General features: G+C 48.2%; 3 protein-coding genes and 1 pseudogene across 9 annotated transcripts; 1 reads left to right on the top strand and 3 right to left on the bottom strand.

Annotated features, from left to right (window-relative positions):
* Nucleotides 1-30,242: 30,242 nt before the first annotated feature.
* EVA1C (eva-1 homolog C) lies at nt 30,243-113,289 on the bottom strand. 6 transcript variants are annotated; one of them, XM_032630467.1, is made up of 9 exons: nt 112,674-113,168; nt 77,852-78,048; nt 73,932-74,055; nt 65,460-65,612; nt 50,001-50,144; nt 41,236-41,316; nt 39,433-39,522; nt 38,765-38,883; nt 30,243-30,815 (listed from the first exon to the last, which is right to left on the bottom strand). In XM_032630467.1, the coding sequence occupies exons 1-9, from the start codon at nt 112,882-112,884 to the stop codon at nt 30,552-30,554; spliced, it is 1,383 nt and encodes a 460-aa protein (XP_032486358.1). In that variant the 5' UTR covers nt 112,885-113,168; the 3' UTR covers nt 30,243-30,551. The 6 variants fall into 6 exon arrangements, with proteins under 6 accessions (XP_032486358.1, XP_032486359.1, XP_032486361.1 ...); XM_032630468.1 differs by having other exon boundaries at nt 65,460-65,609; XM_032630470.1 differs by having other exon boundaries at nt 112,725-113,168.
* A 9,834-nt stretch (nt 113,290-123,123) lies between these two features.
* LOC116752715 lies at nt 123,124-124,924 on the bottom strand (annotated as a pseudogene).
* Nucleotides 124,925-132,876: 7,952 nt separating this feature from the next.
* URB1 (URB1 ribosome biogenesis homolog) lies at nt 132,877-197,743 on the top strand. 2 transcript variants are annotated; one of them, XM_032630361.1, is made up of 39 exons: nt 132,877-133,117; nt 135,661-135,800; nt 136,521-136,672; nt 137,558-137,690; nt 142,161-142,257; nt 144,258-144,343; nt 145,897-146,022; nt 147,992-148,116; nt 152,103-152,298; nt 153,836-153,973; nt 156,461-156,634; nt 157,217-157,346; nt 158,091-158,207; nt 159,382-159,494; nt 161,373-161,492; nt 163,010-163,126; nt 163,591-163,729; nt 164,511-164,681; nt 165,709-165,902; nt 167,644-167,892; nt 169,225-169,404; nt 170,846-171,701; nt 172,587-172,788; nt 173,462-173,645; nt 175,518-175,576; nt 177,142-177,335; nt 178,278-178,388; nt 178,482-178,545; nt 180,320-180,491; nt 180,880-180,982; nt 187,648-187,808; nt 188,252-188,363; nt 190,054-190,160; nt 190,681-190,821; nt 191,794-191,903; nt 193,342-193,539; nt 194,704-194,945; nt 195,380-195,949; nt 196,955-197,743. In XM_032630361.1, exons 1-39 carry the CDS (start codon nt 132,976-132,978, stop codon nt 197,134-197,136), a joined length of 6,807 nt encoding a protein of 2,268 aa, XP_032486252.1. In that variant the 5' UTR covers nt 132,877-132,975; the 3' UTR covers nt 197,137-197,743. The 2 variants fall into 2 exon arrangements, with proteins under 2 accessions (XP_032486252.1, XP_032486251.1); XM_032630360.1 differs by having other exon boundaries at nt 132,976-133,117; nt 190,678-190,821.
* A 1,396-nt stretch (nt 197,744-199,139) lies between these two features.
* Nucleotides 199,140-214,582, bottom strand: MRAP (melanocortin 2 receptor accessory protein). The gene is given in 5 exon segments (XM_032631030.1): nt 199,140-199,585; nt 199,587-199,685; nt 199,687-199,786; nt 202,022-202,148; nt 214,253-214,582. Coding segments are annotated over 5 exon segments (591 nt in total). The 5' UTR covers nt 214,359-214,582; the 3' UTR covers nt 199,140-199,426.
* Between the last annotated feature and the right edge of the window lie 6,082 nt (nt 214,583-220,664).

Genomic DNA, 220,664 nt, shown 5'->3' with positions numbered 1-220,664 from the left:
TTAGCATTGAACTGAGGAGAGAGTTTTCCAGTGGCACAGCTGTTGATTTTGCCCTGGGAGGTAAATCTGATTTAAGTTATTGAATATAGGATCTTATTAGCTTTACGCTAAAGGAAGTCAGAAATTGGTGCACATGTCTAGAAAATAAATGTCACAAATTGTTAGCAAATATAATTTAATCTAATAAAGTTCAACTGAAGCTGTCTGTATTAGAAAATTCACCCTGAGCTGAGATGGAGGAAAAGGAAACATTACCTGGCCTAAAGTAGCAATTTGTTAAAAACAGAGAAAGAAAGGGAAAGAGAGAGAGAGAGAGAGAATTTCAGTGTGGACATCCCATGCTTGTTGAAACAATTAAGACCGAGGAATTGGGCATTTTTCTTTTTCTCAAAGCAGTACGTTTCCTATAATGCTTCAGGCTACCATGGTTAGAATCTATCCCTCTGAGCGGCTTGTAACTCAGTCTTTATTTGCACGTCTGTCCCCTGAACGGACTGAGAGCTCTTGGCGGCAGAGACACTGTTTTACTATATTTTGACTCTTTCCCCGCAAAAGTAAGTATTCTGACACTTCCCCCGACCTTTCTAAAGAAGGTGAAGCAGGGCTTCCCTGGTGGCGCAGTGGTTGAGAGTCCGCCTGCCGATGCAGGGGACACGGGTTCGTGCCCCGGTCCGGGAAGATCCCACATGCCGCGGAGCAGCTGGGCCCGTGAGCCATGGCTGCTGGGCCTGCGCGTCCAGAGCCTGTGCTCCGCAACGGGAGAGGCCACAACAGTGAGAGGCCCGTGTACCACAAAAAAAAAAAAAAAAAAAAAAAGGTGAAGCAGATGTGGAGTGAACAGACAGCACTCCCGTCCTAATTCAAGAGCTGCTTTGCCTTTTTTTGCTCATTGATTATCGAAAGGGGCGATGGGGCCAGAGTCGGGCAAGGTGGGGTAGGGGGGATGTTAATTCTTTGCAAGTCTGTGCCTCGGGGTCAGTGATAAGGGTCCACAGTCACCACCCTCCCCCGGGCTGTCTGGTCTTGCCTGGAAGATGCTACTGCTCCCACACACTGTGGCTGGATGTGGACTTCCCTGGTACAGGAAGCAGTTTGGGGATAGCGCTCAGCACATAACGGAGTGCTCGGTTTACAAGCTACTGCGTGTGCCTTTGTCACCACCCAATTTTCGGCCTGGGGAAAGTCCTCCGTGAAAGTCAGCCTTACCGCTTTTGTGACCGGGGAAGCAATGACAGGATCGGACTTTCACTTTCGGAGAGGGGTCTTCAGCAGAGCACGGGAAGGTCTGTCATCACACAGAGCGCACCGTATGTAATGGATCGTCTACATTTTTTTAATGAAAACATTTTAGGGACAAACATTTACAATGGATCTGTTCCACCCAGCACATCTTGAAATGGGGCACACAGGTTCTTTTCGTTCTTGGAGGCCTCCTCCAGGCCTGTGTTTCTCCAAAGGGCTGTAGAAATGCTACCAAATAGAAAATTTACCAAATATTCGTAGAACATTTTCAAATAGAAGAGAAATGTCTCTGGGAAGCTTCCTGCTGCGTATGTGGAGCAGAGGTGTGTAGACACCCACCCTACCCTCAACCCAGGAATGTATCCTCCAAAAGGGGAATGAGGCACCCTTCCCCCAGAGCTTCCTGCATGGGCTCTGTAGTTGTGGCTCACAGGCTCAGTAGTTGCGGCACGTGGGCTTAGTTGCCCCACGGCATGTGGGATCTTAGTTCCCCAACCAGGGATTGAACCGGCGTCCCCTGCATTGCAAGCGGATTCTTAACCACTGGCCCACCAGGGAAGTCCCAAGGCAAAATTTTAAAATAAAAATATAAGGAAATTGAATCCAAAAATGCATTAAATATGATATTTCACAACCCAGTGGGATTTATTCCAGAATTGCAAGGATGGTTTAATATTAGGAAATCTATCATGTTAACGGAGCGAGGTGCCTACAAGATGATTTCGGTGTGGACATCCCATGCTTGTTGAAACAATTAAGACCGAGGAATTGGGCATTTTTCTTTTTCTCAAAGCAGTACGTTTCCTATAATGCTTCAGACTACCATGGTTAGAATCTATCCCTCTGAGCGGCTTGTAACTCAGTCTTTATTTGCACGTCTGTCCCCTGAACGGACTGAGAGCTCTTGGTGGCAGAGACACTGTTTTACTATATTTTGACTCTTTCCCCGCAAAAGCAAGTATTCTGACACTTCCCCCGACCTTTCTAAAGAAGGTGAAGCAGATGTGGAGTGAACAGACAGCACTCCCGTCTTAATTCAAGAGCTGCTTTGCCTTTTTTTGCTCATTGATTATCCATAGATGCCTACAAGGCATTTGACAAAATTCAACTCCCAGTTGACTCCGGCTGTAAACCACAAACCACACTGTACAGGTGATTTGCATCCTGCCACAACACACTTCATCATGCTCTTAGACATTCTTCCAAGACATGACACGGATGAGGCTCCAAGGGGGTGCTCTGGACCCCCCTCTCCCTGGGGAGGCTGAGCATGGAGGGTGAGGTGGAGGAGCTCAGGTCAGACAAGGCAGCAGGGTTGACCGCAGATGTGCAAGCAGTTGAGGAGGAAACAAAGACCCACAGGCCAGTATCAAGCTGGCAGGTCTGGTGTCTTCCGAGGCCTCTGTGCTTGGCCTGCACACGGCCGCCTTCTCTCTGTGTCCTCATGGTCCTTCCGCTGTGTGTGCACATCCCTCATGTCTCTTCCTCTTCCTATAAGGACGCGAGTCTTATTGGATTAGGGCCTCACCCTTATGACTGTGGTGTAAGCCCTGAAAACTAGGTTTTCTCTTTTTTGTAATGCAAGTGCCAGATTTAAGCTTTGATTGAATAAACACATTGCCAGCCACAGGACCAGGTAAAGAGCGAGGCCACCTTCCCCCACTAAGGCTCCTTTGTTTTAGAGGTCTTTTTTTTTTGTTTTTGTTTTTGTTTTAGAGATCTTGATTGACTTCAATAACTGCCGACTTTGGGCCCCTTGTTTTTGCTTTTCCCTCCCTTTAAATTCCTGCTCTTATGTTTTGAACTCGGCAGTAGTGAGCCCATGAAACCCTAGGCCCCCACCCTCACCCCTATAAAAGGAGAACCCCGGGCCTGTGCTCACGCGCTCTCTACCCACAATCTCGCGGTGTGACCCCAGGTGTGCCGTGTAATTTCCGGGTCCTGTAAGTAATACATATTTTTTTCAGTTTCCTGATGGTTATTGCAGTTTGATCTCACACCGATTGTGTTAAATGTTTACAAGGACCGGAGGACTGAAGCCTGTTCTCTGGAGGAAATAAAGAAAATATGTTTGGAGGGAAAAAAACGTGATTACGATTGTCTCTTGAAATCATAATAACCACAAGGGCTTGTCCAGCCACAACACTGGTTATTAGCAGGCTGAGACTGGCACACAACAATGACCTCATTTAACCTTGTCTCCAAATGCAGTCACATTCTAAGATGCTGAGGGTTAGGGCTTCACCATATGAGTTTTTGGAGGACACAGTTCAGTCCATAGAGGCTCTGTCATTTAAGAGCCACCAGGCTTTGGATAATTTTATTAACATTATAGGCTTCAGTCTCCTCCTCTATAAAAGGGAATAATACCATTGCCTATTTCATCCATTAGGACTAAAGCTGGCTGCGTGTACCAGTGACATAATCACAGTAACTTAGCCAAATAGAGGTTACATTTTTCTCAGGATCCAACTACTTGATCCAAATCTGTCCTGGTCAAAATTGAGATCTGGCATCTCCATGTGTTTCTGATGCTTTGACTTTGGGCCTTTGCTGGCCCTGGAGGGACTGCCCCTCCCAGCGTTAGCTGATTCCTAGAGACAGCAAACAGCTCACCTGGGAGCACACCTCTTGTGTACAAACCAACCAATCCAGAGGCAGACAATTCAGGGTTGGGGCAGCTGAAGACCCAGGCTCCTTCTGGCTTCCTGCTCCATTATCCATGGCTTGAAGCTTTCTTCTTCATGCTTGGAAGTTGACTCTCATGCCTCTAGCACCCAGCTTTTATATTAGGCAGGAGGACAGGGGAGGGGCAAAAGGCAAGAAGCTGCAATGTGGATGCCACTTGTGTCTGCTCCCTCCTGAAAAGGTTCCTAGGACCTCTTTGCTTTGTATCACATTGGCTAGAACTGGTTGTTTCATCAATGTTAGCTATTAAGGAGTATGAAGTGGTCAGTATTTTAGCCAGGGGCATTGCTACCTTGAAAAAAATTGGAGTTCTGCTAGTAAGGAAGAAAGGGAAAGTGAATATTAGATAGTTAACTACTCATATCTGCCGTACCTAACCTCAGGGTTGTTGAAGGATTAATTGAGATAATTTGTTTGAAGCAAGACAAATGAATAGTGGAGACGATATAAAACTTAGCCATGAATTCAACGTGTGAGGTCCAAGAACGTCAAATGTGTAAAATGTAGGATTGCATTACTGCAAGACTAATGAAAGGAAAATGACAAGCCTGGGCAGCCAAACTGGCTGAGCATCTCAAGGTCCAACTACTTGATCCAAATCTGTCCTGGTCAAAAGTGAGATCTGGCATCTCCATGTGTTTCTGATGCTTTGACTTTGAGCCTTTGCTGGCCCTGGAGGGACTGCCCCTCCCAGCGTTAGCTGATTCCTAGAGACAGCAAACAGCTCACCTGGGAGCACACCTTTCGTATGCAAACCAACCAGTCCAGGGCCCACCCCAGTGACCTCCTTTACTGAGCTCTCACAGGACTCTCACACTCAAGGCCACTTATCTCCCTGCCCTAATCACCCAGGGCTAGGTATCAGACAGTCCTACCCTCCAAAGCTTGCTGCAGTTATTCAAACTAGCCAGTCTCAAGCCTGCTTACCCTGCCTAGCCCATTCCTTCCAGTTAAACCACAGTAAGGGCTCTGTTCACATTTCCCCTGCACTCCCTCCATCTCCTGACCGACCCTTGTGCTTCCCGGTGTGGCCCTGCATGGGGCGGTGTGCCCCCTCCTCTTAGGAACTGTGAGTAACGAGCTGTCTTTTCAGCAGCAGTTGTCTCCTGATCTGCTGCCTTCACTACCCCCAAATAATAATAAAACCGATGTTTTAGCAGTAAGAGGATAACACAAAAATATAGGCAAGTACAGGCAGTTTAGAGAGCTGCTCACGCCTGGGGGCGTGGCTGAGATCCTGGTGTGCAGGTGGACTACCTGCCTCTGCCCAGCCCTGAAGGCGCCACTTCTCCCGTCCATACAGGATGCACAGGAAGCACACGGACGCCGGCCCCTGCCTCCGGGCGTGGCCCTTCTTGGCAGTTCTTCCCCACATCGCTATCTGACCCCTGCCCCACTGCCCAGTCCCCATGCACCCCACCCTGGCCACGGGGCTGTGGGGTGCAGCGACTGGACCTTTGGATTCCCAGAGTGTATGCTCTATCCGAACCCATATTTGGGGAGCAGAGGGGGGAAAAAAGACTGCTAAGTTTAGAATCTCAAAGAAAGGTTCACAGCCTGTGAACCCAGATGCGTCTGGCTGTTTCAGTAAAAGGAAGTTTATAGAAAGCTGTGGGAAATATAGCACTTCCTTGGATACAGACACAGCCCAGTTACATATGAGCTCAAGATTTTGCCATCGTGAGGAGGAGTTTCAATAGCTGGAGACCAAGCAGACTCCCAACAGGGGCGTGTGGTGGCCAAGTGGAGTCAGAGGGAACGGGCTGGTTCTCAGCGGCCCCGGGTCCTCGGCTTCGGGGAACCAAGTGCTCCCCAGAGTGAAGGAGCTCGGCTGGGTGTGGGGAGGTCATCACAAAGCAGGCCCGCGGGGATAACCGGAGCAGCCACGACACGTGGGGCAGAATCTCCGAAAGTCACCTCTGAAGCGAGACTGTCTGAGCGCCTGGCCGGCTGTCCCGAGAATTGCGAGGTTTTCCAGTCTCGCTGGTGGAACAGGCACCTCTACTCCTTGGAGAGCTCGGGATGCAGCTTCTGCTGGTCCTTGCCTGTTTTACCCACCCCCCCGACCCCAGCCTCGAGTGGTTCCCTCCCAAGCACATGTGACGAGCTCTCAGCCGCCTTCTCGAGGGGCCCCTGCTCACCCCTGGGTTCTCTCTCCCTGTGCACCCCTCTCATCCCCGATAGTCTGTCCCGGGGACTCTGGCCACCTTGGTGTCCCTGGATGCTCAGCTCCAGGTCTCCAACTCAGGTCAGCCACTGCCCGCCCCCGTGCCCCCGGGGCTGCCCCTGCCTACGCTGCCCCCGAGGCAGTGAGTGGGGCCAGCACTGCCCCTCCTTGCCTCATGTCCAATGTCTTGAAGACGTTGTTTCACATACTTTTTAAAGTTTTTGACTGTTGCAGGTGGGAGGGCAAATCTAGTCTCTGTTCTCCATTTTGGCCAGAAACAGAAGTCTCAGGATACTCTTTTCAATCAAATATTATCCTCACTATAGACCTACAGTCATTAAAATACCAATGTTTAGAGAATTAAAATAGGGCTTCCCTGGTGGCGCAGTGGTTGAGAGTCCGCCTGCCGATGCAGGGGACGCGGGTTCGTGCCCCGGTCCGGGAAGATCCCACATGCCGCGGAGCGGCTGCGCCCGTGAGCCATGGCCGCTGAGCCTGCGCGTCCGGAGCCTGTGCTCCGCAACGGGAGAGGCCACAGCAGTGAGAGGCCCGCGGACCGCAAAAGAAAAAAAGAATTAAAGCACATCAGTCACTGGAAACTATACTAAATATGATTTGGTTTGGGGTGATCAAGAAGGTGACTGGGGGCATATGGTGTTTTATGGTCTCTGAACTGGACCACTGCCTCTAATTTCTCTGCTCTGATTTTGTCTGAATCCCACCACAAGCCCCTCACTTGTTGGAGCCACCCCTCTAAGGCTCCCCTTTGACTTCACAGTTCAGTTCAAACTCCTCATTCAAGCAGGAAAAGCCGCTAGGATGGGTCACTGTGAGTGCTTCAAACCCATCCCGCGACTGGCTGGCGTCATGATCTGGGCCCAGCTGGCCGTTCGTGTTTCCCCACCCCCGGTGACATAGGGATCACCGTCATTCCCTCTGGGTCCCCATATTCCAGCTGAATGGAACTGCCCATCCTTCCCTGTGATGGTCACTCCTGAGCACGCCTCCCTCCCCCACCATTTGCTGAACTGGGCTGATGTGCCCATCCCCCCACTGCTGTGAGATTGGCTGCTGAGTTCCCACCACCACCCCATTCCCTGGGGAACTGCTCTCTGCCTGCCAGGAGCCACCTCGATGGGGACGTTGGCCTCTCTCCCCTCCAAGTTCCCCAGGCCACGCCTGACTGTGGACCACTCCTGTGCCCGTGCTTCGCTCCAGGGCTCCGGTGGGGCAGGCTTCATCCACACCCCTGCTGGGCTCTCTACCTCTGCTCCATCCCTCTTCCCCCTTCCCCTCGGACAGCCCTCCCTTAATGAATCTCTTGAACATGAATCCCCATCTCAGGTTCTGCTTCTAGGGATCCTGACCTAACACATTCCCCTAAGAGGCTCGCATTTCTGGCGTCCGCCCCTCAACTCCTGTTGCCCCCTCTCCCCCAGAAGACCCTCTTCCCGACACACTTCTACCTGAGCAACTTCTACCTGTACTTCAGGGACCTGATCAAGGACCCCCTCCTCCACGAAGCCTCCCTTCATGTATAATGAGACGAGACAAGAGCAGACGCCCTGGTCGTGCCAGCCTCACTCTTCCGCAATAGAGCTCAAGAAATCCCCGCTATTCTGATGATTGGGTATGAGGTGGAGATCTGTCCAAAGAACGTTCGAGATTCTGCGCTAAGTGCTTCACGCACCACAGCAGAGGCTGTAGCGGTCCCCCACTATCTCCTCTACTTCTTTAATAATTGAAACCCCAATATTCAGCTGGTAGCAGGACCCTCCCGAATAACATCTACATTTCCCAGCTTCCCACTGAAGCATAACCTTGTGATGTCCGGGTTACAAGCAGAAACTGTGTGTGTGACTTCTAAGACGTGTACCTTCTCACCTGCCCACCCCTCTCTTTCCAGCGAGCTGGAATGTGCAGGTTATTTGTCCCTGGAACTCCAACACCATGGACCATAACCTGACCTTGAGAAGGGAGGCACATCCTGGAGCTGGATGTACCTGCCGTCTTGAGTACGGGGAGAAAAGATACTGGTATATTTTTTTAAGCCATTACTCTCTTGGGTTTTTCTGCTTCTCAAAGCTGAGCCTAATTCTAACTAAACCACGTAGGTTATCTCTCCCTGAAGCCCAACTCATAAGTGCGTAGCCAGGATTTGACCCCAGGTTTATCTAAATCTGAACCTATGTTCTTCACTGCTTTGCTCTATCCTCTCCAGCTTGGCAGGATGGAGGGAGGGCCCACATCAATGGGGCAGGAGTACAAGGTACTCCTCACACTCGGGAAATAATCAGTAATGGTTGTTTGGGTGACCAGGAAATGTGATGCCAGCCCCTAGTTTATATCCTCTTTATCAGGGCTGCCGTTCACAGCTGTTCAGGTTGCACACAGCACAAATGGTCCTGGCTGTGTGGGTGCTGCATCTCCCCGGAAAGAGTACATTTTTCTTATTTTTTTAATTGTCACAGAGGCAACATCTGGGCCAGTGGGGACCCTGAACCTGACCCAGCTGAGACTCCTCCTACATGGGTGGCTTACTGAGCCTGGGGAAGCTGGGCTATGCATGGACACTTGTAATAACAGGTCTGAACTCATGAGAGATGGACCGAGTCCTGAACTTGACTTTCTGTGACATTGTCAAGGATCCTGCAGTGATTAGCTGGGTGTCAGAATACAGAGAGACAGACAGGGATCCCCTAGTGCTGGGCCCTCATCCCTGGCACGATGAACTAGAGTGGACCCCTGTTGAATTGGCCGGGAGACAAATTGAACATCTTCTTTTTACCATTTAAATAGCACCTCCCTGTGCCTCCCTCCTTCAGGCTGCTCCGGGGGAGGCAGAAATCACCCTTAGGCCCACCACCTCTGGGCACTTTGCTTTCATATGCTTACCCAGCATAGCTTGTCCACAGATCCCAGCACCAGACACATATACGTCTCCTAGTTCTTCCTGAACCCATGACCTTGATCTTCTTCCTCATAATACAGCAGAGTAACTCTAACAAAGCCAGCCGTTTGCCTCCCAGTTGCAATTCTTTCCTTTTCTCTTAGCAAAAGAGCACTTTAAAAAAAAAAAAAAAAAAGCTGGACACAATGCTGCCAACTAAAACACTACATCCCCCAATATTCTTCACATCTAGAGGTAGCCATAGAAGAAGACTTTGGAGAGAGAAATTAAAGTGGGTGGAGGTAATAGTGGAACATCTCTTTAAAAGTGATTTCTTCCTCTTCTTCTCTTTTCTATCACCTGGAATGCAGTGGTAATGGCTGGAGCTCCAGCAATCATATTGGACTATGAGATGACCTTGGAAAAGAAAGCCACGTGTGGCAGAGCAACGAGGTAGAAGAAGCCTGGGTCTGTAACACCATGGGCCACCGTACCACTCAGGAAGGCCTATGTGGGTTCTTCTCTACAGGTTAAGTCACTGTTAGAGTGACTAGGTTATTAGGTTACTTGCAGATGAACCCAATCTAATTGGTATAGCTACACAACCCATCTCCATCTTCCTCTTACCTCACGGTGGCCCCATTCCTGCAATGCTTAACAATGTAAACAAGAGAAACCAGAGGCGGAATTGATAAAGTTGCCTCGGGCTGTGGAAAATCGAGATGCACTGAGCCAATGCTTCGTGCTGGAGTGTTGAGAGACTGAAGGGCACTTGCCTGCCAGAGGAAAACAGAGGAACACTTCAAAGAGTCTTCCCAAGTTCCACACTCAAAAGAAGACCCGAGCAAGATGCTTCAGCGCTCGACTGTCAGATAGACAAACGTGGGAATCGCTCATCGCTCCTGAATCAACATCTAATCTGGCAACTTCTCTTTTTCCTCTACTGAGCATTTTCTGCTGGTAGTTTTGAATTGGTAAGTCACCATTGCAAGCACCATTTGGCCACTTAACTGAGAGAGGTAGAAACAATGAGAGCCGATCACTGAGTGGGTGACTATGGGGGAGGATTCTTTCTGAATCGAAAGAAAAATCTTTTCATCTCCAGAGTTGGGGCAATTGAGCATCGCCCCTCGTGTCAGTTTAGGCTTTTTTGGTGCTTGCTTGTGCTGGTAGCAGGCAGAGGATCTTGGGTGAAGATCACAGGCTCATGTTCAAATGCTGACACCACCTCTTGCTGGCTCTGGAATCCAAACAGGTTACTTTACCCTTGTCTGCCTCAGTGTCCTCATCTGTAAAATGGGAATGATAATACACCTAACCTCATAGGGCTGTTATGAAGACTATATGAAATACTCCCTGTAAAAACACTTAACGTGACACAGAGAAAGAGTTCCAAAATTTTCAGTTACCGTTCACAGTTTCAGGAGATGTGATTTGAGGACAGTCAAACCCTCCAGAACCAAGTGATAATTGAGTTCTCCTGGATCGAGGGAGGTGACGGACCCAGCATATCCTGGCCTCAATCTTCGGACACAGCCTCCCCAGGAAAGACGTCTGTCAGGTTTGGGTCCAGCTGGGGTTCTCTCACGGTGCCTGCCACAGGTCAAATTTTAATAGCAAGTTGTTGAATGAGGAACTTCACTAGAATGTAGAGGGTCCCGGGCCCCTGTGATCTGCCATTCTGGCTGGTCCCATCATGCCCTTTATTCCCATTTTTGATGGTCCCAAGAGGCCCAAGACTCCTGGGTCTCTCATCCAGACCCCTACCATTTGGCTCGGGAGAGCCTGTGGTACATCCACAAAAATCCCTCATATGCTCAACCTCCCCTCCAGCGTCTCCTTCACTCTGTCGCATCGCAAGCCTGACCCTCCCCTGAGGCCCGCTCTCTGTGCAGCCTGTGAAGTGGGGACTGGTTTCTCCCCGATCCCCCGATTCCCAGGTGGGTGATTCCCAGGTGGGTGTGGGTCGATGTCCTCCTGGCTGTTCTAGATCATAATCCTCTCTCCTCCCTCAAAACCCTGCCTCTGACACTTCTTCAACCCCTCGGGGTCTTTGTACAGCTCTGTTTGCTGCCCCTTCACCACCCCTGCATCTGAACCCCCCCCCTCACAGACCTCAGGGCGCCTTTAAACCACCACAGCAGACCCAGTCAGCTCCCACACTCGGCCCTCTCCCTTGGGAACTTCGTTTGGCAAAACCCCAAACGTTGTTAAAAACAACATTCCAGCGCAGAATGATGGAGAGAACAGCACAGTCATGGCCACAGGGAGGGCACCCCCGGTCCTTAGCTTCTCCCCTTAGGCACCCACGTCACGTCTCCTCTCTCGCCACACCTCTGCGCTCCTCCCATCCTCTCTTGCCTTCTAATTCACAGAGAAAACAGAAGCCCCTACCAGAGAGACGGTCCGCATGCCCCTGCCACCACTTCGCCCCCACCTGGCATCTGCCCCCATTTCAGGGGGCAAACTGTCCGGGCTCCCGCCAAGGCCAGGGCCTTGTTCCCCGCCCGGGACACAGCTCTGGCCGACCCCCTCTCTGCTCCACACCGCCATACTCCCTACAGCATCATCCATCCCGTTAATCTATAATTACATAATGGTCCCCAGCTTAAAACAAATCCTTTCTGTCCGCACAATGAATTTGGTGTCAGAAGCGTCTCTTCTCTTTTTTGCTTCCTTAATTGGAAAAAAAAAATTTTTTTTTTTAATTTTTCCTTCCATTTCTGTTTTTATTTTTTGACTATCTGATTCTAGGTTTTCTTTCTGTTATTTGTCCAAATGAGTCTTGTGCTTTGTCGTTGGTTTTAGGGGAAGAATTTTCATCTACCGAAATGTTTTAATTTGCATTTTCTGTTTACTTTTTTTTTTTTAATATTTATTTACTTGGCTGTGTTGGGTCTTAGTTGCGCACGCAGGATCTCTTGTCATGGCGCGTGGGCTTCTCTCTAGTTGTGGCGTGTGGGCTTAGTTGCCCTGCCGCATGTGGGATCTTAGTTCCCTGACCAGGGATTGAAACCGTATCCCCCGAGTTGGAAGGCAATTGGTAATCCATGAAATGGAGGATACTTCCTCATCATGATAAAGAATAAAGAGCAGCTAATGTCATTTATTTATTTATCTATTTATTTATGGCTGTGTTGGGTCTTTGTTGCTGCGCGCGGGCTTTCTCTAGTTGAGGCGAGCGGGGGCAACTCTTCGTTGGGGTGTGCGGGCTTCTCATTGCGGTGGCTTCTCTTGTTGCGGTGCACAGTCTTCAGTAGTGTGGCATGCGGGCTCAGTAGTTGTGGCTCACGGGCTCCAGAGTGTAGGCTCAGCAGTTGTGGCGCACGGGCTTAGTTGCTCCGCGGCATGTGGCATCTTCCCGGACCAGGGATCGAACCCATGTCCCCTGCATTGGCAGGATGATTCTTAACTACTATGCCATCAGGGAAGTCCCAGCAGCTAATGTCATTCTTAACCTTGACATATGTGGCTAACACTTCCCAAGTGAGTCCTCAGAAAAGGGGATCTGGTGTTTTTATTTTAAAAATAGTATCATGGCGTATTAGTTACGGTAATGTGACAAAAGCCAACATTTCAGAGGCTTAATACAATAGAAATGTATCTCTTGCTTCTGTTACAGTCCCGTGTGGATGTTTCTAGTTGGTGGACGTGTTTTTCCGCTTGGCGGTTCAGTGACTTATTGATGGATTCCTTCCACCATGTGGGCTCTACCATTTCCCAGGGCCTTGAAATTGGCTTCCAGCTGGTGGAGAGGAAAAGAGAAAGTGGAGAATGCACACCCTCTTCTCACTTCCCTTAGATGCACACATCACTTCTGTTCACATTCCAACAGCCAGAGCTAGATTTACAGACTTCACCTGTCGGTGAAATGTGCATGCGTGAGACCAGGTGGGGGATGGAAAGTCGCCCCAGGTGGGGGATAGGCATTCTTGTTTATAGTTGGCAGGAGCTGAAATTAGGACCACCCTGATGAAGGGCATTTTGGTAAATATCTATCAAATTTTAAAGTACACTTAACCTTTAACCTCATAATTCCACTTCTAGCAATTTTTCTTACAGATACAGTCACAAATGTGTGTAGATTTACATTTTGAGGATATATTTATTGTGTTTGTTTCTTGTGGCTGCTATAAATTACCACAATCTTGGTGGCTTAAACAACAGAAATTTATTATCTCACATTTAGGAGATAAAGTCCAAAATTGTTGTCAAAAAAGGAGCCCGTGAGCCACAACTACTGAGCCCGCATGCCACAAAAGAGCCAAAATCAAGGTGTCAGCTGGTCCGCACGCTGAAGACAAGTCCTTCCTTGCCTCTTCTGGCTTCTCATGTCTGCCAGCCTCCCAGTTTCTTCTTCTGTCTTCACTTCACCTTCTTTCTGTGTGTACCTTCTCTTCTGTCTGTACCAAATCTCCCTCTGCCTCTCTAAGGACACATATGATTTCACTCAGATACAGGTTTCCCCCCACTATCCAACAGTAGAGCACGCACATTTCACCGACAGGTGAAGTCTGTAAATCTAGCTCTGGCTGTTGGAATGTGAACAGAAGTGATGTGTGCATGAAATCTTCCGCAAGCCGAACTGGCATAAAGTAAAGAAGCCATTACCTTAGGACACATCTTGTTAATGAATGCACAAAGTAAGTTGAGCACGGATGCTCAGACAGTTGAAAGCTCTGGCGGCTTGATGCTGAGATGCTGAGTGGAGTTTCTAGGGAAGGAGCTTGGTGGTACCACTCTAGCTGCTGAGGATGACCACCTCTAGAACAGCTCGCTGCCAAACAAATGCTGAATGCTATTATTCAATTTTTGCCTTTTTTTTCATATAAATGAAAATCCTCTTCGAAATTCTTTCGGTTAGCAGAGACAGGTACTAACGTAGGTCTTTAGTAAAAGCGAAGTGGCCTAAAACGAACTTTCAGAAAGTGGGAGAGAGATGTAATCTAGGATCATCTCTTCATCTTGAGTCTTAATCACACCTTTAATCACATCTGCAAATTTTTCCCACATAAAGTAACACTCCCAGGTTCCAGGAATCAGGGCTTGGTGTGTTTGGGTGGCCACCGTTCAGTCTACTGCACCTAACAGCACTGTAACAGCAAAAGACTGGAGGGATCTTGAAGGTCCATCGAAAAGGATGGATGGATAAATTACTGTACATCCACGCGGTGGAACGCCTGCAACCACCACGAGGAACAAGGACACGATACGTGTACTGACTGGGGATAGAAAAATCAAGACACAAAACTATGTGTATGCACTCAACCATTTGTTTAAAAAGAAAAATAAATACATAAATGCTTATAGACTCTTTGCGGAAAAATCACAAGAAACTGGTAACTGTGACCACTTGTGGTTAAAACTGTAGAGAGGAGGGGGATGGGATGGAAGGAGTCACGCTTTCACTATATGCTCTTTTTTTTTTTCTTTTCTTTATTTGCGGTACGCGGGGCTCTCACTGTTGCGGCCTCTCCCGTTGCGGAGCACAGGCTCCGGACGCGCAGGCTCAGTTGCCGTGGCTCACGGGCCCAGCCGCTCTGTGGCATGTGGGATCTTCCCCGACCGGGGCACGAACCCGTGTCCCCTGCATCGGCAGGTGGACTCTCAACCACTGCGCCACCAGGGAAGCCCCTATATGCTCTTTTGTACCTTTTGAAGTCACCTATCCAAATAAACACGAGAGCCAGTTGTAGTACACCATGCTCGTAGCATCACCATTCACTATAGCCAAAAGGCAGAAGCAACCCAAGTGTCCATCAAGGAATGAATGGATGAACAACGTGTGGTCTATCCATACGATGGAATATTATTCAGACTTAAAAAGGAAGCAAACTCTGACACAGGCTACAGCATGGATGAAACTTGAGGACATTCTGCCAAGAGACATGACTCAGACCCAAAAGGACAAATACTGCATAATTCCACTTATATGAGTTTCCCAGAGTAGTCAAAGTCAGAGGCAGAAAGCAGAGTGGTGGTTGCCAGGGGGCTGTGGCGGGGGGTGGAAGGCAGAGTTAGTCTTTAACGGATACCGAGTTTCGGTTTTGCGAGATGAAAAGAGTTCTGGTGGTGGATGGTGGTGATGATTACCCCAAAATATACTTTATACTCCTGAACTGTACACTTGAAAGTGGTTAAAATGGAAAATTTTATGTTATATATGTTTTACCACAATAAAAAATAAAGAAAAAAATTTAAAAGTCAGTTGTAGAAGTACAGTAAATAACATGGGAAGATAGTTGTAATGTATTGTTGCCACAAAGTGGCTTACCGAAATTATATATAAATGTGACTGCATTTATGTAATACATTAAATAAATAAAAAATTTAAACAGCATATTAAAAAATCCTCTCTTGACCTCTCATCCTTCTCTAGCTGTTGTCTCCCTTCTCTGCCTTCCTTTATAGAGAAGCACCTTAAAATCTTTGTGCACACCTGCTGTTCCCTCGCATTTTCTCCTGAACCTACTCCAGGTGGCCTCTAGTCCACACAGCATCACGGAAGTGGCTCTTGTCACACCGCCGTTGACGGTGTGACATGCTGTTGGAAATAGAGCCTTTGCAGATATAATCTAAATTATGGACCTCGAGACAAGATCATCCTGGGTTATCCAGGAGGGCCCTAAATCCAATGACGTGTTCTTTTAGAGACGCACAGAGAAGGAGATATGGAGAGAAGGGAAGGGCACGTGAAGGGGGAGACAGAGACTGGAGTGATGCAGCCACAAGCCAAGACCACATGGAGCCACCAGAGGCTGGAGGAAGCCGGGGAGGATCCTCCCCTAGAGCCTTCAGAGAACACAGCCCTCGCGACCCCTGGATTTCTGGCTTCTAGGGTTCAGAACTGTCAGAGACTCATTTCTGTTATTTTAAGCCACCTAGTTTGTGGTATTTGTTACAGCAGCTGCAGGAAATGGATCCACAACCCAAAGCCAAAGTCCTTCTCAGAGGTCTACATGGCCCTAAATGACCAGCCCCTGCCCTCCCCCAACCCGACTCCACCACCCTGACCTCCTGCTCTCCTCCAAACAGGCTGAGTATGCTCTCTTCCTCGGGGCCTTTGCACTCACTCTGCCTCTTCTGAGAGCCCTCTTCCCTCTGCTTTGTGGCTTGTTCCTTCACTTCCTTCTGTGCTCACATGCTACCTTATTAGCGAGACCTTCCCTGACCATTCTTATAAAATAGCATCCCAAGGTCTCTTCCTCCACCTTACTCTGTTTTATTTGTCCCCATAGCATTTATCACAAGATGGCCTACTGTGGGTTACTTAGAACGTAAGATCCACGCGGGTGGGGTGTTTTCTGTTTTGTTCACTCCCTAGAACAGTGCTCGGCACAGAGTAAGCCCTCATATTTTTTAAAAGTCCTTATGTGATCAAGGTCTAACATCCGAAATATGTAAAGAGCTCTTAAAACTCAACAATCAGAAAATAAGTTTATTTTGCCAACTAAAAATAGGCAAGAAATCTGAACAGACGCCTCACCAAAGAAGAGGTGGCAAATTAAAAAAAAAACCAATTATTGAATGAAGAAATGAATGGAATTTAATAAACTGGGACATTTTCTAATTTCTCAAGGAACTTGTCTGGGTCCTTTTTTTAAAAAGTAGTTAGCCTTTATTTACCCGCATGTTTTTTTCTTTTAAATAGATTTTATTTTTTTGAACTGTGTTAGGTTCACAACAAAACTGAATGGAAAGTACAGAGAGGCCCCGTAACTACCTGCCACCACACAAGCACAGCCTTTCCCATTATTGAGACCCCAGACTAGAGGCATACATTTGCCACAATCAGTGAGCCTACACTGACACGTTATTATTACCCGAAGTCCATAGTTTACATTAAGGTCCACTCTTTGTGTTGTACATTCTATGGGTCTGGGCAAATGTATGACATGTAGCTACATTACAGTATCATACAGAGTATTTTCACAGCCCTAAAAATCCTTTGAGTTCCATCTATTCATCCCTCCCTCTCCCCTAACCCTGGCCACCACTGATGCTTTCACTATCTCTGTAGTCTTGCCTTTTCTAGAATGTCATATGGTTGGAATCATAGCGTAGGCAGCCTTTTGAGATTGGCTTCTTTCACTTTGTAATATACATTGAAGTTTCCTTCATATCTTTTCATGGCTTGAAAGCTCATTTCATTTTAGCCCTGAATAATGTCCCGTTGTCTGGACGGACCACAGTTTATCCATTCACCTACTGAAAGACTTCTTGGTTGCTTCCAAGTTTTGATGACTATGAATAAAGCTGCTCTAAACATTCGTGTGTGGGTTTGTGTGTGGAGATAAGTTTTCAACTCCTTTGAGTAAATACAGAGAAGCGTGGTTGCTGGAATGTTTGGTGAGATTGTCTGGGCCCCTTTAGACTCCAATTTCCTACCCATCCCGCTTGGCCCTCCACACTCCCCTGTATCCCTGCACAACCAGCACCCTGCGACTCCTTTCATTTGTCTGTTTCTCATGGTGGTCTCGAATATGGGGTTTTCCCACCATGGCTTCACCACAGGGTAGAAAGAGCTGCAGCCTTCATTCTAGAAGGATGTACTCCGGCTGTGAAACGCGGGCTGAGCGTGGCTGAGGAGACCTGAACCAATCACTGGCAGAGTCACACAAGTATTTTGTTTCATAATGTTAGCGTTTCATTTTTAAGTATGAATATCAATGTTTACGTGTACTTTCTGACTTGTGATAAGATACACGAAACACAAAACTTACCATCTTAAACATTTCCAAGGGCACAGTTCAGCGGTGTTAGGTACATTCAGATTGTTATGAAACCCATCTCCAGAGTGCCTTTCATCTTGCAAAACTGAGACTCTATACCCGTTAAATAACAACTCCCCCGTTCCTCCCACCCCCAGCCCCTGGCAACCACCATTCTACTTTGTCTCCATGGATTCGACTACTCCTATAAGTGAAATTACACAGTATTGGTCCTTTTGTGTCTGCCTTACGTCACTTAGCAAAATGTCCTCAAGGTTCACACACTGTAGCCTGTGTCAGAACGTCCTTCCTTTTTAAGACGGAATAATATTCCACTGTGTGGATAGACCACATTTTGCTTATCATCTGTCAGGGGACACTTGGGTTGCTTCCCCCTTTTGGCTTTTGTGAATAACACTGCTTTGTCAATGTTTATGTTTTTATATGTAGGAATGACACTGCCTAGCGCATTCTAGTAGATGTTTTTTCTATACACTAATGTGTTACTTTCACTGTTTTCCTAGATGAGCCTTAGAACACAGGATTTAACAGCGACTTTCCATCCTGTGATCTCCCTGAAGGGCTCTGGAGGGCTGGGCAGGGCAGGGTGATGGGCTGTGGTCTTGCGGATGGTGGGTGAGCTCCAGTGCTGACCAAAAGGGAATCATTCTTGGGGCATAAGGTGACATGAGCCGGGCCTTCTCCAGGGAAACAGCCCAGGTGGCCAAGAGGGCCCCTGAGCCCAGGGCCTGGCCAGGTGTGCATGGACAAGGCTCCTTCCATCCTTTAGCTTCTCTCTTTTCATTAAAGACAAACTTCCTAGGAATTCTGTGTGAGTAAACTTCCCACTTTCTTGACCAAAGCCAGGCTTTTCAACAAGCAGTGGGGTTGGAGGGTTGCCTGTGAGGGGCTCCCGGCTGCCGTTCCCCGGGCACTCTGACATCTGGGCCCTGTGCAAGCACTTGGCGCTCCCAACCTCATTTACTTCCTGCCACAGCACTCTGTGGTTGTACTACCGTAATCTCTATTTTCCAGAGGAGGAAACAGAGGCACAGAGGGGCCAAGCCAGCCACCCAAGGTCACGCAGCTACCGAGTGGCAGAGGTGGGGTTTGATCCCAGGTCAGCAGAAACCAGCACCCACCCTACTGACCTCTACGCCAGCCGGCCGCTATTCAAACTTACACGTGCAGACCTGCAGAGTGGAAACGCCGCCTCATGCCCTGGCCACTTGGCAACGCGCTTTTAAGGGCAGAGGGAGATAAGACACACACGCCTGCACACACCCACAGGCATGCACGCACGTGTACACACGCGCATACAGATGCACCCGTGCACGCACACCGTGTTCTCTTTGCCCTTCAAACAGCTAATGATTCTGATGGAAAGAACAACTGAGCAAATGAAGATCTGAGAGGGTGAAAGCCTGGTTTCTGCAGCTCTGGGGCCGGGGAGCCTTTGTGAGCGGGGCGGGGGGTGGGGGGGGGATGCAGTGCTCTGTCCCTGGGTTGATGGGGCTGGAATTTGAAGGTGCTGAGGGATCCTTCTGGCCCCGCCCACACGAGGGCACCTTGTGTGAGACCCAGATACACTTTCACGCTGGAATCGGGGTGAGGGGCTGAAGCTGAAACGAACGACGCTCGTGTGTGAAAGGAGTTTAAACAGACCCCGTGAGCAGGAAGGGTCACGAGGGGGTAAGATGGGAGCGGCGCCAGGCAAGGCCGCTGGACCGGACCCTCCCAGAACCCAAGTCCGCCAACCAGCCCGGGCAGCCTCGCAGGCCCCAAGGAGCCCACGACTCTAGAAGCACCGCATCCTCCTTTCTTGTTTTCTAGGGTCACATTCCTGGGATCGCCGAATATGTCAACCTGACATTTCATGATTCAGGCATCCAAGCGCAGAAAAGGGCATTATTTTAGACTGAAAAGGTGCATTTTATATTCACACACTTGACTTTCAAGACCCTGAATAAATTTTGCTGAAATAAATATTCACCTTTGGGTCTAGTCCAAGTATGTGAAGTTTCAGTACCAAGGGCCTTCTCTCTTTCTTTCTTTTAAAAAGAATATTAAAAGTGACTGAAAAGAGGGATTTAGAAATGAATGGCAGTTTTTCAACATGTCTTATAAAACGAAAAAGAGCAAATGCTATAATATTTCTTTGGGACATGGATTTAAGGAAAATGAGATTTAGAACCCAGTGGCTGTTCATTGCAATGTGAGATTTCTATCCTTGCACTGCCTGGTCAGAAGGAAGGTGAGATTTAGGGTGACCACCCGTGTGTGTCCACCCGTCACGACTGCCCAGGATGACGACCCCGGTTTTAGCACTGAGACTCCCGCATTGCAGAAGACCCCTTGGTCCCCAGCAAACCAGGATGGTGGGTCACCCTAGCTGAGATTACTACAGATATGAGAAGTGCTTGTAAAACCCCACTCACCTGAGCTTCTCACCAGCCCTGTAGGCAGACACCCAAGGAAACCCACTGGGTCAGTGGGAGCTTTTAGACAGGCTTACAGGAGGGTCTGGGGTTTCTGGAGGCGTGAAGTTGAGCTGTCTTCACCTGCCTGGCTTCCTGCCCCCTGCCTTTCCCAGGTCAAGGACCTCTTGAGGTCCTCAAGGACCTTGTCCTCAGCCCAGGCCATCTGCAGCCCCCGCCCAGGGCTCTTCACGTTGTCTAAGAGGATAGATTCCAAATCCCCACCCAAGAGCCACTGAGTCTCAGGGGGCAGGGCCTGGGAATCTGCATTCTTATCACAAACTCCCCTGGGTTTCGTTCTTTTTTTTTTTTTTTTTGGCCGTGCTGTACGGCTTGTGGGATGTTAGTTCCCCGACCAGGCATCAAGCCCGGGCAGTGAAAGCGTAGAGTCCTAACCACTGGACTGCCAGGGAATTCCCTCCCTGGGGTTTCTGACGGGCAGGCGGCTGAGAGGCCCAGGCTGGCCTCTGCCTGGGCTTCCTGAGCCCTGTCACCTACCTGCTTATCTCTTGCAGCCCAGGTACCCCCCCATATTTGGGCTTTTTGTTTGCCCTTGTACCGAATCCCTTCCCTTCACCCTGACCCACCTGCTCTCCACTCTCTTCCAGCCTTCTCCACCCTGTCCTTCACCCCAGTGCCTTGTCAGCCATCCTGACATCCTATAGGGCTGGACCCCCAGCAGGAGATCACATACTTAAGGCTGTTGGGGGCATGGGTGGAACAGGGAATGGACACAGGAGCCGTGTCTTCCACACTTAAGTATGTGAGGCCCCTCCCAGGGAGGGACAGAAGGGAGGTGGGATGCGAAGGGTGGGTCAGGGGCCAGAGTCTGAGACCAGCCCCTTCCTCCCCATGCAGCCGTGTTGCCACATCAAACCCTGAAAGCCTGAGAATTCTAAGTTTGAACCGGGGCTTCAAGGTCGTTATAAAGGTATATGTGTCAAGGAAGGCAAGAGAACATTTTTTATATAACTTTATATTTTCGGCCTGATGTCTTTAACATTTTAACGCTTGGCCGTTTGGTATGTAACACTCGTTCCTTCTCTCCGAACTGCAGATGTGAGAGGCAGACCTATAAATTTCTATGCATACACAGAAAAATATAGTTTTATGTGGGAGTCTTTCTTTTACATCACGATATCATAATCTATGCATTATTTTCCAATTTGCCCTTTTCATTGAATAAGACTTCAAGAATTTTTCATGTCTGTATGTACAGATCTACCTCATTTAAAAACACAGTACAACCCGTCTTTATTCTAATTTTTTCCGAACAGTTGGAATTCCTCCCAAGACATCTTCCATAAGAAAAGAAGTTTTCCACGTGCCTGAGCTGAGTGATGTAGACAAGTCTGATTTAACAGAAACCTCGGAGGAGGCGAGCCTGGCTATAGCTCCTGTGAGTCCCCCTCTGCTGACAGCACGTGGCTTTGCGCTCCCAGGGTCCAGAGGCTTTACAATCAGAGGTCAAGTTCTAAGGAAGGAAGTTCGGGGAGCTCAGAGCTGGGAGGCAACTCACTGGGTTTCGTAGATTCCTAACACATTCTCTTGCTGTTCACGGTTAGTGGGTTGGGAACATTTTGCTTTTTCTCCGTGAGGGAGGTAATATCGTGATTCTACACATCCCTCTAATTGCTACTCCCTCCCTTCCTCGGAAACTAATCAAGCATTTTCCAGGTCAGATTGCTGTTTGGTCATCTGAACACGAGTCCCCTTCCTCTTGCCGTAATCTTTCCCAGGCTGGATTTTGTCTTTGAAACAATAGGAAATGACAAGGTCTATTTTTCTTTTCTTGAAAGAACTCCATCCACGGAGTCATGTGTTGCAACAAAGTACAGGGAATTAATATGCAGCCCCGATCGGAAGTGACCGGCCTTCCTGTCTTTGTTCTACCGAGTCCTGCAGTCTGAGCCCGTGATATCGTGGGCAGTTTGCTTACAAGCAGGAAGGCTGCATTTTCATCTCAAGATAAATCCCCAATTGGATTTTCTGTCGGACCCATCTGAGAGAAGTGCAGTTGGGCCGTGAGCAATCTTCAAGCAAAGATTGGGAACATTCCAAAGAAGGGCTCTGATACAGATCATCTGTCAGGTCCTGGACATATATTTGTATCACTGGAGAAGTTCATTGCATCTTTTTTTTTTTTTAAGAGTTTTTTTGATGTGAACCATTCTCAAAGTCTTCAACCAATCTGCTACAATATTGCCTCCGTCTATGTCTTGGCTTCTTGGCTGCGAGGCATGTGGGATCCCAGCTCCTCCACCAGGGATCAAACCCACACGCCCTGCGCTGGGAGGCGAAGTCTCAACCGCTGGACCACCAAGGAAGTCCCTGGACCGCCAGGGAAGTCCCCACTGCATTTTCAAGCACCCTTGCGAGTCAGTCCCTGGAACAGCTTTCTAAGAACGTTGTTTAATTTCTCCAACAGAAAATTAAGCTGTAATTTGGTAACTTATAAGATAGTAAGACTAGCTGGATAGTCATCAGCAACCTTAAAATCAGGAGCCATTACTATTCCAAGAGTTCGAGGCCCAGGTTTGAGGCCAGGCCCAGCCCGTTACTGGCTGTGGGTGCGCTGAATAGGCAAGTCCCTTACGTGCTCTGAACACTGGTTTTTGCTTCTTGGAGATGGAGGGATCCTGCCCAAAGTGGGTGATGCCCCTACAGCCAGTCCTGCAGCCTGGAGTCCAGACCCAGCTCGTGGTGTTCTCTACCCCGTCAGCCTGATTTCCCATGGCGCCCCTCACCCTGGCAGCTCCCCATTCCCAAACATTCCCTTCCTGTTCCCACCTCCTGGCCCACTGCTGCAGCTCCCCTCTCCCCCTCAGGTTTCCCCACCTTCACCTTTTAAAATTCTGCTCGTGGGCTTCCCTGGTGGCGCAGTGGTTGAGAGTCCGCCTGCCAATGCAGGGGACACGGGTTCGCGCCCCGGTCCGGGAAGATCCCACGTGCCGCGGAGCGGCTGGGCCCGTGAGCCACGGCCGCTGAGCCTGCGCGTCCGGAGCCTGTGCTCCGCAACGGGAGAGGCCACAGCAGTGAGAGGGCCGCGTACCGCAAAAAAAAAAAAAATTCTGCTCATTCCTGAGGACCCTGTTGAGCACCGTCTCCATTAAGCATCTCCAGCCCATTAGGTAGAATCGTTCTCTCTGGGCTCCCATGGCCATTTGGTTTGACCATCTGATGTCATTCTTTTTTTCTTTTTTCTTTCTGGTCCCGCCCAGAGGCTCGCAGAATCTGAGTTCCCCCACCAGGGATTGAACCCAGGCCTCAGCAGTGAACTGGACCGCCAGGGAATTGGGCTAATGTCATTCTTATACTCTGTCTTGTGAAGCTAAAACCTCCAAAGGATAAAGAAAAGGGCCTCTGCTGACTCCACTCACAGGTTCAGCAAAAAGATGGAAGATCCTGAAGGTTACGAGGAAGAGGAGGGTAGGAGGTGTGGGCCTGGTGGACCAGCCGCTGTTGCCTGGGAAATGGGGAGACAGGGCCTTGGTGTGAAGAGGGCTTGGCCTGAGGTTTCTCTGGACCCTTCCTGGGGGTGCCGCTAGCCTGCTGGGCCAGGAGGAAGGGGTGCTGGCTCTTCTCGGAAGGTGCGCTCTTCTCAGGAGGCAATAATAAAAGGTGAATTGATAGCAGCAGCGGTGCCCAGGGGAGGGCTGGTGGCAGCAGCTGCGGCAGGACAGGTGGCCAGAGCAAAAGGGCGCCATGAGCTGTGTGCAGCTGGGGCAGCAAAGGTGGACACGACGGCTGCGGGCGCGGCTCTGCAGGGGTTGGTGCCCACAAAGGCTGGGCTGCACCAAGGTGTCCCCGCAGGACCGAGCCCTGAGGGCTTGGAGACTAGGGACGTGTGAGGGCATCCCCAGGAAGGTGAGCCAGGGTGGGAGTAGGAGGTACTTTATCCCAGGTTTCTGTGCCTGGGATTTTGATCTCATTACACCCTCGGTTGGAAATAAAATATCTGCTCCATTTCATTCAGTGAGTTGGGCTTGTGTCTCCGAGTCTGACTTAATACACCAGCTCAGCATCGCCTAAGAGCTCTCTGCACCATCCGAGACGGGAGCCACTGGTCACGTGGCCACTGAGTGACTAGCGTGAGCAAAGAGCTGACTTTTACATTTTATTAACTGGACTTCCCTGGTGGCGCAGTGGTTAAGAACCTGCCTGCCAATGCAGGGGACGCGGGTTCGAGCCCTGGTCCGGGAAGATCCCACATGCCGTGGAGCAACTAAGCCCGTGCGCCACAACTACTGCACCTGAGCTCTAGAGCCCGTGAGCCACAGCTGCTGAGCTCGCGAGCCACGAATACTGAAGCCCGCATGCCTAGAGCCCGTGCTCCGCAATAAGAGAAGCCACGACAATGAGAAGCCCGCCTGCACGCAGCAACGAAGACCCAATGCAGCCGAAATTTTAAAACTTAAAAATAAATAAATGTTATTAACTGATTCAGTTTAAGATTAGCTAAGCACACGTGGCTGCTGGCTCCGTACCAGATGATCAGCATTGTGATTAGCACCGTCTCATTCAGTCTCTAGGGAGCCCAGCACTGCCCCCACGGGGAGGTGCCTGTTGATTTGAAATTCCTGCAAAGGATGTGATGGCCTTGGATAATTATTAGCTGGCTTCCTGAATTCTCCCTTATCTGGTCGATGCTATCGCGCTTCTTTCTTGCCTTACTTCCAGCTATAGGCCAGTGTGGCTTCCAATTGACAGGGCATTTAGTTGGAGTATTTATTTAGGATTTAATCTCTGAGGCTACCGTCCAGTCATGGGATGGAGTTTGGCCAACTCTGCATTGGTGGTCAGGCTTACAATGGGCTTCCGAAAACCCAGTGACCATAGTTCCGGGTTTACAACTATCCTGCCAATACTGGGCCTGGCCTTTCAAGTCCAAGTGTGGGAAACTTCACAATGGACTTGGCTGAAGACTCCCAGGAAGGTCAGGCCTTGGCACTTTCCTTGGAGCTCTGCAGACAGTCATTCCTCCTCCAAACTCCCCTCTGTGGTGGGGCTGGAGGGCTGCCTTGTTCTCCCCCTCAGCAGCTTGTTCTTACTTTGCCCTAGAGCTCTGGCTGATGCCCTGAATGTGGTAAAACTGGTGAAGTTTTGGCCCTGCTGGATGCTGACCCTCAGGAGGAAGAAATAATCGAAGATAAAAGCTTTCATTTACGGTGGTTCTCATTAGGTGTGAAGCACGGTCACTCTCCACACCACTAGGGAGGAGTTACTATTATTGTGCCCATTTTACAGATGAGGAAACTGAAGCACAGATAGATCTTCCTGAGACCAAGCTAAGACCAAGTCAGACAGAAGCTGGGAAACAAGAGGGCAGCACAGCAGGAGGGGGCCCCTGAGGCCGGGGCTGGTGCAGAGGCATGTCCAGTCTGGTTGACATCGGTGTTCCAGGGTCTGGGTGGGGCAGGGAGTGGGGTGAAAGCTTCAGGGCAGTGGTGCTTTCCGGGAGGCCCCCACTAGACAATATGGGCTGCCGAGAGTGGATCAGCCCTGGGGAAAGTGGATGAGAAGGCTCACGCAGCTCCCCCCGCTCTGCCAGGGAGGACTCAGCGTCAAGCCTCGGTTCCCCAGGTAACCTGGAGCCGGAATAGGGGGTCGCCACCCGTGGAGAAGGACAGGGACAGATTGAAAGGGGGCCCTTGTGGGCATCACTTTTCTGAGACTCACCAGATGCCAGATGTATGAACCAACGGCTGACTCTTCCCTGACATCACTTGCTAGTGGGGAGGCTCCCCCATGTTCCTTCCACTCTGGCTCCCCCAGAGGCTGCGGGTGGCATTGTGCCAGCAGTGTGGGCCGACAGGGACCAATAGGTACCCCCAGGCCCCTCACGCTGGATGTCTCAGGTCAGTTTCCGAGATTCTTGAATGAGTGGTTTATTGAAACAGTGCTCTCAGGGGAAATACTTGTAAGAAAAGTGCTATGGTCTGAATGTTTGTGTCCCTCCGAATTCATATGTTCACATCCTAACTCCCAAAGGTGATGGTATTAGGAAGTGAGGCCTTCGGGAGGTTTTTAGATCAAAAACCTCATGAATGAGATTAGTGCCCTATAAAAGAGAGCTCCCCATGTGCCTTCCATCATGTGAGGACACAGCGAGAAGTCCGCAACCCAGAAGAGGGCCCTCACCTCACCATGCCGGCACCCTGAGCTTGGACGTCTATTTCTATAACTGAGAAAAAAAATTCTGTTGTTTATAAGCTACCCTGTCTGTGGTAGTTTTGTTATAGCAGCCCATGCAGACTAAGACAAAAATGGTGAGGGGGCAATTCTCTGCAAAAGAGGGCAGCTGTGGGCTGTTAAGTCACCCTCGCAGCAGCTGGGGCAGGCAGCAGGCTTGGTACAGGGATCCGGGCGGGCACAGCACCGCGCACTGCCCATCTGTGGGGTCGGCAGTGGGACTGCTCACAGGGCCTCCCAGGAACTGCTCGTTCCCTGGGTAAGTGCTGCTTTTTCGTGAAGCTGCAGCAAACAGAGCGGGAGCGGCCCTGCTAACAAGCTCCGTGAATCCATAGGGCTGAATTTTGCAGCAGGTGGCTTGCATTTTGAAAGTCAGCATTTGCAGCAAGTAACTGAGGTAGTGACACGTGCAAACCTCCCACCGAGAGCTGGCCTCTTGGCACAGGACTTCCGGAGCCCCACAGCTTGGAAACAGTGGGGTGTCTGTGGCCCAGAGAAACACAAAGCTTAGAAGCAGCAGCCCATGTGTGCCTCACACTCCCCGGGTGGAATTCCACCTGGGAGCTTCCACCAGCCACCATGCTCCATCAGAAATCCTTCATCCAAATCTGGTTTGGTCCTTTTCCTCCTGGGCGTGGTGCCCGTCCAAACACATTCTCAGCAGGACCTCTCAGGCTCCTTCCATGAGAAGAACGTGACATTCTTCTCTTGGGCTCAGAAAATGCAAATAAACAACTCGTTGCTTTTGATCAGGCCAAAGACTGCCCCTCGCTTTGGCCGGCCTGTCTTCCAGCTGCCTCCTCGGGGGTCCTGGGAGGAGTGTGCACGTGGGTGGGTGTTGGGGGGAGACGCAGATAAGGGAAGACCCATCGCGGCATTCAACAAGAGCTTTGAGACTGAGGTCAGTGTGGGCACAGCTCTTCCTCCAACTGGAAAAGTGAAAACCTTCAGCTGGCGCGTGTTCTCTCTTTAGCTGCACAAGGTCATCGGAAGGACAGTGGTTACGTTCACGGAGCCAGAGAAGATGCTGCTTGGGAATTAGAACTAGAGACCATGGCGGAGGCTGTTCTGGGACCTGAGACAGTTTCAAAGTGCTTCTTGCTGAGCTCAAGAAATAAAAGGACAAGGATTCTCTTTGATTAGAACAAAATCCTCATGAAGAAGTTAGACAATGGAGCCATATGTTCATTCTCTGCTATGGCCTAGAACAGATTTATCTCTAATGACAGATTGAAGGCGAGTCATCTTCGCCCTGTCAACTTCTCCCAATTCCCTACATTATAGATGGAGGACTCGGGTTCCTGGAGGTGCTGAGGCATTTCAGCTCTGCCCACACGACCCCAGCCTGTCCATATGGCACCTCTCTGGACCAGTCTCTACTCTCCCACCTTTGCAGGTAAGTGTAAGCGAAGCACACTCTGAAATTGGCAGAAGCGGGGGTGAGAAAGGGGGTTTCACTCTGACTCACCTTCACTCCCCCTTCCCTCTGTTGAATGGAATCCGCGAGATATCTCATCAACTTTATCTGCGGTTGCCGTTTTGTGTGGTTTCACTGCTGTTAAAATACCACACGAGGGACTGCCCTGGAGGTCCAGTGGTTAAGACTCTGTGCTGCCAATGCAGGGGGCACAGGTTCGATCCCTCGTCAGGGAACTAAGATCCCACATGCTGTGCAGTGTGGCCAAAGGATAAAAAGGAAACCACACATGAATGTTTACAAAAGCACTATTCACAGTAGCCTAAAGCGGAAGCAACCCAATGTGTACCAATGGATGAATTAATGAACTCAATGTGCCCTATACATACAGTGGAATATCATTCAGCCATAATGATTCATGCTGCAACATGGATGACCTTGAGGACATTATGCTACGTGAAAGAAGCCAGTGACAAAAGATTACATTTATATGTGTGATTCCCTTTATATGAACCCTCCAGAATAAGTGAATGCATAGAGACAGAAAGCAGAGAGGTAGTTGCCAGGGGCTGGAGGGAAGGGGGAATGGGGAGTGACTGCTTAATGGGTAGGGGGTTTTATTTTCTGATGTTGAAAATGTTTTGGAACTAGACAGAAGTGGGGGTCCCATGACACTGTGAATGTACTAAAAGCCACTGAATTGTGTGCTTTAAAATGGTTAATCTTACTTCGTGTGAATTTCATGTCTGGCGTAGACCAAATGTTTGTGTTCCCCCCAAACTCAGAGTAAATCCTAACGCCCATTGTATTTGGAGGTGGGGCCTTTGGGAGGTGATCAGGTCATGAGGGCAGAGCCTCCCTGGATAGGATTAGTGCCCTTATAAAGGAGACCCCAGAGAGCTCCCGGCCTTTCTGCCACATGGGGACCCAGTGAGACCGCCAGCTACGAGCCAGGAAGCCAGGCTCTCACCAGACCCTGGCCCCTTGATCTTGGACTTCCAGCCTCCAAAACCGTGAGAAATAAATTTCTGTGGTTTTATAAGCCACTCAGTCTATGGTGTTTTTGTTATAGCAGAATGAATGAACTAAGACAAACTGAATTTTAAAAAACAAACAAAACTGCAGCACCTCTGCCCTCCAGGCAGCTGGGCTAGTTGATGAGAGACAGGCCCCTCCCTCCACACCACCCCCTCCTCTGGATTCCTCAGATGGGCCCTTCGCCCTCAGGATCTGGGGGCTGGCTGAAAGAGAAATGCCTTCTGTCCTACCTGTCGTTACTGGGGTTCCTGGGGGAACAGCTAGTATTTCCTGATCACCTTACAGCTGAGCCAGATCCAGCACTTTGCACCGTGTGACTTGGCCCCTGTACTGTCAGCCTTCAGCTCCCTCATCTACATATGCCTGCTTGCAGGGCTGATGTGATGATGAAGTAAGATAAGGCAAGGAGACCTCATTCGTAGTCAACACCATCATTTTAATGCTCTAAGCCCCCTAGGACAAGAAAGAGAAAAAAATTCTTTTCTTATTCTACTCCACAGCTATAAGCCTCCTGTCCACCAGGGGGGGGCCTTCTAAAAGAAACCATCACCAGTTCTCCCACCAGGAATCTGTTTTCCTTAACTCTCCTTTTTCTTTTACTTCTTCACCTGCCCCTCCCCCTAATATGGTAGGACCTATTTTTTTGCAATAATTTGAAAGGTAGCTCTACTTGATCCTTGCCCACAGGCTGCTGGGGAATCTGGTCGACTGTTTTTTACCACTAGAAATTCTGTAGTTTTAATCTAAGTCGGGGGTCAGCAAGCTTTTCCTGCAAGGGTAAATGTTTTAGGCGTTATAAACCATACTTTATTTACAAAATCAAGAGGCAGGCCACTGCCTGTAGGCTACTGGACAGCCCATGAGCTAAGAATGGCTTTTACATTTTAAAATAATTGATTAAAAAAAGAGAAATAGGTGACATATTAAAGTTAATTTCAGACTGCAGTTCCCACAAGTAAAGTTTTATTGAAACACAGCCGTGTTCATTCATTACCTATTAGCTGTGGCTGCTTTTGAGCTCCGGGGTCAGAGGTGAGTAGTTGTGGCAGACCTATCTGACCTGCGATGCCTAAAATATTTATTATCTTTCCCTTAAAAAGAAAACAAACTTTGCCAATCCCTTCTCTAAACAAATTATGTTAGTGATTAAAGTCTACCACCAATGAACGTGGAGTGACTAACTCACGCTTGCCATTGTGAATATTAGTATAATTCTTTTATGGAGAGATAGGGATCTTCTGTTTACCCATCTGTAAAACGATAATGACAGCACCATCTCCCGAAGTTGTCGAGAGCATTAAATGACTTAATACATGAAAAGCAGCTAGAACAGTGCCTGGCATTATAAGTGCTCAATAAATGTGAACTCTAGTTCTGTTAGCATATAGACATGAATTTAAATAAATACAGAAAACCAAGACTTCTTCCCTCCATATTTATTTTGAAATGTGCTGTAAACAGTTTGAAATGTCCCTTTAAGAGCTTTCTGGCTTCCTCAGTATTGGATGACATGACAAGTTCTCCTTCATAGAAGGTACGAGTGAAACAGAACTGGAGGGGCATTCTCAACCCTTCCCTCTTCAGAAAGTGTGATCATATCAAGATGCATCTGGTTTTCAGTAGAACTGGCTCATGTTTCTTGGGAGTGAAGTGTCCAAACCACTGTTCATCCATATTTCCTGGATGATTTGCTCCCTGCGCTCAATCCTTTCTGCCAGCTCTGCAGCCTCTATGGAACTGTAGACGGGATATGTAGTCCTACGAAACCCCGACAGTTCCCCCGGAAAATCGGAGTCGGAGGAGTCCTCCTCCCCCTCCTCATCCTGGCTGTCCTCCTCGGCTTTGTCGCTTCCTGGCACCAGGTGCTCCCTCGCCAGCTGCAGCTCCCGGAAGTCCTTGGTGCAGGACACTCTGATGACCAAGGCACACAGCGTGAGTGCAAGACCGATGCAAACACTGGACACGAACAGCAGGGCAGCTCTTTCAGGGTGGGCTGTAAGGGAAAGAGAACACGTCAGGACGTGGGGGAGCTGTCAGTCTTCACCAGGCCGAAGTCCCACAGAAGCAGATACATGCAGTCCTGGACAGCATCTCTAAGACCGTCCACACCTAACTGATCATATACCCCCACTAATTAAAAAGAAAAAAAGGTTTGGAGCATATATAGTCAACATATGTATGTTTATGAGAGGACACATAGCAAAGGACCTGAGAAGCTGGGCCCTCCTGAGTTCAAATGCAGATCTGTCATTCCCTAGTGTGACTTTCGGCGAATTACATCACCTCTCTGTTCCTCAGTTCCTTCACCTGTAAAATGGAGCCAGAAGCCCCTTTCTGTCAGAGTTAATTCCTGTGAAGCTCTCAGAACACTCAATGACACATAACAAATGTTCAATAAACTGTTAGCTATTATTAATAGTAGTAAATTTTGAAAAATTAATTTACATATAAAGTATATATATGAATGTAAGTACTAATATAGTAAATGTTACAAAGCTTAATTTTAGATTAAAAAATAAATATAAATAAAAGTTCTGGTAGTAAAAGTTCTACCTCCAAATAACTGTACAATAGAAATAGAAAGAATGCTAATTTGTACTATGTACCCTGGTCTAAATCTTTACATATGTTTAATTCTTACATTAAGCCTGCGTGGAAAGGACTATTACTTTTCAGCCGTGTACCCCCTGAGGTGTTAGCACTCCCATTTTGGGAAGTAATGATCCAGCTAACTTCCTAATATAGGTCAGGAGTTGACAGATTTTTCTGACCCTTCTGTCAAAAGGTCAGACAGTACACATTTTAAGGCTTTGTGGGCCAAACAGTCTGTGTTGCAACTACTCAACTGTGCTGTTGTAACACGAAAGATGTTACAGGTGTGGCTGTGTTCTAATAAAACTTTATTTACAAAATCAGCCCGTGGGCCGTACTTTGTGGATCACTGATACAGAGACTCAAGCTGAGGTGTAGGGGAGCCACTGTCTGAGCTCAGCTGGCCTCTTTAGCTGGAGCCAGGACAGGAACCCAGCTCCTGAGCTGCAAGCAGCTTGTGAGATGTGCACTGGCCGTTTGCTCCTACGTCTCGATGGAACCAGCCTCCGCCAGGCACGTGGCCTCCTCCTTCACTAGACTCGAATATAATGATGACTGTTGTCCTCACTGCCTCGGTCCCTCCCCAGAGGTGCAGAATGGAGGTTCAGAACTTGACAGTTGATAAGTTTCATGTACAGTCAAGGGATCTAGCCGCTGTGATCTGACAGGAGAGATCTAAGTGGGACACGCTATCTCCTTGAAACATGCAACTTCCCTATTCGGCTTCCTTCACTCGCAGCTCAATTCACTGGACTCAAATGTCCTTTGTTGCCGTCGCCCCTACGAGCACCATTTCATCACTCTCTCTAAGACACAGAAGTCTGAATGCAAAACTGCTTTTGGCCAGGGGAGGGGCAGTGAGCTGTGTCTGTAGTGCTATTAATAACAATATATTTTTCCTAAGGGTCAAGGTATTTTGAAGATTTGGTCAGAAAGAGACACACATCCTTTGTGCCGGGTTCATTTCTGGGAGTGGTGGTAGAATAGGGATTGGAAGACTGGCATTTGGGACACAATCATTAAACCGTAAACCACAAAATGATGCTAAGACCCGAGGCCCTGATCTGATGGGGCAAATCGTTTCTCCTCCCCCTGCACATCAAAGCCTCTGCTGGGAGTGGACTCATCACTCCCAGCTTCACTCTCACCTCCCTTTCCTTTGAATCCTCCTTTCCTCTCCCCGCTGTCTCCGGCCCCCCCTTCCCAAGCCTCCTGGCCACTGTCCTCTCCAGTCCTTCCTGTCCTCATGGAGTCGGATACGGGCTTTCTGTGCAGCCACAATTCATCTCCTCTTCCTCCTGGGAAAGCGTAAGCCTTGAGCCCACTGACAGCCACGCCTGTAGCCATCACCTCCTGCAGTGCCTGGAAGGAGCGCTGCCGATGGGTGAATGGAGTCCCATCCACTTGTAACCTTTTCCAGCCATCCTGGTTCAGGACAGGGCCAGCTCCAGGCAGAAAGATCCCATGCTGGTCAAGCTTCTGGGAAGACCATGATCACCCACAGCCCCCTTCTCTCCTCGCCCACGAGACCATCATTCCCAGTGGTGGTCTCATGGGTGAATCAGGTACTCAGGCCAGGATCAAGGAGGATTTAAGGTCTGGCTCTGCCCCAGACAGGTGGGTAACTGTGGGCCAGTTACTGTCCCCCACTCCTTTCCCATCTCTACTTCATTTTATTTTATTTTATTTATTTATTTATTTTTTTTGCGGTACGCGGGCCTCTCACTGTTGCGGCCTCTCCCGTCGCGGACCACAGGCTCCGGACGCGCAGGCTCAGCGGCCATGGCTCACGGGCCCAGCCGCTCGGCGGCACGTGGGATCTTCCCGGACCGGGGCGCGAACCCGCGTCCCCTGCCTCGGCAGGCGGACTCTCAACCACTGCGCCACCAGGGAAGCCCCTCTACTTCTTTTTAAAGACTCCAGGTGGACAGAATTAAACTCACCATAATCCTCAGGATATGACACATTCTCTTTATCGGTCAATACGCGGCCTTCCTTTATGTTTATTTAATTAATTAACTACTTTAAATTCTGTAATCAGCACCCGCGCTGGGAGTTAGAGCCTTGACAATAACCATGTCTAACCTGTGGGTTCCCCTCCCCCCAGCCTCCTCCCATCAAGGTAACTACCACCTGAATTCCATGCTCATTACTCCCGCACTTGCCTTTTTACATAGCTTATGGCACCTCTGTGTATTCCTAAAAACTTCATGAAAAAGGTGTAACGTTGCAGCGTTGGGGGTTTGGTGTTGGTTTTTAACTGAACAGTATATCGCTGCATCACTTGACTACGCTGTGGTTTATTCACTCGCTCTCCTGCTGATGGGCATCTGGGGGGCTGCCAGGTTTCTGTATGTGGGCCTTGTAGCTGTGACCATTCCTGTACACGTCCCTGGTGAATACCTGCAAGTGTCTGTCTCGGCTACTGAGGGCAATTGGATGAGCTGTAAGGCATGTGAATTGGGGAAATACTGCCAACGTGGTTTGCAAAGTGGCTGCAATGCATGAGGAATCCTGCAAATCCTCATCTTCTCCAGCACTGAGTATGGACGGGCTTCTAACATTCTTCCAATCATAGGAGTATAAAACTGCATCTCACTGTGGCTTGACTTGTATTTCCCTGATCCCCAGTTATGTACACATCTCTCCAGATACTTACCTATCCCTCGTCTCAAAATGCTGTCTCAGGTCATGTGCCCACTTTTTAAATGGGGTTGTGTGTGCTTTTCTTCTTACACATAAAATATATCTGTATCTATCTATAGTTTCTATATATTCTTGATATTGATCATTAGACAGTATATACATTGTGAATATCTCTGGGTAAGTGGCTTGTATTTTCTTTTCATTAAGGTGTCTTCTGATCTAGTGAATTTATCTGAAAAACAGGAATGATAACACTTCTCTTCTCCATCCTCCCCACCCCCAGCTGGTCTCCTCTCTCCTCCCTTGCCCCTCTCATCCATCTTCCCCACCGTGGCCACTGTAATCTTTTTAAAAATGCACATCAGATCACATCACTCCCCTACTTAAAACCTATAAACGGTCCCCCTCCTCCCGTAAGGTAAAAATCAAACCCAGACCACTGCCTACGAAGCTTGCTAGGACCTGGTCCATGGAACTACCCTCCCCGGGTTCAACTCCAAAGACTCATCCCTCTGCTTTCTGCTTTCCCACCCACTGGCCTCTCTCCATCCCTCGCAGGGGCCAGACGGCTTCGCACCTTGGCGCTTTTGCACGTGCTGTTCCTTCTGTCTGGAATGTTCTTTCTCCCCTCTTCATCCAGCCCTCCGTGACCCCACCCCCAGTCTGGACCAGGTCTCCCCTGTCATTAGGTCTCATAGCCTCTGGAATGGCTATGAGTGTGTTTTGTCCTCCCCCCCGCCCTTCGCCCACCATAGAATGCAAGCTCCGTGCGGACTGGGACTGAACAACCTTGCTCTTCACCAAATCCCCAGTGCCTGGCCCAAAGCAGGGGTGACACAGCTCTCTGCTGAGTGCCTACGGCACTAGGCTTGGTGCCCTGTGGGTTGGGGGCTCCATAACGTTAGTTGCCTTTCTTCCTCTCTCCCTCTGCTCCCGGAGAGGGAGGGTGTGGGTTCTATTGCCAGGAGCGCTTCTCACTCATCAGACCCTAGGTGCCTCTTGGCTCAGGTGTACCTCCTGCCAACTGACCACTCTTCAGGCCATGTTTACACCAAGTCTGCTAATAGCCAATAATCAAAGATGGAGAATATGGCAACTCTTGGAAAGCCCGTTGGAAATAAGGCTTCCTAGTCACCTGAACCAACTAGTCTGGAGTCATAGAATCACCAGCTCTTAGTTAGATGGAGCCCTGGTGGTGAACTGGCTCAACTCTTCCTGTCACAGCCAGTTAATCTGTCCATAGCCACTGCTTGGCTGGGACCCCAAGCTCGGGCCAGGGTTCTCTCCAAAGCCCCAGGCTTTAAACTAAGGGGATACCGTCTGTTTTCTAAAATCAATTGGACCACTTTAGGCTTTTGTGACCCCTTTTCCTATTACACTGACTGCGTTCTGTTAAAATAAAGGCATTAGTTTCCCTGTCAGACAGAATCTTCACACTGTGCTATTGTTGGTCTTATTCTCATTTTAGCCTTAGTTCATCACAGGCTCAAGCGAATGGCTTTAATTTCATCAGTGGTAGCAAGCCCTCGGGAATCTCACCATGGTGGCCCGTGGCCTTTAAGGCCCCTTGACCCTTAGATCCCTGGTCTGGAGCCAACACAAGCTCCAGCTCAAACCTATTTGTGTCCAAATAAGACACCGAGAGGCTGGGGCGAGGGTTCCACCCCTTGGGGCCCTGCTACCGTCGGGTGAAAGCACAAAGAGTATTGGGCCTGGTCTGACAGCACTTAGGGATGTGATAATAACTTTCTGTCATGGAACCAAAGATTAGAGGCCGTGGGAACACTTCAGAATCCACACCTATGTGACAAGGCGGCGCTGATTTCCCAGCGTCCTCCCTGACGGGGGATCGTGTAACTTCAACTCTGGAATGTGTTATGATACTTCTATTTCAATGGGGGTTTGCCTGATAGCCTGGAGTTCCTTTCATATGAAACAATGACGCCCTCCCAACTCAGGAGAAGCACTGCTTTCTCACCCATGGCCCCAGTTACCCCATGCACCCCGCAAGTCCACAGTGAGCGCTTCCAGAGGCCGAAGACACACACAGGCCCAAGCCCAAGGCCGGGGCTGAAATATTGGGCCACGAGGGCACACAATAAAACACTCACTAGGTGGAATGGAGGACATCAAGTTCTGAGCCAGGCTGTCTAAATAAGTCTCCTTCAGAACAACCTGCAGAGGTACAATGGCTGAGCCAGCTAACTGCCTTCTGCAAGCCTCCAACACACACACACTATATTACTGAGAGGAGGGTAAATTCTAACACTCCTAAGAAAATGTCTCACAGATCATTTAAATGGCCCAAAGCAAAATCATTCATCAGGGACCCTTGGATAACCTTGTGTCCGTTCCACCAGCCTCTGTGTCTCAACATCCCAGGACAGGCCCCTTGATTCTGGGTTCTAGTCTGCTGGTCCTTCGTGTGAACTTGGCTGCGCTGATGCAGTAAAGCTACCTACAGCCTGACCTGGGGAAACGTCCTTCTGGATTTGCTCAATCTACTGATTTAGCTGATCTTGCCAGAATCTTCCCAGCTCACTCTTGGTGGCTCCTGTTGGGGTCCCTCGTGTAGGAGGGTCTCCTCCCTTTGGTGGGTGCCCAGGGACCCCAGTCCAGCCTTCAGATCATATCCCTGCAACTAGGGTAAGGATGCTACTGAGAGTTGGCTGGGGCGCTGCTTTCTAACGACGATGGGGGTGACGCTCTCATTGTGTGACGCTCGTGTTGAAACAGCTCGGCCTGACGTCCTGCCCTTCGCTGCAGTGTGCTGGCCTGCCTCGTGAGGAGGACGAGGTGGGCTGGGGACCTCTAGAGTGACCACCCAGAGGGTGACATGCCCAGGAAATTCACCAGCAGGTGCAGATGTCCCTGTTTCCCTAAGACTTTGTGAGCCTCTGTGATTTGACAAATGAACTTCTATAGCAACTTCATTTCACTAACACCTGACACCACACACTCAGAGCCTCTTTCTCTTTGTCATGGAATTTCGGCTTGGTTGCAGCTTGCTGAGTTCATCGTGCCTAAACGTCCCTCTATAAAACCAAATAACAACCCACCAAGTCCTTACATTCCTTAAAAATTTAATACCTACAAACAGCAAATACAGGGTGATGATTAGGTGCAGGACAGCTCATGACACCAAAGGAGGACTCTTCACATGGTCACTTACTAACTACTTCGTGTGCATCTACTCTGTGCCAGCTCTGTCCCAGGCAGTAGGATATGACAATGACTAAGGTGACAAACATCTGTACTTGAAATAGTTAATGTCTAGTGGAGAGATGGGTGTTTAACAAATAAATCTCTCCAACGACTTCTGGGAGCGATGAGTGTGTAAAAGGTTAGACAAGGATGGAGGCAATCTAAGTTAGGTCACTCGAGGTCATGAGGTTTCCATCCTTCAAAATTCTGAAAGGCACACATCTCTCTTGGAGAAGCTGGAGGGCAGGTTTTATATCTGCTGAGTCTGAATCCTGCCCTATCGCCAGCGACTTGGTGTCCTCAGGCACCTGGCTCAACTCCTCTGAGCCTCAGCTTCCCTGTGTGCAGAATAGGGGATAAGAGTCCCTCTCTCAAGGTCACTACTATGGACTGTATTGTGTTCCCCCCAGATTCATGTGTTGAATGAATATGACTATATTTGGAGATAGAACCTATAAGGAGGTAACTACAGTTCAATGGGGTCATACGGGTGGGGCCCTGATCCAACAGGATTAGTGTCCTTATAAGGAGAGACACCAAGGGGGACCTAAAATATGACATAAATGAACATATCTGTGAAACAGCAACAGACTCATAGGCATAGAGAACAGACTTGTAGTTGCCAAGGGTGAGGGAGGGTGGGGGAGGGATGGACTGGGAGTTTAGGATTAGCAGATGCAAATTATTATCTATAGAATGGATAAACAACAAGGTCCTACTGTATAGCACAGGGAACTCTATTCAGTAGCCTGTGATAAACCACAATGGAAAATAATATGAAAAAGTATGTATATATATGTAGAACTAAATCACTTTGCTGTACAGCAGAAATTAACACAACATTGTAAATCAACTATAATTCAATTTAAAAAAAAAAGAGAGACACCTAGAGCTCTCTCTCTCTTTCCCTCCCTGCTGTGTGAAGACATAGGGGGAAGGCAGTTGTTTACAAGCCGTGAAGAGAGCCCTCACCAGAAACCAAGCCTGCCAGCTCCTTGATCATGGCCTTCCGGCCTGGAAGAAAATACAGTTCTGTTGCTTAAGCCACTGGGCCCATGGTATCTTGTTATGGTTGCCTGAGCTGACCAAGACAGTTGTTGAGAGGAACTGACAGGGTCCAGAATGGCCACATGACATAAGCAGCCTCCTAGTTGCTCCTCTGAGTGAAGGGTTTTCATGATGTCTTTCCTCCACGGGGCCCTCCGGGGACTTTGAAAATATGTGATATTTTCAACAATCAAAATCCTTACATCTCTTAACTATGACAATTGTCCAGAACAGCAAGAAACAGAAATGGAAGGGTGGTTAGAAAAGAGAAGATTCTCAACAACCACACAACCACCACACAGGGAGGATATTGGTAAGGAGGTCCCAAGACTGTTCTATCTCCTGTGTTGAGATGTTTCCTTAAGCCTTTATTTTCTTCTGAGGAAGGCTTACTCCAAACAGCCCCAGCTCTGGCAGGCCTTGAGTAAGTAATGCCGTAATGCATTGTATTACCATGTATTTTACAAAAGTCTTCTGAGGTTCTGGCTCTCTGAACAGAGTCAGGCAGGCATTGTCGAAACTTGCAGAGTTGACATTCCAAAATACGGTCTCTCCAGAGGTGAGCAGTGAGGCTGGTGAGGAAAGGTAGCATGCACCATGAGCAATTTGGGCTCTGCTAATTAAGGAGGGCTGAGTCTGACTGATCCTTAAGGGGAAGATTATCAAGGGAAACCTTGGAACCGTGAGAAGTAACGCTGGTGACTCAGAAAGGGGCTCTCCTTTCACAGAGCATGACCTGTTTTGTTCACTAAGTCATCTTTCAGCCCAATTTTCTCCCAGCCAAGGGTGGAATTCAATAATCCTATGCCCTTCCCGAATTTTAGAGCTGGAAAATGCATTCCTCAGCTTCCTACTTTGCAAAGTGGAAAATTCCCATGGAGCCCAACTGCTACATAGTGCGACTTTAGCCTTTGCTACTTCCCCGTGTGGGTCTCTTGTTGGTTGCCAGTGGCAAGCATACCTAAATTCAGGCCTCTGTGTTTCTGGATTGTAGAAGATTGCAGTTGTCACTTTAAGTGTCAAACTTAAAGTCCTTTTTCTTTAGCCAACCAAGTGTTGTAATTAAACAGAGCATTTGTGAGTAAGAATTCGGTAAATCCGTTATTAATTCACTGACCTACCTCGCAGGTAAGCAAATGCTGCCAGGGAGTGGCTGACAATAGCTCCATCTTTCCTCAGAACTCTTGGTTTCCTTGGGTCAAAGTTTATACCTGTTTCGTAAAAAATGCAAGACCGATTAATCACAACTGTTCACCGTATGCATTTTTTCCTAATCCAGGACTGCCATAATAAATAAAACGTCATAGAGATCCAATAAGTGGGCCTCTGACAAAAGTAGGGAAGACTAAGCCAGGAAGAGCATTTAGTAAGCAGTCTCTGAAAATATTAAGTGATAAAAGGGATTCAGAAATTCTAAAATGTGTTGGTTCCAACTTCACTCATCTACTCTACTGCAGAAGGGAACACATTTATTTTCCCATTTTAAAGGCAATGGCATTCATCATGCCTCTGGGAGATTTAATAATGTCCCACTTAACCACAGAGCTGCTGTCTGCTCTGTTGACCACAGATAAGAAGGCCTGGAATTATGGAGGGAGGTTGTGTTGGGCTACTTTTTTGGAAATGAAGCAAAATACAGGGCGGATCTGGCTTCGGATGCCTGGTTAAGTTGCTGTGATGGAGCTTAGGGATCCCCTGATGGGGTAGCCTAAGGGCCCTGGGGACCCCTGGGAATGTCAGACACGGCTCTCAGGCCTCTACTCCAGGGGGACCAGGATATTCATGGGATCTGGGTGGGAGCCCTCTTAGAAAGAGCAGAGGGGCTGGGAGAGGCTGGGAGAAGCAGAGCCTGGTGGAGAGCTGGAGGGCTGGAACTAGAAGAACATAGGATACTAACAATAGTTATCTCTAAGCTTTGACACTAAGGGTCAGTTCTATTTCTTGGTGCTTTCCTGTGTGCTCCATAACAAGCACACTTTAGTTTTATTCTTAGGGGGAAAAATTTCATAAATGTAATCAAAGTCACACAAGACCAATTCTCAACCTGCAAAGTGCAATATCTTACATAGATTGTCTTGGGGGGGGCCTCTGTAATTTCATCAAGAGCCCCAAGGGTCTGAACTCCATTCTAGATTTGATAAGAAGACCAAAACGTTCATCCCCTTATTTACAAAAGTCCGGTGAAAACCTCAGGAAGAAGGGCACATGTGGATGGAGGCACACAGGTCCAGCCTGGGCGTGGCCCACCCAGGTTCCCTATGGCAGAGGTCCCCATCCCCGGGCCACAGACTGGTATCAGTCTGTGTCCTGTTAGGAACTGGACCGCACAGCAGGTGGTGAGCGGAGGTGAGCAAGTGAAGCTTCATCTGTATTTACAGCCGCTCCCCATCGTTTGCATTATTGCCTGAGCTCCACCTCCTGTCAGCATTATGGTGAGTTGTATACTTATTGTATTATATATTACAATGTAATAATAATAGAAATAAAGTGCACAATAGATGCAATGCGCTTGAACCATCCCGAAACCATCCCCCCCACAAGCCCCGGTCTGTGGAAAAATTGTCTTCCACGAAATTGTTCCCAGCTGCCAAAAAAAGGCTGGGGACCGCTGCCCTATGTGATCCTCTTTCCAACAAGCTCATCGGATAATCCAGGAACCCCAGATTTATTTCTGAGCAGATCTTTTTTCAAGGTGATTTTTCTTTTAGGAAATAAGAGAGGGAATGGAAGGGGGATTTATCCTACTTATAATTTAAAACACAAAATGTTGGCCACCACTTGCAACCATCTGGCACAGCACTGCCATTCTCAGAGCTGGCAGCTCACACACCTTCCATCCTAACCAGTGTGCACCCACCTGCGGTCACGTGGGGCTGTTCACCTTTACTTAAAGAGAAATGCTGCTAGTAAGCCATAAACCTTACCATAGTCACCGTCTTTCTGTTTCACAGAAGGTTTTAGATTAGCAACGGATGGATCGATCGCTGTGAGTATATTCTTGGGAACTAAAAACCAAAAAGAAATATTTTAAATACTTTGTACCCATAATACAACTTTAAAATGCAATGCAGATAAGACAAAAAGAGATCAATTTTCAAATCAGTACATAAATCACTCTGCTTGTCCAATACACTCACATACATACACCAGCGGTACCCATGTGATCATCAAATGTCCCAGAAAGGTTAAACTTTAGGTCTATCTTGCAGTATTTAAAAAAAAAAACAACATAGAGAACAAATAAACAAGATACGGCATATCTATCCAATTGAATGATATTTAGCAATAACAAGGAATGAAGTATAATCATCTTTCGTATCCTTGGGGGATTGGTTCCGGGACCCACCTTGGATACCAAAATCCACAGACACTCAAGTCCCTAATATACATAGCATATGATTTGCATGTAACCTATGCACATCCTCCCGTGTACTTTAAATCATCTCTAGATTCCTTACAGTACCTAATATACTGTAAATGTTATGTAAATAGTTGTAAATAGAGTGTAAATGCTATGTAAATAGTTGTCAGTGTGCAGGAAATTCAAGCTGTGCCTTTTACAACATTCTGGAATTTTTTTTCCGAATATTTTCAGTCTGTGGTTGGTTGAATCCACAGATGTGCAACCCACAGATACACAGGACCGACTGCACTGACACTTGCTACAACACGGATGAACTTCAAAAACATTATGCTCAGCGAAAGAAGCCAGACACAGAAGACCACATATGGCATGATTCCATTTATATGAAATCTCCAGAAAAAGGTAAGTTTATAGAGACAGAAAGTAAATTTGTGGTTGCCGAGGACAGGAGTGGGGGTGGGGACGGACCGCAAATGGGCGTGTGAGAACTCTGGGGATCTTGGAAATATTTTAAAATCGGAGTGTGGTGAAGGCTGCACAGCTCTGTAAATCTACCAGAAACCACTGGATCATTTTTACTTACAACGGGTGAATTTTAAGGTATGTAAATCACACCTCAATAACGCTGTTCACTCTGAACATCAACTTCCCTGAGACACAGTGAAACAAAATGAATGGCACCAACTCAAAACTCATCACCGACCTCTCCCGGCTGCGATTCCACTTTTTGTTCACTCTCTTTAACTCACTCCTTCCTTAATAACCCTGAGAGAATTCGAAGTCTCTGTGCTAGAATGCAGCTCTCAGTATTATAAGAAAGGATGACAGAAGGATGAAGAGAGAGGGCCGTGAAATAGACTCCCTTGGAAGATGGTTAAAGATTCTTCCAAACTGACCTTAAGAATAAACCATCCGGATCTCAAGACCCCCCAGGCAAAGCGGACAAGACGGTAGCAGGAGGCTGAGCAGGGGGGCAAAGCAAGAATTCTGAAGAGCCAGTGCACTGCAGCCAGCTGGGAGGAGGGAGAGGAAACCAAATGTTTTCGCTGCAGAAAATTATTTTTGTTTGTTCTTCGGCTCAGCTGGTATCTGGGAGAAGTGGCAACAGGAAATAGAAGTGAAGCCAATACAAACCGGGCAAGTTCAACTGCACTGATTTTTTGGAAGAGCTGGTAAGCCATCTTCAGCAACAAGAAAACCTCATTTCCTTTCTCAAAGTGCTTAACAAAAGTCTTTTGGGGATGTCCCAGGATCAACAACCAGAGGACGTTCCTAAATTGTGAATTTTCCACGTGCAGGAGGCCCTGGCGCCTTTGTGACCGTCAGCAGCAAGGGTCGCTCTCCTGGGCGGCACAGTGATGGGGACAGAGGCGGTGTAAGCTGTCCACCCCTCCCCCCGGGAATGCTCCTTGGCCGACCAAGGGGCAGGCACACTGCTGATCCTGGGACACCGGCGGTGCCCCAGACAGCTGGGCTGTGCTGCCCCAGATGCTTTCTGATGAACAACCTCTCCATCACTTCTGCGCCCTGATTCCTCGGCAGGAGTTAAGTCCTCCCTGCAGGAGTGGTGTTTCTTTCCCACGTCTGCCTCTTGGCTTGTAGTCGAGATACAGCCGCAGAAGGGCCGGGCTCCCTACAAATGCCAGAGGCTTTCCAGCGCGAGGAGGAATTGCTTGGAGAGGAATGAGCTTTGCAGAATAAAACATTAAATCGCCTGTGTATGCCGTAGGCTCACGTCAGGGAACTTGCTGATTTACTGTGTGAAAATGGCTCTCGTACTGGGAGAATCTTTTAGGATCTTTAAGGTAACAACAGGTGTCAACACACCTGTCAGATTCTCGCATCTCCTGTTTCAAACTGATTCTGAATGAGGACAGGGACTGCGTGTCATTTACTACCACCCCTAAACCCGTCCCTCTCCACTTGAGGTCCATTTGTGAAAATGCCAGCAAACCCCTTTGCGTGGAGCTCCCACCACGTGCCGAACCCTGTGCTCAGAGTTTAAACAGTGCCTCTTGTGCAGTCCTCTTAGTGACCCATGAAGATGCGTATCATTCCCATTCCCGCAGATGGGAAAACTGAGGCTCAGAGATGAACCATTCACCTAGCAAAGGGCGAAGCTTCAACTCCTGGTCTCACTCGCATATGCCCTTACTCTTTTCTGTGATGCTGGGACGTTCAGCCTTTGGGAACTGGATACTGGATCGTTTTAAAGGATTATAAAGATGGCAAAGCAATTCCCACTCACATAGTCCCCCTCAAGCCTCTTAGGTGAAACCAGAGATGATGATTCTAATGGGCTCCAGTGGGTCGCTGAATTTAGGCAAGCTCCCTTCCTGATTTTTGTTTTCCTGAGTAAATCTGTGTCAAGCCTGGATCCGGGTAGACTTTAAGAAAGAAGCCTCCAGAGGTTGAAATTAGAGCCCCACGTAATTTTTCACATCAGAGACAAAAAAGATCTCTGCTTACACTCTCAATAGGTACCCAGATTGCACGAGCACCTCTGAATCCTGTCATTCCCCCCATCCCGCCTGTCTCAAACCTGCAGCACCTATTCCTCCTGTCCCCACTTCTGGCACCTTCTATTCCTCCTGTCCCCAATCCTAGCACCTACAGAAGGGGGTACCCCAAATTCTGGTACCACCATCCCTCTTGTCCCCAGATCCTGGCATCCATTCCTTTTACACACAACCCTGGTACTGAAACAGAGCAGGACCTTACGGTCTTTCTCCCCTATGTCCTCTGCCTGCCTTTTGCCTGTGGAAAAACTTTAGCCAAAGAATAAGTTTAATCAGAGAAGTGAGAAAATGCTGAAAGAAAGGAAAACAGTCAAAGGAGACCAAATAATAATAGTTTAGTCATTAAGCAACGTCAAGGACCATTAGTTCCTTCTCAAGGGCTATAGATGATATTCTGAGCCATATCCTGTGAGCTGTCTTATAGATACTGAACCCCCCGCCAGGCGGGAGAAGTTAACTACGTGTTGACCAGACTGTAGCCATGACGTAAGGTGTCACAATTCCAAGAACTGGCCTCAAGGAAATGGGAACAAACCGACCCTGGAACTGAAGATTAACTGTACCTAAGACAATCAAGATGACGCTGGTCAGACCAGCGATGACCGATTTCAAGATGACCGTCAGAGCTGACTGTTCTGTTTCTGCACGTAGCCCCTCCCTCAGCCTATAAAAGCTCTTGCCCACTGGATGTCAGTGGGGGGAGTCGGCCTTTGGACAGGCATCCCCTCCCTCCCACCCCGCATAGGTTGCCGGCATCCAAAAGAAAGCACACTTCCCTTTCCACCAACCTGGCCTCCTTATTGGCTTTTAAGCAGCGAGCAGCTGGACCCCACTTTCGGTTACAGTACGACCATCCCTCCTGCCCCCAAATCCTGGCACCCATCTCCTGGGAGGAGCTGCAGGCCCCCGGCTGAGGTCCATGTGTTTCCTGTCCCTCTCAGGAACTGTCAGGGCGGGGATGCTGGCTGTCAGGGCGGGGATGCTGGCTGTGCCTCTGTCTTGGTGACCCTCAAGAACCAGTGGCTGTGGACCCAGGGAGAAGCCGTCCCCGTCGGGGTGAGGGGAGAGCAGGCCGTTCTCCAGGTCTGCCTCCTCCTAATAGGAGGAAAGTCTGAAACCTATCCTGTCCAAGAGATGTGGCTAATAATAAAACCTGGATAAAAATTGAGAGCGAGGACCTCGTCTAGCCATGCATTAAAGAAGGGAGCTCCAGCGATGCATCTCCCAGCCCAACCAAAGACTGATTGCTCCGCTCTCCGAGGGGTTTGACATCAACCAGATGCACCGCCTACAGTTCAAAAGGCAAAAGGCCCACAGCCTGAATCATTCCCCCAAGACGCTGAAATTCTCCACGCAGCCTAGAGCAATGAGGGAGGGGAAGGCAGGATTAAAGGAAGCTATAAAATAGTCAGGAGTGTCCCTATCAAAGTGCAAATTACTTATGTCCCCGGAGAACACCCTCCAAGGGCTCCCTGCTGCCCTTAGGTACAAGCCAATCCTTAGTCGCCCATCCCCCAAGGTCCCTCCTTCCCGCTCCTGTGCTCACTTCCCAGCCTTTGCCTGCCCGTCACCTTGCTGACTCCTTACACGCCTGGTCTCACTTGCCTCAGACGCCACTCCCCTGGGAAGCCTTCCCGGTCCCCCAAGTCACCAGGGCCTGGAATCACCACATTCCATCCTATAGCTCATGAGGACAGGGACCACATTGCTCACAGCACTGAGGCAACCTCTCCCCAACCCAAGGGGCGGGGTATTTCCTGGGTGGGCACAGCAAGATTGCTGGGCAGAACAGCAAAGCCCGGTTGGACACTGCGGTCAGAAGCCAGGTAGTGGAACAGGTGTCTATTGGGGTGGATCTTCCATGAGCCTCTTAGGTAAGAACATCTTGATTTGAGTACGGGGTTGGCTGGGCCCCTCTCTAGCAGCCATGTTTATAATCACATCACATGGTCTCTGGCCAAGGCAGATCAAAGGAGGGGGCTACTGGACCCCAGCCCAGACAATTAAATAGCTCTCTGTTAGAAATTTGGAATTAAGTTGCCAGATTGCCAGTCTTCATGTTGTTCGAACATAAAAATCTAACAGAAGAATCATTCGGGCTGTGGGGATAGCTGTATGGCATCCAGCCCAGGGTCAGAGGGCTGTCTGCAGAGGGTGGGGAGAGAGGGAGAGAGAGAGAGACAGAGACAGAGACAGAGAGACAGAGAGAAGGAGGGAGAGAGAGACAGAGAGAGAGGGAGGGAGGAGAGAGACAGAGAGAGAGACAGAGAGAGAGAGGGAGGGGAGGGAGAGAGAGAGGGGGGAGAGAGGGAGAGAGGGAGAGAGAGGGAGAGAGAGAGGGAGAGAGAGGGAGGGAGAAAGAAACAGAGAGACAGAGGGAGAGAGGTGAGGGACGGCTGCCATCACCGTGAAGGCTCCAGTTGCGGCCCACCCTGAGGCCTTGCTTTCCGGCCTTGGCTTCTGGAGATGGCCTTCTAGCCTCAGGGTACCTCCCCAACCTCAACCCCCTTTCGGCTTAAACCAGCTCAACTTGGTTTCTTCATTCATATCCAGAGAGTCCGAAGTAAGACAGATTCGCTTAGAAATTAATTCCCGACATCCTCTGTTTTTGTATCAACTCCCACATCAGTAGAACTCATGTTTTTAAAATGTAAAACCTTTCATGCCCATTTGGTCATCTACAAAATATGCAGACATTGCAAATCATGTTTTAATGATTCAGGTTTCACAGTGAAGGGCCATCAGTCGGGGGGAGAAATAATTTTAAAATGTCAACCACTTAAAAAAGAAAAAAAAACGTCAACCACTCAGAAGGTGGTTAGAAGTTGCCTTAGAAGGTGTCTGCTTGGACAGTCGGGGCTGCGCTGGGAACATTAAGTGGCCTCAGGCCGAGGGTCACCACCTCCCTTTGGGATAACTCCTGGGGAACCACGCTGACGACAGGCGGCCACTGTCCACGGTCCCACGTCCGAAACCAAGATGCAAAGCCCCCTCTCTGACCTCGGCTTCCCACCCTCAAGCCGACTCACTTGGATGCCTCCCTCTGCCATCCTTCGACCTCGTCCAGACCCTTCCCCGTTGCCCAGTGAGGCTGGAGCAGCCCTCTGCTCCGTGCCGACCCTCAAGCAGCTGGCCCTGAGGGAGGGACCCACCACCGGGCAGACCAGGGTCCCCCAGAACGCTGACCGCTAACCCCCTGGGCTCTCAACACACGCAGCACCGTCACCACCGCCCTTTCCGAAGTCAGCCTGCCCCCACGGCCCTTACTTCAGACCTTCTCCCATCTCCTCAAACCCCTCTCCTCCCGCAAGTCCTCACAGCGGACCACCTCAGCTCGCACTTATCTTGAGAAGGTTGGGAAGACAGGGGCCATGCGGTTGGAACGCCAAGCCCTCCCTCCATCCATTCCCAAAGCCTCTGCCCCACCCCGTTGGGACAAGGGACAAATCTTTCCCGCCCTTGTCACCTTCTCTGGACCCCAATCTTGTCCAAATAGGCCAGGTCTCTCCAGCATCTCGAATGTCTTCCTACTTTCCCAAACCTCTCAAATCCACCCAGTTTTGACCACGTCCTCTAGCGCCATTCGGGTCCGAGTCATTGCCTGCTGCTGTCTGACTGGTCTCTGCTTCCATCCCGCTCTAGCCCCCCCTCCACCCTACAGCCGGAGTGGTCCTCTAAGGGTCTAATCATCACCAAATGACTCCCTTACTTAAAACTCTCCAGTGGCACCTCCTCCCAGGACCCTGTGGGATCTGGTCCTGGCCCCTCCCGTGCCACCTCATCCACCTTCCACCTCACCCACTGCCCTCGTCTCCCCCACTCAGCACCTGCCAGCTCGCACCTGCCCACCCCTCAGAGGACAGGGGCAAATTCGCCCCAGAGGAAAGTTCTCCTTGGAAAACTTCTCCGTTCCCTCACCTCTCACCAGCTAAAAGGGCCCCTCCACTGTTATCCTTCCACATGGCATCCTGTCCTTTTCAGAAGCATCATTTATCACAGTGGGTAACGACACAGTTCTCTGGTTATTTGTTGAATGCCCATCTCTCTCCCCCAGCTGATAATTCCATGAGGACACGGACAACGCCTTCTTTTCTTTTTTAACTACAACACGCCCACAGCGTAGTGAACGAGTGAATGAGGGAGAGGAAGCTTGGACTGGAACACGTGACCCCTAGGCTCTGAAAGTCCACCTTCTCTTCGCGAAGAGCAGCCTCAGCCTGGGAACTGCTCTGGCCTCGCCCGTGAAGGCACACCAGGAAATCCACCTTATTTGCAGGTTAATGTCCTGCCCTTCCCTCAACGCTCAGCTGGGGAGGCCTGGAGTTACTAGAACTTCAGAGTGACTGTCCGGTATCTTGGGGAAACTCAGCCAGAATGGGCTCCATGCTACCCAGAGCTGCTTTACGTGGGAGCCAGAATGTAGACTGGAGAGCAAATAAAACCATGCTTCCTGGAACGTGAGTGTGGGTGCTGTTACTTTGGGAATACAATCCTGTCGTCACTGCACTGTGACTATTACAGCTTTGATATGGCAGAGGACAACGGTTTGACTCGGGACAGAAAAGGCTGGGGATGTAACGGAATATTATTGGGCCATAGAAAGGAATGAAGTACTGACATGTACTCCAAAGAGATGAACCTTGAAAACATATACTAGGTAAAGAAATCAGTCACAAAGAACCACGTATTGTCCGATTCCATTTATATGAAATGTCTAGAAGAGGCAAATCAGTAAAGACAGAGAGTGGTGGTTGCTTAGGGTGGGACTGGAGGGTGAGGGGTGGGTCGGGAAGTGACGGCTGAAGGGTCCAGGGTTTCTTTGGGGGAGTGATGAGAATGTTCTTAAATGAATTATGGTGGGAGTCGTACAATTCTGTGGCTCTACTAAGATCACTGATTTGTATGATTAATGGCTGGACTGTATAGTTTGTGATTTATAGCTCAATAAAGCTGCTACCAAAAAAAAAAAAAAAAAAAAAAAGAAAAGAAAGGCCAGGGGTATCTGGCAGGGGGAAAGGGGTTTCCATGAGCAAAAATATTGGGTTCTTCAGTTATGACGTTCTTTGCTTTCCCTTTGCTTCTATACTTATTTCAAAACAAAAACAAAAAACACCTCTAAAAACCAGTTCACATGTCAGGATTACAAACCAGAAATCCACGGCACCCTCTGAGGGTAATTAACACCTGATTTTTAAAGGCAGCTTTATAAAATTAGAATCGAATGAATGAGCGATTTCATTTTATTATTTGAAGGCACTAGGAAAACAAAGTGATGCTGTCATGTAACATATTTAATGGCTATGGGGTAAGCACTTGATCTGTTGGTTTAACCCCGGGGGTACGTCGATAAAACGGCTGTCGGCAGCACAGAGAATTAGTCATTTTACAGCCTAAAGGCTGGGATGGAAGATTAACTAGGAAGCCAGCAATACTGAGTGAGCTTGTGTGACGTACCCATAAATTTCAGAGCCTCCTAAGAACCCAGCTTGAGATCATTCTTCTCAGTGACATCCGTTTTATCCCATTTGCTTGTTCTTTTCCTGCCCACCCCGCTTGCTGCCAATCTGATTGCTAAAAGCACTTTTAAAACAAATGCGGACCAGAGACAATTCGATCGCTTATCTGAGGCGAATGTCATAAACAAGGCTAAGGGACAGGAGAAAAGGCTCGCCAGTATCTGGGATGACAGCACAGTTTCAGGGTAGAGTGAATGCAATGGTTTGTTGCTGGAAAACTTCTGTTCACATGCTCGCCACCTCCCCAAGAGGCAGGGTCTCCAAGCAGCTTGTGGAGGGTGGATTCTTACCACACGCGTAGGTGACGGTGAGGTATTTCTTCACTCCTGGAAGACAGGGGCTTCCGAAATGGTGATTGTTGACGAGGATTTTGCATCTCTGCTTCCCGTAACACCTCCTGGATAATACTTGCAAAGCTGAGTAAGACAAGCAATCTGAGAGGCAAAAAACATCAAGAACTTCATGTTAGCTGGATTCCATGTATGGCCACCATGTAACTTCTGTTATTTCCTGTAAATAAGGATACTGAGCTGGATTTCACATCTCACGGAGATTGGTTCTCTGATTATTTTCTGTCTCATCAAAGCACCCCGCATGGGCTAAGTATCAATACTACACAGGCAGGCCTGGAGGGGCTTACTTTAATCAGACTGCTTTAATGCTCTGCTGTCACTCGTCGGAAATCCTTATGTATTTTTGAACAGGGGGCCCTGTATTTGCATCTTGCACTGGGCACTGCCCCTGTCTCCCCAGTCAGGTAACGGGCCTCACATATAGAAGAGGCAAAACACAGGCAGAACACTGAATAAAGATTCGTATTTCTTTTATGAGTGTTATCTCTCTGAAATATTTTAGTTATTGGTTAATTTTGAGAATCCTTCTCCCTGTGTGAGCATAAGCTCCATGAGGACGGGGACTATTTCTATTGTGTTCCTTATCTAATTCCCACAGCCTGGTCCACTGTGGAAATCCAGTAATAACGAATGAATGAATGAACAAAAGGACAGATGGATGAATAAACATAAGGACGTGGTTTTCAGCGCCCTGGCACGATGCCATCACAATTAGTAAATATTCACTGAACACGTACGGAGGACAAGGCACTGGGCTAGGTACCGTCTGAAAAACAAGTCAGGAGAAGCCTGCCTTGCATTTGCAGGATGTCGGATGGGGCTGGAGAGACAAAACCCACATTAACCTGACGGCTAAAAATGTGAAACACGGAGTGAGTGTCAGCAGTGATTGGTCCAGACAAGAGGTGATGGGGTTGGAGGCAGGAGAGGTTGCTGGGGACCGGAGTGGTCAAGACAGGCTTTATGGAGCAGAGGGGCTTGGTCATGGGCGAAGCAGCATGAATTGGACAGAGGCAGGCCAAGAGAGAAAGGTAGAAACACCAAGGCAAGTGGGCCAGAAGCACTTCGTGGGAGTCTAGGGGCTCAGCGTGAGCTGGAATAGCGGGCATCGGCAAGGAGGATGCAGTAGATGAGCGGGAAAAGCAAAATGGAGCAGGACCAAGCTACCTCTGAACGCTGAGCTAAAGATTTTGAACTTTATTCTGCAAGCAACAGGGAGCCTAAAAAATGCCTTGATGCTACTTCCCTTGGGGACAGTGTATGGGATGCCCTGGGAGAGAAAAGGAACCAAAGGCAGGAAGACTAGTTTGGAAGCAATTTTAATAATACACGTTGGGAGAAGTTAAGAGCTTGAAGAGAAGGGAATGGAGAAGAGAATTCTAGACACCTTGCAAAGTTCAGCTCACTATAACAGCTAACATTCTGCCAGGCTCTGCTCTCAGCACTTGTATGTGAACTGATACAATGTTTCAACAACCCCATGAGATTGGTTGTTTATTATAATATCTTATATTTTAGAGAGACTATATATAGGATAGGATATATTATTATGTATCATAAGTTGCTTATATAATCTATAATAGGTTAGTTAATATCTAATAGGTTGTTTATATTACATATATGTTTATATATAGAGAGAGAGAGACAGAGAGAGTGTGTGGGTGGGTGTGTATATATATATATAAAATATCAATTTTGTGAATGGGGACACAGATGTGTGACAGGTTACGGAACCTCATACAGCTAAAGAATGAGGACAGCAGGGTCTGGACGTGAACACCGGGGAAAGGCCCCCAAGTCTGCAGGTTTAACCTTTTAACCTCTGAGCTCCACTCTTCAGGTCTCCAGTTGGGGGGCGGGGTGAGGGCCCCACTGAGGATGAGTCAGACCTTCAGCCTGGGGACAGAGGAGATGGCGGTGCCATTGCCGTGGACAGGGGAGATAGGCAGTTTGGAGGACGAGATGGTAAATTCATTAAAATAAAACAAAACAAAATAAAAAACTATTCAGCCTTTCAGAGGGGAAGGACCATTCAGGAAAGTTTTCAGATCCTGAGATGCCCGTGGGATGTGCACGCCCACAGAGCCCGAGGGCTGATGCTATGAAGCTGGTCTCAGGGAGAGCACAGGGGCCCCCAGTCACAGGACTTTTCTTTTCTTGGCTACACCACGTAGCTTGCGGGATCTTAGTTCCCCGACCAGGGACTGAACCCGGGCCGTGGCAGTGAAAGCGTGGAGTCCTAACCACCGGAGAGCCAGGGAAGTCCCCTCACAGGACTTTTCTTGTGCTGTCTGTTCATGTCTTGCAGATGACAAACTCCTCTACCCTGTAAAAACAAAACCCCTGCAGTCCAATCCCGGAACCTGTCTCCAGCCTTATCGCCCTCCTTCACAGTCAGGATTCTGCAAAGGTCCTCCATGCCGGCCACCTCCGCTGTGTCCCCCTCCACCCACGTCCCAGCCATTCCTCAATGTGCCTCTGCCCTCCACACACCCTGACAAGGGTCCCTTCCCTCAGATCACAGGGACCTACTACTGTCCTAGCAGAGAGATGTGGACCGCCCTAATCCTTGCCCATCTCCGGAACTCTGGGTGCCTGAACCCTCTTGCTGAAGGGCTCCTCCCTGACCTTGGCTGCCTGGTGCCCTTCTCCCCCATCTGTCTGACTGCTCCATCCCAGAGCCCCCTGCAGGCCTGCTCGCCCCACAGGAGGTCCTTCCTCAGCCTGGGCTCTCTTCTTGCACCTGCACACGCCGTCTGGGCCCACGTCCACCTGGACCATCGGAAAACTGAGGACCCGACCGCTTCCAGCTCCCATAATGGATCGCCTTCACTGTTCCCTCAGGAACCTCTCACTCCTCACGGGACATTCATCATGTTCCCCTCCCCCTACCAACACCCAAGCGAAGCAGCCTGAGCTTGCTCTTCCCCCACAGGCTGCTCTCAGTCGCGCTGCGACATCCTCTAGGCGGCCCGGCCAGAAGCCCCGGCTCCCTCCGAGGTCTGATGCCGGTCCTAGAATCATCCCTCCTCAGTTCCCCGCTGCAGCTTCAGCTTCAACCCTGTCACTTTTGCAGGAAATCTTTTTTTTTTTTTTTTTTTGCGGTACGCGGGCCTCTCCCTCTGCGGAGCACAGGCTCCGGACGCGCAGGCTCAGCGGCCATGGCTCACGGGCCCAGCCGCTCCGCGGCATGTGGGATCTTCCCGGACCGGGGCACGAACCCGCGTCCCCTGCATCGTCAGGCGGACTCTCAACCACTGCGCCACCAGGGAAGCCCTCCAACTCCATCTCTTATGTTAACTAGAGATCCGTGAAAGAGTCCAGTTGAAAGGAAGGATCTGTTTGAAATTCCCTGGAGGTCCAGTGGTTAGGACTCTGCACTTTCACTGTTGAGGGCGTGGGTTCAATCCCTGATTGGGAAACTAAGATCCCATAAGCAGCACGGTATGGCTAAACCAAAAAAAAGGAAGAAAAAAAAAGAAAGGAAGGATCTGTGGTAAATACCACATAGCTGGAAAGACAATGATCTTGAGGAAAGGACAACTAAATTAAATAAATACACACACACACACATATATGCACACACACATATATAAAATATATAAATTATATATTTATGTAATATGTGTATATTATATATTTACACATATAAAAATATATGGACCCTATAAACATATATGTATATACGTATGTGTGTATGTGTGAATATATATGTATATATTTTTGTGATATATCTAAATGTATGTAATATGTATAGCTCAACAAATGGTGAGGAACATTATTATAAAAGCACTTGATCTGAATATATTCATGAAGGTTCTGATTTACTTTGCTAAGTCCAATTCCATGATGCCTGATCCCTGGAGTGTTGGGCTCACAGCAGGCACCCAACAATGATATATTTAATGAATGAATTAGTGGACTGGCATGGACACCAGGGAATGCAAACATCCCATATATCTGGCTTTAGAATGTGTTTGCTATGTGTGTGTGGGGAGGGGGGCGGTGTGATCCGTGAGTTCAAATCTGTGCTGAGAAGAGCTGCCTGGAGGGGCTTCAGGAAGCTGTCAGCCTCCTGTTGGTCGCTGGGTCAGTTCTCTGCAACTCGCCCTGGCTTGGAATAGATCCATCTTTCTTCTGACTGCCTCTGAATACTCCAGTCTAAAGGAGGCATCTTGCTGGACCTAATTTGGTGCGTTCTTATGAATGAAAGAAAAGTAAACAGAGCAAGTCAAGCAGCCAATGAAGATGGAATGAAATGTTTTAAGTGCCTGAGCAACAAGTACGTCTTTGTGAAGAGTAAAGAATAGTAACGTGAGCAGTGGGTATCATCAGGGTTCCGGCAGGCCACCCAGCGCTCAAATCGGACAATGTAAAGCAAGCTTGATAAAGAGACTTTACAAAGGTGTGGATGGGATGTGAACACCTCGAAGGATGGTGCAGGACCCCGGGGCAAGGAACAGCAGTGAGATGCTACCACCCCAAGCCTAAGGGGCAAGGACAATGGCTTCCAGAGCACAAAGGGGGATGCCTCATGGAGACGGCTGCTGCACGGAGCTGGGGTCTGCGGTGGGCAGTCGTGCTGCTTACGGTCCGTTGTGTTGCGTTAGGTTAGCTGCTTTGGTGCCTGGATCTCTCATTGGATGAGAGCTCCTGGAGGGCATGGGAGTTTCTCTGCTGTTTGCCCAGCACCTGGTATCTGCTCAACTCACTGAGACTCTGTGTCCCTCCTGCGTAGCACGAGGAACACCTTTTTCACTGCCTCTCTGTGAGGTCTGTATGAAGCAACTGCGGAAGTCAAAGCCCACATAAACGTGAACTGTTCTCACCAGCTGTCTCTAAGGTCGAATGGAATACCTCCTATGGTTAAGAGTCCAGAAAGTGAAAACAAGCATACGGTACAATCAGACCTAAATATTAAAGTTTAACCTGCAAATAAGCAAAAATTTAAAAACACTGTAAGGAGAATCACCAAGATGGTAACAGGGGATATTTCTGGCTGATGGGAAAGTTTTTTTTTTTTCCCCTATCGATTTTAAGATACTTTCCAAGTTTCTGAGTTTACATTGCTTTGAAATGAAAGCGTACAAAATGAACTTTCTTAAAAAGAAAAATAAAATTCGTGTCTGGATAGAAGACAGCTTTTGAATACGAGGGTCTCTGGGGCGATTATTTTCAGAAATGTAAATTTTTCTGCAAATGTAATGATAAACTATTCTTTTGTATAACCCAGTTTGCCCCAGAAGCCATGAAAAGTTTACCTAGGAGTAAAGATGTATCCTTTGAATTTTCTTCCAGTTTATTTAAAAAGTTTTTTATTGAAGTATGATTAATTTACAATGTTGTGTTAGTTTTAAGTGTATAGCAAAGTGATTCAGTTATACATATATATATTCTTTTTCAGATTGTTTTCCATTATCGGTTACTATAATACAAGATATTGAGTATAGTTCCCTGTGCTATACAGTAGGCCCTTGTTGTTTCCTTACTTTATATATAGTAGTGTGTATCTGTTAATGCCAAACTCTTAGTTTATCTCTCCCCAGTCCCTTGCAGTTTATTTTTATTATTATTTTTCATTGCGTTGTGGGTGCACAGGGTTGATTGTGAATATTTTTGCTGTCTTTAGGAGCCTCGTTATTATTTGGGGTTCTTCTCTGAGCACATTTATCAGTTGAAAAAGAGAAACCTTAAATCTCAAGAGATTTGAGAATGCATTGTATGATTTCTGTATAAGCCACCGACATTGGGAAGAAGTAACCGTATGAATTATGAAGTTGTTCTTAGAAGTCCTATAATAACTATTATTGTTTTCTTTCTGTAAACTATTAGTTTTTTCTGTTTCAAAATAAAAACGTTTGTAGTTGAAAACTTGAAAATCACAAATATGCCTAAACCAGGAAAATAAAAATCCCCAGTAAATCCCACGAACAGGAAAAAAAAGGTTAACCTTTAAAGAACATCCTTGTAGTCACTTTTCTATGTTTAAATGTCCTTCCCCCTCAATGGGATCATGTACATATTACGCTGTATGCTATTTTTTCTCATTTATTAATATATTTGTGAAAATTTTAACATAAGCATCATTTTAAAGAGCTGTAGAGATTCTCACTTTATGGATGTATCAGCTCTATTTACAATACCCTATTGGTAGACATTCTGATGAGTTCCATTGTTTAATGCTATAAAGAATTCTATGTGAAACATCCTTAGAGATAAGTATTTGCACACAGGCATGATAGTTTCTAATTCTTGGAAGTAGATTGCTTTGTCAGAGGGCATTCAAAATGTGAAAGTTTTTTGACACACACCGCCAACCCATTATCCAGAAGAGTTGTACCAATTCATGCTCTTGCCAGAATTGTATTAGAGCCCTGGAGACTTTATATTTTCTTAGGACATGTGCCTGGCCATATTCTTTAAGGCTAACAGAGGAAGGGCGGGGGGGAGAGACTCCCATTTATAAGACTACAGTCCTCTTGTACCCAGGAGGTCTTGTGACCAGCGTGATTTACAGAGGCGGGCTTCTGCACTCATAGCTACCCTGGGATTGAAAGAATTTATCTTGGTGAGAAGGGAAGAAGCCACAGTGTGTTTTTAGGAAGAGGCCCAAGGTAATTCAGGTCCACTTCAGGTCTGACCATTTCCTTGTTGATGCTGAGCTCTGAACCATTGGCAGGATTCTTTTTTTAAAGTGGTTATTTCCCTCCCAGGCTGATTCTGTTTGCACCTCTCTGCCTGGCAAACTACCCTCCACCCCAATACATGTGATAACAAGATATTCAACTTTTTTTTTGTGGGGGGGAGGCTACTGTTTAACAGAAACTGAAGTTAATCGCTCTTTACAACCTGTGTTTATTCAGATAATTAGGCTGGTTGCTCTTAAGAGACTTTCTTGGCAGTGGGAAGCCCTGGCACCTTGATCTTTGGCTGCAAAGTCCAGGCCTGCCCACACTTGGCCTTGGGGTGGCCTTAGCCCAGCCTTTGACGTCCATTGTGTCATTTTTTTCATTCACTTCTTAAGGAAATAGAATCCCTGGAGCCCACCCAGAAAATGTAGCTGCGGCAGGAAATGACGTCCCATAGTGGAGGCCCAGCCAAGGGAACTTTCTGGAGGCCCGCTTTCCTAAGTTCATGCCTGGATCTGTGGGAAGGTCCAGTCCTTTCTGTGTTAGGACGCAGCTTCGCTGGCGTTTCTCTGGAACCAACGCGGATCAATCACTTCCATACCTTTCTTTCAGTTTCTCTTCCACTAGAGGAGCTGTAAGTTTTCGGGTTTTTTTTTTTGCTTTTTTTTTTTCCAATTTTTTTGGCCATGCCGCACGGCATGTGGGATCTTGGTTCTCCAACCAGGGGTTGAACCCACGCCCCCTTCATTGGAAGCACGGGGAGTCTTAACCACTGGGCCTCCAGGGAAGTCCCAAGAGGAGCCATAAGTTCTGAGGGGTGTGACTTGCTTTAAGATCTTTCAGAAATGTCTTTTGGGTCACCACCCTCAAGAAGAGACACCAAATGTATCTGTGTTTGAACCTGTGTGACGGTAAAATGTCACTTTTTGACAGCTGTGATGGTGTCAGCCTTTGTAGTAGTTTATAGGGCTGTGGTAATGAGTACCACACACTGGGTGGCTTAAACAACAGAATTTTGTCTCCTCTTGGTTCTGGAGGCTGGAAGTCCAAGGTCTCAGGAGGGTTGGCTCCTTCTGAGGGTTCTCTCCTTAGCTTGCAAATGGCTGACCTCTCCCTGCGTCCTCACATGGTCTTCCCTCTGTGTGTGTCCGTGTCCTGATCTCCCCTTCTTACAAGCAGTCACGTTGGACTAAGGCCCTCCCATATGACCTCGGTTTAACTTAGTCACCTCTTTAAAGGCCTCATCTTCCCAAACAGTCACAATTCTGAGGTACTGGAGGTTAGGATGTCAACACGGGAATTTTACGAGGACACAGTTCAGCCCGTAGCAGCCTTCAAGATGGCCCCCAATGGTCTCAACCTCCTGGAATTCATACCCTTGTGTAGCCTCCTCCCTCAAAGAATCAGCTGGTCTGTGAGACCCATAGAGTTGGGTGGAGGTGACGGTGTGTGGCTTCCATTTGCTCTTTTGCATCTTGGGCTTTGGGAGAAGCCAGCTGTCATGTCTCAAGGACACTCGAGACCTATGTGGGGAGAACCAAGGTCTCCCACCAACAACCTGCACCAACTTGCCCGCCATATGAGTGAGTCACCTTGGAAGTCCAGCCCTCAGATGACTGCAGCCCAAGCCGACATGCCGGCTGCAACCATGAGACACCATGAGGCCCTAAGCAAGAACTTCCCAACTAGGGTACCCCAGAATCCCTGCCCCACAGAAACTGTGTAGTAATAAGTGTTCATTTTTGTTTTAAGCCATTAAATTTGGGAATATTTCATTACTCTGCAACAGAAAACAAATATAGTAGATGCAAACTATTACATTTAGAATGGGTAAACAACAAGGTCCTACTGTATAGTACACAAAAGTGTATTCTGTGATAAACCATAATGGAAAAGAATATAAAAAAGAGGGGCTTCCCTGGTGGCGCAGTGGTTGAGAGTCCGCCTGCCGATGCAGGGGACACAGGTTCGTGCCCCGGTCCGGGAAGATCCCACATGCCGCGGAGCGACTGGGCCCGTGAGCCATGGCCGCTGAGCCTGCGCGTCCGGAGCCTGTGCTCCGCAACGGGAGAGGCCACAACAGTGAGAGGCCCGCGTACCGCAAAAAAAAAAAAAAGAATATAAAAAGAATGTCTACATGTGTGTAACTGAGTCACTTTGCTGTAAGGCAGAGACTGGCACAACACCGTAAATCAACTACACTTCAATTTAAAAAAATAAAAAAAAAAGAAAACAAACACACATTGCTGGGGAAAGAAAATCCTAAAACTACAGAAGTAGCTTTGAGACTGGGCAGTGGGCATAGTTGGGAGGACCTTGAGGAGATGGTTAAAGTCCAAGGGCCTTGAAGAGAAGCCCAGCATCAGTAACCTTTGTGCCCTGAGACAAGTGCATCTTCAAGGCAGAGCTTCCCAACTTCAACAGCGAATGCAGGGACTTCCCTGGTGGCGCAGTGGATAAGAATCCACCTGCCAATGCAGGGGACACGGGTTCGAGCCCTGGTCCGGGACGATCGCACATGCCGTGGAGCAACTAAGCCCGTGCGCCACAACTACTGAGCCCACGTGCCACAACTACTGAAGCCTGTGCACCTAGAGCCCGTGCTCCACAACAAGAGAAGCCACCGCAATGAGAAGCACGTGCACTGCAACGAAGAGTAGCCCCCCACTGGCCGCAACTAGAGAAAGACCATGTGCAGCAACGAAGACCCAACGTTTTTATGAGCTCAAGACCCAACTCTGTCTTGAGCTCAGAAAAATTAATGGAAAAAATAAAGATCTCAACAACAACCACAAAAGGACAAAGGCTAGAGACACAGTGTGTGTGCAAAGCACAAATACAATTACCACAGACACAAGGGGAAAGGTTCAAGGTCATTCATAAACAAAGAAAAGCAAATAAAAAATATACAGAAAGGCCACTTTATACCTATGAACTTGGAAACATGAAGAAAAATCATACAGAATGCTGCCCAAATGGCAGGGAAACCCACAGTTCTACGTCGCTGTTTACGCACATAAACTGGTACAAAAGGTTTTGCAAAGACCTCTGGTGGTACATGGGAAGAGCCGTAAACATGCCCATGCCCTCCTTTGGAATAAAACTTCTGGGAATTTATCCCAAGGAAATAAACCAGAGGAAAGAAAAAGCTACAAGCACAGGTTCCTTACACATTGTTTATGATATTTAAAAATCAGAAACAATGAAATAGGGACTTCCCTGGTGGTGCAGTGGTTAAGAGTCCGCCTGCCAATGCAGGGAACCCGGGTTCGAGCCCTGGTCAGGGAAGATCCCACATGCCGCGGAGCAACTAAGCCCGAGCGCCACAACTACTGAGCCGGCACTCTAGAGCCCGTGCTCCGCAACAAGAGAAGCCACCGCAATGAGAAGCCCTCACACCCCAATGAAGAGTAGCCCCTGTTCTCCGCAACTAGAGAAAGCCCTCACGTAGCAATGAAGACCCAATGCAGCCAAAAAATAAATAAATTAATTAAAAAAAAAAAAAGCAATGAAACAGCCACCAGGGAATGGGTAAGTAAAGTATATACTGTATCCCTTTAACAAGAGAGTGATTGACTTTGTCAGGAATTCGCTGGTCACGTGGAAAACCACCCGTGACATAAAGTTAAATTTCAAAGCAGAATTCAAATGTATCTACTTCAGAATTGCCATTATGTAAAAGCTGTTCTCTGCTCATCATACACCAGGACTTGCAAGAGATCCTGAAAAGAAAAATCTTTTCATTTGATGGGAAAAATCTGTGGCTGAATCTTTTTCTTATTTCTGTTCAATACAATGAACAATTATCTTTTAGAAAGAAGTGGAAATGCTCTCGCTGGGTATCTGCGTGCTAAAGCCCCGCTCCGCCCTGCTTTCTGACCGAGTATGCGGGGCTGCCCTGGGTACCCAGACCCTGAGCTTGTGGGGCTGCACCAGACTTAAGCTTATTTGCAAGAGTAAAAGCACACACATCTCCTTTCAGAGGCCCAAGGTGAGACCTGACCACTTGGCCTTTAGGCAACCATCCTCCCAAGTTCATACCAGGTTCCGGGGTTAAAAATAAACAGCCCTTTCTCCTTCTTCAAAGTGCTGAGGCCCAGCTGCAGTGATAACTTAGAACTGAGAGCAGAGATCACACACCGGTGGCCCATGGACCGGATGTGGCCCGTAGGCATGTTTTGTTTGGCTCGCACGGTGTTTTAAAAGTTGGAAAATTTCACATTAAAAAAAAAATTCAGATTCCCAGCATCTCATGAGGTTGGAAGCTGTGACAACACCAGGCCCACATTCCAGGCTGGCAACCATCCATCCGCCAGAGGCCAGTGTGGGTGCCTCACTTAGGAAGGGGGGCTCTGATTCATTCACAGGGCTCGAGATTCACACGGGCACCTGCTCTGTGCCAGGCTCTGCTCTGCCTGCTGGGAATTCCACAGGAAAAAAGAGACATATCCTCTGAAGTGCTGGCCTTCTCCAGGTGAGAGAGACCATATGCACATAAGTGACTATTTCCATGTTATGAAGACAATCAAATGGGGACAGCTCGAGTGGGATGGCAGGGACAAGGTGCCGTGCTGGCAGGCTGCCTCGGAAAACCTCTCTGAAATGACGTCTGGGTTGATTCCCGAATGACGAGACGGAGCTGGCCATGCAAAGGTGTGGGGTAAGATTCCAGGCCAAAGGAAGAGCTTGTGCAAAGGCCCTGGGGTATGAAGGAGTGTGGAGTGCTCCAGAGGTAGTGAAGGAAGGAGAGAGAGAGGCGCACCACAGCTGGGATACTGGGTTTATTCTACAGTAGACAGAGTGAAGGGCTTTAAGTGGGGTGGGGGGATGTGATCTGATTTGATTTAAATAGAATCCCTCTGACTGATAAGTGAAGAAGGGGCTAAGGGAGGGTATGGAATCAAGAAGCGAGGCCGGAGACCAGTCAAGAGGCAGCCCAGATGGTCCAGGTGAGAGAAGCCCTGAGTGGGCTGGGAGCAAACAGTCTGGATACTGGGTACAGGGAGAGCCCACAGGACTTGCAGATGCAGTGGATGGAAGACAGGGGGTCAAAAGAGGGTGCTTTTTTTTTTTTTGCGGTATGTGGGCCTCTCACTGTTGTGGCCTCTCCCGTTGCGGAGCACAGGCTCTGGATGCGCAGGCTCAGCGGCCATGGCTCACGGGCCCAGCCGCTCCGCGGCATGTGGGATCCTCCCGGACCGGGGCACGAACCCATGTCCCCTGCATCAGCAGGCGGACTCTCAACCACTGCGCCACCAAGGAAGCCCAAAGAGGGTGCTTTTTAAAGTGGGTGATATTAAAGTGTGTTTATATCAGAGGGAAAACTGATGATTTTTGTGGGGCGAACACACCAAATTCAGTTAAAAACCCTACATACAGTTTACCTGGGCCAAGGAGTGGAGTATTTCTTAGCATTCAGTTAGATCAAGAAACTCCATCAGCACAGGCAGACAGGGGTTCACGTTTCTGCACACATGCACGCTTCTGCCCTTAAGTGCTAACCCGAAAGGTGAAACCAGAGGCCTCCACGTAAGGCTGTGGGACAAGATGAACTGGGACCCGAGACGGTGAGGTGAAGGGCACACGAGATGGTGAGATGAAGGGGGACCCGAGACAGTGAGCTGAAGGGGGACCCGCAAGGACCCTTTCACTTTCCCTTGGACCCCTTCGCACTGCAGAGCCTAGGGCCAGAGGATCTCTGGCATTTGGGTGGTGGTTCATGAATGCAGTGAAGAGCTTGACCCTCAGCCTCACGGGCACTCAGGGGCCATGGGCAGAAGCACGCAACTGTGAGGGGAGGGGGGGAAGGGGCAGAGTGATGGGCAGGCTGTTTATTTATTTATTTTTTTGCGGTACGTGGGCCTCTCACTGTTGTGGCCTCTCCCGTTGCGGAGCACAGGCTCTGGACGCGCAGGCTCAGCGGCCATGGCTCACGGGTCCAGCCGCTCCGCGGCACGTGGGATCTTCCCGGACCGGGGCACGAACCCGCATCCTCTGCATCGGCAGGCGGACTGTCAACCACTGCGCCACCAGGGAAGCCCTGGCAGGCTGTTTTTGCCATGTGACTTGGCCAGGGCTCAGGATTTAATAACTGAACAGCCAAGCAAGGGGCACAGTCTCCCATTCACAGACCTTTCCTGAGTCAACAAGGCTTATTCACAGCTGACCTGAGGATTCCCTGAACTCTCTATGGAAACCTGTCTTTTAACCACGGGGTCTGCTAACGTTTTCTTTGGCTGATGACTTTTCCCTGTAAACCCAACTCCCATCCAACCTCCCAGGAACCTAAGGCAGTGACGTACGGAACGTCAGTCATTCAGCCTGCACACAGATCTACCTACCTGGCTGACCAACTTCTGCTCAAAAGAACTCCTAAAATAGATGTTACTTATTGCTGTCTCCCAAAACACACACGGCTAAGCTAGACTCAGCGAGCCCAAGAAATGGGATGTCCCACACCGATATTAAGAAGTGGAGTCGCTTTCTGTCGAAAGAGATCAGATCACCAAGGGTGCCTTGTCCAGCTAAGCAAACCAGATGACACAGGGAGCCCCTGCAGGATGCCCAGGAGGGCAGTGATCAGATTTGCCTTTTAGAAGGTACCTCTGGCCACCCAGGGGAGAAGGCCATGCCTAGGGACAGGGGGACTCCTGCGATGACCAGGCAATGGTCCTTTGACCTAACGCAGCAGCAGGAACAAGGGAGAGGGGGGTGGAGACACTGTGAACATGGGGAGATGTTATATGGGAGGGAGAATGGAGTTTCCAAAGTCACTTGCTGGAGCCCTGGGCACTATGGACAGACAGCAGGAGCCACCCTCACAAGGGTCTCTCTGCCCACGTGGCAGGCAAGCCTGTTAAGACGGGAGCGGCCGGATGCCCACTTCGGCCTGCTTCTGCTGTCTGCCTCGGCTGTCCTTCAGACGACCTTCTACCTTCCCGACGCCAGGGCCTTCCTTCCCTGAACGCTGGGCGAGGGGCCTCGGAGACACGTGTGACGCGTGTTCCTCGTGAATTGCTTTTTGGTTCTCTCTCCAGCCTTGCCTGAGCGTGTGCCTGTGTAGCTAGGTCACTTTACATCCTTCTTCTTTTTTTTTTTTTTTCAGATCCAAGATATTAGTTATATATAAACTTCTTTTTTCGATGAGTGTCTAATTTCACGTGTGACCCAGGAATCGACTGCAGCAATTAAACACATCGAGGAGCTCGTTTCAGGTTTGATGAATAAAGTGAAACTTCTTGGGCCGTTTCACAACTGGTCTGTTCTCTCTGGTAACACGGCGGGTGGGGCTGAGGCCGTTTCACCACCGCAGACGGGGGCGTGTGATGGTTCATCTCATGCGTCGTTTTGCCTAGGCTACAGTGCCCAGTGGTTTGGTCAGACACCGGTCTAGATGTTATTGGGAGGGTATTTTTAAGATATGACTAACGTTAGACATAGAAGATAAACTTATGGTTACTAAAGGGGAAAGCGGGGGGAGGGATAAATTAGGAGCTTGCAATTAACAGATACACACTACTATATATAAAATAGACAAACATCAAAGACCTACTGTAGAGCACAGGGAACTATTCAGTATCTTGTAATAACCTATAATGGAAAAGAATCTGAAAAAGAATACACACACACACATACACGTCTAACTGAATCACTTTGCTGTACACCTGAAACATTGTAAATCAACTATACTTCAATAAAAAAAAAGATATGACTAACAGCAAATCAGCAGACTTTGAGTAAGTGCAGATCAGCCTCCATAACGTGGGTGGACCTCAACCAATCCATGGAAGGCCTTGAGAGCAAAGACTGGGGTCATCGGAAAAGGGAGTTCTTCTCCAGGCCGCAACATAGAACTTCTGCCAGGGTTTCCAGCCTGCGGTCCTGCGGAATTCAAACTCACGACTGAACATCAACTCTTACCTGAGTTTTCAGACTGCCAGCCTGCCCTGCAGGTTTCAAACTTGCCAACCTCCACAAATGTGTGAGCCAGTTCTTTAAAATCAGTCTATCTATCTATCTATCTATCTATCATCTATCAATCTACCTAGCATCTATCTATCTATCTATCTATCTCCTATTGGTTCCGTTTCTCTGGAGAACCCTAATAATAATAGAGGGTGACTTTGAAGGGTGGAGCTCTCAGGCGTGTCAGGCCATCTCTTAGCTCCAAACTGCGGACTTCTAAGAATGACTCGCTGAGCTCTTCTCCACCCTGAACATAGCCTCAGGGCCTTAGCATGGGCTCTTCTCCCCGCCTGGACGCCGTCCCCAGGACCTGCAGGCTCTGCCCCTCGGAGTCTCTACTCAGCACACCCATCAGTCCACAGCACTGCGCCTCCCTGCAGCGTCCTCCGCGTGCTCTCCGGCCTTCCCTCCCTCCCTCATGTGCTTTTCTCTTTAATGCTTATGTGCACCGGAAGCGCGACCCATTAGCTCATTTATTATCTGCTTTCTCATTGCCTTCTCATCCACTGCTGGAAGGTCAGCTCCAGGGAGACTCTGTGCTGGTCACTGATGACTCCCCCATGCCTAGAACAGGCCCTGCATACAGCAGGTGCTCAGTAAATACTCGGTGTAGACTAACTGAACAACAGACGGATTCCAGAATGTGGGGCAGAGGGAGACAGGACCCTGGGGGGTGGTTTCCCCCTGCCCTTGACTTTCCCTCTAGCCCAGGTACCAGCCAGCGCGTGGCCTCCTTCCTTAGGGACGGGAGCCCTAATCTCCTCCAACAGCACCCTGAGAACAGCCACATAAAGACACATACCGAAGGGGGGGAGCCACGTGGCTTCTGAGGAGCAGACGTCCCTCTCCTGGGTCTTCCTGCCATAGGTCGCTGAGTAGATGTTGAGAAACTTGGATTCGTGGCAGTGCAGTTTCAGCTCGTGGTCTTCACACACAGTTTTGTTTTTTAATTCATCTGAAGCAGAAACAAAAATCGGTGGCACCATCAGCTTCCTCAGAAGGAATCAGTAAGCACTGCCCGCGTCCTGGCCTGGTCCCATCCCCCATGGGGCTGCACCCCAGGAAGGGGAGAGTCGGGATGGTCCTGCCTGCCATGGGCTCTCTGACCCTGCAAAATCCTCTGCAGGAAGAGGGTCAACAAGTGCAAAAACCCAGGAATTACACGAAGGACCAAATGGAGGAGGAGAGATGCCAGGGTGAAGACAGCAGGGTTCCCTGGGCCAGGTCCCGGGCCAGGCCATAAAGGGAGTTTCTCTCTCTCCCCACTTGAGGTCCCACATTCCTTAATCGAAGGGAGCCTCTTCTCAAATGCCATACTGGGACTCACACAGGTAAAGACCAGGAATTACCTGATGGAAGATTAAGTTCAGGAGAGAGCCCAGCTAAACCGCACCACCCAACTTCGTAACGTTCTAGTATTCCGTTTGTGTATTTACAAAGAGAAAGAGAAATGATAGGAAAGTAAATTATGTCCTTGTCTAGCAAAGGAAAAAAAGCAAGACACAGTGTCTATGAAGGATCGCTCTTTGAAACAACAAGGTCCTACTGTAGAGCACAGGGAACTATATTCAATATCATGTAATAAACCAGAATGCAAAAGAATATGAAAAAGAATATTAAAAAAAAAAAAAAGAATCCCTCTTTGAAGAAGTGTGAAGAGTTGGCCCCAAGTCTGGTGATCCAGGAACAACGGGCCCTTGGGCTGGCGTGGGTCCTAGGAGAGGACGATTCCAGCTTATAGTCTGTTCCCAAAGAATTTAGGAAGAGTTGATTTGTTTATTCCGTGTACCACAGTGAAACTTCCCTTTGCCACGTCACACAGAGTTGACGTTATAAATGCGCCCTGGAGAAAATACAGTTCACTGTTTTTTTTTTAGAAGAGTGTCCCCCCAAACCATTCAATTGACTAAAATGTTTTAATAATGATTTGATTTTTTAAAGTAATAATAGTTAACACTGCAGACACAACAGACTACCTAACGTATGATTCTATTTCTGTGAGCTATCCAGCAAAGGCAAACCTCTAGAGACAGAATGAAGACTAGTGGTCTTCTGAGGCTGAGAGCTGGGGACACGAAGTGACAATGGCAAATGGACACAAGGAAATATCCTCAGATGATGGAAATGTTCTACTGGTGGACGGTTGAGGCTGTACACTCAGTACATCTACTAAAAATCATTGAATTGTACAGTTAAAATGGGTGAATGTTTTGCTATGTAAATTACACCTCAACAAAGATATTTTAAAAATAACAATAGCTGATGTTCACACCTTCTCTGAACTTAGGCCTTGTTCTAGGATCTTTAAATGTATCAGTGAATTTACTACTCAAAACAGCCCTTCCGTGAGCCCCCTCTTTACATCCTTTGCATGTTGTGTTTCAGATCTTTAGAAATCACTTGTAGGAGTGATTCATAGATACTGGATGCTAACTTTTGAACTTTCGTCTCTTACATGTTATAAATGTCTTTTCCTAGCCTCCCACTTATTTTACACCTTGCGAGATAAAAGCAAAGCAAAACATAAAGGGGAACGTGGTTATTTCTTTGCCTGTGGGGTTCTCTCCCCCCATGAAAAAATGTTAGCCCCAATCTATGACCCCAGTCCTAGTTTTTTCTACTTTGAGGCAAATCTTTCAGCCAGACAAGCATTGGTGTCAACTGCAAACGAGAGCTAAATTCTAGGAGCTGCTCAGGGTGTCATGGGCTGCCTAGGATGGGAAGAAGGAGGAAGGAAAACTAGCCCACACCCTCCATCACCCTCACAGTCAACCCGTCTTTCACTTCTCTCTCCCATTCATGTTTTTGTTCCACTTTTCGTTCCTGGATGGGAGGTATAGCCTGATCCCCTGAAACCAAAGTTTTCCAATTGTCATTTGAGGCCCATTAATAGGTCATAAAATTAATTTGCTGAGTTGTGATTAGAAATTAAAAAAAATAAAGAATAGCTCAGAAAACATCGAAGTGCATCACGCAAAGTAAGGATAAACAGTAGTTTATAAAAGATTTTTTCAGTTATGTAGGGCCAAAATGTAAAATGTTTTTCTCACTCGGGGTTGTGATCAAACCAATCTGAAATTCCCTGCAGAAGGCGGCGTGAGCAGTAAACAACAGCGCAAAGGTGGCCGGTGGGACCTTCACATCCTGGAATCGCTGATGCTTAAGTCCCAAACTTAAAACATGACAGAAAATAATTTCCTAATAGAAATGCCACCTTTCGGTAACTTGTAAATTCCCATGCCTCTCTCCTGAAAACAGAGACGTAGCAGTGAGGCCAAAGTTTTGAACTGCTTGAAGGAAACATTTTAGGATCTCAAGATTACCATCAGCTCTGGCGCTGGAAAACTTGGGCAACGGTTCTTTAAAACATGATGATGGGAAGATTCATGAATGAAAGGTGCAGAGCAGAAACCAGGTTACAGATGCTCACAGAATCATCATCCTTTTTGGTATGTGAACAGAGTTGAGGACCCATCAGAGGAGGGAAAAGTCAGGTGATGACCAAGCAAATGTCTAGGAGGCCCTTTACCCACTCACTGGAATCTTAATAGAACAGTTTAAACTCAGAGCCAAGAAAAGTTTTGTTTCCTTTTTCTAAATAAAAAGAACACTGTGTCTGACCTTGACATTGGAGGGTTTGACTTCGGTGAGTCATATCCGCACTGGTATGAGTTTTTCAGTGCTTTTGATGAGTAAACACTAAATCCCACCAACTCCGAAATATTGCCTGACTTCAAAGGTCCAGCGTGAGCAACAGCCTTTGATGCAGAACAGAGGGCCTAGTAGACACACCAAAAGAGCTCAAGTACCCTTCCAACTAGGAGAATACCAAAAATGCTAAGAATGTTTGGTGAACTGCCTTCCATTGGCAGAGCTTGCCAAGAAGGAGAAGGGAGAAAACAGGACAGAAAGCAAGCCTTATCTCCGTAACCCAGAAACTTTTCAACAGGAATGGTTTCTTTCTTATCAGAATTTTAAAAAAATTAGATGAGCTTTTTTAAGCCATGTCATGAAACGCATTTAGTAGCCCCCATCTCTCTGATTTATTAAGACACGTTCATGAAAGGTTCCAGCCTCGGTACCAGCCAAACTCACCCAGAGTAACATGACACTTCCATGTAAGGCCTCCAGTGATTTCTGTCCCCAGAATATGGGCAAATCATCTCCTGGAATGGAGGGGCCTGGGAGTGTCACATTATGGGCTTGGAGGTTACCGCTGTATGATGTTGAGTCCTTTGGTTCCTTGGGAGTGTACTAATTCACTGTCACCTAAGAGTGACATTTCTGGGTTCTAAAAACAATGGAAACATAATTGCTGCTTTTCTTAGAGAACTAGAATTTGTGTTAGAGCTGGGTTAGAGTGTGGGCAGCCTTCCAGAAACGGGTTGCCAACATTTCTGTGGGTTTGGATGGTTGACCCAGGAGCCTGGGTAGAGGCAGAACCACGACTCTGCTTAAAGGACAACAGCAACAAATTCTCTCGCCTAATTAGAGGTCTTTGTGTGCGATGCATTCCTCTTTAACAATGCATATGGTTAAGAATCCCCCTGCCAACACAGGAAACACAGGTTCGAGCCCTGATCTGGGAAGATCCCACATGCCGCGGTACAATTAAGCCCCTGTGCCACAACTACTGAGCCTGTGCTCTAGAGCCCATGCTCCGCAACAAGAGAAGCCACCGCAATGAGAAGTCCGCGCACCGCAACAAAGAGTAGCCCCCGCTCGCCGCAACTAGAGAAAGCCCGCGTGCACAGCAACGAAGACCCAAAGCAGCCAAAAATAAATAAATTTATAAAAACAAACGAACAAACAAAAAACAATGCATAGACACATCTGCATATCAGCAGTGGCCTTACAAAGGTGGGCATGTGGAGTGATCTGCCATGATGGGAACATGTTATTATTGACATTATTTATGACTGCCAGGGCATGGCAATGTTAACATGCAGACAGATACTCGGTCTCTTCTATTGTGTTTTTAAATTCTCAGCCGTCAGTGCACCCTGCTATTGCCTGCACTCAGGGCAGACCGCACCCCCCTGCACCCCCAGCCATTGGTACATCACTGCCTTTCAGTCACTCACATCTTTAGCAAGAATTACTTTAATCTGCCTCTTGGAATAATAGCTACCAATCGCCGAGCTCAAGTCCATGACAGGTGCTGCGCTAAGCATTTTACGTACAGCCCTGTAATTTTAGTCTTTACAACAGCCCTAGGTAGAGGGTGCTTTATCTTCATTTTATAATTGAGTTATGGAGCCTCAGAAAGTTTCCCTCCACTGCCCAAGGTCACACAGCAGCTCCACGGCAGACAGGAACATGAACCCTAAATTCAAAGACTCACTGAAACCAAAATTCTCTGAAGGGATGATATTTAGGGAGGAAGTGAAGCACAGCACACGATCGGGGAAAAGAAGATTCTAGTGAGGATTGTTGGTAAAATACTCTCCAAAAAACAAGCATACAAGTAAGCCCTGATTTGTAGCCTTAGCCACTTTCCCTGGTGTAAGAACTTCCATCGGGGCAGATTTCACTGCCTGTAAAAACAAGCACACAAGTAAGCCCTGATTTGTAGCCTTAGCCACTTTCCCTGGTGTAAGAACTTCCATCGGGGCACACGGGCACGGCTGGGAAGAGATGGGAATAACTGGCTCTCATGGTAACGGCTGGCTCCACGCGTACCTGGGTGCAGCCGTGGGGCCTTTGGACCATTAGAGTGTTATGCAGGGGCTGGAACTGGGGCCATGGAGAAGAGCCTCAGGAGGTGACAGGGTTGCAGAAAAAGAGACAGGAGGGTGTGGGGACCTCACTTCCACCCCTACTTCATAGCAGCAATAGGTGCTGCCACCTAAACGGCAGTGCTTTAGGCCACCAATGTCCAGGTCACACGAGGGGCTCTGGTTTCTTTTATTCACTTATTTTTGGCTGCATTGGGTCTTCGTTGCTGTGCGCAGCCTTTCTCTAGTTGTGGTGAGTGGGGGCTACTCTTTGTTGTGGTGCGCGGACTTCTCATTGCGGTGGGTTCTAGGTTCACGGGCACAGTAGTTGTGGCTCGCGGGCTCAGTAGTTGTGGCATGTGGGCTCAGTAGTTGTGGCACGTGGGCTCAGTAGTTGTGGCACGTGGGCTCAGTAGTTGTGGCACGCGGGCTCAGTAGTTGTGGCTCACGGGCTCTAGAGCGCAGGCTCAGTAGTTGTGGCGCATGGGCTTAGTTGCTCCACAGCATGTGGAATCTTCCCGGACCAGGGCTCGAACCCATGTCCCCTGTATTGGCAGGCGGATTCTCAACCACTGCACCACCAGCGAAGCCCAGGGGCTCTGGTCTGAATGTTTGTGTCCTCGTACAATTCATATGCTGAAATCCTGATGCCCATGTGATGGTATCAGGAGGTGGGGCTTTTGGGAGGTGATGAGGTCATGAGTACGCAGCCCCCATGAATGGGATCTGTGCTCTGGTACACGAGACCTCAGAGAGATTCCTCGCCCCTCCGCCGTGTGGTTAGAGCAAAAAGGACAGCCGCCTATGAGGAAGCAGGCCCTCAGCAGGTATCAAATCTGCACCTTGATCCTGGCCTTCCCAGCACTCCAGAATTGACAGAAATGAATTTCTGTTGATTATAAGCCACTTAAATTATGGCATTTTGTTGTAGCAATTCAAACAGACTAAGATGCAAGGGCTCTGCCCCTCAAATCTGTTACACACAGGGCAGCTACCACTGCCCTGTGGGCCTCTACCACCCCAGCCGAGTAGCCTCCCTGCTTCAATGCTGCCCTACGGGAAGACTCCACCCACTTCCCTGGCCATCAGGGCCCTGGATCATGCTCCAGCTCTCTGCCTAGGGCTCCTTTTGCTCCTTCCGGCCCCCGCACCACCCTGTGCCACCCCTGCCACAGGCCTCTGTAAGGAGTCAGCTTTCTGTGCCCTGACTCTACCCCAGAAGGTTGTCACCATCTGCCGGGAAAGCCTTCCCTGAGTTCCTGCCGAGGTCAATTCCTCCTGTGAGCTTCTTGCACAGGACCAAGGGCGCAGGGATCTTCTTTAGATATTTTTTTGGACAGAGAAGGTCCTTCTGGAGAAAGGAGGTCTTTGGCCTAGAATCTAAAGAATGAGAAGCAACTGGCTATGTGAAGATCTCAATAAATGCTCGCTTTATGAAGGGACATTGGAAATCACCCAAGACAGAACCACCATCCAGGAATCCTCTGTGAGATGTGAGTTCTCTTCATAACCAAAACGTGGCCCACACCTGTGCACAGCAGGTGCTTAATAAGTGTTTGAGGAAATGAAATTAGCAAACAGACCTAACTGCCCTCTGTAGAAACAAGACTGTGGCCCAGCACTGGCTTATCCAGGGTCCTGCCAATTTCATAAGGGTCTTTTCACTTCTTCTAAAGGCTGGTCCTGTCCAACTTTTTATTATGAACTATTTCCAACATATAGAAAATGTGAGAGAATATCACAATAAATGGGCAGAAGAGAAAAAGAAAGGAAAGCTAAGACAGTCAAGGGTGAGGCCAAGGGCGTGGCCAAAACCATGGCCAGGGCGTGGTCATTTTTTGTTTGTTTGTTTGTTTGTTTTTGCGGTACGCGGGGCCTCTCCCTGTTGGGGCCTCTCCCTGTTGGGGCCTCTCCCTGTTGGGGCCTCTCCCTGTTGTGGTCTCCCGTTGTGGATTTGCAGGGCCAGCAGCCATGGCTCAAGGGCCCAGCCGCTCCGCGGCATGTGGGACCTTCCCGGACCGGGGCACGAACCCGTGTCCCCTGCATTGGCAGGCGGGCTCTCAACCACTGCGCCACCAGGGAAGCCCTAGGGGGTGTGGTCATTTTTTGAGATTCAGCTGAGGGAGGATGCTACTAAAAACGTGGGCATCTAGAAGTGATTTTCCTGAGTCTGCGAGGTAGGGCAGGAGTTGCTGAGAACCCCTGGGTGGGGGGCAGGGGAGTTTCGGCTGTTCTGCAAACTTTGGGCCTGCTTGTGAGAGCTTGTGATTGTGTGTACTTGTGACTGAGTGTGTGTATGACTACATGTGTGACAGTGCATATGTGTATAATAGTGTGTATGGGTGTGATAGTGTATACGTGTGAGAGTCCAGGTGTGTGCATCATGTGTGACAGCGTGTGCATTGTGGGTGTGTGATAGCGTGTGCATTTTGAGTGTGTGATAGTGTGTACATGGGTGCACGTGTGAGTATGAGTGAGTTTGAGTGTATGTTTGGATGCAGAGTAGGGGCGCTGAGCCATAGGGCCGTTCTAAGGCATCTGGGTCCCAGCAAGGAAAGGATTTGAGACAGAAGCCTGGATATTTGCCAGAGCATCCAGGGCTTTCTCTGAAGACGTGTGCCCGAGACCGTTCCATGCGTATGGCTGATGCCTCACCCGCCACAGGAACCCAGGCCACCAGTGTCTTGGGAGATGCTGGGCTCCAGAGGCAGAAACCAACACAGAACAAGATGCAAAACAATGAGAACGGTTGCATTGCTGTGGCGGTACAGAATTTTACAAATTATTATCCCTGATGTTTGGCTAAATGTTGTTGCTAGAACACTGCTGTCTTTCAACAAGTTTTCCAAGTATTACCAGGAACCCGTAATTACCTATGGCTTCTCTCAGGCAGACCCTCCACGCCTGGAGGTGTGACCTCCTCATGGAACAGCAATTATTTTTAGCCTGCAATGGGTTAACCACAAAACTGGTGTGCGTTAGAAATGGCGCAAGTCAGTGGAGAGAAGTGCAAGAATCAGAATAGAAGAGCTTGCTCCCGCCAAGTCCCCTTCCTCTTTCTTTCTCCTTAGGAAACAGGCTGCTTCAGGAGCCCCCGCTGAAGGTGAAAGTGGGAAGAAGCCAGTCTGTAAAGATCTGGAATCCGGGTCTCAGGTGGCAGCTGTGCCACCAGCCCCCTCAGAAGAATAAGTCGCCCTGCAGCCGGGGGAGGGGGAGCCTCATAACAAGCCTTCCTCTGCAAAGGAGAACCAGCTCCTCATGTTGGGGAAAAGCCATTGCAGTCTCTTGTCACCTGGCATCTTTAGCATCAGGACAACCAAGTTTTACATATTAGGAAGGATTTTTTAAAATTCAGGAATTTGCAAGAATTCACACAGATCGGTGCGCGTGCGCACACAACACGCACACAAATACACACGAACTAAAAAAGCAGGTGGGACGGGGCCCCGACGTTCCCATGAACAAGAGTCTCGAAGCTGGACGAACGTCAGCTGGAGCAGCATTGTCGTCAGGGAACCCACCCCCTGCGCGTGCTGTGCCCCTCGCAAGTTACTTACTAGGTTGGCATTTAAAGGAGACCAGGAGGTATTTACTGCTTCCTGGACAAAGGTCAGGTCCAAAAACACGGCTATTGACCAGGAGGTGGCAGGTCCGCTGGTTCTGGCATTCGTCCAGCACCTTCTAAAATGAGGGGGTAGAAAAGGGATAGGCTTGAGAACCACACACAGTGTCTGCGAGACTCCACACCTGGGCTGCTCTGGGCTCTCAGGAGGAAGGGCACCTGCCTGCCTGGCCTGGGGCTCCCGTTTTAAAACCTTCTCGCTGGTACCAGCCGTGTCTAAGATGGAAGCACCCGCACGCGGCTGACCAGGTCGGCTGCCTGTCTCCCCATGTCTCCCCCAAAACGAAACCTGCTCCAAGAGTGCCAGGCCTCCCTCAGAAAAGCAGCTCCTATTTGACTCACCTGGCACCACTGCTGACAGTTTTGGCAAGAGTGCTGCATCACGGAGGCTCCCAGGGACGGGAGCAAAATCAGGGTACTGTGGAGTGTGGACTGGAGGGGACTCGGAGGCCCCCTTCTGGGAGGGATCCCTGGTTTTAACGCTGACAGAGGGCTATGGGGAGTGGGAACCGTAATCACAGCTCTTCATCCTTAGAAACACCTGATGCTGGCCGCAGGGGAGCTCAGCATCTGGGGGACGCCTTGGAGATCCCAACCCAAACACAGGCCAACTAATGAAAATTAAAAAGCTGATTCCCTAGCAGGTGGGTCAAAAGGGATCTTGCTGTGATTTATGTCATAGAGTGTTCTGCCTATGTTTTCCTCTAAGAGTTTGATAGTTTCTGGCCTTACATTTAGGTCTTTAATCCATTTTGAGCTTATTTTTGTGTATGGTGTTAGGGAGTGTTGTAATCTCATATTTTTATATGTACCTGTCCAGTTTTCCCAGCACCACTTGTTGAAGAGGCTGTCTTTTCTCCACTGTATATTCTTGCCTCCTTTATCAAAGATAAGGTGACCATATGTGCGTGGATTTATCTCTGGGCTTTCTATCCTGTTCCATTGATCTATATTTCTGTTTTTGTGCCAGTACCATACTGTCTTGATTACTGTAGCTTTGTAGTATAGTCTGAAGTCAGGGAGCCTGATTTCTCCGAGAGTCTGTCATACAGAGTGAAGTAAGTCAGAAAGAGAAAAACAAATACCATATGCTAACACATATATATGGAATCTAAGAAAAAAAAAAAAAGGTCATGAAGAACCTAGGGGTAAGACAGGAATAAAGACACAGACCTACTAGAGAATGGACTTGAGGATATGGGGAGGGGGAAGGGTAAGCTGTGACAAAGTGAGAGAGTGGCATGGACATATATACACTACCAAATGTAAAATGGATAGCTAGTGGGAAGCAGCCACATAGCACAGGGAGATCAGCTCGGTGCTTTGTGACCACCTAGGGGGATGGGATAGGGAGGCGGGGAGGGAGGGAGACGCAAGAGGGAAGAGATATGGGAACATATGTATAACTGATTCACTTTGTTATAAAGCGGAAACTAACACACCATTGTAAAGCAATTATACTTCAATAAAGATGTTAAAAAAAAAAAAAAGCTGATTCCCACCCTCGCTAACCTCAAGGACGTGGGACCCACTTTTCCTGGTGGAGCAATTTTCTGGGTGGAATATGCAGGCTTTCTGTTGAGCATTTGGCTTAAAATTTTTCCTTTATAAAAATAAATTTTAAAGAAAGCTTTCCTTCAAATCTCTCCCGACCTTTTCCAAGCAGATCACACCTTTGTGAGTGAGTCTACTCTGCGGAAGCTTGGGGAAGGCCCAATACTGGGTCGCAGATGGGCCAGCGTCACGCTGCTGCCCTTCCAGCTCCCAAACGGATCAGGCCCTGCCGACGACAAACGCCGTCCACACCAAGTACAGTAAAAATGTCCCCAGGAATCTACTTATTACTATTGGACTGAACTTAGTGCAGATTCACGGGCCTGTCTGAGTCGCCATGTTCTCATAGTGGCTCATGGAATATCTCCGTGAAGGATGCTGGCCCTACCAGGTATCCCCCGTCACCTCAGGGGCCCCGTGGATGTGCGTAAAATCAGGAAAAATGCCCAGGGAAACCCCAAGGTCCCCCAGATGATGGTGCATATTCCACGGCCGAGGGTATCGTGAAATAACTCAGCCCTTGGATGGCTCTTCGTGCTACAGCCATGGAATGGGACCCAAGGGCAGAGCTCTTTCCAAACTGTATTACAGCTGGAAGTTGCAGAGAGGGGACTTCCTATAGCCATTCAGTCGTGGGCTAGATCAGGTGAGGTGCTCCTGTGTGGACATCAACCTGTTCTCTCCTACGTTAAGCAACTGCTCCCTGAGGAAGCACCTTGCCTCAGCTCCCAAACACAGGTTAAAAGACAAAGTAAAGGATCTCCTAGCGCGCGGGGATGTTTCTGGCAAACAAACCCTCTGCACAGCATCAGAATTGTGTTCACAAATTCTGACTTGTCTGCCCGGTTATGGCAACATCCTCTTCCCTCGGGGATGCCCGGCAGAAGCAGGCGCCCGTGCTGGAGGGCGAGGTGCCCGTGTTTTGGAACCGCAGGGTGCCAGGAGTTCATACGTTCACAAAGCAGGCACTGCCGCCCTGGTGGCACTGGCCACGTTCTTTTTATGCCCCTAGGAGGGCAGCAGAAAGCCTGGGTACCCGGGATAGGTGGACAAGAGTGTTGGGGGGAGGAAAGGGAACATTCTCAAGGTACAGGGAAGGATTGGGAGTAGGGTGGGGCACACAAGTAAAGTAACTGCTTGTCTCCAGAAGACACACGTTGTCTCTCCTCAGGGTGTGGAAACCAGGGGATTCATTCAAACACATTCTTCTGGCTCCTCAGTTGGTGTCTTTACCAATCACATGACCACCCAGGTACTACAATGCTTAGCTTGGAAGTAATACATAGTAGACAAAATAGAAAAATCCTTACATGATCATTTTATGTTTGCTTCTCCTCTTCCGGCCTTAGGGAGAGCTGCACTGCATTAGAGCTAATTCCATTTCTCCTCAGTCCGCCGAGGAAATTTACCACCACCCACATTTCCCACAACTGACAAAATCAAGCTGACATCTAATTTGCCACCTATCTGCTCTAACCACCGTGACTCCAATGGATTCATAGGGAACTTTGGAGGCATTAAAAAAAACCCAAGGCCAAGTGACTCCATAATCTTAGCTAACTAGTTATAAATGTGGAGGGGCCTGGGAGAGCAGAATAGAGGTTGTCTGGATAATTGAAAGCCAGAATAGTCTAAAATCATCATTGTTATATTAGTTTTGACCTCCCCGTAGACCACGTATTTCCCCAATGCCGACTGAAAAAACAATGAGTCAGCCACCCCCCACCCCTAATTCCTGGTACTATCAAGGACAAACCAGTAGAGACTGCCCAAAATAGCTCCAAACAAGAATAACATGACTATCTACAACTAGAGAAGCAGACCATAAAAAAAAAAAAAAAAAAAGATAATTAGTGATATTCCCCTTCCTTGAGTGCATTCTCTAAGAATTTGATCATGACTCCTGATGTCTGCCTTGTGGTTTGCACTAAAGAATGCACAGCCTCTCCTCTCTCCCGGGGTACTGATAGGCAACGTAGGCCTGGAGGTTAAAGTCCAACGTGATGATACTTTACCGCAGGGAGGCGTGGGCCTGTGAATAACTTCGTTCTGCAAGTGTGTTAAGGGAGCTCTGCAATAAGCAGGAATTCTATTTAGACTCGTTTGGTAAAGAATCCTTTTGAGAAGCGAAGACTAGCTCGCCTGCAAAATCCGTGATTTGTCTACATTGAGATTTTCAGGGAGCGGGTTTGCTTTGAGTACACTATAGAATCGCAAGTATATACACAGAGAGAGAGAGACAGAGAGGGAGAGAGAGAGAAACCCATTTTGTCATCTTAAACCATCTAGGGAAGGCAATACCTGCAGGGTGGTGGGCGCCACGCAGGTTAAGCTGTCTTCTCTCCGAGAGGCAGGTTGCTGTGCGCTACATGTTTGGTAATCTTGCCCATAAAATGCCGACTGGACACTTATCGTCGAATGCCGAGGGCAGTGCAGATCCAGATGGTCCCCATCACAGGCATAGGCGGTGTGGTTTTGCAGGAGTTTGGTTAGGTAACCTAGAAAATATGCAGCCGGGTTACAAGAGGCCCAGGAGTTCACCACTCCTTCATGGATTTTGGGGCAGGAGGACCTCGGCTCCCCGGAGGGAGGAGCTGGTCAGTGAGGAAGGTGTGGGCGGGGCCTCCTCAGCTGCTGCCTGGACAGGACACCAGACAGGCCCGGAGCTGGGGCGGAGGGAACGGATGCTCGTTTTTCCATCTGGGCCTGAAGCCTTGGTCTGGAATGGCACATTGCAAGCCTCCAAGGGCTCCTTCCTTCCAGGAAGCACTAAAGGATGGGCCAGGAGCCATGAAGTCCCGAAGCATCTCTATAAAGCAGGAAAAAAATGCGAGTAGGTGTCCCTTGGGCATGTAGATGCCTGTCCTGGGGGAGACTCGGGTTCTCTGATCTCCCACTAGCTGGGCCAGGCCTTCCTGGGGCAAGGAGATGCCGTTTTATTTTAGGAAACCACTCCTGGGCCTGCCTCAGTGCTGGAGAAGAAAGCAAGGCAGGCCCCCTGCATGGGATAAGGGCCTTCTCTGAAGGGAAGGGAAGGGGAGGATGGTGGGGCTCTGTCATGGGTTGAATAGTGTCCCATCCCCCCAAATTCACGTTCACCCGGAACCTCAGAATGTGACCTTATTTGGACATAGGGTCGTTGCAGACATAATTAGTTAAGATGAGGTCAGACTGGAGTAAGAAAGGCCCTTAATCCTGTATGACCCGTGTCCTGATGAGAAGAGAAGAGACACAGAGGCAGACAGCCGTGTTTCTACAAGCCAAGAACACCAAGGATTGCTGGGAGCCACCAGGAGCTGGAAGAGGCGAGGAAAGACTCTTCCTTAGAAACTTCAGAGACAGCACGGCCCTCCGGACACCTTGATCTCAGACTTCGGGCCTCTGAGAGAATGTATTTCTGTTGTTTTCAGTCACTCAAGTTAGTGGTCATTTGTTACAGCAGCCCCGGCAAACTCATACAGGCTCCCGATCCCTGCGTCTCCAGCTGGCTGGCTGAGCTGAGCAGGGCCCTTGGGCTCGGAGGAGCGCTGGCGGTCTGGATGTTTTCTCAGGAAGGAGGAGGGAAGGTTCATCTGAAACATAGATTCCTTTCCTCCTTCTCACACCTCACGAGGTCAGTCGCAAGGCGGCTGGGAGGGAAGCCAGGGACTTTCTGGTGAGGTGTGTGGGAGACGGTCTGGCAGCCTTTGGCCTCTGAGGGGGAAGAGGGAGAGTGTAGGAAGGCAGCCTTAGAGCTCCCCAGTTCCCACACGGCCAGGCCGTGTTCCAGCTAGCCCTGCTTGGCTTTCAAAATCCTCTCCGGGCCGTAATGCTCTGCAAAAGGCACCCAGTCCAGCTCCCCGGGCTTCCCTGACAGTCACAGAAAAGGGACTGAGATGCTCTGCCGTACGGTGGGCACACCAGCCAATCCACACCTGCCCACCTGAAGATGGAGACTGGGCGCCCTTGACAGCACACTGCATCCAGACTGTAGGTCTTTCACTGCGACTCCTTTTTTTCCTTCCCGCCCATGGCAATCATCCTAAGAAAGACCAAGACATCAGCTACCCTGATTTAACTTTGCTTAGAGAAGCAAAGTCTAGCTTGAGCAGCAAAACTGCCATCAGGCATGCGAGTCAAGGTCCTGCTTGGTGAAATGCTGTCACTCATAAGGTCACTCAAACCCCTCAGGGCACCAAGAGGGGCCAGGAAGAGGCCCGTTGGTGGTCCTAGGGCCCCAGGTCAGTGTCATCCTGTAGGATACACAGGTGAGCCCTGACTAAACCATGCTTTGATTTGTACAAGATCATCTGTGGGATCTCGGCATTATGAGCTGGGCTGAGCCACACCAGGGAACTCACGGTGGCCCTTAGGCCGCCCCAGGCCAGCACCCACCCTGAGGCTTCCCAGACGGGTACCCCCGCGCTTTAGCTTCGTCATTAAAACTTTCTCGTCCATCACGCATCACTCATGGAGATGATCGGCTGATTGAAATGTTAAATTAATTCTGGGAGCATGGCTTCAGCTTCATGTTTATGGTTTGTGCAAAAGGCCATGTGTTACTCTGGCTAAATGAAGGTGATGATAAGGCCCTGGGGCAGGTGGAGCCACAAGACGGAAGGGGCCTGGGTCCTGGATTCACGGAGGGAATTGCTGCCTGCTCCACAGACTGTCACATGAGTGAGAAAGAAACTTCTGCTGTGTTCGGGCCATCACCTTTCTTCACCCTATGCGACGTGTACTCTGTGCCCAGTAAACACACTTGATCTCCGTGGGACCATTTACATCAAAACACAGCACGATGCAGCACAGGGGCCCGAGCCCCCCTGCATACCGTCTTCACATTCTGAGTGATATTCTAGAGGCAGAAGCTCGATGCCTAGAATTGACTAACTCCAGGTCTTTTAGGCCCTTCTGCACTTTGAGGGGGGAGGGGAGCCTCCTTCCCGGTACGTCAGTCCTAACACTAATACAAGTTCAAAGAAGATACTTCAGCAGTAAAGCTTGCTCTAGACGCGGTCCAATTCCTTCTTCGAAAACCTACGCCTAGGTCCAACGATGGAATGTTATTCAGCACTAAATGAAATGAGCTATGAAGCCACTAAAGACACAGAGAGAACAAATGCATATGACTAAGTGAAACAAGCCAATTTGAAAAGGCTCCACACTGTGTGATTCCAACTATATGGCGTTCAGGAAAAGGCACAACTGTGGAGACAGTGAAAACATCAGTGGTTGCCAGAGGTGTGGGGGGAGAGAGGGCTGAATAGGTGAAGCACAGGGGAATTTGAGGGCAATGAAACCATTCTGTCTGATACTCTACGGGGGGATGCATATCATTATACGTTTGTCAAAACCCCAAGAATGTATAACATCAAGAGTGAACCGTAGCGTAAACTGTGGACTCTGGGTGATAATCAGGTGTCAGAGTAGGTTCACTGATTGTAACAGATGCACTGCTGGTGTGGGATGCTGACAGTGGGGAAGGCTGTGTGTGCGGGGTCGGGGGGGAAAGGGATATACGGGAAGTCTCTGAACTTTCTGCTCAATTTTGCTGTGAACCTAAAACTTCTCAGAAAGAAAGTCTATATAAAAGGGCAAAAATTTAAAAACCACCCATGCCTCCCCAGGAGAGCGCGACCTTTGGGAAGAGAGGGGTTAGGTGACAGGGAGGGGACGTGACAGGGAGTGCGTGTGTGCTGGCAGAGTTTTGTTTCTTGACCTGAAGGGGGAATACGTGCTTTACTCTGTGAAAGTTCACCGAGCTACGCACTTAGGATCTGTGTACTTTTTTGTTGGTAGATAAATGTTTGTTTAAAAAACCTTTACCTGCAGTTTCGTGACCAATACTCTACACTAATAGAGAAAGTCTAGATACTGTGGAGCCTGTGGCTGATGTATAGGGCATGGAGAGCCATGGAACCCCGTTTTCTGCAGCTGACCCCATCCCATCCGCACTAGATCCTCCTCCATAGTGACAGCAGGAAACCCTCATGAGAACAAGCCATTGGCCCGCCCACCTTATGGCCCCCATAGGTGCCTTCCATGCCCCATTCTGATTGGCCGACTATGTCAGAAGCTGCTAAGAGGTCCAAAGAAGGACAGTTAGAACTGCCCACTGCTTTCAGCAACATGGAGGGCATCAAGGACCATTTGGAGAGGCATCTGGGATGGTGAGTGGGGAACAGAAGCCTGTTTAGAAAAGGCTGAAAGGGAGTGGAAGTTAAGGGAATCTATGATGGTTCACCTGGTAGACGGAATAATGCCCACCCCCCGAAATGTCCACAGGGACCAGTCCCCAGAACCTATAAATATGTTGCTTTACATTGTAAAAGGGATTTTGCAGTTATAATTAAGTTAAAGATCTTGAGATGGCAAGATGATCCTGGCTGATCTGGGAGGGACCAGTGTCATTCCAAGGGTCCTTATACGAGGGAGGCAAGAAGGTCAAAGTCAGAAGAAGGAGGTGTGGCAACGGAACCAGAGGTTGGAATGGGGCAGCCATGAGCCGAAAAATGTAGGCGGTTTCTAGAAACTAGAAAAGACAAGGAAACAGATTGTGCCCTGAAGCCTCCAGAAGGAATGCAGGCCTGCCAACACCTTGATTTTAGACTTCTGACCTCCAGAACTGTAAGAGAATAAGCCTGTGCTGGGTAATCATTTGTTAAAGCACCATAGGAAACTAAGAGTTTATACAGATGACCCTTACAACTTGGTGAAGATAAGGAGAGACATAAGGCTACAGTCATAAGAACTGATGTCCAGGGAGAGATTTTTAAATAATTATGATTGTTTTAAAGTTGGGAGAGGTCTATGCAGGTTTGTATGTATGTGTAAAAATATATGTACATATGAGTCAGAGGTTGTATGTAAATTATATTCCTTACTGTAGATTAAGGTTCAAAACATTTGAAAGCAGATGCTAGCAAGAGAGAGCTTGAGATGATGGACTGTGGGCTCCAAGCTAAATACAGGGAAGGAGATGATCACGGGAGAGGCCCAAGGGAACAGAGAGGTCCTGCTGAGATCCAGCAAGGTCAGGGTGGAAGCAAGCACACCAGCAAGCTGGGGAGGGAGGAACTCGTGCCCAAAATTTGTTTGAACAGATTTCAAGACAGAGCAGTTGCCGGTGATGCAGTGGCCACGGAAGTGTGCAAGAGGTCAGTGGAGGAGAAGGTTCTTGGAAACGAGGATGCCAGGAGCTGGGAAGATGCCCTCTGGATCAGGCATCTCCCAAGATGAAGGAAGGAACTGGGGTGCAGCAAGAGCCTTCCGCCAAGGTTGACCTTGAACAAAGGGCAGATGACGGATGACCCGCTCCCAGTCCAAAGCCCCTTCCAGCGTGCTACCCGGCTTCCCCAACGAACACGTGCACTCTTCCCAATGTGTTGTGTAGAGTCAACACGTTACTCAGTGTCTCAGTCCATTCAGGCTGCTCTAACAGAACACCACAGACGGGTGGCTTATAAACAATTGAAATTCGTTTCTCAGAGTTCTGGGGGCTGCAAGTCCAAGATCAAGGCACCAGCATGGTCAGGTTCTGCTGAGAGCCGTCTTCCTGCTTCATAGCTGGCCTCTGCTCGCTGTGTCCTCATATGGTGGAAGGGGCAGGGGAACTCCGTCGGGTCTCTTTTGTAAGAGATTAATGGGATTAGTGAATCCCATTCACGACGGCTCAACCCTCATGACGTCAGCATGACGTCAGCACCTGCCAAAGGCCTTACCTCTTCCCTTTGGGAGTTCCCTTTGGGAGTCAGGATTTCAATACATAAATTTAGTTGCACAAATACATTCAGACCGCAGCACTTAGCTTCCCCACACCTTGGTTTCTTGGCTGGTTCAAATGGGATCTTTTTGGGTTTTTTTTAATCAACATACGGCCAATTTTATGTCATTTATGCCCTCACCAACTTTCAAATGGGATCGTTTTTAAAGATGTAGCTTTTTGTTCACAGTTCTCTCTGCATCAAATGCCCCATCAGTCAAAAATGCTCTATGTGTTAATATTCTCTGCCAGCACTTTCACAATCTAGCTGTACATTTGGGGGCAAATACTTACTACCCTGAAAGAAGGCAGAAGTACACACTCTGTTAAGAAATCACTCCTCAGGGGCTTCCCTGGTGGCGCAGTGGTTGAGAGTCCGCCTGCCGATGCAAGGAACGTGGGTTCGTGCCCCGGTCCGGGAAGTTCCCACATGCCGCGGAGCGGCTGGGCCCGTGAGCCATGGCCGCTGAGCCTGCGCGTCTGGAGCCTGTGCTCCACAACGGGAGAGGCCACAACGGTGAGAGGCCCGCGTACCGCCAAAAAAAAAAAAAGAAATCACTCCTCAGAATCTGGTATAGCCTGTAAATGCTCCATTGATCCTTGTTTAAACTGGGGGAGAGGAGGAGTGGGAGGGTGTAGATGCTTCTTCAGCTGCACACAGCACAGAGGCCTTGGAAGAGCTTCTGTTTAACTCCAGGATACTCTCTTCCCTGGTGAACCCTCCACTGTGTATCAGCAGAAACTCCTGCAGCCACCGCTGTGGCTCAAACCTTCCTCAAAGGCACGTCCCGAGAGGCTTGGGTTGGGCAAATCTTAGAGTTATTTACTTATTTTGCTTTACGCGGGCCTCTCACTGTTGTGGCCTCTCCCGTCGCGGAGCCCAGGCTCCGGACGCGCAGGCTCAGCGGCCATGGCTCACGGGCCCAGCCGCTCTGCGGCATGCGGGATCTTCCCGGACCGGGGCACGAACCCGCGTCCCCTGCATCGGCAGGCGGACTCTCAACCGCTGCGCCACCAGGGAAGCCCTTCGAGTAATTTAGATAAAGGCTTTTATGTTTCCCTGTTTCTAAAGGTAGGTGAAAAGTTCATGGGAAATGAACCCCTAAGAGGGGCAGAAGCTCTTCTCTGTCATAAGAAAGATATCCTTGGGATAATAACCCCCATCGCATTTACAAGGAAAACCCATTTATACACAAATAATCCAGGGACCACTGAAGGACCAGAATGGAAATGACTGATTTTCAAAGAATAGGGATTCTTGAATCCCCATTCAAGAATGGGGAGGAGGTAAAGAGTTCTATGGGAGGAACAGGTACTGTGCAGGGAAAAAGAAGAGTCTATCCGAAATAAGCCTGGAATGTATGGGTTCAACCAAGGCAAACAGTGCTTGCCCTGCAGGACTCCACAGAGCCACAGAGAAGCCACTGTGCACTGGGGCGTGAGGAGGGACATAGGAGGTAGAATCTCTAGCACATATTTGACCAGACCCCCCGGTTTTTTTTTTTTTTTTTGCATGAAGTATCTGAGGGTTACTGTTAAGCACATCATTCTGAAGGGAACGTTCACTGAGTCTGTAAAACACGGTCAGTGCTAAGAGCTGCGTCTAACTTGGGTGATCTCAGAAGGCATTTCAGAATCCCATACTGCTGAGGAATCCTCATCCTGAAACAGGCGGACGGACAGGGAAGAAGTGGGGGGAGCAGAAGATTAAAAGCCCTGAGACCAGGGTTCAACCTGGGATTAAAGTGTGTGACTGTGACCATCACCTCTCAGAACTGATGTCCTCATGTTTTACTGTGAGGATCAAATGACGTTAATGGGCAGAGCATCTTCTATCAACCATAAACCATTGCACAACACTAAGGTATTGCTACTATATGGTAAATCTTGAAGGACATGAACTTACTCATTGATGCAATGTAAATAACACCCCCAGTCGCCCCTCTCTGCTCTGAGCATCAATGGTTAGACGGTCAACTCAGAGACGGTCAACTCAGAGACAAGCACACAGCCCAGTAGCTGCCGTCACGGTCCAGAAATGTCACTGCTGAGCTTGGAGGGAAAAGAACATTTTTCTCCCTTCCTTTCTCCCCCCTTCCCTCTCCCTCCTTCCCTTCCTTCCTTCTTTCCTCCCTTCCCTTCTCTCTCGCTCCAGTTTTTAAATCAATAAGGTTTAAAAACTACGAATATTAATCAATAAGGTTTAAAAACTACTAATATTTAGAAGATGCCAAACGGGCTGCAAATTCTTCCTCTTTCTTTTCTGAAGCCAGAAGCCATCCACAAAAGTCCAAGTTTCCCAAGGCCTGAGGTTGCGGGAGTCACCCCGAGTGCAGGATGTAAGTACCTCAGTCCCCGGAGTCACCCCGAGTGCAGGATGTAAGTACCTCAGTCCCCGGTCCCACATCCATGTGCTCAAGGCCCCTATCACCTGGGGCCAATTTCACAACCTTTCTTCTGGGAAGAGAATGGAATTCAATTGTACTGTTCTTGCTACCCCACACCCCCATTTTCTTAAAAGAAAGCAGCTCCCTCCAGTCGGTTAATGCTTTAGATAAGAGACCACACCCTTTTATTCACAAATACTCAAAGGTGTTTCTACATGTCTTAAGTTCTCTTCCAGAAAAGGGTATTTTTTCTTTTGTGTTTGTGAGTGTGTTTGGAAAACTGGCTAAAGCTCGGGGAGGGGCAGCCCACGCGGCTTTAGAGCAATGAGTCAGTGAGTCTGAGGATGCAGGAAAGGCCCTACAATGGATAAAGGGCTCCAGACTGGGAACCACACACACAAGAGCATTAAGATCAAAAAGTCTATTAGACTTTAAGTCTCTTCTCTAGCCCCAGGTTTGGCATGAAAACGTTGACTCTGGAGGTTAATTAAGAGCAGAACTAGAGCCATCGGACTGTTTCTTAGATGTTTGGGGTGGGGGGGAATCACAATGACAGGGATGACCAAGGTAGCTGTGCTGCTCTTAAATGATGCAATTCAGATCCCGGTCCCAAAACAAACCAGCCGAGGACAGAGGTAAAGTGAGAGTCTAGATGGGGCAGAGACAATACATTTCTTCCTCAGTCCATGGAGGAGCAGTTTTCCCAGGCCTCCTGACAATATAGTGGACCAGTGGAAAGTTCCGGCCAATAGAAAAAGGGCAGAAGTGATGCTTGCCTCCTGCAGGTCTGGCCCTTGAGACCCAGTGTGACTCTCTACTCCCTCTGTCTCCCCATCTGCTGTCACATGTGGAAGAGAGAAGGGACAAGGACAGATTCTGAGCACCCAGAAGATGGGGGAGGCACAAGACAGAAGGAACCTGGGTCCCTGAGTGACCTCATGGAGCACAGCCTCGTTATCCCAGCAAGATTTGGGAGTTGTTGGTTTCAGCAGCTAGCCTACCCTGACTAATACTCCAGCATTCTGTCAATGGGTACTTGTGTTAAGTAGGAAGCTGGTAGGTCTTCGAGGAGTACCAAAAACTTTCACCAAACACATCTCACTGATTTATGATGGTGGTGTTGACACCATTTCGCATGACCTTCAATGCTCATTGGGATAGTCCTTTCTTTGAGCTGAGACCCTGCTGCCATTGAATTACTAAGGAGATCAAAAGAATTAGAGGTCTCATTACTTAGCCTACTAGTCACCACTCTTCACAAGGCCACTGACTTTTTAAAACTTTAAAAAGCTGCATCAGCAAAAGAGGAAAGCATAGACTAAGTGGGCTTTTATGGAATGCTCACAGGTAGGCAAGTTTCCATGTCCTGATGAGTGTGGGAAGGGTTTGGGGCTATGGGCAGACTGGTGCGGTGCCCCAGAAGGTGCTGGCCCAGGATAAAAAGTGCCAACGCACAGATGTGGGGGACACAGGTTATGATGCAGGGAATTCAGGCTTTGAAACCCCTCAGATCAGATGCTTTTCAGGCACATTAAATCTAACCCCTTTAGGTCTCAGTTGTCTCATCTGTAATATCGAAGACATACCTACTTTACAGAGCTGTTGTGCAGGCCGTAAGATAGCATAAGTAGAGCAGCTTACACAGTGGCTCGGCATGTCAGTTTCATCCCTTAAGGACTCCATGAGTGTACTAAGAGGAAAAGAGATTGGGAGTCCAAGCTCTATGGAAAAGGGAGCCCCCAAACAAGCAAGGACAAGCAGCCCCAAATCCACTGCTTCCTAGCTCAGCCTCGGTTTTGATTCAGGATTAAGACATCTGGTAAAACGGTAGATGATGTTTGCTTTTACAGTCTATAAAAATGCCCCAAGGACAGGCTCATATTCACGATGGGGATTATACCATTAATCATTTGTCCCCAGGTTTGCGGGTGCCGTGGAAGCATTTTTTACAGAAATGAGCACAACACTCCCCCAAAAGAACCAGCTGAGTGCAAATTTGGAAAAGTCTGCTGGCTTCTGATATGTTACTTTTGAACCTACAAATTCCAAAAATCCAGTTTCTGACCCCTTTTTCTCAACAAACTCAAGCTATGCTCTTTGACAATAAAGCCGCTTGATTTTCTTAAAGCCAAATAAAAATACTATTGCTAAAGGCACAAAACCTGCAAAATTTTCCATGCCTGCCATTGTTTCAAGAGCATTTAAAGGAGCCCCAAAGTGTATGTGATTAAAATACTTTCAAATTTCTGATCAACAATAATGGAAAAAATAACCCTGGAAGTTGGCTGCTAACATTTGACAAGAAAAGTGACAGCCGCCCGGTTCTTCTCTGTGACTTCTCTGCCTAAAGAATGAACATTTTTTCATCTTTCTTGAGTGCCACATGGCACCCAGGTCCCATTTTTCCACTTCCCCCGGGCTTTGAATTCTTGTATTTAACTCTGGTTCCTGACAATCACTTAGTCAATGATCTCTTGTCTTGTTAGTTTTTCTCCCAACATCTCCTTCTTTTCCCTTTCTGCACACTGACCCTCTGATTCACCAAACCCCATACTTTCCCCTATATATTCATATATATTAAGCGGATTTTTCTGTGTGGATGACCAGGTGTGTATTTATACGTATGGTCAGATCCTTGTGCCTGTCTAAGCATTTGTTTACACGTGTCAATCCATTATTTGGCTTTCGACTCATTCAAACAAAAAAATCTGAAGTCTTTATGAGATCAAGCCCCCTTCCACTACTTACCTGACCTCATCCTTAGAACTCTCCTCCTCAGCTCCAGCCACAGTGATCTTGTTTCTCAAAAATGCCACACAGGGACTTCCCTGGTGGCGCAGTGGTTAAGAATCCGCCTGCCAATGCAGGGGACACGGGTTCGAGCCCTGGTCCGGGAAGATCCCTCATGCCGCGGAGCAACTAAGCCCCTGTGCCACAACTACTGCACCTGAGCTCTAGAGCTCGCGAGCCACAACTACTGAGCCTGCGTGCCACAACTACTGAAGCCCGCGCGCCTAGAGCCGTGCTCCACAACAAGAGAAGCCACCGCAATGAGAAGCCTGCGCACCGCAACGAAGAGTAGCCCCCACTTCGTGCAACTAGAGAAAGCCCGAGCACAGCAACGAAGACCCAATGATGAAGACCCAATGCAGCCAAAAATAAATTAATTAATCCATTAAAAAAAAAACCACACATACTCCCACCTCAGGACCTTTGCTTTGGCTGTTCTGTTCACCAGAAAGCTTCTTCCTTCGAGTGTGTACTTTCTCCCTCCCTCCCTTCATCCTGACCTTTGTTCAAATGTAACCTTATCAGACAGGCTTTCCCTAGCTGCTCTGAAAAACATGCACTTCCTGCCCCACTACCCCTGATTCTGCTGTATTTCACTACACGGAGATACTGTCAGTTTCTCCTCTTCTGAATATAAGCAGGGATGTTGTTTTATTTATTGCTCTATCCCCAGAACCTAGAAAGAGTCTGACATGTAGTAGGAAGGCAATGAATAGTTTTTAAATGAGTAAGACTGGCAGAGAAAGGGAAGACCAGAAGTGAATGGGTGAGTAGTAGATTCTGATTAACCCTCATGGCACCAACGTCACCCAGTACTTATAGATCTTGCTAGGGAATTGTACTGTCAATTTTTTCTTTTCATAAATTTATGTGTTTATTTTTTATTTTTGGCTGCGTTGGGTCTTCACTGCTGTGTGTGGGATTTCTCTAGTTGCAGTGAGCGGGGGCTACTCTTCGTTGCGGTGCGCGGGCTTCTCATTGCGGTGGCTTCTCTTGTTGCGGAGCACGGGCTCTAGGAGTGAGGGCTTCAGTATCTGTGGCGCACGGGCTCAGCAGTTGCGGCTTGCAGGCTCTAGAGCTCAGGCTCAGTAGTTGTGGCACACCAGCTTAGTTGCTCCGTGGCACGTGGGTTCTTCCCGGACCAGGGCTTGAACCCATGTCCCCTACATTGGCAGGCAGATTCCTAACCACTGCGCCACCAGGGAAGCCCCCGGTACTGTCAGTTTTTTAAACCTGTATTCCTAATGCCTCAACATCCCCACAAACAGGCTGTGAGCATCCCACCCAGGCAATCAGTTGCACTGGTGTGATAAGGCTGGTCCCTGCTACGTACTCCTCTGACTGTGACCCAGTGACATTCAAACACACCAATAAAACCCCTCATGACTTCTGCTACGTACTCCACCCTGACCCCCAGTAAAGGTACTTGCCCATGGGTCCTCTCTCTTTCTCGGCTCCCTACCTGCTTGGCTGAGCTGCTCCCTGGGTGCTTCTCCCATATGGCACCCTGCGTGGTGTGCCACGCCTCCCTCCTATAGGACCTGTGAGTATAATCAATCCTTTAATTTCACATGCCTCTCTGAGTGTAATTTCCAACATGCTGTGTTGGTGTGATCCTTAAAGAGCCCAAGAGGAGGACTTTCTTCACCATTTACCACACAATAATATAACGTGTATATATGTACATACATACATTATATATATGAGCATATGTATATAAACATATACAGAGAGAAAGAGAGAGAGAAAGATATGAATCAATTGATTACAAATTATTCTAAGTGAGCTGTGTTGGACTTGAATTACAACCGTATGATTACACTCACTATTTTATGTTTGAGCAGTCTGGTAGGAGCTCCTTTGTGCCTTTTCAACCAAAGACTTCACATCCTATAAGAATGAACACCTTATTCGGTAATCAGGTACCCACCCTAGAAAGTTATTCAGCCAACACCATCTGGATTAGAGCTGTTTAAAAGTAACTGGATCAATCCCCATTTGCCCGAAGCCTTTACACGGAATACTTCTTCTTTTCTTTGGGATGCAGAGTCACCCCCAAACTACAGAGCCACTTGGCGATTAAGGCAGGATGGAGGTGCATTTGATAACTTAATGCAACTTTTAATCCGCACTTAAAACTCAGATGTGAAATCTACACTTGATCTTTCCTGCCTTGGAATTGGCCAAATTAGTGGCTCTATCCCCACGTACAACAAAAGGCTCTCAGAAACACTCAGGGAAGCCGACCAACCAGAGGGCCCAACACAGCCCAACACATGGATGCGGGGGCAGAGAGGTGCTGCCTCTCCAAGGAGCCCCTGAAACAGCCTTTCAACTCCAGACTGTTAATTTCCCCGACAGCCCACACTCAGGATGTGTAAGATGATCAAGGTGGCTTGATGCGCTCAAGGTAGAAAGACTTTAGGGCATGCATTTTGAGCTTTATTCAGTTAACTGGAAAATTATATAGTGATTTCACTACTCATAATAATAAAACTTTTTCCTTGAAGATGATGACTGGTGAGCAGCGCTGTAAACCTCAGAAAGCTATTTGGAAGGTTAAAATGATTGGATTTAGGGGCAGGACAGATTTGCTGTACTTTTGACTAAACACGCTTTGTTCCCTAGGCAGTTAAACAAAACCAGAGCAGGGACGTTTCTAAAACTTGCAACAGGTGTAAACTTCGTATCCAAGAGGCTGTGCTGAACAGGCCAGGTGACCTACTGTATCTGTTACAGCCTCCTCCTGGGTTTAACAGGATTTTGGGCAGGTCATTTCGCTGCCCCCTTCTTTGGTTTCACCTTAGAATTAGGGGAAGTAGCAGCATTTCTTCTTTTGTATTTTGCAGAAACAGGGGAGGCTGGCAAATGTAAAGAAATACGGGCACCCGCACGGTAATCAGGCCGGCCTGGCCTTAATCATTATATTCACCTTTAATTGAGTCCCTGGCATGCTGGCCCCTGGTGTAAACCTTCTCCAGTGGACTCAGCTTCACTCAATGGCCCCAGGGACCCACGCTTTCTTCATTCTCCTATGAGCTCTTTATTTACTTTTCTGTATCCTTCCCTGGCTGACACCTGTTACTTCTGACGGCCCTCAGCTTACACTTTCTATTCTGGGTCTGTCGCCTTCTTTTATACACAACTGTTTGGGTGACAGTTGAGCGATTACATCCCGTTATGTGTACTTTATTCACCACCGTGCTGGAGTCTTACTCTACCGACTGGCTTCTGGCCATCTTCTGGATGGCTAAGTAGAGGAAAATCCAACCCTGGTTCATTGGTATATACAGCTGACCCTCATGATAATTCGCAATGTTTCTTGCAAACTCGCCTACTAATATTTATTTGAGACCCCCAAAATCAATCCTCCCAGGGCTTTCCTAGCCATTCTTGGGAAAATTTGAGTCAGCCAGTGTGCGTGGTCCCAGCCGTAGTGGAACCAGGTGACGCTCTGCCTTCTGGTTTCAGCTCTCATACGATAAACGTGGGTCCTTTTCATAGTCTACCTAGTGCCAGGTTTGTCACATTTTTGTGCTTCGTGCTGGTGATTCTGCTGTGTCGAACAGCCCCAAGCACGGTGGTGCACCACTGTCTCACGTTCTCAAGCGCAAGAAGCTGGGATGGGCCTTACGGAGAAAATACACGTGTTAGAGGGGCTGTGTCCAGGCACGAATCACAGTGCTGTTGGCCGTGAGTTCAACATTAATGAATCAACAATGGGTATTAAATAAGGTGTCTTTCATGGAAGCAACCTGAATGCCCATCAATAGAGGAATGGATAAAGAAGATGTGGTACATGCATTCAATGGAATATTACTCAGCCATGAAAAAGAACAAATAATGCCATTTGCAGTAACATGGATGGACCTAGAAATTGTCATACAGAATGAAGTCAGAGAAAGACAAATATCATATGATATCGCTTATATGTGGAATCTAAAAAAAGTGTACAAATGAACTTATCTACAAAACAGAGTCACAGATGTAGAAAACAAACTTATGGTTACCACGGGGTAAGGGAGGGGAGGGATAAATCGGGAGATTGGGATCGACATATACACACTAATATATATAAAATAGATAACTAATAAGGACCTACTGTATAATAGCACAGGGAACTCTTCTCAATACTCTGTAATGGCCTACATGGGAAAAGAAGCTAAAAAGAGTGGATATATGTATATGTATAACTGATTCACTTTGCTGTACACCTGAAACTAATGCAACATTGTAAGTCAACTATACTCCAATAAAAATTTTGATAAAATAAGGTGTCATTAAGCAGAAACATGTATAAAATTAGGCTGTGCATTCTCATAGGAACAATGTCTCAATATTTGCTAATTCAGTGCTATACAGCAGGACTCTACAGAACATACCACCTCGAATAATGAGAACCCAGTGTATTTCTATATTAAGGATAGAGTGGGATTTACACAGCCACAAAAGCGCTAGCCTTTGTAGGCAATTCAAACATGCAGAACTGGGACTGCCTTCAGAACAAGTCTCCATGTGGCAGAACTCGGTCTTTGCTTCAAAAAATATATATAAGTATTCATTCTTCCTTTTTATAAAATGTTCAACCTTTAACAAAAGCCTTGTCATCTCCTGGCTCACGATGATACCCGCGACAGCCCGCTGTGATGTCAGGGAAGTATTCCACTTTCGGCGGCACAAAAGATCTCACGCCCCACTGGTGATGGGGGCCGGGGTGAGCCCCTGCTCCGACTCTGGGCCTGGGTCTCTACTCCAGGTTCAAGGGCCCCTCATCACCCCTGCCTGAGTCCAGGATGCCGAATAAAGGAGGAACTGCGCACCACTTCTCTCTCTACACCTCGTCATTGTATTGCGCTGAGTGATTTCAAATGCTGTGGTAGAGGAGCACAGTGGGTGTCTGGTGGGCAGGGTGCAATAACAAGAGACATCTGACCCACCCGAGGAGGCGGCGAGGAGGGCTTCCAGGTGGGAGGTGGTGCCTGAAGAAAGAGCAGGAGGTAACCAGGTGAAAATAAGCCTCAGGCAGCAGGGGTAAATGTGCAAAGGCTCAAAGGGAGCTAGCTAGACGTTCGGCGTGGCCAGTGCACCGGGTATGAAGTCAGGAGGGAAGGCTGACGAAGTTAGCGAGGTCTTCCTACGGAGTTTGCATTTAACCTGAGGTCAGGTGGGAGCCACTGCAGGCTCGAAGGCAGGCAAGTGATGCTGGTCAGATTGGCAATTCCGAGAAATCCTGAATCCAGTGGCCTGTGTTAGATGGACTGCAGAGACCTATGAAGAAATTAGGGTGGCTGCAGTCCTCTGGGGGGCAAGGATGAAGGCTTGAGCTAAGACAGGGGCAGAGGGACGGGGAGGGAGGGATGGAGATCAAGAGTCGACCTCGTGGGTCTACGCCCCGCGCTGGTGCACAGAGCCAGCCCCACGCTCAGAAGAGCCCAGCTCTTGGTTTAATGCTCTGCTGTGACCACCCTGAAACCCTTCAATAATTTCATCTTCGAACTTGTGTTTTGTAAACGAAGCCCCATAGGCCAACGGGGCATGTGCTCGAGCAGAGGAGACCCCCATAACCTAGGTTTCCACTGTTGTTTCCTACCACGTTGCCATGAACTGTTTGACATGCCCCGAGCATCGAATTCTGGCAGAAGCGCGATCTGACCAGCAAAACTCAAAGTGAGCATCAGGAAAGCGTGTTACATCTCCAACTGGGTAAGCAGAGATGCTGAAAGCACTGAGAGGCCACAGTCTCTGTTAGAATAGGAATCTGCTTTGAATGAGGAAGGACGGCAAGGGCATTGTAAGAAATAAGGACAACCAAGAAACCCACCGTATCTTTTTTTACTTGTGTTTACATTAGCCAGATACTTATGTTGAACATGATGACACAGAAGGAAAGGGAAAGACAGAGGAACCCACGGCTTCTTTTCCTTTCCATCATTCCTCACACCTCAGTAAGAGACAAGGTAGAGAGCAGTAGCAGAATGGGCAGTATATACACAAAATAAGAATGTATCACTTCTGTAATTCCATGTACCCGCTCAACGCTCTTGTATTTGTATTTAAAACTAGCATAGCCTAATATGAACAATAAAATCCATGCTAATAATTTAAAGTGTCCATTTTTTTTCTCTTAGAACAACATTGAAGAGCAAATAAAAACCAGCGTGACAAGAAAACTTCGTATTTTAGTGCCTTAAACAGCTCTTTCCCCCGATTATTGAACAAGGGGGTCCCTATTTTCATTTGGCATTTGGGTCCTGATTATGCAGCTGGGTCCAGACTGAAATGACAGTGATTTAGCCCTAGAATCGGTGGGAATGGGGGATGGGGATGAGGGGCACAGGGACAAGGGAGACTTAGGGATGCCTCCCAGGTTTTGAACTGGTGATGCTGTCCTCTTGGGAAATCTAGCATCAAAAGCAGGGTTTGTGACTCTGTTCTGAGTGCCCGTGGGGCATCCCAGCGGAGTGTCCAGAGTCAGAAGCTCCAGAGAGGGACCTGGGAGGAGGGAAACCAGGAAGTGATCGGCACACAAGTGAAACTTGAGGGAACGGCTAGTGTGGGAAGAGCCAAGGGCAGGGACGCCGGGGAATGCAGACCTTCAAGAGGTAGAACAACAGAGAAGGCCCCTTAGAGGAGACCGAGAGGGAAGGAGGACGGGAGGGAGGAAGAGGCACAGGGCGGCTGTGAAGGAGAGGTGAGACATAAGATGACAGCCAGAGGTGGATATTACAGGGTTGAGTAAAGCGGGGTTTTATCAGCTCAAGGGACCTTGAGCAAACTGCCCCACCTCTCTGAGCCTCAGACAGGCATCTATAAACTGAAGGTAATGATAACAACTCTTATCTCAGGGGACCGTTGTCAAGATTAACTGAGTTATTATAGGCACGGTGCTCAGAACTCTGCTGTATTAACTTCCTGCGGCTTCTGTAACAAGGTACCACAAATTCGGTGCCTTAGAAGAACAGAAATGTATTGCCTCACAGTTCCGGAGGCCGGAGATCCAAAATCAAGGTGTCGACAGGGCCACGCTCCCTCCGAAGGCTCTGGGGAAGACTGCGTTCCAGGCCTCTCCCCTCGCTACGGCAGTTCCTTGACTTGTGGCAGCATAACTTTACTCTTCACGTGGCCTTCTCCCTGTGGGTCTCTCTGTGTCCAAATTTCCCCTTTTTTGAAGGACAGCAGTCATATTGGATTAGGGGCCACTGTAATGACCTCATCTTAACTTGATTACTTCTAGGTAGACTCTATCTCCAAATAACGTCACAGGTACCAGGTTAAGACTCCAATATCTTTTGTTGGGGGGGGGGGACATCCAGAGTCAGCTGTGCATAAACATTCATCTTTATCATTATTATCTCCATTAGTTGTTGTTTGGCTCCGCGGTATGAGGAAGTGACCGAGGGACAGCGTGAGTTTGGGGAACTTAAATTTGTTGTGGTCACTTTCTCCATGACAATGCGACGTTTCTCCGACGGCCCAGGTGAAGGTAAATATATGAAGTAAGGAGAAGGAACAAAGAAGAGGGAATGACACATTCTTATAATGAGCCAAAGACAGCCATGAGCAGAAATACCGACAGCAGTGCAGGAGGGAAACTGCTTGGTACTCAGAGGCCCTCGGGAGGCCTGGTATACCAGATGGACAGAAATAAACACCATCTCTGACTCCACCTCAGTCAATACACTGTCCCCTACGTGCACGCACAAGGCAAACCAAGCTTTGATAATTTATTAAAACAAGTAATAGGCTTCGTCTGTGCAATAAGAAAGTCTTCTGAGCCAGAAGCAAAACGGATGCATTCCATCAGTTGAAGTTCTAGCGCTCTTTGAAGTGGTAAAATCCACATCTGATCTGAAGATACGCAACAGATAATAAACAGGTTGAGTTACCGGAAGTGTCAAGCTGGTCACGATCTTAACAGGAATTACATCTGGGGCTAAACTGGAAGCTATTGATCCCAAAGGAAAAGACAGATGGAGCTGCGAGGTGCACCAAAGCTTAGAAAGACTGAGTTGCTCTGATTTAGATGGAAGATTAAAAAGGAACATTTCAGTCCTCACCAAAGCCACACGTAAGCAGTCTCTCTTCTTGCCCCTCTCCCTAATCCGAAGCCCCTTCCAGGACAAATGCTGTCCTGTCACTTCATCCCAACGCCAGGAGCAACATTGGCAGTGCCTTTCCTGGACCAGTTCCCTTTGCCAAAGCTCCAGGTTCCAGAACCTTTTTATTCTTTCCCCTCTTCTGCTTTAAGACTTGCTTCTCCTGAGTTCAAGACCCTAACAGCTTTGCTAGATAGATTGCTACCTACAGTGACTCAATTTGTGTGAGGATGGCTGATGATGGCATCTGTCATCCAAAAGACACCTTCACCAAACATCAAAGTCACTTCGGAGTAACGGGGTGACCGACATCCCATTCCTCCCCATGCAATGCACAGAAAAGAACACAGCTTCATTGCTGTAACGTCCTGCCCAAATGCATAAGAATAAAACATCAGACAAATGCAAACTAAGGGACAGGCTATAAAGGGAGAGGGAGAGGCCTGCGTACAGCAAAAAAAAAAAAAAAAAAAAAAAGGAATAAGACGAATGTGATAAAATGGAAACGTTTAAGGAATCTGGGTGAAGAGTATAAAGGAAGCCTTTGGACTAGTATTACAAATTTTCTGTGTCTGGAAAAATAATAATAAATATTTAATATTGAATAAATATATGGACAGATTTAAAAGCGTGCAATGCTTTCCAGCAAATGCCAACCTTGACTGAATGTCAGAACCACCTCGGGAGATTTAAAAATATCAATGTCCAGGCCCCAGCCCAGAGATTCCAATTCAATTAGCCTGGGGAGGAGCTCCAGACATCAGTATATTTGAACGCACCCCCAAAGTGATTCTAGCGTGAGCCCAGAGGAATAATAAACAGCCAGGTCAGCCCGTGGTATTATCAGGAAAGGGGAGAGTTCTGGGCTGGGGTCTTTCTGAACCTCTCACATCTGCTCCTTTTTTTTTTTTTTTTTTTTTTTGCAGTACGCAGGCCTCTCACTGCTGTGGCCTCTCCCGTTGCGGAGCACAGGCTCCAGACGCGCAGGCTCAGCGGCCATGGCTCACAGGCCCAGCCGCTCCACGGCATGTGGGATCTTCCCGGACCAGGGCATGAACCCGTGTCCCCTGCATTGGCAGGCGGACCCTTAACCACTGCGCCACCAGGGAGGCCCTCATCTGTTCCTTCTGAGAGCTGATCCTGCGGGCAGCACAGTGACTCCGAACAGGAGCGGAGTCCTGAGTCCAATCTTGGTCCTGCCTCTAATAAGCTGGGAGACATCCTGGCAGATGCCTTACTGGTACCCAGCCTGTGTTCTCTCCGCTGTGGGCTAAGGTTAACCAAGAGCAGCCTCTGGGAGAAATAAGCTTTCCAGTAGGAGGATGCACAGTTCAAAAACTCTTGCACCACTGAGCCCCGATGCCCCGCGGTGGGTTTGCACAGGATGACAGCCTGAAATCCTTGTGATGTCCACGTGGCAGAAAGGGATTAAGGCGAGTAGGGCTGATCAATTTCTGGTATTGCTGGAAGGTTCTGTTAGAGTTTGGTGACTCCCGGCAGCCCTCTACCTGTCCAAGGACAGAAATCTAGGAGGGTTCTCGGGAAAGGGCTTGGAGGAGGCATGAGGACACCAATCCTCCTCCACGCGGCAAGGAGGCAAGCTGGGGAGGCCAAGCTCCCAGGGAGGAACTGGGGCAGCTGGCACTGGCCCCTTCACGAGGCAGCCTGACGGGGGCTCTGTGAGAAGAAGATGCCCTCACCAAAAGCTGAGGCCTGAGGCTCCGCGCTGATCCCCTACCTCAACTCTGCCCAGCTCTAGACATCTATAGACCTTCGTGCCCTGCTCAACCTTCTACCACTGCGCTGCTCAGTACGGCGGCCCCGGGCCACACGTGGCTACTAGGGACTTGAGATGCAGCCAGTCTGAAATGAGATGTGCTGTAAGTGTAAAATACATACAGCATTTCCAAGTCTTCATAAGCAAAAAAGAACATAAACTATCTCATTAATAATTTTAAAAATACTTATTAGGGTGGAAATGATACTTTGGGTACATTGGGTTAAGTAAAATTTCCTATGGAAATTCATTTCACCTCTTTAACTTTTTCTAATGTGGCTACTGGGATATTTAATATTACCTACATGGATTACGTCATATTTCTATTGGACAGCTCTGTTTCTGAAGTCTGCATATTATCCTTTCGTGACTTAATTCCTTGGTGATAATTGTATTAAAATCCAATCAAGGAAGGATTTAGTATGCAATGGCATCAGCCCTGGGCCCCGAATGCCCTGCAGTGAGAAATGCTTAACCCTTTCCCCTGGTTCTCAGGCTTCGGTGATTCCAGCAAATTCACTCTTCCCCAAAGCCAGCGGAAGTGCAGATATGGTCAGGTAAAGTCCATACCTCACGGTTTCTGGAATAATAATGATGATGATGATGTAATTTAAAACTAGTACTTAGCCCTGCAATTTTAACCCAGTCTGTGAGACTGAATAACAAACATCTGACATTCTTAACGTAAGACCCTCAGTATATCAGACTGCGTGTACTCCACCTAATAATTTACCTTGCCAAAGAAAGAGGATACATAAGTGGGTCATGAAGATGAATGGTGCAGACTCTCATGAAAGACCCTGAGGCAGTAGCAAGTTACATTCCAGAAGGTTCCAGAAGGTTCCATGGAAGACTGTAGTTTGAGCTTGGTTCACATGTCACTGTCTGACTGCATTCTGAGGATGAAAGGCCCTGCACTAGCTACACACACAGGAGCAAATAACTAAGACATTCCCTTTGGCCAGACCTTCCTCACAGTAACAACCTGGGGCTGTGGAGAGTCATGGTGGGTTTATCTGTGTTCAGTTTTCTAGGACTGATCTTGTCCATGGTCTGATTTTATTTTGGACCCAGCCTGGGGCGATCCATGTTGCGTATGGGGTCTACACGTTAAATTTCCCATTATAAAAAAAAAAAAACACCTTAAATTCAGTGACTGTCCAGGTCTTTAAGGGAATTTTCTAGAAACCAGGAAGAAGGAAATAGAGTCTGTTTTGCTGAGGACCAGTGGCGTTGGAAGCAGGGAAAGTCACTCCCATAACATGGACTGATGCTTGGTTACATTGTGAGAAATTTTCCCAGCCTAGAAGCTTTACAACCTGGTTCAGCTGAATCCAATGGTTGAATAGAATCCCTTGGTTCTTTGTTTAAAAACACAGTATATAATCTTTATTAACACAGAGACATAGAGGATAAATGTGTACCCTATATTAACATGTCTATATGATGAAAAAAATCACTGTTCACTGTTTAATATCCTGGGAAGAAAACAACTAGGAAAGAGCACCTTCATAAAATGTTTTTTTCTGCTTATTTTTATAACATCTGTATCCGGAAGTAAAGAACAAATGCTTGGAGCATTTGGGAAAATCAATAATGTCTCTAGGCCTACATTTTCAAAAGTGTATTGTTAAAACAGAGACTCACAGACACAGAAAACAAACTTATGGTTACCAAAGGGGAAAGGGAAGGGGAGGGATAAATTGGGAATTTGGGATGAACAGATACACACTACTATATATAAAATAGGTAAACAACAAGGACCTACTGTATAGCACAGGGAACTATATTCAATATCTTGTAATAACCTATAATGGAAAAGAATCTGAAAAAGACTATATATATATACACACACATATATACATATATATACGTAACTGAATCATTTTGCTGTACACCTGAAACAGTGTAAATCGACTATACTTCAATTAAAAAAGAAAAAAGTTATAATTTTTAAAAAGTGTATTGAGAAAAAGAGAAGATCTGGCAAGAAGATGCTCTGTATATGTGCAAATATATATATACACACACAGAGAGACAGTCAAATAATCAAATATACATATACAGTCAAATATGTTTTTACTTTTATTGCAGGAAGTCATATTCGTTTTAAAGACATACTGTACTTTGCTTAGGAACGTGGTACCTTTTTATTAACATGGTGTCAAGGGAAGATGCTTCAATTTCTTAATATAAATGGATTCTGAACACTCAAGTTCTGTCACACCAGAATGGGCGGAAATGAGAAGAAGCAGCAAAGCCCTCCCATTGGACGGCCTTCTTACATCACCCACTTTAAAATTAAATCTGAAACAGAGTTCTGACAGGCCTGCTATTTTCTTCAGTGCCAAGAGCCACACAATAGACCTTTTTTTGGACAAAGCTCTTAAAATGCTTGGAGATTCAGAGTTACTGAGTCACGAAACTTTACAAATATTGCACACCCATTCCTGCTGGTGCCCCTGCCTGCTCTTTTGGAAACAATACTATATTTTCTCTGTGTTTGGCAGAAAGAAAGAAATATTTTAATTAGTGTTGCAGCCTGTTTGAAAGAAGGATGACAGAGAAAGGCAAGCTCTGACAGTGGTTGGCTGTCCGCCGGTCTGGTGGCCTCTGGGCAGGGGTTGTAGCTATCATTTCAGAGGAATCTGTTTGATTCTCCTTCTACTCAGTGTGGGCCCTACAATGATGCCCGGTCCCATGACCACAGAAGCTTCAAATGTGGCCTGATAAGGTGATAACATTCAGCACAGAGGGGTGGGCAGGGTTGCACTGAAATAGTAATAGATGATTCATCCGTGCAAGTAACACTCTTAGAACCGTCTCTGAACAGGTCTCTTTACAGAGTATATAACAGGCGGCACAGATGGGGACACAACGTTGCACAGAAATGTCAGCGGGTATATGTGCTGTCAGTCTGTGGATGCAAAGGTGGGGGGCGGTTAGACAGGGTGCAGGAAGAAGGGAAGCAGGAACAGAGGAGGAGGAAAGTAGGGGGAGGCAGTGAGAGGAGCCAGGGAAAAGCAGATCTGAGCATGGTTTTCAAGACTTGCTCTCTTCCTTTTAAAAATTCAAATCAAATTGCGCCCCCCATCCTGCCCCGCGCCTAGGATTGTTTCAGTGAAGTTGTGAAATAATTGAGAGGTGTTGCAAACACATCCTCGCACTGCGAGCGAGCACGCGACTTCAAGTCTAAACACCTCTGCGTCCAGAGGGCTATCTTAGATTGACATTAACGATGGCTAGTAACTGAGCTTGAAATGAGGAGGACAAAAGGGCCAAAGACATAGGCAAGTTCCAGAGAGGAAGCCGGGGCTGAGGGGAGCCTGAAGAAAAATCTGGATGAGAGCAGTGCCTGGATTGCCACGTCCTTGGCTTTGAGGAACTGAACCCTTTTGGGTGGCTGCAGAAGGCAAGCTGGCCTTGAAAAGAGCATCGTGGAGCCACCTCTAGGTTTTCCAGACTCAACCTTGGTTTTTAAAAAATGTTCCCACTTTTTTGAGATTCCACACTTGTAGAACATAAAGCCACGGCATGTTGTCTTGTCTGGCCCAGCATTCCTCAACCTCAGCATGAGGACTGAGGACCTGATCATTCCCTGCTGTAGTGGCCATCCGGTGCCTTGTAGGATGTTTAGCAGCATCCCTGGCTTCCACTCACTAGATGCCAATAGCACCCCTAGTTGTGAAGAATCAAACTGCCTCCAGACACTGCCAAATATTCCCGGGGGGACAAAGTCTCCCTGGGTTGAGAATCATTGGCTTCTTTCCTTCTTTTTTTACTGAGATACAGCTGATGTACAGTATTGTGTTAGCTTCAGGTGTGCAGCACGGTGCCTCAGTAATTTTGCCGACTAGAATCCGTTACAACTTATTACAAGACAATGGGTATAATTCCCAGTGCTATACAGTAACTCTTGCTTATCTATTTTATGTATAGTAGTTTGCATCTATTAATCCCATGCCCCTAACTTATCCCTCCCCCGTTTCCCTCTGCTCTTTGGTAACCATTAGTTTGTTTTCTAAGTCTGTGAGTCTGTTTCTGTTTTGTATATACGTTCATTTGTATTATTTTTTTAGATTCCATGTATAAGTAAATACCATATAGCATTTGTCTTTCTCTGTCTTATTTCACTAAGCATTGAGAATCACTGGTTTAGATTAAACATTAGGACAAGCTAAATTTTTCTTGAGTGAAGACAGCCATCTACTCTAAGGGACCGCATGGCATTTTTGGTGAAGACTGACAAGCCAAATAACCTGCCTTGAAGAGCCAGAAAGAAACGCAGAAGTCTGAGATGAGAGGAGACCGTTTTCCTCAAAGCACTGGTTTATGGTTTTAGGGATCCATAACACTATTTACACATAATCCTGGGGACAAAAATCTTGCAGCCCTTTGCTTAAAAAAAAAAAAAAAAAAAAGGAAATCAGAAGAAAGGGACCTTCACACTTAAACTGAGGTTTAAAGAGGCAAAACAGAGAAGCCCACAGGCTCTGTTCTGTAGAATTCTCCACAGCCTGAAGGACAGACTCCACACAGCAGGTCCTGCAGCACTGGGGCCTTGAGGCCCCTTTTCGTGCTGGGGCTGCAGATGGCACCTGAGTCTTTATATCCGGTCTGACTTGTCCACAAAGCATTTGGCATTGTTAGCTTTGGAAGGTGTGTTTAGGCCTCACAAAATAGAAGAAGGCGTTTAAAAACGACTGTCCCTTAATTTCACCATCAAATGGACAGAAAAGAGGTGTGTGAGCCTGAACCTGAGTCAGTGTACATTTTTTTAATAGAAAGGAGACTATAATTGCATGCACTCCTTGAAGTGTATCCCTCAAAAGCTGTACAAATTGGCCTTCTAGATAAGATCGTGCGTTCTCATCTCCACCTGTCTCCCGCTGAACAAACAGAGAAGAGAAAGGGCTCCGTGACCCAGGTCTCTCTCGTTCCAGAGTACAGTACTATGATTGATTTATGATTGCTAAGCCTGAGACCTTCGGAAGCCGCCAAACATGAAAAGAGGGAAAAATCTTCTAAGTCAAGAGTAGAAAGGGAAGGACTTGGTAGCAGAGAGCCCTTCTCAGACTCTGAAACACTACTCTGAAAGCTGTCATGAGTATGCATCGCTCAGGCCCTCACAGACAAAAAGGGTTATTTTATCCAGATTATTCCCCCACATTGCAGGGGGAAAGGGACTCATTTGTAATCATCAAAGGAATGCTGACAGACTTGAAATGGGATTACATTCTATTATCCTCATCCGAATTAAAGATTTGTTTTGGAGATCTTTCTTAGGTTTCTTCCTCCCTGCTCCTCCAACCCCAAATGAGGTGATTTGTATTCATGGGACATCTGAGGCAGACATGAAATCAGACAGTTTGCAAACATACATTTCAGAGTCAGTGGCCTGAGTTTTGAATTTTAATGTTGCCTGCTTCTCTGTGTATAGAAAACTTGACTCTCAGGTCGAAACTAACCCCAAGCATCACTTCATTCCCTATCTTGTTAATGCAGGAGAAATTCATCTCCAGGAGCCTGAGTGAGCAAGTGATACAGGTGTCCTGAAGTGCAGGTGTGAAAATGTAAAACCTATACATGGGCAGTGTCATCTGGTAGGTCTATGGATACACTACTAAACCCTCAATTCCAAGCTCTGTGCTTTGGATACCATTTTGAGAATGTGACCTGCCAAATCTATTCTTCATCCCTCAAACTGCTTGTTATCTGTGTGACTATGAGACCACTGAGAAAGAAGCTTTCTCAGGACAGAACTGACTCTTTAGAGTAGGCCTATATGATACCTAGCACAGCATCTGATACCTGAAAGACCTGAGAACATTTCTTGTTCTTTCATACAGACCTTCCACTGTGTACTCACAAGGGAACTGATGCCCACCTGGTAAGGAGTACTGGATACCCTCAGGATGAAAGTCATAAGTCAGTGGAAGAGTTCAACTGGGTCAAAAAGCTATCTCTTGATTTTAGCTGCCAAAAAGACAAGATATCTTAGAGAACATCTCTATCAAGGCAAGGAAATGACACCCTCTAAGCAGGCAGACAGCAAAAAATATAGGTAAAGTGCATTAAAAGTTATACCATTTCTTTGCTCATCATTTCTTTTCTTTATATGTCAAGCCTTCCTTCTAGACTCCGTGTCCTTCTTCAGGAAGTATATTCTTTAGTAGTTCTTTCAGTAAGGATTTATTAGTGGTAAACGTGCCCTTATTTCACACTCACTCTTGAAGATAGTTTAGCTGGGTATATAGCTCTGCACTGACAGTTTTTTTTCCCCCAGAACCTGGAAAATATTTGACAGGCTTCTGGCTCTCACTGTTATGGGCAAGCCTTTATAGATGAAAATTTTTTTCTCTATGGTCATTTTAAAACTGTCACTTTGTTTTAGCATTTTGTAGTTTTAATATGATAAGCATAAATTTATTTTTACTTATCTTGCTTGAGATGCTTGAATCTGAATCATTCATCAACTCTTGAAAATTGACTCTAAGGTATTATCACTTTGAGTGTTGCCTCTCCCTCATTTTCCCTATTCTCCCTTTCTGGAATACTGATCAGCTGTATGTTGAACCTTCATTCCATTTTCCATGTCTTATAAACTTTTTTCCGTGTCTTTATCTCTTTTGCGGCATTCTGGATAATTTTCCCAGCTTTATTTTCCAGTTCACTATTTCTCTCTTCAGCTGCATCTAACTTACCCATCAAGCTTTGAACATCAATGAATCTATTTTTCATGTTAGTACATACATTTGATTTCTTAAAAAAATATGCCTGATCTTTCCTGATAGCCTTTCATTCTTTCTTCATGTTTTAGATTCTCTTTTATTATTTTATGTTTTATATTCCCTATTTTATTTATTAAAAACTCTGTTGTTTTTGCTGATTATTATTCATATAGTGTAATTTTGGATACTGTGTTCATAATCAACAGAATTTTATCTCTCAGAATCTGTGGGGCCTGTGTTGATGTTTCTATGCAGGGAGTATTTGTGTGTTTTTCCCAGGCACCCTGGGGCACTACTAACCTGGGACAACTTTTTTAGTTTCTCAGCTTGGGTTTCCTGGTAAAGGCAATGTGAATTCAAAACCCAGACTCTTGAAAAGGCAGACCTGTGGTTACATAGTCTCAACAGAGATTATTTTTTCCTCCAATCCTGAACCTAAGCTGAGATGGTTCCTTGTCATCTTTCTTTACAAGAAGGCTGATGTGTTTTTCATGCATCTTTTTATGAGTGTTTAGCCCTTCCATGTCCTGGCCTTATAAGGAGATCTTTATTCCAATTTCTCACTTGACATTGGTCTAATGCCTTGTCTCTTGCCCTCATGTACCTATTAAATCCTGGTTGTAAAGCTCATCAAAGGCCCCAGTGTAGCCATAGGGTTGGTGCCAGCAAACTTCTTCAGTTCTCTGATCCCTCTTCATTTTTGTTCCCTGGCTACTCCTTGCATTTAGTCACTCACTCACGCATTTAAAGGATGCTTTTTATGTTTTATTCACCAGCCCTAAGTGTTTTGTTGGGGAAACAATTCCAGAACACCAGTGCCACCATATTTCCAGAAATGAATTATAGATCCTATCCTGTAATCAGTTAGTTGGGGCTGGACGGTGCTATCTCTAGACACGACATGGAACAGACAACACCTGTAAGTCCTGGGAAAGCTTTGGATCTAGTATATTAAGAGATAAACATTACAGAAGTGGCACTGTTTTAAACAACTTGTAATTTATTTGCTTTAGCATTAGAGAAGCCGCCTGCATTCAAATCCCCAAAAGTTACTTAGCCTCTCTTGATGCTATTTCTTCAACTTATCATAGCAGTATTCCCTTCGTAGCGTTGTGAGGATTAAATGAGTTAATAAACACGAAGTGCTGAAAGCACTGTGTGGTACACAGTGCTCTATGTTCTTGATACGCTACAGTATTTTTAACTAACTTCTCTTACTTGTCCTAAGGGAACCAAGTAAAGAATATACCCCTTACGATGGGTCAGCGTTTCAACTGAGATGGTGCACACACAGGGGCCAGCTAAGGGGTAGCAGAATTAGAGACCCCACAGGGAAAGAGAGAAGCTCAGAGAAAACAGATTAGAATCACTTGGTCGGCCACCCTCCCATCTGAGAGTCTCCTTCTATCGTTAAAATCTAGGTGACTCTAGAACTGATGTTATTCAGGGAAGCTATTTCCTTCCAGAAAGATACAAACACACCAACCTCATTAAAATAGTGGCTGAGGGCTTCCCTGGTGGCACAGTGGTTAAGAATCCGCCTGCCAGTGCAAGGGACATGGGTTCGAGCCCTGGCCTGGGAAGATCTCACATGCTGTGGAGCAACTAAGCCTGTGCACCACAAATACTGAGCCTGAGCTCTCGAACCCACAAGCCACAACTACCGAGCCCAAGTGCCACAGCTACTGAAGCCTGCGTGCCTAGAGCCCGTGCTCCGCGAGAAGAGAAGCCACGACAATGAGAAGCCCGCGCACTGCAACGAAGAGTAGCCCCCGCTCGCCGCAACTAAAGAAAGCTCATGCACAGCAGTGAAGACCCAACACAGCCATAAATAAATAAATAAATTTTAAAAAGAAATAGAAATAAAATAAAATAGTGGCCAAGTATCATAAAAGTTCAGAATGCCTCGCCCCTAGCTTCCACGTCCATTACTTAGCTTGAATGACAAGAGTATGGATTTTTGAAACAAGACAGTTACGGGATTCACATCCTGCCTCTAAATTTTACTAGCAGTTGTTAACTGGGGTAGTGGGCATGGCAGGGGTAGGGCTGGGTCACATGGGAGCAGGTGTTCTTTCAGTGTATGTTATTTCCAAAGTGGCGCCTTTTCAAGAATTTTAAAGGTGCTGACAGGATGGCTGAGAAGACCAGTGGTCTCCAAATTTTTTAGATCATGAACCCCATCAGTAAAAATATTTTGAGAACATTTCGCCCCTATATTACATTTAGAAATTATGTTATAAATCAGCTATACTTCAATAAAATAAAATTTAAAAAAAAGAGATTATGTACTGTTCTGCTGTCGACTTGTATGGGTTTTTTTTGTTTTTGTTTTTAGTTTTTGTTTTTGGCCACATGGCATGGCTTATGGGATCTTAGTTCCCTGACCAGGGATTGAACATGGGCCACGGCAGTGAAAGCACCAAGTCCTAACCACCAGACAGCCAGGGAACTCCCTCAACTTTATGTTAATTATAAGCAAAACACAACTTCTTTTTTAAAGATAGAAAAGAAACAAATAGAAAAGAACAGAAGTTCTAACATTTTTCTCCTGTATCCACTAATCACCTTGTGCCTGTACCTACTATGGATGAATTGTGATGAGAAGACGTGGAAGGAAGGAATGGGAAGAGGTCAGTCTACTCAGAGGGCAACTGAAACCACCACGGTCAATCCAAGGACTATACAGAAAGGTTAAGCAAATTGTGGCACTTTTTCTCTGGCTTTGTCCCCCACTCAGCACCCACATGGGCCAAGCCGCCCAGCCTGGCCCCACTCCTGGGCTGGAGTTAGGGTCTGCCTCTGCTCTGCTTCCTAGCTGGGAGGTCTTGGGCAAGTCACTTAACCTCTCTGAGGCTGGGTGAAGTGAGACTACTACTTACCTCACAGTGTTGCTATGAGGATGAAATCAGATAACCCGGTGCTCAATTAATTTTTACTCCCTTCCTTTCTGTTCCTTCCTTGAAATGGCTACTAGGCTGCCCTTTCCAATAAAGCGCCTGGGAGACCAAAGCCATTAATAACAGGACCACTCCCTTACCCAGACTCCTCTTCTCGGCTACAGAAAGAGCCGGGAGAACACTTTTCAAACGTTGTTACTTTCCATGGAAACAGACAAGCCCTTTGAGACACTTACTCTTCATCCCTCTTCTTCTGTGACAGCTGGACAACTCCTGCAGACATTTGCTTTGTTTTTTCTTTCGTTACGAGCTGGCTTTTCGCTCCATGAAAGTTTTGAAAATGAAGACAATCCCGAATTAAAGGATGATGTGACCGAGGCATGCTAAAAAGAAGAGCTGTGCGTGTGTACATAGGCACACGTGCATGTATGTATAAGTGTGTGCATACGTGTGTGTTGGAATGCAGTGGCAAACTGAGAGCTGGGAAAATACATCCTGGTCTCCCTGGTGGTGAGCCCTGGGGTGCGGGAGGGTGGGTGAAGGGAGACCCCGTCATGCCCGTGTCCCCCTGGATGAACTGACACAGAGACAGGAGGCAGCCCTGCCCTCTGACACCAGAGCAATGGTTCTCAACTCTGGCTGTGCGCTAGAATTGCCTGGGGGCTTTGAAAAAGAGACCAAGGCCTGGATCTCCCAGATCAATTAAATCAGATGCCTTGAGTTGCTGCTAGAGCATCCGTACAGCTGTTTAGACTCAAGCAGTTCTAGTGTGCAGCCGGGGTTGAGACCCACTGCCTCTCTGAACACAACAGGAAGGTTCAACCTCTGCTAAATGGACAACTCCATCACGACCAAGTTCCCACCCCCGAGCCCCCAAGATCAACTGAATGACCATTTTTCTACATTCTGAAATTCCTGACCAATGAAATAGGAGCTAGGATGGGGCTTACTTGCTGAGCTGCAAATGATCTGATAACAAGCCCCACATCTTGCTTGCTTGGGCTACTGATTCCCGGGGGCGGGAGGTAGGACGTCAGCCCAGAGACCCACTTCCCTCGTGCAGTGCCCTTTCTTTAAGGTCTGAGGACATCTGGGTACAAGGAAGGCCTTAAAAGCTGCTCCGCTCCCCTTGTTTCTCACCTCCTTTCCTTTCTGCTTCCCACATTTACCACTACGTGCCCTAGGGTAAAACCAAACGTGTAAACATAGGGTCATGATGACTTTGTCAAAAGTCAAGAGTTTTCTAGGAATCCAAGTGGGAACTTGATGAATTTTCTATCCTTTCCTTCCCTCTCTGCCCATCAGCCCATCCATCACTTTGAACTTCTTTGAGAAGAAAGAAAAAAAAGAAAAAACACAAAACAAAACAGAAGAGGGAGAAAGGGAAGAGCAGATGGAGAAGACGGTGCCTGCTCTCGGCAAAGAGTAAAACCACCAAAAACATGAACAAGACCTGAGGGACACGGCAGACTAAGTTCAGGGATGCACTGAAACATCCCGCTTTAAAGCAGGACCAAATGTAGAGGGTCCTTAGCGTTTAATGGCTGGAACCAAAATGGCACCCCTCCCTCCTCTCTGCCCTCATCCTGCCTTGTTCTTTGAACAAAGATGATGCTGACATGACATTTCTATTAAAAAAAAAAAATCAGTGATCAGTTTGGACCTCTCAGGCTAAATCCTCAATTTGGGAATGCAGTCAAAAGAACAGAAGACCATCCCAGAGGAAAATGGATGAAAGCCAAGCACATTTGAGTTCGGGCTTAAGGATCAGAGGCAGTGATTTTGCATGAACTGTTCTTGCCTTCCTGGGATGTGTTTTTAATGCCGTGATGATAGCCTTCCAGTGGCCACTGGCAGCATCTCAACATCTTCAGGGAGGAGAGGGAAGGGGGTGTTTAGGGAGCCTGTTTCCTAGCAGGCTTGGAGGTCATTAGCACAAGTCACGAGCATGGAGGGGGAGAAGCAGGCCCCAATGCAGCCTCTGGCTTATTAAGAGTGAGATCCGATGCTGGAATCCCTGGGGCCAAAAAAATCAATGACCCAGGAAAACTACAGCAGCTGACGGCCTCGGTAAAAAGCTCAAGGAAGAGCTGCAAAGAAGAGAAAGGCTTAAGTAACTTTCCAAAACTCTGCACCGTTCATCTCCCTGGAGGCCCTGTACTGTACAGACCATAGCTGGGACCCCTCTCATTTTGGCACTTTCTTTCACCTGGATTCACCATCCTTCTTCCATTCCCTTCTTCACGAAGGTTGAAGGGGGTCCCAAGTTCCCTCCACCCTCCCCCCTCTGTCTGGCTTTTTGGTGTTTCCTTGTTTAGAAAAACAAGCAAGTAACTACATTGTCAAATGGTGCTCTCCAGCCCTCAGCTATTGCTGTCCGGCTCCGACAGGGAGGGTCCACTGTCTTTTTTCAGGCACTGGTTTCTACACACCCCTCCAAGTGCAGGAATAGGACCTCCTGTCCCCAGGAGAGCAGGCATCAGGCTTTGAGGCCACAGTGGGGGGTGGCAGGGGCGGAGGTGTGTGTTGGAGTCACGTGATCAGGATGCACTGCTTCAATGAAAACATTCAACTGAACCCTCGGACTGTCATCTTTGGAGCTTAGGAGTTTTCCTCGATGCCGTATGTCACATGGTTAGGGGGTCCCTAAAGGTTCATGAAGTTTCAAATCAAATGAATCAACTTTGAAGACTTCACCTTTCTCCCTGAGCCTTTTCTAATATTTCCCCGACGCCACACAAGATAGAATTTAGATCTAAGCCTGAGTGTGTCTGTGGTTTCAGAGAAGCTTATTTTTCTTTTCTTCTTCCCAAAAGGCTCCTGGGCACTTTCTCCCTGGTCTTCACATCACTGAAGAGCAAGGCTGCCCAGAGGAAACATGGGAACTCCTTGTGGGTGCACCTGGAAATATCACCGCCGACCCAACACTGGCTCAGGGAGTTTTAAACCCTGGAATTTAGGTTCCCATCCAAAGCAGGAGAAAATTCCTTTTATTGTTTAGTCACTTAGAAAAACATGTATGACAGCATCCATTTCCCAGGGCAGAGCATCCCTGTTTGAGAGCTCAAGTTCACCCTCTGGAACAGTTGCTCCGTACAGACAATTCCAAACCTGGGTGGTAACCTATAGACTGCTTCGAGGATTGCAACTGCTCCACTAAAGAAACAAACTCTAAGTGTCTTTAATCTATGAAAACAGTCTAATGGTTACACCGCGATTTACCTAAAGCAATATTTGTTCAGTTACGATGATGTCACAAAAGAAGGGCTTGTTGGCTTTCAGTTCTTTCCTTAACGATATTCAGAGCTTGATGGTGGCTGAATTCAGAACTGCTTTCCATAGCTTAAACCAGCAAAGAGAGAACTCTTCTAGCAGCCAAGAAAGTTCTATTACCAAAAAAAAAAAGTCAATAGCACTTGATATTCAGCAGTTTCCCAGCACATTTACCATAGCGCTCTGACCCTGTGGTGCTGGATTTTAAGGACCACAGTTTCCTTGCCAAATAGACATATCTTGGCTTCCTTTGCTAGGTGGAAACACTGCCTTGATATTAAATATTCAAAGCAAAGAAACTCTGACCCAGGGCTCTCAGCTAACAATGACATTCTCTGTAAGTAAACTAGAAACCCAACTCAGCTTCTGATTTGCCAGTGTCCCCTGCCATGTACTAGTCTACTGCACAAATAGGGCTGAGGAACGACTCCCGTTTGCCATGATTATACCGCAAAAGACCCTCAGGCAGGGATGCGGGAAGCCTGGACTTGGCAGAAGATGCTGGAGAAGGGGAAGAGTAGGATTCAGAGCTGCTTCCTGGGCAGGGCAGGGGCGAGGAAAGGGTGAAAGGCCTCCAACCTCGCCAGACGGAGACCCAGGTCCGATACAATTTGCAAGGACGTTGTTACTCTAAGCAAGCGCGGCCGTAACGTAAGAATGCGGCTCCTATAGCCCTCGTCAACCCAGAAACTTCTCTCACTTTGCTGCGCCACACCTACAGCGCCAGAACTATCTGAGATCAGCTGCGGAAGCCTTGGTCGCAATCCCCCCAAAGAAAAACCTCATCCTTTACTGGGAGGGGGAAGTCGTTATTTTTTTGTTAAGGCGATAGGGGACGCGCAATGGGGGATGGAGGTGGGGGACGCTGGTGCCTTTTGGCGGTCAAGTCCTACCCCTCAGTCTCCTCTCTGTTCTGTAAGCTTCTACTCATCTTCTTACTGCATCTCCACCAGACCTCCCATCCCCTTGGGCTTCCCTCGTGCCTGTCGGCGCAGACTTCAGGTCAAGTGTCCTCTGGGCTGGATTCCTTACGTGGGCACCTGAGAGGCTGGCTGGGGCACACCCGGCCTATGCAGAGAGCAAACCAAGTGCAGCGTGGACCACAACACGTGTTCCAACAGCGCTGAGCGCGGCACAGGACTCAGTTTAAGGTATTTTAAGCCGACCCGCATCCATCGGAGTCGGGTCCCTGACCCTGGGAAATTGACGAGGAAGTCAACTCATTGAGGGAAAAACTCCAAATACCCTACTCACCCTTCTTTCTCGGTGGGGGGGGGGCCTTCCCTGCCACCATCCCACATGCGCAGCTACTTAATATGCTAAGGGCTCCTATTATCAGGCAAGAAAACCGGCTCTGAGCGCGCTCCAACTTTAAACCAACCCGGCCTTGCCCCCTCGGGCGCCTGCCCCCAACCGAGGGCTCACCTGGGCGCCCCGCGGCGCCGGGGGCGCACAGCGAGGGAGGTCGCTTCTTACCGGAGAAGTCCGTGAGCGCTGCGATCTCTTTGGAGCAAACCAGGACGGTGCAGTAGAAGAGTCGCAGGAGCTGCCCGGGAGGCTCTGCCTGCCTGCGGAGGCCGGGATGCTGTGCTGGCTGGGGCGCTGGCGGTGGGCGCGCGTGTCCCGGCAGGAGCATGGTGCGCAGCGCGACAGAGCGCGGGCGCGGGCCCGGGGCGCGCGGGGGGTCGCTGGGCGGAGGGCGGCGTCACATGGCAGGGCGAGTTGGTAGCCAGCGGCTCCGCGGCCCCCTGCCACCTCCTGGCCCAGGCTGCCAGAGCTTCCTCCCCGCCGCGGGCTAGCACCGGCTCCCCAGCAAAGAGGAGGGGGCGGAGAACTGGGGCGGGGCGAAGAGCCCCGGGAAGAGTCCGCGTGGTTTCCCCGAGAGGAAATCTCCGCTGCGGCCGCGCGGGAGGAAACGAGGGCTGGGGGCGAAGGGAAAGTGTAGCCTCTCGCGCCCAGAGCTGCGGAGGCCGGTCCCTGGCGCGCTGCCCGCCGCGGAGGGCGCCCCCAACAGCGCGCCGAGGGCCGCGCAACTTTAGCGCCTTCCACGCCCGGGTCCCCGCCCCGGAGACGGCTCAGCGCCCCTGGCCTGGCCCGCGCTGGCCCCGTGCCAGCCTCGCCCTGGCCGCCTGTGGAGTGCGGCCGGTACCCGTGACGTACTTAGGAGCCAGAGCCGCGCTTGGAGCCCGGGAGCCCCGGGGTGGGGGCCGCGGGAAGGTGGGGTACTGGAGGTGTGGGACCGCAACACTGACGTCTCTGCGACCCAGCGCGCTCCACGTGCAGAATCACCAAGCTCGCACAGTTTTCCCCATTTCACAGAGGAGAAGACCGAGACCCGGAGCATTGCCCGACGCCAAAGCTTACGCAGCCAGGAGGGGAACCATCGCGGGGCTGGGGAGAGTGGGGCGGGGGGGAGGGATGTGCGTTGTGCTGAAAACGGATCAGATGGCTCCAGAGCCGGTTTCTTTTCGCTGCGACTACGTTTCCTTTGGGTCCTGGTTGTCCGCCGCGCTCAGAGGATCTGACACTGGACCGGCACAAACAGCCGCCGAACGCAATAAATGGGCTTTGTTTTAAAATGGGCCACAGCATCTTTCTGAACCTCTCGATTACGCGCGGTGCAACCTACGTTTGGACGCCCAGCCCGTGCGCGAGGAGCGGGCTGCACGGCTCGGGCTCGGGGGAACCGAGGACAAGTACTTGGGGGCTCCGTGGCCGCGCGCCGGGTGGGGTACCTGGGGTCCAGGAACCCAAACCCCGCGGACTGCGCTGGGCGTCCGGGCCAGGCGGCGCCGGCGGGAAGGAGGAGGGCAGGGCGGGCGGGCTCTCGGCACAAAGTGTTCCCGAACACCGCGGGAGGGCATGCCAAGTTCGCGGCGGGACTGACGCGGAAATGTAGATCATGAGGCCCAAGGGCGGGCCCGGGCGCCCTGCGCCGGCCGGCTCTGAACTGTACCGCGCACGCCGCAGAGTGCGGCGGGGAGGCCTGGACCGAGAAAACCGAGACTCGCTGGCCTACCTGGGGGAACCTCTTAGAGGTGGGCTACAAGGATCCCGGCGAGCTGGATGTCACTGCGTCTCACACCGTGCTCCGGCAGGGGCAGGGGCAGGGGCAGGGGCAGGGCCAGGAGAACTCGGATTCCGGCCATTACCTCCCTGTCTTGGGCTAGGGGTGAGAGGGGCAAATGCAAACATCAATATTTGTTAGTGGGACCCAGTCTACCAGGCACAATGATTTTTAAAATTTACATTAAAATATTCAACCTTCTCAATAACCCTTGGACCTAAGTATTCTTGTGCACTTCTAGGCTGGGGAAACTGAGGCAGGGAGGGTGGGTAAGGATGCCCAGCACTTAGCAGCCATTCAGTAAGAGACGTTTGCTTAAAACTCGGTTCCCTGATGTTCTTTCCATTCCATTCATCCATCTACTTTAGATATGAATTAGGTACCTACGTACCTGGGGACACTCCTAACACAGGAAGGGAACCATGCTCCCTCAGGGCTGGTGGCTGCCACCACTGTCCCGTAGGGATGTGCTGGTTTCCAGTTGCCAGTGTGGACACTGCTACTAGGTGTGACGGCATCCCCAGATCTCCTTACCTGTAAAGGCATCAGGCTTATTGTGAGAATTGAATGAGTTGAAACAGGTGACATGGGTAGGACAAGGCCTGGAACGAGTAAGTACTCAGTATTAGTCATTGGTACAGTGAGGAAGACAGACATTGAACAGGTAATGCCAAGGGAATGCCAAGGAGCCATGGGAATGAGACCCAGGGAGGGAAGGAGGGAGGGAAGGAGGAAGGGAAGGAGGTGTTAGGGACCTTTTAAAGATAAGATGGGTGAGAAAGACGGGAAGAGTTGGCCAAGCAAAAGCTAGGTATCAATATTTGGGGAGGATGAACATCTTAGGAAAAGGGATCAGCATATGTGAAATCCCAAAGAAGCATGGCTCCAGAAATGCATGCAGGACATGGAGCAGAGAGAAAAGGGCAGGGCAGGGTGATGTGGAGAGGTCAGCTGTCAGAGCTCAGGGACCCAGAGACCTTGGTGAACGCTTCCATCTTTTTTTTTTTTTTTTTGGCCGCACTGCACAGCTTGTGGGATTTTAATTCCCCAACCAGGGATTGAACCCAGGCCCTTGGCAGTGAAAGCGAGGAGTCCTACCCACTGGACCTCTGGGGAAGCCCCAGAACACTTCCATCTTTATCCTAAGCCCTTGTGAGCCCTTCCGTCTTAAGCCAGCAAAGGGTTGTAAGCAGATGAGTGATGCAATCAGGTGTGTGTTGGTAAAAGATGACTCTGGCTTCTGAATGCAACTAGACTGGAGGGGTCAACAGTGGGTCCAGGGATTATACTTCTAAGAATAGGAAGCAGGGACTCCAAGAGATATTTGTACACTCATGTCCATAGCAGCATTATTCATAATAGCCAAAAGGTGGAAGCAACCCAAGGGTCCATCGATGGATGAATGGATAAACAAAATGTGGAATATTATCCAGTCACAGAAAGGAATGAACTTCTGATACATGCTACAGCATGGATGCACCTTAAAAACATTATGCTAGGTGAAATAAGAAAATGATAAATATTGCATAGTTCCACTTACATGAAATATCTAGAATACACAAATTTGTAGAAACAGAAAATAGATTAGAGGTTTCCAAGAGTTGAGAAATAGATGGTGGTGATGGCTGTATAACACTGTGGATGCAATTAGGACCACTTGATTGTACACTTAAAATGGCAATTTTTATGTCATGTAGTTACCACAACTTCAAAAATAAATTAATAATGTAATAGGCCAAAGCCCGCTTAACTGTAAATAGGTGAGTTGTGTGGTGTGTGGATTATATCTCCGTAAAGCTGGGGTGGTTTTGTTTGTTTCTTTGGCTTCACAGAGCGGCATGCGGGATCTTAGCTCCTTAACCAAGGATCGAACCCGTGCCCCCTGCAGTGGAAGTGCAGAATCTTAACCCCTGGACCACCAGGGAATTCCCCCATAAAACTGTTTTCTCGTTTAAATTTTTTATTGAAGTATAGTTGATTTACAATGTTGTGTTAATTACTGCTGTACAACAAAGTGACTCAGTTATATGTATATATACTATATATATTCTTTTAAAAAATTCTTTTCTTTTTCATATACTTTTCCATTATGGTTTTTTTGCGGTATGCAGGCCTCTCACTGTTGTGGCCTCTCCCGTTGCAGAGCACAGGCTCCGGACATGCAGGCTCAGCGGCCACGGCTCATGGGCCTAGCTGCTCCGCGGCATGTGGGATCTTCCCAAAGCGAGCATGAACCCGTGTCCCCTGCATCGGCAGGCAGACTCTCAACCACTGCGCCACCAGGGAAGCCCTATTACAGGCTCTTGAATATAGTTCCCTGTGCTATACAATAGAACCTTGTTGTTTATGAAGCCATTTTTTTTAAAAAGATCAAAGACTGCAAAGTGGGTCCAGGGAGATGGTCTGAAGGGGAGGGGAGCCTGGAGGCTGTGACTGAGCATTGGGCTGGCGCTTTGCAGGTCCAGAGAGAAGGGAGGAGTGGCCAGATTGGAAAGGTGTTCGGAAAGGATGGAGAGCGCAGTGTGCCTGGGTGCTTGTGGGATGTGAGTGACGAGGCTGGAGGACAAGTCCCTCCCTGCCCTCTGCTGTGCCCCTCAGCTGCGCCCTGTTAAATCATCTTACTCCTAACCTGATGTCTTTAAGAATTTTGGAATCTTGCAAGAAAATTAAAGAATTCCGTTTATTTTCCTCTCTGGTCCTCATACTTTGTGTGCCCCCAACAAAGTGGAAGCCAGTTACTCCCCGCCCCCATTTCCTAAGTTACATCTCTATTTTCCTCCTTCCTTGAGATCCTGGCTACTTCCCTCCCCACATAGACAAACCTGATTTGGAGGATGTTTGTGTGCTGGGCACAGCCTGTACCTGTGCTCTCACTGGGCTATCAAAGTAAGCCTTTGGGGCTTTCAACAAAGATGGGCTGCAGCCGTTCCGAGAAGACATAAGCCATCATTTGTCAGCTGCAAAGAAACCAACCTTTCAGCTCAGGACACTGAGGCCGAATGTTGTCCAGAGCTAAAAAGGCTTATTTTTAAAAAGCAACAAACGGTGGTTTGTTCATAGAGCTGGCACCAAAGAGCCACATCGATAGCAAAGGGCTGCTTGCTGAAGGTTGTGAAAGCTGGGGATGCACTTGAGAGGCCGTGGGGGGAATGTTTGGCCCAAAAGCCTATGGAAGGAAACCTTTAAGAATGTGGGCTCAAAACTGGTGTCCGTCCAAGGTCAAAGGCTTCAAGTGCAATAGCCTGTACTCTGCCCCTGACAGACAGCCACTGACGGAGGTGTTGGACCTCCCTGACTTTCGTCTGCAGAATGAAAATCGTGGACTCAAAAAGTCCATTTTGGCTCTAAAAGCCCACAGCCTATTTAAATTAGATGTAGGATTTCAGGAAATTGGGCTAAATCGATACTGGCTCCAAGACATTCCTTAATGTTTTCTTAAATACATGTTTTCACTTCTTTTTTGCTCTCAGTTTATTTTTATGTTGTTCATATTTTTCTCTTTATAGAAGAAGAATGTAGCATGAGTAAACTTGGGGGGGGATTCCTGAAGCATTGTGAATGATTGAATTCTGATTCTTGGGAGTTTTCAGCGTAAACATTCCCAAGTATTCAAGGTGGTAAACTCAGTTTCTGGAGGAGAGCATGTCTCCATCCTGGAAGCAGCAGACATCATTTTCCCCTCTGAGGCTGGAAAGCGCTGTTCCCACAGAAGCCCTGAGGCTGCTCCCTGCTGCCAGTGACACAGCAAATGCTGCGGGGAATCCAGCCTGCCTGGACCGCACCTGAGAGCAGGGAAGTTTTCTCCAGAGATCACAACTCCCTACTATTCCTACCTCGTTCTGTGCCATCAGAAGGGAAAGTGTGCTGATGGAAGGATGTTCCATAGTTGGTTTGGGAGAAACACATCTAGCTCTGAACTACCAAGCTTGCCCTGCCAGATGACACAGCGTGTGGCAGTGGGTAATTGTATGGCCTCCATGGTCAGAGCTCAAGGGTTCGAATCCCAGCTCTGCCACTGTTGGTACTTGAGTTGTGGATGGTGGTACAGTTTTGAGCGGACCTAGATGAGAGGCAAGTCAGAGCAGAAGCCCCATACACGGTAATAAACATAACCATCTCATGGCCTTAGTGTATTATTATTGCTTGAGCATAAGACAGTGTTTGCTTTCCATTCAAACCCCTAGGGATGTCTTTGTGATCAAATGCCCTTTGCCTTGTTAGGTAATGATGGAAATGTAATAGTTTCCGACTTGTTCCTCTGGACGACAGTGGCCCTGGTCCCCTGTCAGGAAACCGGGCTGGACTTTTTCACCAGAATTTTTTTTCTTTCTATGAATTCTCCCTGACTCTGGTTTCTGAATGCCCCTTTTTCTCCCCACCTCTGGCCCACTCTGTCAGCCTCCACGCTCTTCCTCTGCCCGGAAACATCCCTGTCTCCCAGCCCTCTGTGACATACCTGAGTTCTTGGGATCTCGTTTCCCTACAAAATACTGGTTGAATCTGACATCAGTTCTTCCAATCCTCAAAGGCCTGACACTATATAACCTTTCTTTTCTTTTAAAATTAGTTTTTACTGTGGTAAAATATACATAGCATACAATGTAGCATCTTCACCATTTTTTTAAAACATCTTTATTGGAGTATAATTGCTTTACAATGGTGTGTTAGCTTCTGCTTTATAACAAAGTGAATCAGTTATACATATACATATGTCCCCATATCTCTTCCCTCTTGCGCCTCCCTCCCTCCCACCCCTCCAGGTGGTCACAAAGCACGGAGCTGATCTCCCTGTGCTATGCAGCTGCTTCCCACTGGCTATCTATTTTACATTTGGTAGTGTATATACATCCATGCCACTCTCACTTCGTCCCAGCTTACCCTTTCCCCTCCCCATATCCTCAAGTCCATTCTCTAGTAGGTCTGTGTCTTTATTCCCGTCTTGCCCCTAGGTTCTTCATGACCATTTTTTTTAGATTCCATATATATGTGTTAGCATACGGTATTTTTCTCTTTATGACTTACTTCACTCTGTATGACAGACTCTAGGTCCATCCACCTCACTACGGATAACTCAGTTTCGTTCCTTGCTGTGGCTGAGTAATATTGCATTGTATATATGTGCCACATCTTCTTTATCCATTCATCTGTCGATGGACACTTACGTTGCTTCCATGTCCTGGCTATTGTAAATAGAGCTGCAATGAACATTGTGTACATGACTCTTTTTGAATTATGGTTTTCTCAGGGTATATGCCCAGTAGTGGGATTGCTGGGTCGTATGGTACTTCTATTTTTCGTTTTTTAAGAGACCTCCATACTGTTCTCCATAGTGGCTGTATCAATTCACATTCCCACCAACTGTGCAAGAGGGTTCCCTTTTCTCCACACCCTCTCCAGCATTTATTGTTTGTAGACTTTTTGTTGATGGCCATTCTGACTGGTGCATCTTCACCATTTTTAAGTGGTGAATATATAGACCATATTGGCACTTCTTGTAACTGTGTCTCTCCGAGAAGGAAGAAAAGAGAAGGGTCGTCATGTATAAGCCAAGTCTGTTTCCCTTTGGTCAACAGCAGTAAAAATCCTTTAGCAAAAGCCTCAGAAGGGTGAGGGAGAGGCTGGAAGGGAGAGGACTGCTGCACAGGAGCTGGGAGAGGAGAAACCTGCAGCTTCAAAAAGTACAGTTTCTGCAACCCACCAAGGAAAGGTACTAGGAACTGACAAGGGCGCCCTCTGTAGGTGAGAATCTTAATTTGCCTTAGGAATAATAACTGCGGTCCATGAATTTCATAAATCATTTTTTTTTATTGTGGTGAAACGCACATAACCTAATATTTACGATTTTAAGTGTACAGTTTAATGGTATTCAGTACATTCACATCGTTGTACAACCATTACTTCCGTCCATCTCCAGAACATTCTTCATCTTCAAAAACTGAAACTCTGTTCCCATGAAACAAGAACTCTCCATCCTCCTCTTTCTCTAGACCCTGGTAACCAACATTCTACCTTCTGTCTCTATGAATCTAACTACTCTAGGTCCCTCACCTAAGTGTAATCATACAGCATTTGTCCTTTTGTGTCCGGCTTCTTTCACGGAGCCTGATGTCTCCAAGTTTCATCCATGTTGTAGCATGTCACAGAATTTCCTTCCTTTTTAAGGCTAGATAATATTCCATTGCATGTAAACACCACATTCTGTTTATCCATTTATCTTTGGGTTGCGTCCACGTCTTGGCTATTGTGAATGATACAGCTAGAAACCTGGGTAAACAAAGAAAAGAAAATTTTAATTTAAATGATCATTCCCAAGGGGAAGCTTAAAGCTACCAAAAAAAACAAAAACCAAAAACCAAAAAAAAAAACAAATTAATGTCCATTAACAGGAATTCAGAACCAATGAAACTGAATTCCATTTAAGGGTATAGAGCAGAGGTTCCCAGAGTTTCTCAGTTCATGGTGCCCTTATTGTCCCAGTGATTTTTTGCAGGGCCCCTAGGCCAAAAAAAATTATTGAACTGTTAAAAATTTATTAAATAGCTAGATCCAAACAACTTAGCAAGTATTTATGTTCTAACAATTAATTAAGTAGCTATTTGGGGAAAATGTATATTATGTAAAAGAAAAAATATTTTTTATTTTATTCTTAAATAACCGCAGTTATTTACTAAGGGGGTATGCACACCCATTAGGCACATCGCTATCTCTCCAACCTTGAAATCAGATTGGACACTGCCACGCTTATTTTCTGTTTCATGTAGATTTTGCTTGGTACTTGCTTTTTATTACAGTAACCACTGAAATCCCAGCTTTGTGAAGCTCTGACATCTTTGATAGAAAAATAGCACACAAAAAAGAAGAAGAAGAGAAGAAGAAAAAAAAAAGTAGCACAGGGACTTCCCAGTGGCACAGTGGTTAAGAATCCGCCTGCCAATGCAGGGGGACATGGGTCTGATCCCTGGTCCGGGAAGATCCCACATGCCACGGAGCAGCTAAGCCCGTGTGCCACAACTACTGAGCCTGCGCTGTAGAGCCTGTGAGCCACAAATACTGAGTCTGCATGCCACAACTACTGAAGCCCTTGCACCTAGAGACCGTGCTCCACAACAAGAGAAGCCACCGCAATGAGAAGCCCGTGCACTGAAGCAAAGAGTAGCCCCCACTCGCTGCAACGAGAGAAAGCCCGCATGCAGCATCGAAGACCCAACACAGTCAAAAATAAGTAAATAAATAAATAAAAATTTAAAAAGAGAAAACAATGTGACTGCAGAGGCAGAAAATAAAAAAGAAAAGTAGCACAATCTAATGTTGAAGTTATGAACTACCTTGAGTTCGTGGTTTGCAATAGATGTCAGGAATTGCTGTATTTCCCTCAACTTATAAAAACCTTCCAATGTGTGAATTTCTTGCGGTACTCTGGGCAGTTTGGTGCCCAGTTTGGGAACTGCAAATCTAGACAATCCAAATATTATGAAGACCTTACTTTGTCAACAAGAACTGCATAAACTGTGTCTGGCTGACTCTCCAACTGACCTCATTTTTACCACTCTGGCCCTCCCTCCCTTGCAGACACAATGGCCCTTTTGCTGTTTCCTGAACTCTCTGATTACCTTGCTACCTCAGTGCCTTTGCATTTAAATATATTTATTTATTTATTTATTTGGTTGCGTTGGGTCATGCGTTGTGGCATGCGGATCTTTTCGTTGCAGCACATGGGCATCTCTCTAGTTGTGGCGCACAGGCTCCAGAGAGCCTGGGCTCAGTAGTTGCGGCTCGGGCTTAGTTGCCCTGTGGCACGTGGGATCTTTGGGATCTTAGTTACACAACCAGGGATCGACCCCTTGTCCTCTGCATTGGAAGGGGTATTCTTAACCACTGGACCACCAGGGAAGTCCCCTCAGTGCCTTTGCATTTGCTGTAGCTCCTACTTGGAATGCTCTTCCCCCATGGGTTGCCACCCTCGCTCACTCAGGGCTGTCCGCTGGTCCCTGTGTACACCTGTCACCATCCCCCCACCCCAAGGCTTTACTCATCTCCAGAACGCTCAAGTTGACCTGCCTACCATTCTGCACTTTCAGGGGTGATTTGCCCCACACAAAACCTCTTTGAAAATATAATTACATTTGGAATTAGTGGTCCAGGATTACTTCAATAGCAGCAAAGTAAAATTACAGTGTTGATGTAGTGAAAATGTTAACAAACACCAAAAAAAAGTAAACTGAAGAATAAAGACTAAAGATAGTAAAGGAAATAATGAAAATGCACAGAACTGTCATCATTTAAACTAGCAAAGCCAGGAATACTCTACGGTGGCAGTGGTACTTGGCTGCCAAGACCTCTAAATCCAAACTGTTCCTGGATGGGTGAAGAAACACCTCCCCCTCCGGAGGAAGGAACTGCAAAGTCTCACTGCCAAGAGGCTTGCACTCCAGGCTGGGAGAGATTTGTGGATGAGCTTTGCAATGTACCACACCATCTCTTTCCCATTGATCTTTTGTGCCATCGTTTTTGGTTTTTTTTTTTTTTTCTTTTTTCTCATTAAACTTTGTTTTAAAGGGTCTCAAAATTCTGTGCCAGATTTTTGGTCAAGTTTTTTCCATTAAAAAGTACTGATTTTAAAAACTGATAACTTAAAACTGACACACACACACACACACACACATGCGCACGTACCATTCATTCTCTTTCCTTCTGAAGGTTTTCATGATACACTGATATTAGTAACCAGTTTAAATGGCCAATTGAGACAAACAGGGCTGAGATCATTCTCTTACCACCGGTTAAGATGGGGGTGGCAGGTATTGGGGATCATATTAATTTAGCCTTCTGAGCTTTCTGGGCAGACTTGGTGACCTTGCTAGCTCCAGCAGCCTTCTTGGTCACTGTTTTGATGACATCCATAGCCACTGTGTGTCTCATGTCACGACAGTAAACGACCCAAAGGGGGATCAGAGAAGCTCTCAACACACATGGGCTTACAGGAACCGTATCAACCATGGCAGCCTCACAAGATTTCAAGAATCTGGGGCCGTCTTCTGGCTTCTTCTCAGAACGGCAATCAACCTCCTTCAGCTCAGCAAATTTGCAAGCAATGTGAGCTGGGTGACAGTCCCACACAGGTGCATAGCCAGCACTGATTTGGCCTGGATAGTTTAGGACAGTCCGGAAGTCAGCTGCTTCCATTGGGGGGTCATTTTTGCTGACACCACCCACATTGCCATGGTGAGTATCTTTGACAGACACCTTTTCGATGTTGAAGCCCACATAATCCCCCGGAAGAGCTTCACTCAGAGCTTCATGGTGCATTTCATCAGACTTGGCTTCAATTATAACGTTGACTGGAGCCAAGGTGACCACCGTGCTGGGTTTGAACACCCGGCTCCACAGGGACAGTATCAATTCCATCAATTTTGTAGATGTTCTGGAGGGGCAGACAAATGAGTTTGTCAGTTGGATGAGTTGGTGGCAGAATGCAATCCAGAGCTTCAGGCGGTGTGGCTCCACTGGCATTGCCTTCTTTTGTGTGTGTGTGTGTGTGTGTGTGTGTGTGTGTGTGGTATGCGGGCCTCTCACTGTTGTGGTCTCTCCCGTTGCGGAGCACAGGCTCCGGACGCGCAGGCTCAGCGGCCATGGCTCACGGGCCTAGCCGCTCCGCGGCATGTGGGATGTTCCCGGACCAGGGCACGAACCCGTGTCCCCTGCATCGGCAGGCGGACTCTCAACCACTGCACCGCCAGGGAAGTGCCGGGCATTGCCTTCTTTATGGATGACTTTCCATGGCTCCAGCATGTTGTCACCATTCCAACCAGAAATGGCAAAAATGCTACTGTGTCAGTGTTATAGCCAATTTTCTTAATGTAGGTCCTGACTTCCTGAATGATTTCCTTGTATCTCTTTCCTGTTGTAGGAATCCCTTTTGTTAACACCAACAATTAATTGCTTCACACCCAGTGTGTAAGCCAGAAGGGCACACTCATGGGTCTGCTTGTTCTTGGAACGCTTGCTGCAAATTCACCAACACCACCGGCAACAATCAAGACAGCACAGGGCTTCCCTGGTGGCGCAGTGGTTGAGAGTCCGCCTGCCGATGCAGGGGACGTGGGTTTGTACCCCGGTCCCAGAAGATCCCACATGCCGCGGAGCGGCTGGGCCCATGAGCCATGGCCGCTGAGCCTGTGCGTCCAGAGCCTGTGCTCCGCAGCGGGAGAGGCCACAGCAGTGAGAGGCCTGCATACCAGAAAAAAAAAAAAAGACAGCACAGTCTGGCTGAGAAGTGCCTGTGATCATGTTTTAGATAAAGTCTCTGTGCCCTCTGGCATCAGTGATGGTCACATAATACTTGTTGGTCTTGAATTTCCACAGGGAGATATTGATGGTGATACAACATATCAATGGTGATGCCACACTTACGTTCATCTTTCACTTTGTCCAAGACCCAGGCATCCTTGAATGAGCCCCTTCCCATCTCAACAGCCTCCTTCTCAAATTTTTCGATGTTTTTTTGGTCAGTCCCACCATATTTGTAGATCAGATGGCCATTAATGGTAGACTTGCTTGAATCTAAGTGTCCAGTGATTACAATGTTGATATGACTCTTTTCCTTTCCCATTTTGGCTTAGATTCAGCCGTGGATTTCATGACAGCTGTGTTCTGGTGGAAAACCCGTTGTGAAAAACGTAGTGCTACCTTTATCATATATCAAGCTCCTGTATATGCAAAGGTCTTTGTTTTCTTTTGAATAAAGTTTTAATTTTGGAATAATGCTAGATTTGCAGAAAAGTTGAAAAGAGGAATTCCATACACCCTCATCCAGTTTCACCTAATATCCATATTTTTCATGCTTATTTGGTACTTTTGTTAAAACTAAGAAACCAACTTTGGTACATTGCTGTTAACTAAACTCCAAACTTTATTCGTATTTTACCAACTTTTCCCCTAGTGTCCTTCTCCTGTCACAGGATAGAGTCCAGGGCATCACACTGCATTTAGTTGTCATGTCTCTCCAGTCTCATCTGATCTTTGACAGTTGTCCAGTTTTTCCTTGTTTTTCATGATCTTGACAGTTTTAAAGGGTACAGGTGATGTATTTTTTAGACTCCCTCAGTTTAGATTTGTCTGATGTCTTTCACATGATTGGGCTGGGGTTATGGGTTTGGGGAAGGATGCTATAGACGTGAAATGCCCTTCTCATCACATCATGTCAAGGGTACCTGATAGCAACAGCACTTACCACTGGTGATGTTGACCTTGATCACTTGGTTAAGGTAGTGTTTGTCATGTTTCTCCACTATAAAGTTATAGTTTTTCCTTTTCCATACTCTAATCTTTGGAAGTTGGTCACTAAGCCTACACTGGAGGAGGTGGGGAGAGAGTGTATGAACTAAGCTCCACCTCTTGGAGCAGGAAGTAACTACATATATTACTTGGATTACTTTTTTTTTTTTTTTTTTTTTGCGGTACGCGGGCCACTCACCGCCGCGGCCCCTCCCGCCGCGGAGCACAGGCCCCGGACGCGCAGGCCCGGCGGCCACAGCTCACGGGCGCAGCCACTCTGCGGCACGTGGGATCCCCCTGGACCGGGGCACGAACCCGCGTCCCCCGCATCGGCAGGCGGACTCCCAAACACTGCACCACCAGGGAAGCCCTGGATTACTTTTGTAAGATTTGTAAGGAATCTTACCTTGTAAGAAAGGTCTTCTCCCCATTTATTTATACAATCATTTAATAATCTGTCTAGGCATGTACATTTATTTTATACGTGGGATTATAATCCAATAGTATGTTAATTATTTTGTCACTCAAATTGTTCCATTGGGAATTATTTCAAGTTGGTTCCTGTGTCCCTTTGACATATCCTCCATTTTGGGGGAAACATTTCTTACTTTCTGGTACTACAAGATGCTCAGGGCTTGTTTAATACGTACTCTGTCCCAGCCTTAGAATTTGCCATTTCTCCAAAGTGTCCTGGTTCCTTTTATTTGGTAATGGTATTAGAAATCAAGATGTGGGCACTGGTTGTGCTCATTGCTACTGGGGTGTCACTGCTTCTAGGTTCTGTCAGTGAAAAGAGCTAGGAAATATATGCATGTGTACAAACCCAGGTATAATACATATCTATACTCATTTCTGTATCAATCTATCTCTGTTTATATTAAATTAAATATGAGATCATAGTGATATCTCCAACTCTTATCAGTCCCACAGGGTTCATTCTAGCCTTACCTTGTTGTTTATAAGTAACTGCCCTCTTCAACAGTGAGAAACCTGACCCCCGTCATTTTCCATCCATTTGCTTATTCATTTAACTCCAGGATGCATAAAAGCAGCTTCAGAGTTGTTAACCTATACCTCCATGACACAGGTCTGTTTTTGAGTCTATATTCTGTTACACCAGCTTATTTGTCTATTTTTTTTTACCACTACCATTCTAATTTGACCATTATAATTTTAAGATATGTATTCATGCATGATAAGGAAGTACTTTTGACTCAGCTACTCATAGGCCTTTATATTTCCACACAAATTTATCATGATTTTTTTTGAATTTCTTCATTTTGACTGGAATGGCAATAATTTGTTTTATAGCTTAATTTAGGAAGAATTAGCTAACAAATATACACTGTGAAGACATTCTTCCATGAACATTTTATTGTCTATTTAGTCAGATCTTTTTTTACAATTTTCTCCTTAAAGATGCTGTGCAGTCATTTTAGTTGAAATAATTTACAGATTTTTTTCCCTTTGTGATGGTGTCTCATTTTCTGCTTCATTTTTAAATTAGTTATTGCTAGTGTAGAGGTAATGATACCAATTTTGGTAACTTGATCCTATATCTGACAACCTGGCTAAACTTTTATTTAGTTTGTATTTCTGTTGAATTTTATAAGTAGATGACAGTTTTGCCTGTTCTAATTCTTCCATATCTTGTTTCTTTGTCTTACCTTATTTCATTAACCAGGACCTCTAGTAATAGAGAGCAGCATAGTATGAATTCATCTGTGTCTTTCCTATTGTTCCCAGTCATAATTCAAATGCATCGAAAATCTTTCCATTATGTAAAATGGTGACTGTAGGTTTTAGGTACATATAATCTTTATTAAGTTAAAGAAGTTCCTTCTATTCCTAGTTTCATATGAATTTAAAAAATCATGACTAGGTATTTTTTCAAATGCATTTTTCCATCTATTGAGATCATTTATTTTTCTCCTTTAATCCATTAATGTGGTGCATTACATAGACATGACATCAAACCATCCTTGTATTTTGTGTCTTTTTTTTTTTTAAGTGTAGTGTTGGATTAGGTTAGTTAATATTTTCTTTACACACATCTATGTCCATAAGTGAAATAAGCCCATCATTTTCTTACTTTGTATTATCTATGGTTAGTTTTCTATTTAAGGTTATATTAGCCTCATAAAAGATGTTGGGAATCTTTCCTTCTTTTTTGTTTTATGAAGCAAACTGAATAAGGTAGGGATTATCTGTTTCTTAAAAGATTGCAAGAACTGGTCTGAAAATCACCTGTACCTTGGGAAAGGTTTGGTTTTCATATCATTTTATTTAACAATTATTGGTCTATCCAAATTTTCTAGTGTTTTTTTGTGTCAGTTTTGGGATTCTTATCCTTTTCCAGAAGGGTGATTTGTTAATTTCTTTGAGTTTTGAAAGTTTTTGTGAATAGTTGTTTCTAAATACATTTAAATATTTACTATTAAAAACCTATGTTTGTGTACTGTTTTCCCCCTTTACTCCTGTGTCTTGTTGTTCTGCAGTTTTTCTTTATCCTTCCTCATTTATCTTGCCACAGGTTTGTTTACTTAATCTAAAAAACAAAAACAATCAGCTTTTGGTTTGTGAATATTCTTTATTGTTTTTCTCAATTTCTTTATAACTGGTTTCTCTCCTTATCTTTGCTACTTTTTTCTTCCTACTTCTTTGGGTTGATTCTATTGTACCTTTTCCAATTTCTTGATCTGAATATGTATTATCAGTTCATTTGTTTTCAACCTTTCTTGCTTTCTGATAAATGTACTTAAAGCTATAAATTTTCCTCTAAGACCTGTGTCCCACAGACTAGGCAATGTAAAGTGTTCGTTTTATTGCATCCAAGTCTTTCATAATTTCCCTAATGCTTCCCAAGGATTACTTAGAAGTTTTGGTTTTGTTTTCCCTCTCCTAGGCTTATGGGATTTTTTTTTTTTAATTACATGATTTTTTTTTTTTTTTTTTTTTTGGCTGTGTTGGGTCTTCACTGCTGCACACGGGCTTTCTCTAGTTGTGGCGAGCCCGGGGGTTACTCTTCGTTGCGGTGCACGAGCGTCTCATTGCGGTGGCTTCTCTTGATGTGGAGCACAGGCTCTAGGTGCAAGGGCTTCAGTAGCTGTGGCACGTGGGTTCAGTAGTTGTGGCTCGTGGGCTCTAGAGTGCAGGCTCAGTAGTTGTGGTGCACGGGCTTAGTTGCTCTGCAGCATGTGGGATCTTCCCAGACCAGGGCTTGAAACTGTGTCCCCCGCATTGGCAGGTGGATTCTTAACCACTGCGTCACCAGGGAAGCCCCTTATGGGATTTTTAAAAACCTATCCTCTTATTATCAAGTCAAATTTTATTGCCTGATGGTCAGAGAACATGGTCTGCATGATGTTGATTTTTTTTTTTTTTTTGAAATTTATTAGGGCCTCCTTTGTGGCCTAGGAGGTAGTCAATTTTTATGACTGTTCCCTGTTATTTAAGAAGAACATGTATTCTGTTTGTGTGTATAAAGTTCTCATACCAGGTATTAGTTTGAATACATTGTTATTTAAATTTTCTATATTTTCTCATATTTCTGTCCAATGACTAAGATGTTAGACCAGTTTTCACAATAGCTTTGAAATTTATCGTTGATATTTTAATCTCTTAATTGGGTATGGATTTTGCTACATTTCACTGTTCAAAGATTAGGGCCATCAACTCAATAACCTAGTATTTTTGAACAGTCTGATCTGAAACCCTCGTCATCAACACAATACGTATTTATTGTGGTTATGACTCTTATGGGAATTGTCCCAGTAGGATGAGTGCATACTTCCTGAATGGATTTGAAAGTATATTTTTAAACACGGGGGCATAGCCTCCCCAACTATAAAATATGGGATAATGGCTGGAATTCACAGGCAGATTCACGCAGAATGTTCAGAAGCTCTTTGCCTCCTGGCTCATGACCTGCCTGTTCGTACCCCAGCTCCAGCCCCCATTCAATGTCACAGTGACTAAAATGCAACTACTAGAAATTCACTGGGGAAGTTGTGATCTCCAAATGCCCTCTTTTAAAGTGTAAAAATATTCATGGGTTGGCTGCAAGTTGATATTATTCTCCAACACCTTATGGTAAATTCACCAAATTTTGCTATCTTCTGATAGCTAGCTAAAAACAGCTTTCGTAAGGAAACAGGTTAAGGAGAAAGTGTGGGGAAGAAGGGGGACTTAGCATAGGGAGGGAGGAAGAAAAATGAATAATTCTGGAGGAAGCATTGTCCTGGGATATAAGTTCTGGGAAAGCTGCAACAACTGGGGCTTTGGGAAGATGGGGGCAGCAAGAAGGTGCTGTGTGTGCATGTGTGGGGAGGTGAGCGGAGAGTGGACTTGGGGAAATTTAAGAAGACAAGCACCATCTATGTCATGATTTCTATCGACTGGCCTCACACTTTGGCTAGTTCCATATTGGACAAGAGGGGAACATTTTCTGCTTTTCTTCAACTTCGTCTCAGAGGAGAAACAAAAGACAAATAAGATGCTTCCATTTTCTTCTCTGCTTCACTATCATGTCGGTAAGAAACTCACAACAACCTAGCCTGGATCATACTAATGTGATGTATCTATTGCTCAAATAATTCATTTGATAATTATTACATGGCCTTGTAGCATCTCATATCATCTTGGGTTCTTGGTTAAATTCTTTACTGTGATTGAACTTATCAGGCTATCACAATGATATTTATCATCCCAGTGATACTGTAAATCTCTTGAGGGTAAGTCTACCATGTAATACTTTTTGGAATCTATTATGGCTGGTTGTATAATGCAATGCACATAGCAAATATTGCTGTAGGTTTACTTATCTCTTCTAGCCTATGGACACGATCTTTCACTGGAGTTCATAGTGACTGTTCTTGAAAGAATGCTTCATTCTTCCCACTGCTAAACAAGCAGATAATGGAACAGTTTTGATCGCAGGTAAGTGTCATATTAAAACATTCGTCACTAAAGAGACTAAAACTTGTATCAGAATAGAGAAAGGAATTCCATTCCTCTCCTCTCTATAATGTGATTGCATTAACAAGCGTTTAACCAGATGAAATAATGCAGGGTAAACTCTCAGCTTGTGTACAGCAAAATATCATTCTCACATCCTGAGAGTCCGTGATAAACATGCTTTAATATGAACTTGGTACAGTCTTTGATTGAGCTTCTCCTTTTATCCATTTCCAGAACTTGAACTTAACCTTGTAAGATTGAAATGGGAATAAATAAACACACTCACTTAACAGATGTGAATGAGAAATATGGCCAGTGGAGATGAACTGGTTGTCTATTAGAGGCTGGACTCTTCCCTTGGTCAATTCACCACAGTCCAAGGACCAGTTCATAAGCTTGTAGATTTGAAAACCTGCAACCTGAGGCTTTTTGACAGCATACTTAGTCAACTTGCCTTTTCGGATAACCAAGCTCAAGACCCAGGTCTCTATATTCATTTATATAGACACTTATTTTTTTTTGACTGCGTTGGGTCTTCATTGCTGCACGTGGGCTTTCTCTAGTTGCGGCAAGCGGGAGCCACTCTTCATTGTAGTGCACAGGCTTCTCATTGTGGTGGCTTCTCTTGTGGAGCACGGGCTCTAGGCGCACGGGTTCAGTAGTTGTGGTGCACAGGCTTAGTTGCTCCGCGCCACGTGGGATCTTCCCGGGCTCAAACCCGTGTCCCCTGCCTTGGCAGGCGGATTCTTAACCACTTTGCCACCGGGGAAGTCCCCTGTTTCTTGGTTTTTAAATTGGGGTTGGGACACACGGGGTGAGTGGTCCACTACTTATCAGCTGGGTGGTACTGCCAAGTTCTCCCACTCTCTCCGTCTTTGTTTGCCCAAGGCCACACAGGCAGAAACTGAATAGTTTTTGAGTGTTTCCTACCTCTCCCTGCTGTCTCTTTGGTCAGGTAAACCCTGGTTGAAAACAAACTTGGTGGTTGGCAATTAACCACAGAAGAGAACCCATGTGGACAGTTAGTCAGAATTAAGTCTGTCTTTGCTAACAAGAGTATTGCCCTTTACAGCCTGAATTTGGGGCATATCCCTTTCTTTTACTACCGCTGCAAGAGCTCAGATCTTTTCAGGCCACTCCTTCTGACCTGCCTACAAGGCAGACATTTCCACAAGCACAACAGTCTTGTCAGGTGAGGGACTCAGGGTCAACCCCATGGACGTTTTCTATAAGAGACGGAAACTCCAACAGGCCACAAAAAACCACGTTCTCACATGCTCACTACAGATCTGCTTACAGAACACAGGAGGGTACTTCCTGAAACTAAAGGACAAGCTGACAGCCAACTCCTGCAATCATCAAATTACTCATCAAATGGATCATGATTTATTTGAACACATAACCAAGTATTGATGAAGTTGTATTTAAAAATGCACCAGCCTGTTTTTACTTATTTATTTACGCCTCCATTTTATTTCAGAACATTTAATGTGACTCTCAAGCCAATTAATAACATCTTACAAAAACACACGGTACTTTTTTTCCCATCAGAGCAGTTTTTCATGCATTGCATCATTTTCTCCGCTCAGGACAGCTGGCTTTGCTGTCTCCATTTTAATGATGGTGGCTTAGATGTCGAGGCCGCCGTGCTGTCCACGAAGGGTTTTCACAGACGTTACTTCATTTGATCCTTTCCTCCCACCCTGCACGGCCGGAAGGGTGCCCGTCCTCCCATTAGTTTGGGGGAAGTGGAGGTCAGTCTGGGGCGACATCCCACCAAACAAGCTGGTCTTGGTCCGAGATTGTGAGATACGCTAGGGGTCAGGGTTAGGGGAATCCACACGACTTCGGACCGGGTGTCTGACCAAGGACCTCCCCGCAGAAGCCCGCCTGGCATTTAGCCAGGGGTATCCACCCTCCCGGCCAACCCGCAGGGCCTCGAATAGGCAAAGCATCGAATCCCGCTGCATGTCAATCAAGTTCAAGAGGCTTCATCAGAGCGCCCTCAGGTCAAGAACTGATCTGTGCTGCTACCACGCGTCTGAGCTCGGCCCCTCCGGCAGTGAAGGACCTGGGGGTTCTTCCTTCCAAGAACGCTCGAGAAGGCCGCCGATGGGCCTCTACCCGCCGCGGCCGAGCGGGGGTGTCGGCTTGCCCCGGGCCGCCAGCAAGCTAGCTGGACCATTAGCACCAAGGGGGAACCCAGGACGCCGGGTTCCCGCACCTTCACTACCTGCTTCCCGTCGGACCGCCCTTCTCAGAGGTCCCGCCCCTTCCGCCGACCTCCCTCCGGAGGTCCTGCCTCTTCCGCCAGCCCCGCCCCTTTCAGCCCACGTGTTGGCCAGAGACACGCGTTGGTTGTCCGCGTGTGTCCTGTTGTCAGGACCCCGGGTGTGTGGATCCCGGTGCGCCCCCGCCTTCTCGGCCATGGGGGGCCCCAAGAGGAAGGCCCCGGGCGGCCAGGACGGCGCGGCTCCCCAAGCGGGCGCAGCCAAGCGGGCCCGCACCGAAGAGCTCACGGGCGTGCGCTTCAAGGTTCAGCTGAGGGACCCGCAGGGCGCTGCGCCGGGTGAGTGTGGGGCTCGGGGAAGAGAGTGCGAGCGTGCGAGGCTGCCTCCCGGCTTCGGTCTGGGTGGGGCCTCCGTGTGCAGACACAGCCGCTCCTTTCTGCAGAGACCAGTCTCCCGATTTGCAGTCGGGAAACCGAGACCCGGGTGCTTTCGAGTGCAGGGCCCCGACTTGCTTGATTGTGACAGTTCCCTGCGACTGTATGCTTCCCTTTCCTGGACAGCATCCCTCAGCAAGCTCTAAAATTCTTTACTGCCACTGCTAGGAAAGTGAATAATTGTACTGCTCATCCACACAGCAGATTATTTGTGGAGTCCTGCCGGTGAGTCATCTCGGGGCTGTTCAGTGAGCAGGTTTGCTACTACCGTGGCTGTCAGCTCTGTTTTCCGTAGCCCTGATTCTCCAACGCTCATACTGACCCGATAACAGGTAATAAGCTATCACATGAAGCCACCACAGGACTTGTCAGTTGACCCGGATTAGACTAGTGACTGATATAAAGCAGACTCTATAATTTCATTTTTTGAAAAGTGTGACCACCCATCACAACTCCTTGTAATCCGTTAGAAAGTATTTAACTTACAAGGACAAAACACAATTGAATATGCTAGTATGTGGAACACTGGCACTGTGTCAAAATGAAACAGTGACAGTGTTTTTCTCAACTGAAAAATTATTAAGTTAATCGCCAGAATACCCTCAGTTTCCAGTTTGTCGTCCACAGATTTTTTTTTTTTTTTTTTTGCGGTACACGGGCCTCTCGCTGTTGTGGCCTCTCCCATTGCGGAGCACAGGCTCTGGACACGCAGGCTCAGCGGCCATGGCTCACGGGCCCAGCTGCCCCGCGGCATGTGGGATCTTCCCGGACCGGGGCACGAACCCGTGTCCCCTGCATCGGCAGGCGGACTCTTCAACCACTGCGCCACCACGGAAGCCCCACAGATTTTGTTTTTAAACGTTTGATACCTGCAACTGCTAGCCAGTCCTAGGAAGATGATACCTGCTGTAGCACAGAATTATACATTTCATACATTCATTTGTTCATTATTTACAAGGGGTTGTTATTTGCTGGGGTAGAGATAAAATGGTGAGTAAGAATCACGTGGGCCCTGCCACTGTGAAGCTTATGAACGATCAGGTGGAAAGGCAGATGTCAATCCGTAGAATCACGTTCAGACTGTTCTAGCACAAGTCCTCTAAAGGACAGGGATAGGAGACTTTCTGGTGGAAGAAAGAGCATGTTTAATTATTTGAAGGATTGTAACCTTAGACACGTTCGTGGTTTTGCCCAGAGCTCTGTACTTTTGGGCACTGCATTTGAACTGGTTTCAGAAGGAAACCAGGGTTGACAGGTGCTGGGTGCAGATGAAGGAGTTGGGAGGTGTGGCAGGGCTGAAGGCAGTGGGTGGAAGCATGAATCCCTTGTGTGAGGCTCCGTTGGATTTGTGTTTGAATCTGGTCTCGGATTCTCCCTCCCTTTTGATATGTTCTCGTAACTTTCTGTGGTAGGATCACCTCACTGGACCATCAGAGAAGTGGATTTGATCAATGTTAGAGGGTTTTGTTTTCATCCAGGTGTTAGGGAAGGTTTTCTTTCTGTTGTGTTTTGTTTTGTTTTTTCCAGCTTTATTAAGGTATTATTAACATCTAGCATATGTAAGTTTCAGGTGTACAATGTGGTGAGTTGATACACATGTATGGCGTGAAATCATTACCCAAATAAGGTTAGTCAGCACTTCCATCCCCTCATATAATTACCACTTTTTTTGTGGTGATAGCATTTAAGATCTACTCTCTTAATAACTCTGAAGTATATGATACAGTGTTGTTAACTAGAGTCACAGTGCTGTACATTAGATTCGTTGGAACTTATGCGTCTTATAGCTATAAGTTTATACCCTTTGACCAACATCTCCTCATTTTACCCATCCCCCAGTCCCTGGCAACCTCCATTCTACTCTCTATTTCTATGAGTTTGGCTTTTTTAGATTCCACATGTAAGTGAGAACATACAGTGTTCGTCTTTCCCTGTCTGACTTATTTCACTTAATGCCCTCAAGGTCCATACATGTTGTCTCAAAAGGCAGAGTTTCCTTCTTTTTTAAAGGCTGCATAATATTCCACTGTATATATTTCTGTATATAGGTATAGATATCCCACATTTTCTCTATCCATTATATAGTCCCTTCATGGTGGTGGGGGAGGGGTGGGTAGGAGGGGAGAGCAGGGTTAGATTGATAAAGGCCCAGAGGGTGCTCAGGAGTAGATGAGTATCACCATCGGGGAGGATACCTGCATCAGGAAGCGTTCTGCTCTAAACCAGTGCCCTTGAAAGATGTTGCCTATGACTTAGTGGTGATGGAGGAAAGACCGTGTCCTAACTCTTGATCTCCCCGTCTCCTCCCTGCTCCTCTGTTCTCCATCTCAGTAAGTGGCACTTGCAGTCACCTGGATGTTCCTGCTGAAATCTCCCTCTGTTGCAGTAGCGGCTGAGATTGTTTCTAGGCTGTCCTCGTTCACATTTGATCCTAACTCTCATTTCAGCCTTGGAAGCCTTTGTTTCTGCGGCCAAGAAGCTGCCACGAGAAGATGTGTATGATGTCGTGGAGGGGTACATAAAGATTTCTGTTGAATGTGCAGAGATTTTCCAGCTCCTGAGTGGGGAGAAGCACCCCGAAAGTGAAGTATGCTATTTCTGACCTGGCCTGATGGAGAGAAGAAAAAGTTAATGCTACTGTTGTGTTAAGCTTGATGAAGAGAAATGTGATATAAATTTCCAGGACATTACCAGCTTTCTACAGAAAATGATGCTGTGTGCCTGTGCTGTAGGGATACATTCATTTTTGCAGTATAACCTTTGAAAGCATTTTAGTGGAAAATAGTAACTTGTTATTGGTGAATAATACCAGAAGGAAAGATCATAGATTCTTAATCTAAATCCACTTAGTCTCACCATGGTTTGCTTTAACAAAAGGGAAATAGGTAAAGACTGCGTGTCACAGGTACAGACATATATTGAGCTGTTGTTGTCTGGTTCCAAAGAGGTTCAAAACTTGGGATATTTATGAACCTGTTGAAATCTCAGGATTATTGCTGTAAGGCTGTAGACCTGAATATCCCCAAAGCAGTGAGGCTGAATCAGTAGCAGAAATTTCTCTTTTAACTTCATTTGGTTTAATTGTAAGCGAGCTTATCTCTATTTAGCTAGACTATTGGAACAAGACTGATTCCAGAGCCTGGGGCCTGGCAGATCCCTGTGTTTGGCTTGGCATCTGGGTAGGCGTCATCCTGCAAGTTGAAGGTTTTAAACCTGCAGGTGGCTGTGGCTAAGACTAGAGGAAAACATATGTAGAAGAGGAAAAGAAAGGAGATGGTTCGTAAGCATTTCAGTTCTGTCTTTGCAGATGCTTTTAATATTTCAAGTTTTCGAGGCCATATTATTGCGGACAGCCAGTGACCTTTCCCATTTTCATGTGGTGGGAACCAACATCGTGAAAAAGCTAATGAATAACCACATGAAGCTCATCTGTGAGTCCCTGTATGCTTCGGGTTACAGGTAAGTTGCCCGCCTTTCCGTGGCAGGACTAGCCTTGGGCTTGGTCTGCCTTCCGCGCCCCACAAGTGCCCTTGACCTTTCCTCCACTCACAAACAGAGCGGAGCAGCTTCCGAGGCCATCAAGACTGTGGCTCTGCCCCTCCTCCTCTGACCGGGCCCTCTCCTCCTGCCCTGCTGCTCTCCCTGCTGTCTTGGGAACACTTCAGACCTCCTTCAAGCTGCCTGTTCTTTTGTCCCGACAGCTCTTCCCCGAGGTCCTCACGGGCACCCTCCCTCTCCGCCTTCAGGGCTTTGCAGAGGTGTCATCTCAGGGAGGCCCTCTCTGGCCGCCGCATCCACAGCTATACGTGTGCCATAATATCCATATCGACGTCTTGACTCGCTGTCTCCCTCCCCTAGAATTCTGGGTACCTGCAGGTGGAGGCCTTGACCGTCCTGTAAAATGCCATCCTCCCAGCACCTAAACGGTGCCTAGTATGTAGTAGGTGCTCAGTAACTGTGAATTTTGGGTAACTGCAGGATGGGAAGGCAGCCAGGAGCTCGCATTTGGGGATGCCCACTGTGCGGAAGTGTTTGCCGTGCCCTGCAAAGGCAGGGGTGATGTGGGTCCAGATACATGACCATTGACTGGACACAGACGCGGCCATCTTCTTCTGACCTTGCCTTTTGTGTTCTTAGATCCTACTCAAACTCAGATTTTTAGCTTTCTTTGAAGATTTCCTGAGGGTTTTTTTAAAAGAAAGAGCGTGTCTGCATGTCTCCTTCCTTCCGTTTTCTGGTTTGGGGGTAGCAGACCACACAGCCAAGTGTGCAGCTGCTTCTCGGGGGGTGGCTTTGTGTTTCTGCTGTCCTGACACTCCTGCTTTCCTTCTTGTCTCTGAACAGGATGGCTCGAGCCTGCCTGAACCTGATGGCCGCCATGGTGACCCAGGGTCCAGAGGCTGCCAGGGACGTCTGCAGCCATTTCGATTTGAATAAAAAGACCTTGTACACGCTGGTGACCAAGAGGGATTCAAAGGTGAGGAGTGCCGAGCGTCCTTTCCCTTTGACGGGGCCAAAGTGTTTCACGTGTCCTCCTCTCTCTGGCCTTGGTCCTTGCGTAGATGGGGCGGGAGGCCTCCCTCCTGGCTGGCGGTGAGGGTCCGGTCGCCTGCAGAGCCCGAGTGACAGGGACGTCCGACACCAGCTTCTCTGGGGGCCCAGCGTCGCAGTGCCTTCCTGGCCTGTGAGGGTGATGTAGCTTGTGAGCGTCTTCACAGAGCAGTGGAAACGGTCTCCATGTGCCTCGTGGTGAGGCCCTGGTGGTGGCCTGGTCCTCCCATGCGGGTTCCGTCCACTTCGTAGAAAAGCCTTGGGAGGCCAAGGCAGTGACCTCATCAAAGACGACATTTATGGCTTTTTACTATGTTTCTTGCGTCTCCCAATTATAAGTCTTATAATGAGTAGGGGCTGGCTTGTGCCAAAGAGAATGCTTGGTTTTCAGGAGAGCTGTTAAAAAAAAAAGTTTCCTGGTGGCTCCAGAAGTTTCACTTGGGTTTGGAAAGGTTCTTGAGGAAAAAAGTACGAGCTTCAGGACTCGTAGGCTGGTGCGAGGGCATCCTCCCGACGTGTGCCAGCTGTAGGCTGCCGAAGCGCCTCTCCCGTTTGTGCGTCCACTCTCCCTGCTGGTGCCCCGGTGGCAATGCCACAGCCGCCCGGGCTCCGTGCTGCACGCCCCTTTCCTGAGCACCAGGACCAGGCCACAGAGGCCCACCCCTGTCTGCCCAGTTGGAGGAGCCACGTTAGAATAAGTGACCTGCAGCCAGGCGCCATCTTGTTCTCCAGCGCTTCCCGGGGGTTAAGAGTTTCTGCGTTGCCAGGTAGTAGACTGCAGGTTAATCATGGTAACAACAGTGCTGAGGGTTTTCCTCGGTTATGAATAAGGTTTTCTCTGAGGAAAAAATTCCAGGTTTCATGGATACTACGATTGATGTGTCAAAAGTTCCATTTAATGAGTGATGGCTCCTGGCGTCTAAGTGCGTATCTAATAAAAGGAATGTGTGTGCTGTTTGCACGCTAGGGCAGATATCATGGCTCTTTGGTCTTCCCTGGCAATCAGCCTGGCAGTAATTACCTGTCAGAATCCCTTCCCTTTCCCACCCTGTGTCTTGACCTCAGCCAGCCCAGCCATCTAAGTAAAGTACATGTCAGTGGATAGGCCAGTCGCCAGGACACAGTGTGGGAGAACCCGAGCTGGTCTTCCCGGCCTGGATCCAGCTGCAGGACGGCACATGTGCTGCTTCATCTCAGGGCCTCGCAAGTTATTTTACATCTCTCTTGATCTGTAAAACGGGAGTTGTTGTTGAAATGAAAGTGTTTTTACGTCCTTTAATCATTTATATCAAGTATCTTAGATACTCTGTAGATTGTAGGAAATGGTTTCTAGACATTAAAAAATGTTTCTAGTATGAGAAATATCAGGGACATTCAAAAATAGAGAACGGGACACAATGAATTCCCACGTACCTGTCATCCAGCTTCAGACCCTGTCACCCCTCCCACCTTTTGGGTTGTTTTGGGGCAGTCTGTTACAGCACATCCTACATATATTTCACCGTCAATATTTCAGTGTGTATCTCTAACAGAAAGAACATTTTAGACAACAAAACCATGGTGCCATCACTGTACCTAACACCATTAATAATTTCTCAACATCATCTAATGCCCAGGGTGGCCTCAGCTTTTCCCCGACTATCTCAGAAACGTGTTTACACTTCGTGGTTCAAATCAGGGTCCAAACAAGAGTTGCACATTGTGTTGGTTGATATCTTTCTTAAATCTCTTCATTTCTTTGAGTTTTCTGCCTCTTCCCCACCTTTTTTTTTTTTTTTTTTTTTTAAATGCCATTTAGTTATTGAAGAAGCTGGGAGATAAATTTTTTTGAGTGTTTTTAACATTTCGGATGGACTTATTAAAGCTTCATGAAGAAAGAGGATTAGGAATATTTTTTCATCCAAAGAAAGCATTGTTAAAAGTCCTGTGCCAAGAACAGTTTTACCAAATATGTTTTGGTCTATTTTAGACAGTGTTTTGCAGAACAAGCCATAGAGTTCAGGATGTTTCCTTCCTAGGATAATAACCCTGTGAATTCACAGGGTAGGAATGAAGAGTAGGCGTGTGGCCTTCTTGCCTTTGATGGAGTTTGCTGGAGGTGGAAGGTGGAGGCTCCGGGGCAGTGAGGGGCTGTGGTCAGGTGGAGAGGCCTGGTGGTGGCTGCTGGAGAGGGGCAGGGGCTACGTCTCGGGGGTTTTGTTCTCCACAATGTCAGGAATCTGAAATTTGGGGTTCTCTGGGATATACAAGATGGATGCCAGCAGGTGAGAACTAACCTCTGCTTCAGTTCAGAATCCATTGCTGGAGGCACCCCTGAGGGGATCTGGTCCAACTCTGCTGTGTTTGTGCAGGATAGAAAGACCTGCAAGGACAGGTTGGGGCCAACATTCCAGGGCCCTGACTCCCAGTACTTCAGTGGGGGAAAAAAACCCTAAAACTTGCGGAACCTTTCCTACTCTCTGGGAAAGGATAAAACCTAATTTAATTTTATAAGGCAAGTTTTAGCATTTTGCCAGAATTCTTTTGAAATGTAAGGTGTACATAGACCAGGATAACAGGTTAACTGTGCTTGAATTAGGTGACACGTTTGTTTGAACGGTGAGACGTCTGGATGGCTTGGGAGCAGTTGTTACTTTAAGCTTCCTGAGGACAGGGGCAGTATCTGAGTCACCTTTGCATCCTCTCAGCCTGAGTTATGGCATCTTGAGTGTAATTGGTGTTTTATTAACATCGAGTTGGTGAATGAAGCACTGGAGCGTTGCTGACAGTCTGAGGAGTGCAGCTCACTTTCAAGACTTTAGCCATCATTGTACCCAAACTCCATATGCTGAAGAGGCCCACAGGTTGGTCCCCAGGGCCAGAGGGTAGTTTGGGGCTCTTAGTGTATTTGGAATAAAGCAGCATTGATCTTGTAAGGTCTTGCTGGCGTGTGTTCTGTGGCGTGGATGGAGATAAACTCCATCAGTACGAGGAACGAGCAAGGCCTCCACCCAGATGTTACAGACAAGGGGTCGTGTGCTCGTTCTTTTCTCCAGAAGAAACATATCCAATAAAACAAGACAATTAATTAAATACATAGAGGCCTAAATGGTGCCAGCTACGGTCCTTGCACCTTGAGAAAAAGTGGAACAAAAATGCCATGGGACCCCCGAGAAGAAGGAACTTCTCTGTAGGCAGATGTGAAGTTGGGCATGAAGCAGTGTGTTTGTACAGGTATTTCGTATCATTCCAGTTCCAGTACTTACTCACTTAGTAGTTATGTAACCTTAAATGAAGTTTTTAAAACCTCAGTTTTCCCATCTGTAAAATGGGTATTGTGGGCATCTGTACCTCAGATCGTTACAAGGAGTAAATGAGATAACAGATGTGTAGCGTCTGACATAGTGTCTGGCACATAGTAAGTGCTCAGTGAACGTTATTGATACCATCATCATCACTAACATCACCACCATCACCACCATCACCATCATCACCATCATCATCGCTACTGCCCCCACCTCTGCCGCCACTACTAAGTGGAATGGGACTCTTGGAAGGCGGAGACTCCTTAATTTTTTCAGGCATTCAGGGCAGTGATTCTCCGTGATGTTCACTTACTTCTTGTCATCGAATTAAAGTACCTTTGGAATAACTGAAATAGGGAAAAGTTTTCGATGTAAGCAGTGGAGGATCTGAGCATATGTGCTAGTTCTGGTCCAGCTGACGAGACCTGCGTGATCATATGCTGTGGGTTCTTTGGATGTAAAAAAGGAATGTGAGACACAGGTTTGTCTTAAAGTTGCTGGGAGGGAAAACTGATCAGGTGGCCCTAGCGGTTTCCCCTGAGGTGTTGTCTGTTGGTCATGGCCTTTGGGCCCTCACTGGGGATGCTCTCCTGGGTAGTGGCTGATGCCTGCGGGACAGTGCACATCGCAGTCCTGGGAAGGCCATGGTGGGTTTGTAATGAGACAGCATCTGTACGTTGGTGTCTGATGTAAGTTTGTAATATAAAAGCCAGACGTCACCTCATTGATGTCTCCTCAGAATGAGCACTAGCCTTTCCATTATCTCTGGATTTTCAAAAACATGGATGTATTGTTTCATTACCCAAGAGTAGGTCACATCCAGACAGGCTGAGCGTCTTCTGCTCTATACCAAAGGGATCCATGAACTAAAAATGTGTATCTATTACAGTCGGGGAAGGGGAGACCTATACTTCTGTATTTAGAGAGAGTTTGAAAGAGAAGGAGAAATAGAGTAGAAGATTGAGGGGAAAGAGCAAAGAAAAAAAACCCTTTGTTTACATAAAGAGACGACCAGTGGTTTTAGACTTAGACCCGCTAATGGCACAAGCCCGGGAGGCCTCTGTGAGTGTGTGTGGATATGCACGTGACATGCGGGTCTCCTTTGCCCCCAGGGAGTGCATGACGTCCGGCTGGCCTACATTCAGTTCGCTCTTTCCTTCTTGATCGCAGGCGATGATAGCACAATCGCACAAGTGCTGGAGTTGAAAGGTAGGTGTGTCTCTTTGTCTCGGGGCACAGCCTGCTTGTGACTGTTTTGAAAAACCTACCACAGAGCATTTTGCAGGCTAATAAAAGTCTGCAGGCTTTGCAGCTGCCGTGTACACTAGGGTAAAGGGTGTGTGTGGCGCAAGGCTTTGGTCAGTGCGGTTTTGATACCGCTGGTCAGTGCGGACAGAGATATCCCTGTTTCGCTAGCTGGCTACTGAGCGGGCCTAACAAAGGAGAAGTGCACACTTCAGAGACTCATGCAGACAAAGGAGGCTTTATGGTTCCAGAAAGTACATGGATTCATAGCCGTGGCTACCCTGCTTTTCTTAGTAATTGTGTTTTAAAAAAATGCCTAGTGTTACCAGAATATTAGTAGTAGAGCTTCAGAGAATTCCAACAGTACCACCTTCGATGCCAATGTCTCTAGAGCAAGGCTTGGTGTAGTTTAATCTATTAGGGCTACTTGTGTTTTATCAAGACTGTGAATGGCAGTGCGGAGAGGGCAGTTGTCCAGTAAGATCCCCCGAGATCAAGCCCTGTCTGGGATGAGGAGCTGGTGTCCCGGCTGGGACCCAGGCACTTGTCAGGGGAGGGACAGCGTGGGGCCGCCAGCCTTTCCCCCACCTCCCCCAGCGAGGGAGCCCAGAGCCCCCTCCGGAACGAGCTGCAGGGACCATTTACGAGCAGGTGCGGGTACTGCTCCCGGTGTGTCGTCACCCTGGTCTGGGTAGCGGCCCCTTGGAGGTGATGCTTCCTTTGCGTGGTGCAGTGGACACGTCCTGCTCGTTGCCGGGCCCGTGTGGGATGCCCTCTGCAACCAGGGCTGGGCGTTTCTTCAGAATCCTTCAGGGTCTTCTCAGCGTCTGGCCATTTATTAAATAAAGGACACTGATTTGGGGTTATCCATCCATGCTGCTAAAGGGGCAGGGATGCACTTCTGTTAAAGTTTCTGCAGGGCAGTGGGGCTGGTCCAGCCATTCCGCATCTAGTCATTTATACTAAGGAAATAATTAAGGATGTGAGCAGAGGTTTTGTTAGGGGACATTTTTTCTTATTAGCTGAAAATTGGACTCCTCCTAACTACCCACCAGCAAGGGATTGAGCAAATTGAGGACTGGTCACAAGGAGGAATGCAGCTATTAACAATGATGTAGAAATATATATATAGATGTCAGATTTTTTAAGGATATAGGATTGGGTGTAAACTCAGTTATAAAACTGGTAAAGTGTGATCCCGTTTTACTAAAAGTTAAATTTAACAGAATATGGATATGTCAGAAGGTTAACAGTTAACTGGTAACCCAGACACCAACAGTGTTAACTTTTGGGTAGTGGAGTTACGGTTGATCTTAAATTTCTGTCTGGTATTCTCTGATTTTTTTTTTAAGAATAATGAATTTGCTTTTGTAGAAATTATGTGCGCCCATTAAGCGTGTATGGAGGAAGAGAAATTGTAATTGCATTGCTGCTTTTCACCAGTATGTTAGTAATGATACAGCTTCAAGCTGTGGAGGCTGAGTCCTTGGTGATCCCAGAAGTATGAAGAGAAAGCAGTTCTACCACCCATCAATAAAGTGACGACCGTCACTTTAAATACATCTCTGAGCAAGTGTAAGCGAAGAGAGAAACTTTGGAAAACTGTAATCGTACCCTACATACGTTCTCTTTCAAACCGTCAGTGTTAAATTAACTTTACCGAAGTTAATGAGAAAAGGAAAGTAAAACAGAACTGAAGGAACTATTGAACTTTAATGGTTCAGTCATTGTTTTGCTTTCAGATATTTATTTCCTATGTCACAAAAATAGCTTTCCCTACTGTGAATTTGTATAATTAAAAAAGACAAAACTTAAAAAACAAAAAAAAAGGCAAGTAAATGGCATTGTTTGCTGTACCATTTTAAGAATGGTAGAGCAAACAAACATTTTAAGAAGTAATGTTCTCTCATCGGTTCTCATTCAATGTATTTTTGAGTCTAATGCTTTGAAACTTTTACTTTCAGAATTTATTCCTTGCATCTTTAGCTCAGGCATGAAGGAAGATAGGATCTCTACCATCAATATTGTGTTGTCCACACTGGAAACGAAGGTACGTTTTTGGTGATCAGTGTTGCTATCATTTGTTTGCTCCAGTGTTTTACAGGACTTTAGAGCTATAACATCGTAGGTCATATGGGTTGTGGTATAGGTTGAATGGGAAACCGTTTCTTAAGCAGAAACTTGGTGGTGATGAGCCAGTCCTGAAGGGTACAGGCACTGAAGCCACCACTTCAGTTCAGGCGAGGCTGCTGTTTCATCACAACAGGAGAAAAGCTGCTCCCCGCTCCCCGCTGCTTCACAGGAAGCCACTGGGGTAACTGAGCTGTAAATATAACTCTTCTTCATTTACTCACCCGGCAAAATGTTATGTTGTGTCATCTTGCATGTTCTGCCTTTTACATGCATCTTACAGAAATTTTAAAACTTGCTGAAGGGATAACTGTCTTTGATACAGAAGCCCCTTAAATGATCAGTTAGAAAAACTCAATGATCCTCCCAACATAAATAGTTGTCAAAAGGCCGTGAACTGGCAGCCCACGTAAACATGGTAATCAGCATAGTATTTAGTGCTTCTCGGCCACGCGCAGTTCTGCCCTCCACGGGCCATTTGGCAATTTTTGGTTGCCATAACTGGAGAAATGCAGCTGACATCTGGTGAGTAGAGACCAGGGTACTGCTCAACATCCTACAGTGAGCAAGACAGCCCCTCACAAGAGTTATTTGGCCCAAAATGTCAGTAGTGCTGAGGTTGAGAAGCTCCGATTCAAAGCAGTGCAAGTGATGAGGTACAGGTCTTTTCACCTACCAAATTGGCATTGACTTTTCAAAACAATGATATTCAGTGCCAGCAAAGACGCTTTGAGTCAGGTACTTTCCTGGAGGAAGTGTTGCAACCCCTCTGGAAGACAGCAGGTCTAGCAGTATGTGTCAGAGGTTTTAAACATGTTTGTACACCCGGAGTGAGGGATGGGATTGCCACAGAATCACCCGGGGAACGTACTTGAAATACATAAACCCTCAGAGATATGAGCTGGGTCGGGGGGTGGGTTTGTGTGGAGCTGAGAACTGATGCCGCAATTCCAAGTCCAGAGTCAGGGATGCAGGGCAGGCTTTGTACGAGGATGCTGCTAATCATAGCCAGAGTTTGGAAGCAACCTAATTATACACATCTGGGAAATGGTTAAATAAGTTATAGTCGCTCATAGGATAGAATGATGTTCAGCCCCCCAAAGTGATGTTCTAAAGGAATTTTTAATGATGTGGAGACAGCCCATGCTGCATTAAGTAGAAGCAGGCACAAAACTATAATAAGTATATTCTCAAAGAAGCCAAAAAAACCCCACCCCAACAAGAACCTGATACATACGCACGTATGTTTTGTGTGGTTGATGGGGACAGGGAGGCGGAAAGGAAATGTACCCAAATGTGGGCTGTGAGTATCCTAGGGTGTTGGCAATACTGGTGAAATTTTCTCTTTATGTTTTTTCTTTTTCTGGCTAAATATTTTGCCACAGGCCTACATTATTTTTATAATGACGAAATCCAATAAACACGATTTTAAAAATCAACTTCCTTGAAATTCATTTGTTTTTTTGTTTTTAGGTAGTTCACAATAAAAATATCACAAAAACCCAGAAAGTGCGTTTCTTCACCGGGCAAGTACTGAACCACATAGCGTCTCTGTACAGCTGGAAGGGGATTGTCGACGTGAGCCTGGAGAATGTTGAGGTACAGTCGTTTTTGGCTCTCGCTTGGCCTCACTGTTAGTGTGTGATACCCAGAGCCAGGAGACTGAAGAATCTACACATACGCCTGCCTTCGTGAAAGTCCCCCCATTTGATGTTTCTTTTGGCTTGTGGTTATGTTAATTCCCAACTCAGATGCAGTATGATTTAAAAAAAAATTTTTTTTTTACAATAAGATTTTTTTCTAATCTCTGAGGTATCATGATATTAAACTTTTTTTTTTAAATGTGAAAACCATCATTCCCTTTAGCTGTGTGGCATCTGAATTTTCCCTACAGCTTGCACGGTAGACGTACAGGGTTAATCCCTGCTACCTCTCCCGCCTCACTTACCTCTCCTCTCCCATCCATTCTTTTCACACTTTTCCAGCAGTTGGAGTTTCAAGGCCTGTTGCTTCTACTTCAGGATCCTAAGTACCTAGGGAGCCTCAATTTCCTCACCTACTGACATGTGGAGTTGACTTTGTAACAAGTACTAAATTAGAACAGTTGCTCTCACATGGACCCAAAGCCAGTGAACTTTTTTTTTTTTTTTTTTTTTTTTTTTTGCGGTACGCGGGCTTCTCACTGTTGTCCAGTGAACTTTTTAATTCTCCTCATTTTGAGTTTCCTCAGGGTGTTTCTGAACATGGACTTGGCCAGAGTCATGAAGGCTCAGGCTTCCTGTTAACTCTATGATACTTTACCTCTCAAGAGCCCACTGTTTTGCTTCCTTTTATCTCCACGACTTGCCTATGTCCTCTTGTTTTGGACACGTTTTGTACGTTCTATAACCAGGAAGCCTCAGGGGCTTAATAAAAACACTCCCAAATGTGGAATTTTATTCAAAAGAGCAAGAGAAATTAAGTCATTCATAAGCTTGTTTAAAAATACAGGTTTAAACTTGCCCCTCTTAAGAGTTTTTTTTTTGTTTTTTTTGGCCATGCCACGTGGCTTGTGGGATCTTAGTTCCCCGACCCGGGACGGAAGCCGGGCCCAAGGCAGTGAAAGCGCGGAGTCCTAACCACTGGAGCGCCAGGGAAGTGCCGAGTTTTTTTTTTTTTTTAATGGTTCTATTTTATAGGTGAGGACATTCAGAATCAGGGAATTAAGTGATGCTCTCATTACGGGTTACACTCTGGCATCCAGACCCCATCCTGAAGCTCTCCTGGGGCCCATTAAGAGTTGCCTCTTTAGAATGAAAGATGCCCCTATCACCTAGGAGATTCTGAGGGATTTAGGAGCTCTGTGCCAGGAACTGGAGACGATGACCAAATATTTATTTCTTCTGTCGCAGTATCACAATGCAGAAGCTAGAAAAAATGTTCTATTTAAAGCATATGCTGTAAACAGAGAATCTTCAGTGCTGGGGATCCTAATACTGATGTGCTGTGTACTTCCTAACTCAGTGATGACTTCAGCTGTCTCATCCACAGTTTGCTCATTCGTGAGATGGGTGTCATCATGTTTGCCCTGCCAGACTCACGGGGCTGCTGTAAGAATTATCGTGAAGTGCTCGGAAACAGTAACAAATGACATAAAATCTCAAGTTATCTGTAGTTTCTTGTTGTTCCAGCAACTCCCTGTTTGTTCAACTTAAAAAAGAACATTTTAAATTCAATTTATTTAAAGTAAAAAACAAACAGAAAACCGCAATTGACCCGTTTTTCCCACCCCCTTGACCCCCACTTCTGGCAGCCAGTAATCTGCTCTCTGTATCTGTGAGCTTTTTAAAAAAATTGTTACTGTTTTATTTATTTTGTTTAGATTCCACATATAAGAGTATTTTTAAATTTTGATTGGTGTTTCTGTTTTTTTGGGGGGTTTTTTGTTTTTGAATTACACCAAATGTTCAACTTAAAGTGTTTTCTAAGTTGCCATTAAGCATGTGATATTGTCCAGTTTTTACCCTGTAGTTGTTCGTAAGACTTATGAACTTGGGATTTTCACTGAATTTCTTTGAAACCCTCGTAGACTTCTGCTGAAGACGCAGGGAAAACCATGGTGAGGGAGCTTGTTCATAACTTCCTGATGGATCTCTGCTGTTCGCTCAAGCACGGGATTAATTTTTATGACGCGTCTCTTGGTACCTTCGGCAGGTAAAGTGTAACGCCCGTGTGAATCCTGAGTGTGAGTTCTCAGAGGTCATCACGTACGTGGCTTACAGTGGAAATCTGTTAAATAACGGAACTGTAGTGGGTTAGAACTAGCATTTTAGGCATTATCTGACTCATTTTAGGGATGAACTCAGAATAGGACCCAGAGGGCTCCTGTTCGTTGTGTGCCCTCTGGGCAGAGTCTCAGGGTAGCAGTTGACTCAGACACAGAGTGTGAGGTGTCTCACCCAGGAAGGTGCTGTGTGTGTTCACTCAGCAACTATGTGTCAGCTGGATCTGAGAATAATTCTGTTACATCCTCCTTCCCAGAGATGGGGTACCCTCTCATGCCTCACTGCAGTCCTAGGTGGGTACCATTGCTACCCCAGTTTTGCAGATGAGGAAAATGGGCCCACAGAGGGCAGGTCACTCACCCTGAAAGCGGCAGAGCTCAGACTGGAACCTAGGAGATCTGGTTCCCAGCCCACACTCACGACAGCTACACAACCCTTGTCTCCTCGGGGTCAGCTGCTGATGAGTTGGGATTTCACAGTTTTGTTTTTACGTTTTATTTCGTATTTCACCATTATGATAACATTTCATCAGTCAGGAAACAAAGTCCACAGCTAATGATTTAGATTATGTTCTCTTGGACTTTCTCTTTAGAGTCATAGACCTATAATACATATCCACGTTATTAATATTTAAACCAGAACGGCCTACTGTTAGATATATTGTTCATTAACCTGCTTTTTTCCCATTTGACAATTAAAAACATTGGACATAATTTCTGGTCATTATGAATGACCCTTAGTTTTACCCCCTTGACATTTTATTATAAGGATAGAGATGGTTTGATTCGGTTTCAACCAGTCAGAAAATGACTGATCCCTCATAATGGGATTAATTTGGTGGGAATTTTTTTCCCTGCTTGTGGCTTTGAACTTGTTTTGGTTCTGTGATTATTATGAATTAACTTGCCATGTCATTCCTTTTTCTTTTAATTTTGTTTTGGTGATGTTGTAGCTTTTCTCTCATCAGTGAGAGTAAGCTTGATTTCTTGCTGAAATGTAAGAGCAGACTTTTTGAGTCTTAATGTAATATAACACCATGCTAAAAACGCTCTTTTTCCTTATTAAGGAGACCCATAAAATAGTTGATCATTTAATGAGTATATTGAACCAACTAGTGGTTGTGGGTGTGTTTAAATAAGCTATGGTTTATGTAAAATTTTTTCAGCCATGGGCAAAAGACAAATGTTTGTGCTTAGGAGAGAGGAAGGGAGTTTTGTTTGTGGGGTGTTAATGGAAAGCTTTGAGAAAATTGAAATGCCTCCTTTCCCAGTGGTCGTAAAGCTCCCTCGTTTCCTGCAGGTCTCTGTGCAGATGTCGCCACGTCAGAGAGGCCTTCCCTGGCAGCCCTCTTCTGAGATAGTCCTTCCACTGTCACTGTCCTTTCGCCTGGCCCTTGCTTCTGATGGTGACTTATCACCATCTTGCGTATTTACTTATTTGCTTGTTTATTACCCAATAGGCAAGAATTGGTGAGAACAGAGACTAGTCTGTTTTGAATCCCTATGTGCCTGCCTGGCACATAGTAGGCATTGAAAGTGAGGCATTACAGTGTAGGCAAGGGTTGGCAAACTTTTTCTCTAAAGGTCCAGATAGTAAGTATTTTAGGGTTAGTGTGCCATATAGCCCCTAGTGTGGCCACTCAGCCGTGCCATTGTGGTACCCAAGCAGCCATGCTATAAACAAACAAATGGGTGTAACTGTGTTCCAATAAAGCTTTATTGACAAAGGCAGGTGGTGGGCCAGAGCTTTCTGAGCCTTACTGTGGAGGTTCAGAGAACAGTTTCTGGAGTGCCTCCGAGACCTCAGCAGGTTACTACTCCTCTCTGCCAATGTTGCCTCATCTGTAAAAAGGAAATACAATTAGTGCCCACCTCAGAGAGAGGCAGTGTGTGGTAACTGCCTCGAGCGGTGTCTGGCACGTGTTGCAAACGCTGAATTAAATGCTATTCATTTTATTACATCGTTCATTAAAATTGTGTGTGTGTGTCTAGTATTTTTGGCACTCTCCGCAAATTTTTTTAAGTTTCTAGGTAAACCTTTTTTTTTTTTAATTTATTTTTGGCTGCGTCAGGTCTTAGTTGGGGCATGCAGGATCTTTCATTGCGGCACGCGGGCTTTTCTCTAGTTGCGGCGTCTGGGTTTTCTCTTCTCTAGTTGTGGCACAGGCTCCAGGGCGCGTGGGCTCTGTAGTTTGCGGCACGTGAGCTCTCTAGTTGAGGCATGCGAGCTCAGTAGTTGTGGCACATGGGCTTAGTTGCCCCGTGGCATGTGGGATCTAAGTTCCCTGACCAGGGATCGAACCCATGTCCACTGCACTGTAAGGTGGATTCTTTACCACTGGACCCCCAGGGAAGTCCCACTCTTTGCAAATTTAACATTCCATGCATTTGAAAGCACGAACTATGTTTTGCTCAGGATATTTTCCTATTAAGAATTGTAAGCTTTTTAAAGGATAGCTTTCTGATCAAAATTATATTCTAAATTCAATTTTTTTTTTTTTTTTTTTTTTTTTTTTTGCGGTACGCAGGCCTCTCACTGTTGTGGCTTCTCCCATTGTGGAGCACAGGCTCTGGACGCGCAGGCCCAGCGGCCATGGCTCACGGGCCCAGCCGCTCCGCAGCATGTGGGATCCTCCCGGACTGGGGCACAAACCCATGTCCCCTGCATCGGCAGGCGGACTCTCAACCACTGCGCCACCAGGGAAGCCCTCTAATTCAATTTTTGAAAAATTTTTATTGTCTGTAAAGTGTCATATTGCATCTTAGTTTTGGTCAGTTTATAAGGGGCTGCAAAACAGTGGTGATCCCAGAAGCCATCAACATGACACGCCAATGAGGCAAATTTTGATTTTTTTTCTGGATATTATGACTTCCCAGGGACAAGCAGATATGAAAAGGCATCTTTTCTTAAAAGGTATCTGGAGGTAAAACCTACTTGGCCATGTAGATCCTAGGCCAGGTGCTCCCTTTCTCGAAGTTTTAATGTCTAGGTTTTCCTGTTTTTATCATCTTCTTATATTTTTGAAAACTGCCCACTTTGGGACAAGTTTTGACTCTTTTCATACAGTAGATTATCCCCCCTATATTAGCTTCTTTCGGCTGTGAAGTGAAAGTGTAGGAGTTTGAAATGAGCTAGAAACAGAGGAAGCAGAAACCCGTAGAAGGACTCTGTGCCATGTGGTTGAGTTTTAGAAATAATTTTGTGGCACTGTGGACTGTGGCAGTTTGTGAGCACTTCATGGGGAAAGAACCGTAATCCTTTTTGTGTGTGTGTGTGTGGTATGCGGGCCTCTCACTGTTGTGGCCTCTCCCGTTGCGGAGCACAGGCTCTGGACGCACAGGCTCAGCGGCCATGGCTCACGGGCCCAGCTGCTCCGCGGCATGTGGGATCCTCCTGGACCGGGGCATGAACCCATGTCCCCTGCATCGGCAGGCGGACTCTCAACCACTGTGCCACCAGGGAAGCCCAACCGTAATCCTTTTAAAAGAAAAATGCGTTCTCTGTATTTTTATACTTAATGCACACATACATCTTTACATATGTGCTTTTTTGTGTGTGGTTGGAGGGAAGTGGTCAGTAAAATCACAAAAGAAAATTTTAAAATTTCCTCTTCTTTAAAAGTCAGCTGGAACTCAAGGGAGGGAAGGAGAGGTGGGGAACAGAACAAGGTAGAGACTTTTTCAGCCACTCAGAAGTAGAGGGGTGAAGTTCAGGCCCTCTGGTGGAGAGTGGGAGCCCTACAGACCATGAAAACATCTCACTTTCTGCTGGGAGGGAAATTCACCAGAAATGAAATTTGCCCATCACTGTGTCACAGCCGTGTTTACTGAGCGGAGCTACCCCTGTCATCCTGAGCTCTCAGTGCTTTGTGAAGACTCCCTGCTCCCCCCTCTCTCTTCTCTCTCTCCCTGGCAGAGGAGGAAACCTGACTCTCCTGCACTTCCTGCTGGGTTTGAAAACTGCAGCAGACGATGAGCTGGTCGCTGAACTTGTGGTGAACATCCTGAAAGTGTGCCCGGACTTACTGAACAAGTACTTCAAGGAAGTGACGTTTTCCTTTCTCCCAAGGGTGCAGTCCACTTGGTCCAGTAACATCAAACTGCTAAACAAGGTGAAGGCCATGGGCATTTCGAAGTCTGCTAGATGGGGTCGTGGGCGGGTGGGTGTGAGGAGTTGGTAGCGGTGAGGGGTGAGTGGCGTTCTGATAAGCTCTGCAGGGTGAGGAACTTCTTTCAGCCGTTCTTCGGGGCGTATTTTAGATGATGCTAATTTGGTGTCTTTATCCTCTAAGGACATTTGCCTTTTCACTGAGCTGAATTTTGAGGTTTATGCTTTTGAATCGGTTGAGCCAGTTTCATCTTCTTCAACCAGATTTTGCTCGAAGTGAGATCTTGATGAGTTTCGGCACAGTTGGGCTGGAATTAGTGAAATGTCTGAACTGTACAATAGTTTTTAAAGATTGCCATTTCAAGTACTTAGAACGACTTGAAATAAGCTGTGAATTGGTGGTCTGTTCAAGTGGATATGAATTAATTTCCATCTGATCATGGGTGTCAACCTCCCCTCATCTACCAAAGGAAGTGCCTGCTACAGATTCTTAGGCAGTACTGCCCGGCTCGCTTCACCTCTCTCTGTCTCTCTCTCTCTCTCTCTCTCTCTCTCTCTCTCTCTCTCTCTGTCTCTGTCTCTCTCTCTGTCTCTCTCTCTCTCTCTCTGATTTATGGACTGCCTAATGGTGACACACCTGGGATTATTTTCTTGTGCTTTGACCTGGGCATGGGGTTACCTGTAAAACAAACTTTTATTCACATATTCCCTCATTTTCCTTGAATGCCTGTGTGTGCGGTGGTCCCAGCATGTATTTGGGTGTTCGCTTTTTTTCTTTTTACGGCCACACCACGTGGCTTGCGGGATCTTAGTTCCCTACCAGGGATCGAACCTGCACCCTTGGCAGTGAAAGCGCTGAGTCCTAACCATTGGACCTCCAGGGAATTCCCTCCCAGTGTGTATTTGGGACAAGAACGAGGCACCCTGCCCCCCACTTTGGTGACGGTATCCCTGTGGCCACCACCCCTGTCGGGAGCTGCTCTGCCACTGCTCTCCGGAGGGGCAGGGGCAGGTGCGTGGCCGTCACAGAGCAGGATGAGAGTCCTTGCTTCTCTGTCTTCTAGCCTCATGGCCCTAGAGAAATTACTTAGACTCATCGAGGTCCAGTTTTGTCATCTGTAAACATGTTTTATCTTGATATGAAGCATCCCTACCCCAAAGTGTTGTCATGAAGTGTTGAAAAGATGACGTACTTTGTTAGGTGCCTGCCAAGTGCAGTAACTGGTGAGTAGATAATCCGGTTGTGAGTTCTAGCAGTGACTTGTTTGCCATCAGAGGTTTTAAGAGGCTCCCCAGACCACAGACCAGGCTCTCCTTTGAAGGTCGCTGTCCCCAGTAACAGTCTCATGACCCAACTTGTCTCTAACAAGTGGATTTTGGGGTTAGTGTTCCAGACCTTGCTCCTCGTGGCGAGCCTTGGACCTTTATTACTGTGGTGGTTTCCCTGCAGCGGCTTTACTGTCGGGTGCCTACAGTTAGACGGACTCAGGCTTGAAAGCTGACCTCCGTCACCAGCTCATTCTCTGTTCTCCCTTCGCTAGATCTATGCCGCCCAGCCAGACATCTCCCGGGCGTTTCAGACCAGAGAGTTCATCCCGCTTCCCCGGCTCCTGGCCATGGTGATGGTGACCACCGTGCCCCTGGTGTGCAATAAGATCATGTTCACCCAAGCACTGAACGTGAGTGGGGACCCTGCCTCCAGACTCTCTCCCGCTTGCCCCACCGGCCGTGCTGGGGACTCTGCTGAGAATACCGGCCTGCGTGTATTGGTTCGTGTTTTGTCAGAGCCTCTGAGGCTTTCCATGTGTCCACTCGCCCGTGGACGGTGCCCTGGGGCCCGAGGCACGTGCTTGCCCTGCTCCAGCACAGAGCCGGGACGGCAGGACCCCTCCATGGCTCTGGGCCTTCCCAAGGGTGGGAGGGGAAGTGTGCTCAGCTACAGCCTAATGTCATGTGTTAAAGTCTCACAATTTAGGAGCTCTGGTTAGGGCAGGACTGAAATTTGCCCAGCAAATCCTTTCTTTTGTGGGTTAAATGAATAGTGTTAAGTTTTCTGGGGAACATTTACTTTGAGGACCAGCTGTTGCAGGAGTTTGGGGAGGACACGTTCAAGGAAAAAATTGATGCTTTAAGTCCATGTCATTATTTATTATAAAGGTTCCCAAGTCCCATCAGAAACCACACTGTGAGGGACCCTTGCATTTTTCACCATAAATCATGGCCTTAGGTGAACAGCCATGAATTGTTGGCATACACAGGTCCTAGGCCAGCCAGCCCCTCCTAAACCCAGGTTGCCTCAAGACCCACCTGGGGGAGACCAGGTGTTCAGAGGAGTGCAGGGCCTGGGCTTTCCTCGGTGTGGGTGGAGTCCCCATCCTTCAGGCAGGCTGGGTTGTTACCTGAACACAGCAGGACCAGGGTCTGCCGTGGTGGGTCGGCTCCGGTGGTGATGGGGCAGTTACCGTAAATTGGAGAAGACTCGTTGGACTGTGCGGTGGGATTGAGCATTTCTTGATACCCATCCAGGGATTGTGCTGAGAGTGGCCAGGGGGCTGTGGGGAGGAGCTGGAGTAAAGAGGAAGAGGCCTGGGTGGGACCAGCCAGGAAGGCCTTTTGCTGTGGTTGCCAAATCGTAGAATCAAGGTGAGGACCCAGCTAGCTTGCCTGTCTGTTTTGTGAGAGACATAAGATACCTTATTCCAGGGACTTGCAAAGTAGGATTGAAAGGAAGGTGTCTTCACGGGGAGAAGATAGTTTCAATCTGGCTGGCTGCATTTACACTCCCCCTTGAGCTGACCCCGGTACATACCCCAGTCTGGGATATAAAAGGCTGTCTCGCTGCCTGTCACGCTGTTTCAGGAGAGAGGGGTTGTGCCCCTAGGGGGTGTTGCATCCGCCGGACGGGGTGGCCATGGGGCGGGGAGAGCACATGGCCTCCTCTCCTGCCGAGGCTGCCGTCCTGTGCAGGCCCAGGGCCAGCGGAGGGGAAGCCACAGCTTCGCCTTCTCGTCACTGGCGCTTTCTGAGCTGTGACAGTGTGTTCGTACAAGTGACACCAGAGACAGGTGTGTCTGGGGGGTGGACTTGGGAGTGCGTGGGTTTTTTTAATGATGTTTTTCTTGTATTCTTTACGGTGTTATGTGCAGAATTTTAATGGCGTATATTTTAGATCAGAAAGAAAAGAGTGAGCTTGTTTTAGAAACAGGAAACAAGAACGTGTTTGGAGACAGGGTCTCAGGCTGTTGACTGAGCTTTGCGCTCCAAGCTGGTGGGTGTAACACTGGTTTGGGTCCTGCCTTTGAAGCGATGATGGGGTGGGTGTGGTTATTGGTTTAAGACATTTAACGTAAAGCTGCTTTAGCGTACAACGTCCATGTAAAATGAGACGCCAGCCAGCTGGAGTGCTGGGGGCCTGGGGTGTTATTACACTGAAGGCCCGTCAGAGAACCTTCTTGTTTCTACCTGACTGTAAAGCTGCAGCATTCCAGCTTGTGCTCCCTGGACTTCTCTGTACTTGGGAGTCACCCGCGGCTGATGGCATTGGGCTGGGCTGGGCCTGAGATCGAACGCGTCTCCCAAGTGCCCAGGAGACATCCTTGCTGCCGCTGGCCCAGGGACATACTGCCACCGGCCGGGGCCTAGCCTTTCCCCCTTTGTGGTAATAGCACAGGTTCTTGAACCTCTTCAGCGAGTGAGGATTTTGAAGGCCCTCCTGGCTGTCTGAATCCAGGTAGCGAGTCTGCATGTGGGAGGCCTGGGGTGGAGGCTGTGCGCCTAGAGGTGGATGGCCGGACTCGGGTGCCTGGTGCCCTTGCCCATCATCTCTCCACCTGACGATAAGTGGAGAGGCCGGTCAGGTGCCGGTGGGATCTCGGCTGTTGTCGAGGCAGGTAATCCGTGGAGCCGAGTGGTGGTCAGGGAAGACTTTACCAAAAACAGACTGTGGAACAGCAGTTAAGAATAACCATCGGACGCCACCTTTAGTAACTGTGCTCCCGGCACCTGCTGAGGTCACATCTGCAGGAGGTGAAGCGGGCAGGGTCCCCAGGCCACCTCTGCACAGCGCAGAGGTCCGGCAGGCTCCTGGGGAGGGCCAGGGCCTGGGCGCTCCGTGTCCACCAGTGCGGCCCGAAGACACTTGTGGATTTACCTCTTTTTCTTCCCAGCTGGACAGCAAATCAGTGAAACACACAGCTTTGTCCCTTATTTCCGTCATTTTGGAGAGAGCCTTAAAGACCATTGACTACTGCCGGAATAAAGGGGCCTGGCAGGAGTCAGGCGTGTACACGGCCGCGATGATGGAGGACTTTGTGCGGCTCTTCAGAGAAGCCCTGAGCAAGGTAGGCCCGGGAGCCAGGCTTGGGCTGTGCTTACAGGGGTCACAGGCGAGCACACCAGGGGGAAGAGGCGAGCTTGGGGCCCAGAGGGCGGGTGCAAAGTGAAGGGAAGGGGTTGGGGCGCTCCTGGGACTCAGGTCTCATAAGGACTGGGGCTGCAGTGATGGGTGACCTGCTCCTTCCTCCCTGGGGCTCGGTCTGGTGAGCAGGGAGGCCACGCGTCCGCAGACTGGGTAGCTGCCCGGAAGAGCCAAGGGCTTGCTGGGCTGGGTACCCCCAGCCGGACGTAGGGATGAGTTTCTTGGTTCCCAGGTTCTGGCTCCGGTGAACAAGTCTTCAGGGGTTTGTTTTAATGATTGGTGCTGTGTTTTCACCAAATTCTTACAGTGTTCAGTTCTGGGAATTATACCCCAAACCAGAGCTCCCAGAGGCTGGGACCTCTTTCGGTCACACACACACACACACACTTGTACATGCTGGCCCCTCTCCTCTGTTCTTTGCTTCTCCTTGTTAGTAGGTTCAGTTCATTTGTTTCTCTTCCTTTTAAGGGTGACTGATGTTTTGTTTCTTTGTTTTCCCTTTTAGATTTTACCAGATCTGAACGCCATCGTGTGGGTCTGGCAGTCACTTAGGAAGCAGGAGACGGAACAGGATGACGAGAAAGCAAAGAAAAGGGGCAACAAGACCCCTGCTACCTGCATGGCTCCCCAGAGCGGTGAGGGGCCTCTTCTGTTTGCAGATACCACTGACACAGGCAGCCTGGGAGCCTCCTGTCCAGAGGGGCTGATCTAGAGGGACTTGTGAAGGCCTCTCTGGCTCTGAATGAATCCTGTGTCCTTCTTTGCTTAGGAAGAAGGATGAGCATGGCATTGTACATTGAGTTTTTTTGTGTTTTGTTTTTGTACATTGAGTTTTAACATCTGTTAGAAATGTGCCCAAGATTTATGCAAGCACTGTGTCTCTCTAAAAACTTGTATGATGAGTGCGATGGGCTCTGGCCTTTCCGTGAGGGAGGAGGCCTCTCTTTTGTTCTGCGGATAGCGGTGGGCTACATGGTCCCCCTGGAAACAAGATGTGTTGACTCAGACCTTGTCACTGGTGAAGCGGTGGGCTTCACGTCTTATACCTCTGTCCTGTTTCATCCTTGCGCGGCCCTGTAGGGGTAGGCACTGCTGCGTGTCCCCATTTTTCAGACGAGGACGCTGAAGCACAGAGAGACAGAGTAGCTTCACCCTGTCCGAGTTCACAGCTGTGAAATCGGGATTTAGACCCAGCCTGTTTGAACAGCTTTGACTTTTACCACGTTGACTCCTTCAATCTCGCTCCATGGGGATCTGTCTGCAGCCTCAGTGTTTCACATGCAGTTGACCATGTTGGGTCACGGGTGGTTCGATCGCGCACTGATTGAGGACAGAGAATAAGCGTGTTTCCTGATTCAAGCTGTTTAATTCTGGTTCAGATGATGCAGAAACCGTTCTTCTGAAAGCCGCCCTGCTCCAGGTCATCTGCCTCTACCAGAAGGTGGTCCCGCACGTGGTCATGCAGTACAACTTTGACTTCAGCAAGCTCCTGAAAGGTGCGTCTCGAGGGACGGTGGGCGCCCCTCCGCTGGTCCTGCCAGTGGGGGCGAAGGAAGGAAGTGTGGATAACCTGGAGCAGAGGCTCCGGCGCCGAGGACCGGGAAGGCTGCTGGGCATTGTGGCCGGCGTGTGTGATCCACCAGCCTGGCTGTTTTCATCTGGACCAATGTGTTTTAAATAGCTGGTCTTCCTTAAGGAGATATCAGCTGAACACTTGGCAGCCTCAAGAGAGAAGGGAGAAGCCAGCCAGGCTGAGTTGCCTGCCGTGGGTGATAGACAGATGAGATTATGTGATGTTAATTCTAAAGCCTCTTTGCAAAGGAAGAGGGGTGCAGAAATGAGAGCCCCTTAGAAGGAGGTCCCGTTCACACACAGGCACTTCTGACATGGTTACTCGTATTTTACCCAGTGAAGTTCAAACCGCATCTTGTAAAAGTAACGTTATGCTTGTCTGGCCATGTTTCCTTGATGGAAAAGTTTGTCTAATAAAACTGACTTTGTAATTGGGCCTACGGAGGAAGACTTGCGGAAATAGCATTCTTGGAATTTATATAAGCTACTGAAATAATCCTATTCAAAAAGCTGTAGTTAACTTTTTGGTGGTTTAAAGGCAAAAAGTTCTCTTGCTGTGAGAATATGAGATTTACTATAAAGTGGCCATTTAACATGTGGTACCACGTCCTTCCCGAGCAAAGGATTAACCCAGAAATCAGGCCAGAGGCTGAGGACCCTGTCTGAGACCCAGGCGGCCGTAGGCTGTGCACAAGATGCTTGCCGTCTAGGGAGCAAGGCCTGTGCCCTGCACCAGGGGTCACACTCACGAAAGACTGTACCTGGAGGGCAGTGTGCACTGGGGGCTTTGAGATGTAGGAAGAGGTCAGTGTGGGCCGAGTGCAGGGAAGGGCATGCAGCACCCCCACTCTTTGGTGAAGGATTTGGATAGACCTTGGGACGGGGGAGATGTGTCAGTGAGGTGTGTGGGCAGGAGAGTGGGCACAGCCTGTGTGAGGGTGGCCGCAGGACAAGGATGGGCGGAACCCCCACGTCTTCTGCCTAGTTCTCTGGAAAGTTCCCTGTCCCGTCCTCGTGGCCAGGGCGGCAGTAGCTGGGCCCCCGCGCCCGCCCCCCACCCCCGGACGTCTCGTCTGTCTTCCTCTTTCCCACCCACAGGCGTCATCTCAGAGGAGGGCCTGCGTGAGGAGGTGCCTGTCACCCTGCAGCACCTTGTTCTCAAGGTGGCCCTGGCACTGCCCGCCAGCAAGTTTCTGTGGTTAAAGGCCCAGGTAGGAGGCCGTGACCCTGCCTTTGTTGTTAGCTCACCTGCAGGCTTGTTGGCTTTCTGGCCTGGGAATTTCTAGCTGCATCAGAACCCTGACTGCTGGTTGCGAAGGAAGACGTTGACGGTTCTCCTTTTAGAGAGAAGCCTCTAGAGCGGAGGCCAGGTCCTGATTTGTGAACCAGGAATCTCTTTGCTTTGCAAAGTAAGGTGCTTAGCTATCCTTACTGAAAATGTATCATTGCTGGGTGTTGGGAGTTTTTTTTTTACTTTTTTTCCCTTGACTCTTTTACATTCTTCTTGTCCTTTAAAAACCCTTTTGGAAATAAACAAAATACATTTCCTTCTCCTTTGTCCTCATCCTGGAAGGACTTAAGACAGAGATGGGAATAGACACCAAGCCACTAGAGAGTTGAGGCTGGTGGAAAAATCAGTAAAGATTGCTGGCGTTGTTTTCTGTGTCTTTGATAACGTCTTCTAGGATTTCTGGAGAACATAATGTTGAATCGTAAAGGGAAATCAAGATGTAACAGATATTTACCTCTGTATTTAAACACAGGACGCCATGTCACTTCTATCCAAAGAGGGAAAATGACCAGGCCAAATTAAGCCTTGTCTGAGTGTGTTTCTGAGTAGCTCAGATGACTTGTTTTAATGACTAAACGTCTTCTTTGAGTTCTTGTATGGAGCCAGTAGTGCGGAAACGTACCCTGGCACTTTCAGAGGTGATATTTCCAGAAGGGTGGAAGGACACCGTGGCACTGGGATCTCTGTGTTCCCCTAAGTCCTCTTTCCGAGGTTCACCTGCCTCATAGTTGAGGATGGTTCTCACTGAGAACTTACCGAATGCCAGGCTTGGCACGAGTGTGCTATGTGTCATCTCACTTATCACCACTTACAGACGAGACAGCTGGGACGCAGACTGGTTAGGAGACTTCCGGGGGGTCCCGGCCGTAAGTAGAGGATCCAGGATTGGACCCAGGCAGTGTTGCCCAGACCCTGCTCTCAACTTGACAACCCCCGTGAGGTCGCTGCCAGGACCCCAGTGAGATGACGGATGAGTCTGGGGTGTTTAGTTTTTTACCCCAGCTGAACTGGGCCATTGGGGTCTTGACGATTTAGTTGGAAAGGGAACAGAGGCCTCTTACCTTGAAAGAACTGGTATTAACATATTAGTTTATATCCCATGCTTCATTTTTTGCTCATAAGATGGGTCTGCTGGGCTTTGGGAACAGTAGCCCTCATGTGCTCAGATCAGGGCTGCGGGGACGCTCCAGGGAGACACAGATGCATCGGAGTCTGGGCTGGGAATCTGGAGCTCCATGTGTTCAAAGCCCAGAAGCCTTTGTTAAGAGGCTTGCTTACGTGTAAGGAACCGATTATATCCGCGCCGGCATCTTGCTGAAATGCAGCAAGCGTGGCGTTGGACGGAGTCAGGCAGCCCTGGGTGGTGTGTTTTCCCGCCAGCCACCCGCCGCCAGCCAGTGCTGTGTCTGCGCCAGGGCTCCTGGGCTTGAGTTCCACCTCGGTCATTAAACGGCCATTACCTCCTTGTGCCTCAGTGCCTGCACATGTGAGATGGGGGTGACGGTTGTCCCCGCCGCAGGCTTGTTGGGAGGACAAAGTGAGTCAGTGTATGTGAAGCACCTGAAGGGCCCCCGTGCTTCCTGCTGTGACTGTTGTTAACTACAGCTGCTTTCGGGGGTGTGGGAGGAGCTCCTAACTCCTGAGGTTCCTCGTGTATAGCATCCCGGCAGGCTTGCCGAGTGGTGGTTAAAATGAGATGAGATGAGAGGCCGGGGAGAACACTGGGCATGCAGTACCTGTTCGCTCAGCAAGCATTGGCCTTTGTTACATTTATAATATTCTGTTGTTCGAACTCCAGGAAGGCCCAGATGCAGAAATTATTGGAGGAAAGCGATCCGTGTTTTACTTACTGATGAAGATGTTTGTGACCAGTAGCCATTCGCATCTCAAGTCATCAACCAAACTTCTGATCGTGAAGGTGAGCCTTTCTACCAGTTCCTAGTTCTAGAAGCGTTTTGTACAATCTTGCGTATAGTAGATGCTTAGTCAACAGTTGTGGAATTAAGGCTGTATTAAGACTGTGACAATTTAAAAACAGAAGGCTTTACGGCAGTTTTAATGTCTTCTGTCTTAACCTGGCTGTGTTCCCAAGAGGCAACCTGGTGAAATGGGAAAAGCGGGCACTTTGAAGTCCTGTTCCAAGATTTGAGTCCTGGTTCTGCCCTTCCTGGGTGGCACCGGACAAATTGCTTAACCTCTCTGAACTTAGTTTTTTCGTGGTGAACGGGAATAACAGAACCGTAGGATTGCAAGGGAGGTTACGTGTGATCAAATAGTAGGCCATGCCTGGCACATTCTAGACTCAGTAAACATTAGGTTTCAGCCCTCTGGGGAACAATTTAATAGGCGATGCCTCTTCCCTCAGCTCCAGACTCGGCCTCCTCCAGGGCCCTGGCGATTGACCGCAGCCGTCACCCACAGCACAGGTGTCGCCAGAGTCAGTGGAAGGGAATGAGGAGTTTGTCGGTGTCTCTTCTTTCTTACACTTGAACTCATCTTCCAGGGCTACGTCAGGTCTTGCTGCAGTGCTAGGAAATCTAGTTCCTTGGTTCCACTGGGCAGCAGACATCCTGGTCAGGGCCGGGGCCGGGCGGGTTGCTAGAAAAATCACATTCATTGTATTTAGGGTACAGAGATTTTACCTTTGAAGTGCCAGTGGTCTTGCCACCCTTCAACCTCGCCTGAGCTGCTTGGAGGACGCGAAAGTCTAGGTCGTGACCTCTATCACATTCATTGTATTTAGGGTACAGAGATTTTACCTTTGAAGTGCCAGTGGTCTTGCCACCCTTCAACCTCGCCTGAGCTGCTTGGAGGACGCGAAAGTCTAGGTCGTGACCTCTGCGAGGTTGTGCAGGTGTGATTTCATGATCACTCCCTGCATGTGGGTGGAATGGCACGTCAGGCTCTCCCTCGGAGCACTCTGTGCAGGGCTCGTGCCGAGGGGCTGCTGAGACCCCGAGTTCTGTCGTCGGGCCATTTGGGGATGTCATTTAACCAAGTCCTGCCTCGTAACAAGTTCTGCTCCCTTAGAACAGAAGTAAGGTGGTGCTTCTGGCCCAGGCCTGGGTCTTGAGAAGCCACGTTGAGATGATTCGGCCTGACTGGGTCACTGTCTTGGAGAATTTCATGCAGGCTGAGGGTTGAGTGGCTGGGAGGAGTCAAGTCCCAGGTTGAAAAGCAGACTTTCAAGTAGCAGCGGGATATTTTCCCTTTTTATTATTTAGGAGCTGAAGGAGAGGAATAAGCAGCAGTGAGACGAGGGGCTGTGTTCTCCTTGATCGAGCCCAGCGCGACCTCTTTTCCTCGTTTCCCTCAACAGTGGGGGTTGTTCTGAAGCGTAGCTTTTAGGATAAAACTGGATGGAACTTTTACCCCCTCTGTGCTCCGTGGGTCTCAGAGGACCCACGGAAAGCGGGTTCTTCCCTGATTTTTCAGATCCTGCGGGATACAGGGGTGTTTGAGCACACCTGGCAGGAGCTGGAGCTGTGGCTGGAACACCTGGATGGCACCGAGCAGGAGAACAAGGAGGCCGTGATTCAGTTTTTGGAACGCGTGAGCACGTATTTCCCACGTAAAGAGAGCACGTTCAGGACGGCGTACTAAGTGACCCTCAGTATGGTTAAGGCGTTTCTGATGTGCCAGAGCCCAGAGGCCTCTCCTCCTGACTCACGTCCTAATTCTTGCTGAGATGTCAGAACGATTTAGTTTTAGAATCTGTAAAATGGGACTATATCACTGTGCGCTGTTAACTTCCTTTTGGGCGTTTGGTTTTGTAGAAGGGATTAGTGGTACACTAAGAGCGGTATTAAAAGCAATAGTCTGATGTGAAAAGGAGATACTTTTTAAAAATCTACAACAAAAAGTTTTTTTAAAAAAACTTTGCAGAAAAACGATTGTTCTCTGAAGGCCTGTTAAGATTTTTGCTCTTCCCTTTATTTTACTTGCGACATTTGGGGGCGTTTTTCATTTCACGTGTGACCATCTAAATATTTCCCACGTGACTCTTTAATGCTCAGGTTCTCCTGACATTGGTGGCGAATCCCTATTCATACACGGACAAAGCGTCTGACTTTGTCCAGGAAGCCAGCGCCCTGCAGGCCTCCGTGACGCGGCAGGACGCCGATGACGTCAGCGTTCCCATCTCCCACATTGACGGTGGGTGCTGCTCCCTGCGCTCCGTGGGCTTCTGAAGAGCCAGCCACGGTGGTGTATTAGAGACAAAACAGAATTGCACTGAAGCCTTGTGCAGAGGGCAGACACCCCATTTCTTTGCATCAGAGATCAGCTGCCTCTGGAATTGGAAATCCCCTTATTTGTTTATGTAACAGGAAGTAGGTGCAGGGCTTATTTGCTGCGTTGTTTTTATTTGTGCAGTGTTTACTCTGTGCCAGGTGATGCTCTAAGCTCTTAATAAATCCTAACTCATGTAACCTCATAAACAACCCCAAGTTGGGGAGGGGTGGGTTATCCTCATTTTATGTATTGACAAGGCAGCTGGGGCACAGAGAGGTTAAGCAATCTGCTCAGCCTCACACAGCGAGGATGTAGCAAAGTCAGGATTTGACTTCAGACACTCTGGCCCTAGTCTGTGCGTCAAGCCTTATGCTCTGTGGCTTCTCAGATTTTGGCTTATTTCCATGACTATCCAGGTTAAAGTTTCCGGGCTTCTCAGTGTCACGCGAGGAAACTTCAACCTGTTACTACCTGAGCTGGATAGTCCTGCATTTTGTCTGGCAGAGGTCTTAAGATTTTATAGATAATGCCCTTATTTGTTTAGAATCAAACATTACACTAAGCATTTTCCCGCAAGAGAAGTTTAGCTTTTGTTTTTTCCTCTTTTTGCAAACGTTCTCTCGCTTGCCCTACCTGTGGGATTCTTGCAGTAGACTCCTTTGCCACCTCTTGCCTGGCCCTGATTCCCATCTTTCTGCCTCAGATGTTCTCGACATGGTGGATGTCCTGGTGGAGGGCAGCGAAGGCTTGGATGAGGAGGTTGGATTCTTACTGAATGAAGACATGGTCGTGCTCACGTTCCCGTTCAGTGCTGTGGTCCCCGCTGCCCTGGAAGCCAGGAATAAGTTGCTCCTTGGAACAGAAAGTGAAGCAGGTACCTGTGTGTAGTGAGAATGTTATGGCTGCATCAGGCCAGCTGGGCCTCTCTGGGGTAGGAGGTGGGATTCCGAGGGCTTTGGAAATAATTGCTGAAAACCCAAGGCAGCAGGGGTTCAGACCCACCAAAGTGATAGCTGCACAGCTGGTAGAGCTAAGCGTACAGGGGTAGGAATCTAGAGGCTGGCTAGGCTGTTGGGAAATGGGTCGTTTGACGGATGAGTCTGAAATAATGTGTTTGCATGGCTGCACAGACACCTGCTGTAACACCGGTATTTTCTCTTCAGTATTTATTCTTGATACCTTGATGCTGAGGTACAAGTCCTTCGTCCTTACTGGGTATCCAGGCAACACAGACCCAAGAGAGCACTCACAGACCGCAGTGGTGTAATTAGTCAGGATCGCTCAGGCTTTGCTGCAGTAACACATACGCCACAATGCGTCAGTGGTTTAAGGAACAAAGGTCTCTCTCTCGACCGTGTCATGGTCCAGGACAGGTCAGGTGCTCTCCTGGGTGGCTGTTGTCCAGGAGGTAGCTCAGGGATCCTGGCTGCTCCCATCCTGTAGCTGTGCCATCTCAACATGTGGCTTCCAAGGTCACTGTGGAAGAGGAAGAGAGAGTGGACAGTCAAGCAGAGGTGTTCTGGCCAGGCCTGGAAGTGGCTAAGCGAGTCGTGTGGTCCCAGCCTAACTGCAAGGGAGGCTTGTGTGCCAAGGAAGTGGAAATGGATTGGTTTGCACCAAGCAAGTCCCTGTCCCGGATGGCCCTGGCCTCACCTCTTCCGTGCCTGGGTCTCCACTTCTGGGCCTCAGCAGCCGATGTCTGACTGTGTGCTGTATGTATAATAACAGTCTGGCGTGGTCTGCAGTGGTAGCATCTGCCTTCCAGCATGGTTGTGTGATCGCTGGCGGAATGGTTATGACTCTTTCTGGGTCTTGAATATGGGTGGGAGTTGGTGTTATTGATGGGTCACAGAAGGGCGGTCCCAGCAAGCCTCTCCCTGCTGTGTCTCCCTCCTTTGCAGGAGAAAGCATCGTGGCGTATCTGACAGGGGTGTTGACGGACCTCCTCCACACCCAGAGAGACCCGCTGGCTCTGTGTCTCCTGCTTCAGTCTTATGACAAGTTGGAGCCTCCGCTCCCACCTTGCTGCCGTCAGCTGTCCAGGTTCAACAGATACTACAGCCTCTGGATCCCGGAGCCAGCCCGAGAGGCCTTGGTGAGCTGCGTCCAACCACCACTCCTGCGTAAACCTAGAAACCCCCGGAGGTTCCTCCCTGTGGGCCGCAGTGGGCTGTACCCCAGCTGTGTAGCTTTCACAGCTTAACAGGGTGAACGCTCTTCACCTTCTCGTCTCCCCAGAGTAGGAGAGGAAGGCACGTGGTATCTCTGCCGCTCAGCTAATGTGATGAGACCCCGAGGGGCTCCGCGATGCAGCGGAACTGAATTCACTGCCGGCTGCACGTTTGGGCTTTGAGGCTGGGGTTGGGGGCGGGATCTCCTTCTCCTCCCTTCCGGAGTGGTCTGTGCGCCCTCGCCTCACGGCCCTCGTCTGCACACCTCAGCGGCCCCTAGACTTGGCACGCTCAGCGGTTAGACCTGAAGGCCGCTAGCAGGCTATGCTCTGCTAGACGGGAAAGTGAAAAAAGAAAGAAAGAAATGGTTTCCTCCTGGTGGGGACTGCATTCTTAAAAGGGATGCCGCAGGTCTGGCTCTGATGCAGCGTGCTTAGGATTGCTGGGTGGAGCAAAAAATTCACTTTGTGTTGTGTGCTTTTGTGTGTTCGCTCAGTTGTGGCTGCGCTTGAAAAAGCAGGCGGCTAAGGAGGACCTCTTCCTCTTATGAACTTGGTAGCAGGAGCCTGTGTTGATTGCATGTGCACGGTTTGTGAGGGCCTCATCCCTAGGTGCATCACACGTATTTTACGCCATTTAATCCTCACAACTCAGAGAGGGGTCTGGACTTAACTATCCTCCTTGTACACATGGGGAAACTGAGGTTCAGAGCAGTTCCGCCCCCAGGCAGTGGTAGACTCAGGATCCAGGCAGGCCTCTGGGCTCCAGAGCCCGAGCCCATCACGGCTATCGCCGCCTTCCCCACCTGACAGGCCGTGGTCAGGAGGTGGTCAGAGCCACACAGCAGCTTCCGTGGGTGTTAGCAGTCCGTGCTGTGCTGCACGGCGCTCCAGGTGTAGGCGTCCACTCCGTGGAGTCAGGCACTCGGCGGTTCTCACCCGTGAGGGCGCGTCAGGATCCCCCAGACGCTCATTCAGACGTGGTCGCTGGCCGTGTGATTCAGCAGGTCTGGGGCGGGCCCGGGAATGTGCATTTCTAACAAGTTCCCGGATCATGCTGTTGCTGGTCCAGGGTCGAGCCCCACTGAGTTTCGGGGCACCATGCGGCCTAGTTGTACTGGCCTTAGGAAACAGTGTTTGGAGTTATAACAAGAAAAGCCATGTGAGGTGAATAAAGAAGGCAGTTTGGGAACTAAGTTAGAAGAAATGACCCACTTGGAGACGGAATGACTTCAGGAACGTATCTTCCGTCCGGCCATGTCCTCTCATCCTCCCGTCCTCCCGGGGGAGGCCTTTGAAAGGCATGCAGCTCACCCAGCCGGCTCCTTCCCAGGGTGGCATTTCCCAGTTTCCAGGGATTAATAACAGTGACTCCTGTGAGTAAAATCCTGTCTCTGTGCCGCGTGACCTCTGTTCTCCAGGGCGTGTAAATACCTCCCCGGCTCAGTGCCCTCACGTGGACGCACGCTAGGAAAATACGTGTAACCGAGCGTGTTGGGACTTGACTTGAATAAAATGCTACAGGGTCACATAGATTTAGTATCAGTAGGTGATTTTTGTGAAACGTCCCTCTGTGTGCGTGTCGCCCTGTCCCTGTTTTAGCACCCTGTGCCCTTTGCCCCGGTGCCGATCTGTCTTTTCTCTTTCCTCCCCTGCTGTCTCCCAGGCGCTGCAGACGTTGGGCAGCCCTGCTCCGCCGGACCCCCCAGCCTCCTCTTTCAGTGCCCTGCTGCAGATGGCCTACACGGGCCAGGGCCAAGGTCAGGGCCAGGGCCCGGGCACATTCCCGCTCCTGGACGAGGGGGTCCAGGGGCGGCTGCGGGCTGCCCTCCTGCACCTCCCTACGCACCAGGCGCTGCGCTCCGCCAGACACCTGCTGCTGTACCTCAAGAGCACCGTGGAGAACTTCGGCCAGGTCAGCGCTGCCCCCGCTCCCTGGCTTCACCACCTGCAGAGAGTGTGGCCTTCTGTCGGTCGGGTCCACGCTGAGTGACGGTGTGGATGGAGGCCTGGGGCCCCACCGTCGCCCCGTTTGTCCGCACACGGGGAGGGCAGTGGCCAGCGTGCAGGGCCCCGAGCGGGCCGCGGTTTGGGAGCCTCGGCTCCGGGTGCTGTGCCCTCTCCCTGGAGCAGAGGCACAGACCTCAGACTGGGAGCCACGCGCAGCTGAACGTGGTCGCTGGGGCAGCTGAGGCCGGGCGGGGCCCTTCCCACGGCTGAGCGGGTCCGCGGCACGACCAGGCGTCCCCTCTGCCTTTATAAGTTTTAATTCGGCGGCTCATTGTTGGGCCTTCTGTCCCTGAGGTGGTTTACAGATTTATGGTTTAGGTTTGTTGCTGTTGTTGTTTTAATATTTATTTATTTGGCTGCTTCGGGTCTTAGTTGCCGCACGCGGGATCTTTTTTACTTGCGGCAGATGGAACTCTTAGGTGCGGCATGTGGGATCTAGTTCCCTGACCAGGGATTGTACCCGGCACCCCTGCACTGGGAGTGCAGAGTCTTAGCCACTGGACCACGAGGGAAGTCCCTTAGTTTAGGTTCTGAGGTGGGCTTTTCCCCCTCATCTTGGTCAAAATAAATCTGTGTGTTTCGTCAAGATTTAGGAGGACATGTCTTGTTAAGAAGTGACTTTGAGGGCTTCCCTGGTGGCGCAGTGGTTAAGAATCCGCCTGCCAGTGCACGGGACACGGGTTTGAGCCCTGGTCCGGGAAGATCCCACGTGCCGCAGAGCAACTAAGCCTTCGTGCCACAACTACTGAGCCTGCGCTCTAGAGCCTGCGAGCCACAACTACTGAGCCCACGTGCCACACCTACTGAACCCATGTGCCACAACTACTGAGCCCACGTGCCACACCTACTGAACCCATGTGCCACAACTACTGAGCCCACGCGCCTAGAGCCCGTGCTCCGCAACAAGAGAAGCCAGCACAATGAGAAGCCCGCGCACTGCAACAAAGAGTAGCCCTTGCTCGCCGCAACTAGAGAAAGCCCATGCGCAGCAATGGAGGCCGAACGCAGCCAAAAATAAATAAATAAATTTTAGAAACTTTTATAAGAAAAAAAGAAAAAGAAATGACTTTGAGGTTGTTTGCAGTTTACCGGGAGTTTCCATCTAAGCCTGCTTCCCTCCTTGATTCTTGTTTCTGGCAACTCTCCCCTTCTGGCCCTGGGGGGACGCGGCAGTCAGTGTTCTGGTGACTGTCAGCCCTTCCTGGGCCTGAGGGTCGTGTGTGTCTGGTCCTCACAGCTGGGCAGGAGGACGGGGCCTCCCCTGCTGCAGTTCCTCCTGGACCTCCTCAGGCACCTGGTCATCCACTGTCAGCAGCTGGACGCCCAGAACCAGCAGAAGCGCCAGGCCGCCCAGGCTGAGTCTGACCTCTTTTTGGACGTGGAGTCCATGGCCTCGCTGGAGTTGGCCGATGACAAGGTACCGCCGCCCTTCCTCCCTGGGTCTCCTTCTGGTTCGCCTTTTCCTGTGAGGTCACAGTCACTGGCTTTCCCTCCATTCTGGTTAAAAGCAAGTACGTGTTCGCTGCAGGGAAGTAGGGAGGTGCAGAGAACTCCAAAGGAGGCCCTAAGCACCATCCCCCGCCCACCCCGAGAGAAGCACTGTTTACTTGGGGAGTTCATCTTTCCAGTCGCTTCTCTGCTCACACTTGCCCTGCTGCGAGCACTTTCCCTCCCACTGTGCCGTGAGCGTCCTGAGAACTCGGACTGCGTATTTTCCTCTTAAAGGGTTGCAACCTGTGTTGAGCGAAGGCTGGGCAGTGGGTGGGGCCCTTCCTCGTGAACACACACAGCGACCACACTGCCTGGGGAAGAGTGAGCCTTCCTCTCCTGCTGGCAGTCTCGTGAGTCAGCTTTTGAACTGGGGCCAGGCCGAATCTTTCTCACCATTTGCCGTTTGACCTGTTGTACTGGGTTTGGGTGCAGGCGTGTTCCTCAGTTCACAGTCGAACGCATGGCTCCCTTCCTTTGATCTCCAGGCGGGCTTTCTTGGGGGGGCATTTGTTGGTGCAAGACCACCTGTTAGCCAGTCGTTGGGCAAAGCACTCCTGATGTGTGCTTTTCTGTTTTTCTTTCTGTTTGGGAAAGCTCAGTTGGAAAGTGTGGTAGGCTCCTCTTTCCTTCCTGAAGAGTAAATAAGGAAAAAAGTTTATTTCTGTCCCCGGGGACTGGGTGACTTCATTGACTAGGAATCGCGTTCAGCGAGGCTGCGTGAAGCCATCATCTAATCCAGCAGGGTGCACTCAGCTGCTCTCTGCTCAGTGGTTTACACTAGTCTTGGGGTCAGAGCTAGTTCCTCAGGGGGTCACTCGAGGCCCAGCCTCCTTCTGGAAGTGGACGCAGTTTCACCTTCAGTTCCGGATCGTTTAACCCCTACCCATCTTCCCCAGCCACAGAGCCTCTCCGAAGCCAGGGTAGCCCTGCCCTGGTGGTCGGGTGGTACCCACGTCCCTCAACCAGATTTATTTAGGAGGGCAGGGCTGCTAGGGAGAAACCAGGAGACAGTTGATCGTCATCCCATTTTGGCATTTCTACGTGGCCCGGCCCTGCCTGAGTGGGGAGAGCAGTTTTACTGCACGGTAAATCCATTCAGGCTGCGTTCGTCAGCTTCCTGCTGGGCTGGGGGTCACTGACCGAGTCACAGTCCAGGCCCCGTCGTTGTACAGGGGAAGAGGTGCGTTATGATGGGGTAAGAGCTTTGGGCTTGGGTTGGGGTGCTGCGGGCACCCCTGAGAGGGGCACTGGGACTTGGGCTTGAGGGTGGAGTGGCTTAGGAAAGCTGCTTTCTGCTCTCCGTCCTCCTCAGTGGCAGCTGCTGGCAGAGCCGTGGGTGAGGCCTGTGCCCTGTCACTGTGTTTCAGACGCTGGAGGAGGTGCTCTTGGCCATCCTCAAGCATCCCACGCTGGAGGGCTGGTACCTGGCCCTGGAGCAGCAGGCGCTCCCCCCGCACACCCTCAGTCCCGTCCTCGTGAAGCTCCTGGCGGCCCACCTCAGCGCGGGGGTCCTTCCGCTGCTGGTGGCGAGTGCCCCCGTCCTCCAGAGCCTTGGTCAACTGGGGCTCCTGGCCAGGTACTCAGAGGCCATCACCCAGAGCGTCCTGAAAGAGCTGCGGAACCAGAGGGCCCGTGCAGCCACGCCGATGCCGAAGACCCTTCCTCAGCTTGAAGCCCTGCAGGGGCTGCACCCGTACATGGAGGGCACCCAGCTCCGGGAGGTCACCCTGGCCCTGCTGAGCCTGCCCGAGGCCCACCTGGTGGCCCAGCGACCCACTGAGTCCCGCCAGAAGGAGAGACACCTGAACGCTCTCGGGGAGACCCTGGTCCAGCTGCTGACCAGCCGCCCCCAGGAGCAGCTGCAGAGCGGTGAGCTCCTCCAGGCCTCCGAGTACGTGAGAGGCCTGGGGGCTTTGCTGCCCGCGCTGGCCGTGGACGAGCTGGACGCCGTGCTCCTCCAGGCTGTGCAGAGAGAGCCGGCTCTGGCCCCCGCAGTCGGGGTCACTCTGCTCGACTACTGCCTGGCCCGGCGGACGCCGGCGGCCCTGGGCACCGCGGCCTTGCTCCTGCAGCACAGCTGCCCCCACCTGCTGCGCTTTGAGCGGTGGTGCAGGCGGGCCAGCCTGGGGCTCTGCCTGCAGGAGGCCCTGGACGACTTCCTCCCTGTCATCCGCATGTACACCCAGTGCAGGACCCGCGAACGCTTCACGCGCCCCGCGGCAGGTACAGGAAGGGTGGGTTTGGGCAGCCAGGAGGGCTGAGAGCTGTGTGTCCACCCTTAAGCCCTGGGACTTCACATTCTGGAGGTATCGCTTAGTTCTGTTTCTCCTCAGATGTCTGACCCAGGTCTGAGGATGGAGCTCCCATCAACCCCGAGTTGCCCACGGGAAGCTGGAGCCAGTGGTGGGCGGTAGCTATGGCCGCTGGGGGCCAAGGAAGGAGCGGCCCCAGCTGGGTCTTGTTAGGTTGAGAGAGTGGCGTGGGTGATGGTCCTTTGCCCCGTCCCCCTCTCCCCACCGTTGGGAGCGTTGGTGAGTCCGTGCTGAGCCGAGGCACTCGGCTGGGCCCCGCTCTCTCTTCTCTCTCCACCCATTGGGTTTCAGGTCCAAGGCACTTCCTGATCACCTCCAATTCAATTTAATTCGTTTTTATCGTGTGTACGAATGATTTTTCACTCACTGCTTTGCCCCTGTGCTGCATAGCTTCGTATCATCAATAACAGATGTTTTTAAAAAATAAGAGCGCCCCTGCAGGAGGGCGTCTTCCGGCCAGTGGTTCTCCAAGTGAGTTCAGGACCTGGGTGCTCACCGTCTCGTCATGACCCTCGAGCCGGGGCTGTGCCCAGGGCCTGCGGGACTATTAGGGTTGAGTGATGAGAGGTGACCGGTGGCGTGCTGGTAAATGTTTTAACCACTGGCTCTTGGGGGAGACTGATTTGTAGCATTTGCCGATTTCCGTGGCGTCACAGCTCCTGCCGTGGTCAGTCTCGTGCTACCAGTGTGACATCACCCAGGTCACAGGTTTCCTGAAACAGAGCCACCAGCCCTTGTGAGCCAGCTGTCGTGCTCCACGGCGCTCACTTCTCTCCCCTGCTTGTCTCTGCCCCAGTACCCTCTGCTGTCATGCCTGTCTTGAGGAAGGCCCTGTGGAGGCCGCTGCAGACCAGGCTTCTCAGTGCTGACGGGCCCCTAGAGTCTGGGCTGCATCAGGAGATCCTGGCCCAGCTGGTCCCATTTGCAAGAGCCAAGGACCTCCGTGTCCTCATGGACCGATTGCCCCGCTTGCTTCAGACTCCAGGCAGTCACAAGAGGTGTGAAGGCTCAGATTGTGTAATGGCTCTCCCTTTTCGCTGTAGTGGTTATAAAGCAGTGGAAATCGCTGCATTGCTGTTGTACAGTTGGGGAGAACGCAGCTCCTCCGAGAACTCTACTTCATCCTGGCTGGAGCAAGTTCATCTCCATAAGTGGGCGGTTCTGATTCCCTTAGAGCCGTGCTTATCAACCAGGGGTGATTTTGCCCGCTCCAGGGAACATTTGGCAACGCCTGACACCTTTTACTGTCACGATAGGGGTATGGGGGGCTTGTTGCTTCTGGCTGCTAGAGGGTGGAGGCCAAGGGTGCTGCTAAATATCCTGTAATGCATAGGACAGGCCCCCTCCCCTCCCCCCAAAGAGAGAATTATCTGGCCCAAAATGTCAGCAGTGCTGAGGCTGAGATAGCCTGATTTAGACAAAGTCTGGACAATATATCCTTTTTCTGGTGTGCTAATAGTGTTTCCCCTAGTCGTAAAAGTTCTGGTACGTCTTTGAAGTTTGCGTAAGGGGCAGGGGAAGCCTGTGATCTCTGTGCTTGGGTAGTTAGTGTAGGGACCAGGGCTCAGGGCGTCTGCCTCATATGGCCCATTGTGATGCTGGATTATATATACTTAAAGCTAGAGGCATTTGGGGCGTGCCTGTAACTCTGAGTTTTGTCTTCTGCTGCAGTTGGGTCGTGGCTGACTCTGTCTTGGCTGTCCTGGAAGGGTCGGCGGAAGAGCTGCGTGCTTGGAAAAAGACTCTGCTGGAGGCCTGTGTACAGTGGCTGATCGCATCCTTTAGCGGCGGCCAGCAAGATGATGGTACCCAGGATCGAGAGAAGCAGATGCTGCTAAGATTAAACGAACTGTTGGTAGGTGTCTCTTATTAGAGCCCCTGGTTAAATTTTTAAGGGGAAGAGTGAGATAGACAAACCCAGGTTTGCAGATACATTCAAGCCAGGTGGCGTGAATTCGACCTGGTGGGGGATGAGAGGAGCCATGTCTAGGAGGCGACGGGCAGGTGGAGGGCAAACTTTGAAACGATGAGCCATCTTTTATCAGGAATGGTTGCAGGAATTTGTCAGAATGCTTTTTGGTTGCATCTCCTGAGATGGTTATATGGTATCGTTTTTTGTTTTGACTGTTAATGGGGTGAATTATACTAACTGATTTTTGAACGTTAAACCAGCCTTGCATTCCTAGAATAAACCTACTTGGTCATGATATGTTCTCATTTTTATACAGTGTTGGATTTGATTTGCTGACATTTTACCAAGAAATTTTGTATCTGTGTGCACGAGGGGTATTAGCTTATAATTGTATTTTCTTGCAGTGTCCGTGTCTGGCTTTAGGATCAGGTAATACTGGCCTCAGTTTGAGTTAGGAAGAGTTTCACTGGGTACAAAATTCCAGGCTAACAGTTTTTATTTTTTTCAGGCATTTCAAAGATGTTGCTTTACTGTCTTCTGGGGTGCGTTGGTTCTGATAAGAAACCTCTCACTCTTATCTGTATTTCTCTTTACATGATGCCTTTTTTCTCCAGCTGCTTTGAGGACTTTTTTCTTTACATTGCTTAAACAACATGATTGCGATATGCCAGAGCGTCGTTTCTTCAGGTTTTCTGTGCTTTGGGTTCAACGAGCTTCCTGGCTCTGTGAGTTTAGAGCTTTCATAAAATTTGGAAATATTTAGCTGTTTGGGGGCCTTTATTTTCTTCTGTTTTTAATGTTACATTTTTGCACAGAGATCATTAGCTTCCTGAAGAGCTTAATGTGTTGTGTTACAGGATTGTGAACTTAAGGCATGTAGGAACCTGACCCAGTAGAGCTAGGAAAGAGGAGGAGAAGCATTCCTGGGATGTAAGGGAGTCGAGCTGTGGAGCCGGGGGTGCTGGGCTCTGCTCTTCTAGGGATTTGTGTTCTTGGGACAGGCCTCCCTCCTTACCCCACTTGGCTGTTTTCTTTCTCTCTCTCTCTTGCTTCCCATCCCCCCTTTTTAACAGACTTAACCTTTTAGAGCAGTTTTAGGTTCACAGCAAAGTTGGGCGGAAACTCAGAGTTTCCACATGCCCCCTTCTCCCACACGTGCACAGCTTCCTCACCGTCAGCATCTCCATCAGCCCTTTCCTTGTAATTGAGGTGTGGTTTTCATCTCGTGGAATATGAGGTCTTAAGTGTGTAGTTTAGTGCTGACAGATACACGTACCCCTGTGCCCACACTGCTATCCAAGATTTTCATCATTCCAGAAAGCTCTCTTGTGCTTTCTCCCAGTTGGTCCCCTTCCCCCCAAAGCAGCCACTCTTCCGATGTAACATAATGCACCACGTTTGGAGATTTTTCTCCCCGTCAGGGACTGTGGACCTACACTGGCCCTGTTAGGGCGCAGTGGTCCTGCCCTGGGTAGATGTTCTCTCGTGTGTTTAAACAGTCACATGTGGCTGCACCTCTGTGTGTCGCAGATCAGTCAGTGATATTCAGAACGGTGGACAAAGGGGAAAGTTACACAACTACTTGGGAATTTTCTTTTGGTCATTTGGTGATCATAGGTATGCTAAGACAGAGCTACTAGTGGAAATAACAAAACAATTAAAAAAAATCAAAGTAAGAAGCAACTACAAGCTTTTGCGAATTGCTTGGATAACTATATTCTGTATTTACTGGAAGGCTGTAATTTAAATTCTGTGTCCTCTATTTTAAATTAATTTGGATATTCCATATATATTTCTTGCTTTCTTTATTCCTAGAATTCACTTAATGAAGTTGATCCTGGTGATTGGCAGAAATTTGTGAAGACTGGACTCAAGTAAGTTGAATTTATTTTCTTGGTGCTGTTCGGTAAGGCGGTGAGTGTATTTGCCGGTGCGGGGCCAGTGGTGTAGCTTGTTATTAGCGTAAAGAACGTGGCAGAGCAGATGCTGCTCCCATTTTGGGCAGACGAGACGAGACAGCAGTGTTGGGGAGGGAAAATGATTTGCCCGTTGACATGTGTGTACTTCTAACAGCGATGAGAGGAGCAGCCTTTAAAAAATGAAATATTTTTTGGGAATTCCCTGGTGGTCCAGTGGTTAGGACTCTGTGCTCCCACTGCCAAGGACCCGGGTTCGATCCCTGGTCAGGGAACTAAGATCCCACAAGCCACGCAGCACGGCCAAAAATAATAATAATAAATAAATTTTTTTTACTGAAATATTTTTTAAAAGCCAGAAATGTGCAGAGAACAATACAGGAGCACCCAGATTTAATAAATGCTGACAGTTTTCTCTATTTGCCCTAATTGCGTCCTTTCCTTCCCTTGCCCCAAAGTGTCACTCTTCTGAGGTTGAGTTTTGTCATGGCCCTGTGTGTTTAACACTTTGGTTGCATGTCAGTATGTCTCTAAACAATAAACCACAGTGTTTATTGAGTTTGACGTTGTATACAGATGTATCACTTTATTGTCCCTCTTTTGCACTCAGAAGTTTTTGAGTTACCCATGTTGATACATGGAGATCCCCAGTTCATGTAGCCAGTGTCCTACTGGTGGACAGGACCTCCCTTCTTTCCTTCCTTCCTCCCTCCCGACCCTGCAGTGAACGTTGCATGTCTCTTTGTGCCCAGGTGCCAGATTTTCTGGGGGAGGGGTCACTTGCTGGCTCTTAACGTGGGCACAACTCCAGTTTTACTAGATTTTTTGATGTGTTCTCCAAGCTGACGTAACATGGTGTGGAAGTTCGTTTTGTCCTCGCTTCCTCACCAGCAGTTGATGTGGTCAGACTCTTTCTTTTTGGCAGTCAGGTAGTCATGAAACGGTATTTCATTGCACCTGTAATTTTCATTTCCCTGATTATTCGTCAGTTTGAAACAGAGAAAAATACCCAAGAGAGAGAAATAAGTGAAGGTGAGTCAGAGGTAAATGGCAACCGAGGATTACCTTCGTGACATGACGACATTTCTTTGAGTCTGGTTAATTTGCGTTTCTCGAATGTTCCCTGTGTGCTAAGTGATTCTTAACAATAGTCACATGTGACTAAAAACTTTTTTCTCCAGAGCGATGCTTTCATTTCTTTAGTGGGTTCTAAAGGGATTTAAGATGAGAAGGCTTCTGGGGTGTTAGAGGGGCGTTTTGAGTAGCTGAAAGGAAGGAAGGAGGGAAGCTGACCTGGCAGGCAGGCCAGGTCAGGAGTGCTCCCTGTGATGGGTGGGCGACTAGGTTTGTGATGCTGCAGGTGTGCTGCGGCAGCATGGGTAGTTTGGGTGATGGGTGTATGCCTGTGCACTCCAGGATTCTCACCTGTGTGGCACGTTGGACGTTTTCCTTGATAAAATGTCGAGCAAAAAGGTTTTCTGTTGTTTATGAAGCTAGTTTTCCCTTTGATTCTTGCCTCCTAGATTTCGGTATCAGGACCATGCATTTTTAAAGGCCCTTTGTGCTGCCGTCCAGCTCCTGTATCTCCCGGAAAGCGCCGCACGCTTGCGGCTCACTCAGCTCTCGGTGGTCCACGTGATGCTCACCCAGCACTCCCTGTTCCTGCCCACTTTGCTGACGGCTGGAGAGGAGGAAACCCCAGGCAGTCCCATCAGAGGTGATTCTTTACCCCACCTCCCACTTCAGACACGGAGCTCATTCCCGGATTTCGTGTGTTCTCAGAGCTAAGGAAGCATTACCCGAACGGTATCCGAATATTTCATGTCTGTCAAATCCAAGCTCAAGAAATGTTTCCTCTGACTTGGGGGTCACACAGCAAACGCAGACCTCTCTTCAGAGCCTATTCTGGCCTGCAGAAGCCAGATTTAAGGTTTTCTGCTATATCGTGGGCGAGCGTTAAAACCTGGGAGTTAGGGGGAGTTAGGAGCGGGGGTTTCTCACCTGGGAGAAATTGTTTAGTTGCGTTAAATGTCTTAATGGGGTGATTGAAACTTTTATCAAGGGCGAAGGGTTCGAAGGTCCCTGTTGGTGGGTCCCTGCTAGGGACTCGTACAGCCCAGGCTTCTTCCCTAGTCGGTTCGGTGAGCTTTTACGTTAGCATGACGAAGACTGTGGGAGATGGCAGAGGTCTGAGGGGTCCTGCCCTCCCGAAGCCATACCGTGTTTAGAGACAAAATTGGCATCCCCAAACTGTTAGGAATCACTGCAGAGCTGGTCTGTAATAAACTGCTAAACTGGAGAGAACCCTTACCCAAGTTCCTGGTACAGGCAGTAGAAAAAGTAGAAAGGCTCCCCGCTTTCAGGCAGGAGTAGAAGTATTAGAGATTTTGGTAACATAATCATGGAGAGAAATGCTTAGGTTTAAAAATCTTTGTTGCCTTAAAGTTTGGGAGGGGGCTGATGGCAGCCTCGTCAAAGTTGTGTTTATTTTAAAAAAGGAAAAAGCAGGGAAGGGACCACGTACAGTCCTCAGACCAGTGTTGTCTAGAGAAGGATGTCTCAAGCATTTGTGTTTGCTGCAGTGCTTCCTTCTCCACTTTTACTCTGCATGTGCCCATCCCCCTGTACTGCCGGGCATGTCAGTGTTCTTTTCTTCCAGAAGCGCTGGTGGACCTAATGTCGGTGGCAGTGAGGCTGTGCCCCTCTGTCTGCGAGAGCAGCCACTTCGCGGTGCTTCTCGGGGCCTACGGAGCCTCTCTCAGCATCCTGGGTGAGGGTGCGGGGACCGGGCGGTGTGATCAGAGCGTATGAGGTCTCGGGGGTCACCAGGAAGCTTTCTAAACTGACCCTCAACTGACTTTAGACCAGAAGATCTTACTTCTCCTGCGGGCCTACGAACAGAACCACCATAGCCTGGTCAACTTCAGGTGAGCGCTGGGCCCGGAGGTGAGAACGGCAGGTCTTGAAGGCCCCACCCAGTGAGCTCCCCCAGGGAAAAGGGGGGCTGGGTGGACCCCTCGGCTCACACACCATTGCCAGCGTGGGCTGCTCTGACCTCTCACTGTGAGGATGGTCCCCGATGGCCGGGCCTGTCTGGGCTGGGCCACCTCACTGGTTGACAGTGTGTGTCTGTCACAGACCTGCCCTCGGACTCACTTCTGACCTGGCGGTCATTTAGTTGATTCTTCTGAAAACCTTTCTCTTGGTGCCTTCCTTTAGGTGGGAGTGACTTAGGTGGGGATCTGGGAAAAGACTGAGGAGCGCTGGCTGGATGTTAATTCCGCCCTCTTCCTTGTCTGTGCGTGCGCGGTGTCTGTCCCTGGATTTGTCTCTTTCCTGTCTGTCTGTCTCTGTGTCTGTCTGTCTCTCCTGGGTTCCCAGGGGCCGCTCGCTCCTTGGCCAGCATGGCTTTGGGCCCTGAGGGGCTGGGCTGATGCCTCTCCCTTCGGGCCCTGCCTGAGCTCTGCAAGGGCCGGGGTTAAGCTATTCATAGACAGCATCTGAGATTCTCTTTGCTGCCCTAGTTTCTTTTCTCCTTAATTTGGGACCAGCACCCCAGCATCTGCCCAGTACATAAGAAGAGCTTTGTGTGCTGAGACAGGAAGTAAGCTTACTGGGCCAAGAAAAATAGTTCAGGAGAACTCTGCAGGGAAGGGAAAAATATATTTCCCTTGTAGAATTCTTTTTTTTTTTTTTTAAAGATTAAAGATGTATTAGCCTAGAAGCCCCCTGCCCCCCCCCCAAAAAAAAACCAGTAAAGAGAACCATTTTCTGCCTCTTAAAAGAGTCCAGGTCATGAATAAACATTGTCTCTCCCTTCCCCTCGTGGCCTCACCCACTTACTGCCTTGGAGGTGGTGCTGTGTCAGTTGTATTCTTTCTGGAATAAACAGCCCCTGTGTACACGAGGGAGAGGAGAGAAAACAGAAGCAGTCTCCCTCACGGTGAAGAGCGAGCCGTCCTACCCAACCCCCGCAGTCTCAGAACCCTCTCTCCGGTTAATGGAAGTCACACGAGGGTGCCCTGGGCGCGGACGGGTTGAGTCGCTTTCCAGGAGGAAGGCAAGGTGACCTCTCTGGGCGGCTGCCACGGGGACTGGTGGTGCGAAAGGTAGAGCTGGGGACGGCGCCAAGGCTGTGCAGTGGACCTGGTCTGCTCACGGCCCCGTGGCAACGAGGAAAGGTTTGTACCAGTAGAGCATCATTGAGCTGCCAGGGTTCTGCCGCTGTGCCCAGCACACACTCTGGAGCCAGACTCCCCAAATTTGAATTCCTGTTCTGCCACTTACCAGCTGGGCAGGGGACCAGCTGAGCAGCGTTCCAGATCCTCTCTGTGTCTCTCTTCCCGCATTTGCAAAATAAGGGTGACACTAGTACGTACCTTATGGGATAGCCGTGCAGATTAAGTGAAATGAATACACCTGAAAGGCTTACAATAGTGCCTGGCACATCATAAACTCTCTGTAAGTGTTGGCCTCCATCACCCCCGACACTGTCACACCACCCTCATCATTGTCAACCTCTCCATCACTCCCACCTTCCCCCTAAGTTATGATGGGGTTTAAATGATACAACACAGGACATGTACTCAGTGCCTGGCGTGCTAGCTGCTCGACAAAGCTACCTGCGGTGCCATCATCACCATTGTCACCCCCGTTCCCGATGGGGCCCTGTGACCAGTCTGCTCTCCCATCCGGCTCTAGGCTGCTCGCCTGGGGCCCAGCGGCCGTGGAGCATCAGAAGACGTGCCAGAGCCTGGGCAAGTCACTGTGGCAGCAGCCGAGCGTCGGGGACATCCTCCGCCTGCTGGATCCGGACCGCATGATGAAGACTGTCCTCCACTTCCCCCAGAACCGGAGACTGCTGCCCCCCGAGGTGCGGGGGGCCCAGGGGGGAGCTGTCAGGTTTTAGCTGCTATAAAATACAAGCACTGCTTTTCTTGTGATTTGTTAACTTTTTATAAGTAAAATTCCACCCATATCCAAAGGTACAGAGACAGGACCCATATACCCACCACCCAGCTTCAAAACTTATCAGCACTGACCATACTTGTTTCTCTTCTAACTTCTTTCCACAAAAGCAAATATCAAAGGTACAATTTCACGTACAAGCACTGTTGTTGTTTTTTTTTAATAGAACCATTTTTTAACGGGCTTGGATATTCATAATAATTTGAACTCTAGGTAGTAGTGGGTAAACATTCACATGGTGTTACGCTCATGCAGTTGGACCACACGTTTCTGTTTGTCTCGGGCTATTTCAGGACACACAGGATCCGATATTTAAAGACAGGAGCACGACGGATCTCAGTGACCTTTATGACCCCTGTTTCCTCCTTCATCTCTTCAGTGAATTGACCAGGCCAGGTAACTGCAGCCTTCCGGGTGGGTTGAGGGGGCATGATTATTACCATAATAACCAAATTAGGACCTTAATCTTGAAAATAATTCTTGAAGGATCTTCAGCTGCCTTCTCACCTTTCCATTCCAGTGATTTTCAGCAAAGTAACAGTTAATGTTTTGAATACACAGTGATTTTTTTTTAATTATAATTTTAAAATCTGGGAGTGTCCCTTTGTCTTTGATGTTTTCCTAATTTTAATGACAAGAGCATTTTCTAAATTTTCACTGGATAGTGGTCACATACCAGCAGAAATGAGAGACTTTGACAATGAGTGAGAGCCTGCTAAGGTTGGCTTTTTCTTGGTTTAAGTATATTTTTGAAATTGTATTTTGTGTCTACTACCCTGAGGGTGGGAATCTTTGTGGGTGAATGCTTCGGAGAGATAGAAAGAACAGAAACGTGTATCAGTACACGCTGGTAAAGGCCAGCGTCTGATTCCCAGGCTGGTCAGGTCTGTTGGTTTGGGGCATTTTGTCGGTGATTGGTGTGTATTTTTTTTGCGGTACGCGGGCCTCTCACTGCTGTGGCCTCTCCCGTTGCGGAGCACAGGCTCCGGACGCACAGGCTCAGTGGCCATGGCTCACGGGCCCAGCCGCTTCGCGGCATGCGGGATCTTCCCGGACCGGGGCACAAACCCGTGTCCCCCGCATCGGCAGGCGGACTCTCAACCACTGCGCCACCGGGGAAGCCCTGAATTTGCGTTTTCTTAATGGCTAATGATGATGAACATCTTGTGGCTTATGTACCATCTGTAATCCTCTTTGATAAAGCATCAGTTCATGTCTTTTGCCCTTTTATTCTAATGGGTTTTGTTTGTTTGTTTGTTTTTACTGTTGAGCTTTGAGGGTTCTTTATATATTGTACCTATTAGTCCTTTGTTTGATATGTGATTTGCAAATATTTTCTCCCACTGTGTAGCTTATCTTTTCACCTTCTTAACAGAGTTTTTCAAAGAGCAGCAGTTTTCAATTTTGATGAAGTCCAGTTTATCAGTTCTTCCTTTTATGGGTCATGCTTTGGTGTCAAGTCTTAAGAACTCTTTGCCCATCGCTCCATCCTAAAGAATTTCTCCCATGTTTATTTCTGAAAGTTTTATAGTTGTAGGTTTTACATTTAAGTCTGTGGCGTATTTTGAGTTAATTTTTGTATAAGGTGTGAAGTTTAGGTCCAGCTTCATTTTTTCGCCTGTGGGTGTTCCGATCCCGTCCCCACTTGTCGGTCCTCCATCTGTCCTCCTCGCCCTTCCTCCTGGTTACTGCCAGGCTGGGGAGTCCCGGCGCCCCTGCACTGACACTTCCTGGCTGGGAGGGCAGGAGTGGCCATTACTGCTCCTCACGTGGCCTCCACTGGCACCAAGCGGGAGCCTCGTCCTTCCTCTGTATTAGGGTCCCTCCGATGCCCAGTGGGGACCAGCCAGCGTGAAGCCTGAGGGGCTCCCTCACTTCTCCCTCCTGGTTGTAATGGCCGTGTAGATGAGGTGCACCAGGAAACCATGCCTCACTGATTGCCCTGTTTTCTCCCCTTTTAAACTTGATGGTCTTTTTATACTCAAATGCTCTTCCTTATGGATTTGCTGATCCTCTACCACTGCCCTTAGTTCCTAACAGAAAGATGAGAGGGCTGTGTTCTCAGAGACTAGCCTCTCCATGAACACTGGATTCTGTGGCTGAGCTAGAGTTTCTTTGCAAGAGAGCAGGGGCATTTCATTGCATGCACATGTCAGATGATGGTGATGGCCAGCAGATATCTTAACTGCCCTGGTGGCTATTAGCAGCGGCCAAGTGAGGCACATCTACTACGCTCTTTGATTCCCCCCAGGTCTTGGCAGTGCTGGCTAAGTCTGTTTCTCATCAAACATGAAAACAGATTTTCCACAGTCTAAAAATATGATGCAACTTGAGTGAATTATAACAAATCATTTAGTCTGTTGCTCTTCCAGGAGAGCTTTTAGGAGACAGAAGGCAAAGGCTTGGAAAACAGTAGAGAAATAGTAAAAATCAGGGCAGTGTTTTTCCCAGAATCTTGGATAGTGGGGGGAAGGGGGAAGGACAGGATCTGGAAGGCCTTTTGTGAAGAGAGGTAACTAGTAAATGCTCTTTCAAGTTAGGGAAATCTCCAAATACAGCCGCTTTTACATTTTATTGGTATAATATAGGTAGAAAAATTTGCAGAGCATGTCTACCCAGAAAGGACTTGCAGTAGCTTAAAATACTGCTTATACCAAAATCATTCATGTTGACGTAGAAAATTTTAAAAAGCGTATAAGTGGATAGGGAAATAGTTATGCAAAACAGATAAGCAAACCAAGAAAAACTAGGTTCATTAAATTTTGCTCTGGGCTACTTATAATCCAGAACAACAAAAAAAGGAAGCATAATATTTTTAAACAAATTTCATCATCTGATAAAAGGAAGTAATACCAGTTCAACAGGAGAGGAAAATTCCTAGCAGTAAAATGATAAGTTGAACAGAACAGAAACCTGTGAACAGTATAATGGCCAAAGGTTTACTATGGTTGAATTGTCACGAATCTGTTTTTCGTTTTATTATTTTTTAAAAAGTTACCATTCCATTTACTGCTGCCCTGGTGGATAACTAAACATGAACAATGTTTTAAGTAAACTTTTGTTGAAGCGTGATATATAGACACCAGTGCAAATCATGTATGTGTGGCTCAAGTTTTGGTGAAACCACTGGCCAGATAGGAACAGAACGTAATCGGCAGCTCCTCCTCGGGCCCCTTCCTGGCCAGGGCCCCTTCCTCCCCAGTAGGGACCAGTGTCCTGTATTTGAACTTTATGGAAATGGCATTAAACACTTCCTATTCTTTCGTATGAGCTTCATTTATCTACATTATATTTGTGAGATTCATCCATGCTGTGTGTAGCACAAGTTCTCCACAGCATGTTTTTACTTCCTGCAGTGGCACCTGGGTCCAAGTGTTGCTAAGCATTCTACAGTCCTAAATTGGGTCACCTCGTCCTACCTCCTGCCTCTGGTGACCACAAATCTGATTAGTTTGTATGCGTGGTGGCCAGGCTTCAGAGAAACTCGTCTCACTGCCTTTGCTGAAAATGGAACCTGTTTTCTTAACCTTACTGCTTCTTTTCTTTGAGTCCTTGGCTGAAAAGCAGGGCCAGCCAAGGCTGTTAGCAATGGCAGTGACAAATGCTTTTTCCACAGCAAATTCTTGTCCTCAAGAGAACCGGGCTGAACTCTTTGGCTCCTAATTCACAGAACAGGGAGGCCCACGTGCGGTCCTCACCAGACTACTGGACACAGGCTCCATGGACCGCTCCCTGTGACGAGCCTTCCTGGCCAGGCCGCCTCTAGGAGATGGTGTGGGAGGAGGCGTGACGAACAGCTCTTTATGCTCCGACAGCACAGCTGCACTGCCACCAAAGCCCATAAAACGTGGGGTGCTTTTTCTTTTTTACTCCTGGTTAAGCGATTTTGGTTTGAAAATCTGTTATCACAAGGCCGAATCTCTATTTATGAAGTTCTTAAAACAAAGAGAATGGTATTTATAACAATTTTTTGATAGCCTATTATGTTTTCAACACTCAAGGGAAGCTTTTTTCCATACATGTTACAAAGCCAAGACTTCGGAGAATAACAGAGATGACCACAGAACATGAAGTTGACTTTTCCTCGTGGACACGTGGAAAATCCTTTTGTCTTAGAGAGTGTCAGTGATTACTAAAAATATCCCTGCCGAGTACTAGCTATTTTTGGTAAGCGTAATATTAAATGTTTAGAGTGTTCTCTTTTCCAGATTTATTCCATTTATGTCTGTTTGTTATGTAGGTATGGAGGTATCTTAAACATATCTCATCTTTTCCAAAACAATATAATTTTATCCCTCAGTTTGATGCTTTGTAAAGCATTTGGCATTTTTTCCCCCTCCCATCAAAAGTAGTCACTTGTTAGAAATGAGAAAATTTAGTCCATAAGCTGTTAGAGCCCAAGAGTCTTCTAATTATTCTTTTTCCATCCTTTTACTTTTTCTTTCCTTCCAGTTTTATTGAGATATAATTGGCATACAGCAGTGTATAAGTTTAAGGTGTACAACATAGTGACTTTACTTAACATACATCATGCAGCGATTACGACAGTAAGTTTAGTGAACATCCGTCATCTCGTATACATATAAAATTAAAGAAATATAAAAAATTTTTTTCCTTGTGATGAGAACTCAGCATTTCCTCTCTTAACAACTTTCATATATAACATACGGCAGTGTTAATTATATTTACCATGTTGTACATTGCATCCCTCGTACTTATTTATCTTATAACTGGAAGTTTGTGCCTTTTGACCGCCTTCATCCATCTTCCTTCCTCCTGCCTCCTGCCTCTGGTGACCACAAATCTGATCTCTTTTCCTGTGGGTTTGTTTGTTTGTTGTTTTCAAGTATAGTTGACCTACAACACTGTTAGTTCCTGGTGCGTAACATAGTGATTACCTATTTCTCTACATTTCAAAATAATCACCACTCTATCCTTTTACTTAAAATCTGCATCTTGAGGTTAAAAGTGGTTTCTTGTAGACAGCGTATACTTGGGTTTTGTTTTTATATCCAATCTGACCGTCTCTGCCTTTTAATTGGAATGTATACACCATTTACATTTAATGTGATTATCAATCTGATTCCACTTTATCTTCTTTTTTGGCTTTTAGCTATAATTTGTGTGTGTGCTTGTCAGCATATGTGCGTGTGTGTGTGTGTATATGTGTTTTTGTGTGCATGTGTGTGTTGGTTGCTTTAGGGTTTATGGTATACATCTTCAATTTATTGTGGTTTACTTTCAAGTGAGATTATACCACTTCATGGATAGTAGGAGCACCTTACAATAATATATATCTCTCCCCTCCTGGCTTTGGGCTATAATTATCATACATTTTCCACCTGTTGATAAATGTTAAAAAGCCCACAATGTGTGGCTGTTTTTGCTTCAGGCTGTCAATTACCTTTTCAAGGGATTTAAATATTTTGTTTACCCCATAGTTATCATTCCTTGTTCTCTTCATTCCTTTGTGTAGATTCAGATTTCCATCTTCTATCACTTTCCTTCTCATCAAAATACTTTTTAAGAATTCTTATAGTTCAAGGCTGTTGGTGATCAATTCTTTCAGCTTTTAGTCTTAACTTTTGAAAGATTTTCATGGGGTAGGAAATTCTCGGTTGACAGGTTTTTTTCTCATTGTACTTTAAAGATGTTGTCACCTTGATTCTGGATTGCATTGTTTCTAACAAGAAACAGTGTTCTTATCTTTGTTCCGCTCTATGTTTTGTGACCACTTTTAAGATTTTTTTAATCACCAGTTTCAAGCAATTCGATTATGATAAGGCTGGGTGTAATTTTCTTTATGTTTTTTTGTGTTTGGGGTGTTCATTGAGCTTCTTGGGCCTGTAGGTCTGTGGTTTTGTCAAATTTGGAAAAGTTTTGGCCATTATTTCTTCATTTTTAGGGACTCCAGTTATACATGCATTAGCCTGCTTGAAATTGCCCCGCAGCTCAGTGATGCTCATGCTTTTAAAATTCTTCTTTCTCTCTGTGTTTCAGTTTGGTTAGATTCTGTTGCTGTCTTCAGGTTCACTGTTCTTTTTTATTTCGATGTCTAATCTGCTGATCAGCCCATCTAGTACATTTTTCTTTTTTGTTTGTTTGGTCTTTTGTTTGTTTTATTGAAGTATAGTTGATTTACAGTGTACTTATGTCAAACCTAATCTCCCAGTTCATCTCACCCTCCCCAGGTGACCTATCCCTGTTCTGAGGTTTTTCTTGACAATGTTTATATTGTAAAAAGGCCTGGGTTTTTGTTAAAGAGGATTTGAAGTGTCCTGAATTGCAGGTGTGATCAAGTGGGTCCCCTCACGTATCCGACCTTCTCTCCCGTCACATCCTCTCCTGGAGTAACGTGAGTTTTTCAGGGCCTCACAGGTGATGAGAGAATATCAGCCAGCCAGCTCTGGGCTGTAGCTTCTGTTCAGGCTTGGTGAGCCGCTCTTCTGTGAGATTTCTGTCATATGTTTAAAGAAAGAACTAGGGTTGCAGAGTGGATATAAGTTAATCCTTCGTAAAATCGATAGTCCAGCTCAGACCAGTTCACGTTGGCTGTATCTCCCAGCATCGCCGCCTTACGTATTTTCCTTGGCCGTGTTTGTAGGTGGGAACTCAGAGGCCGAGGGCTGAACACGGTAGACCCGAGAGCCAGCTTTCTCTGCTGACCCTCCGGTTGTGTCCCCCAGGCCTCCGCATGCTGAGATCTCAGTGGTGGGTCCGAATGTCACCTCTGATCTCTGGTTCACTGGGTATCTGTGAGAAGTAATGAAAGATTCCTGGGATTCTTGGGATTTACAAGCATCTTAGAAACTGAAGGCATGTGATTATTGCCACAGAAGGGGAAAGAGTCTTTTACCCGGCTTCAGCAGAAGTTAAGGAGTGCAGGAGGAAGACTTGCATTTCTTGTACCTAGCGCGCACACGTAGCTGGTGGTGGTAAGACGCGAGAGCAAATGGAATTCTCTGTGTTGCACGAGCGTCACGGAATCATAGTGTGTGTGTGTGTGTGTGTGTGTGTGTGTGTGTGTGTGTGTAGTTAATGCTGTATTTTATTTCCCTCAGAATTTGTGGTGGATTGTCGGAAATTTGTGGATTCAAATGCTCTGGGCCTAACTGTCACAGCCCTCAGCAGCTACGACCCCCTGATGCGAGCTGCGGCCTACTCCGTGCTGGCAGCCTACTACTCACAGCTGGAGGGGGCACGCTTCCGGGAGCAGCCCCAGGTGAGCGGGGCTGCGGGGCTGGCTCTCCGCCCGGCCTGGTGGAAGGATTTCCTAAGGAGATCAGAGGTGTTGCCGGGAGACTGATACAGGACAAAGTCTGTGCCCTGCTGGGGGAGGACGGGTGATGCCTGAGGCTGTCTTGGGTCCTCAGCCCCGGGAGATGGAGACAGGTCTCCCCTTACAAGTGGTCTTCTTGTGTTGTGGTGGGCAGAGCAGTTCTAATTTCTGTTGAACTCAGGGGTGACGGCAGCTGTCACCCAGGACACACAGAGCCTCAGAAGCTGCGCCCTGAGGTGGTGGGGACAGGCGTCAGCTTGGGTGGTCCCCGGGGTGCGAGGAGCAGGCCACTCTGCAAAGCCGTGGTTTAGGCTGTACAAGATAAGGCTGATCACAGACATTCTGCAAATTCTCTTTTTTTTGCGCCCCTTTTTCCTGGTTTGAAGGTACTGTACCTGTTGGACGTAGTCCGGAATGGGATCCGAACTAAGAACATGAGACTCACCTTCACCTTGACTCTCTTCATCGCCAGGGCAGCCTTGCAGATTTTGAAACCAGGTACCACTGACAGGATCAGGTTGGGGTGAGGTGGAAAGTTTGAGGCTGAGCAAGGCCACTTGGAGGCGTTCATCCCGCAGGCGTAACCAGTCCACCACACGTGTGAGGGAGACGGATCAGGGCCACACGTGCACAGCACAGAAGAGTGTGTGTGATGGGGGAGATTACGTTCCTGTTCGCCTGTAGGGGTATAAAGCTGTGGTAAAGCAAATCACAGCTCCCGCCAAAGGGGCTGCTCGGGCGCGTCACGGATCCATACGCGAGCGCTTAGAGGGACCTGACACGGAGGCCCGGCCGTGGTGGCAGCTGCCGCTCTGAGCTCAGGGGTCAGCGTCAGTGTAGCTCACCAGCTAGAGGACAAGCGGCCTGTGGGTCCCGTGCAGGTGTCACCCAGGGCATGGAACACGAAACACTCCACTGTGTTCCTCACAGCAGGGCAGCGCCGAGGCAGTGTGAGCACAAGTCAGTCTATCATAGGACCTTTTTTTTTTTTGGTAATTAGTGAAAAGTCGTAGAATGTTGATAACGTTAGGGACCACAGGGTTCTTTGGAGGTAACATGGTTGTTTTTAGATGAGGAGATAGCCTCCCAGCTGGGGCCCCCAAGGTTAAATAGCTTGTTCAAGGCCCCACAATCAACCTGTAGTCAAGTTGCTGTTAGAATTCAGATTTGATTTTCATGTCCTCCGTATCTTTATTTTTGGCTGCGTTGGGTCTTTGTTGCTGCGCACGGGCTTTCTCTAGTTGTGGCGAGCGGGGGCTGCTCTTCGTTGCGGTGTGTGGGCTTCTCATTGCGGTGGCTTCTCCTGTTTCAGAGCACGGGCTCTAGGCACTCGGGCTTCAGTAGTTGTGGCTCACGGGCTCCAGAGCGCAGGCTCAGTAGTTGTGGTGCACGGGCTTAGTTGCTCTGCGGCATGTGGGATCTTCCCGGACCAGGGCTTGAGCCTGTGTCCCCTGTGTTGGCAGGCGGATTCTTAACCACTGTGCCACCAGGGAAGTCCCCCCGTATCATTTTTATTACATGTTTTTTTCTTTACCTTAGAAGTTACGGGAGGAAAGAAGGTAATTAGCCATTTAGACTCCAAAGGAACAAACTCTTCTGTGAAAATACCCCAGCAGAGGTCACGGTGGATGGTCTTGGCCTCCCATCCAGTCTGTGCCCCCCAGGCAAGCTGTCCCACATCAGACCTGCTGTCGGTGTTGGAGCACAGGGCAGCATCAGTGGTCCAGGGTTGGGACCGGGGGAGGAGGTGTCGGCCCCGCTGCATTCAAGGGCCAAGTGACCCAGGGCGCGTGTGAGCCCCCTTTGCTGTGGCAGTTTCTTCAGTGGGAGGCCAGTGGGCTGGGTGTTAGCCCTGTGCTGTCTGAAGTGTGGCCAGGCCCCGCTCTCCCCACCAGCTGATTAGAGTTTAGGCAGTGGGCTGATGCCTGGGGAGGGGTGACGTCTCCGAAGGACTGGACATCCTCACGTGGTTCCTGGGCCGCAAGAGAAGCCCGTGTGCTGTGTAGAACTAAGGTGTCTTAACTGCGTTTTAATTCTTGAGAACTAATAACCTGGATAAGGATTGGAAAGCCCCGAGGGGGCAGGGATTTATGTCTGACTGCCCCCCAGGGCCCTGCTCCCCTACTCCAGCCGGCCACGGGGTGTCCTGTTGGCACTATGGTGAGTGACTGTCTGCTTGTGTTCACAGAGGAGCACATGTATTTGAAGGTCAACAAGTTCCTGCTATCCCATGAGTACCTGAACATGAACAAAGTTCCAGGCTTCTACCAGTTCTTCTACAGCTCGGACTTCGAGGTAATGCTCTGAGGTCTCGGGGTCCTGGAAAGACTCCTAAATGGGATGCCCAGCCACTGCGCTGACGTTTCCCCGAGGAGACTGTCAGCTACAGAGCACAGGCTGGGGTGGAGCTCGGGGCCAGGTTGGCCTATGTGTGGAAACGCTTCCCATTCCACACCTTGATTCTTGGGTGGCTTCTCAGACCTCACAGACTACTCCAGAGGCCTCGAGTCATGGCCTCCTCGTTCTATTTTCTTGGTGAAGCCCTGGGTTGAATACTAATGTGCTTTTACAGAACACCCGCTGTGAGTAAGCACAGTCCACTGTGTAAACTTGACCTGGTCCCTCATTCCTGACCTGGAGAAATGGAAGCAGAGAGGAGATGGAGGGTTTTTAATAACATACCCAGAAACGGAGGGTGGGGGCGGCTGTGCTGCAGCCTTTGCCCCCAGTTGAAAGTACTGGCGTTTGAAGAGTTTTCAGGGGAAAAGGCCTTCATTTATTAACGATAGTTTCTTGGTCGCTTGGGTTACAGCAGAAGACGGAGCGGGAGTGGATGCTTGGGCTTCTGCGCCAGGGGATGCGGGACAAGTACTGCTACGAGCTCTGCGCCAGGCGGGGCGTCCTCCACGTCATCCTGTCCTTCTTCAGCAGCCCGCTCTGCGACGACGTGGCCCAGGTAGGCGGCCAGCACTCCTGGGGGGCTGAGGCCCGGGCCCTTGCACGGGGTTCCATCTGCCAGCCAAGTCCCTGTGGAGTCCCACCCAGCCTGGCCTCCCGATTCTACATTAGCTTCCGGTGCCCTGGCCTGGGGGCAGGGCCTGTGGAGAGGGAGGGAGGTAATGAGTACCCAGGTGGCTCTGGAACGGCTGAAAGCTCTAGAAACTCGTCACCCCATAAATGACTGAGGTGCTTGGAGACATGCCCGAGCCACCAGGATGTCTCACGATGCACAGAAGCTGCAGGTTATCAAAACTCGGCGGGAAAATGAGTCGGGAGTCGAACCTGCCTGCCTCACAGCGGACGAGGGAGTCTGCACGTTAGCTCTGCCCCTGGAGCCAGAGCTCATGTCGCACGAGATGTAACTGGGAGAATTCATCAGTATTTTGATTAATTTCTAGCCCGGTCAGCTTCTGCTTGTGGTATCATGTAAAATGTGGGTAAATAGGAGTGAGTTTGAATAAACCAAATTCGAGTACGGTAGATTTCTATTTTTTACAGCATGTGAGAACTCTAAAGCACCCAGTTAACAGTTCCAGCAGGAGTCCCATCTTTCTGTCCCCTCCAGGTGGTAAAATCAAGGCAATGAATGAGCCGCCCGCAGTTCATGGCTGGGCTAGAAATGGGTCCGCCCTCCTCCCCACTCAGGCTGCCCCGGATGCGGGCCGTGTGGCTTCCGTGCCGTGTCTCTGCTTGTGGTGGATTAGCGGGTGGGCGTCCCCGGGCCCGAGCTCACTGTGGCCGTCTGTGTGCTCTGGCTGTCACTGGGGAAGGGTGGTCTCACACGGCCACCACCTTTGCGGACTTAGCAGATGGCACGCGCAGCCCCCGCCTGTAACTGGAACATAGCATTCGATTTTTTAAAGTGTTCCCTGGATCAAGTAAGTCAGGTTTTCCCACTGAAGAGTAACTTTCTGTTCTGGGTTTGCAGAATTGGGTTTTGGAAATTCTGCAGAATGCTGCCCGGGATGCCAAATCTGCCTATGAGATCCTGCGGGATTACAGCCTCTTAACGTGGATCCTCCACATCCTGGAGAGCAAGTAAGCACCGTGTGTGTGTGTGTCTGTGTGTCTGTGTGTGTGTGTGACTGTGTCTTTGTGTGTGTCTGTGTCTCTGTGTGTGTGTGTGTGTGTGTGTGTGTGTGTGTGTGTGCTGTGCGTCAAGCAGAAGGAGGTGACACGGAGACCGTGGCACCTCCTGCCATCTCTCGTGTCGGCTGGAAGTGTCCCGGAGAATCTGTGTTCCCGAGACAGCATCCTCTACAACACCTTTCTGTCTCTTGTGCCAGGTCCAGGCTCCTCCCCTGGAGTGGGGTCCCCCATCTGAGGTTTCAAGGTCTCTGCCCTTCCTGAGGCAGAAACAGGGGGCTCCTGTTTCAGGAACGCTCATGCGGTGATGTGGGTTCGCACTCCACTCCCGCCCAGGGTCAAGGTGCTCGGCCAAGAGCCGGTGCCGGAGCAGCGTCGAGGGCTGGAGTGGGTGTTTGTCTTGTTACTGGGGCTGCTGTCACCGGGTGGCTCAAACGACACAGTTTCATTTTCTCGCCTTCTGGAGGCTGGAAGTCTGAGATCGGGGGGCCAGCATGGTTGGGTTTGGTGGGAGCTCGTTTCCTGGCAAACACACTGCCGACTATGTCCTCACGTGACCAGGGAGAGAGAATGAGAGAGCTCTGGTCTCTTTCTCTTCTTACAGGACATTAATCCCATCATGGGGGCTCCATCCCCATGACTTCTAAACCTAATGGCTTCCCAAAGGCCCCACCTCCAAATATAGTCCCATTGGGGTTAGGGCTTCAGCATCTGAATGGGGCGGGGGACACGGTTCAGTCCATAGTGTGATCTGTTTTGATTCCTAACACTCTCCTAAGTTTGAGGAGAAAGTGTGAAAAGATGAAGACCTTGTCTCAGCAGACAGGTCTTGGTGGCAGGGATCTTTCTTTCAAACAGCTACCTATGATGATAAGCCTGGGGATATCCAGGCTCTTTCATGCATTTTTTTTTCCTTTTGTGCATTTTTTAAAAAGAATTAAAAGATTTTTCTCTGAAAGAAAGTAATGTCTTATATCTGAAGGCAGCACTGGCTGGTGATCTGTTCCTGGCTGTTACCTTCATGCTCTAGGGTTGAGTTGTCCTCGTGGGCGGGAAGGGTCTTCCTACGGTGCCGCAGCGGCTCCAGAATGTCCCTTAGTGGGGACTGAGGTGGTTGGCTGTCTAGAAAGGAGGGTTGGGGCCTCGCCCTGGGGTGGAGCTTCATTTCTGTAGCAGACATCCTGTGTTCACTTAGATGCTGTGTCCCCCTCTTTGGGGGCTGCAGCGGGAGGTGCGAGGATAGATGGTTGGGGGAGAGGGGAGGGGTCTGCCGCTTGGGATGGTCACCACCGTCGCAGTCTCTTCCATGGTTGCCGCCCACTCCCTCCAGGAGATGTCACTGGGAGGAGAGGATGTGACAGACAGTGGACTTTCCCACATTTGATTTCAGGTTCCTGGAGACTCAGCTGCTCTCCAACCTCATCTCCCTGCTGCACACGCTGTGGGTGACCACCCTGGGGGACAGAGGCGTGGAGGCAGGGCAGCAGCCTCCTTGCAAGCCTGGGTCCCAGGAGCCCCCGAAGCTGCTCGCCCTGCACTTGGTCGACGAGTTCCTCTACGTTCTCCTTGTGCTCACGAAGCACCTGAGGTAAGCCCCTCCCCACTGGCCATGACCCCTTGGAGGTCACGGCTCCACAGGTAGGCTCTGGGTGGGGGCTGCCATCCCTTCGGTGAAGTCAGGAAACCTACTTCAGCTGCTCTTCTTTCCACGTCAACTTCAGGCGGTTCCTTTCAAGGCCCTGAGAACTTAGCACACTCGAAAAACCTAAAGCCTGTCATTCCAGATCATTTTTAGCAGCAAACCATCTAGTGGACTTTGGGATCCAAGCACTCAAAATGTTTTATAGAAAGAACCTATTTTCCATGATCTAAGCCTAGGAAAGTTAAGCTGTTCCCAAACTCGCCTCCGCTTTCATTAGCCTATGGGCTCCCTTATCCATGAATTCCTTGAAAATTTCAGTATTTTCCCCTTGGAATTACACTCTTGGTTTCCTCAGGAGAGCTCAGTTCTTCTCAGATTCTACTGTGTTAGAGAAAATACACTGTGTGCCCTCAGATTTCTGATTTGGGAACAGGGGTATGCTGATTGAAACCAGAGGATCGATAGCCAATGGATTGTCATCTCAGAATGAAACTTTCTTGATAAAGAACCGGGCATTTGGTTTTCTGTTGTTTGGAATTCAATCGTTGGATTCATACCAGAGCGCCTGTTTCTTATTTTGGGGTTGTCCCAAGACACGTTGGTCTCTGAGAACCGATTGTTATTCAGAATACTGATTGTAAATGTTAAAATTGTGGAAGGCAGATGGTTTTGAATTTTAAATTCCTTAGAACTCGGAGGGATGTGCGTCCCCACAGTGCCCACCGTCAGGTTTGGCCGTGGGTGGTGCCGTCCCCGGGCTTTGCCGAGCCTTTTCCCTCGAGGCTGAGAGTTCCTGAGTCGGAGAGGAACTGGCGGTCCTGGTGCTGTTTAGCGTGGCAGCGGGCACCCTCACCGCAGGCTCTGCCCAGCTCTCCCGGTTTCCAGAGCGCTTTCTGTGCCTCCAGGGTGGAGCTCAGACTCCGGGCCCCAATTCTGCCTCCCCTGGAGGGGCTCCCTGTTTCCTGCACTGTGCGCTGGGCTCCACGCTCTTGTCTGTTGTGAAGGGTCGCCCGGGCTGTGAGTGGACGGTGTGCTGAGCTGCAGGACGAGGTCCTGGGCTGCCAGACAAGGAGGTGGCCCTGGCTCAGTCCATGGCGTTGGCTCCCGCAGGCCCGCCTTGGCCTCCACCCAGCTCACCAGCTTCTTCGGGGCGCTCGACTCCGTGCTGAGGTACCGGGCCACCGTGCTGCAGGCCTTCAGGGACATGAACCGCTTCACCGTGAACGAGACTGTGCTGTCCACCAGGGATGCCCTCGTCCTCCTGCACCAGTGGAGCCTCGTCGAGAGAGACGTCAGGCTCCAGGAGGACCTGAGAGCAGCCGCGGAGAGATGCCAAGTCAGGGAGCTGCTGAGTGAGTGTTGGACCCGCTCCCCAAGCTGTGCTCGCTGCCCCGCGGAGCAGCCGGAGTCTTACCGTCCCTGAGCGGCATGTCTGCAGCTTAGAGACAGGGCCTGTCCGTCTTCATAGCCCGAGAGGGAGCGGGGGGCCGGCTCTGAGTCCCAGCTCTGCCGCTAACCAGCGCTCAGCTGCTACGATAGCAGTGACGACGGGTCACAGGGAGGCACTGAGCACTCGCTGTGCTCCAAGCGTGGGGACGCGTCCCGGGAGGGCACAGCCCGTGGGCCGCCCCACCATCTGCATCTGTGTGTGTGTTAGGGGGTGGGCGGAACACCAGTCTCACCGCCTTTTCTCTTTCCTGTGTGTGTGTGTGTGTGTGCGTGTGCGTGTGTGTGTGTGCGTGCGTGTGTGCGCGTGTGCGTGTGTGTGTGTGTGTGTGTGAGACAGAAATGCTCAAGGATAAGAACAAGCCAGTTGGGCCAGCCCGAGCCAAAGGCCTCCGGGGCCGGAAGCGGAGGCCTGGGGAGGCCGAGGAGGCGGTGGACCCCGAGCTGCCGGCGTCCACCTTGGAGGCGTGCAGGGGCCTCCTGAGGTCCATCCTGACCCACTGGGGGCCCGCGTTTCCTGACCCCGAACCTGAAAGCGAAGGCCTGGGCCCCGTGGGTGCCGTCACCGTCCTGGTGGCCGGCTGGGTGCTGCGCTCCGCGGCTGCGAGCCCGCCCGGCCGGGTGGAGACGGTGGGCCTCCTGGGCTGGCTCAGGAGCTGCGTCTTGCCGCGGCCGGCGGTAGTGGCCAACCTCCTTCAGGACAGCGCCGTGGCGAGCGGCATGTTCAGGCTGTACAGCAGGTTCTGCGGCGCCGAGGGGCGGGCGGGGCCCGAGCAGAGCGCGGCCAGCCTCTTCAATGCCGTCATGCTGCAGCTGGGGGCGGCCCGCGGCCCCGCCGGGAGCCCCTACCGGCCGATACTCGAGGCCGTCCACCTCTCTTCTCTGAACGCAGAGGATGCAGCCACGCGAGGTAAGCCTGGTGCTCAGGTCAGGGGCTGAAGCAACGCGGGAGTGGGCCTGGGGTGGGGAGCATGTCCTGTTCCTTCGAGCCTGTCGTAAGCCTTTGGGGGCCCCTCTCCACGGTTCTGAGGATCGCGGAGAGGGCCACGGGGCCCTGAGTGTAGGGGGAGAGGAGATCTCTGCCTTTGCCTTCAGGTGAAAGAAACCTTTAGTGATGGTTTTGCTTACAGTGGAGAAAGATGCTCACGTCACAACCTTGTGTCCCACCGGGACGCTACCGTTATTACCCACGTGAAGAGTTACGTTTCATGTCATGGCCAGGTGTGTGTGTGTGTGTGTGTGTGTGTGTGTACACTTGAGCACACACGTGCACACACAAACACACAAGTCACACAATTGATGTGCTTGGCGCTTAGCAGGTGCTTAATAAAGGTGTGACTGCACAGACGAGGGAACAGCAAAGGCTGTAGGAGGACAGGAGGGAGGCTGTGACCATGTGCAGGTGGCTCCTCCATCCGGGAGGGTGGACCCTTCACTGGGGGATGAGGGACACGAGGGGGAGCAGGGAAGGGGGCGGGCCCACAGCACAGCAGGTGAGCTCACCTGGTAGCCGGGGTGCCCTGCCCTCTCCTGTGGCCGCAGTCGGGGAATTGAATCTGGGCCTGTAAACCTTCTCACCTGTGCCACTGAGGGGATGATGGGAAGTGACTCCGGGCCGCTCCTCCCCAACTTCGGTTGTGGTTCTTGGCCTGGGTGGTCAGCACCAAGGAAGAGACTTGACTTGTAGTAACTTTTTTTTACATTTCACACACATTCATTCATCGCATGAAAAGATAATTTTAAAATGAACAAGAAAGGTTGACTTATAGTCAGGCAAAGGTGGAATTAATTTATGGCAGTGCGTGCTCACTGCCGTCTGGGGCTTCGCACAGCCCCGGGCCCCTGTGCGTGTGGGCGGGTGACTTGTTTTCTGACAGACCGGATTGCGTTCTAATGGCCTTGTCCCTTTCCTCAGCCACTGCTGCATTCCTGGTGTCTCTGTACATTAAGGACATCTGGCTGGGGGCCCAGCGGCCAGACACCCTCTTGACCCACGTCCGGATGGTCCTCGACGCCTCGGAGGACGTGGAAGGTGGTGACGAGGAGGCCATCGTCAGGCTCTGCAAGGACATCGCGGCCGCGATCCCTGACACTTAACCCCGTGTGGCTGGCGCTTCCGGCTGCAGGCTCTAGGAGTCAGGTTGAATCAAGGGTTTCCATGGAAGGCCTGCGAGATGACAAGCTCTGAATGTTGACCAGGTGTCCTGACAGGAAAAGTTGGCTTCATTTAACTGACTGATAAATAATAAGCTCAAGGGACCACGTGTGCAAAGCGGTCAGGGTTACAGTGGGCTTGGGGACCTTCGGGCCGTGAGCCCCAGTCAGCGAAGACCCTTCCTCTTAGGGGCTCATTGTTCCTCAAAGAAATACCACAAATCGAGGTGGCGCTTCTGAGTGCTTAAGGGATTCGTGGACTTTAAAGCCGAAGTGTCCAGAGATATATCAGGCAGAAGAGCAAGAAGAGAGACATGTAAAGTTTGCCTTAAGGCTTTAAAACAAAGCTTTGTGGAACTTTTTGAATAAATAAGCCCTGCCAGTGTTGTGTTAAGTTATTTTAGTAAATAAAAAGGGTGTTACACTAAATCCTTAAAGTATGAAATTGTTTTGACTTCTGCTTTGGAAAGACAGCCTATATTTTTAAAAATTCTGCTTCAAAGGGGGATTTAGAATTTTATAACTTGTTAATAAATGTCTATTTATGTTAGGTTTTTGTGTTTTGTTTAATTGGTTTAATCACAGGCTCTTTTTATTCTACAGAGACCTGCATTTCAGAGGTCAGGATTTGACTTTTAAGATTTCTACATTAATTGATATTGTAGCTGACCAACATTGAATATGAAGTTTCATGGGTTTCCCAGATAAAATTTGGTCCTGATCATTTAAAGCTCTGCATGTACCCTCCTGCACACCCAGGTAGGTGCCCAGGGGTCTGCTGGGCCCTCGTGCCACGTCAGCACACGCATTCCCTGTCTGCCACCTGGGAGGTGGCTGTTTATTTGCCCATATGATGTTTATTGCACTGGCAATGGCTTGGTTTCAGCTTAAACATTTACACTTTTGTCTCCTTCCAGTGTTGTTTAGACTCTTTTCAGGTTTGTTTGTTTCTTTTTGCGGTACGCGGGCCTCTCACCGCTGTGGCCTCTCCCGTTGCGGAGCACGGGCTCCGGACGCGCAGGCTCAGCGGCCATGGCTCACGGGCCCAGCCACTCCGCAGCATGTGGGATCCTCCTGGACCGGGGCACGAACCCGTGTCCCCTGCATCGGCAGGCGGACTGTCAACCACTGCGCCACCAGGGAAGCCCTTTTCTGGTTTTTTTAATGACTTAAGATTTTTACCAAGTCAAGAGTAACGCTTCTGTGCATTTGTCCCCTTCCCACAAGTGGGGCTCATCGTCTAGAAGACAAGGAGCCTTTACCTCCCCTATTCCCTCGCCTGCAAAACACCCACAACAATATTCTTAGAATGTCGTGAAGCCAGAATCCTACGTTTAGATTCAAGTTGGAAAGCCCATGTGGTCCTTTCTGCCCTCTTTCTGCATCTCCGGAGCCCATCAGTCTCCCTTCCCCCATCTTCCCTTCTAACCCACGGTCCCCCGGGCTGGCGAGGCCAGGCCTGGCCCTCACCTTACAGGATTATTTTTCAGTCACCTGGGATGGAGGGGGGTGAGGTTTACGGGCTTTGTGGTGTGGTGCTGGCACCTGCCAGGGGCAGGCTGTCAGGCACTAGAGAACTAGGTCCATCGGGGGTCTCAGATCAGACGTCACACGAAGTCACACAGCACGGCATCCTCCTGCCACTTGGGCGTAAGCCTTGCCTGCTGCACCCGACTGCCCTGTCCGGGGAGACGCCTCCCTGGGCTCTGTCTGTGAAAGGCCTTGGGGAGGTCAGAGGTGTGGCTCAGGTCCCCTGACCACAGTCAGCGAGTCTGGCCGGGCACACACTGCCCCATCTTAGTGACAGTGGGTGTCAGTGGGGGATGGGGGGGGGGTACCTGGCAGGCACTCCCTGGGCATCCTAAAGAAGGTGCAGATCAGCCAAGCGAACTCAGAGTTGATAAAAAAAACATTGCAGAAGTAATAGCGGAAACTATGAAGTGACATAGTAGAGATCAGTGAATATTTTTTAATCTTAATTCATACATATTTTACTTTTCTATCCTTCCTAAAGCAGCGTGAGCAGTAAGTAGGCAGGCTAAGTGCACTAAAGGAAATGAGCACTATTTGGGGCCTCCTCCCTCGGCCAGATGGGCTGTTGCCAGCCTTGGGTAAATGCACACATGCGCCCCCTTGTACAGTCATTCCTGACCTGGTCGCACATCGTGCTACCTGTAACCAGGCTTTCAGAGGGCACGTGTGTGTCCAGGTTGGTTTGAGTTCCCCGGCTCACTCAGCAATGGCCCTGGTTTGGGTTGTTGGTTCTACTGTCGAGAGGTTCTGTCTGCAGGGGAGGCTCACTGGGCTTGAAGTTCCTGACGTCAGCTGGTACCGTGCGGGTCCCCATCGAGGGCCAGTTCCCAGAGGAGAGCAGGGTGGCTCTGGGGGATGGAAGGGGGCCGAGGTGGAGGGACTCTCCTGCTGCAGCTGCTGGACGGGGCCCGACGCTCTGCCACCTGGTTCCTCGACCGAGCTCGGTAGAGGCAGCGGGGTCCCCTGGGGGGCCCCGTGATGCTGGGGTTGCTTCCAGACACAGAAGGGGAGGTTGAGGCCGAGACTCCAGGGGCACGTTGGGTGGTGCTGGGCACTGTTCCTGCGGACAGAGCAGAGGGAAGGAAGCGTCCAAGCTGCCCAGAGAGCTGTCCTTCCCCGGGTTGGGGAGGGGACTCCCTGCTGCACCCTCCTGCCTGGCCAAAGCCTGCAGGGGAGAGTCACAGGGCGAGAGCCCCTCTGCCAGGGAAGCAGGCCCAGGGCTGGGGGGCGGGCTCAGCCTGGCTCACCAAGGCTACCACAGTGGAGAAATGGAAGAGAAGAGGAAGTGCTCGATGGTGACCCTGACCTTGGGGCTTTCCCTCTGACCTCATGTCACAGATTCACAGCTGGTGGAGGCAGGGGTGGGGGGATGGGAGGGGGGAGGTTGACCTTCCGTCCATCCACGTGTTTGAGTGTAGCTCACCTCGTGTCCGTACCTCATGCCAACTTGTATCTGAGCCAGAAATCCATCCTCCCTGGATGGACCCTCCTGCGCTCGAGGTGCTGGGGGCACAGGACACATCCCGCCTGCCTTGAGTTTCATCAGTGAAGTGGGACGATAACTGCCTTGTGGGTATCGGGATGAGATGAGGCCATGTACCGATAGCTGTCTAAGCTAGAGAACTAGTTCAAATGTGGTCATAATTGGAACGTGAATGAAGAAGGCCAGGAAGGGAGCACGAGGGAGCTAAGCCCTCCTTCCAGATGACTCAGATGCTGCTAGCACAATCTTTTTTTTTTTTTTTTTTTTTTTCTCCCATCATGGAAAGAACGACTCTTTGGGAAGCAGCTCAGCATTCTCTTTCCTAAATCTAACTAAGGATCTATTTGGCCGCCCTGAGCATTCCTTGTCACAAAGTTCCTGGAGAGCATTTTCTGTAGTAAGCCCTGCGGCCAGTCAGGACAAAGCGTCATTATTTTGCCCTGTGGTAAAACTGTAGCCCAGAAGATGCGCAAAACCCCTGTGTGCCCACCAGGCTGGGGAACCTTGCGCTGGGAGGTAGCTGAGTATCCTCGCGAACTGTCCCTAGCACAGGGCTTGCTCCAAGTCTCCACCGCAGGAGAGTAGAAAAGAAAGTCCATTTCAGTAATTTGTCCCTCGGGGATCTCTTGGGGGTAAAAATCTGCTTAGCGTCAACGTGAGTTCTGAAAACTGCAAGAATGGATTTCTTCATTGCTCGAAAGCTGGTCCCCGCCTCCCACATGTGACCAAGGGAACCAGAATGACCTGGTGTGTGTAGACCCGGTGCATGAGACACTATGGACAGGGCGGGTGGACGAGGGGGTAGGAGAGACAGAGGCCCCTCCAGGCAGGTCTGTGAATCCGCAGATCCACAGGCCCTCGGGGAACTGGCAGGGGGACCCCCTCAGGCAGGGGGGCTGCCCTCTGGTTCTTTCAGGGACTTGGAGGCTCCTCTTCTCTTCCTCTCAGAACAGCCCTGCCCACCTCTCCCTGCTCCCAGCTGCCTGTGCTGACCCACGGTTCCCACATCCCAGGAGTTCTTGGTCCATAATGGTGCCCAGCCACCATCTTCCTCTGGCCCCCTCAGTGCCTCGTGGCCCCAGCTCCCCTGCCAGGCCATATGTTTCTAGGTGCAGTGGCCAGCCCTGGACCAGCCCTCTCCGGGTTGGTTGCCCACCCCTGGTCCCATGAGCTATGGCAGGGAGAGAGGTGGTATAGGGCCCCTTGTAAGCATTGACCTTAGGACAGCGGTGGCTGTGTCGGGCGGATTCAGCTGGAAGGGAAAGTTGGATTCGGGAGGCCAATTGCGTAGCACAGGAGAATTACCATACAACGAGCTCGGCTCTAGTTACTACTTGGAACGCATAGATCGTACCTCCAATTTAACTTCCGCTTCATGGTCTGCAACAGCTTAACTGAGTTATGGTCTACACACCACAAAGTTCACCCGTTTGAAGTTTATAATTCAATGGTCTTTAGTACGTTCCCTGAGTTGTGCGACCATCACCACAATCTATGTTGGAATAGTTACCTCGTGCCCCAAAGAAACCCTGTGCCCCTTAACAGTCAGCCCCACTCACTCTGCCTTCTCCCAGCCCTGGGCAACCGCTAATCTGCTTCCTGTCTGTGGCTTTGCCTCTTCTAGACATTTCACATCCAGGGAATCACAACACGTGTGGTCTTCGGTGCCTCACCTCTTTCACGTAGCCCAGTGTTTCCAGGGGTCATCCACGTTGTGGCATGAATCAGGGCTTTATTCCTTTTTATGGCCAAATAATATTCCACCTGGGACATATGGGTACCCCCTATTTAGCCCCTCACGTGGCCACTTACCACATACCTCCGCCTGTCCTTACTTTCCTCGTCTGCGGGGAGGCTGGCCAGGACATGGACAGCAGCAGCAAGAACAGGAAGACCACGAAAGCTGCCAGGCTCACCCAGAAGGCGATGACGATCGAATCTGTGGGAGGCGGACACGCGTCTCCACGTCAGTGTGATGTCACAGGGCCCACGGCCGGGAAGCGAGGGCCCCCATGTGCTGTGGGGATGGGGCTCTGGGGCTAAGTCTTCTCGGCTGTGATGGGGGGTGGAGGTATGGGGGCAGATTTTTCCATTAATGATAACCTTGGGAAGGAAACGGGCAGCAGCAGGGACCTGGCGTTTTTCCCAGGGCCACGGGCCTCTGGGTGAGTTTAGGGGGCTTATTGAGGGGAAAAAACAGTAAATGAAGTTGGGTGGCACCTCATGGGTTTGCTTTCTCAGCTGCTACTGATGATCAGAGAATGGATTTCCCCTCTTCCCTTCCTCTCGGGAGGGAGAAGAAAGAGCTGTGAGCAGCTTCTCGTGGCAAGACGGCCTCCCCTCCCCTGTGAGGGCTGCAGCCCCTACCGACCTGGTTAGGGACAGCTTCAAAGACCCCAAGATCAGAGACTTAGGAAAAAAGATGTGCGCTAGGCAACTGTGCCAGCCTGCCGCAGGAAGGGTCAGGCCCTTCCCGCTGTGGAGTTGTCACCCGAGGCCTGCCACGGCCAGCCTGCTAGAGGTGGGAAGAGCCGGTCCCTTTCTTTCCGAGGGACAGGCCCAGCTGCGGGGCAGTGGCAGGAGGAAAAAGCACTATTGCAGCCATTACTCTGGCTGTATCTGTGGCCGGAGGTGAAAGGACGCAGGGAAAACGGGAAAGGTGCTTAGTCTCTTCTGGGCCCTGGGTAGATCCTGGCAGGTCAGGAGGTTCCTTTCTCTGAGACTCCGGGTCTGGAACTTTCGGCAAGTTGCTAGGGAACTGCAGGGGTATAGTTTCCCTTGGGGGTTGTCTTTGGCTCTGGGCACAGAGGACCAGGCTCATAATTAGTGTCTGCAAGTATCTTCTCCCAGACACACTCATGCCCCCAGGACAAGATGCCCCAGACCAGGATATGCTAGGCACCTACATGTGTGACCGAAGGAAGCCACTGAAGGATAGTAATCAACAGGCATGTATTAAGCACGTACAGGAGCCAGGCTTTGCTTGGGGCTGTTAAGGATTCAGAGGGGGCCAACCTAGCCCACCAGAAATCGCTGACCCCCTTCAGGATGCTGCATCTCTCCCCCAGCATCCTCGGCATTCCTGCCGGCACTGCCTGTGCTAGCCCTGCCCTGCTTTCTGTTGGGTTCTGTTCAAACAAAAGATGTTTTTTGTGATGGATTCAAATGAAAAGATGTTTATAAATGGGTGAACAAATAACTGAGAGAATGAATGGAGGATTAGAGATCTATGAGTCATTTGTGGGGTAAATAATAGTAATTTAGTAAAGATCGTTACCACTGCCCTCCATGATCCAAGACAGGTAGAGGGAGAAACTGAGACCTTGGAAGAGTTGATTTTAGGTCCTAAAAGTGTCAAAAACAGGTAATAAGGAGCAGATGCAGTATTCGCGAAAGGAATCATGGACCTCTACCACCTAGTAATGCATCAGCAACTTGGCAACCACGCTGAAGAGAGGCAAGGACAGCAAAGCCCCACAGGCTGACTCTCACATCTTCTCGGCTTTCTGTCCCTGACCTGAGAAACCGATGGGGGTGCCCTAGAGCAACAAACTGTTGCAGGGGACGTATGGGCTCCTGGGAAATAGGAAATGAGGTTGTTGCCATCTGTCTTAAGCTTAAGGACTTTTTAAAAAAAATTTTTATTGGAGTATAGTTGATTTACAATGTTGTGTTAGTTTCAGGTATACAACAAAGCGAATCAGTTATACGTATACATATATCCACTCTTTTTTTTAGATTCTTTTCCCATATAGGCCATTACAGAGTATTGAGTAGAGTTTCCTGTGCTGTACGGTAGGTTCTCATTAGTTATCTATTTCATATACAGTAGTGTGTATACGTCAATCAAAAGAAGCCTCTGACTTTCTCAGTGTTCCTTGCCTGCTCACTGTGTATTATTCCACAATACCTGCTTCGGTCCAGCTCTGTCCCAAAGAGTCCCAATTTATTGTATAACCCTCAACGTATAAGAGTATGTATGTTTTCAGAAAATATGGTTTGGGATTTTTATTGTATAAGGAAGTTTCAGATTTCTGCAGACACTAACGCTCTTTTACTTTCATAAAAATAATGCAGGATTTGAGGTCTTTGGCACCTACGTAAGTTCCGTCAGAGCCTCTAAGAAAACAGCCCCCAAAGCTGAGCAGTTGAGACGCCCCCTCCCCTCCCCCAGGCTCACGCTGTCTGTCCCAGCCCTTGGTCATTATCTCCAGATGCTGAGCAGGAAATGAGATGTTACCGCTCCCAGAACACAGCGTCTTCAGAGAAGTGAAATTTTCATTTCTCCAGACCAAAAAGGCGAACAGTAGCCACTAGCTGTTTCCTGTACTATATTCTATTTCATCCTGTTCTTTTGAAAAAGGCAACCAAGAAAATAGGGTTTTTTCCTCTTCTTCCTGAAGGTTCAGCCTAAGTGCTTGAGAGAACGTTTTGTACCAAGGGTGAGAGCTGTCATTCCCCAGTGTTGGAAATGTTTAAACATCCCTGGGCTTGTCTTTACAACAAGGAGCACCAGGCTGGCTTGACAATGAAACTGGTCCAGCCACGGAAAACCCCCCTTCCCTTCCCTCTTCTCCAAGGCCCTAGAATAAAATTAACCCCAAGGTTTTTCCCTTCTTGGGGAATAATAACGGGGTTAAAGACCTAGGCTCTGGAGGCTAACAAATTCTGACTTGGTCATTTCCTAGCTGTTTGATCTCAGGCAATCTTTTTTACATCTCTAAATTTATTAACAGATAAACTCCTTATCTGTTAAATGGGGATAATTGTATGTGTTTTTTGGCTGTTAGGCAAATTAAATAAAATAATATGTATATGCAACGTACACGGCAAAATTCCTTGTTTAATGGTCGTGAACCAATGTATAAGTAGAACTAATATTATTTCAATTACGAGGGCTTTGTGGCAAGTAATATCACGGTATCCTTCAAGCTCACTAAAATGTAAGCTATGAGTGAAGGTAATTGTAGCATAGACTGCTGGCTGTCAATCCTAATGTTTGCTTTCACATGCTTCCATAGTAATAGAACCCCTCCTTTAGCAGGTCACACGGCTTCCTGGCGTGAAGACTACATTTCCCAGCTTCCCTTTCAGTTAGTAGGGTCATGAGACAAGGTTCTGGCCAATGAGATGTGAGTGGAGCAGTTACAGGACAGCTTCTAGGAGTCCTTCTGCAGAGATGGCTGGATTTCTAAAACCCATGTCCCTTCTTATGCCCTTACTCCATTTTGTTGCCCAGAGCATGGATGTGATGGCTAGAGCCAGGCTTGGATGGCAGGGATGGCAGAGATATGAGCTGGAACAAAGCCACTTCTTGAAGATTTCATGGAGCTGACCTACCATCCCATCCTTCAAACTTGTACATGAAAGAGAAATCAACATCTGTTTTATCTGGAACTCTGTTAATTTAACCAATTTTCTCTATTGAATCTGTAAAAAAATTGACTTTTTAAATGAACATATCAAAACTGACAAATCCAAATGAATGCGGACCTTCAAAATAATTATCTGCTCTCTTCCACAGTCATCTAAATTTTCCTAAAATACATGCGATGATCAAACATTTATAAATTCTTCTTTTGCAATTACCTTGAAGGACACACACACACACACACACCAATTTTGCTACTTTATGAGATATTTTATTTTCGACACCCAGCTGGTATCAATCAGCTTAAGTCCATCCACCTGATTGGTTTCTGGGTGATTCTTAACTATTTCCCAGAAGCAAATCCACTCTCCAAAGAAATACATAATTTATCTCTGTGGACATTTCATAGAATGTGTCATGGCCACCAAAGTCATTTCCAAAGTAAGAGTTCCAAGCAGTTTTTGTGCAATGACAGACTCATTCAAGTTTGGCAGCTCTACATGGGGCTAGCTAGATGGGAAATTTGTTCCAAGGTAAACATATTCATATCTTTGTTTAAAAATCACTTTCACTGCTTACGTCATGTCCATGGGACTGACCATTTGCTGAAGACTTAAACATCATAATTAAAGTTGTAACCTGGACTTGATCCCTCTGACCAAAAGAGAAGAGTTATATAGAGGTCCTTTGTCCAATCTTTACCCTGAAGTCTATGCATTGTGTTCAGAAGAGATTGGTTAGTCGCGTGTTTTTCCTCTCCTAGCTGTCAGAGAAGCAGATGAATAGACTGCCTTATTATTATTTATTTTTTAACATCTTTATTGGAGTATAATTGCTTTACAATGGTGTGTTAGTTTCTTCTGTATAACAAAGTGAATCAGCTATACATATACGTATATCCCCATATGTCCTCCCTCTTGCATCTCTCTCCCACCCTCCCTATCCCACCCCTCTAGGTGGTCACAAAGCACTGAGCTGATCTCCCTCTGCTATGAGGCTGCTTCCCACTAGCTACCTATTTTACATTTGGTGGTGTCTATATGTCCATGCCACTCTCTCACTTCATCCCAGCTTACCAGACTGCCTTATTATTGAAGCCGCCAGAAGCAGTGCATCAGCAGAAGTCAATATGGGCCATGACGAATTCTTCCTAACCTCTAATTAAAGGAAGAAGACATATTGACCTGAGAGGTAAGTAATACAGCTGTAAAGCCAGACACTACCCAAGGAAAATCAACTCATCTCACTACTCCCTGCAAGGGAGTACTTGAGTGGCATCTGGAGACTCATGGTATTAAAATAATCTGTATGGTTGCTATAAGACTGGAATATGGGACTGTTTTTTTCTCCTAAGCTTAGCCGCTGAAAAGGGAACAAATAGAAGATCAAACGTGTAATCAGTCTGTTCAGGAAGGCTCTCAGGAAACAGATTTGTATTTTCCACCTTTCTGACAGTGTTGGGAAGATTCTTAAACTTTCCGTGAAACAGAAGCCACGTCTGAAAAATCACAAGGGTAACAATCCTTGTGACGTCCCTGTAACAGAATCACACCAGATTTTAAGCCGTCCTGGGAAAGGGCAACCCACAGCCTTCAAGTCAGCACTGAATGCTCATAAAAATATATCTAAATCCCTAGACATTTCCAATTATCTGCCCAACCATGATGGAATAGATTGCACTGTCTGGGCATGAACACAAAAATCTTAAAATCCTCCCTGCTTGTTAGGTTAACACATGAGCTCGGGGATTTTTTCTTCTATTTTTGTCTTCTCTACTCGACATAGGAGTTGAACCCAGCCTGGACTTCACCGTGTCTACCAGCTGCCCTAGGTGACCTTCCAGTGAGACGATCTGAGCGAGAGCTTTGCCTCTTTGCCCAAAGCATTCCCAGCATCTTTCTGTCTTTGATGCGCGCCCCTGCAGAGACCTGGGATATGATGCTTTCTGATTTGTTTGACTGGGTTGGCGATCCAGCCCAGAGGAACTGGCAGGGAGAGAAAGTCACATTTGTCAGTAAAGGAGGTCACCTGCTCGCCGTGGTTGACCTCTGTCCACCCTCACCTGGACTCACGCTTACCTTACCGTACCTTCGAAGTCAAGTAACAGAGCATCCCTGAGACTGCCCAATGCTGCCTTTTGCTGACCATCACAGAAAACAAAAGTGACACAGTGATAACGGGAGCACAGAGATTGGATGAGGGAGATTGCTGCTTTTGCATTTTTTAGGCTTTTTCTTTTTTAGTGAACTTTTTTGATTTCAAATACTAAGGACAGAAATAGGTGAGACATCTTTACTTAACACACAACAGTGGAAGAAGTTCTTCTCTCCCCAAGGCCACTGCTTATAAGAGCAAAATTCTGGAAACATTCTATATGTTCAAAGATACATATTCCTAGAACACCATGCAGCTATTTGCAAAATTTTTGTGAAAGAATATTTAACAACATGGGAAAAGAAAATACTGTGAGGTCAGTAAGAGCAGGGTACAAAGTAGCATACACAGCCAGATCTGATTTGAAATATATCTAGGAGACAGGATGTGCATAGTGAATTCTCTCTGTCTGCTTCAGCTGATGGCCAAGACAAAGGTGCCACGATAGACTGAATGTTTGTGTCTCCTACCCACCATTCATATGTGGAAGCCCTAATCCCCAGTGTGAGGATTTTTGGATGTGGGGACTTTGAGAGGTAATTAGGGTTAGATGAGGTCATGAGGGTGGAGCCCTCATTAGGATTAGTGACCTCATAAGAAGAGAAAGAGACACACATACACTCCTTCACCATTTGCGCCAAGGAAAGGCCTTGTGAGCAGACGAAGAGAAGGTGGCCATCTACAAGCCAGGAAGCAAGTGCTCACCAGACAGAGAATCTACTGCCACACTGATCTTAGACTTCCAGCCTCCAGAACTGTGAGAAATAAATATCTGTTATTTAAGCCACCCAGCCTGTGATATTTTGTTATAGCAGCCCAAGGAGACTAAGACAGGGCTTGACTACTTAAAATCTGACTTGGTGATGCTTAGCTCTAAGGAATTTTCTTTAGAGACAGTAGATAGTATTAGGAGTCCCCCAAGACCCTCATCTTGTAGGAGAGGGTGCCCTGCCCTCGAGTCCATGGGGACAACCCAGGGCATTCCCTATGTGTCTGTTGCATACTTCCCAGCCTGCAGATCTGTGGGAAATAAATTTCTTTTGTTTATAATCCACCCAGTCTATAGTATTTTGTTATAGCAGACTGAAAGGACTAATACAGGCTGCTGTAACAAAGTACCATGTCTGGGGTAACTTAAACTACAGAAATTAATTTTCTCACAGTTCCAGAGGTTGGAGGTCCAAGACCAAAGTGTCAGCAGGGTCAGTTTCTTCTGGGGCCTCTCTCCTTGGCCTGTCTTTCACTGGGTCCTCTCATGGTCATCCCCCTGTGTATGTCTGTGTTCTAATCTCTTCTTACAAGGGCACCAGTCGCTCTGGATTACGGCCCAGCCTAATGACCTCATTTTAACTTAATCACCTCTGTAAAGGTCTTATCTCCAAATACAGTCACCTTCTGGGGTACTGGGAGTTAGAATCTCAACATAAGAATTTGGTGGGGGGCCGGGGGACACAATTCAGCCTATAACATCCAGGAAGGACAAACTTGGAAGGGGTTCAGACCTCCCTGGAGGAGATGTGGTTTGGCCACTGGATGGCAGAGGGGTTGGGTCATTCAGCCAGGCCTGAGTTTGTCTGGAGCTGCTGGACAAACCATGGAGAGCCCTCTGGAGGCCTGGTGGGTGGGTGGGGGTGTTGAGGGGGAAGAGAGGAAGATGGAGGAGTTGTGGCACCTCCCCCACTGAGAGAGAGAGAGGTAGACAAAGGTTCCTGCTCTGCTGGATCTGACATCCTGGTGAGAATCTGCCCCCTGATCATGAAAAGTGTCCTGGGAAAGGTCCTGAGGCATCAGAGCTGGAATTTAGGCCCTGGCTCTGTGACTAGTCAGCTGCGTGACATTAAGTAAGTCACTTGGCCTCTCTGAGCCTCACATACTTCTATTCCCATGGCTGTAACACCGGAGCACGCTCATTCGTTCACTTATGCGGCCGCTCCCTCCTATACTGTGAACTCCTAAGGGTAGGGATATTTTCAACTTTATGCTTCCAGCCCCAGCACATGGCTGTGTCCTGCCCACGTGTCACCACTCCCCTACTGACCCTCACATTTGTATGTTCACCAGAGCCATTTCCTTAGCAAGCAAATCGGCCCTTGTCTCTTCCCTGCTTACAATTTTAAATGACTCCCTGCAGTTTACAGGGATCCTCCAAGGCTGGCCTGCAAGAACCTGGCCCCTGGGGATCTGGAGCTCATCCTTTGTCACCCTTCCCAAAACACCGTCCCCGGAAACACATCTTTTACCTACAGGAGTGTAACTGTTCTCTACCCTGCGCCAGCCCCCTGAGTAGCAGGCAAATTCTAATCGATTTTTTGGACTCAGCTTTGCCACATCTTCCCTGGGAAGCCTTCCTTCACCTCTTACTTCTCCCCAGGGGTGTCCTTCTCTGTGCTCTGTGGGCAACTTTCGCAAATCTCCAGCCTAACACCATTAACTGAATAAACGTTTATTACTGATCAGTATCTCCAACTTGACGGGACAGTTGAGGATAAACAGAGTGACCTGCTTGATCTCTTCCTCGAGCCAGTGTCATCTACAAAAAGGGTCTGGTCTAGACTAAGAGAGACTCCAGGGACCAGACGCAGCTTATCAGCATGGAGTAGACAAAATAGCTCTCATGCACATTTGGGGGGAACTGGGAAAATCTGAATATAGACCGGAGATTAGATGATACTAAGAAATAATTGTTGAAGAGTTTAGATGTACTGTGATGTACTAACTTTTAATAGTTTCCTAAATTTGCTGGAGGAGTGTCATGAGGTCTGTAACCTACTTGGAAATACAACATCACAAAATAGATCAATATGGTAATGAAATAAAATAGTTGTTGGGCTTCCCTGGTGGCGCAGTGGTTGAGAGTCCGCCTGCCGGCAAAGGGGACACGGGTTTGTGCCCCGGTCCGGGAAGATCCCACATGCCAAGGAGCGGCTGGGCCCGTGAGCCATGGCCGCTGAGCCTGTGCGTCTGGAGCCTATGCTCCGCGACGGGAGAGGCCACAACAGTGAGAGGCCTGTGTACCGGAAAAAAAAAAAAAAAAAAAGTTGTTAAAAAAAAAATCGAGGACATGGATTTAGTCCATTTGCTTTTATACCTCCAGCTCCCAGTGCAACCGTCTGACGCGTAATGGATTGTACAGAATTTTGATTGTTGAATTAATCATGAGCAATGGCCAGAAGGTGGGAAAAGGTATGGAGTGTTTCTGGTGCGGAAGTGGATGTCTTTGAAAAGACTGAAAACAAAATTGACAGTTCCTAATTTCAGAGGGACTACCAGGAGGAAAAGGGGGCTTAGACCTATTGGGGAGGGCAGGGGCAGGGAAATGAGCAGAGGGCACGTGGTTGAGCCTGGAGTCCCTCCTATGCAGGGACGCCATGAACAGTTACACAGGCTGCACACTGCTCAAGGGACCCCACCTGAGTGGGTTGTGATTAGCTGTGTGCCCAAAGGAGGAGGCTTTTTTCTAATTTTTCTCTACCATGGGGGTTAGTGGCAGCCCTGTTCCTATGTTTGTGGGGCTTGAGGAAGGAGAGGAGAATTAAGGTGACCATCCGATGTGCCTGGGTTTCTCAATATGCATCCATGGGACAGTCCTGGGCAAACCTAGAAGGTTGGTTGCCCTCAGTATAGGGCAGCAAGAGAAAGAAGAGATTGAGGAGATGGAAGTGAAGATGGAGAGAGACTGAAACCAGGGGGCAGAAGGAGATAAGCTTGTGGGTTGATGTTTTCCAAAGGGACCAGAAAATGGAGTCATTGTCACCAGCTGATAACACAACTTCCTGCAAGCTCAGCAGCCTGTCCTCCCCACCCGGGCTCTGCTGAGCATCCATAGGACAGGATGTCCACTTTCCCACCCACTGGACCCAGCCTCATACAGTTACAGACAGGCCCAGGGAGGAGAGAGGGCACCCAAGGGAGTTCTCAGTTTCCCCTCAGCAGCTCCAGGCAGGAGTTATTACAAAACAGCACACAAAGTAGGAGTGCAGTTGTATGTGGGTGTATAGGTGTGTGTGTATGTCCATGCATGCACATGTATATGTGCCTGTGTGCACATGAGGATACAGACACAGAACAACCCTAATTGGCTAGGCACAAAAACGTTAACACTGATTTTTTTCTGACTGGTAGAGTGAAGTAATTTACTAAGGAGCATATCAAACTTTAAAAAAGATATTTAAAAAATGTGGTCAGGGCTTCCCTGGTGGCGCAGTGGTTGGGAATCCACCTGCAAACAGGAATAAAGGATCCCAGAAGGAGCACCTCTCCCTGTGGGTGTCAAAGATTCCTGATATCTAGGGGTTGGGTATAAAATGGTATCTGATATCCATTGTAATAAATCTGGAGTTAACTTTCTAAGACACTAGGACACTTTTGAGACAGAATATTCTTTTAAGATGGATTTTTTAAAAAATAAATGAGATTTAACATTTTTCTTATTTTATTTTTTTAATTAGTTAATTAATTTTTGACCACACCACCACATGGCTTGTGGGATCTTAGTTCCCCGACCAGGGATCGAACCTGGCGCCCTCGGCAGTGAAAGCACCGAGTCCTAACCACTGGACCGCCAGGGAATTTCCGTAAGATGGATTTCTTGATAGAGTTTAATTTATTTGTTTGGGGTTCCAATAAGCTGGGTGAGTTTCTTCAAATTGTAGATATCATGTTTTCTATTGTCTGTATGCAGATATGGGAGAGTTATTTTGTCAGTCCCCTAAGATGCATAACTTGAATCCTTGCTATGAAAATACCAATTGATGTTTACTCTTCATGGGAGAGATGACCCAGCAACTGGCTTCCCCCTGTAGGAGTCAAAAGCCCCCAACATCTAGCTTGTCTGGGGGGTGGCAAAGCGGTGACTTGTCTCTCTGGTGAGATTCCTCACTGAGATAATCTTTACTGGGTTGGGGAGTTTGAGGAGGAATTTCTTATTTGATCTCATTTCTAGCTCCCCAGGTTGTAAACTTCCAACTCTAGTTCAAGTATGCAAGAAAGAACATCTCAAACCTCATACACAATTTAGAGAACACCAGCCGTTTTCGTCAGAAATGGAAGTTGTTTGTGGGTAAGGGGGGAAGGGCAGAGGACTGAGATCATGGGGTTCTAAGATTCTAGAGCTGCAAATGGTCCTCCCACCCAAAGCAGCTGGGAAACTCTTTGGAGCCCAGGTGGTGGCTGAGAGGGGTGTCTGGCACACGAAAAGACAGGAGTGTCTGAAGCTGAGCCAGAATTTTATTTAATTCGTGTTAATTTTTAAAAGTCTTTCCTGAATGCAGATCTACATGTTGTCCAGATCAATATGTATCCCGAAGTTCTGAACTTTTGATAATATACTTATGTGGGCTTTTATTTCAAATCTGCCACTTTCTCCCTATTACTATATGTCTTCCTTATTGTGAGTCGTAGGTGAAAAAAAATCTGCACTTTAATGTCATGACTGTAGACCTTGTATCAGAAAACACACGCCAAATCATTTTCCCCCCAAAGGTTTTGCTACAGTGCCAGGGATACAGGAAGTCCTCAGCAAACATGAAACAGAAGTCCTCAGCTTTTGCAAGTTGTAAATGAAACAGGAACACTTCCTAACCAGACGTTCTATAGGACTTCCCCCAAGGGCCCTGCCAGGGATCTGCCTCCTTTTATTAAATGATACCATCCGAGTGAATTTCAGTTTTGAGCTGGTGTGTAACAGACTATCTTTCTTTTCATAGGAGAAGCATCCGTTCCTCCGAAGGACTGCGTTCACTTTTTGAAGGACATAGTGTGTGATGGTAGTGAAATCCCAAGGAACCCAAGGGACTTCAGAATAAGCAGAGAGGACGGGCTCCTGAAACTGAGACTTTGTTTTTGTTTTGTTTTGTTTTTCATGTTCATTCACTCAGTCAACTCTTTATCTTGACTGACTAGCTGGAATAATCAGCAGAGATCGCTGACAAAGTACCAAGTTATGCAAGAGATAAAGGCTGGGCAGGGGCAAGGAGGAAAAGGATGTTTACTTGTCTGGTTGTCCTTCCTGAGACTGTGAAGATGAAGCGCTGGCGGGTATTTTAATAAGAATTAGTAAGTCACACATCTTAGGAGCGGACACAGTAACTCTCTCCCACATCTGTATAGAGACAACAGAAAACGTGAAATCTGCAATTTGAAGAAACTCATCTAGCTTATTGGAACCCCAGGCAAATCTAACTCTATCAAGAAATCTATCTTACCAGTAGCTTCTGCTCCCAAAGTGTCTTAGTTTCTCAGGAGGTTAGTTCCAAACTTATTACAGAAGATAACAGGTACCCCCCCTCACCCCCCGCCATTCCCTTATATCCACGAGCTCAAGTCATGTTCTGGCTTCCCGGTGGCATCTGCTGTAGTTCTTGAGTGAATGGAGAAAAGTCATGTGGGCCAACCCCCAGCCTCTGCCCGGCCAGTTTTCCCAGTTCGGGACTCACCCCCAGCCTCTGCCCGGCCAGCTTTCCCAGTTTGGGACTCACCCCCAGCCTCTGCCCAGCCAGCTTTCCCAGTTCGGGACTCACGTTTGCTGGCCTTCAGCTTCTTCTCATCCACAGGAATGAGGTCCAAGTAGTCCAGGTAGTATTCGTAGCTGTCGTATGCGGTAGAGGCATTGGTCCGGTTGGCCATGCCTGCGGCGCTGGCAGGTGGCCCCTCCGGAGCTGCTCAGAGCTCTACCAGGAGGTTGCCCGGCTGATTTCTGTAAAATCATCCAAGTGTGTCTGTGGGTCTCCAGGCTCAAGGCCTGCCCACTTATCAGAGCCGTTGGGCTCAGAGGAAGGTCAGAGGGGTGGGCCTGACATCTTCAGTGTTCAAGTAGAGCGTTCATCCTGCCCTGCTTGACGGAACTCCAAAACAAACAGAGCTACAAGGCTGGAGCCTGCAGTCCCAGTGCAGTTTCAGGTTGGCCCTCAGCGTCAGAACAGGAAAACAGATCCCCCAGGGCCCCTTGAAAGGCAAGATGTGGTCTACGATTGGAAAGGACAGTCACTTTCTACCTTAAGTACCTAAAAAGTTAATCAGCAAATCAAAAGCCTGTCAGTGCCCTTGACTTGCATTAAGGCAGTGCTTGGTGCTATTAAGCAACCAGCAAATCACTGGCTTACATTCCTTATCCGAGGGCCTGAGTGATGTCAACCCTGAACTTGCAACCTGTCGTGTCCACATCAGCAGTGAATTAAACCAAAAGGACACTCCTCTCCAATTGAGCACACTTCCCAGCTTTCATCTGAGCCCCCAAGAAACAATCAGTCAGTTGCCTCTGTTCAGACAGGCTGTTTTTCGTGTCAAGATCCCACGTGGACTGCGCTCTTGGGAAATAGGGCCCCAGGGTGAATAGGGTTCACCAGCCCTCTGCTGACGACACATGGGATGAGGATTCTGCTGGTCAGGGCCTGACTCCAAGTTGTACACTCACTTTTCTAGGAGCACAGATGCAATCAAGAGGAACGTTCCAAGTACTGGGAATGAGAAGCTCTAAATGTGAGAGGATCCCTAGAATTAGTTACGAAATCAAAATGCACAGAATGATGGGGACTTTCCCTCCAATATATGAACTTTCCAGTCTTCTTGATTCAGGTCTACACTGCCAGAGGAAAGCTGGGCACTGATGGTGTAGACAGTGAACCCGGATAACTTCAGGCCCACCTGGGGGGCCTGCAGCATTCCACGGGGACCCCTCCTCCTGAACTGAACCTCGGTGGTTCAGTCGATTAGAAAGGGAGAAGTGAGCTCCTGCGTTTCCAAAGTGAGGAGATGAAAGATCCACTTGAAAAGACACTCCGTACGGCATGCACAGCCCTGTGCACGTACGTCCAGCTGCCGCTGTACACGTGCCTCCTGGGAGTCCTTGGTTAAAGGGACAGTAGAGTGTAGGGGACACAAGCATGGATTCTGGAGCCAGGCTGCCCACTTTGCATCCTAGCTCTAGCTCTTCCCAGCAGTGTGGCCCTGGACAAGTGACTTAACCTCTCTGCAGCTGGCTTTCCTCATCCGTGAAATGGGCATGACTACAGCATGTGTCTCCCGGGCAGGGGGCGGCGGCGGGGGGGGGGGGGGCGGGGCTGGGAAGCATGAACGGGCACAGCCAGGCATGGGACTTACAGCAGCCTTGTCGGTAGGAGGCGCCCGTAAATATAAGCTGTTGTTGTCACCTGCCAGCGAATGTGGCCTTTCCTCCCACCCCACCATGCTTCTTTTCTCATTTCTCATCCTCCATTGAGTCCATCTCCTCTTCATCTCTACTCTCACCCCCCCTCTCTCATAATCCATCCATCTCCTTCTGTGTACAACACCAACCTTGGATACAGATGAACTCCTTCTATTTCTTGCCTTAACTATCCACGTTCTCCAGCACTCTGCCTGTCCTTTAAGGAGAACCTCTAGTAAAAAGTTTCCCAACCTCAGGTTACCATCATCATCCACCAGCGTGCACCCAGGTGCACGTGTGCGCACACACACACACACACACACACACACATAGTATTTTCCAGAAACTTAAGTGACATGTTCAGGCTTACCCAGCCAATTAGTGATTGAGTCCAAATAAGAACCTGAGTCTCCCGACTCCCAGTCTGTTGAGCACCCCTTGGCACTAGGCAGTCTTCATGGACGTGACTTACAAAAAGCAACTGACAAAGAACGTCATGCTCTTAAGACACAGGCATGGATACAGGGAGGGAGAAGAGACAGGGACTCCATCTCAGCTGGGAACTGAAGGTCAAATGAGGTGACCTAGGCTATTAGCAGCAAAGAAATGTGACCAAAGAGCAGTTCAATCTCAAGGCTGAGTGAGATCTTGTTGATAAAAAGATAAAGGATCTCTGACTTTTTTTAAATTACTTTTTTATTGCAGTAGAGTTGCTTTACAATATTATGCTGGTTTCTACTGTACAGCAAAGTGAATCAGCTCTACGTGCACATATATGCCCTCTTTTTTGGATTTCATTCTCATTTAGGCCACCACAGAGCACTGAGTAGTGTTCCCTGTGCTATACAGTAGGTTCTCATTAGTGATCTTTTTTTTTTGTAAATTTATTTATTTATTTATTTGTTTGTTTATTTATTTATGGCTGCCTTGGGTCTTTGTTGCGGCACGCGGGCTTCTCATTGCGGTGGCTTCTCTTGTTGTGGAGCACGGGCTCTAGGCACATGGGCTTCAGTAGTTGCAGCACGTGGGCTCAGTAGTCGTGGCTCACGGGCTCTAGAGCGCAGGCTCAGTAGTTGTGGCGCACAGGCTTAGTTGCTCCACGGCATGTGGGATTTTCCCGGACCAGGGCTTGAACCCGTGTCCTCTGCATTGGCAGGCGGATTCTTAACCACTGTGCCACCAGGGAAGTCCAGTGATCTATTTTATACATAGTATCAATAGTGTATATATGTCACTCCTAATCTCCCAATTCATCCCACCCCCACCTTTCCCCTTTGGTATCCATACGTTTGTTCTCTATGTCTGTGTCTCTATTTCTGCTTTGTAAATAAGAGGATCTCTGACTTTTAAGGATGTGTTGAAACAAACAATTATGCTACCAGATCTACCTTAATTGGGGTCGTACATGTTTTTACACTTTTAAGCAATTTAACACGTACCTGTCCAAGTCACTATAATTTTTTCTTTTCTCATTTTAAACTGAGGAGGTTGGAAGGTTGGAGTCGAGGGGATTTGCAAAATTGGCAGGTGGACTGATGCAGAGTGTGAGAATAGCTGAGTCAAGAGGGAGCCCTTGCCCCTTTCTCGGCCAATCCCTGGATCTTCCTCCTATTCGGTTCCTTCAAGTGCAAGTTCCCCACGGCCCAAGACAACTTCTCTGATCCTGCCGGGCCCCAGTGACTTTCCCTCCCCTCAACGCTAATCACATGTATTTGGCATCACTACCACCCTTTAAAAGACTATTTTAAAATTGATGTATAATTAAATGCAAACACCTTATGTATATTTCTTGATGACTATTACACACACAGAAACATACACACACATGAGCATCCTCTAGATCAAGATACAGAACATTTCCAGCGCCCCAGCAGGTTCCCTCGGGATCCTTCCTGGTGGATAACCAGCCTCCACTCTTCATACACACCAAGGAAAGTGCTATTCTGATTCTATCATCACAGATTAGTTTTGCTTAATTTCAAACCTCATACAAATCTAATCATGCACTACAATATGTACTCTTTTGTATCTCACTTCTTTTATTCACCATGTTCTTTTTTTTCCTCTGTGGTATTCCATTGTATGAATATTCTGTAATTTATTTATCCATTCTCCTCTTGATGAACATTTGAGTTCTTTTCACTTTTTTGGCTATTATGAATAAATGGGCTATGAACATTCCTTTTTTAAAAAAATATTTTGTTTATTTATTTGATTTGATTGCACCGGGTCTTAGTTGCAGGAGGGGGGCTCCTTAGTTGAAGCTCACCGGCTCCTTAGTTGCGGCATGCAGTCTCCTTGCTTGTGGCAATGGAACTCTTAGTTGCAGCCTGCACATGGGATCTAGTACCCTGACCAGGGATCGAACCTGGGGCCCCTGCATTGGGAGCGTGGAGTCTCATCCAGTTCACCACCAGGGAAAGCCCCGAACATTCCTTTTCACATATGTGGTGGACGTAAGTACTAATTTATATATCAGGTATATATCAGGAGTGGAACTGATGGGGATAGCTTTACTAGGTATAGCTAAACAGTTTTCAAAACACGCTCACAAGTATATATATGGAGTATTGCAAAAATGCCTACAATCCTCTTCCTTATACACCCAGTGACTTTATATTCTCTTCACATCAAAAAATGAAGCGCATTTCTCCATTTTTTGATTTTGTGACTTGTTTTGGCTTTTACTAATAAGTAGGACTATTAAGTTTTGTAAGTTTCAGGCCAACATATTAAGGCCTTAAGGCCATGTGCCCACTGTCCCGGACCCCTGCCCAGTTACTCTGTGAATATTTAATTTTTTATTGACGCATAGGTAATTTACAATGTTGTGTAGTTTCAGGTGTACAGAAATGTGATTCAGTTATACATATATATGTATATAACTTTATATAAAAAATACATATATTTTTCAGGTTCTTTTCCATTATAGGTTATTACAAGATATTGAATATAATTCCCTGTACTATACAGTAGGTCCTTGTAGTTTATGTATTTTATATAGATAGTGTGTATCTGTTAATCCCAAACTTCTAATTTATCCCTCTCCTCCCACCCCTTTCCCTTTTGGTAACCATAAGTGAATGGTTGTTCTTTTAAGCCTTTAATTTCGGGGTGATTTGTTACACAGAAAAAGGTAACTGATAAAATATGAGATTTCCAGTTGCTCCACATCTTCACCAACCTTTGTTAGTGTCAAATGCTTAAATACTCTGGTAAGGACCTACCACATTTTAAAATTCACTTCCGTACATGTCCTTACTTGCTTAACTGCTTTTTATTTTAAAGTTTTTGAAGACAAAGACCATGCTTTACACAATAACTATAATATCAGTATTTGTTGGTAGCATCAATCATACTAAAAGCTTTCCATGAGATAAACAAAACTTATTCCTAACAACCAGAAATCTTAAGGCTGCAAAGAATGATGTAACAGCTGTCAGCTAATTCAGGTTCTTGCAGTAGGAAATTATGAAATTAAAAACCAATCAAATAGTTTTCAATAATTGTGAAATGGTATGTATCACACTAACCAGCCCACAGATAACAATTATAAAATCTGGATAAGATATGATAAAGCAACTATTTGGAGGCACTGGAGAGTGACTGAAAGCAGGCAGAAACTGAAGGGAAGCCAACTCTTGAAAAAGGGAACTGCACTGGGTGACATTTGTATTTATACAGCAGTTTCTCTGCTTGTATGTTTCCTCATTCCTCATAGCATGGAACAGCTTGAACTCAAACAGAAAACTAAAGTTTCATTGGCTCGAGGAGTCAGTGGACAGAGCTTGGGGCAACAGACTGAGTAGTTGGAAAGTGGTAAGCTGTGACAAAGCAAGAGAGTAGCATGGACGTATATACACTACCAAACGTAAAATAGATAGCTAGTGGGAAGCAGCCGCATAGCACAGGGAGATCAGCTCGGTGCTTTGTGACCGTCTGGAGGGGTGGGATAGGGAGAGTGGGAGGGAGGGAGACGCAAGAGGGAAGAGATATGGGGACATATGTATATGTATAACTGATTCACTTTGTTATAAAGCAGAAACTAACACACCATTGTAAAGCAATTATACTCCAATAAAGATGTAAAAAAAAAAATTACAGAAAGTGGGAGGAGGGGAGTCCTGGAAGGTACAGGGTCACAGAAGAATAAACCCTCAAATCTGTGTGTAAACGTTGCTCATATCCTTGGCTATGGTACAGAACCAACGTGAAAGCGATCATGATAGCCAAATCTGGAACAACTTGAGCAAAATATATATTTAGCAACAGTGTTGGATTATAGCCCATAGGATAAACTAAATATCCATGAACCCACACTGATATAAATAAATGACTAAATAAATGGTCGAGAAAGAATGGCCCTTCCTAACAGAAGAATTATAATAAATAAATGGAGAAGTAAGGATGGAAATAGAAAACCACCGGTAGAACACCATGGTAGTAATTGTTGGCAGGCAAGATCCACTGATGGATGCTGAAGTTAGTGGGTGAAAGTATTTGAAGAAAAACTACAGTTGCATAGCTTAAAACATATGTACTCCAAATTATTTATTAGTTACACAGATAAAAACGATAACTTTACAATGAGAAATCCAGCAGATAACACCTTACACAAGTGATCAAGTTACCATCATCAGTTATAAGATATAGTGACATCATGTACCCACTGAGGAGAGCACATCACCTGTGCAGTATTCTTGCTACAACGCATAACCTCAATCTAATCATGATAAAACAACAGGAAGCACCACATTGAAGGACATTCTACAAAATAACTGACCAGT

Source organism: Phocoena sinus, chromosome 4, assembly GCF_008692025.1.
Source record: "Phocoena sinus isolate mPhoSin1 chromosome 4, mPhoSin1.pri, whole genome shotgun sequence".
Classification (NCBI taxonomy): Eukaryota; Metazoa; Chordata; class Mammalia; order Artiodactyla; family Phocoenidae; genus Phocoena; species Phocoena sinus.
The sequence above is the reverse complement of the archived record's forward strand: the minus strand, read 5'-3'. Positions and strand labels throughout refer to the sequence as shown.

Coding starts and splice junctions, on each gene's coding strand:
- EVA1C (XM_032630467.1), bottom strand. CDS start 112,884: ATGCTCCTGCCGGGACACGCGCGCCCACCGCCAGCGCCCCAGCCAGCA. Junction 38,884..39,432: donor AGCATTTGCTTACCTGCGAG/GTAGGTCAGTGA, acceptor TTTCCTCACCAG/CCTCACTGCTCACCTCTGGA. Junction 30,816..38,764: donor AGACTTTTGTAAAATACATG/GTAATACAATGC, acceptor TTTCCCTTACAG/CCCACCCTGAAAGAGCTGCC.
- URB1 (XM_032630360.1), top strand. CDS start 132,976: ATGGGGGGCCCCAAGAGGAAGGCCCCGGGCGGCCAGGACGGCGCGGCT. Junction 169,405..170,845: donor TGGAGTTGGCCGATGACAAG/GTACCGCCGCCC, acceptor ACTGTGTTTCAG/ACGCTGGAGGAGGTGCTCTT. Junction 180,492..180,879: donor GGAGACTGCTGCCCCCCGAG/GTGCGGGGGGCC, acceptor GGGCTATTTCAG/GACACACAGGATCCGATATT.